General features: G+C 31.4%; 8 protein-coding genes across 11 annotated transcripts in view; 5 read left to right on the top strand and 3 right to left on the bottom strand.

Annotated features, from left to right (window-relative positions):
- Nucleotides 1–2,329: 2,329 nt before the first annotated feature.
- Nucleotides 2,330–19,450, top strand: LOC143045041 (uncharacterized). The gene is made up of 21 exons (XM_076217329.1): nt 2,330–2,552; nt 4,111–4,196; nt 4,837–4,941; nt 5,497–5,557; nt 6,270–6,328; nt 6,695–6,771; nt 7,463–7,514; nt 8,839–8,891; nt 9,733–9,829; nt 10,605–10,768; nt 11,384–11,453; nt 13,261–13,336; nt 14,290–14,399; nt 14,686–14,772; nt 15,147–15,285; nt 15,851–15,970; nt 16,224–16,279; nt 16,984–17,070; nt 17,396–17,519; nt 18,150–18,257; nt 19,159–19,450. The coding sequence occupies exons 1-21, from the start codon at nt 2,492–2,494 to the stop codon at nt 19,221–19,223; spliced, it is 1,857 nt and encodes a 618-aa protein (XP_076073444.1). The 5' UTR covers nt 2,330–2,491; the 3' UTR covers nt 19,224–19,450.
- A 6,047-nt stretch (nt 19,451–25,497) lies between these two features.
- On the bottom strand, nt 25,498–33,111 carry LOC143045042 (transcription elongation factor, mitochondrial-like). The gene is made up of 6 exons (XM_076217331.1): nt 32,985–33,111; nt 30,801–30,848; nt 29,703–29,771; nt 28,389–28,844; nt 26,932–27,081; nt 25,498–26,008 (listed from the first exon to the last, which is right to left on the bottom strand). Exons 1-6 carry the CDS (start codon nt 33,051–33,053, stop codon nt 25,577–25,579), a joined length of 1,224 nt encoding a protein of 407 aa, XP_076073446.1. The 5' UTR covers nt 33,054–33,111; the 3' UTR covers nt 25,498–25,576.
- A 5,516-nt stretch (nt 33,112–38,627) lies between these two features.
- Nucleotides 38,628–42,272, top strand: LOC143046557 (uncharacterized). Its single transcript, XM_076219716.1, has one exon. It carries the CDS (start codon nt 38,628–38,630, stop codon nt 42,270–42,272), a length of 3,645 nt encoding a protein of 1,214 aa, XP_076075831.1.
- Nucleotides 42,273–54,209: 11,937 nt separating this feature from the next.
- Nucleotides 54,210–175,449, top strand: LOC143045043 (uncharacterized). Its single transcript, XM_076217332.1, has 100 exons — nt 54,210–54,339; nt 74,471–74,561; nt 76,905–76,998; nt 77,809–77,935; nt 78,621–78,763; nt 79,221–79,354; nt 79,905–80,108; nt 82,067–82,275; nt 83,052–83,176; nt 83,910–84,087; nt 84,468–84,601; nt 85,310–85,443; nt 85,801–85,977; nt 86,922–87,154; nt 87,938–88,068; nt 89,710–89,816; nt 90,574–90,756; nt 91,214–91,437; nt 91,682–91,824; nt 92,463–92,587; nt 94,318–94,509; nt 94,837–95,066; nt 95,566–95,729; nt 96,174–96,310; nt 97,140–97,337; nt 97,800–98,008; nt 98,404–98,540; nt 98,877–99,001; nt 99,189–99,374; nt 99,719–99,933; nt 100,833–100,999; nt 102,000–102,118; nt 103,250–103,456; nt 104,367–104,572; nt 104,856–105,711; nt 107,181–107,381; nt 107,623–107,840; nt 108,245–108,369; nt 108,709–108,830; nt 109,293–109,478; nt 110,005–110,213; nt 110,828–110,940; nt 111,866–111,990; nt 112,289–112,480; nt 114,695–114,888; nt 115,185–115,312; nt 117,065–117,171; nt 117,991–118,185; nt 118,806–118,978; nt 119,402–119,517; nt 120,718–121,049; nt 121,396–121,604; nt 125,242–125,375; nt 125,642–125,733; nt 126,368–126,549; nt 127,005–127,132; nt 127,549–127,673; nt 128,117–128,314; nt 130,709–130,908; nt 131,576–131,709; nt 133,809–133,927; nt 134,250–134,450; nt 135,154–135,334; nt 135,941–136,102; nt 137,232–137,368; nt 137,865–137,984; nt 138,963–139,215; nt 140,271–140,406; nt 140,815–140,988; nt 141,457–141,574; nt 142,293–142,483; nt 143,312–143,450; nt 143,896–144,100; nt 144,790–144,894; nt 145,932–146,100; nt 147,164–147,283; nt 148,657–148,740; nt 149,024–149,220; nt 150,901–151,059; nt 151,808–152,010; nt 152,648–152,789; nt 153,217–153,475; nt 153,749–153,844; nt 154,852–155,082; nt 155,440–155,594; nt 156,112–156,172; nt 156,611–156,788; nt 157,147–157,262; nt 157,846–157,993; nt 158,213–158,466; nt 159,521–159,707; nt 160,538–160,644; nt 162,281–162,422; nt 162,811–162,942; nt 163,435–163,538; nt 164,125–164,217; nt 164,588–164,693; nt 165,642–165,659; nt 168,319–168,456; nt 169,729–175,449. Exons 2-100 carry the CDS (start codon nt 74,496–74,498, stop codon nt 169,966–169,968), a joined length of 16,437 nt encoding a protein of 5,478 aa, XP_076073447.1. The 5' UTR covers nt 54,210–54,339; nt 74,471–74,495; the 3' UTR covers nt 169,969–175,449.
- A 2,482-nt stretch (nt 175,450–177,931) lies between these two features.
- LOC143045045 (18S rRNA aminocarboxypropyltransferase-like) lies at nt 177,932–184,019 on the bottom strand. Its single transcript, XM_076217335.1, has 6 exons — nt 183,798–184,019; nt 181,559–181,751; nt 180,719–180,912; nt 179,571–179,750; nt 179,154–179,223; nt 177,932–178,201 (listed from the first exon to the last, which is right to left on the bottom strand). The coding sequence occupies exons 1-6, from the start codon at nt 183,946–183,948 to the stop codon at nt 177,967–177,969; spliced, it is 1,023 nt and encodes a 340-aa protein (XP_076073450.1). The 5' UTR covers nt 183,949–184,019; the 3' UTR covers nt 177,932–177,966.
- A 4,819-nt stretch (nt 184,020–188,838) lies between these two features.
- On the top strand, nt 188,839–205,243 carry LOC143045046 (kinetochore protein Spc24-like). The gene is made up of 5 exons (XM_076217336.1): nt 188,839–188,861; nt 200,985–201,179; nt 201,759–202,008; nt 203,211–203,287; nt 204,346–205,243. Exons 2-5 carry the CDS (start codon nt 201,005–201,007, stop codon nt 204,450–204,452), a joined length of 609 nt encoding a protein of 202 aa, XP_076073451.1. The 5' UTR covers nt 188,839–188,861; nt 200,985–201,004; the 3' UTR covers nt 204,453–205,243.
- Nucleotides 205,244–206,032: 789 nt separating this feature from the next.
- LOC143045044 (WD repeat-containing protein 90-like) lies at nt 206,033–243,236 on the bottom strand. Of its 2 annotated transcripts, XM_076217333.1 has the most exons (43): nt 243,086–243,236; nt 241,009–241,100; nt 239,909–240,221; nt 239,271–239,441; nt 238,429–238,552; nt 237,006–237,073; nt 236,390–236,505; nt 236,077–236,229; nt 235,753–235,818; nt 235,385–235,453; nt 234,962–235,072; nt 234,618–234,763; nt 234,125–234,182; nt 233,543–233,661; nt 232,766–232,789; nt 231,782–231,943; nt 229,099–229,226; nt 228,418–228,534; nt 227,779–227,849; nt 227,093–227,257; nt 226,420–226,559; nt 225,591–225,852; nt 223,477–223,647; nt 222,895–223,023; nt 222,109–222,236; nt 221,638–221,684; nt 220,669–220,845; nt 220,046–220,131; nt 218,200–218,391; nt 217,475–217,577; nt 217,080–217,154; nt 216,527–216,573; nt 215,997–216,153; nt 213,747–213,988; nt 213,188–213,332; nt 211,365–211,564; nt 210,689–210,778; nt 210,325–210,444; nt 209,632–209,872; nt 208,934–209,241; nt 208,448–208,570; nt 207,647–207,731; nt 206,033–206,801 (listed from the first exon to the last, which is right to left on the bottom strand). In XM_076217333.1, the coding sequence occupies exons 1-43, from the start codon at nt 243,093–243,095 to the stop codon at nt 206,647–206,649; spliced, it is 5,706 nt and encodes a 1,901-aa protein (XP_076073448.1). In that variant the 5' UTR covers nt 243,096–243,236; the 3' UTR covers nt 206,033–206,646. The 2 variants fall into 2 exon arrangements, with proteins under 2 accessions (XP_076073448.1, XP_076073449.1); XM_076217334.1 differs by lacking the exon at nt 232,766–232,789.
- Nucleotides 243,237–246,219: 2,983 nt separating this feature from the next.
- Nucleotides 246,220–288,358, top strand: part of LOC143045047 (disks large homolog 5-like) — a 74,008-nt gene continuing 31,869 nt past the window's right edge. The window contains exons 1-3 of one of the 3 annotated variants that reach the window (XM_076217338.1): nt 246,220–246,262; nt 267,893–267,955; nt 288,032–288,358. The exon at nt 288,032–288,358 is cut by the window's right edge and continues 888 nt beyond it. In XM_076217338.1, the coding sequence (XP_076073453.1) occupies nt 246,235–246,262; nt 267,893–267,955; nt 288,032–288,358 (418 nt within the window). In that variant the 5' untranslated portion in view covers nt 246,220–246,234. Of the gene's footprint in view, nt 246,263–250,178; nt 250,612–267,892; nt 267,956–273,881; nt 274,038–288,031 lie in introns of those variants that run through there. The other 2 variants (XM_076217337.1, XM_076217339.1) reach the window with 2 other exon arrangements.

Consider the following 288,358-nt stretch of genomic DNA (forward strand, 5'->3'; position numbering starts at 1 on the left):
AAATAAGTGAGTGTAAAATAAAAATATTATCCATAGTAGAAAACCCTTTTCTGAACCCAGCCTGTGCTCCTGTAATTAAGCCTATTTCATCTGACAATTTATTCAATCTATTATTGAGCACAGCAGTGAATGTTTTGCTTAGACATGAATTGAGAGTAATACTTCTGTAAGAATTCGGGTCAGATTTGGAACCCTTGTTCTTGAAAATTGGTACCATTATTCCTTTGGTCCAGCATTCTGGTATAATACCCGTATCTAACACAATGTTAAATAACATTACATACACATTCATCATATCATCTAATGTACATTTAATATATTCATATATTATCATATCCAGCAGATTTATTATTCTTTAATTTTTTTACAGCACATTTTATTTCTTCTACTGTTATTGGAGAATTTAACAATTCTTCTATATCTGGTGGTAAATTATTAACATCAATATCTATATCAATTTCATCATGTACATTATTTTCATTCATGGAATGGATTTAAAATAATCATGTAATGTTTCTACAGATATTTGAGATTTCTCATCTTTATTTTTAACAAATTTATTCAAAATTTTCCAAAACTCTTTCCCTTGTTTTTTTGACGTATTTCTCAATTTTTGTTCAAAGTCAAATTGATAGTTTTTGTATGCTTGGTTTGTAACCATCTTGTATGATTTACTTGTCTCTAGTAGTTGTTTGCGTGTTAGTTCATTTTTGTGAATGTTATAACGTTTTCTGGCTTTATGAATTTTTTTTCTCGAAGTGAGACATTTATTTGTGTACCAGGGTTTTGAATTCGGTTTCTTTCGTGATTTGTAGTGCGGTTTTGAAAGTGTTGCCTTTGCAGTATTTTGGAAAAGCTCATTTATTTCTTCGGTGATGTTGTCTATGTCTTGTTGAGTGCATGTATCACGTGTGTGTATGTTTTCAAGGTCATTCATTATATTGGTCAGCTGATCTTGATTATTGTGAAATGTATTTAAAAATTCGTTTCTGTTATTGTCGTTCCACTTGATTGAAGTTGAATTTTGTGATGTATCATGTGTAATTTCATCATGTGGTAATACTGATTTAAAAACAATGTGTATTGCATTGTGAACATCAGAAAAAAGTGGTACAAAATCAAGTATCTCAAATTCATCTACTAAAGAGAACAATTTGGATGATAAAAGCAAATAATCAATAACACTGATATCTTTACATGTAGTACGTCCAATACCTATATCAGAACCAAGTCTGGAGTTAGCTATATAAACATTGAGTTTTTTACACATATCCAACAGTTTATGACCATAATTATTAATATTGCAATGACACTCTGACATTCGAGATAACAGTATATTTTGAAGCTTCAATTGTTCATAATCTAACATGTTTGACAAAATTTCATCATCACTTTCTAATTCAAAAATACCAATCAATGACTCATCAGGAACAATAAAATCATCTCGTGTTCCCGTTTTTGCATTAAAATCTCCAATAAGAGAGACATATGAATCAAATTTATCAACAAATGTCAATAATTCAATTTCAATTTCTTCAAATGCATCAGTATTTGCATATTTAGAATTTTCCGGTGGTATATAAACAGCACCAAATAAAACATCTTTTTCAAAGTTTAGTAGACATTTTTGAAATTTAAACCACTGTACATATTGACTTTCACTTTCAATAAAACTGATGAACTGTTTCAAAATATTTTTGTATATAATTACAATTCCACCTGACTTTTTAGTTGCACCCTTTCTATTCTTTGTTACATATGAAAATTCATCAGGAAGATCAATTATATCTAAATCATCTAATTTAGTTTCAACAAAAACTTGTAGATGTGCCTTACGATGTTTGCGTTTTCAATGACGTATATTTCACGTCTGCTTTAATTCCGATTTATGTTTTAAAACTTTGTCCCAAAAAATTTTATACAGTTTCGAAACATTTAACGGCATTCTAAATATAACAGATTATTTTTCAATTTTAGGGCATTGCACATTTTCAATTTTTAAAATCAGGCAGATGTACCAAGAATTATACATAAAAATCTGAACAAACAAAAAAAAGAAAATAGGGTCATCTTCTGCCAATGCATACACAAAAGGCTTCGTTCAATAAAAACAAAGGAGTATTTTTTCCCGATTTTTCATTTCACCCTTTAATTTGAGATTATAGATCGATATTATTTGAAATTTTATATATTACTTTGATAAAATTCAATAAAACTTCTATTCTATGATCAGACATATTACGTAGTTTGTTTATTCTTTTTTGTTCAAATATTTGACCTTGACAAACAGGTAGTAAAATTGATTTTAGCACCAAAATTAGATTTCTCAAATTTGTCAACGCAAATATGTGTAGAGTATTTAGTGTCAATTATGTTTACTCTTGATTTCACTTTGTGTGCCAAAACAAATAAATAACAGAATTTACAATCAGTCAAAATAGAAAAATAGTGACCAAAGGTCAGGGAAATATACACAGGAAAATACAATATCATGGAGTATCGTTATATGGGTTTTATACAAATATTTTTGTTTATTTCCGTTGCAATCTCAGGTAAGACCTACATATATAATTTCACTGATAACCAAAAGTACATTATTTAAAAAAGAAAACATCTGAATTTGAGTTTCATACATGCTTAAGATTTATGTAACACTTGCTATTTCTGAAATAAAGAGGGGAAAATAGCATAATTTATGAAAAGCCTATACAATTGTTTAAAGATCATAAATGTCTATCCTCATCTTAAATTTAATGTTTCAACTGTAAAATCAGTGAATTCTTTATCTGCTGATTTGTTGTACTATCTCAATTGAACACCTTTTGGACAGATTTTCGTTAACTATATCAAGATACGAATGTAGAACAGAAAGTCTCAGGACAAAAAGTCTCAGAACAAAAAGTCAAAACGTCAAAGGACAAAAACGGTCATAAATTTAAATTCCGACATCCCGAAATTCGAAAAAAAAAAAAATTCCCGGATCCCGAAAGGGTCAATCCCGAAATCTCGAGCTTAAAAACACTCGATCCCGGAGTCCCGATAAAGGTCCTATCCCCATCATTTTTTTCATTTATTTTTAAAAACAGTTTTGCCTTTTCTTGAACTATTATATTTTAAGCAAATTTGTAAACAAAGTTTATTCTAAAAATAAATATCAATAACGTTAAAAAAAATTGTCAAATTGACAATTTGTCACAGGGTTTTGGTACTAACATAGGTTCATGGTGCAAATAAAATATATTCTTTGCAGGAGAAAAAGAATTGATAAATCTTCATCTATCAAGCCTTTATATGAATAATTTTCTATACTGTCAAATGAATACGTGTAATAAAGAGAAGCATTTTCAAGAACTTCCTCCTATATATCAATCAAAATATTACAAACAATCTAATTGTGACCTTTTTATACTATCAAACTTGAAATTAAAAGGTTTAGAGAAAAATGCCATATTTGGTATAATTTGAACTGTTTGTTCAATAATTCGTTCAAAGATAAAAAGATAACAAAAATCAAAGTTATATTGGATGTAACGCCACGTTAGCTTTTCAGATACTTAAAGATCTATATTCATTAGGGTTTTTTTTCATAACTTTTAAAGTTTTCCTAAATATATTATAAATAATGTCAACAGCGAAGCGTAGCGATGAATATCATTTAGATTTTTAAATATCTTTAAACTTTTTTATATTCAAATGATACTTAGTTTCAACAACTCATTAATTTTTACCTCTTTCTTGTTATCATTTTAATATTCATTTTTGGTGAAGGTCTTTCTATTGAAAAGGCAAATAAGAAAGTCTAAAAATAGTTGTAATATTTCTTCAATATAATGTTAGTTTTTCAAACTGTTTTGAAAACGAAAATCTGATGAACAACATTAAAAGAAAGAGTGTTCGAGCTAATTTCCCAAGACGTTACTTTGCCTGCTTGCTTTGTTTATATATTGTACAATATACATGTAATTGGGATAAAATTCAATAAAATTTAGATATAATATATACTATGCCTGTTGATATTGTTTGCAGTTTATACAAACAAAGCAAGCAAGCCAACCAAAGTCTTACTCTACGAGGACAGTAGCTCTAACAATACCTCCTGTTTTGTTTCAGTACAAGCTGATGTGAATGAATGCAATGCCCTTTCCTGTACTGATTGCTTCTTGCTAAACCCTAAATGTGCATGGTGTGCATCGCCAGTAAGTATATCCCATCATGTATATGTAAATGAGACAGGCACCTGTCGCAATTACTTTAATGAGACATTTATCCTACGGCACACAAAATTCAAACGAACCCACAAGACATCTAAAATATAAAAAAATGTCCTATTATTTCAGATGAGACATCGCTCCACTAGAGAGCAAAATTACCCAAAAATTAAGAATGAGGTCACCGTGCGGCCTTCAACAATGAGCTAAGCACATACCTCAAAGTCAACCAGTTGTTAAAAAAAACAGACAATTAGCTGTTCAAAATGACAAGCACTAAATCGCAACAAGTCAAGAAAAATTGGCAAACGAGTTATAAACGAGACAATCAAATATGATATCTAACAAATATTGTTAAAGAGGAGTTCCACGCATAAAATATCCCTGTGGAATAACAAACGGTACATATATTGTAGAAGTATGAATAAAAGAGTATACGCATTAAATGCATAAATCTCTTACCTTTATAACAAGCGAGAGTCTTATCAAAATAACGTATGTTTAATTGTTTATATCTTTATTATTTGCATATTGTTTTCTCTCTAAAGAAAGAAAAACCTCCAAGCATTAATAGTTACCATGCAAAAACAATATAAATAAACTCACACAAGTTTGAATTCATATAAAGGATTTTCAAGGAGGCGAATGGGAACGATGCCAGAATGTTCGAAAGTTTCGAAAATCTTGTCCAAAGAAAGAGCTGTTTACTACAAATGAAACCCCAAATTTGCAGGTAAATATACAGAATTTTAATGTAAAATTTGATATAGGAATATTAAGAAAGATTCTGAATTGAAGCATAATACAATATCTATTTTTTTATTTGCTCGTAAGCATTTTTATTAAAAACACTCACTTATGATATTTCAAGGCAGTTTCTTTTCATTTGCGATATCTATTCTATAAATATATCAGATTATTGTATTAGTATTGATACATGTTCTATCTGGTTTTTTTTTTCTTAATCATTCTGTTTTCTCAAATAGTCAGCCAAACTGAAAATGGTATACCAATTATGAACAGTTTTTGCAATCGAAATGAATTTACAAATAAAATGGAACTGAATAACCATCATTCCCCTGTTTTTAATTATACAGAAAATATACTCCTTAAAATAGGAAATCCATTCATCTTTATGGGTTCAACTATTAAATAATTATATCGTATGCTAGTTTGTCATAGAAAGACAAGTTTTTATTTTATAGTATTTAATTGATATTGTAGCAAACAAGGATAGAATTGTTATTGATTTGAGGGTAGTCTATATTATCTTAAAATTTGTTTGCAGAAAAATAAAATTGAAGAAAATTTAGTAAGCATTTCAAAAGCGACCATAAATCTGCGTCAAAGTAAGTATTTGAATATTCGTTACATATTATTTATACCCATTACAAGCCTGCACCGGCCGTCGATTACGGTTTTTTAAATTGTATTTTTTTTTTTGCTTCCAAGCATGCATCATGAGGCCTTGTTTTAATCAGACTGGGAGGTGCTTTACTTTATTCAAAATTACAAAGTAACGGTCTTTCGAAATGAAATTTATAAAAAAAAAGTCAGCAAATGAAATAGAAAGAAAAAAGAACCCCAAAAACATTTGGTATTTTTCTTTTTTCCAGCTTTCATTGTTGTTCTTTTTTTTATATTTGTTTAAACAACTACTATTGCGTTAAGGGCTAGTAGACAATCTCTTTGTTTTGAGCTGTAATTTTAAGGTATGATTTGATAGGTTTTAATAAGTACATACATTGAGCGAATTGATTTTAATATGAAAAAGTGCTTATGCTGTACATTACAGCTGGTTTAAGAGTTAACGATCTTTTCATACTGTACAGCACTCCAATGGTAACTAAGTGTGTAAACATAAAATGTTAATAGAGTAAGGCATCCACTCGAATATCTATTAGGACTGATAAGTACCTTTATCGTACATCCTGCTAAAACAGAGGAGTTTAATGTCCACAGATATATATTGTCAAAAATACGAGCTCTTTTGGGCTTTTCTGCAACTTTTAAAATAATTGGAAGAGAGATACTTAAATGATAACCATCGTTGTGTTTCAGATGCATCCGTATCGTTTCCTTTAACAGTTTTAGTGCCACGAAACACAAGGAGAAAGAAGGTAAGTTTAAAGTTTCATTCCAAGGGGAGAATAGATTGAACACTCACAAACATATGTAACCCCGCCATAGTCTGTTGTGCCTATCTGAAAGGGGGAAAATGATGCTGTGTTTTAATGGTTGTCGATGGTTCAATCCTGTCATATTTTTTTTTATCGTTAATTGACTTGTATTTAATCACGTTGTCAGTTAGTTTGATTGAGTTTATAACACTTTTTGTCTGGTCTTTCATTGTTATAATCTTAAGCTGTTCGGTGAAAGTTGCTTACATGTACATAAAATAAGATTTTTTTAATCTAACACAATTAAATCTTACTGTTATTAATATAAGAAGCATTCAAAAGAAAATCTCTTGATTTTTTTTTCAGGAAAATGTACTGGTAGGAGGTTGGAGATCTAATAAGAAGCCAGTAGAGTTAACAATCGAGTCCGACTGTAAAAATGGGTTAGCACGTATAAATTGTGTGATGGTAGGAATGCCTTTTCGGCATGCAATCGTTAGCGTCAAACTGGGTTTAAATTTTACCGTGTTTCGTCAACATATTCGTATCGTGTTTCGTCAGAGAACTCAAATAATTATTGTTACCGTTATTTTTGTAAACAAATCAACATGATTCGTCAAAATCAGTCGATTTTATTATCGTATGAAAGAAAGTGTACATTTTATCGATATGCAACAAAAGTTACCGTTAACATGTTTTGCAAGATTTGTTACCGTTATTTGTCACGAAGGTACTACTACCACTTGTATGACTTGTTTAGATGATGGGTTTGATTTGTTCAACTTTTTGGGGTAGCTAGGTAATGTTATGTAAACATTTTGATATTTTGTGATTTTTTGGAAACGAAGAAAACAAACAAATAACCAAACAAACAAACAAACAAACAAATAAACAAATGTTAAGAAATGATACATTCAGGGTTATATCGAAAATTAGAATTAATCTGAATAAAAATTGAATTTTCCTGGGTATAATTGAGAAAGAATTTTTCTTTTGCAACACTTTATCATAATTTGACACATGATATGATTTATTGTTAGAAGTCTTAGTAGTACTATTGGCATTTATGGGTTTTATTTGAAACATTGCATTGCAGATAAACTATTGTGGTTAACAAAATCTGTCATTTTGCAGGAGAAGGAAAGGAAATAAGTTTGTCTGCAGAAAACAAAAGAGGGGCGAAAAGGTTTGTTCAATTATTACGTAAATGAGAGTCTGGGTGTAGTTTATATAGAATAGAGAATAAAGACATAGGAATATAGAAATATAGCAAATACCTGGGAGTAACAATGAGCGATAATCTAACCTGGGACAGGTATATTAACAATAAAATTGGGTAAAGGAATCAAACACTACATTGTAGGCTTCATACGACGTAATCTAAAAGATTTCGCTAAACCGGTTAAAGCAGCAGCATATTAAACAATACCAAGACCTTCAGTTGAAAATGCTTGCACGGTATGGGACCCTGCAAAACAGGATGTAATAAAAGCAATCTGGCTGTATAACAAAACTGGTAACATCATTAAAATGGGAAAGCCTTCAAGACCACAGGAAACAAAATAGGTTATGCATGCTGTTCAAAATTCAACATTTTCTAATAGACATAGATCAGCACCAATATCTGATGCCAAACGATAGCCGGACCAGAGGTAAAAACCGTTTGTACCAAGAAAGGGCTACATCAGACGCCGTCGGCAAATATTGTTTCCAAGGATCATCAGAGACTGGAACCAACTGCCATCATTAGCTACATTAGCTGACACATTGGAAGGATTCAGAAGTGCTATGAAGGCATGCTTTGCTGCTGTTGAAAATTTTAAAAAAAATTAGATGATACATAAATAGTTTGACAGTAAAACCATTTTCATTGGAACTTAACAGAATAAGAAAAAAAGGCATAACCAGACCCTAGTAAATGTTTGATGAATGATTGTGTTAACTTACTACATACAATTTAGTAAATCAAGTAAACACATTTTAAATCGTGTAAATACAATTTATGTTTTTTCGTCTAATTTACTTTTTATGAAAATAAATCATCATAGATACTATGATTAAATTTTATATTTACGCCAGACTCGCGTTTCGTCTACAAAAAACTCATCAGTGACGCTCGAATCCAAAAAAGTTAAAAAGGTCAAATAAAGTACGAAGTTAAAGAACATTGAGGACCAACATTTCTAAAAGTTTTGCCAAATACAGCTAAGGGAATCTATTCCTGAGGTATAAAAACCTTAGTATTTCAAAAATTCAAAAGTTTTGTAAACAGTTAATTTATAAATATGACCATATCAATGATTATTCATGTCAGTACTGAAATGCTGACTACTGGGCTGGTGATACTCTTGGGGAATTTAAACTCCACCAGCAGTGGAATCGACCCAGTGGTTGTAAATAAAATCAGGATTAAATTTTGTATCTACGCCAGACGCGCGTTTCGTCTACAAAAGACTCATTATGAATGTAATTAGCTTCAAATACGCATTGACATATTACATCTATTTTAGGTGACGTTTGAACTGACAACTAGACTGAAAAACTGCATTGATAAACAAAGAGGGTATGTAACAGTTATTTTTACTTTAAAATATTATAGATTGATAAATATGTATCTTTATTATCTCCCATTTAATACGATATTACAGGGCTTGTAATTTCTTTCATAATTTCCTTGGTAGAAGGTTGATGCTCAAAAGTAAGCTGTTAAGCCAAGAAATCCATGTTGAATATTTTTAATGGTCACTTCGTAAATTTTATGGGTATTACAGACTTTTTTTGACTTAACTGTACGTCTGTTCGTCATTTGTCATTTTAAATGTTAGCCATGTCGTTGTCAGTTTATTTTTAACTTGATAGTTTAAATGAGTTGTTAATCAGATTATGATACAATAACACTATGTTGACAGCAGTTTAAAACCAACAATATTGAGAAGCATAGAAAATGACTCGTAACCCTTCCATTGTTTTGCATTGCATTATGATACCAATTTACTGTTTTATTAAATGTCTTAATAAGAATTTTTCTTTAAATTATAGACCGTTTGAGTACTATCATTTTATAGCTAAGCATGTACTTCAGTGGTTTTCGTTGGTTGCTTTCATCATATTTGGTTTTTGTTTGATGTTTTATCATTAAGCGGACTGTTATTTTCAAGTTTGAATTGTTTTGTGACTGGCGAAAAGTTTTATAAATAACTGCATATAATGATTTTTTTTCCTCATTTTTGAAGCCCGTACAGTGGACTTTGTCTGCTTCCATCAACTTCATGGTTGTTTATTGTAGATAGTTGTCTCATTGGCCATCATATTTAGTATACTCCATCTTCTTATGGTTATGCGTTAACTTGAACATATTGATGGCAATGAAGACAAAGTGTTAAATCTCACATTTTTGGTTTTAGACGATACAATATATTGGTGAAGATAGGAAAAGCCAAAAAAATAGTTAAAGTTGATATCAGATATGTTTGTCAATGTAAAGTCATCAACAACAGAAATGTAAGTAACACATCCTGATGTTTTCTATGATTAACTTACGCACGACACCACCAATCACAGACTTTGTTATGTATTTTTTCTGAATAGTGTTTGGTATCCTTTACAACAAATTAAAAATTGATAAAAATACAAAGAACGCTTTCTTAGTTTGGTATTTTCGAAGCGTTTTTTCTGGATTTCTGGAATAGCCAAATACATCTTAGGTCTACACAACTTTAGTTTCTAACTAATTTCTGAACATATTAACGAATATATCCCGGGACTAACTGTCTATACATGCAGCGTTATCGACCTGTTGGTAGAAAATTAAAATAACACTTTGTAAACTTGTTACTAAAACGTTTTTCAGGTTCAGATTTTATAGATGATGTTCATAATCAAAATGACTGTTGAAGACTAAAATGCATTTTCTGTATCATTTGTATTCATGAAGCTGTATAAGTAAAGAATGTCATTATGTGTTTTTATCAGTTACTGCTACTATTCAGATAGCTATTACCACAGAAAAACAGTTTTTACTGTAAATTATTTATAACTGAAACGTTATGCAATAAAAAGTAAAATCATAAAAATACCAAAATCCGAGGAAAATTCAGAACGGAAAGTCCTTAATGAAATGCAAAAATCAAATTGCTCCAACACACCAAACGAATGTTTAAAAACTGTCAAATTCTTGACTTGGTACAGGCATTTTCTAATGTCGAAAATGGTGGATAAAATATTGTAAAATGATGCATACATTTTTTTAAAGTTACATTCTTATTTTTTTATCAAGTTCGATAAGAAGTGTTCATATAATACTAAACGAAATGTTGGTGACGGAAATTGTGTATTACAAGCTACAGTTGTGGAGGCCCCACCCCCAGAGGAAGAGGAAATTCTAAACGTCAACCTGGAATGTCCATTTTCAGAATCTGAGTCTGAGAATATGTGTCGTAGGTAAGAACACAATTGCATGTAGATTTTAGACATAAAAAATTAAGTTTTACACTGTAGCTTTATTTTATTTTACTCGTCAAGTCTTTTCATATTTTCACACCAAGTCTTAGTTTTCACATAGACTTATGTCATATATATTTATAGATTATTGTTTCATTTGTCCACATAAAAAAACGAGGTAAAGTAAACAAAAAAATAATCATAAGATTCAACGAAAATTGTAACTATGCATGCTTACAAAATTTGTGTTAACAAGTAAATAATCAACCAATATAACTGAATAATAAAAAGGCCCCTATCAACCTAACTGTATTGGTCCCATATCTGTATTTTATTTACCAATTTATCAATCTAAAAGCAACATCGCTTGACTTACTATAACCATTAGCATTAGACTGCTGGCTGTGTGTGAGATTTTAACACTAAATAAAGGCAACGGTAGTATACCGCTGTACAAAAGTCATACATTGATTTAGAGAAAACAAATCCGGGTTACACACTAAAACCGAAGAAACACATTAGTGAACAGGTAAAACTTTCGGATGCAGCTATTAAACTGAAAACCCTTTATCCTAATCTTCTCTATACTAACTAACGCCGCTTTATATCATATAGTCCTAGAAATGGTGGAGGAAATACAGTTTGTTCTGGAAAAGGACAGTGTGTTTGTGGATTATGTAGATGTGTAAGTATTCTAGGTAAACCTATGTTAAAACATCACATACTTTTAGAACTGAGCTGCTGGGTACTAGAAACAAGTAAAATAACAAAAATACCGAACTCCAAGGAAAATTCAAAGTAGGGAGTCCATTATGAAATGCCAAAATCAAAAGTTTGAACACAATAAACAAATAAAAAACAACTGTTATTCCTGACTTGGTACAGGTATTTTCTGATGCAGGAAATTGTAAATTAAACCTGGTTTTATAGGCAGCTAAACCTCTCACTTATATGACAGTCGCATGTAATTTCATTATATTGACAACAATGGGTGAGCAAACCAAACAGACATTATAGAACTGTATAAAAAATGGTGTACAACCGTCTACATTGTGGTTGATCTGGTGATGTGACATATCTTCCAAATGTTTGAAACCTTCTTAACAGTAAGTAATTGTAAAAATTCTGGTACACACTAATGTTTAATTACACTTCATGGGTAATATCAACATCATATGATATTTCTTAATATACTGTCGATTCGTTTAATTTCGTTGGTATCAATTTTCGTGGATAGAGCAAAATTTCCATTAACGTGTATATTTGATTTCGTGGTTTTCGATTTATGACTTTCCAACAGCAGTATACTACTGTTGCCTTTATCTGACAATTTGTTTACACAAAGCCTTAAGAGAAAAATGTAATTGGTTGAGCATTTCTACATGTGGCTCATGTATACGTACGAAACCCACGAAAATTTGTATCCAAAGACTAATAATGAATCCACAGTATTTTCCAATATATTCTAGAATGTTACCTCCTACAGTTTTTTTTTTATCTGTTTGCAAAAACCGATAAGTATATTTTTACATCACTAAAGTCGTTATATTTATATTAATTAAAAAAAAATATAAAGTAATATTATTAATTCGTATATTTTAACTAATTTGATTCGTTCAGGGATAGTCACTATAAACTATAAAACTATATTTCCGAAGGTAGACGGAAAAAGGACAGCAAAAAGCATATTGCACGGTTATTTTTAGAATATCTAAAAACCGATATACTTTGTGATGTCATGTAATGAATTTCATGATATTGTTAAAAGTTTTATAAAAAGATATATATGATCGATTATTTGAAGAATAAAAATCTTCAAATATATAAGATGTAAAAAAAAAAAGGAAATGAAATAACAACTAATATGTTGTTATTGTCTAGAAGACAATATGATATCTATAAAACTCCAACAAAATCAAATGACGATTTTGATACAAATATGGTTCGGAAATTAATAATATACCAATGATAGCCTATTATGAGGTCAATACAGGATATATCGACCCAAAGAATTATATCAACCTCGGACTTCGTCCTAAGTCAATATACTTCTTTCAGGTCAATATATCCTTGTATCGACCTCATACAAAGGCTATAATTGTAAAATAACAAGAAAGTCGAACTTAATAAATACCTGACCGTTTATAAGGTACCACCAATTATAAAAATAAATCAAGTTCTACACGATACTCAAACTACGCTGTCGAAGGTATGTATATCCAAAGGAATAAGGAAAAAAGGGAAGAATCAAAGTTGTTATTATAGATAACTGTGTTAAGTTAAATAAAAGTCTGTTCGATTGATTAAAACATAACCTCCCTTTTCTTACAGTTATCATTTATTGTTTGCTATGAATTTTGTAATATTATTGAGTTGTCAGAGTAATTCGAATGAAGTAGTTTCATTTATATTGGCATTAATACGACGATTTCCAGCTTGCAGATTTTGAGTTTTAACAGATTAGTTACTAGTATTTAAATTTTTGTTTTCAAAATAATATGTATTTTGGCAAGTTTTGTGAATGTTCTGATCAGACATGTCCACGGCATAATGGCTTTTTATGCGGCGGTAAGTACTCAGTATTGTAAATTCTGTAGATGTTATTTCCATTGATTATATATTAGTAGATGTAATCTTCAATGATATTGCCGGTAGATGTGATGTCCATTGATGATATTTGTAGATATAATTTCCATTGATAATATTGGTACATGTAGATATAATGTCAATTGATATTATTAGTAAATGTCATTTCCAATGATATTATTGGTGGATGTGGTTTCAATTGATATTATTGGTAGATATAATGTCAATTGATATCATTAGTAGATGTTATATTCATTGATATTATGGTGAATGTGATTTCCAATTATATCATTTGTAGATGTGATTTTAATTGATGCAATTTGAAGATCTAATGTCCATTGACATAATTGAGAGATGTTATTCCCATTGATATTATTAGTAGACGTAATGTCCATTGATATTATTGGTAGACGTAATGTTCATTGATATTATTAGTAGACGTAATGTCCATTGATATTATTGGTAGACGTGATGTTCATTGATATTATTAGTAGATGTAATGTCCATTGATATTATTGGTAGACATAATGTCCATTGATATTATTGGTGGATGTGATTTCCATTGATATTATTAGTAGACGTAATGTCCATTGATATTATTGGTAGACGTAATGTTCATTGATATTATTAGTAGACGTAATGTCCATTGATATAATTAGTAGACGTTATGTTCATTGATATTATTGGTAGACGTAATGTCCATTGATATTATTGGTAGACGTAATGTCCATTGATATTATTGGTGGATGTGATTTCCATTGATATTATTGTTAAATGTCATTCCCATTGATAATAAATCTTTTATATTGTGTTCGTAATGTACAAAATATAAGTTATGAATTTCAAGTAAATTGAATTGTGTATTGGTATGTTATACCATAGTTAATAATCACTCCTGAGACATAACAATTTTTTTCCTCATATTTCAATTAAAGGACGCAGTCAAGGAGAGTGTAAATGCGGAGAATGTGACTGTAAGGAGGGTTACACTGGTAATAACTGTGGCTGCCCAACAACAAATGCTACGTGCCTTGCCACGGGCGGAGTAAGTTTATTTTATAGATTGATTCAATGTTCGAGAAGGAAATATGTTGACTGTTTTTAAATTATTTAGAATTTTTAAACAAAACCTATGACTTCTATATAATTGATCGAATGAAAAAGTACGTAAAACATGCAAAGTATTTAGCATGTCCATAACTTAGAATTAATGTTGGAACGGAAACGAAAAAAATCCATAATTTATAATGAATGGTATACCATACTCTTTCATACAGAAATGTAGGGCCTGTAAAAATTTATAATGTCTGTCATTTTGTTAATTTGAACAGAGCATCTGTAATGAAAAAGGATTCTGTATTTGTGGAAAGTGTAGATGTAATCGAGGCTACAGTGGTTTAACTTGTGAAGATTGTCCGGTGAGTAAAATTAAACTAGTACAAAATGTATAATACCTGCAACTAGTATACTAATAATTAGTATAATAGTCCAAGATAAGACGTGTCACACAAATTTGTATTATCACTCTAACAAGTGGATGTGTAAGCAATACAAGGTCATTTTCTGTTTACGCTTAAAATCGCCTATAAAACTTTCATAAATGGCAAAGTCGTAAATTAATAGAGATACGTTCAACTGATTCATTTTGTTCCTCCAAAAATGATTTTAAAAGTTATGTACTTATGTTCTATTAAAGTTTGAACCATAGTGGCAGTAGTGGGTCTTTTCATTTAATCATAACTTTATAATCAATGTATCAAGTTAATTTCAAAAACTATTATTATTTTTTTAGACGTGTGTTCCAAGTTGTCGGCGATTTAAACAATGTGCCGAGTGTCTAGCTGAGGTTGGACATATCATGCCAAGATCGATGTGTCGTACAGTCTGTAAAGGAGAACTTCCGGAATATTCTATTGTACAAAAACTTTCAGGTTAGACTTGTTACGTTATATAAGCAGTTATGTTAGTGAATCATTCCATAAAATTCATCAGGTTAAACAAAACAGTTAAATAAAAAAGTATGAACAAAAATACCTAGCTTCAAGGTTATCCAAAAATGGGTGAAGTACATAAACATGATAAAACCTAACGAAAAGGTACTTCTAAATTGCACAACTAATAATTTTAGATACAAAGAGTATATGTATATATATAGCAACGACAGTTGTGATAGTTTGATCAGTGATCAGCAATCAAATAGAAAGTTAAACTGAATATCATTATATGCATTTGTGTGAATTTTATTATGTGATCATTTAAATGAATCCGCTTTAGAGACACACAGTCACTGTGTTGATTAACAAGACTGCAAGATGGGTACCTCATGTGATCTATAGGAGAAAGGATATACATGGATGCCACAGTTTCATGAAACAGATACACGTGCGAGTAATCGATATTTCAAAGGATCGGTTCGTGTTTATCTGTTCTTCACCTAAATATTGAATAGGCTAGGACATCATTCTTCTTTCTTAACGACATTTTTTGGCGTTACAGGAAAGGAAGATGCGAAAATTTGCTACTTTGTGGGACAAGATGGCTGCCCCCTTAATTTTGAAGTATTATATCTTTCAAAAGACTATACAGCACCTGAAGTACGGATAGAAAAAAGAACAGGTAGAGTTAACGTAAAAAAACCAATGCTACATAATTTGTTAAGTTAATTTCAACGTTTTTCCTTCTTTTTTGTTAAACTTAAGTTTATTATTTTGTTAATTTTAAAGTAACCGTAATTCAGCTTTTTTTGGTACATTTTATGTAAAAATTGGCATACAAAAAATAGCTTATTTCTGGTAGATATATACGAAATAAACCATGCCAATGATACGACTCAAGAAGAATCCATTATTAAGACATTGTAATTTTTCAGAATGTATGACATCACAGAAATGTAGAAGTGATGACCAATGTATAGCACCAAACGGAGTGAGTAAACCACTTGTAGTTATTTTAGTTTGTCACATGGTTTCCCTCTGTCCAATTCTGGATTCGAAATGTCCAGAATTTGACATTGAGTCGTTTATTTTTTTTCTCCATAATTACAAAACTCAAATAGAATAAAAGCTTTCAGATCATATGCAAAAAAGGACTACTTTGATTTCATGTTTTGATTAAATAAATAACAAATGACTTTTGGTGGTTTTGCTCGGGTTTGGTTGGTGACCTGGATTTGTTTTCGCTTAATCATTTTATGACTATTCAACTGCGGATTGCTACTGTTGCCTTTATTTACCAGAAAACAATTTATTGATTGTAGCTCTATCCAACAAGCTTGATTAACGGTATTTGTAGTACCAAATCTCATTATAGTTATCAGTCTTTTGATATGGAACACTGAACGCGCCCTTTGTCTACACTAAAAAGTCAAATTACAAAAATACTTAACTACGAGGAAAATTCAAAACGGAAAATCCCTAATCAAATGTCAATCTCCAAAGTTCAAACACTTCAAACGAATGGATATCAACTGTCATATTTCTGATTTGGTACAGGCATTATTAGTGGTGCACAGTCAGTTGGAATCCCTAATTCGGACTATTATCCATATGCATGTCTTTATTATGATACCCAAATAAATACAGTATTGTTGATTTTAAAGCGCTGCTATTGTATCTATTATTAATTTACAGTCCATTTGCAACAGAAAGGGCCAGTGTAATTGTGGTTATTGTGAATGTCAGTCTGGTTATGGCGGTCCGACATGTGAGGAATGCATGGTAGGTTTTCATATTACTTACATAAATAAATGACAGATCATCTTTATTTGAATTTACTAGCCTACTCCTTGATGTGTCAATAACCACAAAATACATGTTTAAACTTGTAATCTCTCTTATCTTCGCCACAATCTGTCTTTGAGTGCTGAATTTTAAAAAATGCAACTCTTTCGCATCACTTGAAACCCTGGCCACCAACAATTTTTAGGATTATTCAGAAGTTATCTATAAACTACCCTTTTTAATAGATATACAATATAGAAGTATGCCTTTTTCCTGTTATTTATTTAGACATCTCCTTTTATTTATTTATTTATTTATACAGGGTTGCAATGATGTTTGCGAACAATACAGAAGTTGTGCAACTTGTGGCGCTCTAACCAAATCTATGCGATGCAAAAGGGAGCGAAAGTGTTCTAATATCACAAAAGTTTCTACCTTGAATGGAGGTAAGCACTAATTTACCTTTCATTAATATTGTTTATGTTTTAGACTGAAATGGACATCTGATTTATTGAATTTATCCAGCGCTTTTAAACTATGTGCTGGTATACAGAAGCAAAGATTATTTTCACAATGCCATAAATGAAAAACAGAAGAAAAAAAAAATAGAAATATAAATGCAAGATTGTACAACATAATAAAATACGCAGATGTGGAATGATTACCAAAGATTTGATTTGATGTACAATGTATAATATGCACAGTTTGGAGTTTTGATTGATCGCAACCTAAATTAATATCACATTTTGAAGAGCAATTAATCAAAAAATAAAACTGAAAGGACGCCAAACCAGCTTAGGAACACCTGATTATGTAAGAAGCAAGCAAGCTATGGATTATGTTCAAATCTGTATTACATTCTTTTTATGTATGCTACTGTTCATTTAACAGCTGGTCAATTAATATTTTTAAAAGATATTCAATGTAAGTAGACTATCGGTCACTAAACTTTTAATTTTTAAGCACAAAGGCAGTTTTGCATAATGATTAAATTACTAAATGGTTTTGCACAGAATGTAGTGTATGATGAGACTCGGTCTCTTTTTTCTTCAAATACATTTTTTTTATTTTCATAGACTTGGGGCAAATGTGTCAGTATAGAGATCCAGGAAGTCAATGTATAGTTAATTATGCTGTAAAATTCCAAAATGGTCAGGCTGATATCAGTGTTTTAGACCAAATAGGTATAGTGTTTATAGATAATTATCTGTTATATATATGGTTGATTAGAGAGGCAAAGGATATCGAATGGACATTGATACTCATAAGTCGAAAATGAATTTACACCGCCATGGATATAAATGAAAAGAAAAATAGACAAACAATAATACACAAAAAAACAAAAAACAAAGTCTAAGCGATACAAAGTCTACTTTAAAACGGCGGGTGATCTCAGGCAAGCAGATCATGCTCCACATGTGGCACTCGTGGTGTAAGTACCCGATGATATGTTTTATTTGGTAGGTCACATTCCGAGGAAAGTGGACGAGATTGTAATTACGACAATGGCAACATATCCGTCGTCATCTGTAAAAGATATTTCATAATGGTCAACCAAATCGTGATTGCGTCCGTAAATTTACGAAGGGATCATTTCAACTTCACTAACTCTAACTCTTGGTTTAAAAGCTTCTTTTTGAGCAGCAACCCCCTGTCAAGGAAATCAGAATAGAAACACACATATCGTATCAACAAGGGGATATATACCATGTACTCCGGATGCAGGCTCTGCTGCAGGAATGTTGCTACATAGAATGGAAAATTCACAATTGGGAAGCTGTTATCATCTCTTTTATCGTTTTGTTTTCAACTGAACCTCTTCGACAATTTCTAGAATTAAGTCACAATATTGATCAGCCTTAACTTTATATGTTATATCCTTTATTTCAAGTTCGATGGGGTATATCACATAATTTAAAAAGAATAGCACAAGCACATTTATGAAAATATTGCATCTTTTATTACAATTAATAGCAAAACGTTAAAATGGTTTACTTGTTTGTGAATAAAAACCAATTGAATCGGAATTACGAAAAATTAAAAGGGTTTCATTGTTAGAACACATCTTCTATTTCTTATTTGCAGTTGGTTGTAACAACGGAGAAGGACCACTCATAAGAGCAGACCTGGAGTTTGTTCCGAGTAAATAGACCGTATCCATTGTAGTAACTATTTAAAGTGTATGTTATCAAATGATTTACAAGAAAGTAAAATCATGAACTGTATAAATATCTTTACAAATTTTCAACGTGCACTCAGATAATTTTATGTGAAAACAATGCAATTCAAACATGATGGTCTTTGTCAAATGCAATGTTATCTGTATTTTAACAGATGTAAAATGATATAGTTAATAAAGAAATAGCTTTCTTACAAATGTCATATTTTTTACGTTGCATGACTAAGAAAGTTTTAGTTTCTCAAAATAATCAACATTTTTCATGACTAAGAAAGTTTTAGTTTCTCAAAATAATCAACATTTTTTTTATAGACAATTTTCTGTTTTTGACTGTTTGACCAGGTTCAATCTACCACTTTTCTTAGAATGCCCTGTACCAACTCAGGAATACAGCAGTAGTTATCAAATAGTTCGTTTCTACGTGTGTTGCACTTCGGTGTTCCTGTTGTTCCTTATGTTTTCCTCTTATAGTTCATGTGTTTTCCTCGGTTTTGGTTTGTTATCTGGATTCGTTTTCTCTCAATCTATTTATGACTTTTGAACACCGGTATACTTCTGTTGCCTTCATTTGATTGTTTGCTTGTCCAAACTTGTCTTTAAGTTTCTATTGATGTTTTTTTTTACCTTTATTCCATTTTTCGTTCTTTATAAGGTTTAAATCAGTTACTGTATGACCTGCATGATATAATCGTTCCGAGTAACAATTAAGATCGATATGTTCACCTTCTCTGTAACTACTTTTTCCAAAATATTTTACATCCAACCATCCAAAGGAACAAACTTAAGATTGGATAAAATTCATGAAAAGGGAAGGGGATTGTAGTTACGACGTAAGGAACGTATCCGATATCATCTGTGAAACGGTTATTCCATAACGGTCAACCAACTCGTGATGGCGTCCGTAAAATTTACGAAGGGATGGTTTCAACTTCACCATTCGGAACTCTTGGTTTAATAGCTTCCTTGTGAGCAGCAAACCTCTATCAAGGAAATCATGATAACAAATACAAACACGGGACTAGCGTATCAATTGGGAGATATCTAATCCGTATGCAGGCTCTGTTGGAATGTTGCTACTTAGAAATGGAAAGTTTACTATTGGGAAGCTGAAGTAGTAAAGGTCTGTTTTCAACCAACTCTCACTGTCAATTTCTAGATATATGAGTTAAACTTCACTGTATCTGTTGTATCCTTTATCTTTAGTTCGATGGGATAGATGCGTTCAACATAGTCTCCAAATGTTAAATAATTTAGTGAGAGAACATTATCTATATAGCGGAAAGTAAAGCTAACTTATTATCTTTCTTCCTAAGAAGTTCCTTTATGAAGTCAGCCTCATAATAATAAAGAAAAAAGTCGGCAAGAAGAGCGCACAGTTTGTTTCCATTGGAATGCGGACAATTAGTTGAAAAAACGCGTTCTCCAAACGTAACAAATATGTCAAGCATCTTGATAATGTCAGTTTTAGAGAATGTTTTGTTTCGATCAGAGTGATTCTTTGCAAAGTAGGATTGGTCCCTCGCCAAGACAAGACTCATGTATCTACGTTCGCCTTTCTTTATTATGAAACAAAGCAATACCAACTCTTTCAATTTGTCTTTTATTTTGGAATTGGGAATACTTGTGTGAAGTGAAGAAATGTCACATGTTTTAATACTATTGCAAGATGAAAGTGTTTTAGATTCTATGTACTCTAAAAGATCTTTGGAATATTTTAGTATCCACATCTGATCCACGCCACCTCTAGAATAGGCAGTTTCACAATAACTTTTAAGCCCGGCTTTGATTACTGATAACAAAGCTGTTAATAATTTAGGAAGAGGTTTCGTGGAGCACGTGGAAGACCCAGCAATATACCGTTGTTTGTAAGGACACTCGTGCAGCAATTGATTGCTTTACCTGATCAGGTTTATCTTTTGCTGATTGAGGATTAATAAGAACTATCAATCCTTAATCTTCCATCATTGGTTTCCGTTTTGAATTTTCCTCCGAGTTGGGTAATTTTGATATTTTAATTTTTTCTATCATGAATTTCAAGATAATTGTATAAAATTCTACAGTTGATCATGAATTGTAATTGAGATGTAGATCAACAAAGTCGGTTATGGTCACCTTTTGTAGATCTGATCGTGCTTGTTATTATTGCAGTTTCTGTCTTTGAATAGTAAATAAAAGCATTCAGGAAAAAGGCTTTCCCACGTCAGTACAAATTAATTCATCATAGATACCAATATTGAAGTTTTGTAAAAAGACGCGCGTTTGTTTTCAAATGACTTATTAAGTGTCACTGAAACCAAGAAAGTTAAAAATGCTGAATAAATTACAAAGTTGGAGAGCATTGCGGATCAATAATTCCAAAATCGTTTTGGCAAATACATCTAATATAATATATTCATAAGGTAGAAAAGCATTAATATTTCGATTATTCAAATTTTCAATCACGTGCAAATAAGTTTCTTAAGGCACCATAGACATGCAGTCCTAAAATTTCGGAGCATAGTGATATCATTTTTCGTGAGGTCAAATATTCCTTTTATGTCAATTAGTTTCTATAACTATGTGATTGCTTTACCTGATCAGGTTTATTTGTTGCTGATTAAGGATTAATAAAAGTTTTAAAATATTTCATCCTTACGACATACTTCAGAGAATAACTTGCTGTTGTATCGTGTACCAAGTCAGGATTTTGACAGTTTTTATCAATTTGTTTATTGTGTTTGTGCTTTTGATATTGCTATTTTATTAGGAACATTCCTTTTTTTAATTCCAGTTCAGTATTTTGGTGATTTTACTTTTGTATCGATGAAAAGTTTTACGACAAAAGAGATGATTTCAGCTTTCCAATTGTGAACTTTCCATTTCTAAGTAGCAACATTCCAGCAGCACCTGCATACGGGGTATATATCTCCCAATTGAAACGATATTCCCGTGCTTGCATTTCCTATCATGATTTTCTTGATAGAGGGTTGTTGCTCACAAGGAAGCTATTAAACCAAGAGTTCCAAATGGTGAAGTTGAAATCATCCCTTCGTAAATTTTACTGACGCCATCACGAGTTGGTTGACCGTTATGGAATAACCGTTTCACAAATGATATCGGATATGTTCCTTACGTCGTAACTACAATCCCCTTCCCTTTCATGAATGTGACCTACCGAATTAGACTATTTACCGGATTTGTTATCACATAAGCAACACGACGGGTGCCGCATGTGGAGCAGGATCTGCTTACCCTTCCGGAGCACCTGGATCACCCCTAGTTTTTTGGTGGGGTTCGTGTTGTTTATTCTTGTGTACTGTTGTTTGTTTGTCTTTTTCATTTTTAGCCATGGTATTGTCAGTTTGTTTTAGATTTATGAGTTTGACTGTCCCTTTGGTATCTTTAGTCCCTCTTTTATAGTTTAATAATAAAAAAATCTATTTCATTTCTGTGTCTTATATCTTATATACTACTTAGATCAAGATTAAGGTATTGAAAGCAAAATTATTATATTATATTATGATAAATTGCATGCCTCTGGAGTGCTTTCTTGAATATACCTTCATCCGGTACACTTATACTAAAATACATGAAAATGTAAAGAGCTAAATGGGACCAAAAGATATATCACATTTATCTAAGATAAATATTTCTGAAAGGAGTTGGAACTTAAGTTTCTTAATAATTTGATAATTCATTATGGAAAATTTAATTGATTGATTGATTGTTGGTTGCTTAGTATCCAGTGGCAGATATTTCATTTTCAGGACGATGGTAAATTAAGAAAAAGTTATTAATCATGCAATTAAAAATAACTGACGACTGAGTTGATGATTTCCAAGTAGACTTATAGTTTAATATGTGTATTGTATTGTTTACTGTGTATGTTATAAGTGTCTGCTACGTTATGCAAGGCAAATATTAGGTAATTTTGTCTATTAAAGTTAGCATATAGAGGGAATCTTTCCAATTTTACCTTAGCCTTTGTCTTCAATTGCTTGTTGAATATGACAATTGTCAATTACATAATGGTTTTGTTTAAGTGCATTCACATCATTACATTAGCCAAATAAGCAAGCAAATTGACTAACCTAAAGACAAACAATAATGATATTACTCATATTTTTCACATCTAATTTTGAAATGTTACAAATAGTTATCAAAGGTACAAGGATTATAATTTAGTACGCCAGACGCACGTTTCGTCTATATAAGACTCATCAGTGACGCTCATATCAAAATATTTATAAAGCCAAACAAGTACAAAGTTGAAGAGCATTGAGGATCCAAAATTCCAAAAAGTTGTGCCAAATACGGCTACGGTAATATATGCCTGGGATAGGAAAATCCTTAGTTTTTTGGAAAAATTCAAAGTTTTATAAACAGGAAATTTATAAAAAATGACCACATTATTGATATTTATGTCAACACCGAAGTGTTAACTACTGGGCTGGTGATACCCTCGGGGACGAAACGTCCACCAGCAGTTGCATAGACCCAGTGGTGTAAATAGTTATCGAGGGTACCAACATTATAATTTAGTACGCCAGACGAGCGTTTCGTCTACATAAGACTCATCATTGACGATCATATCAAAACATTTATAAGCCAAACAAGTACAAAGTTGAAGAGCATTGAGGATCCAAAATTCCAAAAAGTTGTGCTAAATAAAAAGACATGCGAATGTACAATGTATTGGGAACTATATTTTAGTGTATATAGATTTGTTGGAAAACATGAGTAAATCTTTTTTAGAGAATAAAAAATATTTTTAATCTGTCAAAATCTTAATTAAAGCTTCCTAACATTGATTCTTGGAAATTGGATATAAAAATACATTGACACATATATGGATACCAGAGGAGTGAGAGAGCAATGGAGGCTCACTCAGGGTATTGATTAATGTGGGTGCCACTTATCAGCTGCATCATAGCATCATATAACAAGAGTGCACTTGCTGGAATGTCTTACCTTCTTTACTATTCATTGATATTATGTTGATAGTCCTAAATATAAAGCTTTACTACATCTATCACATTATCTTAACATGATCCAACAAAATGAGGTCAAGGTCATATAAATCAAACAAGAAATACATGTACACCTTACAATCATTCAATAAACCAAATATAGTTAACTATTGCTTATAGTTTCTAAGAAACCGTCTTACATGTAACTAAGAAAATTCATTGACAAATGAACCATGAAAATGAGGTCAAGGTCAGATGAACCATGCCAGGCAGACAAGTACAGCTTACAATAATTCCATACAACAAATATAGTTGACTTATTGCTTATAGTTTAAGAAAAACAGACCAAAACACAAAAACTTAACACTAAGCAATGAACTGTGAAAATGAGGTCAATGTCAAATAAAGCCTGTGAGACTGTTCATCATAAAATAATTCCATACACCAAATATAGTAGACATTTTGCATATAGTATAAAAAAAACAGACCAAAATACAAAAAATAACTACAACTACTGATCCTTGAAAATGAGGTCACGGTCAGATGACATCTGCAAGTTGGACATGTACATCTTACAGTTCCTTCATACACCGAATATACTAGACCTATTACATGACCACCAAAACTTAACCTTGTTCACTAATCCATGAATATGAGGTCGAAATCAAGTGAAAACTGTCTGATGGGCATGAGGACCTTGCAAGGTATGCAAATACCAAATATAGTTATCCAATTACTCATAATATGAGAAAAACTAACATTATAAAACATTTTAACTTTTTTTTCAAGTAGTCACTGAACCATGACAATGAGGTCAAGGACAATGGGCTTGTGACAGACAGAAGCTTCATAACATAAGTCATCTTTATACAAAGTATGAAGCATCCATGTCTTAGCTTCCAGCTTCTAAAATATAAATCAAAGCTTTTAAGAAGTTAGCCAACGCTGCTGCAGTAGCCCCTGCTCGATCACTAATCCTATGTCGAGCAATCTGTGACAAAAGTTGAGGCTCGACAAAAACTTAGAATTGATTTCTGTCAACCTGTTATCTCTTGTATGTATATTCTTGCATATATAAATGGACTTCAGATAGGTGTGTTACAGTAAAATGAAGGAAAACAAATTGAAACTGCTTTGATGAGTCAATCTATAAAATAGTTAAGGGCCAAGTTGGGTTGACCATGAGCCTTACACTAACTTCAAATCAAATACTTAATCAACTTGTTAGATCTGCATGGTTTATATATTGGTAACATACAGTAGTGGTATGACAAAAACAAAATGTTTAACATTAAATACTTTTCATCTGTATGTTTATGGTATAAAACAAGAATAAAAAAGAAACAACATTTGATGTGATATCCAATAATTTGTTTTATAATGTATAAATATGCTGACCCATAATTAGTTTATAAAATGCAAGTCCCAGAAGCAAACTTTTGTTCAGTTTGTCTTTGTCAATATCTTTTTTAGCTAAATATTCATCCATATGTTCTCTTGAAATAGTTACGTCATTTAGTGATTTATTTTTTCCGGTTAATTTCCTTCTGTACATGTCCAAAACAAATGGTTTTGCACATATTCTTTCATTTCCCACTTGAAGCTGAAATATCTTATCCATAGTTTTGGGTTTCATTAGATGTACGACATTCCTACCATTCTTCGCATTTAAGCCATTTACGATCACATATTCTAAAATCCTTAAGTTAGTCAAGATAGGAACAACTTTTAGGGTTTTATAACGATAAAGTTTATCTTCTTTCAGGTAGATATCACCTTCTGGGATTTCATCTAGGGCTGCTTGAATCTGAATAAAATAAAATGTATCAATTACTAATGTATCGAGATCTTGTTTCATATTTCGGCAGTTTTTATTAGATTGACTGATTGATGTTTGCTTTACACAACCTTAGGGCAAAAAGTCTACATCACGGTGAGAGTTTTTATTACATGATGTAGGTATATATAAAAAAACACAGTATTAACATTTGACCAGACAAAAAAAATCAAAAACTGTATGTTTGATAATTAGGGTTTCTTCTATAAGATGCTGACTCTAACAGACACTTATGGGTAGTCAAATTCATTAAACACCCCAATAATAAGTAAGCCCATAAGATTTTTTATTTTATAAGCTTGCTCTTTCAATATAGCTTTCTATAGGATACAAGTTGAGGTCATTGTTGAAGACAGCCTTTTACTGGAACTTTATTAAAATGTGAGTTACAAGAGAGGAATATTGTGTTGGAAAAATTGCTGTACTGATTTCGAAATTTCTTCAATTTTAACCTTTTCAATTTGTAAGGTCTGTTCCATTAAAATGAATTTCAACGGGTTGGAAGAAACTTACAACTCCCCCCCCCCCTTTTCTGTCCCACTTCAACCACATCCAACATACTTTTTTTCGTAATTTTCCATACATCAAATAAACAGTAACAATATATGATGTCCAAAAATTTATCACTCTTTCATACCCTCAAACATTCAGTTTTATGGAATAGCCCTAACATACAATTTGTAAGGACTGTTCCACTCAAATGGATATCAAAGGGTAGGAAGGTACTGTCAAACGTCACTCTGGTTCCCATCTCAATAACAGCCCATCATACCCTCCCACATTCAATTCTATGGAACAGGCTTAAAATACAGAGAAAGAAAGGATAAAAAGATACACCTATATGTAGGTAAACCCATATACTTCACAGAAATATCCAACCCTTTCCTACTCACCCTTTCATACAACAAGACATGATCCAGTTTCTGCACATAAGTATCAAACAAATCGATCTGTCTCCATTCTTCTACCTCTAGATATCTATTTATCTTGGCAACGGTCACATGTTCAAATGATACATCTAATGTCACTACACTCTGTAGGTTCTAAAAGGAAATAGGACAAACATGTATGTATGTATGACTATGATTTATGGGCTTTGCTCATGGTTGAAGACCATACAGAAATCGAAAGTTGTTAATTTCTGTACATGTGTCCTTTCGGTCATTTTTTTTCACAAAATATAAATGGCATGTTTAAACCGAGAGAGGAAAATCAGTAAATCTTGATATTATAAATTTGAGCATTTTAAAATTGTCCGATTTCCTACATTTAATAAACATGGTTTACTTTTTAGACAATGACTTGTTGTGTACCCTTACATGTAAATGTATGTTCTTTTTCCATACATGACATCTATGTTGGTTGCTTGGGAACCAAAAATCTGTTCGACTAAATTATGACGTTATCTGATTATGACACTCAGAAAAGTCTGGTCAAAATTCATTATATGGTTTCAGAGGATCAGATTTTTTTTTATTAAGTTTACAACAGGGTTTGATAGACATAAAATTATGGCAATAGTTTTAAAATTGTTTTTAATTGCCTTACAGTGACCTGTCTAAACTTTGTAGCTAGAACACTGTATAGTTGTTAACTTCTATGTCATTTGATCATATGGATTGGCAATTATACAGTTGGTTTCTGTGTGTTGCATTGTCAATTGGTTTTTTGTTATGCTTCAGTGTTTCTGTTGTTTTTTCGTTATTTTCCACTAATGGTTGATGTGTTTCCCTCACTTTTAGTTTGTTACCCAGATTTTTTATCTCTCAATCAATTTATGACTTTTGAACAGCAGCATATTACTGTTGCACATATTTATATACCACATTTTAAAAAAAATTTTATATGGCTTAAATGAACCAGATGAGCAGAATATGAAATTTGAAGTAAAAAAAATACTAAAAAGAAGAGTTAATGCTGAATTGTTTTTGCTAACTTTTACGGCACATATCTGTCTGCTTTTCCTACTGCCATTTAAGGAATGACTGTAATATTTTTTCTGTCTATGAAGAAATAACATAAAAAATTTGGTGCACACTGAATAACGCGCGTAGCGGGTTATTTAACAGTGTGCACCACATATTTTATGTTATTTCGAATAGACAGAAAAAATATTACAGTCATTTCTTATAATTTAATTCTAAATTCCATTTTAAACTGTAGAAAACCATGAAAAAACGTTGATGACGTCACGGTCACATGACTAAATTATGTCTATGGGCTCATAACAAAATAACGTCAGCCAATCAGAAGACGCGTTACATCCAAAATTAAATTATTATAATATAAATTAAAGATACTGAGCCAGATATAGGATGTACTCTAAATCTTTATCTACACAAATATGTACCTCACGTAATTCAGGGGACAATCGTGGATGAATATGACTTGTTGTCCTTTTCCTTGTCTGACCTTCTGCATCGTCTAATTCACTATCATCTTTGATCACAGGACCACCAGCAATCTGCTCTTGAAATGTTTGGCATATATCAATAAGAGTCTTTTCTCCCATTCCAAGAACTTTAAGTACATCTGACAGTTCGGAAAAGTCTCCATTTTCCTCTCGAAAATTGATGATTTTCTTTGCTTTTGAACTTCCACATTTTTTAATTAAAGCCAATTGTTCTGCATGAGCGTCATTAAATAAACTGACAAATTTATCTTGTTCCTCCTCAGAAAATAAGACATTTAACTTTTTTCTACTGGTAGACTTTACTGTTTTCTGAGTACTGACTTTTTCTTCATTTGATGATGTATTTAGAACAGCAGATGTATTTTCATCGTCCTTTTCTTTATCAACTTCTACCTAAGAAAAAATTATAAATCATTAAGGTGGTTCCAAACACCTATTTAACTAAAATTAATTTGCCTCACTTTTGATGACATTTTGGCAAAATATTTATAATGACAATTTGACACAAATATGAAAAATGCATGTGATTTTGTATTTATTTCAATATCAATAATATTTTCCACAAAAAAGTGCTGCTATGTTGGGTTTATTTTTTTAAATTCAGCATAAAATATCTTTGAAACAGCAAAACAGCAATGAAAAAAAACACTTCCATTAAAATTAACACAATTTGGAAATATACATGTAAGAGGGCTCATGTAAGTGTGTATGATAAGAAAATTTTCATAAATGCATAACACATAACAAAAACTCCACTCGTGTAAATAACTATCATTAATGCAAAATTATCGTTGGTCAATTACAATTATGTACATTGTAAAGGCACAAGTCTTGTACATGTAAGCAATTGTATCTAGCTACAAATGACCTACTGTACACAAGAGACACTAAACAGTTAATTAAACATTGGTTAATAAATAACAAGAGTGCACATGCTGAAATTTATCACCTGTTTTACTGATCATTCATTTATGTTGAAAGTCTAAAAGTCAAAAAATTTCCAACAACTATCACATATATAGTCTTATCGTTTTTAAAGATTGAAACCTTTCAGAAGCATCTAGGTCTTCTACCTTCTAATATGAAGCTTTATACAAATAATTTGTACTGCCACAGCCGGATAGTAATCCTTGTATAGTGCCACTTTCGTTGCAGGCAAGACAAAAATCAGAACATCATATTGGCTGTTCATGCAGAACAAATTTTTAACTGTTTATTCAAATCTAAAATTTGACTTTAAATTTCACTTACCTTGTCTTTTTCTTCATCCTTAAATTTTTCATGATGAGAATCTTTCACTGTCTCAGTGTTTTTAAATTTCTAAATATAAAAAAGTAGGTTTCTTGTTACATTAAAAAACATTTGAATAATATATTGTATTTTTTTATTCATTGGGCTATATATATATATATATATATATATATATATGCCGTCAATGCAGTTATAACATCTAAACTGTCACAACCTTTGGAAATTTAGAGTTGTGCCAGTTCACATCGAAAATAACTATTTTCATTTGGCATATCTTTGTAACCTTTGCGCCGTGTTTGTGGAAATTTTAAAATTGTATCAGCGTCTGTGGTGTTCGCTTAAATTGTATAAATTACAAGATTTAGAAAAAGTTTCTCGGTTTGAATATATTGACATGATTCATTTGACATCGTGCTATTATTGAAGAAGGATATCTGTTATCTGAAATATCTAATATTTGTTCATTTTATAGTTATTTAATGGTGATGTTGTACCCTTTTTGACTTGTTATATATTATATTTTGTAGTGTACAGAATCATATTACATGATCCATCGCCCTGTAAGATTGATCGTTGACTATTTATTCAGTCATTTTATATATATATATATATATATATATATAGCCCAATGAATAAAAAAAATATATATATATACATGAATAGAGTCTAAACAAAAATAAATGTATTACAGTATCCAGACTGTAATGATATCATTTGGTTTCAGATAGATTGTACTTAAAACATGCTTAATACACTACTGTAGCAGGAATTTAACTTAAATTGCCTTTTGTTAATATTATATATTTCAAAACATGTATAATATCTGACTATACGATCGGCTTTGCTCATTGTTGAAGGGTGTACAGTGACTTATAGTTGTTAATTTCTGTGTCATTTGGTCTCTTGTGGAGAGTTGTCTCATTGGCAATCATACCACATCTTCTTTTTTATATGAATAATTATTTTGAAATTTCCATATTTCAGCATGCATTTTGCACAGAAATTGTGCTGGAAATGCATATAAAATGTATAGTATTTGACACCAAATAAAATACAAGTATCAAAAAGAAATGTCATTTTTTGTTGAAGTATAGTTACCTCTAGCTTTTCAGATATTACATAACTGTTTGACTGGCTTCTGACACACTGCAAAATACAAATAAATAAATATAAATTTTTAAGTATGTGTAAACAAGAATAAGTCCATACATTGTAGTACACAGATACCCCACTTGCACTGTCATTTTTATGTTCAGTGGACATGGTGGACAGTGAAATTGGGGTCAAAACTCCAAGGCATTAAAATTAGTAATATCATATCATAGGTACATGTGTTCTAAGTATCAAGTTGCTTAGATTTCAACTTCATCCAAAACTACCTTGACCAAAAACCTTAAACCAAAAACTTTAACCTGATGTGGTACAGATGGACGGAGGGACAACCAACGGACTCACAAACCGAAAAACACAATTCCCATGAATTAAGTATAAAAATGTGGAAAATTAAGCTTTTATTACACATATACAGCACTTTCATGTACATGTAGTATATGTGAAATAAAATATTTAAAAAAAAATCTTGTATATTCATTTAGATACCTTTTTACAGACCATTTAACATACATGTACATTGTACATGTATGTTACAATGTATATTCTTTTTTAAAGTGTGATCTTTATTTTTTTGGGATGTTTATTTATGATATTTCCATCTTCAGCAAAAAAATCAGTTTAAAGACAAAAGATGTGTGGTGTTGTCCCTTCTATTTGAACGAACATGGGTTTGTTTCCATGCAATGGCCCACTCTATCATTTTGTCAAAGTCACAATTCTTAAAATGTCAACTATTTCAAGTTGCATCAACCAATTCCATCAATCTGTTGGTACACATGTAAGTTGTTTAAATGTGTAGTACATGTATTTACTTGATGACATCAGCCGATTTTTTGTTTGTTCTTATGTTGCGCTTGTAAACCACTCTCCAAGTTTAGCCCTCAAAAGGATATTTAACCTCTTCTATTTTCTTTAAGTGTCTGTCTGATATTTTAAATCAGGAGTTTTTTATTCATTGCCATTGGTTGTTGATGACAATGTTGTTGGTAGCTGTAACAATGTCTTATATAAACCATTATACATTCTGACATTATACCTGTCTGTATGGTACGAGTTCTGCTCATTGATGAAAACCATGCAGTGTCCTTTAAATTGTTTCAACTATTTTGTATCCACTGTCAAAAGGACATGGATTCTTTAGTATTGAGGACTTTTTGAAATCAAAGCAGATGATGAAAAGAAACTGATGAAACATTATTTATAACCATGATAACTATATATAAAAAAGAAACAAATACACTTAACGCTATCAAATGCAATATTATGGTATATATTTCCAACCAAAAATCATCTGGAACTATGTGGAAGACACAATTGTGCATGTAACAAGTGTAGAGAGCTTTAAATCTGCTCTAAATAAGAACCGTCAAATATAAAGGGACGGGGCCTTCATTCGATTGTATAAAAGACAGTATTGGTAACTATAAGGTACCCATACAGATACATCTATGATACAAGTGCCTGGCCTGATGTATCTACTAGAATGGCCATGTCAAGGTTATGATCAGGTCGTCAGATATACAATAATATAACTACAAGTACAAGACAACATACAAAAATATTACAAATTCTGGGAAACTAACGTGAGTTCGTGGTCTACTGGTTAAGACCGATGGCTACAGTGCTGAAGGTCCCGAGTTCGATTCTCACTCGGGGTGCTAAAAATATCAGCACATCAGAAGGGTAATTTTCACCCTCTCACACACATCTCTGGTACCCAGACCGGAGTTTAAACTAGAATGGGTACTTTGGGGGCCTCGGTTGGTCAAAGTTGTTCCTTACTTTGACCTGGAGATCAATCTTCTGATATCTCTCTGGTTTGTCTGTTTCCACCGAGTGGCCCGGTGGTTCTCTCCGAGTACTTCGGCTTCCTCCACCATAATAACAGACTGCCCGGTGTCCTAGCACTCCCTTTGTGTTGGGTGGGGATTGATTGTCCTTGTAAAAATAATTGTCGTATAAACATACGTTAGTGACACATCTCCATTAATCCCGTTAGGGAGTGTACATGGATGCCACTGTACCCTCGCAGTTTTCGAGGGGTTCTTCGGATATCGGAGGCATTTACCAGTACATACATACACTAACGAACGCTCTGAACACAGGGGTTTGTTACAAACCCCTGTGCACGGATAGTGACAAATAATGAAGATTATTGAAATAAGTCACCTGTTCTAAGGTAGATGAACCTCGAAGAAATCTGCTAAATCGTGAAAACAGTAAATGTTTAGAAAACATGCTTATTTGTTTTTACCGGAAATTATAATTTGAAGGTAAGATTCGAAAGCAATACCGGTTTGTATCTCCGGATTATACATATCATGCTATGACAAAAAATGATCTGATATATTTTTTCAATGAAAAGGATAACATAGTGATACACTACTGACATTTATGTAAATAAATTATAAAAAGGATGAAATCAATCAATTCACTTAATAAAAACATACCGCATTTATAGAATAATTTACAACTTACACTCGGAATGTAAATCCGATGAATCAAATTAATTGTTTTTCTTTTATCTAAAGTAAATCATATTCCCTTAATTAAAAACTCTATAATTGCTATGATATTTCATTAATAACTATGTTTTCTCTTTTTATCGGACTCCAAAGTGTACATTTACACCCCACCAAGGATTTGGACTATACAAATCCTTGACCCCACCCCCAAACACTTTATATGCCAGTGTACAAACGGTAGTCACAGTTTCGGAATTTTTATTTTCATTGCATCATTCTTATCTATGAAAAAAAAAATGGCGATCATCTGTTAAACACCACTCATATACAAAAGGAATTTGGCTTCAAAATTGTTTTCAATTTATTAAGCTTGACGAGTCTGATCTGAGTCTCTGCTTGCAGCATCCGTTTTAGAGATGTCCGTCATCTTAATCACAATTGACTGGTTAAATATATTTAAATTTTGTAAACAAAATTCATTGTTCTATTTTATTTCTTATATATCTGAATGGAATAGTCATTTAATATGAGTTCTGGTGTACTGAAATGTGCAGCCTATGTATTTTTGAAGTGCGCTTTAGTGACTGTCTTAAGACTCAAATGCGTATACTATGTGATAACTGGTATTCAAAAGGTAAACAATTTAAAAAAAAAAAACTAGAATGGGCCAACCCATATTTACTATGATTTCAATTCAGGAATTTTTAACTTAATAAAATGAAATTCAAGCACGATTATGAATATATTATATTACAATGTAAAGTAAAACATTGTTTAGTTCCCAGGTCGTTAACTCTACTGGATATCAAAAATAACATAATGTACATGACCATGTAATCAAAGTTATATATTACTGTGTCAGTCAGATCACTGCTACTTGGACGCTCTTTACCATTTATCAGGGTAACTTAGTTTGACTGGACTATAAACCATTAAATTAAGGGGGTGTAGAAGGGGTCCTGATCCCGGAATCCCGGGATTAAAACACGAAATCCCGAGGTCCCGAATTTAAATAAAGTTAAATCCCGACATCCCGAAATTCTAAAAAAAGAATTCCCGGACCCCAAAAGGGTTATCCCGAAATTCCGGAGTCCCGATAAAGGTCCTATCCCCTCATTAAACATATTGTGGATGGCATTTTTTGCATATGGAATTTCATTTTCAAATGGTAGCCCCTAATATTAATCCTATCAGCAGATAGTATAATATACATGTATGAAGTATACATATTCTAGTGCAAATAATATTCCCGAACCTATAGTTATGTCAGTTTTCCATTATGATATCCTTAATGGATGGTTGATGCTTACAAGAAATTAAGACAACCAAGGGTTTCAACTTTGTGTGGCAAGGTTTGGTTCAAGAAATCCCTTCGAACGTTTAACGGACGTCTTTATGATTTCGACAACGTTATGAAATATCAATGTGGTTACTATTGACGATTTTTATCCAAGAGCAAAACATCCCTTCTGTAGCATACACACGGATGAAGCAAAAAAGGTCGCAAAGATCAAAGACTCGTACGTAAAGTTGGCGAGTTTACAAAAAAACCTGTTATTGACATGCATATGGATTATCTACCTCAGTCCTGAGCTTGCGTTTCCCATTGTAATTTCCAAGTGGTTGATCGCTATTGGATCTCTGCTCCACAGATGACCATGAGTTTGTTGAAAAAAAACGTATAAACCACGGTTGTGACATCAGCAAATGAGACTTGTCAAACATGTATAGTTGTAATGACCAACACGACGGGTGCCACTGCCGGAGCAGGATCTACAAACCCTTGCGAAGCAACTGATATCATCCCTATAGTTTGTGGTTGGGTTCTTTTTGTGCAGTCTATGAAGCGTTTTACGGACTTGTTTGGCTTTTCGTCATGGTTTGTATTTGTTGCCATGACGTAGTCAGTTTCTTCGAATTTCCAGTTTAGAACGTCTCTTTAGGTAATTCCCGCCACTTTTTTGTTTGTTGCTTTCAGACTAGTTTATAAGCATTCGAAAGTAGGTAATGGAGAAACGCTTTTTTTCTTATAACTTTGAAAGTCATTGAAGGTCATGATGCTATCAATTTAAATAATGATCATTCCTTATTGCTCAGTCTAATTAAATGGGTCTTTAAAACTCGTACTTTTAAACATATATATTGTTTGCACCTGTCCTAAGTCAGGAATCTGATGTTCAGTAGTTGTCTTTTGTTGTTGTGGTTCGTATGTGTTTCTCGTTTCTTGTTTTTGTATAGAATAGACTGTTAGATTTTCCTTCTGAATGGTTTTACCCTTATCATTTTTGGGGCCCTTTATAGCTTGTTCTTCGGTGTGGGCCACGGCTCTGTGCCGAAGACATTACTTTGACTTATAGTGGTTTACTTTTATAAATTGTGAATAGGATGGAGAGTTGACTCATTGGCACTGATGCAACATATTCTTATATCTATAACCTTGTTCTTATGGTATGTTCTGTCATGTCTCACATTTTTCTTATAAAATGTTCTACGAATCTGCAAATATCTTGTCCTGGCTAGACATGGATGAATCATAATTTGAAAGCAATAGTGTAAAAGAAATTAACATTTCCTATTAGTCACACCCTGTTTCATAAAAACAAGAATGAAAAAAGTAGATGTAATATCCTTTTACATATAAAGGAAAGGTGGGAAACATCGTGTTCATTTTTTGGATGCTTTGGGCTTTTTTTTATTTTATTAATAACGTATTTTTTTACGTTTCCCACATGCATGCAGATGCCATTCATATCAAAGAAGCAAATATGCCCGTTTTTGAACGCCGGTTTGTTTCTCTTTCGTTTATATATAATACATTTATTGTCTAGTAATTTCCCCCTGACCGAAGTCAATGGTAGCAGCAATTTTATGATTTCAGAAACTGTATAAGCCCAACCACATAATCATTTGCCTTTCCCTATAGCTAGTAACATTGTCATGTCTTACTCATGTGTCGTATATTTATATACATACTTGGATTTTATTGTTTTGTTTGTTTCCTGATTTTTTCCTTGATGAAAGGGATTTGAAACGGTTGCTGTTTGATTCTATAAAATGTGAAACTGTTTGCGTATATATAGTAAAGACACATATATCTTTCTGGAGTAATATTTATAGGCATTAAATTTTATTTTTCCCTTCTTTTGAACCCTGAAACTTGTTATGTCATTATATATTATCACTGATCATCTCAACGAGATTGATTTTCTCGCTTGAAGTAGTGGGGGAAGTGGGGGTTCTGGGCCACTTTGTCTAATGTTAACCCTATGGGAAAAAGGTAGCCTCCTGAGAGGTAGCCTCCCGATGTGAGGCTTATTTCTATGACGTCATTTTTAGGTATTATGACATTAATTAATTAAATTAATTACTTTGGAAGATAAAGTGCTACTAATTACGGCTAATTAATTGGCGTTATTGAATAAGTATCAATATATATTTTCTTTATATTTGATGAAAATTCCCAGTCTATAAATAGATACACAGGAAAACCCCACCTTAGTGTGTATTTACAGATCATTATTAGATGTCTCTGGTATTACATTCACCTACGGCTATTAATCTGTGATTATTAAATCAATATTGAAAGCGTGTTTAAACTTGTCCAGTAGTGTACGTAGTGACCTTTAACATGTTGATACGTGTCAATAAATCCGCCATATTGAATTCTTATACAAATCATTAAATCGTTATATTATTGACACTATTTAGTATAATGTATCTTCATATTTTTGGTGTGATTTTTTTTTTTTGTTAGGTATTTGAATTTTTAATATAATTGCTAAATCACTGAAAGCGTTCGTTAACTTGTCTGTGTCGTACTATATAATCAAGTTTAGACTTGTCAATAATCCGATTTAAATGTAATCGCCATGTTGAAAATATTATAAACATATAGTTATGCAGTCTTTCGAAAGAAGTAAATCATAATATTAATTGAATTATATAGTATTATTCTTACAAAGATGAGATTTATCAAGTAGTTAATTTTAATGTGTTCGATGATACATACTGTTATTTATTCTTTTAATATCCAACTATCATCCCTCCGTTAATCATATAATATACTGTATGAATTGAAAACTTATTTTATTATTTCCTCGATCATATTCACTTTTAAACTGAAATCCTTTTACTATAAAATGCCAAACTGATAACCAAGACATTTCAACAGTTTCTGTTGACCTCAATAACCTGGTGTGGTTAAGTACATGGGTGAATGACCATTGATGTAAACATGTCAAGTAATTCTTATCAAATAATGATTATTTCAACCTTTTTTTATTAGGCTGTACTTAAACTTTTAAGTAATATTCATTTTTGATAAATTTATTCATTAATAAATGCTTTTATTCCAAATTATTTTTTATTACATCAGGATCAGACTGCCAAAAAAAAAAATATATATACTTTGCTAGCAAAGAAAACTACGTCTGATCGTTCCAACAGGTAAATTAGACTGAACTGATTATCGATCGAAAATATTTGCCGGATTTGAAATTAACCAATCAGATTACGTAAATTACGGAATTTCCAAAATTTATGAAAATTCTGCTATATAAACGCTGTGAATTGCGGGTCTCGTACAGTCTTATCGATGACACTCTAAAGGTGAAATCAAGTTTACATTAACAGTATCTTAAGGATTTAAAGGTTTGGTATGGTTAATAATTTGTTTATTTTAAACAATTATTTAACGTTTAATAGTAAAGGATTGTATGATATGAATTACAGTTTTCTTGATAAATTTTGTTTTTAAATTACCAATTAATTTTACGAATAACAATTAAATGGAATTGACAGATGCTTATCTTAAGAATGAACAAATAAAAGGGGGAGGTTGTATTTTAAATTTGAGTTCTCGAAAGTTTGAAGTAGTCTCCTGCACTGGTAAGGTGTACTGACTTAGGGCAGTGTCATGTAGCTAACAATGGAGGGGAAGTGTCATGTGGCATGCCCCGCTATAGTCAGGAAGACCTCTCCGACCAAAACCTTTGCAGTCTTGCTTAACAGCGAGAGCAGCTCTGTTTCCAGTGATGGAAATGTTGACGGGCGGTGACTACTTTGGCGAAAGCCTTAGTCAAACATTCTTGAATATCAATCAGTTCGTTATTCATATCAGTATCAAGACTGGGAACCCATACGGTCGGTAGACTGAGGAGTCGTTTTTCCGACCCGTGGGCGAGTACCAGTGGCGATAGGCTCCTTTGATATGAATAATGGCTGGTTGTCTGTATCATATTATGAAAACTAATAATAATAAAAAATAAAAATGCTTTAACAATATTAAGCACACTTTCACTTTTCAGAAAGAAAAAAAAAGATGGAACCAGCGTCGAAAAAAGTCAAGATGGCAAAATCTCCAATTAAATGTGGTGTATGCGGAAAATCGTTTTCCCATAAAGAGAGTTTAATGCGCCATAAGAGATCGGTTCATACTGGAATGAAATGGCATTGCACCACCTGCGATGTGGTATTTTCAAGAAAAGACAACTACCAACGCCATAAGCGAAACCATGATAAACAACCAGTCCAAAAGGGTGCTGGTGTTACTATGACTAGTACAGAAACAAATAAAAAGACGGATCCATGCAACTTCAAAGCGCTCAATGGAACCGTTGAAACACATTCGATCGATGCAAAAGGATTGAATAAATTTGATCCAATGTCATTCCTGAAAAGCCAGTATGATGATGTTAAAGATATCATTAAGAGTAAAATTAAAGAAAGAGGTGGATTGAAGTGGTATCTATCCATGAAAGTTAAAATGAGCAGACGAAAAGAAGATGCCATAGAAACTGCAGTGCCGTATTTCCGGGGGAAATGCCAGACCAGTTTAAAATTGGAGGATATCGATGCCGGATTGAAGGAATCTATCAAAAAGATGTTTACATCTTTCATTGAATACCAGAGACAAGGGAGCAATTGGACGGTGGATAAAGTGGTAGATCTTACCATACATATGGCAAGGTACAGACCCTTAAAAGGCTCAAGTTATATTCCTCTTCCAATTAAACTCAGATCAAAACATGCCATTATCAATGTGAAAAATAAAGACAGCAAATGTTTCATGTGGTCGATTTTGGCAGCTATTCACCCAGCGAAATGTCACAGAGAGCGAGTTTGGAAATACAAGGAACACACTTCAAGCTTAAACTTTGATACCATCATGTTTCCTGTGAAATTAGCCGACATACCAAAGTTTGAAATGCAGAATGAAATATCGATCAACGTGTTTGGGTTTAACAAAGGCGAAGTATTCCCTATACACATTTCAAAACATCGATTTGAACAACATGTTAATCTACTCATGATATCGGACAACAAAAAATCACATTATTGCTGGATAAAAGATCTTAATCGTTTGTTAGGTGACCAGCACACACATCGCGCACGACATTTTCACTGTCCATATTGCTTACACGGATTTACCAAAGAACAAAATTTAAACAGTCATTTACCAAACTGCCAGACCCACGGACCCCAAAAAATTGAACTACCCACTGAAGACAATAAGTGGTTACATTATAAAGACATTCGTAAACAGCTTAAGGTTCCATACGTTATTTATGCAGATTTTGAATGTCTGCAAGAACCAATTTTGTATAACAACGAGTGTGATCAAAAGACGAAAAAGACTACCAAACACATACCATGTGGCTTTGCTTACAAAGTGGTAGGTCTGACACCTGAAGCATCAAATGAACCAGTAGTTTATCGGGGTGCTGATGCTGCTGATAAATTTGTGGAGTGTATGGTACAAGAACAGGAAGAAATAGAACAGAAATTTAAGCATTGCGAACCCATGATCATGACTGGGAGTGATTGGCAATCCTTTAAGAAGGCAACCATGTGTCACATATGTAAAAAAGAACTAGCAGACATTAAAGTACGAGATCATTGTCACGTGACTGGAAAATTTCGAGGGGCGGCTCATAACGACTGTAATATTAATTACAAGTTTACAGGTCGAATTCCAGTGGTATTTCATAACCTTCGGGGATATGATAGTCATTTGATTATGCAAGCTATTGGAAAAGTTGAAGGAAAGCAACTGAATTGTATCGCTAATAATATGGAAAAGTATATTTCTTTTTCATTGGGATGTATGGATTTTATAGACTCGCTCCAATTTATGTCTTCCTCATTACAAAAACTCGTGGAAAACCTGGCAAAAGAAGGTTCGAGTAAATTTAGACACATGACAAGCCACTTTGAAGAAGAACAGATAAGCCTACTTCTGCGAAAACAAGTATACCCGTACGAGTATTTCGATTCCGAGGCAAAATTTTTAGAATCTCAACTACCACCGATTGAAAATTTTTACAGTACACTATCGGGAGAAGGTATAACCACACTGGACTATGCACATGCACAACACGTATGGCAATTGTTTAACATACAGAATCTCGGACAGTATCACGATCTATACGTTCTATCAGATGTCCTTGCATTAGCCGACGTCTTTGAAAATTTCAGGGAGATCTGTCTCAACTACTATGGACTGGATGCTGCACATTTTTATACATCACCCGGTTTAGCCTGGCAAGCTGCCTTGAAAATGACAGGAGTCAAGTTGGAATTACTCACTGACATAGACATGCATTTGTTTATAGAGAAAGGTTTAAGAGGTGGAATATCCATGATATCCCATCGCCATGCCAAAGCTAACAATAAACATGTACCAAACTACGATCCAAATCAACCCATTAATCACGTGATGTACCTAGATGCCAACAACTTATACGGATGGGCAATGTCACAGGCACTTCCAGTAGAAGGTTTTAGATGGCTCAACGATTCTGAAATTGAGAATCTACACATAGGTGACATTGCAGATGACAGTGCAAATGGTTATATATTAGAAGTGGACCTAGAATATCCAAGGGAACTACACGACGACCACAACGAATATCCACTCGCTCCCGAAAAATTAAAGGTTACAAATGATATGTTATCGCCCTATGCAGAGAAGCTATTGGACGATCTAGACTTAAAAGGAACATCGACAGAAAAATTGATACCAAATTTACATCCAAAGGAAAAATACGTGGTACATTACAGAAATTTAAAACTCTACTTATCACTAGGAATGAGACTTACAAAGATCCATAGAGTCATGACATTTGAACAACGACCATGGTTAAAGACATATATTGATTTCAATACAGAGAAGAGAAAGCTTGCAAAAAACGATTTCGAGAAGGATTTTTTTAAGCTCATGAATAATGCAGTCTTTGGAAAAACGATGGAAAATTTAAGGAAGAGAACAGATATAAAACTTTTGAATGACCAATCAAAGGCCAGAAAATTAATCAGCAAACCAACATTTCATGCCTTCAAAATATTCAACGACGACTTGGTGGCTGTACACATGTTGAAACAACGATTATACTTAAACAGACCCATCTACGTGGGATTCACTATACTCGATTTGTCAAAGACACTTATGTACGATTTCCATTATAATTATATGAAGGATAAATATGGATCTAAAGCAACACTTTTGTTTACGGACACCGATTCGCTATGCTACAGTATCAACACTGATGATATATATCAAGATATGATGGAGGACAAACACTTGTTTGATACGTCAGAGTATAACCTTGAACATCGGCTTTATAGCACTTTAAATAAAAAGGTGTTAGGAAAGATGAAGGACGAAACACATGGTATTCCCATACAAGAATTTGTTGGTCTTAAGTCAAAGATGTACTCATTGATATACGAGGAGAATAAAACACTCTGCGAAAAGAAGACAGCGAAGGGTATAAAGAAGAGTGTGATCAAACATGACACAAGACACGAACATTATAAACGATGTTTATTCAATAAAGAGATCCACATGTCTACCATGACACAGATCCGGTCATACGACCATACGTTATACAATATATCTATCAACAAACTGGGCTTATCCCCTTATGATGACAAAAGATACTTACTAGATGATGGGATACAAAGTTTAGCTTATGGACATTGGAGAATATAATTATGTTATATGTGAATATTTTAATCACTTTACGTCTGTCATTCGAAGGAACTGGACGTGTTTTAAGAACTCTCAAAGATGTCGAATACTTGTCCAGATTGTGGTTCAGAATTTTCGAGAAAAGACGTCATGTTGCGACATCAAAGAAACAAACACAGAATCAGTCAACCATATCCGCAGACCAATGATGCATATCCGCCGCCACCACCACCACCACCGCCGCCGCCACCACCACCACCGCCGCCGCCGCCACCACCACCGCCGCCGCCACCGCCTCCGCCGCCTCCACAGAATGTGGTACTACAACATCCATTCACTATGATGTTGGCTGGACCTACTGGTTCAGGTAAGACGTTTTGGATGAAAACATTATTGAAGCGAGCACGGACTATGATTACACCATCACCTGAGAGGATTATCTGGTGTTATAAACGGTGGCAGCCATTATTTAGTGAACTGCAACAAACCATTAAAAACATTTTATTTGTTCAAGGTTTACCTGAAAATTTGAATGATGACTCATTCATTGACTCTAGATATCCAAGTTTAATCATCCTAGACGATTTAATGAGAGACGTCACCAATAGTAAGGATGTTTGTGAACTCTTTGTGGAGGGCAGCCATCACAGAAACCTAAGTGTAGCTTGTATACTGCAAAATGCGTTCTCGAAGGGAAAGGAGAGTAGAACCATGAGCATCAATAGCCAATATATAGTCCTATTCAAAAACCCACGTGATCAAGTTGGGCCAGCCATATTTGCTAGACAGATGTATCCTAATAATCCGAAGAAATTCATGAATAAGTACAAAGAGGGGACACAACGACCATATGGGAGTCTATTCATTGATTTGAAACAGAATACACCGGAAGACGACAGACTAAAACTTAATATATTTGAAAACAAGAATATGATTGGTGGAGGTGTTTCTGAAGAGTATATCAGCAGAAAAGAACTAGAACCACCTCAGTTTGAAGAATCATTTCAAAGTGAACAGACGTATTTACCGGACGAGAAGGAAATCATGCCTTCATGTGATGATTGTGGTGTAGTCTTTGAAAGCGTTCCGGATTTAGCTAGACATATGAATAAGTGGTGCCCGGAAAATAATGAATTAAAAAGAAAAAGGGAATTTGAGGATGAAGATATACCCTCAAAGAAGTCTCGTGTAAACGAAATTGATATAGAAGATGGAGAAGATATGGCTTTTATAAAATTAGCTGAACTTGCCAGAGAGGCAAATGCAGATATATGGGAAGAAAAAGTTGATAAATACATGAATGGTGACATGAAAGAAGGCCACGCCATGAGTAAGGCTAATCGCAAACTAAAAGACGAGGATATGGATCAGTTTTTGTCCAGATATAGTAGTTTAATTGAGTATTTACTACAGTTGCAAAATGGTAAACTGCATGGCAAAGTCATGAAAATGATTACAGAATTAGTTAACGATGGCATGGACTACGAGAAAGCTATTAAAGTAGCCATCAGGAAATATAAACCTATGTTGGAAAGTTTTCTAGATGAAGCTATTGATAGCGAAACAAATATTGATGGTTCTGAAAGTGAAAATAGCATTGATTACGATGAAGAGGAAGAGGAGGAGGAGGAGGATGAAGACGATGAAAGCTCAACTATATAAATATGAGAACGTTGTACTCTGTATATTATTCTATAGTCATCATTCCATGTGTAAAGATGGTCTCTTGGGAAAAGTACTTGAGGAATATTTATTACAATCCAGTTAACCCAGCGAGTTTTGCAGGGCCTGATAACCTACTGTACAGATTTGTTCGAACAGATGGAAAATTCGTTCTCAGTAAATATAAAATAAGAAAATGGCTACAACGACAGGAACCATACAGTTTACAAAGACCATTAAAAAGGTCGTTTAAGCGGAACAGAGTTATCGTTATTGGAATAGACGACCAATGGGATGTCGATTTGATGGACATGTCTAAATTTTCGAAATTTAACAGTGGATATAATTTCATATTGGTGGTGATTGACATATTCTCTAAATATGTATGGCTAAGACCTCTAAAGAATAAGAAAGGCGAATCCGTGGCGAATGCTTTGAAACATGTTTTATCAGAAGGAAGATCACCAAACAGAATAAGAACAGATAAAGGACAAGAATTCAGATCAAGATTAGTAGAATCTCGCCTAAAACAGAGAAATATCCAACATTTATTTGCACAAAATACAGAAATCAAAGCTAATTACGTTGAAAGAGTTATCAAAACTATTAAATCAAAAATCATGAGATTTATCACCAGTAAGCAGTCATATGACAATGTGGATAACTTACAGAATTTTGCTAACAGCTACAATAAGACCTTCCATAGAACGATTGGCATGGCACCAGATAAAGTCAACATATCTAAAGAGACCAACCTGTGGTGGAAAATGTATTGGCCGAAAAGATTACAACCTAAGACGAAGAAAGCACGAAAACCTTTCCGTTTCAAAATCGGTGATAAAGTTCGGATTACATACATGAGAAATCCTTTTACCAGGGAATACGATGAGAAATGGAGCGGAGAGATATTTAAAATATCTCAAAGAATATTACGTGGTGGGCTTCCAGTTTATCGACTTATTGATTTTCAAGACGAAGAAATTTCAGGAACCTTCTACCAATCAGAAGTGCAGAAAGTGGATGTTCGGGAAGACGATATGTGGAAAGTTGAAAAAATCCTCAAAACGAAAGGCAAAGGACCCAACAAACAATATTATGTGAAATGGTTACACTGGCCAAAGAAATTCAACTTTTGGATTAAAGCTCGCGATTTATCTGATATTTGAGAGAGTTAATTCTATCCCGGAAAGACTAACTTCAAGTCTCGACAGTTTACACCCCTGCACGAAAGATAGCATACTGTTGGCCCTTTCGTGAGGTTAGAGATACTGTTGAGTGGTAGACGATTCTCTAATCCTTTTATCTCGATGTATAAAATAGTTATAATATATAATTTTGTTATTATGTAAAGGCACCATGTGGATGGCTCTCCGACCCATGGTTGTCTGAATTGACGGGGATATTAAATATTGTATATACTATTGTTATTATTATTACAAGTGTGGTACCAAGAAGCCGAAACATAAAAAAAAAAAAAAAAAAAAAAAAAAAAAAAAAAAAAAAAAAAAAAAAGGAATACAATTACACAAAAGGAGAATCAATTTGAATAATTCCTTGCTCATATTTACATAAATAAAACTTTGAATCGATACCTACAAACACACACACACACACACACACACACATGTACATACATATACACACATACACACACATACACATCTGTACATTAATCAATAAAAAAAAAAAAATTAATAAATGTCATAATATCTAAAAATGACGTCATAGAAATAAGCCTCACATCGGGAGGCTACCTCTCAGGAGGCTACCTTTTCCCCATAGGGTTAACATTAGACAAAGTGGCCCAGAACCCCCACTTCCCCCACTACTGCTTGAGCCGGAACGGCGAAAGCGAGAAAAGCAATCGAGTTGAGATAACCAATAATAATCTGTTTATCACTATTTTACCTTAACGACCTTGTGAATTTCATATCAATTTCAATAGCAACGCCACGTGCCCCCTTAGTTTCAAGCGATAATTTTCATATCACTCGACTCCGCTGAGAAAGGAAATTATCAGATCAAAGGAAATTTGGTAAAATAGCGATAACAATCTGCAATCAATGCACACCGTCAGAAAACCTGTCATTTTTCGTTCCTCGCTTCCACATTATACAAGCAGTATATGACTGATGCCTGGTATCATCTTTTTAAAACAACACGATGCACATCATACATACATAATATTGGGAATACAGCTTATCGTGTGTTACAGATTAAAACAAAGAATATGCATATTAGTAAATGTAAATCAATTTTGACTATCAGCGCTGACGACATTTGTATGTGATCCTGACGCGTTTCCAATTAAATACATCATTCAAGACAATAAAATTTTAGCCTCATCAATAAATTGATTTAGCAAGAACTGCCTGTTGTTAGGTAATAATTTCAAGTTAGCCTGTAGATATATCGACTTAAACTTATAGTTCCGTCGTGATGTGATCTAATCAAAGAGTCGAATCGGAATTGAAAAATACCACTTTCAATAACAGTTCGTTCCACCAAATTGTAATCTATTTAATTTGATACACAATTGTCATAAATTGTATACATGTACATATCAAATACATGCTTGAAATATTTGCCATGTATTGACAAATGCGCCTTTTTATTTTTCTTGTGGTATATTAAAGGAGCTTTGACGCTTTTAGTACTAAATGTCACGACATTAACCATGATTTATTTTGTACATGTTGTAAACCGGATTACATTTTTTTGTTCATTATTTAAAACAAAATTTACAAAACAAGTGGTTACATCTCCTTCTGGGAAATGAGACGGCGTAATTTGAAATCCCAGTTTGAAACATAACCACAAGATATCATCTGTGGAGGTAAGTTTTCCAGCATTACATCTATGATTCCATATATGAACAATTACGAACAACATTATCTAATGATATCCGAGATAAGTACAACATAGACTTAACTACGCTACCAGTGAACATCAAATTAAAACATTTATTTTGTAGTTACAGCAAGCTTGCTTCTAACTTTATTTTGAACTGTTTTACCACCAGACAATGTGTGATCAACTGGTATCGTGCCTTGCTATAATTTGCGTGTAAATTTGAACTTATAGTATATTTATTTATTTATTTTACTTTTAATAATAATACACAATGTACAGTGCATCATAAGCCTATTTGGCTGGCTGAAAATTACTTGTATGTATGAATGTGATTGTTTGTTATAATTCAGGTTGCACTTGAAACATTCTATTCTATTCTATTTTATTCTATTCTATTCTATTTTATTCTATTCTATTTTATTTTATTTTATTTTATTTTATTTTATTTTATTTTATTTTATTCTATTCTATTCTATTCTATTCTATTCTATTCTATTCTATTCTATTCTATTCTATTCTATTCTATTCTATATACAGATGATGATATATCTTATAAAAGTATGTATAGTATTGATGATATCTTATAAAAGTATGTAGTATTAATGAAATTTTATAAAAAGTATGTAGTATGACCTATAAATAATGAGTTTTCTTTTACAAATTGTGACTTGGATGGAGAGATGTCACATTGGCACTCATATCTTATAAAAGTATGTAGTATTGATGAAATCTTATAAAAAGTATGTAGTATGACCTATAAATAATGGGTTTTCTTTTACAAATTGTGACTTGGATGGAGAGATGTCACATTGGCACTCATATCTTATAAAAGTATGTAGTATATTGATGAAATCTTATAAAAAGTATGTAGTATGACCTATAAATAATGGGTTTTCTTTTACAAATTGTGACTTGGATGGAGAGATGTCTCATTGGCACTCATACCATATCTTATATCTATATGTGGTGTTAATAAAACAGGTTTGTACAGCTATGTACTAGTAGTCTTTGTCCAGTCGCGTGTCTCATGTCAATGTCAATGCGTCACAGGTAATACGACGTTAACGAACTTAACTTGATCTTGCACTTGACATATTAAAAAAGTACGCTCTACTGATTTTTGCTACAATTAAAGGGGTGACAATCTGTGTCGATGTAGATAAGTCTATTGACATAGTTAAAGTTAAATTTCAATGGTGTTTTTTTTCAGTTTTAAGGTAGCACAATACAAAGATTTTTTTACTTCCAATCACTAACCTTTGAAATGCTGTAACTTTCTTATGAATGCATAGAAAATAATAAAAGAGGTATATATAGATAGATAAAAGATCAATCTTTTAAATGAATGCAATATTTTTATTATGCAATCATTATGTAATCAATTATTATGTAATTAGTGGCAAAATCTGGGTAGGTTCAATTGAATTTAACTCTATCATCTCTTTAACTATACAGAAAATTTTAACCAAATCTTAATCAACACTTCATGGGCTTCAAAGGGGTGTCTCAGATTGTCTCTATAGTGTTCCATTCTCTCATAAATCTCTTATTAGTGTAAACATCCTAACCACATAAAAGAAGAAAATGTTTAATTAGGTGTAAAATTTGTTCTATACATTCTATCTGAAATCTGAGACACCCTTTTGTAGAAAATGGCCATAGGAACAACATATAATAAAATCAACCCTCTAGGGATACATAAGCTAATTTCATTTGAAAGGGGAAATTTGGTAAAAATTATTTTAGACTCAGTTAACATTATAATTGGTTACATAATTGTTGCATAATACTAACATTGCATTAATTTGAAAGAGTAATCTGTTAGCTATCCAAAACTACCACTTTTATAAATTTTCAAGCATTATTAGGAAAGTTACAGCATGTTAAAACTTGGGAGTTGGAGTTATAAAATCTTTGTATTGTGCTACCTTAAAACTGCAAAAAATCATTAAACTATTGAATAAAATAATCATCTTGTTAAAATATAAATTGATGATTTGTGATTGCTGTACGCCGCATCAGCGCAAAAGAAATTAGTTGGAAATGAACTACATTGGTACGATTGTGATAAGAAATTAGGTTTGAAGTAAATAGTTATCAAAGGCACCAGGATTATAATTTTGCACGCCAGACGCGCGTTTCGTCTACGTAAGACTCATCAGTGACGCTCATATCAAAATATTTATAAAGCCAAACAGGTACAAAGTTGATGAGCATTGAGGATCCAAAATTCCAAAAAGTTGTGCCAAATACGGCTGAAGTAAAACATATGTGTTGTATATTAACTTTCAATTTTGCAGAAAACTAAAAAAATGAATAACAAGTTTCTTCCTCCATGTTCATGATTGCCTTTTGATATCTTCTTACTTCAAAAGATAAAATAACGTACAATAACTTCCATGCATCCACAAACGATAGAGTTTTCATATAGTCACACTGGCACTACAGATGTAATGATCGGTAATGTAATAGAATACAAAAAGAGTTTTTAAGCCGCATTCGTTAGTATATGAAATTAGAATAATTAATGTTTGCATTTGTGTATTTTAATTCCCTACTTAAACATTATAAAATGTATTTGGAATTAATAAACAAACTGTATAAGATGAATATTCTAAAACTTAATTTCTACCGTATATATAGGGATAAAAAGATCTAAATGAAAATGTTATTAAATGCAGATTTTTTTCCTTCAAATCTTGAAATTTGAATTATTGTCAAACACCAAGGATGTATGGGTCATTTTAAAAATATGTCGAATTTTCAGTACACCTATGCTAATTTTTTTTAATTCTTAATGGAAAACGTAGTTGTAAGTGTTTCAATGAAAGTTTGTAGAATTTATGAGCCAGAACATTAATAAACACGATTAGATCTATATTGATAAGATATTATATTTAAATCCGATTTTTGCGTAATTTATGTGCGTACAGTGTCGAGGTAACACATTTCAAATGATTCTTTTCCTATTTTCATTTTGCCCTGATATCTGCAAAACGAAATTTTTTTATGATATTTATAATAACTCTAACGAAAAATCTCAGCTTTTTTATTATTACATGTAAAAATCACCGTGACAGAAAAACATTATCGCTTCATCGAAGGGAGTAGTTATTTCACAACAGCATTCAAACACATGAAAAATTGACAAATAATCTATCATTTCACAGAACAAATATATATATATATAAGTTTTTACTCTTGGAAACCATCTTATTGGCTACGAAAAACAGGCTTAGAATTTTATCGAAACCTTCTCTAAACAACCCGAAATTACTTTTGAACATAGTAACAGGAGAGACAAAATATTGCACCACCTATCAAAAAATGTTTAAATATATTTGTGTACGACATTATTAAGATTGCATCTTTTTATATGTTGTTTTATAAGTACTTATCATGAAGTGGATGATAGAAATAAAAGACGTGTGCAGTATTTACGACCCCCCCCCCCCAAAGGGTGACTGGTGAATAGAAATATGGTCACTTGGTCTTCTCCCGACCGGTAGTAAAACGCTTGCCGAAGTGGGGCGTCCGTTTGGCTGTGCGGGATGTATCAAGTTCGCAGTCATGTCCGGTCAAATTTCAAAATTTACGTCTTTATGCAATAATAACACACCAAACATTATAAGTGTAACCTTCTCCAGAATAAACCCTATGATGGTATACTAATATAAGATTACATAACTATGTACCGATTGCTATTCACCATATTTGAGCTAATATCATCATGTGAATACATGCAAAAATATAATTTCTTATACGGAGGTTGTGAAGCGATCACATCAAATCAATTAGAATAATAGCAAAAGACTTAAAATTAAAACTAGTTGCACGTCTAGCATATTAAATTAGGGTTACTCCAAGTATAAAGTCAACTTATAGTGTGAGAATTTCGAAATCTTTTATTATTTATTTGTAATATATTTGTTAAATATCCAACCTACGAGGCGTAAATTTGTACCGAAATATGTTATTTTGTATTTGTAATATATTTAAATATCTAACCTTTATACGAGGCGTATCAGATTGAAAATCAGACCGAAAGTATCTCCTTTATCAGACAGTGTACGAGACACTGGTTTAAAAGTGTCGAAGATATGTGTTAAAATGAAGATTCAGATTGACAGAAAATAGGGCAATGCAACTTATATTAGTTTGTAGTTATCCATCACTTAGGCAAACGATACGTGAATTAAAGCTTGTGCAAATCCAAACATGGGATCCGATTGCAGTGGGGAAATTGGATGCACGTGGATTATTGTTCACCATTACTATTAAAAGTCATAATCGACCGTAAAACAAACGTTGATGTCTTAGGTTTTTGTGCCGCTGCATTGCAGTTTCACATTAGCGTATGCGTAGTTCAGATCTCCCTTCGTCTATGTTTCGAGGATTTTTTATTCCATGTGTTTATACGGGAAATCTTTGTCATCGAGGTTTCGTGCCTGAAGCTCATTTTTTTAATCGTGTTTCGTGTAAATTAGTAAAAAGCTTAAGGCAACGTTCTAGCACTTTATGTGTTTCTTAATTCTTCGTGAAATGACCATTTAATTTCACGTTCGTCCGTGTACTGCCCCTTTAACCCAAATGGAATATCGATATTATGTGACATTACAAGGATGATTTGACCTAATTGTACATATTGGAAAAGCCTCATGTCAGGTCTAAAGTTCAAATTATTTTTGAGATTCAGATCTAATGTGAGATGCTTTTAATGTCTTTAAATTATACCTTATCCCTTTATTGAGTGTTGTAAAGTTTAAAACTACATTTGAAAATATAACTGTTCGTAAGTGTACAATATATTCTATTTCATTTTTCATTCATAATTCATCGTGTACTGTCCTTTCTTTTGGAAATATAAAATGTTCTTACGAATATTACATAATTACTCTACTTTTATATACCATTTTAGGGCACTGTCACCAATTAATGTAGTTCTCTAAATGCTAATTGAAATTGAAAACCGGTAGTGAATAAACTCATCATAGATACCAGGATTGAAATTCTTTTTTTGCATCAGACACGCGTATCGTCTCCAAAAGACTCACCAGTGACACTCGAGTCTATAAAAGTTTAAAAGGCCAATTAAAGTACAAAGTGAAAAGCATTGAGGACCAACTAGTTCTAAACGTTTTGCCAAATACAGCTAAGTGAATCTGTTCCTGAGGTATAAAAACCTTAGTATTTCAACAATTCAAAGTTTTGTAAACAGTTAATCTATAATTATGACCATATCAATGATAATTCATGTCAAGTGCTGACTACTGGGCCAGTGATTCCCTCGGGAAATAAAAACTCCACCAGCAGCGGCATCGCCCCAGTGGTTGTAAATATACTCATCATGGATACAAGGATTGAAATTCTGTATTTGCACGCGTTTCGTCAACAAATATAGTAAAATCACAAAAATACTGAACTACGAGGGGAAAAAACTCCACCAGCAGTGGCATCATTCTAAATGCATCGTAAAGATTCAAAATTACTTTCTAGACGTCTGATTATATTGCAACCAAAGCATATCTGTACAATGATGTTATTGATATGACATTTTATCGCTATTTTGTGCATTTTTACTTTGTTCTTTTTTTGTGATAATTTTTCATATCATGCTACTCGCTTGAGATGGAAAAGTATCACTAGAAACTAAGCATGCACGTGGCGTTGCTAACGAAATTGACATGAAATTGACAACGTCGTCATAGGTAAAATAGCGATAAACAGATTATCATTGGTCATCTCAACTCGATTGCCTTTCTCGTTTTCGCCGTCCCGGCTCAAGCGAGAAAATCAATCTCGTTGAGATAATCAACGATAATCTATAAGTATATACATGAGATATATATAGTTCTTATTTAGTTCAAATAAAATAGGTTATTGTACTTCTTCATACAAAGCGAAATAGAAATGTTCTGCGGTAAAGGTTTATGTTCAGAAGTGCACATGCACTGGACGCAGCAAAGACTGCTCATATAGCTAATTGGAGGAAAAACTGCTTTTAAATTCATAGAACATACACGTACGTGCATCTTTTTCTGGTTAAGTTTTCTTTCTGGTCACAGAACTTTGCTTTTTTCCTTATATTTTTCCCCTAGTCTATAATAAACAAAAGGGAAGAATTTACACAATCTTTATATTGGAAAAAAAGGATTGTTGACATAAAGTTTTTATTAAGTTATGTAAATATTTGACCTCCATTCTGTTGTATTGGACATACGTAACCCGAACATTCACAAGCAATACTCATTATAGGGGCTTACTTAAAAAGTTTTCAGTGTGCCAATTAAATTTTTGTATGTTTATATACTATTGAATTTCAAAAATCGAGAATATTTAAAAATTTGAATAATTTAATTTAATTTTCCACATATTTTTCATCTGTTTAATATCAAAATCTTCGTTTTTGTTTAAAAAGTATAAAGAAATGAGCAAAAATGCCACAAAAACTCTCCGTTTTGTTTCATTTCGTATTACTATCATCATAAGTATTGTGGAAATTTGATATTTGAGGTTAACTGTAATTTTTAATTCAAATATTTATTGTCATATAAACTCTTGATAATAAGTCTGTGGCAAATTATATTGATGCAAACACGCAAATGACATTTCAAAAACAAAACCATAGGAAAACATATCCCATCAATCATATAAATGAAAAATAGACTGTTATTTGGTATGAACTCTGATCGAGTGTTACGAGTAATCATATTAGGCACACACATATATACACTCCTGTCGTAACATCGACGAGGTGACACACATTATTATTTCATTGTTCGTTCTGTTAACAAGTAATTACAGTAATATGTCATCTTTAGATTCAAACACACAGGGTCAATTTGACTTTAATTTAATTTCACAGCAAGGTCATTTTCAAAAAGCTTTCAATCTTTAAATAAATTCATAGTATCACAACCCAATGTGTGTACTTTAATGTTCTAAAACTATAAAATCTTATCTCTATAAACAGATCACCAAATTATGACCACCACAATTTTGACAGATTTTGAAAAATTCTGAGCAATTCTGTGAAAGATAAAAATTTGAGTTCATATCTTAATCGTAACATGGTCAGAGTAATAATAACCCGTTTCCCTATTCATGTGTTACATAGATGTGTCTCTTCATTCATGTCTGTGTCTTATTCTGTACTGCAGTTTTTACTTTATATTTGTTGGTTGTTGAATGCTTGAATCATTAGAACAACATTTTTAATGAAATCTGTATAATTCTTTTACATATTCAGTTAACAATTTGCGCCAAGTATCTTTTTATATCAACACAAAAATTCAATCCATAGTTCTAATTGACCATTTAATAATGTACAAGTACATGAATGAACGATATGCTCCATTGGATATTCTGAAAGACACAATATTCTTGATCAACAGGTCAATAATGAAGACTTTCTATATATGTTTTTAAAAGTTTGCTGCGTATACAGATGAATTTTATATATAGGTGAAACGTAACATGTGTATATTACAGTAAAAAAAAAATTAGTTTTAGGATCTACCTCAATCAGATTGTGATATAAAACATTTGTTTGATTTAATTCATTAGTGTAGAGGTAAGTTATTTGTAATTTTCAAATAAAATTGTATGGATATTTTTCAAAAGAACTTCACCCGAGTATTGCAACAAAGCTTTCGACTCCTGCCACCGGATTAATATCTTAGCTTAATGGTTAACTAGGTATCAGTCATAATAATGTAATAGAAATGTCAGATATCTTTAAAGCTTATGAATGTATGTATAACGGATTTTATTTATGAAATATACAAAAAGGTAAATAGGATGAAGTAAGATGTTTACATGAACAAATATATATTACAACTGCGTAATTTAGATGTATTGAAAAAGTTAAAAGTAAACAAGTTGTTTATATAATTTTTCTGTATATTACGATGGAAATTGCTTTGTTTCAATTGTTTTCACTTCTTTTATGGACGGGTTTTAACATCTTAATAAGTAAAATAACGATCATTACCCACAGGTGATGAAAAGTATGTAAACATAATTAATATCAATTAAAATGACAGTTTAATCTCATTTTTGCATTTGAAGTTTATTTGTATTTTCATTATTTTTTTTTTGTCTGGCATTATTTAATTCACTATCATGACTATGAAATGTAAGAAATGCATATAAACTAATTCTAACTAACAAACTAACTAGTTTTTTAGTCTGAGAAAACATGGTTTCTTAATTAGTTGAAATTAACTTTGCTAATTTTTGTTCTTTTGTCTTTGTAAGTTGTTTTTGTTCTGCTTGCTGATCTGATGAGTCACTAATTTTAACTGTTAAACTGTATTTTCATGTTTTGCTGTTACAACACTGTTCCTGGTAATCGTAGGGTAAAACCCTTATAAACATGATTGAATGCCGTACGGTGACATTTAGTTGCTCAAACTTTCATCTCTAGTAGAGAGTTTTTACATTAGAAATCATACCATATTTCTCGTGTATTTGGTGATTTCGTAGTTTAATTCATCATTATAAAGTTTCAACATCCAAAGAGATAAAACATAGTGAGTTCCTAAAATTTTATATGGAACCAACCATGAGCAGTGAGTGCGAAAGCAGCATTTTATTACTTTTGATATAACACCCAGGCACGTTGTCTCTGAAAACAATAACTATATACATTAAGGTATATTGATAAAAAAAAATCAAAGACAAGTCCCTGTGTGAATCAGCACCTTTAAAATATTGAACAAAGAAACCGAAATCAGAAATGGGTTCATAATACATTAAGGTCTAGTGTAATGAAGCAAAGGGTTAAGAAAACAACCAATGCAAGTGCGAAGTCATTTGCCTACACTACAGTTCAGTATCTCACACTTTCAGTTTAAAATGATGGAAAATCGATAGCAGAAACCGGTTTTATTATGCCTGACTAGATACCGAATGACTATTAAAATTAGTTTGACACTTTGTGTTGTTCGTCAATTCAGTTTTACAATATGCAAATATCAGAATGTCGTCCATAGATAAGTTTAACACCTTATACGTATAGCGGTCCAATACTTTACCTGAATATCAACTTTTACCTATTAAATTCAATGTAAATACATTATCGATGTTACTATGAATATAGTAAAGTAAACTATTTGAAATGGTTAATTAAACCCCTATCAGTTTTCACGAACTTGTTGTCTTTGGGCGAATCTTTAGATTTAATCGGATTCTTGTTCAAAGCAAACTGTAACCGAACGTTATAACAAATACACTTGAATTTTTCGCGTACTCTTTGTATGGGTCATTATGAAAAAAAAACCCATACAAAACTATGTTATTGGGTCTTTTTAAGTCACAGACATGAAAATATATCAAAATAACACTTGCATATGTTAGACAATTAACTATCTAATTACAACTACATTTAAATATTAATTAGTATTATAATTTTCACTGTTATTTATATAAGTTAGATAAGTCATACAAATCTAATCTTGAATTTCATCCAAATTCTTTCTTAATTTTCGGAAAACGGAGTAGGGGCAATAAGGCCCTTATTTGGCCCAAAAATTACTGCAAATTTAAAAGTTTTCATACATATTTTAAAATTACTGAAAAGTATCTCAGGTAGAAGGTATTCAGAAAAACAAAATAATTTTGGACATTGAACAAGTTACCATGGCAACAAATCATGCCTTAATTTGCATATTTTGTAAAATTTTGTGATTTTCCTTGTTTTTCACCAAATTGTTAAGTATATTTTCGATTGGAAAAGTATGTGCGCACCAAAGAAACAACTTTATATTTGGTGAGATTTTGTCAATAGTAATGATAAAGCTTCAGTTAAATTATTTTGTTGTTTCTTGGCTGCGCACGATGTTTCCACAATAGAAATAAAGATAGAAAACTGCATAAATTCTGAATTTTCATCGTTTTTGTGAAAACAGTATATATTATGACGTAATTGTGACGTCATCACATAAGAATCTTAATGTTTTTCATTTATATTTCTTGACCCTATGCATTTCTAAAGATTATGTTCCAATTTGAAAAAGTTATCAAACATTTTATTTTCTTGGGCCAAAACCAGGCCTTAATGCCCCTACTCGTTGCATTGACAATGGCTAACATGGCTTTATTTGTAATGCATTCGTTTTTATTCTATAGCTAGTCACCACTTCAGTTATATCATGTATATCTATTATATAGTCATTTTATAAAATTTACTGTTTGCAAAACTATGTATTATTCTTGATAATAATGATGTTTTTGTCCAAGGCAGATTGATGTTTTTGTCCTAGGCGGATAACCCTTGCCTCACAACTTTTTGGAACTTTTGGTCCTCGGCGATCTTCAACTTTGTAGTTGTTATGGCTTTCAAACTTTTTACATCTGAGTATAGTTTTGTGTGGACGTAGCGCGCGTCTGGCGTATATAAATATTTTTAACCTGTAACCTTTTGATGGCTATTATTCGTTTGTTTCTCTGTCCTATATTTTCTCCTATTTCTCTTTTTTATTGTAACCCTGTCGTGTAATGTTGTCATTTTAATGTTATAATTAACACTGCCATTAAAGCGGGAGGTTTTGCATGCCACAAAACCAGGTTCAACCTACCATTTTTTTCTTAATTTGCCCTGTTCCAAGTCAGGAAAGGGGTCATTGTTACATTATAGTTCGTTTTTGTGTGTGTTACATTTTGGTGTTGTGTCTCTGTTGTGTCGTAGTTCTCTTATATTTGATACGTTTCCCTCAGTTTTAGTTTGTCACCCGGATTTGTTTTTTCTCTATCGATTTATGACTTTTGAACAGCGGTATACTACTTTTGCCTTTATTAGATATGAATGTTTTGTGATACACAATATACAGGTTACAGTATGAAATGTTATAAAAACATCCTTAATATTTTCTTAAACCCTTGGAGATAGCCAGAATTAACTGTTATGTTTTACTATAAATCCTTTCAGGTTTGAAATAGGACTATTATTCATATCATTTGTTATTATTATGATTTATCACTTTTTATTGCATTTTGATGCATACAAACACTTTTTAATGATTTAGGAGGTGTATGTTGGTTTTATAATAAAATTGTTTCATTTTTAAGTCAATGGTGTAACCAAGTGACAAATTAGAAGGATAAGAGTTATCTTTGGCAAGATTTGGGCATTTACAACAGTTTCTCCCTTAGCAATGTTACCTGTAAGCATGTTATGCAAAAGAAAACAAAGAATTATGTTGAAAATTTAGTGAAAAAATCTAAAAGTAAGTAAAAGCTATATCATAAATGAAAATAATGTCCATGGTGTACCCTTGTAAAAATCATTCTTTGAAAGCATTTCCTTAACTTTTAATTATGAAATAAAGATGATTATAGAAACATGCACCAGTAACAACATATATAATAGGGAAATTGAACACTTATTTCGTAACTGAATCTTAAAATACACCTTTAATCATTGGTGTTACTGTCAATGGCGAGACCATTTTAATAAAATAACACCATTGACCAGTTTAGTAACACCACTGAATATATCAGGACAATCAACATTGTTTTGTGTTTCTTTCATGTTTAACAAGCGAAACATCATATTATTTATGAAAACAATACTTATTTAACAATGTTGTAACAATATCATGTATTGCATATACAAAGTTTTCACAAACTGATGTATGCTGGTAACACCAATGACACTATTTAGTAACACTATTGATATTTTTAGTAATGGATGTTATGTTATATAATTTTAGATTTTTTAACCTAAGAAGTATTTTTTCATCTTTTATTTTGCTCTGTGTTCTTGGCTTTGTGTTCAGTAATTAATAAAAGTAAAATTTGAAATGTGATGTCAATGGTGATACTTTTGTGTCATTGGAGTTACTGAAGGTTCAGTTGTGTTACTATATAAAAATACGACATTTTGTTATTCTTATTCCTAAATGAAAGTGCTTTTAGTACACGAAGGATTAGGTATATTATTATCATTTAACCTTATACATTTTACATATATTCAGTTAAAGTGTATTTTTTAGTATTTACAACGGCCATAATTAGGACAGCCAACTTGTTTACGACAATGTATTCTGAAATAAATTTTTGAATAGAATGCACATCTGTATGAATAATGTCAATAAGTCGTAATTTAAATCTAAACAACAAATTGGAACAGTTGTTTGATGTTTAACAGTAATATTTAGTTCCTAAATGTATGTTTTAAATTGGTAACACCATTGACACGATTCTATCAAAGGATAACTTAATTGTTAAAATTGTTAAAACTCTTCATTTTCCCCATTGCATATTTCTGAATATCGTTACTACCATACTATAGAATAGAGGGTCACATTCAAATGTTTTAAACAATGACATCATTTTTCAAAATACTACCTCGTCGAAATTTGCACTTTTTTATAATGACCCGTTTACGGTGGAAGACCGTTTGTATGATATTACATTCCCATAAGTGTTAGAAAGCTTTATACTCAATCGATAGAAAACGCTAATGTTCTGTTTTTAGCGCAGATCACATGAGAAATATTTTTGTAAATTGAAATAATTGGTTGGATTAGCATTGGTCAGTCTTTAGTTTTGTAGTGTTGTTTGTCTTTTTTGTACTGGTTTCATTTTTTTTATCCATGGAGTTGTAAGTTTGTCAACTAATGAATGTTTCCTTAGTATCTTCCGCCTCTCGTTTTGAATGAGTTATCTCCTCCGACTTCGTTCCAAGCATTACATTTGTCTTGAAAAAAGAAACATACCCTTTCTACACTGCTATGCCTCCTAAAAAGCAACTAGTCTAAAATGTTAAATGTATTTTAGTATAAGGAAAACTACGAGCATGATTAGGGTTGGGAAATTTTAAATGTGAATTTTTACAATGTATGGACCATTAAACACGTATCAATTTGATTTTATCTTATGATCTTTAACACATCAAGATAGTAATACATAACCAATATTTAGCATCGTATTTAGAATCTATGTATAACTTAGTTTATTCTTGTTTGTATTAACTTTCCACTTGAACTTTTGCTGTCCTGTCAATTAATAATGACATGTGGATTTTTTGCCATTTAGACTGCATTTACAGATTTTCAAGCGTTTTTCAAATTAGAGAGTGTTTCTCGACCACTACATATTTGTCAGTGTTGCTTGACGTCAACATATTCAAAAATTCAAAACCTTATTAAAACATTTAAGAGCTGATAAATCCAAATGGACCGAAAGATAAAACCGAATTCTGACAAGGAATCAGAGCTGTGCATGAGGAAAAGTAAAATTTCTGAGAATAGAAATCGCAAAGTCCAAAATTAAAAATAAACAAACAAATCTCTTGTGAGAGAAAAAAAGGGGAACAAAAGATAAAAGCAAAATTCGTACATGGATTCAGAGCCATGCACGAAGGAGTAAGTTAAACGTCTGGGGACAAGTCTTGGAGAAGAAAATTTGAAAAAAACGGCCATATCTTTTATGAGAAATAAATTAAATTTTGAAATTTTACAGGTATAATCGGATGAAACAATTACGGACAAATTTGAATAAAGTAAATAAATTAACAACACAGAACTAAGTAAATATACAGACAGATATAAATTAGGCGCCCAAAAATCTTTTTTTTGTTTTAGATTAAAGGAGCATCAATGTTTACACGAAAAGTTTGAATTTCACAAGTTGTAAATCAGCGATAAGGAACTTCATTGATACCGAGAGCTTGCTTCAATAAGTATTTTACACACTTCTGAGGTAATATGGTAGTGCATCGTATGCAATTAATTTAAATCAATAATATATTCACAACATAATATAACGGGAAATGTAAGTTTTATCACGGTTGGTTGATTGTACGTCTAATATCTTACAAAGAATTAGACGTTTTGAAAGTTTACAGGTAAATGTAGGTGTATGTATGCGTTTAGTTTATGAACCCCTTTGTTTGTCTTGCGAAATATCAATAACTCGTGATGCTGCAGCTATTTTGATACAAGTACAAATAGTTTGTAATAAACATTTTCTTCAGATCTCTAGGAATACGTCTTTGGGTACAAGGTAAATAAAATATATGTATGATAACAAATAAATTGTATTTAATTTATTGGAATAGTGACTGCAACTAGAGATATATAAAAACAAACAATTATCTGCTGCAAAATGCTTAAAATTGCAAAGGTATTCTGTATTTATGGGTGCATTATTTTAATTTACCAATTGTGCAAAATAATATAAAAGAAAGAAATACTCTAGGAAACCATTTGAATAATTTTAATAATAGCAGTTAAGTAAAATATTGTGCATTCAATGCCAGATTTTACTTTGCACTCTGATTTTTAATTGCTTGCTTCCTTTATAAGTAACAGTATATATTGCTGTTTGCGTAATGTTTTTAGATAATCAAATAATACAAATAAAGAATGAAATACAAAATTATGAATAAATGCACAAATTGTTTGATGAAAACAAATATTCTAATATATTTATATGATATTTTATTTTGTTAAAGTGGTAAAATAAAATTTGACTGAAGGCAACGCGTAACACCTGGTAAAAGTGTCATGAAGAATCTATATGTCTGAAACCACTGAAATCATAATTTTCTTCAATCATAGACAATGATCTTGAAGTCTGAAATTTGACTTAAATTTCACTGTATTTTGGAATGCACATATTTTTTGGACGAAAGGAAAGAATGTATATATAGATAGAAAATACCTCACCAACATTAACACCCTAGTTTAAAGCAGTTATGTTATTTTTCTTCAAAATAATCAAAAGTCAAAAAGTTGTGCGAGTTCATTTGAATCATAGATAAAAATGAATTACCTCTGATAAAATGTAAGCCTTAAAACCTTGTACTTGTTTCTTCTCTAAGAAGACCTTATCCGCGGCTAACTCACCAAATGTATCAAAAGAGCGGCGAAAGATACTAGTGGGACAGTCATACTCATAGATCGAAAATAGACTGACAACGCCATGGCTAAAATGAAAACGACAAACAGACAAATAATAGTACACATGACACAACATAGAAAACTAAAGACTTAGCAAAACGCACCCCACAGGGAAGGTAATTATGTTCACATCCTAATATATTAGTATTGTTACCATCAATCATACGTTACACCTTCTTAAAATTCCGTATTCAGTATACTTCAGAATATTAAGTCAAATCTAAATGCCGTTTCGGAGAAATTACCAAATAATAAATAGAAAACTGAAATTAGGCTTTGACACAAAAGCAAAATACAATTTCTGAAAACCAAACTCCATTACGTGCACATGTCGACATTAAAAATTGTTTGTTACAAAGTTTGTCTAGGTTTTTAATGTTGAAATTTTGAGATACCAAATGCACATTGGTGCACGCTGTAATAAAATTATAACAATTTTATAATAATTATTAAAATTTTTCTGTGTAAATACACTTACTAAAAATAGGTAAATGATTTACTGTTCATATTTTATAAAATAAACAGGTTAGATTAAAATCTAACATTACATGTAAATTAAATTGTGCAACAGCAAAATATTTATGATCGTTGCCTTATGATATAATATTAGAAACAAACAATTAATTAAATTCAGATAAAGTAGGTCTAGTTTTGTAGTCAAAACCCACGCCTATCGTACAAAATTTTAATCCTGTATCTATGATGAGTCTATTAACAATTACTTGTTCGATGCCATTACTTGTGAGGTTTCAACCCAAATTATATCACCAGCCAAGTAGTCAGCACTAATGTCCTCAATTGTTCTTAAAATGTCGTGTACAAAGTCAGGAAAATGGCAGTTGTTTTCTCAGTTCGTTTCTGTGTGTGTTGAATTGTCGTTTGTTTTTTGTTCACTTCAGTGTTTCTGTTATTTCTATGTTTTCCTCCTATAGTTGATGAGTTTCCCTTGGTTTTAGTTTGTTATCAGGATTTGTTTTTGTCTCACCCGAGTTATGACTTTTGAACAGCGGTATACTACTGTTGCCTTTATTTTACATTAATTATCATTGATATCGTCATATTTATAGATAAACTCGGTTTACAAATTTTAGAATATTTGACATACTATAACGTTTGTTTACCCTAGAAAAAGAACATTAATTATACTTGACATAATTTCCTGGAATGTTGGGTCTTCAATGCTATTCAACTTCTTCCTTTAGTGGCCTTTTTTTAAATCTTTTTTATCGTCACTAATGAGTCTTTTATTTGGAGGAAACGTGTAATATGGCGTACCTTGGTATACATGGTGAGTTTTTGAACAACCACTGGTTCGATGCCACTGCTTGAGATGTTTCCTCCCAGGTATATATAGATTATCTTAGCTGTATTTGACAAAACCTTCCAGAATGTAGGGTTCTAAATGCTCTTCAACTTCTTACATGTCTTACTCCGTTTGCCTTTGAAACTTTTTTAACCGTCACTAATGAGTCTGTTATTTGGACGAAACGCGCATATGATGTACAAAATGTTAACCCTGGTATCCGTGATGAGTTTCTGAACAACCACTTGTTCCATGCCACTACTGGTGCGGTTTCCTCCCAAGTATTATCAGCAGCCCAGAAGTTAGCACTAATGTCTTATGTGTCGACATGAATTATCATTGATATATTCATATCTATAAATTAACTAGATTTACAAAACTTAAATTTTTCGAAATACCAAGGATTGTCTTCCCAAGATATAGATTCTTTTAGATGTATTTGGCAAAACCTTGCAAAATGTTGGGACCTAAATGGTCTTAAACTTCTTACTTGATTTGCCTTTTAATTTTTTTTATTCAATCGTCAATATATAACGAGTCTTTTTAAGAAACGCACATATCTTACAACATTAATTGCTGGTGACTTTTACTCTCAAAGAGTATCATCAGTCCAGAAGTCAGGACTAATGTCCATTGTGTTAACATGTATTTAATTTGATATGGTCATATTTATAAATTAACTCGGTTAACAAAGCTTAAAATTTATCGAAATACTAAGAATTGTCTACCCTAGAAATATATTATCTGAGCTGTATTTGACAAAATCTTTCGGAATGTTGGGTCCTCAATACTCTTCAACTTCTTACTTTATTTGCCTTTTTGAATTCTCGTATTCGATCGTCACTAATGAGTCTTTTATTTGAACGGTGCGCGCGTATGGCGTATAACATTTTAACCCTGATATCTGTGATGTGTTCATGAACAACCACTGGGTCGATACCACTGTTGGTGAGGTTTACTGGCCAAGAGTATCACGAGCCCAGTAATAGGCACTAATACCTTCTGTGTTGACACGAATTGTCATTAATAACGTCATAATTATGAATTAACTGTTTACAAAATTTGTAATTTTCCGTAATACTGAAGATTATCTACACCCAGATATAGCTTATTTTCGCTGTATTTTGCATTTTTACTCTTGGGTCCTTAATGCTTTTCAATTTATTTTTTTTCTAGAGCGTCAGCAATGATTCTTTTGTAAGGGACGCGTGTTTTCGTAATATATCTAATATGATTTCATTACAAATTTACTGTACTTTAAACAAAATAAGAAAAAGAAAATCATAAGAACAATCGAGGCAAAAATTATTGTTTTTTTAATAAAAAATAAAGAGCATCCTGGCTAAAAAAATAGCCTTCAAAACACGGTTAAAAATTTATTATGTTCTACTTGATATCGAAACTGTTCCATGAAAAACTCGGAAAAGAAATATAGAATCCACAACTGCAATAAGTGTATTACGATATTTCTCCACTCGAGACCGTTAAATTTTAATATTTAAAGCGCGAGGCTTGCCGAGCTTTTTAAATAATTAAAATTTAACTGTTGAGAGTGGGGAAATATCGTAATACACGAGTTACAGTGGTGGAATCTGTTTCTCTAATGATTTTTATCCTTCCTTTTCAAAGATTTGAGGAAAGTTGTGTACTTTTGATGTGACGTCATCAAGCATGGTCGCCTTTTTCATGACGTCACAATAAGAAAATCCGAAACAAAACAAGAAAATATAACGTCACAATTAAATTTCAACAAATCGTTTGCCGAGAACAGATTTTTCACTAGTGAGGAGAAATATTTCTCTCACACAGGTCAGGAAATGTGAAAATAGCACATAAAATAGAGAAAATAGAATTCTTCTTAATATCGAAACTGTTCCATGAAAACTCGGTAAAGAAATTAGAATGTTCTATTTGATATCGAAACTGTTCCATGAAAAAGTATTTCAACATAAAGATCGGTCTCTGATTATTGTTGAAACAACTTAAATGTGTAAGTATAAATGCACTTCAGTCACTTCTCAAAAACATAAGATATACAAATCAGATCAATGATTATTTGTTGGTTTGAGGTCGTTACCCAGACACAATGCTTACCAATATACAAAATTCTAATTTGGACTAACAAATATTTAACACTTTAAGATTTATATTGTATTCAAATATCTAGACGATTAAATAACATATGATAAGTAAATATGTATATATATAAAGGCTGTCGGAGAGGGCGATGCTTTTGCGATGTTGAAAATGTGTACATGTTTGACTGCTACTTGTGCAATATTCTTAATTAAAAAAAAAATAAGAACAATATAAATAAAAAAAGGATTAAAAAACACCATATATATATATATATATTTTGATAAATAAAAAGTCCTTGGTACAGAAAATATAATTTAAAAGTAAAAAACACAAAAAATCACATCATAAATCGAACATTGTTTCTGTTAGCGCTTTCACCGCATCTCCAGCGGTTCATCAGACAGAATTGTTATCGTTAATAGTAACGACTTGTGACGTTACGTTATAGTAACGACTTGTGACGTTACGTTATAGTAACGTCATGCGGTAGTTGTATATATCTTACGGAATTTTATTAACGGACCGAATTTCACTTCCTATTTAGTGTGGGCTTATAAAGTTCAATAAAATATTGTTCCTTGGCTTCACGCGGAATTTTATCTTCGGTCCACATCTTAAAAAAGGGATATATTTTAAATTTTCCCTTTCCACATCGGTCAAAGTGTTCAGAACAGGGAGAATTTCGAATTGACGGGTCTTTTATCTGCTGTTTATGAACTCTCACTCTATCAATTAGTCTATTTGTTTGACCTATGTAGTTTTTATTACAAGTGGGACAGGTTGCACAATAAATGACATTTTCCGATTTGCAGTTCATGCTTTTATTCGGTTTGATTACTGTGCCTGATTTCAGAGTTTTACTTTGTCCCACTTCTAGCATTTCGCACGTTCCACATCTGGGATCCCCGCATTTTTGTATTTCTGCTACCTTCTGTGTACTGAATTGTGCTCGTGTGAGAAGTTTCTTCAGATTTGGTGCTTGTCGACGGCTCCCAATAAGCTGTGATTTGTCGACAAGATCTTTCATTTTCTCTGATTTGTGAAGAATAGGTAAAAACCCTTTAGCAGAATTTAAGATCTGGTGATTACGTGGATTATGAGTTATAACAAAAGGAATTGATTGTTGTTTATCTTTTTTGTCTTCCCTTGATACTGTTTTTCTTAGTTCAGCGATTGGAATTTTCAATGCATTTTTAATTCCATTTTCAATTAATCTGACTGGGTAGTTTTGTCTTTTTAGATAATTTTTCAATTCCTGTAGTCTCTTATCACGTAACTCCAAATTTATTACTATTGTGCATATACGTCGGGCTAAATTAAAAGGAATATTTCGTTTGGTATGTGACGGGTGACATGACCTAAAATCCAAATACTGATGGGTATCAGTGGGTTTACAGTATAAGTCCGTTATTATTTCTTCTTCTTCCTTGATAATATTGATGTCTAGGAATGGGAGTTTTGAAGAGCTGGAATCGTAAGTGAATTGTATTGATTCATTTAAGGCATTCAGCATTGAATGAAATTTATCTAGTTCAACTTCACTTTTTGTCCAGAAAATAAAACAATCATCAAGATATCGCTTCCAATTTTCTTCAATGTAAAGTCTGAAGTTTTCATCGAATTCGGAAGGTATCTTTTCGTATAGTTGTTTTTCTATGTAACCCATAACCAGAGTGGCATATGTTGGTGCCACCTTTGTACCCATCGCGGTTCCCTTGATTTGAAGGAAATAAGTGTCGTTAAACTGGAAATAGTTGTTCTCAAGGATAAGTTTTAATCCTTTGATGATGAAGTCCTTAGAAAAACGTTCCGGAATTTCATCTAGATACTTTTCCAACCAGTATTGTACAGCTTTTAATCCTAATTCGTGCGGGATGTTCGTGTAAAGGCTTATTACGTCAAAACTCACTAGTATTGTACCAAGAGGTACCCGGTCTGGAATATAGTTTAGAAAATCCATGTCATCTCTGAGGAAGAAGAAGAAATAATAACGGACTTATACTGTAAACCCACTGATACCCATCAGTATTTGGATTTTAGGTCATGTCACCCGTCACATACCAAACGAAATATTCCTTTTAATTTAGCCCGACGTATATGCACAATAGTAATAAATTTGGAGTTACGTGATAAGAGACTACAGGAATTGAAAAATTATCTAAAAAGACAAAACTACCCAGTCAGATTAATTGAAAATGGAATTAAAAATGCATTGAAAATTCCAATCGCTGAACTAAGAAAAACAGTATCAAGGGAAGACAAAAAAGATAAACAACAATCAATTCCTTTTGTTATAACTCATAATCCACGTAATCACCAGATCTTAAATTCTGCTAAAGGGTTTTTACCTATTCTTCACAAATCAGAGAAAATGAAAGATCTTGTCGACAAATCACAGCTTATTGGGAGCCGTCGACAAGCACCAAATCTGAAGAAACTTCTCACACGAGCACAATTCAGTACACAGAAGGTAGCAGAAATACAAAAATGCGGGGATCCCAGATGTGGAACGTGCGAAATGCTAGAAGTGGGACAAAGTAAAACTCTGAAATCAGGCACAGTAATCAAACCGAATAAAAGCATGAACTGCAAATCGGAAAATGTCATTTATTGTGCAACCTGTCCCACTTGTAATAAAAACTACATAGGTCAAACAAATAGACTAATTGATAGAGTGAGAGTTCATAAACAGCAGATAAAAGACCCGTCAATTCGAAATTCTCCCTGTTCTGAACACTTTGACCGATGTGGAAAGGGAAAATTTAAAATATATCCCTTTTTTAAGATGTGGACCGAAGATAAAATTCCGCGTGAAGCCAAGGAACAATATTTTATTGAACTTTATAAGCCCACACTAAATAGGAAGTGAAATTCGGTCCGTTAATAAAATTCCGTAAGATATATACAACTACCGCATGACGTTACTATAACGTAACGTCACAAGTCGTTACTATAACGTAACGTCACAAGTCGTTACTATTAACGATAACAATTCTGTCTGATGAACCGCTGGAGATGCGGTGAAAGCGCTAACAGAAACAATGTTCGATTTATGATGTGATTTTTTGTGTTTTTTACTTTTAAATTATATATGGGATAGTAAATCTAAGTCATATTTTTTTATAATAATTTGTGCTTATTAATTTTCAGTAATATTATTTCTAAGTATATATAAAACATGTCAAACGTCCAGGCCTAATTTTAAATGATAATTATTTGGAATTCTAGAACACACCCGTTACATCGCGGGTCCGTGATTGTGAATTAAAGTATATAACTATGCGTAAGCCTTATTTAGGGTATTGGTAATGTTATCTTATAAAGTCATGCCGATTATAAGATGCACAGTTTTCTCTGCTTTCAAACTCTTTCTGTGTGAACCCGTCGACCTGGAACTTATCAATTATTGGTAATATTAATTATTTGGAAAACAAAAGGTCCCGGAATAACGTATTTTTTTTTTAACCAATGGCATTGTCCTGTATTAGTTATAAATAAAGTTGAATTCTTTGATTCGCTGTTTTACGTCATGCCCGCTAACAGATTGAAAACTGTACCTATATGCCTTATTTTAAGTCCAAATTTTTAGTATTCGAATTGTTATCTTAGAAAGTCTTACTGATTAAAATACTGCAATAGGGAACAATTTGACAATGATCATGATGATTGAATTTAGTAGTTTGAAAATGGAAAAAGCAGTCGGTGAGGATGAAATACCAGCTGAACTTTATAAAAATGTCACCGTGATACCGTTATTGCATATTTTACTATTCAACAAATGTTTTTTCACGTGAATATTTCCAGAGGTGTGGGCTAAAGAAATTATATACCCTATTCCAAAATCGTCTACAGAAAATGCGCGGGATCCGATGAATTACATAGGGATTACGTTGGTTCCTGTATGTTATAAGCTTTATTGTCATGTGTTAAATAATAGACTGAATGCATGGGAGCACTATTGATCATGTTACCTCGCTCACATCAATTATAGAAACCAGAAAGTGTAATCGATTATCAATATTTGTTGCATTTATAGACTTCCGAAAAAAAGCATATGATTGTATTGATCGTACCATTTTATTTCGGAAACTTCAAAGTATTGGTATTCAAGGGAATATATATAATGCTATTCAGTCCTTGTATAAAAAAGTGTGGAATGCTGTGTGAGGATAAATGGCTGCAAAACAGACTGGTTTAATGTGAGTTGTGGCCTAGAACAGGGCTGTTCATTCCCGACCGCAAATTATTATCATTCCCGACCACAAATTATTATTATTCCAGCCCTAAAATTAAACTGCGGCCGCCGCAAAAAGAATAGAGAAATATGAATATGCGGGATGGAATAATAATAATTTGCGGTCGGGAATGATAATAATTTGCGGTCGGGAATGATAATAATCTGCGGGCGGGATTAATAAAAATCTTCGGGCGGGAATAATGATAAATTGCGGGCGGGAATTTGAAGTGCGCCGAATAATTATTTTTAATGCATTTCTAATGGGAAAAATAATAATAATCGGGGGGTTCACTGTGGCTTTCCATAGTGTACATATCATGGACTCGTATTAACAGAAATTTTGGACTACCAGATTATGGCTAAACATGTTGCAGCTACCGCCAACAGAGCGTTAGGACTTTTAATATCGAAACATAAGGCGTTTGGAGGTTTTCCGTTTCGAACATTTTCTTAACTATACGATTCCACAGTTTGGAGCACTATCAGCTATGTAGCAGTGGTATGGGGAGATAAAAACTTTACCTGTGTAAACGCGGTTCAAAATAAGCAATTCGCTTTTTTATGGGTGTTGGACGATATACACCAAACACGGCGATAATCGGTGACTCGGGATGGATACCAGCTAATATAAAACAATGGAACAGTGTCAGTAACCAGGGTGTAGGCTAAAAAACATGGACCGTAATAGACTTAACTACAAAATTTTCAAGGGTTCAGAAGTTTGTAGCATGACCGCACGTAAATGTAAAAAATGGAACTATAGAATCCGTCAACAATTTTTATCAGCAAACATGATGATCCTGTATAACGCCGAAAATGTGGATAAAGCCTTAGTTAAGAATGTACTATATGACAAACTTTTATCTAAATTGTACGATGAATGGTCAAACAATCTCAATAAAACTGTATCTCAAAGGAATGGTAACGGTGGAAATAAGTTGAGGATATATAGAACATTTAAAACGTCATTACACACCAAGGAATACATGCACAAAGTTATAGTTCCATCGCATAGAAGAGCATATATATGCACAGTTTCTGTGTGGTGTTGCTCCGATCCGCCTAGAGACTGTCCGTTGTACGATGATCTGCGAAATGAAATTTTAAAATTATTTTATCAGAATACTCAAACTTTTTAAATTTTTCTAATCTGGATAAATTGTCTATTGTTCTAGCCTGTAACTGTGATAGTATTATTATTTATAGTGCCAAAATCTGCAATTTATTTTAGATAGAATACGTCGTTTTTTATATCGTTAAACATTTTGTCTTAACTGTAAATATAAATATTTTAAGGATTTTTTTTGATTTTTTTAAAATCTAGCTGTACAGTGATATTTAATTTTCAATATATATACATATATATATATTTTAATCCCGTCTCTCATAATTCTTTTTAGAATGGCATTAATATTTTATATTATTGTATGTATTCGTGTATTATGTTATGTATTGTAATATTAATGGTGAGACGTAAATAAACTATTTGTATTGTATTGTATTGTATTGTATTGTATTGTATTGTATTGTATTGTATTGTATCCACAAGGCCTTTCATCATTTTAAGTGTCAGCTTAGTAATTATGATTTGATGAATTACTATAAAACATATATAGTCACCTTTATGTAAATAAACTAAGTAAGATATGAAAAGACAACACCATTTACTTTTTTTTAAATCACGGTCACCTCAACTTTAAACATAGAATAAAATGCGTAACCTAATACTAAACATATATCATTTGTAAGTCCTGTCACCAGGTACCTCCTTTGAACCATTTGTATTAATTTCAAAACAATCATGTCAAACATCGTAAATATATTTTTCAGTTGTGTTGCGTTTTTGTTTTTTTGTGTGTTAGATTAAACGTGATTATGAACTACATTTATATATTTTACAAGTATGTTTGTTCCATGATTTCGATCCTGAAAAATAAAAATATTCAAACCCCAATTTTAATAGCAGTATTATAGGTTGCTTAAAACAATTCTGCAAAAAACAATATTTTGAAGGCTAGATCTCCAAATCAGTACATAATTTGGTCAATATAAAGGCTGTTATTACAACAATGCAAATCTGTATACTTTCTTTATCATTATTGGTAGAAATGTTCAAGAGGAGTGGGTCCTTTATCAACGTATTTATTGTGAGAAGGGGGGCATTTATAGAAGCATTGCTCGCAGTATGTCAAGTTTCTACGGTGGCTCATAAATAAATAAGGGTGGGGTTGTTTGTTTAAAACTCATGTCGACAGAGCATTTATTTGAACCGTAATCTTGATAGGATTATTCAAATTGGAGAGCGAATCTGATCCTATTCTAAATACTAGTATTCCAAATCAATATCACATTTTCTTTCAGTTGTATTTTGTAACATTGTCTTTTTTTACTCCTGTCAATGTGTCGCGTTCAAAATGAACCAAATGTATTTTCTGGATGACTTTCAGTTTGACGTACTCTTAACCTTTAACGCGGTATAATGTTTTTCTTTGTCATCTAAATTTAGTAATATTGATGTCAACAAAAGCTATCGAATTTAAGATAAGAATTAGATTACCGCGTCTTCTTTTTGTGACTTTTTCTTTATTTTTTTCGGAAAAGGATATTGTATCTACAATGCTCTGTTGTATTTTAATTACATTTAAATTTGTCCCACAATCAGTTCATGTGACTAAAATTTGATGTACGCCTACGCATATATTAAACATAAAAAAATGCTAAATTTTCAATGAATTCAAAAAAGTTCTGTAAGGAAACACATCGACGTATATAAATAAATATCTGTAGGAGTTCCGAATTGATTATGTTTTCGATATCCAAATATTACTTATTGTTGAGCAGATTTTCCAATCGACGATGTTTCTTTAAATAAATCAAATATAAACGATAAGAACTGTTCTTTCTTAGATTTAGATATTTCAGTTCTACATTGGGAAACTGTACACTAAAATTTACGATACAAGAGACGATTGTTCGTTCCCAATTGTTAATTTTCCTTTTTTGGATGTTGCTGTCCCTTTTGCACCATCTTATGGTGTTCGTTCGCGATGCCCGTGTCTGTTGTGACGTTTTGGGATTTTAATGAACGTAACTACTCACCACAAATATGAAACATTGTCATGTCCCAATAAAAAAACAACAATCAAAATGTATTATTTGAAATCATATCAAATAATCATATTAAATAATCATATTAAATAATCATATTACATAAAAATCATGAATCAACTAAACGAAAAGAGTTCATTCTCATTTATCCAATTTTTTAAAATTATAGGCAGTACAGGTAAAATAAAGAGTTAGATAGATGAGATCAAAGGTAGCCAAAAACAATGGATTTTCAATTAGAGTTTTGGTTGAATGACAGGTGAAAAATAAGACTGAAAAATATACCCAGATTAAATTTTCTGAATTATTTATTTAGCATAGCATGTTTAAATGTGCAACTGACATTTAGTTAATGTAATGTAAATCATTTGAAAGTATTTTAAAGATTTTTAACCGTTTATTAAAATGTGAATTGGATAGGAAAATTTCAGTTGCACTTTTATTCATGAAGAGATTTGTCAATGAGATGGAGCTTTGTTTTTTGTGTGTAATAGATCCTCGTCGTTCTTTTTTTTCTGTTCTTATTTAAAAAAAAACCACCCTTAAACTGAATATATGTGTAAAATGCTGAAGTCTGAATGATTAGAAAATGCCTATCCTCCGTATACAACCTTGAAACACTTTCATTTGTTACTAAAAAATGAAAAAAATATTTTTATATAGTAACATAACTGACCCTTCAGTAACTCAAATGACCCAAAAGTATCACTATTGACAAAAAAAATCTAATTTTACACTTTTATTAAGTACTGAACACAAAACAAAGATCACAGAGCAAAAGAAAATGAAGAAAAAATAATTATTAGGCTAAAAAGTCTCATATTTTATATATATTTTTTAATAATATATAAAAACAGAAACAAATTTACTGTCAAATTCTAGAAAGACACCTTTTTATTACTAAACAAACAACCCAATAATTAACAAAAATAAAAAAGTTGGTTAAATGAGAATACCAGTCCTTATTTCCAAAAGTTGGATAAATGGGAAGATCACCATTTAATTTTATCGCGACCAATTTTTTAAACAAAACAAAAAGTACTTGATGTTTTTCATGGCATTGATCTATATATCAAATCAAGGATTTGTATAGTTAACTATATAAATCCTTGATCAAAATCTATACCTGTGGCCTGAAATAGCATTGTTTATTATCGGTATATTCAAACATTTTAAAATGCCGCAATAGTTTCGAATTTCACATGTGTGTCCGTCCTATAACTTCAACTTTATACACCCATCTAGTTGTTCATCAATGCGTTACAAAAAAAGACTCAAACCATGTCATGATATTTTTTTTTAACATTATTAGAATGATTGTAGGTGTTTTTCACATCAAATTATACTATTTTAGTCTACATGGGAGGACTTATTGTACCAATAAATTGGACTTATTTCGAAATTGAATAGTAACAACAAAGCTACACATAGATGTGTTTCTCATTTTTTTTTATGGCTAAGCTTTATACAGACTTCAAAGGAAACATCACCTGTTGGATGTCTTTAATATTGTTTATAAGAATATATGTTTAATTCTTGGAATCAGGTACTACTGACAATTAAGATAAAAATTAATTCCAATGATTGTACATTTCTCAGCTGGTTCGATATGCGTGCGCTGCATTTGTCAGTGATGTCTCAAACTCCATTCCGAAAACTTTTTAAACCGGGATATAGGTGTCATAAATATGTGCTATCTATAGCAAAGATATTATACTTTTGAATATTGAAACGTTAACTTAAAAATGTCCAATACTAGTTTTATTATCTCAATTTTGCAATACGCATAATATGTAAATTTTAAAATTTGACGTAAAAAAACAACATTCTATCAATTTAATAAAAAAAGAAACGAATGCATTTCTCCTTACAGTCTAAATTTGTCTTGAAGTTTGCAGCTATAGTACTTTTCTTTTCATTTTGTCTCTCTCTCTCTGTGTGTTCCGAGCAGATACTTGATTTTTGTGTATTTTCTTTGCAATCACTTACTTTAGTCTGTTAAAAAAATAATTCTAGTGAACACTATTGTCATTGAATTTCATTTTCAAGAAAAAATATTTTATTTCAGCTGCTGATTTTGTAATATATTACAAATGGGCGTCATAAGACAGATAAGACAGCTGCTCTGGAAAAATTTCGTTCAAAGAATACGTGAACCGGTGAGTACTGTGTACCTTCAGCGGATCCAGGGGGAGGGTTCCGGGGGTTGGAACCCCCCTTTTTTTGGACGATCAATGCATTTGAATGGGGACATATAGTTGGAAACTCCCTTTTTAAAATGGCTGCATCCGCCCCTGACCTTATACCAAATGACGCTAACAAATGAAGAGATGATACATTTATATAAAATCATATAGTCATGCATAAGTTGTTATCCAAAAACGACTTACAGTATGGTTATGTCTGGCGGCGGACAGGGTATAGTGGGCACTTAATTTGTATAATTAACTTCTCCCATACTTGTATCCCAGGTCCTGAAAAAGAGAGGCGAAAGATACCAGAGGGACATTGAAATTCCTAAGTTGACAACACCATAGCTAAGCAACATGAACCCGACCAAATACTAGGAGTGAACCTGTTCCATGTGAAACTTCATATTAAGATCGCACATATATATATATATATATATTTAAGTTGTGCACCTGCTTTTATGAAATTATATTTAGGATTTTTTTCTCAATTATTCCAGACTTGGGAACTCAGTAATTTTTTTAGCAAAAGAAAAAGGGTACATGTATTTTTTTTTTAAATTATCCTCTCTTACAATTTCAACCAAGTTTCTTAAAACTTCACAGGAAGGTTGATCTTATAATGAACTTGAGTTACATTTCTGCTATTATGGAATCGTTTGAGGAATTTTTAGGACCACTTGGCCACCGAAGCCCCTCACTACAATAAATGAATCAGTCAAAAAAAAAAAATGAAATATTTGCTCTGTTTTTGACTGAGTCTGCAAGCAAAACGAATATTTCTTGAATAATAGCTGTCCATTGTTCAGCCCCAATTTCTGATCATACTTTAAATTGACCTTAAAGTCGGACTTATGATCAATATCATTATAAAAAACATTACTCTGATTGTTGTGAGACGAAGAAAAATAGTATCCAAACAAAAATTTTAACAAATAGTTTCATATGATCTTAAATTTTCTCCGAAAAGATCACTGACTCAGAGATGTAAGCAATTGTATGCCGTTTAGTTCCGAACTAAAAAGTATAATATTATAAATAGTTAACCTAATATTCTTTAAATCCGTCTATTCGGATCTTTTAACTAAGTTCAAGTTTATTTCAATTTGAATATTCATTGTGTTTAAATATTTACCTAAAAAATGTGTCAACATTCATTATAAGAAATATTATAATCGGTTAACATCTATGAATAACATGTCTATAACATGTGTTTGTTGATAAATTATTTATTTTAAACGTTGGAATTACTATGATTTAATCCATAATAAACTAATATGTCATAAAAAAAAATATAACAAAAAATAAATATCAAAGTATCTAAGAATTTAAGATGTGTTGTTGTCTACTTTTTTGTCGTTTTAGAATTTGATCGTATAGAATGAGATGTTTTGAATTATATTTAATTTAAGATACTGAATAACTTTAAAAAAATATATGTATATAAACATACATGTACTTGTACTTATATTAATTAAAGCTGTGTTATGTATCTTGACAACGGCATTCTGCCGTTTCTGAAGTACTTGGGGCAGTAAATAAAATAATATGATGTCTACAAAAGACTACATAGGCTTGTGCTGTTACACTTCTGATAATATAACAATTTCTGCCATCTTGAACTACGTACGGGCTCTTCCGGAGTTTAGTTTAAACATATTTATTTATAGTGGATTGGGAAACAAGTTTGCAACTTATATTAATCCCTCTCCACTTTGCGGGTGCGAGTACTGCCTTGTAGCGGCATTAGCCTGCTCTTTTTAGAAATCTACAAGGGTGTCTTTAACGTGCAAGAGATATGGCTCTCTCTTAACACGGGTCAGCCATTTATCGTCCCCTTCCGACGGACTATCATCGTTTCCTCAAGACCATACTCGCAAATGGTGTCAAGGGAGAGCCGAAAATTAAGTCCCTGAAATTTTCACCCCAGACGAGAATCGAACCAGGAACCTTTGTTGTAGTAGTCCGATGTACATGGGTTCAATCCTTTATTTTTGTTTTGTTTATTGTTGCTCTATCTTTTGCTTTGTATGTACATGTAGTGTCTTTGTGGGTGGGTTTCCCCTTCTGTTTTTTTGCTAATGGTTTTATCTGACCTTTCAGGACTTTTTACTAGTTTTAAATGGAAACGATCTTCTGAGATTTCCAAAAGTCGTAAATTATTTATTTCAAGAATACATGCAAGGATTTGCTTACAACGGCTTAATAGTTTATACAGAACAATTTGGAGTTATATGAAGTGAATATGTTTTCCTCTTTACATAGAATTTTTGTTATGCAGATTGCTCATGACACTTTTAATTATTATTTTAGCATATTTTACTGTTAGAAATAGTATGGCCAATTTTCATCTTTGTAATCGTGGCTTTAATCAGAACAGCTATACCGCCAGAGGACAAACCAACGTGTAAGTACAATGCTGTATACTAGTATACAGTTATTAGTTACAGACGTCTAGTGTCTGCTCGTAATGGACTCCTATTAGTACATTAAGTTAGCAATAGAGGAAAGATACTTCAAAGAGATAGTGTCAATTTATCACTTTACGTTAAAGTTCAATAATTACATTAGATGTATGTTTCATTTTGATACTTTATTCTGATTGGCTAACTGCACATCACGTGTTATTCCGTAAGCAATTGCATTGCTCAATAAAACTTTTCATTCATGATAACACGTGGTCCCACAATAAAGTGCACAGGGGAATTAAATAAAACAATAATAAAATTCGTGTTTTCATGATCATTGCTAAAAAAAATGTAATTATAAGTATGGAATGCTTCTTTTTGTAACTTCATAGGCCGTTGTAAAAGCGTTGACCGTGCGCACATTTTTAGTATGAAGCTCTTCCGCGCTTCATACAAAATGTACTTCGGTCAACGCTTCTACACCCCAATGAAGTTACAAAAAGAAGCATTCAATTCTTAAATACAACTCTTATGGTGTTTTCAAGAGATAGTGTCAATATAGCTATAGTTCTGTCAATGTATAAGCACCTTCTTTTGTCTACATATATGATGAAGAGATAACAAATTATTAAACGATTTTGGATGTAGGAAAGGGACTCATAACTATAGATTGTCCCACTAAAAGTTAGTTGAATTATACCATTTAGATTAAGAAATAATTGTTTTACAAATCAAACGTTTCCTGCGTTGTTTTACGCATTGTACTTAAACAAAACAATAAAAATAAAGAAAATAATTTACAATTTTAGGTTCATATGCACCTCATGCTATGCCCAGTGCAGGTTTGGTGCCATTCCTGCAATCTTCAATATGCAATATAGATAATAAATGTGAAGACAGACAGAAAATCGAGGACAGACTAGCGCAAGCTTCAAAGTAAGTTAAGATAGGTATCTTATATGCAATATTATCTTGACCAAATATTGGATAGGTAAAACAGCACTTAGCAATTTCGTATTAATATAAAAAAGAAGATGTGGTATGATTGCCAATGAGACAACTATCCACAAAAGACCAAAATGACACAGACATTTTAAAACAACTATAGATCACCGTACGGCCTTCAACAATGAGCAAAGCCCATGCCGCATAGTCAGCTATAAAAGGCCCGATAAGACAATGTAAAACAATTCAAACGAGAAAACTAACGGCCTTATTTATGTAAAAAAATTAAGGAAAAACAAATATGTAACACATTAACAAACGACAACCACTGGATTACAGGCTCCTGACTTGGGACAGGCACATACATAAATAATGTGGCAGGATTAAACATGTTAGGTCTAAGTAAATGAAGATGGAAAATTGAAGAATCTTGATGACATAATTTGCAGGTAGATGTCTGGAGAAAAGCAGCTTTTAGTTAGATACATTTTATCTGAGATATTTGATCTCTGAAAAAGAATAATATTCTGTTATTTTAAATTTCGATCTCCAATTTTAATTTTCAATATGTGAAAATATATTAGTTATTGTTTTGTTTTTAAACCTGTTGATGAAATTTAAAATATAAGCTTAGTCTTTTCCTTGCCTCTCAATCTCAATTGCTTCTTTGTTTTAGATTATCAGCTTTAGTCTCTGATGTAGAGCCATACATAGTTAAAGAGTCGACACTTGATGCTTTAGATTCGATAGAAACAGCTGTGGAGCTTGCAGATGTACTTGTTAATCCTTCCACAAACGGAAGCCTTACATCATTCATCGGTAGTTTTTCATTATTTCGGATTCTCCTATAATAGAATAATTGTCTTTGTACATTAATGACATGAAGTGAAAAATAATGAAAAAACGGACAGATTAGAAAAAAAATCCTGAGTATTTTTAAATAACTTAGTTGGAAAAAGTAAGATAACAAAAACTCCAATGAAAATTCAAAATTGAAAGTCCTTTATCAAATGGCAAAGTCAAAAGCTTAGAATAAGAAACGAATGGGAAACTATAGATGTGTATCCCCAAAATACCGTTCTGTCTGCCTCTAATCTGAAAACAAATAGTTCACTATTTAAACATCAGTTTTACGAATATAATACCAGCTATAGCTATATATTTGCATAGCTAATTCTTTTTCTCCAGTTATAATGCCTGAAATAGAAAGAAAAATTGTCCTCAAAATATTATTTCAACTACTATCTTAACATGTTCATCCAAATTGTCATTTTAGGTAATGAAACCTTAATGGTAAAAAGTTTTTTCAAAGATCCTGGAAAAATAAAAACAATCTTAGTAGACGAAATGAAAGTTATGAGTCCTGTTGTAGCAGATGCGTTTCTTAATTCAACCGTTAATGTGATTGAGGTATATAAACTAAGTGTATTTCGGTAAAATTTGCGCAAAAAATACATGTTTACATATGATATGAAGAATCTACTTGTAAATGAACGAGAATATATGTGTATTACGGGAATGGGATAACGACCTATTTACAAATTGGTAACTTTAGAAAATTGTAAAGAAAAAAAAACGAAAAGCTAAAACCAGTAGTCTAGTCACACACAAAACAATGCCTCTTCTAAACCGACTCGAATGGATGACATATACGCGAGGTCTCAAGATTTGTATTATTCAGTGTAGAATGTTCAACAGCAGTGTCACGGTAAGATGAATAACATTTTTATCTTATGAATTGTGAATGTTGATAAATCTTCAATGAATAAATGGGATCCCAACACCTTAATATCAGTGAAATTCACATTCACATATTGCTGACAACGCAAGGAAAACAATTTTTTGGGGAATTATTATTATTGAATTTGTTACAGACATCCACGGATGTCATTACGCATATAAAGGTATGTTCCTATAATTTAAAAAAAAGTTATTTGCAAATTCGTTTCTTTTTCAACAGTTATTTAATGCCATGACAACAGGGTACATAGACTTCAAAGGAATTGTATGTGATCAAACTAAACTTGCCAGTTACATGTTCTTTCAAAAGAACGTAAATGTGACAATGGTGTCCAGAGAACTTTGTGAGATACCTGATGATGCAATTTCTGGAATTACAGACATGATTTTACACCAGTTAGATGTTGCTGCTATATTCAGAGTGGTAAGCCATTGCTTCTGTGTGTTTGAAGTTAGTCTGCCAGTTCAAGTAATATTTACTGAATATTTCTTTAGATATGTCACTCTCTTAATATTTTTTCAAAATATATTTCATCATTTTCAATTTAAAAATAAATAAATCAAAGAATGTAAACCTGGGAAAACACATAAGAGATCATAAGAGGGCTGGATGGGGTTAACAGAATAGAAAATAATTCATGAACAAAAGTGCAGAAACGCAAAAGAATAAAGAAAAGAGACTATATAATGCAAGAGGGGGAATCTACGTCATTACGCAGGGTGTCGGCGATTGAAATTGGACCACCATCTTGTCGCTTCAAGGTAAGAATTTTACTTATTATGCCAGTTATATGAGGGTTATGATTATACCAAATAGTTCACCAAAGACTATATAAAGTAGGAAAATAAATGAGCCATCGATCAATATTATTGGTTATCTCAATTTTGCAAACACTTCGATACCAGTTTTAGGAATTAGGTCAAACATTTTTCAATTTTTTAAAAATAAGACGTTTTTCGGCCATAATGACGGATATTTGTGAGTAACAAGTATTTTCCCGAGTACAATAAAGAATTTGGACATGTTCATTTGTTGATAAAGTAGGCGGTTCTTGATAATCAAGATGTTGTTATGAAAATGTTTGCCGATATCCTGCATGTTTGACCTAATTCCTAAAACTGGTATCGAAGTGTTTGCAAAATTGAGATAACCAATAATATTGATCGATGGCTCATTTATTTTCCTACTTTATATAGTCCTTGGTGGACTATTTTGTATAATCATAACCCTCATATAACTGGCATAATAAGTAAAATTCTTACCTTGAAGCGACAAGATGGTGGTCCAATTTCAATCGCCGACACCCTGCGTGATGACGTAGATTCCCCCCTTGTAATGGGATTCTAAAAAATAAGAACAGAGAATAATGGGCAAAATATTAAATAAAGTTCGTAGTAAACTGGTCTAAAATATCAGTAAAGAAGAAAGAAATAACGTACTCCTCATCTGCTCATGATATCCAGACCCATATAAAAACGGTACAGACAATATCTGTTCATAGGTTTATATTGACTCAAGTTTTGTAGTTTTGTTAAAAACATTGATATTATATCATTAGCATACTATTTGTTTTGATTTTCTTTACTTTTTTTTGGCGCGAGATCGTTACTCTATCTCGTTAATTTAACTAGATCTTAATTTCCCGCCATTTTTATGTTTGTAAACATTGAAGATGTAAACTACACGTGCAAAGTACTTGGTTTGTATTCAGTTGATAATTCCTTCTGTGTATACACTGTCGTTTAAATTGGCTAACTAATCTGCTGTTTGTTAAAATTTGTAAAGAAATAGACAATATTTTTTTTATTTAGATAAATATCGGAAGGTATAAAAAAAGTGCATATAGAAAACTTTGCATTACAAATATCAAACTTCTCTTTCGATTTACTTCCACTGGTCATATCTACTGCTCCTGAACTGTTGGTCTCTGAGGGTCACATCTTCCCTGCAATCAACTGACATTTAAGCCCCCCCCCTTTTGACTTTTTAAACAAGAAGACATTAGAGCAAGAAACAAAATTAACTCTTTTTTTTTTTTAAATGATGTCAAATTTTATTTTGGGGTACATGTAGGTAGGCAACCTCAAACAATCTTGATTTCATTTTTAGTCTAATTGAAGAAATATATTTGTATTCATTCTTAGCTGATACTATTTGTTTACAGATTTAAGTTGCAGATCCCTCAGTCAACATGGTCAAAGTTGAACTTTTGAATATATTTATGTAATTAGCTTTTTCTGTTTTGTTTTAACACAATTTTTTATTGTTTCATGTATATTGTAGTGAACATATGCCTCTGTTATAAACATTGTTCATTAAATCAAGACAATAAAACTGGCCGGTTCATGTTAGATGATTAAATTATTAATCTTCTTCAACAGGCAAAGTCTTTCACAGCATTATCCATGGACTATGAGTTGGCCGATGCAATAGATGACATAGCTACAATGATTGATTTGTTGTCTGGGACATCAAGTTTAAGTTCTTTTTTTGGCTCAATGTCAGACATACAAAATATGAAGGACATGTTAAAAAACATCCCTATGTACCTTGATACATTGACCAAGATGGGAAAACTCGACACAAGGAGGTAAGTATTTACTGATTTTACAGCTTATTTGGTTGAAAAAAAAGATATCTTATCATTCAGCATTAAGGCATTTAGGATTTTCCTTGTCTAGGAAAGTTTAGCAAAAAGATGGATTTAAAGCTTTATTTGAAGTTATCAATAATATGAGTTACGATATGACATTTCTTCCTAACTAACTCATAACTTTTTAAATTTTTTTTTGTTTGCTTTGTTATATAAAAAAGAAGATGTGATATGACTGCCAATGAGACAACTATCCACAAAAGACCAAAATGACACAGACATTAACAACGATAGGTCACCGTATGGCCTTCAACAATGAGCAAAGCCCATACCGCAGTCAGCTATAAAAGGCCCTGATAAGACAATGTAAAACAATTCAAACGAGAAAACTAACGGCCTAAATGACACAGACATTAACAACTATAGGTCACCGTACGGCCTTCAACAATGAGCAAAGCCCATACCGCATAGTCATCTATAAAAGGCCCCGATAAGACAATGTAAAACAATTGAAACGAGAAAACTAACGGCCTTATTTATGTAAAAAAATGAACGAAAAACAAATATGTAACACATAAACAAACGACAACCACTGAATTACAGGCTCCTGACTTGGGACAGGCACATACATAAATAATGAGGCGGGGTTAAACATGTTAGCGGGATCCTAACCTGGGACAGTGGTATAACAGTACAACATAAGAACGAACTATAAAAATCAGTTGAAAAAGGCTTAACTCATCAGATGGACAAAAATAACCTTTAATTTTTAGTTTTGATGATTTGCTGTCTTGGGTGGAACCACTTGTAAAAAGGTACAGTTCAGACCTGACTGGATGGAATCAAACTGTGGCCATGTTCCAACAATTTAAACAGATAACAGATTCTGTTGGGTCAGGTATGGCATCGTTATTTTAGGTATTAGTGTGGTCCATACAAAGGAAAAATGTTGTCTTTCATATTTATAACTTGCATACTTATGTTAAAAATTGTCATATTCATCATACTTTATAATAAACCTAAAAAAATGGGAAAGAAATTAAAATCTGACTTTTCAAATTGTTTGCCATAATCTTTTTGTAGTGTTTTGATATTTAGTACCAAGGTCAATATTGATAAATTAAATGTGTGCTTATATGAAAGAAGATGATTGCCAATGATAAAATTGAGAATGGAAATGGGGAATGTGTCAAAGAGACAACAACCCGACCAAATAAAAAACAACAGCAGAGGGTCACCAACAGGTTTGCCAATGAGACAACTCTTCACAAAAGAACAAATGGCACAGAAATTATATGTAACAGCTATAGGTTTACTCTTCATTGCTCTTATTTGTCTGCCTCCATATATTTTAGAATATACAAGAGCAAGGGTATGAACTAGTGAACAGTATCTTGCACTACATCTTGTTTGGACTCTAGCCAGGATAAAAAAATGAAGACTTGAAACCTTTTTATTTTAATCTTATAACAACAACACTTTAGGGACTGTTGTTGTTATAAGACTTTCTAAATTTTATTTGCTTTATCATAACGACCCTGCATAGCTGAGGTATTCACTTCACTGTGACTCTACCATACTTCATATTCACCAGGCGTTGGTTCATTTCGGTGTTTAACTTTTTATTTTAGGTACAGATGCCAATTGGACAGCATTATTCAGTAATGGTATGGGTCTGTTAGATAGCCTTAACTCTAATGATACAGATACAACACTGTTAACACACCTTATGAGTATACAGTCCATACCAGATTTAACCAATCTGACAATGGCATTAATCACAGGTGATATGACAGCTCTATCTCGGTTGTAAGTATGAATTTTCAACGATTTACAGTTTAGATATTTAGAATATTCCAACCCTTTTTTTTTAAATTCAAGATGCAAGTGGCCAACAAGTTTTTAAGTCATTTTTCAAATACCTTTAGTTCAAAAGTCTAATATTGGTCACTTTTATACTTTCTTGCCAAAAATATAAACCAAAAATAATTGAGTCAATTTTGAACGGATTCATCTTTTCCTAAATGATTGGTTTTTTTAATAGGACAATGTTCAACATCTTTCTTGATTTTTTGCCAAAAATATACTGATTTTCCCTGACTGAGGTTCTTTATGCATTACAACAACTAATAATTGAGTAAGTTTTGAATAGATTCATATTTACCTAAATAATTTTTTGTTTTTATTAGGACAACAACATCTTCACTGACATCTTTACAACAGATGGTAACATCCATGATAGGAGAGTCAACAATGCAGTCGATGTTAGGAATAGCTGATACTCTTGTTGATATGGCTATGTTAACAATGGAGTATTTAAAAGGTAACAATCCACTTGGTAATTCAACAGTTCATATTTTAAAATGCATTTTTAAAGGTGACTTAAAATAAATTTTATATGTTTAAGTATGCCAGAATCTCTGGATGGTCTAAGTATTTAAAGTAACTTTTGCGTAAATTTGCCAAGGAATGTCTAAGTGCTTGATTGCATGGATGGTTTCAGAAGCCATTAGCAATGACTTGTGGGAGTTTTGGTGTGCTTTAAAACTTGTTTTAACTAGCACCACTTGCACATTTTGACACCACTTGCACATTTTGAATTTAAAAGTGTAAATTCAGAAATTATTGTATAAAATTGAGAATTAAAATGATGAATATGTCAAAGAGATAACAATAACAGCCCGACCAGAGAGCTGAAAACAGCCAAAGGCCACCAATGGGTCTTCAACACAGCGAGAAATATTTCACAATTGGAAGCAGGCATCAGCTGGCACCTTAATAAAAATGTGTACTTGTTCAGTGAAAATGCATGTCATATGCATGTATTTATTTTTGCCATGTTAGAAGATTGGACAGAAATGCGAGATTGGTAATTGAGATTTCAGAAAAATTTGCATACAGATATATATATCAGATATCAGAATGAGAGTTCTTATTATTATTGCATTACTCACCCACTCATACTACTCACATAAATAAAAACATTGCAATAATTTCTGAATTTACAATATTTGTTTACATATATTTATAGGTTCCAACAGATTTATAACTGATATGATGAAAGATGATTCAGCTGTTATTAATGCTATGGAGAAACTGACCAGCTATGGACCAAATGTAACAATGGAAGTCATGTACAGAATGTTACAAATAGACAATGTTATGGTGAGTTATATCTGAGGACCTTGATTGGGGTTACAGAGTCGGGAATAATGGGCATAACAGATAAAGAATAGGGAGCCAAACAAAATAAATGACTGAGAAATATGAGAAAAATATTAAGTATTAAAGATAATGGTAAAAAAATATATTGAAATGAATAGAGAAAAATGGCCAAAAAGATATAGATATGAGAAAAAGAGGAATAGAAATTGTTATGTAACAAATCAAGACAGGTATATTTTAATTTTTTTAGATTTTCTTTTATAAAATGAAGATGATAACTAAATTTAAAGTATATGAGGTTGACATTTATGAGTTAGATAATTCTATAAAAAAAAGAGAAAAATTTCATATTTTCAGACACTTTATAACAGTACTAACAGTTATGTACCAGTGTGCCATGATGTTATGAAGAATGTGAAGGACATTAATGAAACAACAAGATCCATGTTAGATAGTGTACTGTGTATTGAAGATATTAGTACAGCAATCAGTCAAATGGTGGCAGCATTCAATACACAAACATTCCAAAAACAGGTACTTGATGATAGAGATAAGTCTTAAAAACCATTATGGTTTGTTTGAAATCTTTAATGCTGTGGAATTATTTATTTTCATGGATTGATGCTCAATTTTATTTTCTTAGAGATTCCATTTCATGGTTTTGCCAAAATATGTATGCAAGCCTTTAGAAAATTTGTACTGATTAAAAAAAAAAAATTGTGTTCTATAATTATTTACAAGAAATCCATAAAAATTGGTATCATATAAATGACAATGAATCAACATGGACAGTATATAGTTATCAAAGGTACCAGGATTATAATTTAGTACACCAGACGCGCATTTCATCTACTTAAGACTCATCAGTGACACTCATATCAAAATATTTATAAAGCCAAACAAGTACAAAATTGAAGAGCATTGACGACTCAAAATTCCGAAAAGTTGTGCCAAATATGGCTAAGGTAATCTATGCCTGGGATAAGAAAATCCTTAGTTTTTCAAAAAATTCAAAGTTTTGTAAGCAGGAAATTTATAAAAATGACCACATTATTGATATTCATGTCAACACCGAAGTGTTGGCTACTGGGCTGGTCTGGTGATATATGTTTTGGAGGCAAACAAAATTAATGATATTTTGGACAAAAGAGTAAAATAGATAAAAGTTATGTTTCATTACTCATGTAAGACGTATTTTACACACAAATGGTACAAAACTTCAACTTTTGAAAGGACATAAATTTAATTGTAATTTTGAATTAAACATATTTGATGTGTTCAGTCGTTTATAAATCTACCTCAATAATTAAAAAAAGCATAATAGACCATGTAATTTCAACTGGATTTCAACTTATTTCACATTTTGATTATTTTAGAAATTTTATAGATTTGAATTATGATAAAGTTAGATAGGGAAAAATATGAAGGGACCATTTATAAAAAACTTATATGAATAGAAATTTAATATCCTTTTCCAGATGGAGACACATTTAATGAAAATGGATAATTTACTGAGAATGACAACTGTACCATCAGAACTAAAACTAGATGATGTATATAAAAAAGTAGAAAATTTGACAGCAGAAATTGGTATGTTTATGAACATGTCATTATGGTTTGGTGATATTACATCAGCGACGGGAATAGATACAAATACAGAGGAATGGAAGAAAGTGTCTGACAAAGTCTCTAGTATGATGAGTCAAACAAGGTAGGATATCTAAATTCAGGTACATTTTGAATTGATAAAAGTAATGGTTACATGATCTTAAACAAATTTGATTTGTTTTAAATTTTATTTTAATTTAAAGCAGAAAAATAGAATTTTTGAAAATTTTGCAACAAATCAACTATGGCAGACAATGAAATAGTACAAATTAAATCTTCCATATTTTGGTTACACTATGACCCAATTTAATCTACAATTTCAACTATAAATACATATATAACTACTGTAAATTCAGAATTTTTGCATGCATTTAAATTTGTTATTATGATTGTTGAACTATCTACAAAAATGTAAAATTAATTATAAGAATTTAAGAAAATTCTTGCTACGAATAGTTTGCAAGTTTTTATTTTTGTCAAATCCATCCCATTGCAATTTTAGCAGTAACAAAAATATAGCAAAACTTTCTGATTTGAAGTATATACATGTACTATATATATAATCAATGGATTGTAAATTTAAATATGATGCACAGACATACAAAGTGCAAATATAAAGTAGCCTTCTACTTTGCCAGTCAGAAATTAAAATTAGAAGAAAAATACTCTGGGAATGGGATTGCATTTAAATTCATTTTACCAACATCTAGCTTTTTGTTGAGCCTGCAACTAACAGCAAAAGTAGGCAAGAGACTGGGTTCTGTGGAAATCTTTCTAATTTTTATTACAAATGATCATAAATGCAAAAAAAAATATGTATACAAAGCAAGATGTTTGAACCGGAGGACAAAGGTATCTATTACTCAATAAAAAATATATCTTGTAGTTGGCCAGTAGTGATTGTAACAGTAGGACCATTGATAGAAGAAACAGAGGTGTGGAAATCAATGGAACCAACGATTAGAACTATCAACACATTTATGGAGTCAAGTGTAAAACAGATGGAACAATTGAATGGTAAGAACTGACACTGCTAATCTTCATTTGTAGTCAAGGTTGTTACACAAGAATTGAATGGTAAGAACTGACACTGCTATTCTTCATTTGTAGTCAAGGTCATTACACAATAATTGAGTGGTAAGAACTGACACTGCTATTCTTCATTTGTAGTCAAGGTCGTTACACAACAATTGAATGGTAAGAACTGACACTGCTAATCTTCATTTGTAGTCAAAGTCGTTACACAACAATTGAATGGTAAGAACTGACACTGCTATTCTTCATTTGTAGTCAAAGTCGTTACACAATAATTGAGTGGTAAGAACTGACACTGCTATTCTTCATTTGTAGTCAAAGTCGTTACACAACAATTGAATGGTAAGAACTGACACTGCTATTCTTCATTTGTAGTCAAAGTCGTTACACAACAATTGAATGGTAAGAACTGACACTGCTATTCTTCATTTGTAGTCAAAGTCGTTACACAACAATTGAATGGTAAGAACTGACACTGCTAATCTTCATTTGTAGTCAAAGTCGTTACACAACAATTGAATGGTAAGAACTGACACTGCTAATCTTCATTTGTAGTCAAAGTCGTTACACAACAATTGAATGGTAAGAACTGACACTGCTATTCCTCGTTTGTAGTCAAGGTCATTACACAACAATTGAATGGTAAGAACTGACACTGCTATTCTTCATTTGTAGTCAAGGTCGTTACACAACAATTGGATGGTAAGAACTGACACTGCTATTCTTCATTTGTAGTCAAGGTCGTTACACAACAATTGAATGGTAAGAACTGACACTGCTATTCTTCATTTGTAGTCTAGGTCTTTACACAAAAATTGAATGGTAAGAACTGACACTGCTATTCTTCATTTGTAGTCAAGGTCATTACACAACAATTGAATGGTAAGAACTGACACTGCTATTCTTCATTTGTAGTCAAGGTCGTTACACAACAATTGAATGGTAAGAACTGACACTGCGAATTTTCATTTGTAGTCAAAGTCGTTACACAACAATTGAATGGTAAGAACTGACACTGCCATTCTTCATTTGTAGTCAAGCTCGTTACACAAAAATTGAATGGTAAGAACTGACACTGCTATTCTTCATTTGTAGTCAAGCTCGTTACACAACAATTGAATGGTAAGAACTGACACTGCTATTCTTCATTTGTAGTCAAGGTCGTTACACACCTTTGTCAGGGATTTGTGCTAGGTGGATTGTAATAGCCATAATTTTAAGATGCTTTTCTGCGTCTCTTTTAATGATTTATTTTAATGTTTTGATTCTCAATTTCCAAAATATTTCCAGTCCGTAAACATAAATGCTGTATTTAGGTTTTTTCTTGACCATTATTATTGCAAAGTACCCTGAATGATCATATTACTGTAGTATAAAACTCTTGAAATATTGTGGATTCTATTATTTTCATGTACACCAATTTTCATGGAAAGAGGAAAAATGATACATGTATATTCATAGATATTTACTTTTCTTGGTTTTGCCAAAGTCTGTTCACAAAAAACTGGAGTCAATACCTCATGGAATATCTAAATTTTTTAGTTTACCTTTTTTTCTGAGATTTATGAAAATTGGTTTCCAATGTCATGATGATTCTAAAGTAGGTTATTTTTAATGTTTCAGATGCCTCTAGTTCTATGTCAAGGGTGAATGAGATGCTTAAGTATGCCATGCAATATTCTCCTGAACTTGTACAAGGAGTCTTTGATATGATGAAAAACCCAGATATGGTAAGAAAATCATTGTTACATCTGCATGTACAAACATAACCAGTGGTCTGAAATAATAAATAAGCAAGATTGTAATAAAACAAAACAAAAATATTGATAAGAATTAAAAAAAACCAACCACTTTAAACACACGGTAAAAAACTCTATTGCATTCAGAATGGAGTTTAATTTACAAAAAAGCATAGTAACACCTTAGTTTGTGATAAGTTGTATTTTGTTATAGAAAAAAAGCAACCTAAAAAAACACACAAAAATTCATAATTCCAGCAAAAAGTTCCTATGAAGTATCTTCAAATACATGCACTGATATTTTTATTTATCGTCCTTCCCTACGCCTATATCACCCTGCTCTGTCACTCAGTAATTCTCGTATCAAGACTTCAAAACGAGACTGGTCAGGCATTAACAGCGACGTCACAATGTGAGAGGAGAAGTTATCAGCGACGTCACAATGTGAGAGGAGACGTTATCAAGCTTGCTTTTGTCAAGCGTAAAACTGTCTAAGGGAGAGGAAAAAAGACCTTTAAAATAGAACGATAAATAGATAATCGGGTTTTTTACGTATAGATATCGTAAATATCAGCCGCTCAACACAATGTGAAACTTTTTAGCTCGTTCGCTACGCTCACTCGCCAAAAAGGTTCACATTGTGGCTCGCGGCTGATATTTTACGTTATCAATGTGTAGAAAACCCGATAATCTATACTTACTAAGCAATATGAAGAGCTCCTCAAAATGATGAATGCTATAATTTTAGATGAATGCTGCCTTTTCAAGTAAAGACATGGCAGATTTTTGTCAGAAACAGATTTTGTTGAGCATGCCAATGCCTTCCTATGTTCCTGTTAGTGAAATTAATGACATGATGTGTTCTACAAACTGGACAGAAGTTATAATTGAAATGACAGCAATGTATGATATGACTGGTGCAATTGAAAAGGTAGGTTAGGATTGGAAAGTTTAGAAGTGTACTGGCAGTCTTAATGTCCTATTTGTGTATTGAAGTTTTTGTTGTATGAGTTTTCAAGGTCTGCATGAAGAATTGTCACCCTACCAGGATACATTATTCTAACTGTCAGCCGACCAGCTGTCATTGTGCTTATTCCTAAATTATGCACAGTTTGAGGAGGGGCAGCAATGGTCATTTTCAATTCTAAGGATTAAGCCTGTAGGGGATCAAATACACAGTCTTTGCACTGACAGTGAGTACAAGACCACCTAGGGCCTAAAATGCAATTGGAAAATGTTAGGCATTATAGTTTAATAACTCAAAAACAAATATTTTAAAGATTTTAATCCAAGTTTTAGTTGTATCACCATTAAACCAAATGTAAGAAGAGAGTTATCTCCCTTTAGCTTTGAAAAGTTCAATGAAGCAAATATATCTGTTATTTTAGATGATGTCTGCAATGATGGACAACAGTACAGAATCATCTCCCTTTGATTGGACAGGTATGGTGAAAAATGTGGATAAGATGGTCACAATTTACAGCAGTCCCACACCACTAATGGAGGGAAATCCCATTGTCACTATAATGTCAATGAATATGTCTATCTTACAAGAAACTATGAATGTTGTTATGAATAACCTCCAGGAAATGAATGTACAAAATATAACTGCGTAAGTTTTAAACCTGAATACAATTATTTATAATTAATGATAATTAAAATAATAAAAAAAAAATGATGTTCACTAAAACCAAAGTTTTAGAAGGAAATGTAACAAACTTGAAAGTGGTTTATTAAATTTGAGTGCATTTACTTTGTAAGAGTTAATCAGTAATCAATAGGTTACATGAATATTTTGCAAAACAAGAAATTTGCTGTCATACATGCATTTTATTATGAATTTGTTTTATTTATAGTTTAACATCCTTAAGCCTCTCTATGATGGAACAGTTAGATACAACCATGTCTTCAAACAACATGTGGAGAACAATGAAAGTTTACTTAGATTTTTGGAATAGTTATGTTTTATTGGTAAATAAACAGTTAGAAAATCCACAGTGTAAGTTTACCAGCTTTAAGGTGTTACCCAACACTTTCACTAAAATAAATTTGGCTCGTTTAATTTTCATAAAATTTTGACAAAGTATTAACTTTGACCATTTAACAAAAATGTAAAAATTTCAAAAAATTTGAGCCAACCGTTTTGTCAGAAAAATTACACTGGTTTTATAGTAGTTTGACAAACACCAATTTTGATCATTGAGAAGCTTATTATTCCCTTTACAACACAATGTAATTAAAACGTTAAGCTGATTTTACAGAGTTATCTCCCTGTAGTGTTAGGTACCACCTTAACTTAGCATTTTGAATTGATTTACTTTTTGGTGTACCAATGTTCAACGTTACTTTTTTTGCTTTATTTCTTTCTAGACGATTTGTCTTGCAATTTTCTTATTTTCATAGCATATTTACCTAAGGAAAGATCTAAGTTTAACATTTCTGTTTCAATTTGTATTCCTGTTATTTTTGCATTTGTGTAAGTCAGGAAATATTAAGTCAATCTCTAAAATTAGTCGATAACTTGGTTTATAGTACATTTCCTAATAAGTGCTCAACTCTCGAGAATATAAATTTTATAATTCAATTTTATACACAGAGAAACAATTTGTTTAGATGTAATTGTTTTTCCTATTTTAGTAATTGTTGATATAAATTTCCTGGCCAATATGTCATCCACATTTGCTGAATTCATACAAACGTCGTCTGCTGCCATTCCTGGTCTGCTAGAAGCTTTGAAAAATACAACTGTTGATGTCACACAGGTATAAACTTCATTTTGCATTGTCTATCTAAAAATTTTGGCAAATTATTTTTATACTGAAGATTTTTGATATACAGTCGATTCCACTTAATTGCATACCGCTTAATAGCATAATTCGGTTAATTGCATACTTTTCTCCTGCACAAAACCATTTCCCATTCATCTAATGTTAAATTGTACGGTTATATGCATAGCCCCACAAGTGGCATTTCGGTTAATTGCATAGAAAATAATCGCCAGCTAGATATGCTTAGTTAAAACTGACGAGATGTTTTGACCGGAAACAGCAATTTGGTAAGTATATTTTTTTTGAATGCATCATTATTTTTTATATTTTTTTACATTTACTTCTGTGTTATTTAAATAAAGTTTTAAAACAGTTTCTTTCGTGTTTATATGATTATAAAAAAGGCCTCGATGTGTACACAGGTAAAGTTTCCCATATTCTATTTTAAGCCTCGAGGTCATAAAAATGTCAATCAGCTGATTGTTGTAAAAACACAACCATTCTATGATCTTCTATCTCAAAAGGTGTTAATTGATTGCATTTCAAACATTGTTCATAGATTACATTTTGGGTGTATTTTTAAAACAATAACGCCTGCTAATTATCGATCATTATCCAATGTGCAATCTCGTAATTTGGCTAGGGATGATCTACATTTATGTTAAATATTACAGGGCATTTATATATGGTTGAAGAATTTCATACATCAATCTTTCATTTTTAATATTTTTTGAAAAGAACATTAACTTAAAATTATTATATTTTCTCACTTTCAACACTCGTGTCCAGCAAATAACCCGTGCAGGGCCCCATTACATGTGCTTTGCATATACGAAACTAACGAGGTTAAAGTATACAACAGTGTTTCATCACTGTGCAATCGGTAAATACTGCAAATTAAAGGCAGTTCATTACACATTTATTGTATCAAATGATTATAAACTGTGTAGCATTATTCAACAGTTTGTTTTAATCAAAGCGTTATAATATAATTTGTACATCCGGGTCATAGAAACAAATCTATTTTTAGAACAATTTTATTTTCGTATCTCAGGTAAAGGAAAAGTCGGTACATCAATAAACTAAAACTAAATGTGTTTATAAACTTTATTGAAAGAATAAACAATGAAATAAAATGCATGACACTAGACAAATAACTTTTATTAGAATAAATAATCATTCAATATGTTGTAAGAGGATTATGGACGTTCATCTTTCTTCAGGATTTCCTTTTACTGATCTGCACTATCGATGTTATTTGACTCCGTATTTTGGCATTTCGGATATAAGCATACTCCGCTTTATTGCATAATTTCGTCTGACAAATAGGCTATGCAAATAACCGGAATGTACTGTACCTTCTTTTTGAAGAGGGTGTTAAACAGTTATGGGATGTCAGTTGACTCTTCTGTAAATCTTTTTGTCCATCCCCACATTTTTAATTGTTATCTGAAACATTCACAAAATCATATTAACAACATGTTCATTTGCATCTACCAACAAACATTAAATCAATCAAAATCAATATCAAGAAAATCAATATTTTCTCATTGTTGAAGCACAATGGTTTCCTTTAATTGCTTATATCCACTCCATAATTTTGGTGGATAGTTGTCTCATTGGCAATCATACCACATCTCCTTATTTTGATGTTAGAATTCAATTTTAAAGTGGTCTTGTCAAGTCTAACAATATTTGTAATATTAATTTGCCTTTCATTTCAGTTCTTTAAAGTATTAATGGCTGGCGATTGGACAAAGATATGTCAGGGTACAAAAATAACAGATCTGCTCACATCATCTCCTAATACAGATCTGGCTAAGTTTGAAGATGATCTTTGTAAGATGAACTGGACAAAAATATTAATTGAGCTTGGAGAAAACCAAGATGTTGACGTACAGCTTTTTACAGAAAAGGTAAATCATTTTGGCAAAATGCCTTTCCATATATGGAGAAAGGTAAATCATTGTGCCCAACACCATTTGATAAACAAAAGATTCAACTTTGAATACTTTAAGTAATAATTTTCATTATTTGTTTTCTATCAATTAAAGGTGAAAACTCATATTTTTGGGTAGGGATCCTGAATATGCTCCCAGATTAATTATTTGATAAATCAAAAAGTTATGTTTTATTTTAGAGTGCTCACACGTCTATTGTCTTAAGACAATTTTTTCTCCAAATATTTGTCATTTTTAATTTTTTTCTATGTTGTAATTTATATTCTATGTTTTTATTTTCAGATCATTAATTTATTCCTAATAGATCGTAATAATGTGACCAATATTGACCTTGACTGGAATGCTATTGAGAAGAATACAGGGAGAATGTTTGAATTACTGATGACAGTCAATGTAGATAGTTTAATGTCCTGGGACAAGCTATTTACACAGTTTAACTTACAGAAATCTAATACCACTTGGAATGACTTTATATCTGTTTTCACTATGACCAAAGATTTAGATGTCAAAAAGTAAGAAGCATTTGATATTATAGAGCCTGTTGATTAATTGGATAATCAAGGTCGTCAAAAACCACCCTCATCTTCTTCGTCGATTAATTGAGATTAAGTTTTATAGGGTCTTCATTTTGTGACTTCAATTCCTTCACTCTGACTGTCATGACTTTGTATTCCCATAGAAAGTACCTTCATTTCCTTTCAAATGAGAATTTGTTTGGCCTTATTGATCCTGTAAGTTTATTGAAAATTAAAATTAGTAATATGTCATGTTTCTTTATTTACTGAATTAAATCTATATTTTCGTTCATATTTTTGGAGAATTTTCATAAGTGACTAAAAGTATATATTTATTGACAAGAAACAGAAGTTTTTTTTTTTTTTATAGATACTAGAAAAAGTTATAAAAGAAATGATATGCCATTTTTCACTAGCTAATTAAAAATTGCCAACTGATTTTTAACAAGTAAAATATTTACCTAAATATTGTCTTTTTCTGTCTTTTTTTTTATAGTTTGATGAGTATTTTTGATGGATTAAATGCAGTGGGTACATCCTTGATCAATATGAATCTAAATAGCACAGCATCTGCAATGGAGGCCAATATAGTGCAGTCCTTGCTCTATCAACAACTTCATATCTATAAATTTATAGTCATTCAACTCAAGTATTTTAATGGTAAGTTTGCTTGTCTGAAGGAAAGTATTAGGTAATAAACTTTTCTTTTTTCATCTCACTTCTTTTTGATAGGAAAAGAAAAGTTTTATAGATATAGGAAGATGTGGTGTGATGTTTGTTTGTGTTTTCCCTGAAGGAAAGTATTAAGACCATTTCTATCTCACTTCTTTTTGATTGAAAAAGAAAAGGTTCGTGTTTGTTAGTGTTGTTGGGTTACTCTCTTGCATGTCCTAGTGTTAGTCCTGTTTTACCTCTGTCTGTCCACCAATTTTTTTAAAGCGTGGGTATCATATGTGAGCAGTAGTTCACAGTTTTACTTGTTCCTTACTACAGACATATCTGCCTCTCATATATTGTTGATTTTCATATGTACCTGTGATAAACAATATCTTTTTATTTCCATATCACAAACAGATTTTATATCTAAATTAAATTTATTTTCAGATACAGGACATGTTGATTTAAGACAATATTTTAATTCTGAGGAAGTTAACAAACTATTAGACACTATAGCATTTTCTCCAGAGGTCAGCACTGTAGCTTTATTGACACTGGTGGACACATTACAGGATCCAAATAAGGTGAGGTATCTCTAATCTCAAAATCATTTTGTTTGAATTAAATAAAAAAGTATGAATCTAAATTCTGTAGGTGTGTTTTCAAAATTGAAATTATAGCAATACTGTTAATCATTTTTATACTGCACTCGTTCTATTTGAGCAGTCAAAATGCGTTGAAAGTATATTTCTATGTCATATACAGTCACTGACATGATATCACTTTTCCTCATGAATATTTAAATAGAAATTGCCGAAATCATAATTAATTATTCATACGACCTATTCAACCTGTTCTTGTTTCCAATGTAAACAACGATGCGTTTAATGACTCAAACTGATTTCTTTTGCAATTGTTATAAAAAACATGTTTCACTTGTTGATATATTTGGTGTGCAAACTATAAATCATTATGTTTTATGCTTATTGTTGATATTTTGGCCGATTCTGAAACAAATTTGTTCACCATCGATGTACATTTCATCGTGTTGTATATTTCTCCGACTGCATGACATGTTGCCTTTTTATAAAAGGGCGAACTTTCCCAATTTTTAAATCAAATGATAGCATTAACACATTAAACAACAATTAAAAATGTTTTTATTAGATTGCATTATAAAGACAATAATAGTGCATTGACTTGACATATCAACGATATAAGGATTCGGCACGAAACAGTTTCTAAGCCTCATCCTTATATCATTGATATGTCAAGTCAATGCACTATTATTGTCTATGTATTAATCTAGAAGTCAAATATGATAATTCTTTAATGTATTGCAGAAAGTGACTAATGAAAAAAACACCAAAATTACACATCTATTGAAAAAAATAATGAACTATTATTTTTCAGGTCAACAAAGTATTGAATTCCTGGGAAGAAATGTGCTCTGATTTGTCAGTTTTCAAATCAGTTATTTCACTCCCTGCTAATACAAGTGTAGACACTGCTGACCTGCAGACCAAAATATGTGGGGTTTACATAAATTACACCAAGCTGTATGAGGAATTGATTGCTGGTGTTGATGGTTTACCAGAACTCATTGAAGCTGTAAGTTGCTTTATCAACAAGAAAATTATGTATGAAGCAAAGATTTGAAAACTTTACTTTTATGATAAGATAAACAGACATAATTAATATTGAAAATAGATTATTTTTGGCAGAGTTTAAATTTTAAAATTTATTAATGGTGAATGTTATTGCCTTTTGACCATGTTTAACTGATCCCTGAATTAGATCTTTCATACAGAATGGTTTAATCAAGATATTGTTGTGATGAAATTACAGTAGGGAAAATATTTTGCATTATTATAACAAGTAACAAGTTTTTATTAGAGATTTCAGAACCTGGCCTTCTTCAGTTTCGTCAGGTTCTTTATTAGTCTTTTATACTACATGATAGACAACTCTCTTTCACAATCATTTAGATAAGTAGAGATTATTTTGAGGACACAAACAGATGAGTATGATCATTGTCAAAAAGGGCTATTATTTTGGTTTCAATATTTTCAGTTAACTAAAATGAATGGTTCTGCTGTACCAACAGAATTTTGGAAGATTTACGAGACATATAATGAGCTGTTGATGGACATGATAAACAACCCGCCAAATATAACTATCAGTGACAGTAATGCATGGCTAATGGAGTCACAATATACCAAGGCATGGGAAAACTTTGTGTCTCGAGTAGCTGATGGATTTAAGCCCGAAAATTATATAACGTAAGTTTTGGTTGCAGCTTATTTATTTTTCATTATTTGTATATGAAAGAAAAAAAATCCATATTTTTAAGTAATGATGAAAAGAAATTTTTCAAAGAAATCTGCTGTATTTCATGACAGAGATATATTCAATTGAAATGATTTTTAAAGAGTACTGGTAATATTTGTTTCATCATAGTTTAAATAGTTTTCATTACATGCAAGTGCAGAGTTTAAAATAAAAAAAAACAACCTATGAAATGGACATTTCACTTTAAAGGTTGTGTATATAAAAAAAAACATGTATTCAAATACAACAGCTATATTTTGTCATGCCTTCTGTTTGTTTCTTCTAGTTATTTTTATTTAGGATATATGTGATATAATATTTTACTGCTATACAACTATTTCTTTAGGACACTGACCAGTTTTTCACAAAAGTCACAAGAAGCTGCTTTGAGTAGTTTGGCTTCTGTCCCAGAATTTAATGCTATATTGAACTATGTCAGTGTGTATATGAAAGTCATATTAAACAGATTCAACCAAAGTACAAGTAAGTAAAACCATATGATAATTTATTTCATATTTTGAAAAGCTTCCCAATGAACTAGCACATTAAAAATCAGGCTCAGCATGTCTGTCTATGACATACGTGTAACAGGATTCATTTTCATATCACTTAACATGTTCTTCCTGAATATGCATTTAATTTTATAATAAACAGCCATCCATCCATTCATATATCAATCCAATATTATAATAAAACTGTTTATTTTTCATAATGAGTTGTAAACTCATTAGCTTACAATATATATTTTTACAATTAAATTTTGAAATATATTTCAACATTTATTTATGAAATAGAAACATTGTTAAAAACTTATTTCAGGTGTAAATGACTTTGCCTCCTTATTTGATGGTTATCCTGAGATGGAGAAAGTTACAGCATTAATGGATGATCTACCACAGTTATATCAAGTCTGGGTGTTTAACAGTATCTATCATTCTGATAAGGTAGGTGAACTCTCATTTATATTTAAAAAAAAAATTAAACAATCTTTATACATGTATACTAAGAAGGGATCAGAGACCTTAATTGATATGGAGATTTTTTTATAAATCGTTTATCAATTAGTAACAGGTTGAAATGAAATAATGAGAAAGCAATAATTACTTTTTTGCGTCTCTTTTTTGTTTTCAGATTTCAAGCTTACTGGTAAACTTACAAAGCTGGGACCAGTTCTGTGATATGACTGATCCCCTGTTTGATGTTCCAGGATCCAATTTCAGTATATCTGGATTCCAATCTGCCCTGTGTAATCTTAACTTGACAAGACTTATGTTAGAAGCTACTGAATATAATGCTGTACCTGAAATAGAACAATTGGTAAGATTTATATATTTTTACTAGTACAAAAATGCAGAGTTATATAAATGTGAGGTCTTATCTTAAGCTATATCTACAATCCTGGCATAAACTTTTATCCCTAGATGTTTTATGTTAAATTTGTTGTTTTTTTCAAGTTCAACAGTTGGGCAGTGAAAATTGGTGTTAATGTTGCAGCATGAAGAAACTTTCACAGATTTTTGAAAGCAAAAATCAAATGATTTTATGTTGTTTTTTTTTTATCAGATCACGTATATTTCAATTTTTTTTTGGTCATCTGATGTCAAACAAAACTTCGGAATTTCAATAATTTTCTGTGACTGATTGTTACTTTTTTGTTTCAGTTTTCAAACACCAGTGGCTCACCACACATTGTTAACACTACAGAACTTGTTGCACAGTTTAATCAATTTTCAAACTTTTTGATGGGATATATAGAAAAGACAACAAGCACTGACCTTGGAAACTACACACTACCAAAGTTCTTAAACATGCAGTATTGGATTGATGCATCTGAAATGTTGAATTCTATAATAAGTGATCCTGCAAGACTTATGCAGTAAGTATGTTTTTATGCCCCTGCCATAGCTGAATGAGCAATATAGTGTATCCTTGTCCTTCTGTATGTACGTGGTGACTACCGACCTTGCAAGGGCTGTATAGCCAGACAAGATCGTTAAAAACTTCCATTTGTTGTATGTACGTCCTGAAATGGTTTTCTTTTTTTAACTTTAGTTTGCCTCAACCAAATGTTATGAAACTTATTCACAATGCTTATTATCACAAATTCGGAGCTTTGAATTAGGGCTAAATCACTATTTCTGTTATGGTGTTATGCCCCTTTATAACAGTATATGCTAGCAGGGGCATCATCATCTGTGTCCACGGACATATACTCCATTTATTTAAAAGTACTAAATTTTGAAATATAGCGAGACCTTGCCATCTGTTATAAACCAGATTTTATTTAACAATGGTTTAATATATTCTGATTTTTCCAAAAATAATTGATTGCTTAGTCTAGATTTAAGTATTTGTAAATTTGTAAATAAAGAAACCTGAGAAAGCTTTGTTATTCTTAGCCATTGTAACTTTACCAACCAATAATTTTCAAAACACTTCTGCTATAAACTGAATAAGCTAATCACTCGCAAAAAAACCTGTAATAACTTTGTCAAAACCACTGAAATAATGACCTATCTCTAAGAATAAAAAAAATGTACTCAACAAATTGTAAAAGCCTTATAATGTATAATCACAGTAATAGGTATTCTATTTGAGAAATATTAATTTTTAAATAAGATTTTTCTCTTAATTTTATAATATTATCAGCTTAAATAAAATATTTGATAAATCTGTTATAAATTATAATATTGATGTGTTTTAGTCTTATTTATACAAAACAACTATATAGATATAGGTAAAATGATTTTTTTAATCATTCTCTTTTTTTTTCAGATTGTCAACATCTTTACCCAAAGTATTTCAGTCAACCAGTAATGCAACAGATCTGCAGGGACTAATACAGACAATGGTCGACAGTGATCCAGTATTTAAACAATCCATACAGACATATAAAGCTTTCTATGTTATCTTCCAACATTTTATCAGTAGGATAGAAAATAGTAAGTTAATTCTTTGACATTACCAACAACAAGATTGGTACTACATGTACCATAAAAGAATCTTTTGTAATACTTAATTTTTAAGATGAAGGCAAACAGAATCTTTAAAGACTAAGACAAAATAAGATATCATTGAGACATGAGACATAACCCAAAATAATGAACAATTATACAAGTTTCAGCACAAAGAGAAAGACTTGTTTAAATTCAAATGATCCAGATGGGTTAAATTCATATTGCACTAAAATATTTTCTTTTGTTTATAGAAATAAAAAGATATGTTATAATTGCAAATGAGACAAAAGAGACCAAATGACGTAGAAGGATAGTAACTATACACAGCTTCTTTTGCATAGGTACTATTTCTGTACTAAAAATTTGTAGTACTGGAAATCTACTTTTAATATTTAGTATTATTTTGTTACTCTAAAATTATTGTAATATTTAGGTACCTATATTTTACAGTACTTTATTTGTACTTGAAATTTAGGTACTACAGATTGTTGGTCACTACTGTTACATTTTCAGCATTTTGAAAGATTTTCTATTTCAAATCTCTTAACAATGCTTAAAGTTATGATTTTCAAACATGGAATATTGTATTATTTCTGTACCAAAATATTTAGTACAAATCAAGTACTGTAAAATACAAGTACCTAAATATTACAATAGTTTTAAAGTAAAGAAAAAGTACTAAATATTAAAAGTTAATTCCAGTACTACAAATTTTTAGTACAGAAATAGTACCTATGCAAAAGTAGCTGTGTAGGTTACTGTACAACTTCAACAAAGAGCAAAAACCAATACCAGGTAGCATTTTATAAAAGTATTTTTGATATATATTTTCAGCGACTGTTTTTTCCGACCTGATATATCAGAACATTAAATAGTATTTTACCAACTTGTTTATATGAGCTGTTTTAATTAGTTTATACCACAGCATTATAAAGTTTTAAAAAAACATATATAATCTACAGCCATTGTGAATTTATCATTGCAGAGACAGTGATAACTATGGAAGATTTGTTTGGTAATGCAACAGAAATAATTAAACTCTGGGAATTGTTTATCAGACCTGGTGTTTTGGAAACTGTCTTAAATTCTGTCAATACTCCTCAGGTAAAATATAATAAAGAATTAATTAGGTTCAGGGAACTTTATTGTCGTTCTTTAGATTTATTAAAAATTGATCTTTTCCCCTTTTATTGCATTAACTGTTCATTAAATTACTTTATCATACATTTAGTAATAAATACAGTAGTTTTGAATATTTGATAAATAGCCTGCTGTTTAATCCATATTGCACAACTTTGATGCACACCCTTTATCACACCCCTACTAATTTTCAAAATTTTTTTTTTTATACATTAACTCCATTTTAGTTTATACAAGCTTCTTCAGATTTTTTTCTCTCAAAATGGGTTCTCGATGAACGGTCATTCGGGCGTGGCGCAATTTATTGAATGACATTATTTGGAATGTGACGTCACAAACGTCGAATTTTCATATTTCTGACACACGAAATGCAACTATAAAAAGAACTCAAGGAAATACCATACAAAACACACAAAAAAATACAATTAATAAAATATTTTTTAAACAGCAGCACATGAATTGTATGGTTACAGAGGTGCTTCAGATGAGTAATTGAGCAGTTCGTTTAAAGCTTTTAAAACAAGACAAAAGTAGAACTGAAGGTAACCCAGGTGTTAGGGATCAGAAAGCAGTTCATATACATGTACTCTCCTGTTGAAATATATGATAAAGCTTATAAAACATGGCAAAATCCGTATCACATGCCATATCTCCTTCAACCAATATCATCCCTCGGGCCTAAAGGCCCTCTGGCTGATATTGGTATCTCGAGATGATACGGCATATGATACGGATTTTGCCATGTATTATTCTCTATGTATTACCAAAGAAAAAGATATTCTTAATGTGGATTCTGCACAGACATGTGAATCATATGTGAATACAACACATCCATGTGAATCTTATGTAAATACAACACATATATGTGAATCCTTCACAGCTATGCAATTCAAACAGATCTATGTGAATGATAATTCAACAGTGTATAGTGTATCTTTAAAACTAAGACTGGTATTTTTCTTGCATTATAAAAAAAGTTTGGCATACTTTAGAATTGACTTCTTGTGAAAACAAATTAAAAAAGTCTTACTTTATTGCATATTTTGCTTTAAATACTGATTCTAAAAATAAACATTCATGTTTCATCTATTTCAGATGACTTCACTGTTCACCTATGATAATATCACAGCAGTTATGATGTCACTGTGTTATACTGGCAACTTTTCACATTACTTCATAGTGCCAAGTTATATCAGCTTGGACATAGAACAACTTAAAACAGACTTCTGTGCATTAGATCTCATGAAAGTATCTTCAGAAATTATGCATGAAATAGATTCTGTTGATTCTGCTATTAATGAGGTAAGTTCTTTCTGTTAATTTTTGGGTATGTGTTTGATGGAACACTTTCTACACATTCAAACAATATTGAGATGATCAATTGTATCTTTACGGTGGTACCCAACACTTTCACTAAAATTGATTTGGCTCGTTTAATTTTCATAAAATTTTGTCAAAGTATTTACTTTGACACTTAAACAAAAATATAAAAATTTAAAAAATTTTGAAGCAACCGTTTTGTCAGAAAAATTACACTGGTTATACAGCAATTTGACAACCACCAATTTTGATCATTGAGAAGCTTAATATTCCTCTTACAACACAACGTAATTAAAACGTTTAGCTGACTTTACAGAGTTATCTCCCTGTAGTATTAGGTACCACCTTAAGAAGCTGGAGAACCCATAGTATACTGTTGACTTTCAATAAGAATTTGATAACAACTACCACATACTGATATTAAAATCATGTGCACCTAGAAATTTTTTCAGTGAACTCAAAAAGTTCCAAATTCCTATTTAAGAATGGTGAAAGTCATTTATGCAGGTAGATGTTATTTCTTGTTTGTTTTCTACGATGCTCCCTGTCTTATCTCAACAATATATTGCTTTCACAAATTTGATTATTTGATACAGAATTATTTTATATCTAGACCCTCAAAATTTACTTAAACCTCATTTTCTTATTCACAAAATACAGTAAGATTGCGAAACAGATTTTTTATATCAGCATATTCAGTGTACAAATTGAAAAAAAAACATTAGATATATGATTTTAACTGAAATAGTGTTGCAGAAAATATTTAGTTTCTCCCAACCTTTTTATAAATTTTTTGATATGAACATGATGAATGGAAGTCTTAACCTTTTTCTACAAGTCAAGTCTGTTGCACATTTATAAGTCAAAGCTTTTGATTTAGATATTATTTCAGGCTTTCAGCAATACAACTGAGATTGGTTGGGATATTATTTCCAAGTTCCTAGGCATTGATCAAACCCTGACCAATCAGATGACAGCTCTTATAGGACATCCACCTATGTTAGAGTTGCCTACCACTTGGATGAATGAATCTTATTGGATGAATCTACTTGCACAGTATACACAGAGCAGACAGGATCAACAAGATATTGCCGCAGAGTAACAATTTGTTTATTCATAAAGATTTAAATAAAAAAAATCTTTAATATGATTATGCAACAGATTTTATATTGACTAATAACATTTTAATTTGATAAGCAAATTTACATAAAAGTTTAAACTTCAAAATTATTTTTCAAAATATTGAATTTCTTAGAACGTCCAATTGGGAAAAGAATTTGAATGGTGTAATATTCATGTTTTTTGGTTGAAATATAATAACTTGATAATATTTCTGCTATTTTTACGTAATAATGAGATTGAGATTTTTTGTTTGTTTCAGGCTTCTAACCTTCATGAATTCTCTACAGCCAATTTTAAATGAAGAGCCATTCTTATCCATGGGACATATAATGGACACCTATCTGCAACTGCTATTAGATAATCTGCAAGCAGTTAATTCAACTACATTAACTTTGGATAATATGTTCAGATCCATTCCAGCTCTATCTGACATTTATACAACTCTAAAAATAAATGATAGTGTCTTGAACGAACTCTTTATGTCACCTATGAAGAATCCAGAGGAATTTTTGAAACTGATGTCGCTATCCGACCCATACAAATATTTCTGTGAAGATGAAAAACACTGGCATATTATATTTGTTGTGAATGCTGATACACCTAGTAAAATTTGCTCTGGAAATTCTTCTGAAATTTTAGAAGAATTGATGAATAAATTGAAGATTTCAGACTACATGAGTGCTGTGCAAAATTCCTCAATTTTACCTGACTGGGCGAATATCATTAGAAATTCTATGAAATTGTCAGATGTTATTATGCAAATGATTTCATCAGATAATATAAAATTTGACCTTTCTAAAACATTGACAACTTTATCATCATATAATAATACTGACTTTTTATGGAATTATTTATCTTTATTTTCACAATTGGGAACGCAAGTAAACAACACAAGTTCTGAAACTTGGGGTGAACTTGATTCAATCTTTAAGAATATGCAGTTGGCAACACAGCTGACAAACGTTATTATGGATAAGATTTTGACACCAGGAAATAAAATTGATTTTGGTGCCATCATAAGGAATACCAGCGTTGTGACAGCTCTGCTAAATTCCATTGACTTAAGTTCTGATTCTGTGAATGGATTATTTAATGGATATCTTAGGGCAGAAAAGGTATGTACATATACATGATTTTCAGAAATAAGTAAGGCATGGACAACTTAAGGTGGTACCTAACACTACAGGGAGATAACTCTGTAAAATCAGCTTAACGTTTTAATTGCGTTGCGTTGCGTTGTGAAGGCAATATTCAGCTTCTCAATGATCAAAATTACTGTTTGTCAAACTGCTATATAACCAGTATAATTTTTCTGATAAAACGATTGGTTCAAAAGTTTTGAAACTTTCATATTTTTGTCAAAGGGTCAAAGTAAATACTTTGTCAAAATTTCATGAAAATTAAACGAGCCAAATTAATTTTTGTAAAGGTGTTGGGTACCACCTTAATCATCATACAATAAAGTACTGACTATTTTTATTATTATTAGTCTTTGTTTTCACCATTGGGTATAAAAGTCAACAATACTAAGATAAATGGTATTTCAGAAATTACTAAGATAAATGGTATTTCTGAAATTACTAAGATAAATGGTATATCAGAAATTACTAAGGTACATGGTATTTCAGAAATTACTAAGATAAATGGTATTTCAGAAATTATTTAGTTAAATGGTATTTCAGAAATAATTAAGATAAATGGTATTTCAGAAATTACTAAGATAAATGGTATTTCAGAAATTATTCAGTTAAATGGTATTTCAGAAATAATTAAGATAAATGGTATTTCAGAAATTACTAAGATAAATAGTATTTCAGAAATTATTTAGTTAAATGGTATTTCAGAAATAATTAAGATAAATGATATTTCAGAAATTACTAAGATAAATGGTATATCAGAAATTACTAAGATAAATGGTATTTCAGAAATAGTTAAGATAAATGGTATTTCAGAAATTTTAAATGGTATTTCAGAAATTTTAAATGGTATTTCAGAAATTACCAAGATAAATGGTATATCAGAAATTACTAAGATAAATGGTATTTCAGAAATTACTAAGATAAATGGTATTTCAGATATTACTAAGATAAATGGTATATCTCAAAAATTGCTTAGAGAATATGAACAAAAGGAGAAGAAAAGTGTACCTCAATGATACATAAATTGTCAAGAATGCTATCAAAAATCAGTTTTCTTACATGTATTGAAAGGCTTATTGCCTTTTAATCTTTAAAAAGAGAGGGGGCAGATTTCAAAGAGACCTTCAAAGTCATTATTTGAAAACAAACTGGCAATGCTATGGCAAAAAATGTAAAACAATCAAAATACAAACAAAAGCCTACAAAACGCAATACAGAAAATTTAAGACTCAGCAAAATATATTTTTATGATAAAGATGAAACACCTAGCAAAATATATTTTTATGATAAAGATGAAACACCTAGAAAAATATATTTTTATGATAAAGATGAAACACCTAGAAGATGCACAAAATAAGATGATGAAAAAAAGTAAACATTTTAAAAGTATGAATTAAGATTAGGTTTATATTTCAATATATCAAATTTCTTCTGTTTAATTTCAGATCAGCCAGTTTTTAAGCATTTTAGGAGATGGTACTGCTCTGGAATCTTTCCTGTGTAATCAACAACAGTGGCATGACATCTTTGATTTCCCTCCATCTCTAAACCTATCAGAAATAATTACACCTTTATGTCAGAGCAACAACACTGATGTACTAGTAATGTTGTCAGAACAGTTAGAACTACAGTCAATTTTACCATTGGTAAGACAATGTAAGATGGAAGAATACATTGTAGCTTTATGAATTGGAAAAAAATCAATTTATTTTCAATGCTATTATCCACTGTTGATATCTGAAAGAGAGATTAATGAAAAATAATTTTGGCTTTTTCATACATAATTTCTAGATTGCCTTAGATTTAACAATAAAACTAAACTTTTGACTGCCATATTGTTTAAGAAGACACTTATTATGCTTATAAACTTTGTATTCCTGATTTCAGATTGCAAACCAGAGTGCACCATTTAATATACAGACCTTCTCTGCTGATATTGAAAAGTTAACAGCTAACTTAATGAAGTTTTTCGATGTTACGACTGTTGATTTTAGTGGTGTTGACCTTGATAAAACATTTGATGTCAACATGACAGCATTAATGACAGCAATTCAGACAGAATCAGAAAAACTTCAAGGTCCATATCCAGATATGTATACCAAACTGTAAGTGTTATCTTCATTCTGATTGGTCAAAACTTAATACAGCCAATTGACATTTATAAGTCATTGGTTAATAGACATTACTGTTTGATGGTTGTGCTCAAATACCAGTTATACGTATGAAATGTACAACTGATGCTAACAAAAGTTGAAATATAATACAAATCCAAAAATTATTTTTTATGAAGAGACTTGTGGACATCAAGCAAATTCAATTCTTGTTCAGTAGTGTAGTGGACAACTTATAGAAGAGGTCTCTGACAGAATTCAACCTATTATTATGACTTTTCATTGTGCTTGAGGATTGTTGGTCAATGTAAGATACCAATTTGTCAGGGTGTAAATACTCAAACAAATATTTGTTATTCTTTATTTTTGACAGCTAAAGTTTTTATGTTGTATTACAGGGTTGAAAATGTGTTGAGATCCCTGGTAAATATTAGTGACCCTAGCGGTAGACTTCCAGTCTATGTGTTAGCTGCTGCCAATGTATGGATCTCAATATTCAATAAACAATTGGCAGATTTTACCTGTAAGTTTGTTTACTTTATGGGGGAATCATCTTAAAGATGCTTATTATATTTTTAAAAAGACGTGGTAGTTATTCAGATATATATTTTGATATAGTTTTATAAGAAATCTTGTTAATAAATATGTTGTTCATTAATTTCTTACAGCATACAAGTAGTATTCTGTAAATAGCAGTATTTGAGAGTACATGGAATATCAATTTTACAATAAATAAATTATCTGATTATCTGTCACTTATCTCAATTTTAAGCCTACCAGTATTTTAGCATTTTAGTTTTATGATCTGTTTAACAAAACTTTGAAGGTAGGATGAGACTTGATAATTTTTTTATATTTACAGATAAACCAATGAATGTATCAACTCTGCTGTATGGTTCTAACGTTGGTAAGGCAGTAGATATGTTGCTTCATGATCCGTCTTGGATTGATGAACTGTTTGATGCTCAAATTGATACACAAAAGGTAAATTATTAGTCTGGTATTGCTTAGATACCAGGAATGTTGATTCACTATTTTAAATCTATAATCATATTTCGTATGATTTTTTATGGTGAGGTACCATTTTTTGGGGGTTTCATGGTTAAAGTTAAACCACAAATTGAAATGTCCAACCAAATATAAATTTCTATATGCCAGTATATATGCAGACTTTGGCAAGCAGACGAAATCAAATATACCTAACATGATTTTCCATCAACATACAAAAATTGGGACCAATGATAATAATGAATTTACAGTTAAAAGTTTATTTTTGATTAACAGCATTTGAGTCACATTAACCTATATGTTTAAGTGGTTGACAATTCTGTGATGAAAAAGTCATTCACTAATATGATTTACTAGCCAGTTGCTAAAAAGTCATTTCAGCCATTAAACTTTCGTCAGTTAAAGTTTTGTTAAATAATGTGTGATTTTTATTTGTAGATGGCTGAATTCCTAATGAATAATTCAGCCTCCATTTGTACTCAAGAATTCTGGGAAGGAGTTGTAACCAGTGGCAATATGACTGCTGTTAAAAAAGTATGGGAGACAGTTTGTGACTTAAATGAGAGCACAATTGTACAGGAAGCTATGTCTGGATTTGTCAACAGTCATCTATTCCAACAGCAGGTAAAAGGGACATATTACATCTACTTTGATTGATTACTGTCAAGGGTTCAGTAAAGTACATTATTCAGGGACAAGACTTCTTTTAATTGAATTTACACTTTACTCATAGTAGCCAAAATTAAGGGTTTATGCTCAGATTGTTGTGGTTATTTATTTTTGATTATAAAGTGTTAAGTTTAAGCAAAAGAATTCTGAGATTTTCATCTAAATTTCTTTTCAAAAAGTTGTTATTTGGACTTGCTAAATGACTCTGTGGCAGACTCCAAATGGAAATGTCTTTGCATACTTTTAGTTTTATATATACAGTAATAATAGCTGTTAAGACGATTCATTGTTAAGAATTTTTTCTGCCTCATTATTAAATATTAAAGAAGATGATTAATAGATTGATTATTGCTTGCTTGGTTCCAGTAGCATATATTGAAAAAAGACTTGAAACGCTAAAACCATTAAAGATATTTGATAGCAAAAACAAAAAAGTATTTGCATTTGCTCTATGTATTTACAATGTTATCTTTTAATATAGCTTGGTGCTTTAACTGAAGAAATGAACAAAGGAATTTTGAACATATCAACACTTTACCCAAATCTGGTGGAATTATCAAGCATCATAAACAACATGATTCACCAGACACCAGATGTCAGCAGTGTGTTTAATGTTACATCGTTTTCAAGCTTGTTTGAAAGATTAGGAATGATGCTTCAAAAAGAACTCGGACAGAAGTTGACAGATTGGTAACTATAGTGATGATGATATCAATTCTAGTGTCTTGTTGACCTAGGGGACTTTTTTTTCAAATTAAGGTGGTACCCAACACTTGCACTAAAATTAAATTTGGCTCGTTTAATTTTCATCAAATTTTGTCAAAGTACTTACTTTAACCTTTTAACAAAAATATAAAAATTTCAAAAAATTTTAACCAACCGTTATATCTGAAAAATTACACTGGTTGTATAGCAGTTTGACAAACACCAATTTTGATAACTGAGAGGCTTAATATTCTTTTTACAACACAACGTAATTAAAACGTTTAGCTGACTTTACAGAGTTATCTCCCTGTAGTGTTAGGTACCACCTTAAAAGTGTAGTAAAAGTTATTTTATGTGACATTTTTTCCTGTTGCTTATTTGATGTAGAAAGTTCATTATTTACTATGTTCTGTGTAAACAGACAAAACTTCATCATTCAAATCTAAAAAATTATGTTCAGTTCATTGTGAATTTTTTTTTTTAATTTATTTTCTTTCATGCACAAAAAGACTGTCAACCTTTTAATACTTTTATTCAACTATATAATATTTACAGTTTACTATTGTATATCAAACTACTGTTATGATTTTAAATTTCAGGACATCAATGTTTTTGCCTTTGTTGCCTGCAGCAGATGAAACATTGGTTAAGGCTACACAGACATTTAATGTTATCCTTAAAGAAATCAATAGCAGGCTGATGCATATGCAAGGTATATATAATGAAAGCAGGGATGTCTTGATTCCTTTGAAAAATACTGGTTAAAATGATAAAAAAAGCACATTGATTAATGCTTGTCACAGGACTTGCATAAAGAATCTAGCAAGATGTAACCAGAGAGTATGAATTTCATTACAAAATTGCTTGTCTCCACCAGGACTCGAACCGGGGACTTCTGTGTTACAAGGCAGCGCGCTAACCGACTGAGCTAAAGAAGTACTTCCTTAGCTCAACCGCTTACGGCTGACTAAGTATCTACCAAGTTTTTCTAAGGGAAGCAATCCTGTCACAAAGATATAACATGTTTGTGGCTATTCAACCCTCCCCATAACAAAGGACAGTGGTATAACAAATAACATAAGAATAAACTGTTAATATTAGGTGGAAAAGAACTTGTCAGATTGATTTTAAGCATAAACAATAAAAGAATAAAGACACAAATTACTAATTTAAGAGTGCTTGCAAAACTGGTTCAATGATTATTTTCAATTTATGAATATACTTTGTTTTCCCAATTTGAAATGTCATAGATAACACCAATAGTTTTAGTATCAAAACATCATATGTTACTTTTTTATTCTATTTTGTGAACAAAATAATTTTTCTTTAGTAGAAGGAAATGAACACATGACATGGGTAAAATCTCTTTATTCTTGTTCTTGTCCTTGGTTGCGGAATAACGTTTGCATATATTTATAAAACGTTCACATAAATTGATGGCGTCATGTGTTAAAACAGTTATTGGCCAATGAAATCGGTATATTGGATTTAATTTGCACGGCTTGTGTGATCCTTTAACCCGAACTCCTACGTTCGGGTTAATCAGGGTCACTTAAGCCTTAAAGATTAAATCCAATATGCCGACTTGCTTGGTCAATAACTATAACATAAAAAATAAATATCTTGTCTATTTCCAGGAACTGTTAGTCTTTCAACCCTTCTTAAGAACTCAACAGAACTAGTTGATATATTCCAGTCAATTTTCAACATTGCAAATAACGGTACACAAGCTGTCGAGTCTAACAATATCGATGTTTCAAAGGTAAGCTTAATATTTGTTTTTGAAGGACTTATTTCACTTCTTTGCTTGGAACTCAGTTTAAAATCTGCCCATGTATGTTTCAATTTTCAAGTTTAAAAAAGAACAAAAATATTCATTATTTTTATTTTTTCATTACCTACTTTTAAGTTCACTCAAAATAACTATTAAACAGAAATCTTTAAAAATGTCTCTCTTGTTTTTATCTTTCATATAGATTTTTTTTGGCAAAAAATACCACATTATTCCTTGTCATTAATATATTGAGTCATAAAATAAGTTTTTTTTTGTGTAATTTCAGCTGTCAGAAGTCATATCAACTTCAACCCTATTTACAGAGCTCTGTAAAAATAAAACTTTAGCAGATTACATCACACCAGATGGAGTTGTCTCCCCTATAGCAGCAGATCTGGGTAAAGTCATGTGTATATACCCAGAAGCCTTCCTTCAAGTGTTAATGGACCAGAGCCAATCACAACAATTACAAAAACAGGTATGCACTCATTAGACTAACTGTGGATTCATTTATTTTCATAGATACCAATTTTCATGGATTGAAGACAATTTGTAATTTCTTGGTTATTTGATTTCGTGGTTTAGCAAAAGTCTGCATAGGAGCCTAAAGAATGTTTGTTATTTGTTGAACATTTGAATCTCTGGTACCTTTTTTTTCCAATAGAGTTCAACCTTTTTTTATCTGTTTTACTACATTCTTTTGTTTATTGGGCCAACATTAAAAATATCTTTGTTTCTCCTCCCCCGACTGAGGTTGTCAGGGTATGGGTAGGTAGGTAGGCAAATTATTTTATTTTATTTCTTGATATAATTTTTCTATATTGAATTTGTACAAAATTCAACAGGTAAGGCTCAAGTTAAGAAAAGTGGGGTATTTCCTGTATTCAGTGTACATACACCTCAGTTTTCTGGTGTTGAAACAGTATACAGGGACCTCCTATTTTTCCTATTAATTTTATGGTATGAAATCTACAAAAGCGCACATTTTACATGTGATAACAATGTTTAATGAAAGCAAGTGTTTAATTAGTTAAAAATCAAGCTTATTTCAAGTCAAATTTGATGCATACCTCACAGCAAAACAATTCCTTGTTCACCAATTCATACTTCGATCAAAAATTATGAGATGACAAAAAGATATGTTAATCACTTGGGAATTAAAATTCAATGAATAAAAATTTTCAATAAAAGTGAACATAATTCAGTTATGTTCAGTTTCACCTTGATCATGCAGCTTGGTCAATTGATTTCTAAATAAATGATTTGTATGTTTTTTCGAGTTCTAGAAGAAAATAAGACTTCACTTATTCATGTTTTGTTGTTCCTAGAATACTTTAAGTATTTTCAAATTCAACTTATGCAGTTATAACGTTTAAACGTGCCCTTTTTAAATTTCATGCCATAAATCGAAAATAAAAACACATTTAAACTGAGTTTTTTTTTACACCAGAAATCAAGGAGGTTCCCTGAAAGCAGGGAATACATGTATCCCATATTTCCTGACTTGTGCCCAACCTGTTCAAAGACAAAGTAGATTAATTTTGAAGCACTGTTCACACCATTTTTATTCAAAGATTTTATCCTTTAAACAGGAACAGAGGTTAAAGACAAAGCCAATCAAGGTGCACTCAGTGGGTTGAAAGATGCTTCAGATTTTTTATTTTCAAAGATTTCCCTTGCACACAACACAAATCGTGTGTCAAGGCATTATTATTGAAGGCCTTACATTGACCTATAGTTGTTAATGTCTGTGTCATTTTTGTCTTTTGTGGATAGTTGTCTCATTGGCAATCATACCACATCTTCTTTTTTATATTATGTTTGTTTTCCTTGATTCCGAATCATATAGACGCTTCAGTGCAAAAATGTCTTGATTTAAAATGCTTGTTGACTACAGCATAGGAAAGGTATCACAAAAAAACAACGCTCATTGACTACAGCATCAGCACCAAAAACCAACATAGCAAAAAAGAATGGCCAATAAAAATTTTCGAGTCGCAGTGATTTTACCGGGTCGGTCGGGGGAGGGGAAACAAACAACATTTTATTATGCCCCACCTACGGTAGTAGAGGAGCATTATGTTTTCTGGTTTGTGCCTCCGTTCGTCCGTCCGTCCGTCCGTCTGTGCCTCCGTTCGTCCGTCCAGTTAAAGTTTTTGGTCGAGGTAGTTTTTGATGAAGCTGAAGTCCAATCAATTTGAAACTTAATACACATGTTCCCCATGATATGATTTTTCTAATTTTAATGCCAAATTATACTTTTGACCCCAATTTCATGGTCCACTGAACATAGAAAATGATAGTGCAAAGTTCAGGTTAAAGTTTTTGGTCAAGGTAGTTTTTGATGAAGTTAAAGTTACATCAACTTGAAACTTAGTACACATGTTCCCTATGATATGATCTTTCTAATTTTAATTCCAAATTAAAGTTTTGACCCCAATTTCACGGTCCACTGAACATAGAAAATGATAGTGGGAGTGGGGCATCCGTGTACTATGGACACATTCTTGTTTTTGGTAATGAAAATTGTACAAAACTAAGGTTTTGTAAAATTGTTGTCTAGGTTGTAGTTAAATTTTTTTCTCCAACAAATGTTATTTAAGTCTTGGATCAATTATGATTTAAAAGTTAAGACAGAGTTTGTGAAATATTTTAACTTAGATTTACCACCATTGTTGGATTTTAATTTTAGATTGAGGACATCTGGAATAGCAACTCTTCAAGTATGATTGATTGGATGAATGTTCAACAAAACATTAACAACTTCACAGTGTTGTTAACAGCATTGATAGAAAAGCCACCAAATGTTGACAACAGTTTAACAACAATGCTAGATGTATCTCTGTTAATGAAATCGTTAGAGGGAATGTTCCAATCTCCGCAGATGTAAGCTTTTTGTATATTATGAATTTAACACTCTGATATACAGCATGAACTTAATTAACTTATACACCGTTAGGTAACTGTAGAAAGTTAATATGCAGGTTTTTGAATTTCAAAAACAATTTAGTATAAAATATATTTAATGTTATATCTTTATTGAAAAGTTCACATAATTTTATCCCTTTTGTCAAATATGTTAATGTTCTTTTTCAACTTCTATGTCATTAGTTCTCTTGTTAAGAATTTTATCATTGGCAATAGTACCACATTTTCTTATTTATATAATATAACTTTTGTAGGATATTTGCCCTAACTGGTTCTTTGAGCTCTTTGTTGAACATACCTGTAGATACCAGTATTTACCCATACTACCTCACATGGCAAGAAGTGTACACTCAGATGAATGCTATTATTGGTAGTCTGAAAAGTAAGGAACTTATTTATTACAGGAAACAAATGGAGTGTCTGTTAACTAAGAAATAATTTTAGTATGGTTTAATTTAAATCTAATTAGATAGAAACATTGAAGTGTGAAATAATCAAATTTCAAAATCATTGACGTTCCAATGTTGCAACACTATTACTGAATTTTGCTATTCATTTGAAATTTATAATTGGACATATTTTCAAATTCCTGATTAGAAATTATCAACAAAATCCTGCAAATGGAAGTGGTGGGTTAAACTGGGTTTTATATTAAAGGAAACCTCCATCTTCATGGAAGTGAATTATTTTACAAAATGGAATAATGATTTATTTGAAAATGTTCCATTTATATAAATATTGTTGCATTCTTAAAAGAAATTGGAATTTATTATAAAATATAAAAATGTTATTATATTTAAATCGATTTTAATTTTTATCACATTATCTTACTGTTGATTTTTATTTGCTTTAGTCTAGAATTTTAGTGTATTAAAGGTCCTTTTGTCTTATTTAAAAATATGCTTTAAATTGTAAAAATTAGCTCTTGCCGTGATATAGCCTTTTTGTACTTAATCAATCAATCAATCAATCAAAATGGAATAAATATACAAGATGATCATTGATCAACAACTTATATTTTGTATACAATTAAAGTAAGCCTTGTTACACACATCTTAGACATATGTTGGCTCAAAAAATTGGACAATCTTTCAAACTGGATGTTTGAAAAAAAATGTTATTGCTCCTTTTATAAAAATCCAAATGATTAACCATTTTTAGCTCACCTAACCTGAAAGGTCAAGTGAGCTTTTCTCATCACTTCGCATCCGTCGTCGTCTGTCGTACATTGTTAACTTTTACAAAAATCTTCTCCTAGGCTCTGAAACTACTGGGCCAAATTTTACCAAACTTGGCCACAATCATCATTTGGGTATCTAGTTTAAAAAATGTGTTTGATGATCCGACCAACCAACCAAGATGGCTGCCATGGCTAAAAATAGAACATAGGGATAAAATATAGATTTTGGCTTACATCTCTAAATCTAAAGCATTTAGAGCAAATCTGACATGTGATAAAATTGTTTATCTGGTCAATTTCTGTCTGTCCTGAAATTTTCAGACAAATCGGACAATCTGTTGTTGGGTTGCTGCCCCTGAATTGGTAATTTTAAGGAGATTTTGCAGTTTCGGGTTATTATTTTGAATATTATTATAGATAGAGATAAACTGTAAACAGCAATAATGTTCAGCAAAATAAAATCTACAAATAAGTCCAGTGACCAAAACGGTTATTTGACCCCTTTAGGAGTAATTGTCCTTTATAGTAAATTTTTAACAAATTTTAGTAAATTTTTGTAATCTTTAACAATAGTCTTCTCCTGAGACAAATTTAAGCAAACTTGGTCACAGTCAGCATTAGGGTATCTAGTTAAAAAATGTGTCTGATGAACTTGCCTGCCAACCAACATTACAGACAGGGCTAAAAATAGAACATAGGGGAAAATGCAGTTTTTCACTTATACATGTATCTCTGAAACTAAAGCAAAAGAATAACGATTGCATTATTTTATGCATTAATTGTAAATAAAAATATCAGGTGAGCGACACAGGCTCTTTGGAGCCTCTAGTTTGTTGTTGTTAGAGTCAATTGTCAAAGAATCTATGAATTTTATTTGTGCTTGTTGTAAAGATGTTAGGCAGGTATATGAGTAAAGCAATTTTTATTGTTTATTTTTGATGGAAATTTTTTCAGATTCGCCATCAGACAGTAATGGAGCCATTCAGAATTTATGGAATGCCATGCTGTCACTAGACTCCCATCTGAGTGTCATTCAGAAAAATGCTTCATATGATGACCTTGTAAGTTTGTTATTAAGTGACCTTCAATCAATCTATCTGGCAGTTATGAGAAATTAAATTCACCCCCAAAAAACCTTGCACTACATCATTTTCATATTCAATATTTTTCTAGTTGGTGTACATTATTTAATGGGTAATTATTCTTCCCATAATTTTGATTTTTGAAAACAAATTGACTTAAATGTACTGATTATTACTCCCTTTTTAGATTTTGCATTGTGCATTGTGCATTGATATCACTTATCCATGATCATGGCTAAAAGTAGAAATTTTGAAAGGTTTAGATTTAACTTTCCATTCTGAAAACAAAAAGACAAAAAAAGGGAAGGTTTTTCACCTGTGAATCCCCTTTTGGTTAATTCTTGGGTGGAATGGTGCTTTTTGTTACAGGAATTTATGTTGTATTTATAAAATATTGACAAAATGTATTGTGCTGCAAAAATCTTATGAATAAGACATATGAAAATCTTCATGTTGGATGAATAGATATTTGAAAGGATATTATTTACTGTGAATTCAGAAATTATTGCGTGCATTTACTATTAGACTGGACAACAAAGGCAAATTTATTTTGCAATGCCAGGAAAATCTACATACAGATATATGTATCAAATTCAAAATGCAGGTTTCTTATTATTGCAATAATATTTAGGTAGCATTTTTTTGCATAAATAAAAACCTTGCAATAATTTTCGCAGATACAGTTACTGAATTAACTTGTAAAAGTGACCAAAAGACCCATCTATATTACAGCAAGTTACTTACTTACTACAAAATTGTTTCTAGATAATTCAAAATGCTTTTCTTTTTCAAATTTAGGTAGCTCAACTTGGCCAAGATCCAGAATTACAAAGTAAGATATGTGACCAGGAACAGATACAGAGTTCTGCTGGGTCAGATTTTACTGAGGAAGTGTATAATGCTTTGTGTGGACAGGATCCTAAAGACTGGAACAAAAGACTTGTGGATACAGGGTTCCCAGAATATTATGGATATTTCCTGTTGACAAACATGGTATGAATATTTTAATTTGTTCCTCAAAAAAGTCCCAAGTCCAAACAAAAGAGTCCTTAGAATTTTTATCGAAAAGAGCTTTATTTCTGTTATTCTGTCATCCCAAAAATCTGATTGCTAATATGAATAACAAATATGTTTTCATTGGGTAGTGAAAAATATTATTCCATATTGATAGAACTTTAGTAGTTTTTTTGTATAAATTGGATTCTGAATAAAACAGCATTATCACCTTCAGAAAAAGTACATTTACCATCCAAAAGGTTGCATGCTTTTACATGTATAATATGGTTAAATTGGTTTTGGTAAAAAAAAATGTACCAACACTCAGGTTCTATCTCTGAATACCAAATAAAACAGTTATTTTCTTTTGTTTAGGTAAATTTGTGGTAAAAACCAGGTATTTACCTCATAAAAAAACAATAGTTGTATACTATTCTTTCCATGGATAGTAAACAAATGTAATATTGATCTCAAGGTAAATCTAGTATACATTCAAGCTCAACTTTATTAGGGCTGTTCTAACTAATTTATAAAAGAAGTTTTAAATACTTCAAAGAACTATCGTAAATCATTTATCCAAAAAATGAAGTCTTTAAGAAATAAATTTCTCTTTTCAGATGCAAAAGAGCTACAGTAATACCTCAATGTCAGAGTTGCTGAATACATTCATCACCCAGATTCAGAGTCTAACTACAAGCTTGAGTAAAATGGGTGAATCTGACTTGACCAAATTAGAAAACATTCTTCTGGGAGATTTAACAAACCTGACCATAAGTCAACAGTTTTATCAGTAAGTAAAAGTTTTACCATAAACAACGGATTTGCATGAGAATGTACTTATGTATTTTCGCCACAATTTCTTGACAAAAAATTCAGGAATGTATCTATAATAACGAATAAGCAAGTGTAGAGAATTGTTCCACACCTAACATAATAAATCTTCCACGTTGATTGCATACATCTTTTTGTAAGCCCAATTGTTCTTCTAAACATGTCTAGATATTATATTTTTTTTGGGATTTCAGCACAAAACAGAGAATTTCAAAAACATGATTCAAATTATAAAATAATTAATTAAATTTCTTAATGCACAGATGATATTAAAAGAACATAGAAACAATATGGTACCACCCATGAATGCATTACTTTTATGGCATCATGTAAACTTTTTCAACTTGACGTTCAACATTATCATCTAAAACTTATTTTATAGGTCATTTAATTGGTTAAACTTGATAGATAACACTACTGAAGGATGGCTGCTAGGAATGCTGAACTTTGTAACAGAAATTAATGTCTATGTAGAAAGACAGTTTAGCATGCTGAAAGGTAACTTTTTATGAACTACCTACGATAGTAGAGGGGCATTATGTTTTCTGGTCTGTGGCTCCGTTCGTTTGTCCGTCTGTGCGTCCATTCAGGTTAAAGTTTTTGGTCAAGGTAGTTTTTGATGAAGTTGAAGTCCAATCAACTTGAAACTTAGTATACATGTGCCCTATGATATGATCTTTCTAATTGTAATGCCAAATTAGAGTTTTGACCCCAATTTTACGGTTCACTGAACATAGAAAATGATAGTGCAAATTTCAGGTTAAAGTTTTTGGTCAAGATAGTTTTTGATGAAGTAGAAGTCCAATCAACCTAGAAACTTAGAATACATGTTCGTTTTGATAAGATCATTCTGATTTTAATGCCAAATAGAGAATTTATTCCAATTTCACAGTCCACTAAACATAGATAATGATAGTGCGGATGGGGCATCCATGTACTTGGGACATATTCTTGTTTGATTGGTTTTGAAGTGACATGTGGTATTATGAAACTGTTTGCTTAGTTTTTGAGTTATGTTTTGTTGAAAAGAAACCAGTTTTTTTTATATCATTAACTAAAAAGTTAGATCTTAGTTGAAGAAAAGTTAATGAGAAAAGTAAACTCTAAATTGCAATATATAACCGTTATAGATGTTAGTTTGATTAGTGTTTTGATTTGTTAAAACTTGTTTTAAATTCAAGATGTGAAAAATGACAGATAGAAAATTGAAACCCAGAGAAAAATATGGATTGTACCAATCCAAAACAATGAGGCAAATTTATGAACAAAAAAAAAAAGCAACTTGAAAACTTAAAACTTTGGACGGAATGAACTGCCTTTGGAACTTTGAAGGGGAGTTAGGTGATCACATCAGTAGAATCATATGATAACATTTTTTTTCAATCCAAAATGATTCAGTTAAGCTAGGTTGATCAGGTGATAATACTTTCAATACTGTGGATTCATCATTATTCGTTGTATACCTATATTTGTGGATTTCATGGGTACAAGTGAACCAAGAATTTAAACGTTCAACAAATAACAAATTTTTCACCAGGTTGTATGCAGACTTTGGCAAGACTATGAATCAAATATCAACAAAAATGCAAATTTTTACTCATTTCATGAAAATTGATAACCACGACAGTAAATGAATCGCAGTGGTTTCTTTAATGTTAATTAATGTACCATTAGATATAAAACATGTTATTATTTTAGGTATGGGTGCAGAAGTGCCATTGACTCTATTATTACCAAATAACACAGCAGTGGCACAATTGTTGGAGGCCACTTTTGGAAAACAGACTGCTGCCACATTGTTAGCTTCATATATGGCACCGGAAAGATTTCTGGAAATTGCCTTCTCAAATTCCTGGGAAGAATATATTTGCAAAGATGTTGCCACATTTGCGGACACATTTAGAATAGATGCTGACAGTGGCATCAATATAACCTTACTACAGCACGACCTTTGTGAAGATTTGTCTAAACAGGATTCTACAATTAAATCAATTCTTCAGCGTTTAGATATGTCTGATGTTTTTAATGCTGTAAGTAAAGATTAAGATAGTTATCATTATTTGATTAAATTCAAGTTATGGGCAAAAAATGAAAAAAAGATATCAGAATTATGATATCAAGTTATAATAAATATGGAAATGGCAATCTGATAAGAAGACAACTGTTTTTCATTCAGTCTTTGTTTGCTTTTCCCAAGTATCTTGAATTGATCTTGAGGAGTTTGGAATTGGTAAGGTAATCTCATTCACTCACTAAAATAGATTTTGGTTAGCACAGTATTTGTTAGGTGCTTTAGTACAAGTTTTCATGAAAATATTAGATGGAACAACTTGTATTGCATTTACAAATGATTAATTCATTTTTTTCTCTTTTCAGTTTAATGATTGGATGATGGGTAAAACATTGTCCATCACCATGGAAACAACGAACAACACTAATTTATACATGGCAATACAGCAGAAGATAGAGGAGTTTGTTACCACGGTAACTAAAATATCCAATGTGACCTTGACAGAAGATGGTATGGATGCTTGGTTGACTCCCATATGGACTGCCTTATCAACACTGAGTATGCCACAAGATAGGTAAAAATTACTTGTTGAAATAAGCTAGTGTAGGCATACAGTGAAAAAGATTAGAAATATTTAAAGGGAAACTTCGCAAAAATATCAAAAATTGATATTATGTTCATTCAGTATAAAAATGCTCAAATTCATAGTTATTAAAGTTTTATTCCGCTAGATAAGCGATCACCATCGATTTTAAATTTAGAGTATCAATTCTCTGCGTTCGGCCATTTTGTCTTCTTTCCCGATTAATAACAACGATATGTCTATAAACCACAAAGGAACAAAACTACAGTAACCGATGTAGTCGTAATTGCGTGTCGATATCTTGTCAATCGTACGGTTGTTTTATCCGACTAACTAACTTGATACGGAAAATATTCTTATTTTTTTAAATTACTATGGTCTGTTGTTTTTAAACTGTTGATATTGGAATTGGGTAAAAAGTCAAAGTTGAAATCATAAATAAGTGTTTCGTGAAAATTGTTTTCGAAAATCTAATTTGTTCATAATTCTTTAAAGTAATAAACTTTTTTCAAATAAATTCTGATCTTCCCTCATCTGATCACCAGCATGACTAAAGGTATTACTTCCAAAGGTATTGTGAGGGGTGTGAGGTGACACGTCCAGGTATTCAAGCGATTTCCTGTCGGGCTTGCAAGTTCATGCATCGTTTCACCTCTGCAGGTATTGATCAGTGTACACGGCGGATAACTTATACATGTAACTTTCCATTTTGAACTATCAGATGTATAATATACAACTCTGTCTTACTTGTCATTACTAAACTCATACGCTTGTTTATAAATAACATTTCTGGTGTAAAGAATATTATTCATAAAAATATAAATAATACCCAAAAAATAAGATTTGATGAAATTAAAATCTATTTAAATATTTTTTTCCAAGGGTGAATTTGGGAAAATGTAATATATACTCATTGTCAATAGTGAAGGACAGATTGGAACATACCAGAAATATTGATTTAAAAAAATGTACGCACTTGTCGACGATTCGTTTATACGACTGGGTAGAAAGTTACGGAACTATAGCGCAATTTAAAATATATACATGTATACATTGACCATAAGAAAAAAACATATATTTTGAATAAATTGGGGTAAAAGTTTTGTAAATAGACTAGTCCACGTATGCCAACAGTATGCCAACAGTATGTAATCATCGAATGTCGATAGACTATTGTATACCAGAAGAAGAAGAAGAAGAAGAAGAAGAAGAAGAAGAAAACCAATTTGATTTAAATACAGGTCGATGTATAATTTGGTTTGGTTCATCGAAGTTGTGGACATAGTAAAATCACAGATTTATATTTCAATAAGATTGTTCTCGAACAAAGGAAGGAATTTGTCATCACAATTGTTATATATGCCACTGGACGGACACTAATTATCCCCAAGGGATGTGAATATTTTGCTCGGAAACTATTGAGTATCAAAGTTTCAAATTAATTTCGGGATTTATTTTCTTTCTTGGTATTCAAGGGAAATATGACATTAAATTGGTTCTGTCTTTTTTTTTAAACATCGTTAAAAAGATGTGTGTCTAAGGTGGACGCCACAAGAACCCTGTAATACTAGTACGAGAGTATAGCATGTAAACATTCCTTCTCAATAATATGGTTGTATTGGAAATCTTTTCCTACAGATTGACAACTCATGGTCCGATATGCATGTAATATTTGCCACATGACGCCCATAGTTCTCTAACTGTTCAGAGTTAGACATGTCACTTGTTCATTCTTGGAAGCCTTCATATTCCCCGTCCAACGATGGGAACTCTTTCTGGTTGTGTTGACTATAAATGCTTGTATGGTAATTCTGTCGTTTATCTGTACAAGTGGTTGCATTTCCTCTCCTTTCCCAACAAACAAACTAACGAAACGCTACTAGTCTGCTTTCTCTAGAGCTCATCATCAATGGCGCTTATACGTCAGGAAACTTACATGTATACTAATAATGATTGTTTCAAGAACAACGATGTATGGACGAAGTATTCTAAATTCGTCAATTTCAGTTATGCATGACTAAAATATAAGTTTTATTACAACTACTGTACCTTACTTATTTGGATTAATGACGGCTATCATGTTCAACATTGCATAAATATTATCATAGAATTTAAAAAAAAAAAATGTACAAAAATCCTCAAAAAAAATAATGCCTTAAGTTAGCTTAGATCATTGGTATTCTTTTCACAAAAAGTTCGTGTAAATGATTGTCAAATGAATTTAATTATGTAAGAATGAAATGTTAAAAAGAAACTAAAAAAAAATCATGCATGTTGTATGTTGTATTTTTTTTCGATTAAAAACTTTAAAATTGCGATAGTTTTATGAGCATTAAACACAGCCAGATTTGAAAACAAGTTAAGAAATTCCGGTAAAGTCAATGATATCAAACAGATGTGCAATGGTATATCAAATTGGGAAATATTGCATTTAGTTTTTATTAAAGATTAAAACTACTATTTTTTACTTCATATTTGAATCTTTACGCCAATTGACGCTAAGAAAGTAGTCCAAAATTGTTTCCTTTTATTTTTATACACTTTCGGAATTATGAATCTGAATTTTATTTTCAATTAATTTACACAATTTAATTATTGTATCTTTATTCTCATCGTGTATTAAATCTTAGTGTATTAAATACAGCATACTCTTTCTAATCCTTTCTGTTTATCCTTTCCAAATAACCAACATTCATACCTGTGTACGCTTGAACTCACACTTGCCGCGGCTAAATAGCTACAAGGTAAACGAATTGACCTCAAGCCGAGAAATATACAGTGACCTTTACAAAATAATATACACACTCTGCTCACACATTAGTTGCATTGAAATGATTATCAAAACAATAACGGTAAATAGAACTGATATATTTTCAGTTCAATATCAGTAAAAATGTTTAATAAATATTTTATGAAAAAAATCTCAACAATAATTAATGAAATTTATTCGAAAACATTTACTAGAGATAATTTTATAGGAGTTTAATTCAATCAATACAAAACGGTATATGCATATTCATTTTCGTTCATTCTTATATTGTGGTTAATAACTACGACCATTCGTCAGCTGTGCGCTTTTAATTACGTATATTGTCGATAAGCTATAAGAGTTAAACAGATTTTATTTTTTCCCAGAATTCAACAAATCGGGCTAAAACGTCACGACCCACTCGAGAATTCAACCAAAAAAGTTACAAGTACTTGATTTTCTCCGTTATTAGAAGGAATATAAATTTAAAACTTTGCAAATGTGTTTTTTATGTTAAGATGAACATAATTAGATGATAAGTAAAAAATCGCGGAATTTCCCTTTAACCAACTTAATTTTGTGACTTTCCTAAGAGAAAAAATAACGTGAATTTAAATCGTTTCAAATATGTAAATCTTGTATCTTCTCTCATATGAACACCTATAAAGGAAAATTAAAAGAATTCTCCACTTAAGATGAAAAATTCTTTGAAAATTCCATTTTATTTCAATCCCAAAAATGGTACCTAAGGACTATGGATTAAAACACCAACCAAACAATAACCTTATATATACCTGAAAATGGACAAACCATTGATTATTTATTAGATACAGGTATGAATAAAAGGAGTTATGGATTTCACTTTTCTTTTCTTTTTAGTATTGGAGAGACTTGTAATGCTGTAATATCTTATATTGAGAATTCTGCTATGTACCGGGATGATATCAGACCAGTGTTAGTAGGAGTCTACCAAAGCATGAATAGCCAGCTCAGTCAGATGAAACTTCAGACAGGTAATTATCAAAAAGAAGATGTGGTATAATCGCCAATGAGACAACTCTCCACAAGAAACCAAATGACTCAGAAACAAGTTTAGGTCACTGAATGACCTTCAACAATGTGCAAATCCCATATCACATAGTCAGTTATAAAAGGCTCTGAAATGGCAAATGTAAAACAATTCAAACGAGAAAACTAATGGACGAATTTATGTACAAAATAAAGAATGAAAAACAAATATGTACAGATGTATATATATATTGATAATTTTATGTTTCAGCTATAGAAGATATGATTTGTGGGGAACCAGTAAATTCAACAGTCTTCATAAAGAGATTAGTATCATCAAACATAACAACATTTCTTACAGAGGTACTACACTACTATATAAAATGGAGTCATTCTTTTTTTAAACGCAATTTAACATTTTCCTTATATCCCTACTCTAGGAGTAAAGCTGAATACATAACTCTGTTTTGTCAGTTCATTAGTTTGTTAGTCTGTTTGTCGTACAAATGACTCCCATCACATTTTTCTCAGCTACTAGTAGACAGAATTACTTCATATTTAGTCAGTAAGATGAGTTGTAAAGTTTGAGCTCTTTCTGGATAAAGTTTTTGGTCAAGGTAATTTTTGATGAAGTTGAAGTCCAATCAACTTGAAACTTGGTAAACATTTTCTCTATGATATAATCTTTCTAATTTTAATGTCAAATTAAAAATTTTATCCCATTTTCACGGTCCACTGAACATAGAAAATGATAGTGAGGATGGGGCATTCGTGTACTTGGGACACATTCTTGTTATTATTGCAAAAACTGTGACAGGATTATAATCGCAATAATTTAAACTCACATTTTCAACTTTTTTATAAGAATTAAACAGGACTTTTCTCAATATCGCAAAAATTAAAATCGCAGTTTAGTCTTAAATTACGAAATCCACGCAATAAATTCTGAATTTACAATATATGATAAAGCAAATTAAGTATGTTTTTTTTTTAATAGATACTGAATCCTGCTATGGATGTCACAGGGAAGTTCCAGTGCAGTGAGATGGTAGATCTAGTCAACCAATTAGCAGGTCAGATGAATGAATCTATTTATAGCATGATGACTGGTAACCATATGGAAAAATGTGGAGATAACTTCTACCAGTCCTTGATGATGTTTGTCCAGGATTCATCATCGTGAGTACTTGAATGCTTTAGTTTTAAACAAAAAACAGAAGCAAAAAAAATTAAAAAAATAATGACTGCCAGGTTTATGTGGAAAATATAACAGATTTTTTTGTTTTCATGTATTTAATTGAGAGGGAGGAATGGTGAAAAAAGCTATCTTAATTGAATTTTATGTATTGTCATAACTATAAGTCCAGCCATTACACAATCAAAGTGAGATAAACTTGTAATCAAAGCTTGAATTTTATATTAAGATAAAGTGGTGTTCTTTTCTAACTGTTTAGTGTGTTCAAGACATACTATTAATCATCAAAAAGAAAAAAATTGACGAGGCTTTTTGCTTTTACAAATTTATTATAATGAAGATATTCAGCCATAAGTTTGGTGGACCTTTCTAAAATCTGTTTCTGTATAGTCATTCAATAGCATTATAATAAGCAATGTTAATCTGTTTATTATTTAAGGTCCTTCCAACTGATTCAAGAAATAATGAAGATGCTGTCAGATCCATCTTTACAAGGACTTATGGGTAACCAAGATCTACTGGGTATTACACAATTCTTTCTCAATGCATACAGTCAACAACAAGGTGGTAAGATATTAAGTAATATTTTAGTACTTCAATTTATTTTCATTTAGAGACATTGGTTTTGCCATCTTTGAGTTTTTTGTTTTTCTTTATTTAAAGTTACTATACTATTTTTGCCTTAATATAAAATTTATATGGCCACAAGTATTCAAAATCATTAACAAAAAATGCTCTCATTTTTACCATTTTAGTAGTAGACTTATCTAGTAAAATTTCTGATATTTGTAAGTATTCTGCTTTTTTCACTGTTTCATCTTGACATTGTAGTGATCATGACATAGGTCATTTGGTCTCTGGTGGAGTGCTGTCTTATTGGTACTCATATCACATCTTCATATTTTTGTATGGCAACCAATATCAATATTACTAGTTTTAAATTTCATATATTCAAGTTATTTGATCATGGTCTTTTTTTTCAGTATCTTTGAAGTTCATAAACATACTTACTTCCCCTGGAGATTTCAGTGCAATCTTACAACAAACAATGTCATTAGCTCCAGAGATGATAAATACTTTAATGCAGTCGACATTGAAAACAAATGCAGTAAGTATGAATAACAGGAAGAGCAGTATATTACAATGCTTAAGTAGTCGGCTTTGGGGTATTACATAGCAACGGCTAAAATCGTTTACTAAATTTTAGTTTTAATTCTTCGCCCACAAACTGATATATTAAAAAATATTTAAAAAACTTACTTCAGTAAAAGGTTGTTAGTACGAAGTGAGTGCATTGAAATAAAAAAACTTACCATCCAGTTCCATGTCTATGTCATGAATTTTAAACAAAATAATGACTTTAAAAATATAATATGAGTCACTGGTTTAAAAAGGTCTAGCTTTGACATGAAAACTTCTATCCTAAATGAATTTTATAAATAAATAGTTCAAAACCTTGTTTCGTAGTTCTTTTTTTTTTTTTAAATATTTTTAGAAATAATTCAAAATTTATCAATTTTTATGCCTAATAGAAAAAATTAACTCTTGCAGACGTCTTTATCCAATGTATCATCATCTGAACTTATGAAGATTTTGTGTAACTCAACAGCATTGGACCAATATTTAACAGTACCATCATTTAGTAATATTACGACCTCTGATCTTACTAAAGCACTATGTAACAACGCTACAGGAGTGATAGCAACCGTTGCCAGAGGACTCCTAGATGTTAATCTTCTGAATGTGTTGGTAGGTACTTAAAAATTAGTATTAAGATTCAAGGTACGATGTACTTTTCAGTTTTAATGAACTTTAATGCTATTGTCGACAATTAAATAAACACTTTATAAATTTCATGAGTTTTAAGTACTTTTCTGAATTTAGCTTCACCAAGAAGTCTCGAAACCTAATTATTTGAAATCCTGGGATGTGTAAATACACTTATAACAAAGAATATTTGTTAAGATGAAACAGACTTGTGTTTTGGTTGATGATTACATGTCATGGGAACTAGGTGAGAAAATATGATGTATCATTAACTAACTGTCAAATGAAAAAAAACTTTATGAATATATAGGACATTAAAATATGTAAAAGACAAACAGTCAAAATAAAGTATAAAGCAGAACCCTTTAGGGACGACATCAAAAGTTCAATGAAGGATAAAAAACTTAATTCACATAGTTGATTTAAGTTTTTTATCCTACATCCATCTTTTGATGTCGTTCCTTAAAAAGGGATACTAAAACTTGTCAAACAAAGAGAAACTGAAAAAAAATTTAAAAACAACAAAAAGACAAAAACCTGTTTACAAAACACAACAGAAAACACTATAGAAAGAGCGATGCAAATATAAGGAATTGATTTTTATTATGATGTTTTCTAAACACAACATAAAACATTATAGAAAGAGCAATGCAAATATAAGGAATTGATTTTTATTATGATGTTTTCTAAACACAACATAAAACATTATAGAAAGAGCAATGCAAATATGAGGAATTGATTTTTATTATGATGTTTTCTAAACACAACATAAAACATTATAGAAAGAGCAATGCAAATATGAGGAATTGATTTTTATTATGATGTTTTCTAAACACAACATAAAACACTATAGAAAGAGCAATGCAAATATGAGGAATTGATTTTTATTATGATGTTTTCTAAACACAACATAAAACACTATAGAAAGAGCAATGCAAATATGAGGAATTGATTTTTATTATGATGTTTTCTAAACACAACATAAAACACTATAGAAAGAGCAATGCAAATATGAGGAATTGATTTTTATTATGATGTTTTCTAAACACAACATAAAACACTATAGAAAGAGCAATGCAAATATAAGGAATTGATTTTTATTATGATGTTTTCTAAACACAACATAAAACATTATAGAAAGAGCAATGCAAATATAAGGAATTGATTTTTATTATGATGTTTTCTAAACACAACATAAAACATTATAGAAAGAGCAATGCAAATATGAGGAATTGATTTTTATTATGAAGTTTTCTAAACACAACATAAAACACTATAGAAAGAGCAATGCAAATATGAGGAATTGATTTTTATTATGAAGTTTTCTAAACACAACATAAAACACTATAGAAAGAGCAATGCAAAGATGTTTTCTAAACACAACATAAAACACTATAGAAAGAGCAATGCAAATATGAGGAATTGATTTTTATTATGATGTTTTCTAAACACAACATAAAACACTATAGAAAGAGCAATGCAAATATGAGGAATTGATTTTTATTATGATGTTTTCTAAACACAACATAAAACACTATAGAAAGAGCAATGCAAATATAAGGAATTGATTTTTATTATGATGTTTTCTAAACACAACATAAAACATTATAGAAAGAGCAATGCAAATATAAGGAATTGATTTTTATTATGATGTTTTCTAAACACAACATAAAACATTATAGAAAGAGCAATGCAAATATGAGGAATTGATTTTTATTATGAAGTTTTCTAAACACAACATAAAACACTATAGAAAGAGCAATGCAAATATGAGGAATTGATTTTTATTATGAAGTTTTCTAAACACAACATAAAACACTATAGAAAGAGCAATGCAAATATGAGGAATTGATTTTTATTATGATGTTTTCTAAACACAACATAAAACACTATAGAAAGAGCAATGCAAATATGAGGAATTGATTTTTATTATGATGTTTTCTAAACACAACATAAAACACTATAGAAAGAGCAATGCAAATATAAGGAATTGATTTTTATTATGATGTTTTCTAAACACAACATAAAACATTATAGAAAGAGCAATGCAAATATAAGGAATTGATTTTTATTATGATGTTTTCTAAACACAACATAAAACATTATAGAAAGAGCAATGCAAATATAAGGAATTGATTTTTATTATGATGTTTTCTAAACACAACATAAAACATTATAGAAAGAGCAATGCAAATATAAGGAATTGATTTTTATTATGATGTTTTCTAAACACAACATAAAACATTATAGAAAGAGCAATGCAAACATAAGGAATTGATTTTTATTATGATGTTTTCTAAACACAACATAAAACATTATAGAAAGAGCAATACAAATATGAGGAATTGATTTTTATTATGATGTTTTCTTTTCTAGAACACAGCCAATGCAACAGACCTTACATGGTGGACAGTTACATTGGGACATCTTGGCGATGTTATTGGACAACTGAATTCTTTGTCCTCATTACCATCCCTTGATTTTACTAAGATGGATTTCAACAACCTGCAGGCAGACTTGCTGATTTATATGCAGAAATTTTTGTTTGATAATGGTCCAGAAGCCATAGCTAGAAGGTAAGTCAGAAGCAGGAAATATTTTTAAAAATCTTAACAGTTGGGCTATATATTACAATTATTTTTTCCAACAAAATGTTGATTATTTCTGTTTTCCTTTGGGACTTTTTCTGTCTGTTTCTGTAATAACTTCTATTTTTGAATAAAAAAATTATGGTCGAAAGTTACTCATCCCCAATTATCCAGCTTTAAGTAAACAAGTGCATATCACAAATGCATGAAAATACAAAAAATAAAGGACAATTAGAACAAAATACCCCCTGTTTTATCATAATTGTATGTCTCAGCTGATAGCAATATTAGTACATATAGTATATAGTGTGATGGAGTTGTCTGTCAATAAACGTATTTACACTTTTGGTATTTAGCTGAATCTTGCCTCCGAATGACCTTAGATCTACTCCGAATCACCTTTTGACGTCAAGCAACAATTACTTTTAAATTGTGACGTCAAATAATTTAAATTATGATGTCAAAGTTTACGGGAACCTGTGTGATTTTACGTAATGGCAGACAAATTTGCATACAAGTGTAAATACGTCTATATTTCTTGGTTCATTGAATTTGCTTTAAAAAAAGAGTAAAGTAGTTGATGTAGATTTCTTAAGTGAAAAACTGTTTTGTGTATTTTGGTATATGAATTCATCTTTTTATTTTATTTTTGCAGTTTGAATGTCTTGATAGAAGATTTTGCCAGATTAGATCCCACTGTTTTGACAGATCCAATTGTCAAAGACATACAGGCTGTGACACTGGGGTTGACCTCTTTGAAGGTTATCAGGAACTTTATTCCACCTAATGGTAATATATTTCAAGTTTTTAGCTTTTTAGGCTTTACATGGTCAAATTAATATATTTTTATGTTTTGGTAAGTTTAGTTGAGTTTAACAGAAAAACTTGCCAGAAATATATACTACTGTAAACTCCATTTTTATACAACCGCAAAAATTGAAAATTTTTGGTCACATATTGGTATGACATTGGCGGCTGTGTTGTCGTCCGAAGACATTTGGTTTTCACACCATAACTTTAGTATAAGTAAATAGAAATCTATGAAATTTAAACACAAGGTTTATGACCATAAAAGGAAGGATGGGATTGATTTTGGGAGTTTTGGTCCCAACAGTTTAGGAATTAGGGGCCAAAAAGGGCCCAAATAAACATTTTTCTTGGTTTTTTGCTCAATAACTTTAGTATAAGTAAACAGAAATCTATGAAATTTTAACATAAGGTTTATGACTACAAAAGGAAGGTTGGGTTTGATTTTGGGAGTTTTGGTCCCAACAGTTTAGGAATTAGGGTCCAAAAAAAGGTCCCAAATAAGCATTTTTCTTGGTTTTTGCACAATAACTTTAGTATAAGTAAATAGAAATCTATGAAATTTTAACACAAGGTTTATGACCACAAAAGGAAGGTTTGGATTGATTTTGGGAGTTTTGGTCCCAACAGTTTAGGAATAAGGGGCCAAAAGGGTCCGAAATTAAACTCTGTTTGATTTTAACAAAAATTGAATTTTTAGGGTTCTTTGATATACTGATTTTTGATTATGGGCCCAGTTTTCAAGTTGGTCCAAATCGTGGTCCAAAATTAAACTTTGTTTGATTTCAACAAAAATTGAATATATGGGGTTCTTCAATATGCTGAATCTAACCATGTATTTAGATTTTTGATATTTGGGCCCGGTTATCAAATTGGTCCACATTGAAGTCTAAAGGGTCTAAAATTGAACATTATTTGATTTCATCAAAAATTGAATTCTTTAGGGGTCCTATGATATGCTGAATCTAACCATGTATTTAGATTTTGGATATTGGACCATAATAGGTAAATGTCCAATTTAAAATTTTAAGTTTTTAAGTTTAAGTTCTTAGACCACATTCATTCTGTGTCAGAAACCTATGTTATGTCAACTATTTAATCACAATCCAAATTCAGAGCTGTATTAAGCTTAAATGTTGTGTCCATACTTGCCCCAACTGTTCAGGGTTTCGACCTCTGCGGTCGTATAAAGCTGTGCCCTGCAAAGCATCTGGTTATCTTAGGGAAACCAAAAAAAATAAGTTTTACCCTTGTCCATCTGTAGGTACATCCGTAAGTCCCTCCGTATATCCCTCCATACATCCCAAAATTGCTTTTCACTCTCTAACTTTAGTTTGCCTTAACCAAATGTTATGAAACTTATACACAATGCTTATTACCACAAAACACAGATCATATTTAATTTTTTTTTGTTGTCACTTTTATAGTTCTAGAGTCATGCTCCTTTACAAATGAAAAAAAATTGCTGGAGTCTTTCTCTAAATTAAGTTTAACTCTACCAAATGTAATTTTTCATTTCCATTCTCTAAATTAAGGTTGCTTCAACCAAATGTTAACAAACTTATACACAATGCTTATAATCACAAAACACAGAATTTTGGTGGCATCACTTTTACCATTCTAGAGTTATGCCCCTTTTCTGAGAGAAAAAATGCTAAATTTTTTGTTTCCATTCTCTAGCTTTAGTTTGCCTCTACCAAATGTTATGAAACTTATACACAATGCTTATTACCACAAAACACAGATCAAGAAAAATTAAGATAGCGTCACTTGTACAGTTCTTGAGTTATGTCCCTTTATAATGTTATATGCAAACAGGGGCATCATCTATTTCCCACTGACATGATCCCTATTTATTTTTTATGGATTCTGTGCTAACATAGGGTAGTAACGAATTGAGAGCTTGAACATTTAAGTATTGAATGGTCATTTTTATGTAGAAAAGAAATCAGTTATTATACATCATTAATGAATTATTTAAGTTTTAAATGAAGAAAATTAATGATAGATTTAAATTTGAACTTGAAATATGTAACCATGATTTAGGTGGATTCAAATGTTGTGCATTTTTTTTTTGACAGTACTGATCAGAGATGTTGTAAAAGACAGAGAACAATTCAAGAACTACATGACTCAGAATTTGAACTTGTCATCTGATGTAGCAGATGCCATACTCAGCAGTACAATCAAATATGCTTCTGTGAGTTGTAATATTGACTTTTGATTTAAATTCTGACTAGAAATAATTTAAAGCTGATCTATCAATTCGGTTAACATCTTAAAACTTAGCAACGATTTTCAAAATATTATTATTTTTCTCAAGTGAAAAGAAAAATTGCCTGACTTGTTTAATACATGGTGAAAAATGGCTTTCACTTGTTGAAAGCAATGTGCAGTTAGTTATAAATATTAGTCAGCCATTGACAAAACTGCTGTTGATTATTTTAGTCTTCTCTGAGATACATTCATTTGTGTGTAAAATATTTTGCAATTATGCTTTATTTTCAATGATATTTTTACAGCTATTAGGATACAATGACAAAGATATACTAGGTATGCTATGTAATGCCACCAGACTTGAGACAGTTGTCAGTCTGCCAACATCTTCTAACGTGACATCAGCTCACCTTGTTGAATCCCTTTGTTCCTTGTCCGAAGAGAAAGCTATCAACCTAACTATGTCGTTACTGATGGAGCTTGATATCGGGGAAATGGTTGAAACGGTATGAATTTAATTTTAAGAAAGTAAACTGTGGGTTCATTTATTTATTGTGGGTAGCAATACACCCGTCTGGCATATATATAAAATTTAGTCCTGTATCTATGATGAGTTTATTTACTGGAATGGAGAAAAATTGTGGATACTTGATTTTTGTGGTTCTGTCAATTTTCCATAAAAGCCTATAGCCAATTTATGTATACTTCGTTGAAAATCTTAATCGGTGGTTTGCCTCTACCCACAAAATCAATGAAATTGGTATCAAATAAATAATCCTGAATCTACAGAGACAATCACTCCTTGATATGTGACTGTAAGAATAAGATCATACTAGGTAAATTTATATTGTTTGTAAAGACTAAAGTTGATATATGAGGCTAGATAGAGAGAAACTGTTGTAGAAAGGGGATGTCATCTTTGATTAATTGTCTTGACTCAGGATGTTTAAAACAGGTAACTGAAATCTTTTTAGCTAAGTGAAATGTTACAGTCAGGGGCAATGTAACACCAAGTTAAACCTGAAACTAAAAGAACATTTAAAAAAAAAAAATATCTAGGATTTTCCAAAATTCAGATTTGCACTCAACTTTGAACTGAACTCAAGTCATTGGCAGTATAGCTAGACATGCATTAATCTATAAAGGACTAAATTCTAATAATTTTCTCTATATTCTGCAGTTACTTATGTCAACTAATTTATTTTTCAGTATGTGTCATCTGGAATAGATAGTCTCTTGCAATCATTGAACAAATCTCAAGATGAGATTAAGGATGCAGTAAACAAACTGTCGTCTGCTCAGGAGGACTTCCAATTGGCTGCTGATTCTTTCAAGACCAGTACAGAGAGACTTAATTTGAATATATTCCTAGAACCAGAATACCTGACAGGTTTGTATATTTTGTGTGGATTAATGCTACTAATTATAAACTGATACTATCCATTTGTTTGATGTGTTTGTGCTTGTGATTTTGCCATTTGATTAGGGACTTTCCGTTTTGAATTTTCCTTGGAGTTTTTTACTTTATACAACATGTTTAATTTGCGTAAGAGACTAGTGAGTCTCAATTACGTCATTTCAGAAATCATTTTGCCAAACAAATTGCATTTTACTTTCAAATTGAGAATACTCTGTTTACTATGAAATACGATTTCCCAAAACACTAAACACACCAACTTCACAAAGTATGAGCTTTAGATTGTCTGTAATAGCATTTGAGAGTAACTTCACCATGATACAAATTGATATTTAAAAGTCAAGGACAAGGATTTTTTTTCCTTTTTCATCAAAAGCACAACTCAAGAACATATAAAAAGATAATGAATGAATGTTCAACTAATTTAATTTAAATATCAAGATTCAGTAAACTATGAAAAAACATAAAATAATTAAATAAAAAATGTCTTGTTTTGACTATGATTTATTGAAATATTATACAAGTTTGCTTATGTTTTAGTAGAAGCCGACAGAAAATTAATTTCATTGATCTGTTTAGGTTCACAAGGTCAGCAGACCCTAGGAGATCTTTTATGTGGTTATGAAACTTCCCGTATTGAATCTTCAGCAGCAGGAGAAGACTTAAGTGGAGCATCATCTCAGTTGAGTGGTGTTACTAAAATGGTGGAAAGACAAGAAAGTGAACTGTCTGAGATGCCAGGTAGGATTACAAAAAGCTATAGAAATAATAGACCTATGTAATTATGCCACACTTTATTAATCATGCAGTATATAAAGATGGGAAGTCTATGGAACGCCACAGCTGTCTTATTTGTAACTCTGATATTACATTATGTTGTTCTATTATTACTTGATGATAGTTTGTCTTTACATAATATGGTTTTGATATTACATAATGATGTTTTGATATTAACTCAATATGGAATAGTCATTAGATAATGATATTTCGATATTACATGATATGGTTTCGTATTGACTTGATATAGTTTTGTCATTACTTAATATGATTCTGTCATTACTCGATGTGGTTTCATCATTATTTAATGTGGTTATGTCATTAGGCAATGTGGTTTTAACATTACTTGATGTGTATGTGACATAACATAATGTAGTTGTTTCAGTACATGATGTGGTTTTGTTATTTCGTAATGATGATTTGTCAATTCTTTATATGGCTTTTTTTTCCAAAATGGTCACATGGTTTTACCTCGTAGTAGTAATGGGATAACCATATCAAAGAATGACATGACCACATCAAATAATGAAACAAACACATCATGTAGTGTAAAATTGTCAAATTTTTAAACAACATTACATAATGTTAAAGCCATATAAAGAATTGACAAATCATCATTACGAAATAACAAAACCACATCATGTAATGAAACAACTACATTACATTATGTCACATACACATCAAGTAACACACTGATGTGATCTAAAGAATATTTTGAATAACGCCAAATCTGAGAATACTTTAATAGCAGTCACAGAACTACAACAACATGCATGATTACTGTTTTCTTTAGGTGACATGTTTATGGCCTAATTAACACCTTTGAGGGTCTTTAATCTGTTGATCACTTTATCATTGGTTAATTAGTGTTATCACTACGATTTACACAGTCAATGTTTACTTTGCAATTTCCTTCAATCCAGACTATTTGTAACCTTCCTTTCAAAAGGATTTAATCTTTCATTTTTTTTATTTTAGAAAACTAAAATCCACGAATTTAAAAATCCATGAACATGTAAATATTGCTCAAACTGCTGTTATAAATTATCTGTCATTTAAATGCAAGCTAAAGAATAATATTTTCTTTTTTCAGAAACCTGCAAGAATATATATGATTTGATCAAGGGAATGGATAATGGACCTGTACTTTGGGAATATTTGAAACCATTGCTGTGGGGCAAGATATTGTATACCCCAGATACACCAGAAGGCAGACTAATTGCTGAGAAGGTGAGTTGGTTTTTTCTATAATTACCTTGGTTAGATTTGTTTAAAAAGAATCAAGAAAAGAGATTTTGGATGAACTTGAATGTTAAATCTGCTTTAAAATTTATTTATTTGAAAGATTTCTTCATGGAGAAGTAAAAGAGATTTTTGTTTCATGCTGTACATTTATGTTTTGTCTAAACACTTCTTAATGGGGTGATATTTTATGAATTTAACAAAGAAAACTGAGTATCTTACATTACCAATATTTACTATATGGAAACAAAATTCACAGAGGACAACAACAAGATATGGGATAAAGAACAAATGGCAGGACTGAAAAGAAAAGAAAAAAACAAACAAAAGTTGTTGACCTCTTTGTCACAGGCAGGATTCACAAAATGTCCACTAATAATATTCATTGCCCTCTTCATAGGCAGGTTTTGCACAAATATCAACTCAAATATTTGTTTGTGTTTTTATAATAAGTTCAAGTGAGAGTTATCAAGGTCTTTTTCAGGTCTACAATTCATCATTCAAAGGTTTAGCTGATGTACAGAGAATTGCAAAGAGTTGGGCCATGGGTACAGAGAATCTGGTCAATATGTTAAAAGATAAAGATATGCAATCAAAACTGCAGGTAAAATTAACTGAATAGCTTTAATTTTCTATGAATTCTCTACCTCATAGTCACAGTTTATAACAACTATTTTCTAGTTAATTTTCTTAAATGTACTACTGCATTACCTGTTCTATTTTTGATGTAAATACTTGGCAATACAGAGAGAATGATAATGTAACCTGCCAACTAGACAGTATTATTTTCTTTGACTTAAAAGACTTTTTCTTTTTTCTCAATGCTTGATTCTATATCTATCTCAAGTTGTTTTTTTTATGAATGAGGTCAATCGGCGTAAATGATGTCATTAGACAGTCAGTTTTACTGTGACATAATAACATTAGCAATTGAGCAATTAGCATTGTGACATAATAACATTAGCATTGTGACATAATAACATTAGCAATTGTGACATAATAACATTAGCATTGTGACATAATAACATTAGCAATTGTGACATAATAACATTAGCATTGTGACATAATAACATTAGCATTGTGACATAATAACATTAGCAATTGTGACATAATAACATTAGCAATTGTGACATAATAACATTAGCAATTTGACATAATAACATTAGCATTGTGACATAATAACATTAGCAATTGTGACATAATAACATTAGCATTGTGACATAATAACATTAGCAATTGTGACATAATAACATAAGAATTGTGACATAATAACATTAGCAATTGTGACATAATAACATTAGCATTGTGACATAATAACATTAGCAATTGTGACATAATAACATTAGCATTGTGACATATGGAATTTACAGAAAAATTCACCAATTTGAAAGCAGTCAATACATTATCTATTAATGTAACCTGGCAACTAAACATTATAATTTTCTTTTAACTTTTAATGCTTGCTTTCTTTTTAATCAGTCCTTGGCTTTGCAATTCAATGATTTACACTGTTTTAGACCTGGCAACTTAACATAATTTTCTTTTTGACGTTTGAAAATGATTTCTTCTTTTTTTTTTTCAGTCAATGCTTGGTAATACAGTGATTGATAATGTGATGTTGACATTATTTGGTGTATCTGGCAAAGACTTTTTGGACGGATTTTATTCTATTAACTCTGTAAACACGTCTCAGTTGGATGCCATGTCATCTGTAGCCACACTGGTACATAAATACATGAGCTGCATAGTCACTGACAGATTCGAGGGAACCAGTACAGAACAACAACTAGAAATAAGAGCGGCAGAATTGAATATTAAGAAACAATTTCTTGCAGGTAAACTAGTAATAAAAATCATCTAATGCTTAACTATCAGATTCTTTTTTAGCACCATGCATAGATGGCCTCAGCCATATTTGGTACAATTTTTGATAGCCTTATCCATATTTGGTACAATTTTTGATAGCCTTATCCATATTTGGTACAATATTTGATAGCCTTATCCATATTTGGTACAATTTTTGATAGCCTCATCCATATTTGGTATAATTTTTGATAGCCTTATCCATATTTGGTACAATTTTTGATAGCCTTATCCATATTTGGTACAATTTTTGATAGCCTTATCCATATTTGATACAATTTTTGATTGCCTTATGCATATTTGGTCAATTTTTGATAGCCTTATCCAGATTTGTTACAATTTTTGATAGCCTTATCCATATTTGGTATAATTTTTGATAGCCTCATCCATATTTGGTATAACTTTTGATAGCCTCATCCATATTTGGTATAACTTTTGATAGCCTTGTCCATATTTTGGTACAATTTTTGATAGCCTTGTCCATATTTGGTATTATTTTTGATAGCCTTATCCATATTTGGTACAATTTTTGATAAAATGTTCTTCAACTTTGTTATTGATTTGGCCTTCCTATTTGTAGAAAATGAGTCTGTAGAAAAAACGCATGTTAAGCCTAACAAATTATAAGTCTGATATCTTCGATGATTTTCTTATCCCCCATAATGCTGTGGGATATCCAAATAGAAGTAGTTTCATTTACAAGAGCTTAACATCCAGCTGCAAAAAAAACTTAATGGCACAGCAAAGAATTAACTGTCCCTTCTATAAAACCATGTTTGATCCAGCATTTCTTATGTAAGGAAATGCCTATATAAAATCAGAAATATGACAGTTGATTTCCATTCGTTTGATGTGTTTGATTTTTCCATTCCATAAAGGACTTTCTGTTTTGAATTATCCTTGGAGTATGGTGTTTTTATTATTTTACCTTTTTTTTAGGCTGAAATCAGGAAGAAACTCTGATGCAAAAAATAGCACTGTATACAGTTTTGGATTTTTACTTATAGATAATTTTTGGATATTTCAGGTTTAGTTTTTGATAACCTTGGAAATGGAGGAGGGAGAAAGAAAAGGGCCACAACTACATCACTGCCAAAACATGTTTCTTACAAAATCAGAATGGATATAGATAATGTGATGTACACAAGAAATATAAAAGAACAGTAAGCTCTGCTCTGACATATATACCTTTATATAATCATTGGTTGATGCATATTTATCAAATTTTATATTATTCTTATTTTTATGAACCCCAACAAAATTAACAATTATTTATTTTTTATCAATTGCAATTGATGTGAAAAATTGAAAATTAGGATTTTATTTTTTTCACTGAAACAAAATTAGGCTGCAAATGTGTATTACAAGTGGTGAGACTCTAATGAAATATTGAATCTGTGATTCTAAGCAGGTATCCAAAGACCAGATTAACATTTCAGCAAATCCAATTAGAACCTTTTTATTTTTTCAATAATTATGTTGATTTTGAAGGAAATATTAAATTTTGCATTTGAGCCAATAACAAAACTGATTACTGACTTACACCTATGGCTTGATGTTTTTTTTTGCAGGTATTGGCATCCAAAACCAGAGGATGATTTCTTTACAGAATTACGATATTTACGTGGATTTTTACAAATTCAGGATATTTTAGACAGAAGTATAATAAGTCTGCAAACAGGAGCAGAGGTGGACAGTCCAATATACATGCAACAGTTCCCAGCTACTTGCTACAGAAAAGATACGTAAGTTCAGACCTGTAATATTCTTTAGACTGATGAGTGCTGTCCCCTTGCTTGTTACCCCATGCTCAAGATATATTGATTAGCTTTATGACAGATTTGACAGTCTATATTTTTTTGTATTCTTCTGTATTATTGGCATTGACATATGTTTTATTTGTAGGTAAGACCTTTCCAAAACCTGACAGAATTTTATAATATTATTAGTTACAAAGTATGCTAGTGACCTAATATGAAATATATGGGGTCAGTAAATTCCATATGGGGTGAGAGTGAAGCTCAAATCCCAAATTTACTGACCCCATATGTAACGTATTAGGTCACTAACACACTGTGTTACGAATTTATCTTACCGACTATCTTAACATGTGGTATTTAGACTAGTGGCCTATCAAAGTGGTCAAGTCTTCAATACTTAGTAGCTAACAATGATCAAATTTTAAATATTTTTTCTTGTTTTCTTGTATTCAGATACCTCTTCACATTGAGTACTTTCCTATTGCCAGTTTTGATGACAGTGGCATGGCTTGTGTCTGTTGCCATAGCTACTAGGAATTTGGTGAATGACAGAGAAAGAGGTCAGGAAGAGGTAAATTTTGAAACAATAAAGTGATTGATTGATTGATGGTTTCTTAACATACAGGTATATTATCACATGTATATTCAGGGCCAAATGAAACAGGAAATTATTTTTATATAGATCCTAAGTTGCTGAATAGATATAATTAAAGATTGAAATACCTATGAAATATAAATGAGCTTTGAATATTGTCAGATATTTTGCCTTTCAACAACAGTGTTCTCCCCAGGGCCTTTTAGCATCATGGTAATGTGATGCTATAATCTTAAATGTGATGCTATCTTAAGTTGTTTTCTTATGGATTATGTTATGGATGTGATGCTATAATTTTTAGAAACAAGATGGTATTTTAATTCCCCTGTTTACCAGGATGCTAAATGAAATATCTGGGGAGAACACTGAACAAGAGACACATAGACATTTCATGACAAGTTTTTTTTACAAGAGATTCAACAAAAACCCTAAAGAGGACCATAATAATAAACAAAAATTAAAAACAGCCACAATATTATATATTTATGGACATTCTGTATTTAATATTTAGAGTTCTTATGAAAGACATAAAAAATAGATTTGGGGTAGAATGACTTGGTCACCAATTTGAAAAAAAAAATGAATTGCAACAATATGACTTCAAATTAGATTTTGAAATCACTAATGAATATCTTTTGAATATGAAACATACATTTGAATTTTACAATTGTATGGTGATGATGTCTATTTTTAGATCCTGAAGATAATGGGAATGAACAGTGTCCTGAATTGGTGGGTGTGGTTTTTCTGTACAATGATAATGATGAGCATCGTAGCTTTATTGTGTATTATTACCCTGCGTGTAGGAAACCTGTTTACATACAGTAACATTGGAATACTTGCTTTATACTTCATAGACTTCTGCTTCTCCAGTATAATGTTGTGGTAAGTTTTATTCATTCTTGTTTACTAAATTTGCAAGGGCTTACCAACCAGTCAAGGTCATTAAAAACCAACCAGTTAGTTATTCTTGTTTTAGAAATTATGGCATATTTTATTAAGTCATATTCCCATTGTGAATTTTTTCATATTCTTTACTTTTCTCTACTCGTTAATGACATGTATGGTAACTTATCATAACTGTTGATGTTGGTTATAAAGTTCTGCAACAAACACCAGCTGCAAAATTTTGACACTGTCACTGAACAATTTAACAAGTTGTAATAAAAAGATGTTTTGCAAGCTGTTGAGTATTATTGCTAATTTCCAATCATACAGATTTATAAAAAAAAAATTTCACTAAAAACTGAGATATTGTTGCAGAACCAAATTTTTAGCAATAAATTTAAATTTATAGAGTATTATGACTTTTTTTATGAGAAATCAAAGCTAAATATTGTTTATTCTAGATCAGGAAAAGTGTTTTTAAAAGATATTTATTTTTACATAAATATATTATTGTGTTGTTAAGGTGGTTCACTACACTACAAGGAGATAACCCTGTAAAAATCAGCTGAACGTTTTAATCTCTTTCGATTGTTCAGGAAATATTAAGCTTCTCAATGATCAAAATAAGTGTTTGTCAAATTGCTATATATTCAATGAAATTTTTCCGATAAAGTGTGGTTCAAGTTTTTTGAAATTTTTATATTTTGTCAAAGGGTCAAAGTTAATATTTTGTCAAAATTTCATGAAAATTAAATAAGTCAAATTAATTTTAGTCATGGTGTTTAGTACCACCTTGAGATACATACATGTATATTGTTTTTCCAGCTACATGGTCAGTGCCCTCTTCACACGTACCACTCTAGCCTTGCTGACCGTTGTGATTGTGTACTTCTTGTCATACCTACCATACATTGTCTTGACTTCGTTGGATTATGACATGTTGTTCTGGCAGAAGACACTAGCAGTAAGTTTAAATACAAACAAAGATGTTGAGTATCTATTTGATGAATTCAGATATTTAGAATGCCATGTGGTCATGTGCAAATAAATCTTGCATGAAATTTTAGATACAAAATTATTTAATAAATTTTTATGTTAACATATCATTACATTGGAAAATGTTTATTACATTTGTATTTACTTTTTTTTTATCTAACAAGTCTGCTTAGATATTTGCATCATTAAGATATTGTTACACTTAAAAAATTGCAATATAAGAAGTATGTTTTGTGTATTGGTTAAATAATTCAAGATTGTCTATTGGAATCTTTATTTTGGAAAATTCACATCTTTTTATATTATTTTGATGACCATTAGGAGTATACACTAACATATTGAAGTTCTCAAAGTGGTTAGGACTTGGAAATATATTACTTATCCATGTATCTGTTAATTTTTCCTAATTTCAGTGTCTTTCATCCACAACAGCCTTTGGGTTTGGTGCTCATCACTTGTCTAGGTACGAGACGTTGATGGAAGGTATTCAGTGGTCCAACATAGATAAAAGTCCTATCCTTGGGGATGAGACCAGTTTCTCTTGGTGCTGTTATATGATGTTGATTGATGGTTGTATATATCTAGTTATTGGGTGGTACATCAGAAATGTGAAACCAGGTAAGTTTTAAGTCACCTGAGTAGTTACTCAGAAATGTGAAACCAGGTAAGTGTTTAGTCACAAGGGTAGTTACTCAGAAATGTGAAACCAGGTAAGGGTTTATTCACATGGGTAGATACTTGGAAATGTGAAACCAGGTAAGTTTTTAGTCACAAGGGTAGTTACTCAGAAATGTGAAACCAGATGATTTTTTAGTTGTGTGAGTGATACAATGCAAATGTGAACCAGTAGAGGCTTTACTGACAAAATTTTAAAGGTAATTTATTAGAAATGTGAAATAATGTGAGTAATTAGTGACCTAGGTTATACATTGAAAATTTGAAACAAGAAGAGTATTTAGTTGCATGAGTTATATATCACTAATGTGTTAGACAGTCACAAGGGTGATATATATTAGACATGTGAAAACAGGGAAGTATTAAGTCACATATGTGGTATATCAGAAGAGATGAGTAATTAGTCAAAAAGGTGGATACACCAGATATGTGAATCCGTTTTCTTTTTCTTTTATATAGTTAATATTTTTTGAAATATTGTGTTATGAACTAAAAACCTAAATTTGATTTATTTCAGCATTATCCATTTAATACTCATGAAACATATCATGAAGCATTCTGATTAAAATAATGCATTTACTTTAAAAGAATATTTAGCTGTAAATTTCACTGAATAGTTTTATTGATTTCAGGAAAATATGGTGTACCACGGCCTTGGTATTTCCCAATTTCACCATATTATTGGGGATTTAGTTCAGCATCAACAAGCAGTGCAAGCAAGTACAAGAAAGAAATAGGTAATAGAATAATACACTGTTAAAGAAAAACTACCAAATTCCTGCAATTTGCACATTAAAAAAAAAGATACCCTTCATAATATTTGAAAAAATGAAATGTCTCTCTAGACCTTTCATAATCAGACCTGCCAACTGTTCCTATTTTTGGAGGATATCCCCCATGAGAGGTGTTGATCTGAATTTAGAAATTCTTTATTTTATAAATTGAACACCTCAAATCAGTCATTCAAATAAGTTTAAAGGGTACAGACAAACTCATTCAACAATATAGTAGTAGATTAAAAACACTTATGACAATAAAACAGGAGCATAAGTTCCTCTTGCGTTTAAAAAATCCCCATGGAGATTTTAAAAAGTTGGCAGGTATGCAGTATATGAATGATTAGATTATTAATTGTTGTAAAATAATGTAAAACAAACCTCAGTTCTGGCTACACTATTTCCATATTTTCTATTAGGATTATTGATATTCATAGAGGTGTATAGAAGTTGTAAATGTCTGAAAATTGTTTCGATACTTTCTGTTGTAATTCATTAGGGGTGTTCAATTAAAACAGACATGGGACATAGAGAAAAGAAACTTCAAAATTATAGCTATGGGTTAGTGTAAAAAAAAAAAAAAAAAATTTGAAATAAGTGGTTTCCACATTTTTAAAAAGTCTTCTGCAGGCACATAAGGCCATATTGAAATCTGTTTATGTTTTCAGATGGTTTTTGAAATAAGAAAGATTAAGTAAATTTCTTAAGTGGTTTCCCCATTCATAAAAAGTCTTCTGCAGGCATATAAGGCCATATTGAAATCTGTTTATGTTTTCAGATGGTTTTTGAAATAAGAAAGATTAAGTAAATTTCTTAATTGGTTTCCCCATTTTTAAAAAGTCTTCTGCAGGCACATAAGGCCAGATTGAAATCTGTTTATGTTTTCAGATGGTTTTTGAAATAAGAAAGATTAAGTAAATTTCTTAAGTGGTTTCCCCATTTTTAAAAAGTCTTCTGCAGGCACATAAGGCCAGATTGAAATCTGTTTATGTTTTCAGATGGTTTGAATGAACCCATGGATAAGAACAGAGTTGCTGGTATTTCCTTAAAGAATCTAACAAAGAAGTTTGGAAAAACTACAGCTGTCAATAACATTAGTGCTGAAATCTACGAGCACCAAGTAACAGTATTGTTAGGTCATAATGGTGCAGCCAAAACTACAACAATGTAAGTTGATAAATATTCCAAAGCTAGGAGTTGATTTGGTTCTGTTCTGAAGTTTAAGAAATAAAATATGTCATGACTCATGATGGCATCAATATTTCGATATACTGTGAAAGTACTTTAATTTGTGGGTATCAATTTTCGTGGATTGAGCAATATTTACATGTTCGTGGGTTTTTAAATTCGTGGATTTTATTTTTCTAAAAAAAAATTGAAAAATTAAAGCCTTTAGAAACGAAGGTTACAAATAGTCTGGATTGAAGGAAATTGCAAAGTAAACATTGACTTGTGTAAATCGTAGTGATAACACTTATTAACCCATGATAAAGTGATCAACAGATTAAAGACCATCAAAGGTGTTAATTAGGCCATAAACATGTCACCTATTGAAAATAGTAACATAAACAAATGCTATTAACATATCTTGAATTGTCAAATAATTCTTATCAAAATCAAGCCCAGCATGAAATTATTATTTTCCATATGTACGAGAACTATGAGGATATAAAATGAACACTTTATCATACTAGCATATCAATACCGGAAATCTGACTTTCATCGATCAAAAATATTTTTTATGAGAATTAAAGGATCAAAAGTTGTACAGTTTAGGTTATTAAAGATGAAATGGGTATAATCCTGCATGCGGTTGTAGTTCTGTGACTGCTATTAAAGTATTCTCAGATTTGGCGTTATTCAATATATTCTCTAGATCATATCAGTGGTCAAACCTACCGATGGGGATCTTTCCATGTCTTGATTTGGACAATGGTTGTTTTAATTCGTTGGACACTTAAATTCGTGGATAAAGTCATCCACGAAAACCACGAAAATTGGTACCCCACGAATAAAAGTACTTTCACAGTATTGGTAAATTAAATCTCATTTTCATGTAGATTATATGGCCTGCCCTTTCATCATGAATGATAGTTTGTTGACTTTAAAATTTATACATAGTTTACAAGTTAAATCTTGTGCTTAATGACCACTTCGTTTATTTATATACTTTTGTTGCATTCTTTTAATCAGTTGATTATGTTGTGATTTTATGAAATACTTGTTTTAGGAACATGATAACAGGGATGTTGCAGCCATCATCAGGAAGTGTGAAGATTTATGGGAAATCTCCAACAAAAGCTAAGGGAAATATTGGTCTATGTCCGCAACATTCTGCATTGTTTGACTTGTAAGTACTATTACTTATAATTGATCTAAAATCCTTATGTTCTAACCCTGCACATGGCAGGTGTGTTTGGCTCCTATCTTTAATGACTAGATTTGTCAGTTTTCATAACAAAGGTCTCTCTGAGCACTCTGGCTCTTCCATCATTTGAAACTGACCTCCACAAAATAGCCAACGAGTTAAAGTTTCCTTCCACTCTTTGATAAATTGTTGAAAATCACAGTTATACTGACTTTTTTTCTAAATGCCTATAGACATTCTTTCATTCCACAACAAACTTATATACACAATTTTTTTCTAAAAACCTTCCGATATTGGGCTGATTTTTATTATGTGAGTCTACCATGATGAGTGACAGATCAAGTTTATGTTTGGTTCTGCTATGCTGATTTTTGCCGAATTTACAGGCTTTAGACTTTGATAAATTGTTGAAAATCACAGTTATACTGACTATTTTTCTAAACGCCTACAGATATTCTGTCATTCCACAACAAACCATTATACACAATTTTTTCTAAACGCCTTCCGATATTGGGCTGATTTTTGATATATGAGTCTACCATGATGAGTGACAGATCAAGTTTATGTTTGGTTCTGCTATACTGATTTGCATGAAGTTTCAACACATCTTGTTAGATATGCAGTACATCCACTTCCTGTTTGCTGATAGTTTGAAATTCAGCTACTCATTGATCAAGGAAATTTTTCATCAAACTAGTATTGGTTTTGATAGCTGGATACTATCCATGTATGTTTGTGTACACGTGTGTTGTTGAAATTGCAGATTTCTCAACTTTTTGAGAGGGGGCCATTCATTTCGTTCCAACACATCTAGTTTTATATTGTTAGATTTTCTTATCAAATATTACTGCTTTTTATCTTTTTTTACTTCAAAATCTTATTATTATGCCCCACCTACGATAGTAGAGGGGCATTATGTTTTCTGATCTGTGGCTCCGTCTGTCCGTCCGTCCAGGTTAAAGTTTTTGGTCAAGGTAGTTTTTGATGAAGCTGAAGTCCAATCAACTTGAAACTTAGTACACTTGTTGCTTATGAGATGATCTTTCTAATTTTTAAGCCAAATTAGACTTTTGACCCCAATTTCACGGTCCACTGAACATAGAAAATGAAAGTGGGAGTTTCAGGTTAAAGTTTTTGATCAAGGTAGTTTTTGATGAAGCTGAAGTCCAATCAACTTGAAACTAAGTACACTTGTTGCTTATGATATGATCTTTCTAATTTTAATGCCAAATTAGATAATTACCCAATTCCACGGTCCATGGAACATGGAAAGGGATAGTGCGAGTGGGGCATCCGTGTACTTTGGACACATTCTTGTTTTCCTCTATGATTAAATATATTTCAATATTTTACAGCATGACTGTACAAGAACACATGGAATTTTATGGTTCTGTGAAGTCTAACTGGCCTAAGGATCAACTCAAGGAAAACATTTATCAGTAAGTTGTCATTTAACAGAATTTATAAGTTAAAAGCTCAAATGCTGTTGTAAGTACAATTTTTATGTTTTGATCCATACAAAAGAATGTAGCTAGCTAAATATTGGTTTGTATAGATTGTATGTAAATTTCAGTGTTGAGATTTCTAAGTTGCATGCAGTATTATATATATGATAAAAGGAGCATTTCAAACATGTAATACCTTTCTAAAATTTATACACAGAAATTTGCAACTGTGTTTCTGTGCTATCAAAATATTTTAGATATTTGTTTTCTGTTTTAGGCTTCTTAAAGAAGTTGGTCTTCTGCATGTTCACAACACGAAATCTTCACAGTTATCTGGAGGTATGCAGAAGAGATTGAGCGTGGCTATAGCTTTTGTTGGTGGTTCAGAAGTTGTAGTCTTAGATGAGCCGTCTAGTGGAGTAGATCCTAGTGCTCGTAGAGCCATGTGGAATCTTATATTGAAAAGGAAAACAAGTAAGTACTGTTTCATAGTGACCTGAATTTATAGCAAAATATAATGAAATACTGCAAATTGAGAAATTTTTGCGTCCACTTATTGCAATTGCACACGAATCCAAAATTAACTATGGTGATTTCAGAAAAAATCAAACCTTAAAATGCAGTTTTCAATAATTAAAACACAGCAAACATTTCTGTAAGAGCCAAATTTCAAAAAGGCAAATAAAATAAGTTTTACTTTCTTGTAAAAAGAATAAGGTACATTTCTGTTTTCAGATATTCAGTCTCTATAAATGAAGTTTTCAAGAGTCAAATCAATATTTCTCATGGGGGATATATTACACCCATATATAGAGAAAGTTGGCAGGGTTGAACTTGATTCCAGTACTACATGGTTTCTAATGTTATTATGTGACTGGTGTGTGTAAAAAACATATTGACCTTAAACTTAACTATTATCTCTCAGTACATGTTTTTGATCCAAATCCAGATTAAAATGTAAAATACTGTAATCGGTCTTGTATAGTTCGCACTGGTACATAGTCCACACCCCCTTCTCCCCACGAAATTTCTGGTAAAAAAACTTTTTGTAACTGTTAGAAAAGGTCTAATGAAACTCTGGTAATTTTCGAATCGTGTGCGGTCGTTTTCGGTATTTTCTTGGAAAACCTGTTTTCCATCATCAAGCAGAAGCTGAAACTGCTTGTAAATGATTCTTGAACGCTTCGCAATTGTTAAAATAAGTCTAAATCACTTAAAAAACAATTTAGAAACTTGTGTATGTTTAAACCGGAAGTTTGAATAGCACGTGTAAAAGAGAAAAAAACGGTGAGCGTCGAAATCTGTACTTGATAGATATCACTAAAATACAACTTTGGAAGTGAAACAGTTCCATTCTTATGTAAAACAGTCATTTATATATCTATCACATTAATGTTTGAAGGGTCTTAAGCTAATACAAACCATATTGGTCAGTATGAAACACCAAAACGGAAGGAGCAATAACCGATTACTTTTTGTAGTTTACAAATCGTAAGCTGGTTTACGGTTGTCTTTTTTTACTATTTTTGTATCGTTTCAATCAAGACGATACCAGTTTGTTTCAACCAATGCATTGAAAAGAAACGAGAAATTTGTGATGAAGCGTTTAGTTTTTAAATTTATCAGTATTAATTTGATATTGAATAAAAATAACTTATTTTGGATGAGTTAAAATTATTAGTTTGAAAAATGATAAGAGCGCCCTCTACAATATCAATAACAAAGATGGCGGATAGTAAACAAACCACCTCGCCCGCGAAATTGAATTTTTTCTCTTAATTCTTGCTTATTGTACTCTATAGTCCGCACTCGTCTGGAAGGTCCAATTTTGGAGAATAAAACGGCGGACTATACAAGCCTTTTAACGGTAACAAAAATACTGAATACTGAGGAAAATTCTAAACGGAAAGTCCACAAGCAAATGGCAAAGTCGAAAGCTCAAATACATCAAAGGAATGGTTAACAACTGTCATATTCCTGACATGGTACAGCCATTTTCTTATGTAAAAATGGTTGATTAAAAAAAATATATATATTTTTCTACATTTTTTTTACTAAGTGAATTTAAAAGTTTTATATCAATATTTTACATATGACATCAATTCAAAGTTAAAAATCTGTCTATTCTGAAATTTTGCAAACATTTTTTTCCAGATTGTACAGTTTTACTATCAACACATTTCCTGGATGAGGCTGACATGATTGGAGACAGAATTGCCATTATGCACAATGGACAAATGATGTGTACTGGTTCCTCACATTTTCTCAAGGCCAATCTTGGTAGTGGTTATCATCTGAAAATAGCTAAAGGAGGTAACCAGTTTAAATCAGAAATCAAAGTCATAAATCAAAATACCGACTTGCAAGACCCTCATGGGTAGTCAAGGTCGATAAAAAACCCTTTCATTTCAACATATATTACTAATGTTTTTATGCCCCTGCTGTCACCGTCATCAAAATTGGTTTCCGTTCTTTAACTTTAGTTGTCTCAACCAAATGTTAGGAAACTTATAAACAATGCTTATTACCACAAAATACAGATGAAGATTGAATTTTGTTGTTCTCGAGTTATACCCCTTTACAATTTTATATGCAAGCAGGGACATCATCTGTCCCATAAACACATTCTCCATTTATTGTTATGCCTTGATAACTTATTATTTTTTTTAAGATTTCCAAAAAAAGAATATAATTAAAGTTTATATAAAATCTTTTTATAAAAAAGCAAGCAATGTTCTATGTATGAATGGTATGCAGTCACAATTACAGAGGTGCATAGAGGGTGTATGTCCCAATTTTGATAAGGAAAAGTATAATATTCATGCTTAAAATCAACTACGCTCTGCAGGTGGGTTTTTTTACCATTTTTGAAAATTATACTCCTCTTCCCACAGATCCTGGTTCTGCCCTTATTATAGGGTTTGGTCTTTTGTGATATCATTGATAATGATAAAGAGCTACATTTTATAAAATCTTTTAGCTAGATTTCTTGAAGTGATTTTTTTCTAATCATTTTTACATGTAAAACACTTAAATTAACTTACAAATTTGTTATCTTCAGACCGATGTGACCAGATGAGTGTGATGGGCCTGATTACATCATTATTACCCAGAGCAGACATAATAGAAGATATTGGTGCTGAGATGACTGTTTCCTTGTCTGCTACTGTTGACAGTTTACAGAAATGTCTTCATGAACTGGATGTGAAGGGTGAAGAATTAGGCATTGCTAGCTACGGACTTTATGACACAACACTAGAAGAGGTACTATAGAATAATTTAAAATTTAGACAATTGTCATTCCATGATATTTATGCAGACAAAAAGGGATAACTATGACTTTGTCTTGGAGATTATGACTAATTTCTGTTTTTATCTGCTTGTTGACGTACAAGAACTACTATGTACAAACAAAACTACATGACGCAATGTTGTGCACCTCTCATTTTTATTTTTTTGCCACATCACATGTGGAGGCATTAAGTGTTACCCTTGTCTGTCCGTTCGTACATCCTTAAATTGATTTCCATTCTCCAACTTAAGTTTGCCTCATCCACATGTTATGAAACTTATACAAAATTCTTACCACCACAAAATACAGATCAAGATCAAATTTGGTGGCATCACTTTTACTGTTCTTGAGTTATGCCCCTGTATAACGTTATTTGCAATCGAAGGCACCATCTGTGTTCCATGGGCACATTCTCCATTTATTTACCTCATTTATGTTTGATCTTTACTGTAGGTCATTGTGTTGTTATTAGTTTTATTTTATGGAAACAACATAACATTTTTGTATTTATAGGAAAGACAACTTCATTCGCAATATCAACCCTCTAGATGAATGATCATTTGCCATTCATTTTTTACAAATTTTCAGTTTGGTGTTTTGTTTTTGTAGGTTTTCCTGAAGGTTTGTCATGTTAGTGACAAAGGAGTACAGTTAACAGAAGATGTGATGCACAGTCTTAGAAAACAAACAAATCTTGATATGCTTAAAACATCGGAAGAAAGTGAACCCATTACTGATTATGAGAGTGATGGTATGTGATTAGTATTCAATCAAAATTAAGAAAAGTGCATGGTCCAGCATGGCAATGGAACATTTTAAGTTATCAAGCTTGTTTTTCAGTTTACCACAATTTCACATTTTATTTTGCCTTTCTAAAAGAAATTTAAAAGTTGAAAAGGGTAATTTTTAAAAGATAAAAAAATGTTTCTAAGGTTTCTTTATTTAAAAAATAATAATACATACTTATTACTTGTGAAACTTTTTAAAATGTACAATGTTTTTACAACTTTTTTCACAGGAAAAAACTAAAATTTTCAGGTAATGTTAAAATAAAGGATGGCATTTCGTTTACTGGTATCAATCCACAATGAATCTTACTCAGAACTGAATTCATGTGTGGAAATATTGAATAATATTTTTAAATAATATCCTTTGAGAGTAATTAATATTCATTTCAGAAGTCAAAGAATCTACATATGCTGATCCAAGGAAAAGAATCGGTATCTGCAGTCAAAGTTTTCAGCAAATTGGAGCCCTTCTTTTGAAAAGGTTCCATCATTACAAGAGAGATTGGAGAATGTTATTTGGTCTGGTCATTCTACCTCTGATATTTATCACAGCTGGTCTTGCTTTCTTCAAAATCAAACCTGAGCTTTCGTCTCCGCAGTTAATTCTTACTCCTGCTCTGTATGGTCCAAATGCTTATGTTTTCCATCAGTAAGTATGATTTAAAGGAATTTCTAATTTTTTTGTAAAATAAAATCTAGAATTTTTTTCATTTAATGGATAAAATGAAATATGGTTGAAACCAGTCTTTGTCAGTCAAATGATTTGTTCATGACAGAAACCATGAGTGAAAATGAAAAAATGTTTAATATAATACTAAATAGCTAACTTCTCCCTAAATTAAGAAAAAAAAATATTTCTTACAATTTGGTAAAACATAATACATGTTATACACATAATACTTTTATTGCACTATTTTAACAGAGACAATGTGCAGTCAGTAATGACAATGAAAATGAGGTACCAGTTGACAAAACCACCAGGACCAGGCACAACATGTATGGCTGGTATGAATTTAGGGTAAGTTTATAAAAGTTTTGTCATCCTACTATGAAAGAAAGAAATTTCTGTTATGGAACCAGGAAGAATTTATAACAAAACTGTATATTAGCAGAAATAATGATAAATTTGAGCAATGCGGAAGCAATCTCTACCATACTGAACTGTTACAAAAAAATAAGGAAGAAAAGTAAAGATAAAAATTGGGAAAAATATATTTTCTTAGATACAGCCATATCAAATGTTTTAGCATTATTCATCTCATGTTATCAGACCAGTAAAATTTGGCAGTGGTTTTTATGCCCCACCTACGATAGTAGAGGGTCATTATGTTTTCTGGTCTATGGCTCCGTTCGTCCGTCCGTCTGTGGTTCCGTTCGTCCGTCCAGGTTAAAGTTTTTGGTCAAGGTAGTTTTTGATGAAGCTGAAGTCCAATCAACTTGAAACTTAGTACACTTGTTGCTTATGAGATGATCTTTCTAATTTTTAAGCCAATTAGACTTTTGACCCCAATTTCACGGTCCACTGAACATAGAAAATGAAAGTGGGAGTTTCAGGTTAAAGTTTTTGGTCAAGGTAGTTTTTGATGAAGCTGAAGTCCAATCAACTTGAAACTTAGTACACTTGTTGCTTATGATATGATCTTTCTAATTTTAATGCCAAATTAGATAATTACCCAATTTCACGGTCCATGGAACATGGAAAAGGATAGTGCGAGTGGGGCAACCGTGTACTTTGGACACATTCTTGTTTTTTTTTTTTTTATTATGTTATGGGCTTTTGAAGAATTCAATTTTGTAACAATATCTTAGCTCAGTTGGCAAGTTTTCTTTTGAAGTGCATGCATTTTCTGAGCTTGATTTTAAGGCAATACCTTTTTCAGATTTTAGTTAGTAAACTAAATATCAGCTGTATTAATCTTGCTTTGTGTCACTTGCGAATATCAAAATAATTGAGAAATGTCAAGTCTATAGTCTTAACATTGCCTAAATCTTTTATCTTTATTTAACATTTGCTTTTGATTTCAGTGAGCCATTCAGATGTGAAAATGCTGATACTTCATTCCACACTCCAACATCGGCTTCAACAGGTACACCTGAATGTCATTGTGCAGAGTCCAAGTACACATGTAATGATGCAGCTAAATACCAATCTGTACCTTGGATGAAGATGAATACAACTGACAAATTACAGGATTTAAATGGCCACGATATACAAGATTACCTTCTAATGACGAGATCAGAATTTAGAGAGAAAAGGTAGAACATTTTATGATTGATGTATTTTTTTTTAAATAAGGTTGATGATGTCATGGTCACATGACAAAATCATGTCTATGAGCTGATAGACAAAAAAACTTTAAGCCAATCAGAAGAGGTGTAATATCCAAAATCAAATCATTGTAAAATATCTTGAACGAGTATCACATAAAATCACAATGAAGAACTCTTATAGAAATAGAGGTTATTTAATGATATTTCTTATATTCTTATAAAGAAAGAATATATAACTTTTGGATACAGCACCTTTTCATGTAAAATATGATAATTGTATGTTGTTTTGCCATAAAGAGGTTCTCGTTCGAAATATTCAGAGTATATTTTTCTTCTGCTTAGATATGGAGGATGGTCATTTGATGCTGATGGCACAAAGTTCAGAAGCACTGTTTGGTTCAACAACAAGGGACACCATGCTTTGCCATCATTCACCAATGGCCTGAGTAATGTCATGCTTAGAGCTATGGTTCCTTCAGGAGAAGCAGAACAATATGGTATGTAATAAACTTTATGATTGTTTTAATTCATTTACAACTTCTCCAATTAGAAAATTTAAAGGTTGCCTATATGATGTTAGAAAAGTTCCATTGCTAAATACTGTGGATTCATTTCAAAATTTTAGGTTCAAATTACCATTCATTTTGTGAGTACAGTTAAACCATAATTTTACATGTTCAACAAAAAGTATACAGAACTTATAAAAACCTGGAAACTAAATACAAAAAAAAAAACAACACATTTCTTCTTCATCTAAGAAAATAAATTAATCCGCAATACATACTATTGTTGTTTTGATGATATGCTGACTATGCGGTATGGGTTCTCATCATTGTTGAAGGCCGTACAGTGACCTATAGTTGTTAATGTCTGTGTCATTTTGGTCTTTTGTGGATAGTTATCTCATTGGCAATCATACCACATCTTCTTTTTTATATTAAGCAGACTTTCAGCTTCTAATATTTGTGAAAAACCATGATTTCAAAACTATTATTAAATGTGTCCATTTTACAGGTATAACAGCTTACACCCATCCACTGATGTTGACAGATGGACAGTTAAGTGAGGATACCTTGTAAGTAAATCTCCAATTTGTTAACGTGACCACATACATATTGACACTGCATTCATTATTTCTTGCTTGCCATGTTATAAAATCTTAAAATCAATTAAAGACAGAAGTTTTCAATGAATTTTGTTTTTAACCCTTTCAAGGCACATGTATCTTTGATGATATGCACTGGGTAGGGCCGATGTATCCTAAAAGATACACAGTGTGCAGGGTGAATTTAACCTGCAGGATACCAAAATATTCCCCAAATAAAATGTACATTTTATTGAATATCAACTTTCAAATGACAATTTTCTGATACAGTCTGTTCTGGTGGCAAAGATTCTGGTCATTTTAATGTGTCATAATCTACATGTATCTTTTTTATCCTTATCTCATTTGATATAACTTTTGTAATTTAACCGTCTTAATTCTAACCTTTAAAACTTATTTGACCTCTAGATTGCAAAAAGCAGCAGACTATGGTATTTCAGTGATATTTTTAGTAGCCTTTACCTTTATCCCTGCCGGATTGATGGTTTATGTGGTTAATGAATATACAAACAAGGAGAAACAGCTACAATTTTTGAGTGGAGTTGGACCTTTCATGTATTGGACAACATCTTTCCTTTGGGATATGGTAAGGCTATTTGATAAAATGGTTCTTATAAGAAATCTTCGTATAAATATCTTTTTTCTGTTACATAGTTCCATTCATGTTTTTATGATATAATGATTACAAGAACAAGATAATGAAATAAATGTTAGTCACCTTTTCACTTGTCACAATGAATTATATTTTAAATGAACAATGCAGAGATATATCATTTAGAGCAAGATTGTTCAAGGACATTTTTACCCCTTTTCTTTTATGTTTTTTTCTGCAATAGTTAAAACTAGATCCATATCATAAAAGTTGTTTCATTGGTAATCATACCACACCTTATTTTTATTTTTATTTTGATATTTGTGTATGTAGTGTTACTTTTACTTTTCAGTGTATTTATAGCATCATGATGGCTTTGACTGTTGCTTTAATGGCAGCATTCCAAGATGATGCCTACTGGCACAGAGACAATCTTGCTGCTGTTGTTACACTCATTATACTGTTTGGGTACGTACTTAAATAAATCAGTTTAAATAGAATTGACTCGGAACTGCCTAAAATAAACACTACAATGACAAAAAAGATTTTATATGCCCAATTTACTAGGGAAAAAAGAGTCTATTCACATGTCAATTGTCTAATAATTTTGTGAAAAATGTTTCTTTTATCATTCTTAAAGACAATGTTACTGTAGAGTGGAAACTGCATATGCCTTTGCTTAAAAAAAAAAAAAAAAAAAAATTTAATTTTGTATGCGTTAGAAGAAACCAACATTTAATTTTCAAGTTTTCAATGGCCTTATTCCAGCATGCCTATTATTTTATCACAGAGTATAAATATCCTTTATTTTGATATTCCAGCATGTTTATACTTATTTTTCTCATATAGTGACCACAGTACCAACATACATGCAGTCTGCACGGTTAGCCACTAGTCCGATGCCCCAGACTAGTAAAATTTCATTCGGACTAGTAAGTTTTTGCCAAATTTTGTTTGGCCCAATAAGAAAAATGTCAGAATATTGGTCTTCGGACTAGTAGTTGAAAAAGTTTTTGGTGCAGACTGTACATGTGTATTTATTTTGTTACAGATGGGCCACCATACCACAGATGTATATGAGTATAAAAGTTTTCAAGGATGCCACAACATCGTACATGGTTATGTTCTGTTTAAACATATTTGTTGGAATTGTATCCATGGCTGTCATTTTCATATTGCAATTCTTTTCACAAATAGAGGTATGTTATGTTTTTATTTTGTATCAGAAAGAAAAAAATATTCTACAGCAAATCCTTAATTAACTACTATATAGTGCAACTACTTAGACCACTCTCAATATTGTGCCAAATTTGTAGTATCATATTGCTAACACATTCATCTATTAAATGTCTATACATTGTTTGTACATTGGGTATGGAAAGTTAAGATTAATATGTATGAACTTTTATGTTTTACAGAGTGTTGAGAATGCATATCAGGTAATGAGACATGCCTTGAAAATCTTCCCACCATTCAACTTAGTGAGTGGCTTTGTAGAGCTCATTTATAACCAAATGATGTCCGACATTCTTGGTAGATTTGGAGATGATCCTTACGTCTGGCCATTTGATTTTGATGTTATTGGATGGCAGCTGGTTGCCTTGGCGATAGAAGGCTTGATATTTTTTATTATCACGTTGTTGGTGGAAATCAGAATAAGCCACACCAGAAGGTAGGAATTGATAGTTTAAACATTTTCATTATTACAATGATATAGGAAATTAGGATCTTACAGAATTGATATAATGTAGAATTGTTGTCACCAGAAATTATCTGAATATGCCTCAAATATTTGCCACTGTTCATTTATCTTGCAAATAACAATCAGTCAAAAAAGGAAAATCTGTAATGACAAAATATTTGATGATATGGTTGTACATTTAATTAAACTGAGAATTTTTTTAATGTTTGCGAGATGTACCACTGAGGATTCATTACTTTCATGAATACCAATTCTCTTACATTGAGGAAAACTTATATATATTTTGATTTTTTGTTCATGGATATGCCAAAATCTATATATTAAAACCTTTAAAAAATTTGTGGTTAACCTAAAAGTTATCCCACGAGTTATAATGAATCCACAGTGTTTAAGCATTTTTATGCCCCATTTATGGGCATTATGTTTTCTGGTCTGTTGTCTGTTCGTTCGTTCGTTCGTCCGTCCGTCTGTCCCTCTTCAGGTTAAAGTTTTTGGTGGAGGTAGTTTTTGATGAAGTTGAAGTCCAATCAACTTGAAACTTAGTACACATGTTCTGTATGATACAGTAGACTTCGACCAATCGGATACCCAAAATGTCAGCTAAAAATATCCGATTACCTGATATATTCAATTAGACGATGAATGTATATATTCATTGAATATTCTGCAATAATAAGTAGATCTAATCCCGAGATATTACTTACCCCGTCAATTGCTTAGTATGTATTATCTTTTTAATGCCAAATTAGAGTTTTTATCCCATTTTCACGGTCCACTGAACATAGAAAATGATAGCGCAGATGGGGCAATCGTGTAGTAGAGACACATTCTTGTTTTCTGTGTATCAGTTTTCGTTACACATTTACAATCAAAAGATAAAAAATGGTTCCTTAGATCACTGTATTGTAGTAGGGAAATGGGTAAATAATGAATATAGTGGTATTTTATGATGAATAAAAATGTTTTTATTAAATGTATAAAAAAATAGTAAGTCTACAGTGTTATGGTTTATCCTCCATTTCAGAACAAAAAGACATGAAGAGGAACTTGAATATTTGGATGCAGCTGTATCCAACGAGAGAACTAGGGTGAATTCAGGTTATGCTAAAGATGATATTCTAGTTATCAATAACTTAACAAAGGAGTACACAAGAGGGAGGAGAGAATTTAATGCTGTTGATCACATTTGTGTTGGAGTTCCTCGTGGAGAGGTAAAAATTATAATCTTGATGCTCCCACAGGGTACCCCCCTCAGGTCGCAAGGTCGCTTTTAAATTCGTCGAGAGGTCGTTCTTAAGGGAAATGTACAGGTCGCAGGTCGTTTTTCCCAACACAGAGGACGGAAGTCGGTCGGAGGTCATTTTTTCCAAATTTTACAGGTCGCAGGTAATTTTTAGAAGGCCCTCAGGTCCGAAGTCGCCTCTAAAAAGCCCAGAGGTCGCAGGTCGTTTTTGACCCTGCGGGAGCCTCAATCTTAGATTTAAAAAAGGTGACAATAAAAAAGTTTTGAATCTTTCCCATATATTCTGTATTTCCTAGTTTTTAAAAAGATTTTTATCTAGTGGCTGAGGCATAATGTTTTACTCTTACCCATATGTAATTTTTGAAACTTTATTTGCCTCAACTAAATATAATGAAACTTGTACACAATAAAATTGAGAATGGAAATGGGGAATGCGTCAAAGAGACAACAACCCGACCATAGAACAGACAACAGCAGAAGGTCACCAACAGGTCTTCAATGCAGCGAGAAATTCCCACACCCAGAGGCATCCTTCAGCTGGCCCCTAAACAAATATATATACTAGTTCAGTGACAATGCTTATTTCCACCTATCACAGATCAAGGTTAAATTTGGTTGGCGTCACTTTCACCATGGACACAATCTTCTTTTATTATTTTTTAAAATTTTTTTAGCTTTATTTGTTTCATTAGACCTTAATAAGAACATATGATTATCATCAATTATTTTAAATTCCAATAAAATTGTCTTGGATGAAATATCAGCTTTTGTCAACAAATAAAAATATTTTGTTTTTAGTGTTTTGGATTACTTGGTGAGAATGGTGCAGGTAAAACAACCAGTTTTAGAATGCTGACAGGTGACTTATTACCAACAGAAGGGGAGGCAACTATCAAAGGACATAGGTTAGTACTTTCACAATTTTCAGCAACTATTTTTTTTTATTCCTTTTAATTGTAAGCTACACAGAAATTTATGCATCTTAGCTTTTCCAGACTTCTTTTATTAACCTAGGGAAAAAAAACTTTGAATGCCGCAAACATGGTTTGTTTAAATTTGAACCCTGACCCTAACCCTTTGATTTCCATAAACATTCATAAAAGTATGTCTAAATCTAATTTTTGTCGAGCCTGCAACTTTTGTTGCAGAAAGCTCGACATAGGGATAGTGATCCGGCGGCGGCGGCGGTGTTAGCTAACTTCTTAAAAGCTTTATATTTTAGAAGGTGGAAGACCTGGATGCTTCATACTTTGTATATAGATGCCTCATGTTACGAAGTTTCCGTCAGTCACATGTCCAATGTCCTTGACCTCATTTTCATGGTCCAGTGACCACTTGAAAAAAAGGTTCAATTTTTTTGTAATGTTGAATTCTCTCTTATTATAAGTAATAGGATAACTATATTTGATATGTGCGTACCTTGCAAGGTCCTCATGTCTGTCAGATAGTTTTCACTTGACCTCGACCTCATTTCATGGATCAGTGAACAAGGTTAAGTTTTGGTGGTCAAGTCCATATCTCAGATACTATAAGCAATAGGGCTAGTATATTCAGTGTATGGAAGGACTGTAAGGTGTACATGTCCAACTGGCAGGTGTCATCTGACCTTGACCTCATTTTCATGGTTCGGTGGTTATAGTTAAATTTTTGTGTTTTGGTCTGTTTTTCTCATACTATATGCAATAGGTCTACTATATTTGTTGTATGGAATGATTGTAAGGTGTACATGTCTAGCGGGCAGATGTCATGTGACCTTGACCTCATTTTCTTGGTTCAGTGGTCAAAGTTAAATTTTTGTGTTTTGGTCTGTTTTTCTCATACTATATGCAATAGGTCTACTATATTTGTTGTATGGAAGGATTGTAAGGTGTACATGTCTAACGGGCAGATGTCATGTGACCTTGACCTCATTTTCACGGTTCAGTGGTCAAAGTTAAGTTTTTGAGTTTTGGTCTTTTTATCTAATACTATATGCCATAGGTCAACAATATTTGGTGTATGGAAATATTTTATGATCTTTATGTCAGTCGCACAGGTTTTATTTGACCGTGACCTCATTTTCACGGTTCATTGCACAGTGTTAAGTTTTTGTGTTTTGGTCTCTTTATCTTAAACTATAAGTAATAGGTCAACTATATATGTTGTATAGAAGCATTGTTAGCTGTAAATGTCTGCCTGGCATGGTTCATCTGACTTTGACCTCATTTTCAAGGTTCATTGGTCTATGTTTAGTTATCTTGGTTAATGTTAAGTTTATGTGACAGTTGTTATAAAGCTTAGCTCAACATAATATCAATGATTAGTATAGAAGGCGAGACATTTCAGCGTGTGCACTCTTGTGAAATGTGATAGTGTGTTTGATCCCTTGGAACTTTAGACTTAAAATCATTATGTATTGATATAATTTCGTTTGAAATTCAACCTTAGCTCCTGCAAGCCAGAATATTATACATTTTTAAGGATTCCACATGATAACTAGAAAGGTGTAAAGATTTTTGCAAGGACTTATAGTAGTGTAAAAAATATTAAAAAATTTTCCAGAATATCTAGAGCTGATGCTAGCATTGGACAGGAAGTTGGTTATTGTCCACAAGAAGATGCCTTAGATGGTTGTCTAACTGGCAGAGAAATGTTACATTGCTATGCCAGGCTGAGAGGATTACCTGCAGATAGTAGAAAATATGTAAGAGAATAAACTTGTAGACATTTTAATTTGAAATTGTACATTTGCTATTGTAAATTGAAATAAACCCAAAATAAACGGAAAAATTAGGGTAGAATATTTGTTGATTTGAAGTTACTCCTAATTGATATGCTTATATCTGTTTCTTGACTTCTGTGGATTCATTAATATTCATTTAATACCAATTTTCATGGATTTCTTAGGTACAGGGGAACAATAAATTTAAATGTTCAACATATTTTCATTCCTACAGTAAAAACTAGCATCAATGAATGTAAAAAATTACATAGCGTTAAGAATAGTAAATGTTGTTAAAATTTAGTAATCCCCAAATTCTTTTTTTTTCAAGATATATTCTGAAAATACTTATTCCCTTTGACATTTGTAGGTTGTGGATGACATGATTAAGAAATTTGGATTGAAAGAAGCAGACAAATCGATACACCATTACAGTGGTGGTATGAAAAGGAAACTATCTGTTGCCATAGCAATGCTTGGGGAACCACCTGTTGTTTTGTTGGTAAGAATAGGTTATACTGAATTTTTAAAATTCATGTTATATATTGCCATTACAATTTTCACTCTTTAACTTAAAATATTAAGTCCTGAATGTGTTATCTATAAAAATAAGAAGATGTGGAAGATGATTTGAAAAATAGTTTAAATAAGATAATGCTTATAAAAATATGGGTGTAGCTTCTAACTTCTATCTCATTTGGTCACGTGTGGAGAGTTGTATCAATTGCAATTATAATACATCCAAGATATTGGTACACTCTCCAAAATAAACTTTTAAATCTACAGGCCTGGAGCTCTATTTTTGGAAATTAAGTTAAATTCTGTAGGCATGTCAAGTTGAATTTTACAGGCATGATAGCAATTTTATAAGGCTGGGCTGATGGGACTGTGAAAACAATGTACAAGAAGATTTAATTATTCTTTTTTGTTAATATTTGTTGAAGTTTACTTTGAATTTGCTATTAGTATAGTAAAACAATTTTTGTATTTACAGGATGAACCAACAACAGGTATGGATCCTAACACTCGTCGTCATGTGTGGAATATTTTACTAGCAGCTGTCAAAAATCAACAGTCAGTTGTTCTTAGTTCACACAGGTAACCATTACTTCTATTACTATTATTAATCTTAAAACATTTCGGGAACTTGAAAATGCCAGAGATGAATAATTCCCTTATATATGTATTGTATTTCTGTTAGTTCAGAAACTAATGAAAATCTTGGATATCTGCTACATGTGAAATCTGTTTACTATGGTTGCAAATATTTTATGAAAGAAAATCACTGCTAAAATTATGATACAAGTTTTTTTGGCTAAGCCAAAATAAATAGGGGTCATTAATGGTTTTTCCATGACTGTCATTCCGTCATTCCACAACAAAATCATTAGTAGAGCTGAGTTTCAGCATTTGAGTCTATTATAGTGAGTTATAGTTTGAGTTTTATGTTTGATTCACAGTATTTAACATTGAAATATTTTTGAATTTATAGTATAAGTCTCTAAAACTACTATTGAGTTACTAAAGCAAGTAAAACTGGACACTTGACCACAATACTTTATTTATTGTTAATTTGAAGGTGTAATGCATCAGAAGCATTGTCTGAAAAACATTGTGATAGTAGGGAATACATATTATCAATAAAGGGCAGACAATTGAGAAAAACTTTTTAATATTTATTTAGTATGGAGGAATGTGATGCATTGTGTACCAGGCTGGCTATAATGGTAAACGGTGAATTCAAATGTTTGGGTAGTCCACAACAACTTAAAAACTTGTAAGTTTATACATATATTAATTTTCAGGTCTTTAATAAATTGAGTTTTAAAAAGAGGGAGAAATCTGTTTACCCGCAACTAGTTTGCTCAACGTTGATTTATTTTAAGCAGTCTCTCAAAATCTCTTATCAGTTGCACAAAAAATAAAGTATCAATTGTTTTAAATTTTACATTTTTAACAGGCTGACTATAACTAACATGAAGAAAACTTGAAATTAACTATCTTGATCGGAGAAATCTTTCAACCAACTCATTAAAGAAAGAATAATTTGTATATATATGTTCACAATGTCTTATATGGTTACTAAATATTTGAAGACTTCATCTATATTATAAGTTTCTAAAAAGTATTAATATTTTATATTTCAGATATGGTGATGGCTACATTGTAACAGTTTATATGTCTGGTTTATCAACAAATAAAGTTCGAGTACGAGATTTCTTTTTGTCAACATTCCATGGATGTCGAACAAGGGTGAGTTATTTCCCTTTATCTGAAAACATTTTGCTCTGTCTAAATCAAGTTATATCCCTTTGTTTCTAAAAACATTATGCTCTTTGCTTTAAAAAAAAACTTGAAACTAGCAGTTTGATTTTGATTTTTTTTATGATTTTATTAGGAATTTAAGCCTCAAAGTTATACTACTTGGGCCAAATGTAAATCTAGTGCATGTATTGAGGGAATTTCTTAGCATAGAAAGATATTTTATTTTATATTTACATATATTTGTCCATTTTGTAGCATATGTTGCCAGTAAGTTAAGATAAATAAAAAAAATAATTAATTGCATTAATAATGTCAATAATGGCCAGAATTTATACAACTTGTATTCTGCTTTTATTAATAAGTGCTTTAAAATAATTAAAATCTTGCTGTCATATAACAGCTTTTCATTATATTAGCATTATTAAACAGTAAAACACAAAGAATGATCGAATACATAGTGTAGATGTATTGTATATAAGGATTAAATGTAGAAGTTAAGGAAGAGTTGACATTATGCCAAAGCTAATTTCTATTGTCAGTGCTAAGACTAACTTGTAACCCAACTAACTTTTGTGAGCGATTTAATTCAAATAACGCGAATTTAAATAGTCGCGAATATGTATAACTTGAACCTTTTCTTATCTAACTACCTCAAGTCAATTAGATAATTGCGAAATTTAATCGACGCGAAGTGGATTAGAAAGGGCTAAACGCGAAAATAAGTTGGTTTACAGTATTGTGGAACAAGCAAACTAATATTTGTACTACTGGATTGTTTTTGTTACTTCATTTAGTTATGGATCTATTTTTGCCCTATCTTACTTAGTAGTAATATCTGAGTGTGAACAGTGGTTAAAAAAATTGAAAACCCTTTAATACAAATTAGGGTATTAGTTCAAATAAAAAGTATAAAATCTTTTACAAATTTATTCCCAGGATTCACTTGTGCCTTTAGTAAGTATATATGTTTGTGAAATCCAAAGTTTTCTATGAGTATATTCAACCCTATATATCTGTTTTCATTTCACAAGTTGAACCTCATTTCCAACACATTTTCAACATCTTTGACCTTGACATTGTAGCACTACCTCAATAAATCTTTTGTTTTATTTTGTATTTTCCCTATGTTATTCTATGTTTTTCCTGATGAAACTAAAACATATCACTTTTTATTTCAATCATAGTTTAAGTAATAGCAATGTTGAACCCTTATAGAATATATAGCTGAGGTTTATATTTAGTTTTTTAGTTTGATTTGTTCCCTATTAACTGTTTGCTGTAAGTGTGTGATTAATTCTATTAACTGTTTCTTAAAAGATTTCAACAAGAAAATTTCGGTCATTCATCATTTTTCCAGGTATACTGGTACATGTCCTGGTTTTACACATTTATACATAACTTTTTTTTGTCATTTTATTATCCTGGCAGGTTAGAAATCTTTGAAATACTTAAACAAAAATTTATTTTTATAATAATGCTCAAATGCATATAATCAAATTGTTTATTTTAAAATATCCTTTTCTAATGCAAAGTATTTTGAGCCAGGTAAGACAAAGGAGTAGGTCCGGTAAGGAATGATTATAGCCTCAAATTTCAGGTCAATCTGACGAAAGATTTTGACCACTTTTTAAACACTTGAGTGTCTACTTCATTTGATTCAATTAGTTTAAGTGAAAGATTTTAACTGATTTAGTCATTAAAAACGATCCGATTCAAGCTCAAATATGAAAAATCTACCAAATATGCCGAAAAATGTAACTTTTCAGATGGTTTTTGTCAAAAATGAAAGTGGCCACATCAGTGTTCATCCTCAACCTTTATAATATGTTATGTATTATCATGGAAGTAATATTTAAAAGGAATAACATCGACTAATTAGCATGTATTAACGGCCTGCAGAGCCCTGTACTAAAGTCATATGATTTTATCCAATTATAGTCTCAGCGGTAAGACCCCTTTGGTTACTATCTGTGATACCGCGGTTGTAAAATGGCATCTGGAATTTCTTATCAGTCACGTGATTTTATCGAGTCCGGTAATTATAAAGTACCTGTGTGAAATCCGAGGTTTATTAATAAGAAGGTGGCGCTGTATCATATAAAATCTGTACCTTCAGAAAGAAGTCGTATGATGTAAAAAACTTGAAAAACGGCCGAGAATTGTTCAAACTACAGCAGTTTAGCATGGAAAATTGTATTTAATTTAGCATATTTTGGCTTTTTACCGTTTGTTTTAAACTGTTTTAAAAGTATTTTCCGGTTAAAAGCGGATCCGAAGTTAAACAGTTAAATACCGATGAATCGATCAGGTTTCACATGATGTTTAACAAAATAATGTAGGCAAATGTAGACATCTTTTTTTTTACTGTTGAAATGTGCAAAGTTTATCGAGATTGAAAAAAGGATAGTTACTTTCAAGTATTAAATTTATGTATATGTCATAAATGTCATTAAATTATTGAAACTGGACAACTAAAATGTGGATAATATTTTCGTAAATATATATATTTTTTTTTAAATGTTTATTGTGGAATGCTTGTATTAATTAATATAACAAGCTACAGCAAAATTATAACAAACCGACGAAATGGGCTCTGTCTTACGGCAAATTCACTTTTACACAAATTAGTTTATGCATCAAGAACTTAAATTGAAGGATAGAACCGTTTAGAATTGTGAATATTTTAATTGACTGATACACGAAAGACTTAGATTTTTCGTATTTAATAAAGGGGGTCGATCCAAACATATTGTTTTTAACAATCATCTTCTTAAGTTACGGAAATGGTTTTTTAACTGTCTGTAAATATTAAAATTAAAAATGACCCAGCCTTGTTCTCCAATTTCGTATGTGATAGCTGTCGGTTTAAACTATTAAGATCAAACTAACCAAAAAAAGGAAAAAATGGACTAAAATAAAATTGAACCGTAATGACTCTATTCGGCAGGTTACATCAACGGAATGTAACGAATGGACTATTCGGGTTACTTCGCACGTATATACGACAAAAACTTGTCTGTTCGTAATTCTCCGTGAACACGAAAATGACCGATAAGTGTCAGTGATTTGATCGATCACATGCGGAGAATCAACTTCCATGCCAGATATTGAACCAATTAATGAGTTATCGAAAGATGGGCGGTAACGCAGATGAAACCTTTGAAGTGACGACGATGTTATTCCTTTCAATATTACTTCCATGGTATTATCATCAAATACAACTAACATTTCAATATTAAGGATGAACACGAATGCGGCCACTTTCATTTTACACGGAAACCGTCCAAAATTTATCTAAAATGCTAAAATTGTGAAGATTTCAGTAATTTAGCATGACTTAATGGTGCTAGTACCTGATATATGTGCATTGTATTGGCAAAACCAGCCCATATTTATGTAGTAGAAGCATTCTTCTGTCTAATCAATAACTAAAAGTTTACATTTTAACATTTTGTAAAACTGCTATATTTTTGGGTCAAAAAGGGGTCTTACTGGACCTACTCCTTTACAATACTGAATCTACTTTTAAAAATATTGAAAATTTCATTGAATTTAAAATATTTATATGCATATTCTATTGAAATATTGATGTATGTTTTCTTTTAATTTCTAGGAGGATCACCATGGTGTATTACAGATTGAGATTCCAAAAGGCAAATCTTTTGTATCAGATATATTTGTACATCTAGAACAAATCAAACTTCAATACAACATTATGCATTACTCAGTTTCACAAACAACACTTGACAATGTAAGTATCAACATTTGCCCCTGCAAAGCATATCCTATATGTTCATGCTTATATTATTGTAGTATAACCCTTTCCAGAAACACATTTTCAAAATCACAAATTCTTGAAATATGAATATGATTTGAAGTTGGTTATCTCCCTTCTCTGGAAGTAGAACTGCTTTGCAGGATTGAAGCTCAAAAGTCAACAATTAAAATTGAGAAAGGAAATGGGGAATGTGTCAAAGCGACAACAACCTGACCATAGAGCAGACAACAGCCGAAGGCCACCAATGGGTCTTCAATGTAGCGAGAATTCCCGCACCCGTAGGTGTCCTTCAGCTGGCCCCTAAAAATATGTATACTAGTACAGTGATAATGGATGTCATACTAAACTCCGAATTATACACAAGAAACTAAAATTAAAAATCATACAAGACTAACAAAGACCAGAGGCTCCTGACTTGGGACAGGCGCAAAATTGCGGCGGGGTTAAACATGTTTATGAGATCTCAACCCTCCCCCTATACCTCTAGCCAATGTAGACAAGTAAAATTAGCATGTTTTATCCCTGTTGACTTAAAGATAATATTTAGTTTATATAGATATAAATATGATGAATAGCATTTTGTCTTCAAACATACTTAGTTTTCTCGTTTGAATTGTTTTACAGTGTCTTATCGGGGCCTTTTAAAGCTGACTATGTGGTATGGGCTTTGCTCATTGTTGAAGGCCATACGGTGACCTATAGTTGTTAATGTCTGTGTCATTTTGGTCTTTTGTGGATAGTTGTCTCATTGGCAATCATACCACATCTTCTTTTTTATACTCTTTATTTGATTTGTATTTTACTCTGGTTGAGACATAATTTATAGCTTTTTATGCCCCATTTATGGGCATTATGTTTTCTGGTCTGTGCCTCCGTCGATCTGTGCGTTCATTCATCTGTTCCTCCATCCGTCTGTCCGTTTCAGGTTATAGTTTTTGGTCAAGGTAGTTTTTGATGAAGTTGAAGTCCAATCAACTTGAAACTTAGTAAACATGTTCCCTATGATATGACCTTTCTAATTTTAATGCCAAATTAGAGATTTTATCCCATTTTCATGGTCCACTGAACATAGAAAATGATAATGCGGATGGGGCATCTCTGTACTTTGGACACATTCTTGTTTAAATATATGAAAAAACTATTATTTGCTTCATATATTTTAATTATGACTAAATTTTCTTTACACCATACAGTTAGTGAAAACTTCTTCAAAAATGTGTGACAAATCTTTATTTTATATTTTAGGTATTTTTGAATTTTGTTCGTGATCAAAACGATGGTGTAGTACCAGAAATATACGAATCCAGTTCGGAAGGAAGTACTTCTGGAGACACATGGACTGAAGGTTCTTCAGAGGCTTTTGCTAATCCTCACTATGCTTACAACAACGAGGGCTTTACAACAGAAAAAGATTCTCTTCCTGTCAGATATATAGACTACAACAAAGATGGCAGACATAGTCCCCTTTATGCTACAAAAATGTGATTTTTTTTCAGTGTGGTGAAGAAAAAAAAAATCTTCATAAGAGGAAGTTTATAGATATTTTTCTCCTCTGAAATGCGATTTTACAAAAGAGATTATAATCTAATTTGTAACAGTCAACCATTAGCCAATGTGGGGGGAAAAAATATTCAAATACTGTAAAACAATCTTAACCAAATTTTCATATTTCATAAATCTAAGATTTTGCTGATAGAAAAAAGAATGAGTTTAACTCTTCCAAACTGAATTGTTCTTTTTAGAATATTATGCATTCTGGGTAATATTTTTGAAAGCCTTCACTAAAACATTATGGTTGGTTATATTGATGACCTGAACAATGTAAATTCAGCTAATGACAGTATGTTATTCTCATTTTGGGGTACAAACATGAAATTACCCATAATCCTTTAGATTCTGAAATAAATTGTGTTAAATTAGATTAATTCATACACATATACGGTAAAGACATAAGGGGGAATGTAAAAAAACTTTTATGTTCTTTATTTTGATTTGTTTCTTGTAGAAAATATATAATTCAGCTTTTGTTTTGTTCATGCAGGGGGTACTTTGTTGAAGTTTTGTGCTTGATTTTTAGCATGAGATTAACTTTACAATGATAATTATATATAGAGAGATATATTTATCTACAGTCGAACCTCGTTGTGTCGAAGTCGAAGGGACCGGACCAAAGTATTCGACTCATCCAAGGTTCAACTCATCCGAGGTCGAGTGTGTCGTCATAAATTTTGAATGCATGAAATACGGTATGAGATTTGTGTAAACTAGATACAATGAACAGTGTGCCTTTTCCATTCAATCTACATTTTTGTTTCGTAATAATTAAAAACACAAGTACAGATACAAATCATGCACAAATAAAATCAATAGTCTACACAAATATTTACAAAGGTCAGTCGCTATATATTATGAAATCATGCGCGGCACGAAATAAGTTCTGAACGGTCTCTGATGAGGTCGTCTGCTTTACATTAAATTATCATGAATTTATTATAATTGTCCTAATCCTTTTATCTATTGTGATTAATGAGTTTTAAATCTAACGATTCATTTAATCTCGGCTTGCGTCAATTAAATTCGGTTTCGTTTTTATCTCAGGTTAAAAATGTTTAACACACTAACATTCCGCTTGAACGATCAACAAAGGTGTTAATTAGCGGCCACCATAAACATGTCATTTTAACTGTTATACAAACAAGTATGTTTACTCAGCTTTAATCTCTTTTGAAAATGATTAGTTGACATAAGAAATACATCCGACTTAAATTTTTATCATCATGATCATTAGGTCTGCATCTTTCGAAAATTCTTACTTTCGAAGTTCGAGACATAGGGGTCAATTTATATTAATTTTACTTCGACGGGACTATAAAATTTACTCGACTTAACCGAGTATTCAAATCAACCAAGTTCGACTCATCAGAGGTAATTATGCATTGATCAAACGGGAATTTTACCGGGACAGGGAAATTACTTCGACTCATCCGAGTTTTTGACACAACCGAGTTCGACACAACGAGGTTCGACTATATTTTTCATTTATGAGTAAACAATGCAAGTTAACTGTTTTTGTTTTATACAGTTTTTATCAATGCAAAAAACTTGAAATGTCTATTTTTAGTTGTTATTATTTTTGTGTGTGTCTTAAACAAAAAATAAGGTTATATAAAACTTTTGTTTCTATTATCTATGTATTTGCAATTATTTAAAGTCCTATTTAGAATGTTTCTGGATTTTCTATGGACCTACACAATTTTTCCTATTTCACCCAGGGGGCCTCGGTGGCTGAGTGGTCTAAGTACTTAGTAGTTACTACTGTAATCACTAGCCAGTCAACACTGGGGTTGTGAGTTCGAACCCAGCTCATGCGGGTGCACTCAACTCCAATCTTAATTGACTAGTATTGTCAGTTTTCCTATCAAAGGTCATGGTTTTCTCTGGGCCTTCCGACTTCCTCCACCAATAAAAACTGGCCGCCACAAAATAGCCTAAATGCGGTGCTTAAAAGTGGCGTTAATACACCAAAAATCAAATCCTATTTCACCCTTTTACCTTTTGACACCGTAAATATTAAACAGTAAGAAGCAAATCAAAAATCACAACCAAAGGAATTTTTTTTTTCGTCTTCTGTTAAACAAAAATATGGAAGTGAACATAGGATTAGAGTAAAGGAAATGTCTTTTTAAAAGCAGAGTGTTTTAATAACCAAATATTTTGTCCTTTTAAAACCTCCTTAGGGTGGTATATATCAATGCAAGATTATTTTTTTAGTTTTGAAATATGTAATTTATACTTATTTCTTGTTATTGTCAGACCCCAAATGTTATAAATATTATTTCAATGCAAAATGTCAGTGGTGCAAAATTACTTATATTTTAAATATATGTTGATTTCTGTTGATTGTGTCATGTATGTAGTATTGATATTTCATTGCCTTATAAATAAAGAACAATCTATCTTTGTTTCAAAAAGATTGTAGTTTTTTTAATCTATAGTGTATTTAGTGTAGTTCTGGACCGTAATAAACTTAGTATGCTTAAATAGGCACCATTTCTTAAAGAGATTTCTTGTATTTTTTAATGCATAATAGACCTTTTTTTCAAATTCTTGTTTATACATTGTATTAAGTCTTTTTTATATTAAATTTAGATATTTTTTGTGTGCAATAAATGAATTAAAGGTTCCAAAGTTTTACTATGACAGAGCTTTTTGGTCGTCATTGTCTTACATAAATAACATTGGAAAACACATCACATTTGATCTGGGACACCTAACATCTACCCTTATTTGACAAAAAATTGCATGACAAAATAATTTACATGTATTTCATATAACTGAGAACAAAGTTGAAAATTCATATATTGATTAAATATTAAATGGAAAATAATATGCTTCATACAATTATATACAAAGTTGAAATTCATATATTTGAGGGGTAAATTATTATATACTGCAGTGACAGACAAAATCAATGTGAAAATATGTTTTTCCATTAATGGAAGAAAAACTAGAAATACATATATTGAAAGGGTAAACTTGTTATGTCCTCAACTGTGACACAAAATCAAATTTAACCAAGAATTTTTAGCATACGCCATCATCCATCCCATCCATTTTGTCTCAAAGTCTGTGATAATATTATTCATGATGCATAACTTGTTATGCAATATACTATTTAACTTTTAGATTAACATTATTTAACCCTTTTCAGTTGTATGACTGCAATTTTTAATTATTGTTTATAATTTTCTTTTTGGAACATTTTATTTTGCTGATATTTTTTTATTATGATGTAACATTTGAAATTACACCATTATATATATACAAATGTTTTTTAACTTCCAAAATATATACCAGCAAAAATCTGTCCTTCTGTCATTTTATACTTTCATATTTTTACAATAATTTGAGTAAAACTGACTGCAAATAAAATAATCTTGAAAGAATATAAAACAGAAGTTTTTCCTTAAATATTTTGGTGAAAAATTTAAGCTTTTAACTGCAATTTTTTTCTCTGTGTATCTTTGTGGTTGTGGATTTAAAAAAAATTGTGACATTCTCTCATGGTCAGTAAACAATCTCTCATTAAACATTCAACATTTGTCATTGCATATCATAATAGTATTTCTCAATTTTTTCATAACCACATATAGTTTCAAGTAGAAATGTTCTTATTTGAATTGTTTTTTATACTATCTGACCAAAAATATATTGTTTGATAGATGCTTATATTTTATTAGTTACTTTATATATTTATAAAGAAATAAATGACTTTCAATAAAAATTGTTTTCTCTGTATGAATAAAAGGAGATAAGTGAGATATGTCAATGAGACAGCAACCTAACCAGCACAAAACCAAACAATATTTTGAGGTTAAAATATGGTCTTAACAGTATACTAATCTCTGTTAAACTTTTATTCAATTTATTTTAACAACCCGATTTTGTACTTCAGCATTATTTTATGTATTGTTTTATCCTGATGACGGTGCCCGAAACATGTCGATCAATAAATTTTTGCAGCAGTCTCTAAAGTGTTGTTGTTATAAGACTTTCTACCTTTTATTAAAATAGTAACAGACCTTTAAAAAATAAAAGTTTCAATCATGTTATTTAACTCAGGCTCTGCAAACAACCAATCAAAACACATACTGGATTTTGTGTTTTGAGCATAAACTCTGTAATCTGTTGAACACAGTTCTACATATTGAGTCGACCCTTGTTGATTTTCTGTTGTTTTGTCATGTTTGACACAGCATGTTCTTTATTTCATTACTGTTTGTAATGATTTTAACATATTTTTTGAGACACTAAGTTGTTTGAAAGATTTGTCAAAAACATAATACTACCGTTTTCCCTATAGATTCAAAAGTTTTACTATGACTGAACTTTTTGGGCGTCATTGTCTTACATAAATAACATTGGAAAACACATCACATTTGATCTGGGACACCTAACATCTACTCTTATTTGACAAAAATTGCATGACAAAATAATTTACATGTATTTCATATAACTGAGAACAAAGTTGAAAATTCATATATTGATTAAATATTAAATGGAAAATAATATGCTTCATACAATTATATACAAAGTTGAAATTCATATATTTGAGGGGTAAATTATTATATACTGCAGTGACAGACAAAATCAAAGTGAAAATATGTTTTTCCATCAATGGAAGAAAAACTAGAAATACATATATTGAAAGGGTAAACTTTTTGTGTCCTCAACTGTGACACAAAATCAAATTTAACCAAGAACTTTTAGCATACTCCATCATCCATCCCATCCATTTTGTCTCAAAGTCTGTGATAATATTATTCATGATGCATTACTTGTTATGAAATATACTATTTAACTTTTAGATTAACATTATTTAACCCTTTTCAGTTGTATGACTGCAATTTTTAATTATTGTTTATAATTTTCTTTTTGGAACATTTTATTTTGCTGATATTTTTTTATTATGATGTAACATTTGAAATTACACCATTATATATATACAAATGTTTTTTAACTTCCAAAATATATACCAGCAAAAATCTGTCCTTCTGTCATTTTATACTTTCATATTTTTACAATAATTTGAGTAAAACTGACTGCAAATAAAATAATCTTGAAAGAATATAAAACAGAAGTTTTTCCTTAAATATTTTGGTGAAAAATTTAAGCTTTTAACTGCAATTTTTTTCTCTGTGTATCTTTGTGGTTGTGGATTTAAAAAAAATTGTGACATTCTCTCATGGTCAGTAAACAATCTCTCATTAAACATTCAACATTTGTCATTGCATATCATAATAGTATTTCTCAATTTTTTCATAACCACATATAGTTTCAAGTAGAAATGTTCTTATTTGAATTGTTTTTTATACAATCTGACCAAAAATATATTGTTTGATAGATGCTTATATTTTATTAGTTACTTTATATATTTATAAAGAAATAAATGACTTTCAATAAAAATTGTTTTCTCTGTATGAATAAAAGGAGATAAGTGAGATATGTCAATGAGACAGCAACCTAACCAGCACAAAACCAAACAATATTTTGAGGTTAAAATATGGTCTTAACAGTATACTAATCTCTGTTAAACTTTTATTTAAATAGTAACAGGCCTTTAAGAAATAAAAGTTTCAATCATGCCATTTAACTCAGACTCAGCAAACAACAAATCAAAACACAAACAGGATTTTGTATTTTGAGCATAAACTCTCAGTGGCGGATCCAGAAATTTTCATAAGTGGGGGCCCACTGACTGACCTAAGAGGGGGCCCGCTCGAGTCACGCTTCAGTGATTCCCTATATAAGCAACCAATTTTTTTCCCAAAAAGGGGGGGCTGGGCCCCCTAGGCCCCCCCTAAATCCGCCTCTGACTCTGTAATCTATTGAACACAGTTCTACATAAAGATCCTTGTTGATTTTCTGTTGTTTTGTCATGTTTGACACAGCATGTTCTTTAGTTCATTACTGTTTGTAATGATTTAAACATATTTTTTGAGACACTAAGTTGTTTGAAAGATTTGTCAAAAACATAATTCAACTCTACCTCTTACAGAACAAAATTAGGAAGATGTCCTCTGAATTTACAAGTCCTGTTAATAGACTTACAATATAGCATTACTGATAAAAAAAAAATCAAGTCAGCATATGATAAACACGCTTTCAACATAATAAGCTAAAAGCTACCATATGCTGCTTTACTCTTTAGACAATTTGTTACATTGCAAGCAAATATGAATAAAAGTGAGGTTCACCTAAATGAGACTGCAACCAAAAGAAATAAACCATTACTAGAAAATATGTCCCCACTAGAATATAATGTTATAAAGGGGCACAACTCAAGAATTGTTAAAGTGATGCTATCAACATTTGAACTTATACTGAGTTTGTGGTAATAAGCATTATATATACAATTCATAACGATTAAGGTGAGACATACTTATGTTAAAGAATGGAAATGAAAAATTCAGCAATTTTTCCATTTGTAAAGGAGCTTAACCCTAGAATGGTAAAAATTAAATGACGCCACCAAAATTCATACTTCATCCGTGTTTTGTGGTAATAAGCAACTTTTCCTTTTGTAAAGTGGCATTACTCTTGAACTATAAAAAGTGACACCACCAAAGTTCAAATTCTATGTTTTTTATGGTAATTAGCATTGTGTATGAGTTTCATATCATTTGGCTGAGACAAGCTAAATTGTGTATGAGTTTCATATCATTTGGCTGAGACAAGTTAAAATTAGAGAACAGAAACAAAAATTCAGCAATTTTTCCATTTGTAAGGGAGCATAACTCTACAATGGTAAAAGTATTGCCACCAAAATTCAAACTTGACCTGTGTTTTGTGGTAATAAGCAGAGTATAGGTTTCATAGCATTTGGTTTAGTCAAATTAAAGTTAGAGAACGGAAACCAATTCAGGGACGTACCTGTGGACTGGACAAATTAACCAATGGACGGACTGAGGGACGGATGTAGACAGACAAGGGTTAAACCTTATGCCCTCTCTGCTATGGCAGGGGCATAACAAAAACACATTTAAAAGTTTATTTCCACATTGGGTTGAATATTATTGTTGTGCAGGCCTATCTATCACCTTGCACAACACAAATAGAGGTCCTTTCATGATCTTTCTTCCTTTAGTTAATGTAAATCAGGAACCTCTACTGGACTGTGTCAAGCGGTTGTTTGTTTTTATATGACATATTTGTTATGTGTTTCATGTTATTACTTCCCTTTGAAGTGTTTCACTATATGCAATTGAAGAGCCTATCAAGCTTGCCTTTAGTACCCTTTCTCGTCATTAAAGACTGTAAAGTAACCTCTTTAAGTCCTTGCTCTATGTTATATAGTTCTCAAACTCTTAGACAGTCGAAATATCACTACACTTAACTTACACAGCTTGGTCAACCCTGCTTAGTAGAGAAGATGTTGACACGCTCCTATTTTGTAGTTATTTCTATTTTATCTGGTAATCATATATCTCTTTTTTATACTGAAATATTTTGGCTTTTGAGCTCCAAAAGGGACCTGTTAGTATTTAACAATATAAAAATATTTTTTCTTGATTTATTTTAGCCTTACCAACCTATGCAAGGGTTGTGTCCTTTGTTCTAACAAATTTCCGCTATTGGCTTGAGTTGAACTAAGTTGAAGTAAGAAAAATTTCACTAGTAGGGGATCACCATATCTAAGCTTGTTGGTGGGCCACGCTAAAATTCCTAGCAGCACTATCATTTCATTGTCTGCCACACTTAAAATTTCAATTTCAATAGATTTAATTTAAAGTTCAAGAAACCCCTAGCCCAGCTGACTTCAAGATAACAAGTCAACTGTTATAAATTAAAAATTGTCATATTCATATCATATGAAATATGATGTGGTATATAAGTTTGGATAAAATAATCACAATCGTCAAGGACATCATTAAATTATGAAATTAAAAATATTCCTGGAATTTATTGCACAAATTTCAACATTCAATCATCATTCAAAGTCAACTTATTCAAATTTGACTGAACATTTCTATCATCAGTATTACTTTTTTCACCACTATTTTCAACAGGATTATTGTTTGAATTTTCTGTTAATAATTTTACACTATCATTTGTTTCACTAATACTATCTTTAGTTTCTGGGTCACTGTCAGATTTTTTACTGTCTTCATGATCCTGTTCTTCTTCAGATTCTTCTTCACTGCTTTCTTCTTCTGAACTATAAAAAGATTATAAATAAAGTTAAGCCTGTAGAGGGGGAATATGACACCTCCATACAAGTTTTATGTTATCCCTACCCTTTAGCTATTTTTGCAATGATAAAGAATAGCAAAGTTTTTGAGTTAACTGTTTTTAGTAATTTTTATTGAACTTAATACTGGTACAGTATAAAACCTTTGTTTAAGGAAACAAATTCCTGTACATGTTTATTGTAATTTCTGTTTTGGCTTAGCTTTTGGTTCTTTGTATGCCCAATTAGGTTAGCTTTCAAATCTACCTTGAGATTATATAGTTAATTGATAATTTGTGTTTAACAACACTTCCAGCTCTATTGGCTACATCATGGCAGTCTGGTTATTTTTGTTTGTCTGGGAAGCAGAGAGAGAACCACAACCTTCAGCAGGACAACTGATAAGCCTAGTCAATTCTGATCAGAGTCGAACACCAGCCATATGCATGGTATGAACTTACAACTTCAGTACTGACAGACTATAGCTAGTGATACAGAAGTTGAACTATTAAGACCACTCAGCCACTTACGCCCTTCTTTGAGCTAAAGCAGCATATGAATTATTCAAATGAAGCTGAAAAATAACCTTACATAAAATCAAATAAATATGTTAAAGGAATGTTTGCATATAAAAGGTTAAGTCTATACATACCAGTTATTAAACATTCAAAATATTCAACATGCAGCTTAAAATTGTATGTTTATGCCTTCTGCTCTTTGGTTGGTTGTTGTCTCTTTGACATATTCCTCATTTCCATTCTCAACTTTAAAAGGTATTGTACATTTTTTTTTTACAACCATCACCAACCAGCTTACTTCATCAAGTTTGAAAAACATGCAAGCCCAGAAATAAACTACAAACCCAAATGCAGCAAAGGTGCTTGTAGTTTATACCCTTGAGTAAAAAAAAATGTAAAACTGAATATTTAGAAGTATGTACCTCTCTGATGGAGGCCATTGACATCTGTTTGGATTATACCCATCTAAACTCATATCTATATCTGTCAGATCTACAAAACAAAAAGATATACATGTATACACGAAAATAAAAAGATGGTGGCATTTAAAAACATACGTTTTATGACCATTACCATTATATGGAAACAACTGTCTTCCAATCAGCTATTTGACGCTATTGTTTGCATCAAATCAATAGGTCATATTATTGTTACATTGACCCCATTATTTTTTTACAACAGATGAGAGATGTATATTATAAAGGAAACAAGAAAAAATGATTTTCATTCTCAATGTGGAATTTTGGACAATCTATGAAAAGACCTAGACCTATACAAATATTTTGTATTTCTTTCAAACTATTTGGAAGGAAATTTTTATGTGAAAATAAGAAATGTACCTTCTAATTTCTGTTCAGCTGATTCTTTTGTTATCTGTTCGAGGTAGGCATCTTGAGCAGCCACAACTTCTATGCTATTTTTACAAGCTAAATATTTCTCTAATAATTCTTCATTTACTTCAAAAAAATTATGACCCCATTTGAACCTATCCAACAGTCTGGAACCCAGATCTTTGTATCCTGTGAAAAAGATAAAGTTCACATAACAATAAAAATGCTGAGTGACAAGTTAACATGTCAGGGTTATATCTCTTAAAATTTGGATTGATAAACTGCAGTGTTCTCCCCAGGACCTTTTAGCATCATGGTAATGTGATGCTATATTTCTTGAATGTGATTCTATCTGACTTGATTTTCTTATAGGTTTTGTTATGAATGTGATGCTATAATTTTGAGAAACAGGATGGTATTTCAAATTAACCTGTTAAAAGGATGCTAGATGAAATGTCTGGGGAGAACACTGAACTGATGTTAAAGATCCAGTGGCAACTATTACAAACATATATAGATATAAGAAGATGTGGTATGAGCACCAATGAGACAACTCTCCATCCAAGTCATAATTTGTTTAAGTAAACCATTAAAGGTCAAAGTACGGTCTTCAACAGGGAGCCTTGGCTAACACTGAACAGTAATGTATGAGAACATGTTGATATAATATGAATATAAACCGTTTCGGTTTTTTTTTATAACTGGCTGTATGGTATATGGGTTTATCTCTTAATTGATGACTGTATGATGACCTGGAGTTGCTTATGCTTAAATTCAGATATTTTTGACATAGTTAGCTAGTTGTCTCATTGACAATCATATAGCATCTCCTCTTTTTATATTTTTTGTAATTGTCAAATACATTGGGTGTTTTTCATGTTAGTTAACATGAAAATAGTCTGCAGAAAGACATGTCACCCAACCTTGGATACATATATACAATCATTCTGCCTCTAAGCCTGTTAGTCTTTCCTGTTCTCCTTAATCATGTAATATTGTATGCTTTTTCAGAATGGACAGATAGACAAGGTACTTGTAGTGAACATTTTATCTGTACAATCACTTTCATGACAATTTTGCAGAATGAGTGTTTTGTTAAAAGGTATAGAAAAAATTAAATGATACCAAAATTAAGACCCCCATGTAGACCCTCTTACCTGTAAGATAAAAAGCTGCAGCAAAAGCTTCAACACAAGATAATTTGCATGGACGACCATAATTAACTGGATTTGTGGCAACAAGGTATGGAAGAAGTCTAGGATACCCTCCTTTCATCTTTGAAAATGGTGTCTCCTCTAATTTGTTCCAGGAACAATCAACAACAGCAAGACCATGTTGTGTTATAATATCTCTAAAATTAAAAAAAGTAAGGTCTTCAGCTCAAACATTAATCATTAATTTTGACTCGAAGACAAACATTGTACATATCTATAACTTTATATTCTAATGCCATTTACTGACAAAAAGTAGCCAAATTGTGGAATGATTGATAAAACAAATGACTGTTCATACCATGGGGATTTAACTGACCTTCTGAAATTTCAAAGGTACACTGTATTATTTAGCAAAATTTCAATAAATTCAATCCTTCTTCAGTTGTCCTATAATTCCTTATAACTAAATAAATGCATGTACTTTTCTTCAAACAATTTTCAAAATAACTTCAAAATGACTTTTTTCAATTGATAATAAAAGAAGAAAAGTACAAAAACAAACACTACCTTTTTTAATAAATGAGATAGAAACCCCTTTAACATGTTTAATGAGAAAGTGGTAAATAATATTTATACCGAAAAAGAAATTATTAATGGTCCACTGAACTATTTGGTTATTTTATTTCATATGGTCTTAATGGTAACCAAGAAAACTATTAGGACACCCTTCTGCAGTTATTTCTAATTGACCATAAATATCACTGAAACAGTAGTCCTAAACAATATGATTGAATGCTGTCAAAATTTCTAATGCCCATGAAATAATATACATGTATGATTTACCTGTCTTCTGGTGATACACACTTTTGTCCCATAGGACTTAGTATGAGACCACCAAATTTCTGCTTCAGCTTAAGAGTACGGACCAATCCAAATCTGCTTAATTTTCTGCCAGAACATTTTTTAGGATCACAATGTTCCAGATCCCACATGGCCAATGGACATGGAAACTTAAATTCCACTTGATCATTGGTTTCTGTAAAAATATGGAACAAATAATTCTTCTTGATAAACATTGATAAACATCCTCATATCAAGGAGTTATTTGGATTATATCATGATGTCAAAGTTAGGCATATAAAGCAAACTATTGAGTTGGTGGTAAATTACTATGAGTACAGACAAACTGGTACATCCAGGAAACATCCAGGCATGGCAGGAACTAGATATATAAAAGTTGTATGAAGTCTACGTTTCAGAAAATCAAAAACTTACCTGGATTTTGATGTTCATTTTTTTCCAGTCTGCTGAAGATAGCAAAATAAACAAACACCTGAGTTTCATTTGATATGGTCCACTCAGTTAGGTATCAGGTCCGTTCGCGCCCAATATTCTTTCGCACCCAAGGTCCGTTCGCACTCTACACGTTGGCGCCCAATTTTAATTCAAATTCCAGTTGAATAATTGGAAAATCATCATTGTTGTTTTTAATTGCTTTCGTGTAAATACTGAATGTATTTATAGCTTGGTATGAGTAAAAGATTGAAGATTATAAATGAAAAACACAAAAGATAATTGTTTTTAACAGCTTGGTCCCTTTGATCTGAAACAATGAAACAATAAAATATAGCAATACACTATTATAACCAAAACATGATAAAATTTATTCAAGACTCAAAAAAAAAAACGTAGAGTCTAGTCAGAATCTCACTTCATTTTGAAACAAGTCAACATGGTCAATGAAACAAAGTTATAGTAATATACTAACCAAAACATGATAAAGCGTTATTCAACACAAAATAAAACGTTGACAGAATCCCACTTTATTTAGAAAGGAATTAAAAAAATTTAACAATACACAAGTGTGGACACAGATGGGTGTGGATAGTATGTTTGGATGTTTTACAGTGTTTTATGATAAATGTAGTTCTATGATTTTCCTATATGTGTTATTAACTGTGTTGCACGATGACAACCAACCTGAGCATTAGGAGTGTTGTTTATTCTATATTTAGTTTAGTTTTTATGTTCAAGATGGGCATGGAAGAGACACTAATTGCATTAGTTACCAAATGATTATGATAGAATATGTTCCACATCTTTGATATTGGATACATTTTATAGCTAAGAGAGCAACACATAATAGGTTCAATTTTTCATGATATTTTAAATTGGGAGATGATATCTGAGAACATGATATACATGTAAGGAGCCTGTAATTCAGTGGTTGTCATTTGTTTATGTGTTACATATATTCGTTTTTTCTTTATTTTTTTGTACATAAATAAGCCTGTTATTTTTCTCCTTTGAATTGTTTTACATTGTCATTTCGAGACCTTTTATAGCTGACTATGCTGTATTAGCTTTGCTCATTGTTGAAGGTTGTGCGGTGACCTGTAATTGTTAATTTCTATGTCATTTTGGTCTGTTGTGGAGAAGTGTCTCATTGGCAATCAAATCACATCTTTTTTTATATGTATTTTTAACAATACACTATCCAAAACATGATTAAGATTTATTCAACACAAAAAAATGCTGTATCACTTTATTTTGAGACAATGAAAACAATAATATTTATAAGAATACTACTTGATTACAAAGTTGAAATTGGGCGCGAACATGTAGGGTGCGAACATGTAGGGTGCGAAAGTGAAAGGGGGCGAACATGAGTGGGTGCGAACGTGAATGGACATGAACTGACCCGGATTCACTCAGTTACACAGTTTAAACCTGTTAAATCACCTATTGTTTACAGGTGTCTATGTTCCATCTATTGTCCATTTAAATCAATACTACTCACAACATTGATTATATGAGGGGAGCTTCTCAATCGTTTTCACTACTTAGTTAATTTTTGCACCTTCTGCAGGAACGAAAAAAAATGGATAGCAAAATCTAGAAAAGTTTATAATTTTCTGAAACATAAAATGCATTTAAAATTTATATATATATCTAGTTCCTGCCATCCCTTAAAACTGTTGCAGGTGTATAGGTGAGTCTGTACTCAGAATAAAATTTGGGGTGTAAATACGGCCATTTTAGCCAAAAGGTTATGATGAACCTTAAAGTATATGTGAATTACCATTTTCATCTTGATTCCCTTGAAACCCATAAGCATAACCATCTTCAGCATCTGGAAGAAAGTCAATTTCCGACTTCTGTCGATCTCTTTGTCTTTCTTTTCTTTTGTTTTCAGATTTATCGTGATTCTTCTGCCTATATGATTTCCCCATTATTAACAATTAGCAAACAAATCAGCATGTTTTTGTTTCGTCTACCATTTTGTACGTCACGTGATCAAAATATCTTATTCCGGAATGTGAATGTGTGTCCGGTTTGACTTGTGATTTAGAATCAAAGCGGGAAGTTGAAAATCAAAATAAAAAACAAAGAAATTTACAAAGATTTTGGTGAGATTCAATGCGTAGTTATAATATTCCCAGTAGAACACAACCTAAATAATTCAAAAGTTATATTAGAGAGAAACAGAGCACATGTAGGATCAGGGCTAAATAAAAAAAATATCCTGTAGGTACGGAAAGTGATTTTTTTTAAATCAACCGATCTAAGAAAACTTTACCTCATTTTAAAGGCATTGTGAAGACATTTTCAAAACAGTTTCACTTTTATCGATACACATAATAACAACGAAGAAATTCCAACTTTTCAAAACGAAATTTTTTTACTATTCTGGAAAAACTGTTTCCTCTCTTTAAAAAAATAATAAAATATATTTGTTTAATCATTTGGGTTATAGTTTTGTTTATATTGCTTCTTTTACATCTTGTTAGTCAATATTTCAATCCTCCATATTTAGATTTTTGGTCAAAATAGAAGCATAAAGCATGAAAATGTCAACCACTCTCATGAAATTGTATCGTCCAAAGTCACATAACATGACGATACCTTTACATATTCCTTTTTTCAGAGCATCAGTTGGTATATTGAAAATGTAAAGTAAAACTTTATAAACATTTGATTGTAAAGAAACAAAATATAAATATGAATATTACTCTTTATATACAAATGTATGTAAGTGTGTGTGACTATAAAAAAGATGTGGTATGATTGCCATCTGAGACATGACTCTCCACAAGAGACCAAATGACACAGAAGTTAACAACTATAGGTCACCGTACAGCCTTCAACAATGAGCAAAGCCCATACCGCATAGTCAGCTATAAATGGCCCCGAAATGACAAATGTAAAACAATTCAAATGAGAAAACTAACAGCCTAACTTATGTAAAAAAAATAAATGAAAAACAAATATTTAACACATAAACAAACAACAACTACTGAATTACAGGCTCCTGACTTTGAACAGGCACATACATACAGAATGTGGCAGTGTTAATAAAATTGAGAATGGAAATGGGGAATGTATCAAAGAGACAACAACCCGACCATTGAAAAAACAACAGCAGAAGGTCACCAACAGGTCTTCAATGCAACGAGAAAATCCCGCACCCGGAGGCGTCCTTCAGCTGGCCATTAAACAAATATACACCAGTTCAGTGATAATGAACGCCATACTAATATCCAAATTGTACACAAGAAACTAAAATTAAAATAATACAAGACTAACAAATTCAGAGGCTCCTGACTTGGGACAGAGGCAAAAATGCGGCGGGGTGAAACATGTTTATGAGATCTCAACCCTCCCCCTATACCTCTAGCCAATGTAGAAAAGTAAACGCATAACAATACGTACATTTAAAATTCAATTCAAGATAAGTCCGAGTCTGATGTCAGAAGACATGTTAGCGGACGCCCAATCCTCCCCCTGACCTGTGACAGTACAACATAAGAATAACTATAAAAATCTGTAGTACCATGAGAGACAAGGGCTGTATAGCCAGTCAAGGTCGTTAAAAACTTCCATTTGTTGAGACAAGAAAAGTTTTGTATAGTCATGATAGTTTTAGAATGTTCCCTTTTCATTAACATTCTATTTAATTAATACATCTTAATCTTATATGGCATGTTTACGGCCTAGCCAAGATCAGATGTGCATTTCATATTGGGTCTATGTTATAGGCTTGTAAAGACAAGAAGATAAACTTTACATAAGTAATACATCTTTGAACTGAAGAAGAGGATGTAGGGTTTCACAATGAATATCAAATATCATGTATAGGTGTTACCGTTTTGAAAAAAAACCACTAAAATACACGCTGAAAATGGGCAAAATTACACGTTATGTTGTTTCATTTAAAATTTACCTTTTTTTATCAATTGATAGTTAATAATTGAACTTAATTTGAACTACATTATTGGTTCACTGTTATAGACAATTTATTCTTCTTTCTTTTACTGGTTGTTGCAACAAAAAATCTTCAGTGGTTACAAAGTTATGATAAAAAGTTGAATACTATGCGCTCGTTATGCAATTTTGTACTTTTGTTTTTAGCTTGCTCAGTGTAGTGATAAAAGAGAAAAATAAATTAAATTTATGCTATTATGTCTTTTATTTTCTCTTCTAGTATATACATTATCAGAAACTACCTCATTTATCAAAATTGCAGTACCCTAGCTGGAGATATATGCCATCAAAGTTGGATATACAAATAAAGTGAAAAAATGTCTTGTCCGTAGACATGCATTCCCTAGTAAACTGGAAGCATAATTACATTTATGTTGCATTGCTAAGTTCCTGTTCTTTTGTAGATATGAAAACACTACTAACATTTTTTTCTACCATCTATTAATAGAGGAAAAAATTCAAAAATATGTCAGAATGTCTTGTCCGTAGACACATGTCTTGTCCGTAGACATGTCTTTTTATCAATATTGCTTGGCTTTATGGGTCTTAATTAGTCCTATGTGTTGTTTAAACTTAGAAATATCTTATTTTTAATAAATGAATGGTAATTTAAGTGTTCTCAATTTTTGTAAAATGACTTTACGGGAGTGGATTTTAAAAAGTGTCAGATTATCAGTCATAAAAAGCATACCTTATTTTACTTCAATATTGTTTATTCCAGTTGATGCATACCTTGAAAGATTAACTAAATCAAATGAAGAAAAAGTATTTCTCTCTCTCTAACTTTATCTTTTGCATTTCAGTATTAACAGCAGATGAGGAAGTGTCTACGGACAAGACACTTGTACATAACAAGTATTAAATTCAATTATTTGTCTGCTATGGAACTTAAATCTTATTTATAGGTGATAAAAGTTATCTATTCAAATTAAAACTCAGTATTTTCAACATGAATATAGTCACAATTAATTCTAACAGATTTTTTTTTTAACGGAAATTGTCTTGTCCGTAGACATTACCACAATATATTTGTATCCAATTTCCTTGATTTCAGCCTAATTTGATAGGTAAAATGTATGTTATTCTTTTAAGAGAACACATTCAACTATGTCAAAATTGAGTTTTAATAATAGTTTGATTGTTTTAAACAGTCAGATATATGTATTTCAGTTAAAAGAATGTGTCTTCAGTTTGGCTTAATCAATAAATTATTGAGATATGTAAAGAATTATGGGTACATTTTTGTATTTTCCAAAATTTAAAAAACAGAGCTTAAAATTTAAATAGTAACTTTTAATCTTAACTTTAACAATCATCTTTGAAAGCATTTAATTGAATATCAATAAAATGTCTTGTCCGTAGACATTATCAAAATGTATGTGTTTCCATTTTCCTCGAAGTTAAGCATCATTTGATAGATAAACCTGATAAAATGTATGGTTTTTTTTTAAGAGAACACTTTCAGCTGTATCAAAATTAGGTTTTAATAATGCATTTCATTAAATATGAATACAATGTCTTGTCCGTAGACAAAACATATAAATTGTATTGATAAGTTTGATTGTTTATTGTAAGAATACGCATCAAGTTATTTTAATGTTCTATACACCAAAAGAAAGGGTTTTTTTGGAAGTTTTGTTATTTATAGATAATTTTAGATACAGTTTTATCAGATAAGATTAATGATCAAAGAAAGCTACTGTTGTTTGAAATAACTGAGTTAAACATGTTCTTGTCATTTTTTTTTCAATTAAAATGTTTGATATTCAATAATTCTAAACATATTTTGTTGTCTTTGTCATTGACCAAAAATCTGACACTGGTGACCATGTCTTGAAGCCAACCATTAAAGAAAATTATACAGTTTTTAAACACCATTTATTTAATAAAAATATTAAATATTTCTTCCAAAAACTGCATGTAATTATATAAATGCTTCCAGTGTTAGCCTAACGATAGCAATTTTTCATAATTTAAACCATTTTTGAACCAAAATATCAAAAGAGTTTTTCCCTGAGGTGATACTCATTTTTGACCTCATGTGAAACACAAAATGCACATCTGATCTTGGCTAGGCCGATAGTGAATGCTTATAAATAAAAATAAACAACAACCTTCTAACAATTATTCTACATGACTAAAATAAAAACATTATTTTTATTTGAGAAATTTCAAAGAAAATAATTATGTCAGATTAAGTACTGTAAATACCTGTATGTATAAAAGTAAAGTAAATTCATCATGTATATTGATTGTTGTTAAACCACATTATTCAGTATCCTTACTGCCTCGTGTGCAATGGCAAGTGGTTAAACTATCTTTAAATGGCAATAAACTGGCTGTATAATGCCAAAAAAAAACTATCACCGCTGATTTCCAATCAAAACTAAACCAAAAGTTGTCCATGCAAGGGAAATAACTCTGTATACACATAAAGGAGGGTTATTTATAAAAAATAATTTTGATATGAACACAGCTATCTAGATTTATTTATTGGACCTAATTATTTAATTAATATATTAAACTTAATAAAAAAGTACATTTTATGGCTGTATAAAGTTCCCTTGTATTTTTTTGAAACAAATGTAACTTTCAAACCCTTGTTTGTACCTCAAATATTTCATCGTATTCCCAAAAATTATAATATACAGAATCATGTATATTCATATAATATCTATCAAAAGCAATCAGAACCTTCTGAGACTTAACAAGTTAATAAAAGACCGTAATTGGAGGTCACCCAAAGATTTTATTTTTACACACATCTGGGTACAATTATTTAGGGTAATTTGGAGTTATCTCCCATTGGTTTGCCATACCTATATCCTGTCATAATTTTGTCGATGACGATGTCTTGAAAGTACAAATTATGTCAATTTAGGTATGAGGTCCGTGAGATCCCAAAAAACTTTCGCACCTTACCCTTTCCTTATCCTGCTGTATATTTCAGATGTTGATGGGTCTAGGAGATGGTGTTCACTCTGGCCCTGAAGTCCTAATCCCTGCTGACCTGGCCGCTTGAACTTTTGACGCATACAAGAATCACTTTTCCATTGTGGCGTCAGATATTTTGTTTTATGACATCAGATTTTTACGGGAACCTGTGTGATATTCAGAAAATTGGCGGACAAATAGCAATAAGATGTATTGTATCTGCTAACTGTCACTATACACCTTATCGCTATTTGTCTGCCATAACTGGATGGCTGGATATCACCTAGGCTCCTGTAAAATTTTGATGTCAAAAGTTCAAGCAGCTGGGTCAGCCGGGATTAGAGATAAGGTGTATTTGCAGGGGATTTCCCCTATGGAGCATTGGAGGTAGTCCAAATAATTATGACATCTTGAAAGGTGTGAAAGAAAAAAATATAATAGCCTTTCAAGATGTCATAATTATTTGGACTACTATGGAGGATCATGGATGCTCCTAATTGGAAATCTTGATATAACAATTTTGCCCACAACTTGAAACAAAACAATCAATTTTAAATTTGGTATAGCATTTTAAAATTTATATATATCAGTATATGGAGAAGTATGGTTCTCCATAAGACACATAGAAGCATCCTCGATGCATGAAAATCTAGCTGGACACTTCATTTTTATGCAGTTAAGTTGCATTATGCGAGCACCCTAGATTTGTGTTCCATCCAATAAATGCTGAAATACTTGCCATTGTTATTATCTAGCTGGATACTATGTTAATTATATATAACTAATTAAGCACTTTTTTAATACTTTTTATTCTGGATTACAAAAAATATGACCAGAAAAACCTTAAATGATCGTCAAATCATCCAAAAGTTTTGAAGTTACACATAGGGAGTAGTGCTCATTAGTAATCCTAGTGTAGTTTATTATGACCTGTGCTTTTGGCTTAGATGTCAAAGAACAATTGTATGAAATATTTAATCGCCGAAAATCTCTTAAGACAAGTACAAACAATGTAGTTTAGATTTCCCAAATGGCAAAAGTCGTAGGAATATTGTTTGTCATCGACATCAATACGAGTACAACCAGTGTTCTCCCCAGGCCGTTTTAGCGTCGCGGTACCGCTACGCTATAATTTTTCACCGTGATGCTATAATAATTCCCGCAACACTATAATTATTTTGAAGATGCTATTTTACTTGTCCTCAATTTTGAACTTTCATCTATTATCGATTATGATCATAAAAATTATATCACCTTTAATTGTAATCCCTTTAAGTCGGACACTAAAGGCAATTAAGAGATTAAATAGCCAGGTGTTAATTGCCCTCATGGTGATAACTGTTTGGATGCGAATATCCCAAGCTGACACTTGTGACATAACTAATACCACGTGTCTGCAATCACCAATTTCGACATGGAAAAATGCAATCACAAAACAATTCGAAATCTACGTTTTGTATTACGAAATTTCAAAGATTGAAACGATTTTTTTTTTAAAAGGTCGTTTATTTGTGCAACTCTCCAAAGAATATTTTCTTTCTTTTCCGGTAATACGAGAGGGAGGATTTTGGTTTTGAGCTAAAATAAGTTTTATACTTCTTGAAGAAGTAATCATAATTGGCTTAAGTTTATGTTTAATCCATTTAATGCATTAAAAGCGTCTTATTCATTCTCAATCTCTTGTCAAACAATGTTTATTCTCGGACTCATTTTCGTAATTTTTTCTACGGCCGCCATTGCACATTTTTGTGTTAACTACGGATCGGAACCGGACCAGATATGACAAAAATCCGCATTTTCACGATAATGACAACAGATGGACAGTAGACAGAAAAAATATATCAATGGAGAAAACTATGCATTAACAGACTATTTGTTAGATAACTTTGTTAAAAATACATATCATTTTGATGTAAAGATTAGAAACAATTGGGACTAATTCATTGAGTGCCATGAAACAATGAATTTCATAAACATGATAAAAAAACGTTTTTAAATTGATTTTTTTTTGCTACTTTTGCTGCTTTATCTTTACTTTATATAATATAAAAATAGTTAATTTTGTGTACTAGATATTTAGTTTTGTATATATACAGGTTGCACTATAATGAACCATTCATTCATTTGACTTATTGTTGGGTAACTGAAACCACATATTTATTTTTATTTGGCACAAGAGGAAAACAATAATTCTGTAACTATAAATGAATAAAGAAAACATAAACTGAACACAACTGTTTTTGTGGTTATAATATAATTGTATTCTCAGTAAAGAATTGAACAATATAAACTAAAACATAAAAAGGAAATAGAGCATTAACGCGACGCGACAAATGACATTAAAAAAAAAAATACAGTTAATTTTTTTTACGCAAAATGTGATGCTATCCAAAATTTCTGTGGAGAACACTGGTACAACGTCAGTAGTCTATTATATAATAAGTTCAACTGTTCATGCTGTTGGCGGCAATTTCAAATAAGAAGATGAAATTTTCATATCTTTAAAATTTGGAGGCAGGGTTGCAAATTAACGGTGGGCCGAGGTACGCGACCTTCCACTTTTGCACACGGAAATTCGACTTGGTTTCTAGCTATGCCCGACGGAGTCACCTTCAAATTGAAAGAAAATAAGAAATTACTTTGCAAACCTTTTCACCAAAGTCTCCAAATAAACGATTTAAAAACTTATTTTCATCATTATATGGGGACGAAGTCACCAATAACAGTAGAAAAATCAATAAAAAAAAAAATTTTTAAATCGGGGGAAAAATTTTCCCAAAATTTTCATTGTACTAATGAACTAAAAATCTTTCAAACTTTTTTATGTCGTGTTTTGGATTCCTGCTTCTGCGCAGAAATCTACAATTTTCCGGTCTTGTTTGCATGAAACTTTGAGTAAAATATATATTTATCAGTCTAGTATAAAATAGGAAGGAACGCAATACCAATTTCATTTTTAAAAATTCCTTGATATGAAAAAACGTTACCTAATTATAGCGTTTCTTTGTTTACATTGTATACATGTATGACTTCATAAAGTCACAACTGAAATCCCTAACAACAGAACCAAAATTGGAAACGTTACGGAATTTCTGTTTTGAAATTAAGATATGTTTGAATTAAAAAAAAAATCATACAGACTTCGTCCCCTTCCACAGGTAATGCCTGCCTCATATTAATTCATGACAGCAAGTACATTTTGTTCAACCGCTAGCTTTATACAGAAAATTGCCGACAAATAATATGTAAATTCGAGTAAAATCGTATCTGATTGACAACAACGACACTGTAAACACAATAAAATGGCTGCCATGAAGACAACATTTTACAATATCGGATCCGATTCTGGAAGTGGATAAGGGTAATTCCGGGTTTTGCGATCAACTACAAAAAAATCCAGACAGGTGACAAAATACATCTGGGTCAAGATCTTTAATTGTTTTTACATAGGTGGTAATTGTAACGTTTTTTCCTGTAGCTCAGTCCATATCGTAAACTTGGATATGTATGATAGCTCGTTTCGAAGCTATGACATTTTCACATATGTGGTTAAATTTTTGGGGTACGAAGTGAGATTACTTTTTCCGTAAATTAGCATACCCCGAACATCCTTTTGTGATGCGGCTCCTTGTAGTAAAATATCCCCTTTTTAACACAATAAGTTCTTTGAAAATTTAATACTTTGAACACATTTAATAGCTCCATAGTTTTTACACATTTATTCTATGTTCCTCTACTTTTCTAATCACCACAAATGGTTAAGTTCAGTCGTTTGTAAATAATAGAAACATGTCCAATATCACTACACAGAGATTTTTTCTTTACACATGACTTTTGAGTTCCTCATTTCGAGGCGCATTAGGAATGTTGTCCCATCTATGTATAGTAAATGAATATAAACACTAGTAGTAGAATTGAAAACCAAAAGATATAATTATGTTAAAGAAAGAAACAGCAAAAAATATTTTATACAGACACTCAAAATTACTTTTTGACAAATTTTAATGTCAAAATCCAATACAATGTGACATTTGGGAACAGTATATCTAACAATATATATGTTCATGGTCACAGTATGAATTTTCTTTATCAGTGATAAATGATGATAATGCATGAGAGATGCTTTTAAAGTGTAAACAAATTACTGCAATTTTAAAGGGGTATTTTGTCTCAATTTGAAGGGTCAATTAAAGTACCTGGAAGTTTCTTACTTTATTTTCACAAATAATGCAACTAAATTATATTATACCTGAACGTAAGCAAATCATATGATATATAAGTGGTGTCCTTAGGCCACTCTAAGCCCTACTGTTTGATAACTTGGAAACGGTCGAGATCCCCACCCCTAAACCATATATTCAAGTATAGGACAATATAATAAATCAAATAAAATATAGGGGGAGTCCCTGGAGTCACCCACCCCCTTCTGTTTGAGAACTTGGAAACGGTCAAGATCCCCACCGCTAAACCATGTATATTCATGTTTGTGACAATATGAAAAATCAAATGAAATATATGGAGACTCGCCCAGGGTCACCCCACCCCTCCTGTTTTAGAATTTGAAAACGGCCCAGATGTCTAACCCTAAACCATATATATTCATGGATGGGACAATATAACAAATCAGATGAAATAAAGTGGGAGTCACTTGGGTCACCCCACACCCTCCTGTTCGAGAATTTGAAAACTGTTGAGATCCCCACCCCTTAACCATATATTTTCATGTGTGGGACAATATAACAATTCAAATGAAATATAGGGGGAGTCCCTCGGTTCACTGTATGCCCTCCTGTTTGAGAGCTTGGAAATGGTCAAGATCCTCACCCCTAAACCATATATACTCATGTATGGGACAATATAACAAATCAAATGAAATATAGGGAAGTCCCTGTGGTGACCCCACCTCTCCTGTTTGAGAACTTGGAAACGGTTGAGATCCCAACACTGAAACAATATATATTAATGTATGGGCCAATATAACTAATTAAATGAAATATAGGGGGAGTCCCTGGGGTCTCCCTACCCCCTCCTGTTTGAGAACTTGAAAACTGATGAGATCCCAACCCTAAACCATATATATTCATGTATAGGACAATATAACAAATAAAATGAAATTTAGGGGAAGTCCCTAGGGTCACCCTACCCCTTCCTGTTTGAGAACTTGAAAACTGTTGAGATCCCCACCCCTAAACTATATATATTCATGTATGAGACAAAATAACAAATCATTTACATTTTATATGGGCAGGTTAGTCAGACCTCACCTTTGATCCCTGTAGTAGTGAAGATTTGTCCTATTCGTATCTCATAACTTTTGTACTAACTGCGTTTTCTGTCCAGGGAAACTAGTTCATTCATACTATAACATGTTCATAATAAGTCAACTTGTACTACTTGCAGTCAACTTAACCCAATATAAACTACCAAGTAGAACAACTGCAATCATTGTGAACTTGTACCATTTTATTTTTTGCACCATAAAAAATATATATTGATACATGTATATGCATTGCTTTTTAAACCTTGATAACATATAAATTATTTGCCTTAAAAATTAATTCATTAGATAAACATAGATGTACTATATACATATATATGAATGTTTAATGTTGAAGCAACATTGTCACAGTTTTCATAATTACATTTGCCTTGGTTTTTATGCCCCACCTACGATAGTAGAGGGGCATTATGTTTTCTGGTCTGTAAGTCTGTGCGTCCGTTCGTCTGGATTCAGGTTAAAGTTTTTGGTCAAGGTAGTTTTTGATGAAGTAGAAATCCAATCAACTTTAAACTTAGTACACATGTTCCCCATGATATGATCTTTCTAATTTTAGTGCCAAATTAAAGTTTTGACCCCAATTAATCACGGTCCACTGAACATAAAAAATGATAGTGCGAAGTTCAGGTTAAAGTTTTTGGTCAAGGTAGTTTTTGATGAAGTTGAAGTGCAATCAACTTGAAACTAAGTACACATGTTCCCTATGATATGATCTTTCTAATTTAAATGCCAAATTAAAATTTTTAACCCCAATTTCACGGTCCACTGAACATGAAAAATGATACTGCGAGTGGGGCATCCGTGTACTATGGACACATTCTTGTTGGTTAACTGCCTTCAGCGCTTACAGCGCTTTGATTGAAACCTGCGAGTCCCTGGGATACGTCTTCATTGTATTGTATCCCTCCAGTCCCAAACACATTGTTTTGCCTAGAAGATTCATGATTGTCGACATTGTTAAGGCAAGAATCCAAATTGGAAAGATGTTGAAAAATTTAAAGCCATAGATCAATATTTTTGATGATTGATAATTTTCTTTTTAATTAAGTGTTTTTCATCCTAAAATATGATAATTCTGTTCAAACTGATTAATAAATATGTAATGAAATATTGTATCATTTCAAATTCTCAAACAAAATTTACTTTTTGTTTCAATCGATCTGTAGAAGATGTTCATCGCGTGAAAGTATTCACGCTTTTCAAATACCCCTAAATTTTTTTTAATTTAAATTGATGAGTATTTCATTACTGTTGCTACTATATGACTATGCCTAAAAAAGATCATACATGTAGAACAGTGCAAATAGTCCGACTCACCATTTCTAAAAGTGATGAGTTCAAGGACCTGTCAGTGTTCCAGCTAGGATTTGAAAAGGGCAGGGTGCCAATCATGAAAAAGGGCATTTAAAGCATGATATGCTAGTATGAAAAGGGCATGTTTTAATAAAGATATTAATCAATCATTGTGTTTATTCATTGAATTACTGATTATATATATATATATATATATATGTATATACAAGATCAACATCATATAAGCCCATATAAAACTCTATTTTTCAAGCACCTTGTCGGACAAGTTTTCAAAGCATGCATTGGTTGGCACAGTTAAGTAAAGCCTTTATATGCAGTATGTCTTGAAAGGTGTCCTGGTTCATTCTGTTTCTATGGTCACACTTTACAAGTTTAACCTAGGAAAGACCTTTTCTACCTGCTGTGCTTAAAGGCAATACAGCCTATGGTCGTGGGGTACACCTACCCAGATTTCTCCATAATAATCCAAGTGTCTGAGGCTTTTCCCATGGTCTGGTTGATGTGATTTGAATAGGTGAGGTCTTTCTGATGGGAAGTCCAAGGTATTTCCCACTACCTATTGTTTCAAGTGTGTCAAAATGGAGCGAGTAAGATGTCTGGTGTTGTTGGCATCATCCTAAGACACAGATGACTGCATATTTCTGGGTGGAAACACATTTGCCACTCCTTTCCTATTCTTCCAACGAGGAAAGATGTTTCTGAAGCAAGTCATCATCTTTTGGTTGCAAACAAAAATAAAAAATTAAATAGAAATTAATTTACCCGACCATGCAAAACATAATATAACCATCCAATGTATATCCAAACTACTTTTAAATTTAAATTGATCAATTAAGCAAGTGGACCAAAAAGTTAAGCCACACTGCCTTAGGGAGTTAGCACATGAAATATCACCTACATGTATTCGTGCCTCATATATAGACAATAATAGTGCATTGACTTGACATATCAACAATATAAGGACAAATGAAGGATGAGGCTTAGAAACGGGGAAATGTGAGGCTGTGCCAAGCTATTTCCCGTTTCGGGCCGAATCCTTGTATCGTTGATATGTCAAGTCAATGCACTATTATTGTCTTTATACTGCAATCTAAAAAAAACATTTTCAATTGTTGTTTAATGCGTTAAGGTTATTTATTTGATTTAAATATTTGGGGAAATCCCCTTTAAAAAGGCCTCATAGCATGCTCACAGAGAAATTTTCAACACAATGAAATGTACATTTACCTGTTGAAACCCACACTCGATGGTGATCGAAATCATTTGAGTATGGACTAAAATATCAACCATAAGCATAACAAATTAATGATTTATAGGTTGCAAACAAAAAATATTAATAAATGAAATATGTTTTTCCAATAATTGCAAAAGAAACAAGGTTGAGTCGTTCCACGCATCGTTGTTTGCATTGGAAACAAGAACAGGTTGAAGAGGTCGTATGAATAATTAAATGTTATTTCGGCAACTTCTATTTAAATATTCATGAGGAAAAGTGATATCGGGTCAGTGACTGTATATGACATAGAAATATACAGTCCACGCATTTTGACTGCTCAAATAGAACGAGTGCAGTATAAATCAGAAATCATTAGACACTGGTGAAGTCCCCACTGACACATGTCTCCCTCATAATGGTCAGATATTTTTGTTATTGTTCAAAAGGCCATTTGATAACTAATATTTATTATATAATCTGATAATCTGGCACATACATGTAGTACAGTCAGGTGTACTACTTGTACTTGTAAGTAATTTTTAATCACTTGAAGAAGTAAAAAAAAATATACTTATATAAGTTTAAATAATCTCCCCTTAATTTTCTAAAAGATTCACTTGTATAATATACAGTATTTAAAAACACATTTCAGTAAATCCAAATCAATTATACAGGGTGGATAAGGCGGCTTAATATGAAAAAAAATTTTGAATTGATTATTGAAAGTGTAATTTGACGTTCATGAACAAAGAATGATTCTTTGGCTTCTACAGTCTGTTTTAGCTACATTTAATTTAAATACACAATAAATAATAGGTCACTTAATTTATAAAATACTGATAAATGGGCAAAGATATTCGAATTTTTCAAGAAATATTCCAAAATCAACTTCTTATACACTAGAGATGTCTTGGAATTTTAGAGTTACTCCCCCTGTCTATTGCAACTTTTTAACTTAGATGCACTTTTTGTCTTATAATGAAGTCTAATTAACTCTAATTGGATATTTTCTTATTCTATGTTAATAATTAATTTGAAAAGATTATCTTAGAGTAATATATATACTGAATTGGCTGTATGACATGTAAACTAATTAAAACATTTCACCTTTTTGAAGGACTTATTTTGAAATTATATATTAACTTCCAACACAATCAATAATTACACATGAGAATACATACTGGGTGTATAAACCTTATGTATGTGAACTTTTGGGGATCCTGCACAATGCAGGATTAATATATATTTCAAGTCAGCAAACAAATATCCAATATTTATACACTAGGATATGAGAAGACCTCATTTTGTGTGTCACTTCTCTTCCTTCCACAATTAATTAAGCATCAACCCTCTGTGTCCTATAGACCTGGTACCATGCCTACACACATTTGTCATCCACGCTTATGATTATTCAGTTTGGGTTAATTTGGGACGAAATCAAAAATAAAGGTGACCATATTTTGTTTATAAGTCATACGCAAGACTTCCGTTTAGAACTGTTTTAAAATTTAACATAATTTTCATAAGGACTCTGGGACAGGACAATAATTTTCACGTTTTTCTGTATAATCATACACTGACATACATATATACTATGAATAAAGTGTATTTGCTATTTACTATCAATTCCAAGTTTACTATCCACGGCAGTCAACTACATTATATATATGCATTATTTTACATGTACATACACACACATATAAGAATTGCGGTTTTTATCCAACGCAATCATACATGTATGTTTGAACGTTGTTTTCAATTTAGACTTGTTTATATTTTTTCTTTTTGGCTTGTATTATATTTTCTTTGGGTTTATATGATCTGTTCATCCTATTTCGACTCTTTAAAATTCAAGTCTATTCTAAATTGAGGTAAATAATATGGCCAATACCGTTCGATCCCCCTAACATCACTGAAGGGACATTAATTGACGATATCTGGATATGGTGTACGAATTTTTTCACCTCATGTTTGTGGTATATCATCTTTTCCACAAGTTTATTGTTTTCTGTATGGCATTAAACTAATATTGAGATCCAATTGTCACTTTTGGCCTTGAAGTCATAAACCTTTAGAGTCAGTTTTTTGTACTCATACTCCAAAATCGACCAATCAAAATGCATGATTTCATGTTTCAAGCATAATTTTTATGCTCCAAGCACTGAGCAAAGTTTTATGACTTCAACCCCTCATGATCAATTTATTTGGGAATTGCCTATGGCAGTCAGCAGGGTTTAAGAACATCCGTTGATCGACCTGTTAGTTTATATCTGATGATGGCGTTTCTTTGTTTACATTGAAAATGACGTCACAACTAAAATCCCTAACAACAGGACCAACATCGGAAACATTACAGTATTTTAATTTCTTTTTTAACAGATTTTGAAGTTAAATATAAAAAAGAAGATGTGGTATGATTGCCAATAAGACAACTCTCCACAAGAGACCAAAATGACGCAGAAATTAACAACTATAGGTCACCTAGTCATAGTCAGCAATGTTTGAATTAAAAAAAAATAAGGAAAATATAGGCTTCGTCCTCTTTCACAGGTAACGCCTGTCTCAAGTTATAATTATATCTCATCCCTATCTACTCTTCATATATATTAATCAGTTAAGGCCAAATAAAATAGTATGTGTGGTTCCAGTTACATCTGAAAAAAAGCTAGGGTGGGTAGGTAGGTAATTAGGGATTTTTTATGCCCCACCTACAATAGTAGAGGGGCATTATGTTTTCTTGTCTGTGCGTCCTTCCTTCTGTCCGTCCGTCCGTCCGTTCGTCCCACTTCAGGTTAAAGTTTTTGATCAAGGTAGTTTTTGATGAAGCTGAAGTCCAATCAACTTAAAACTTAGTACACATGTTCCTTATGATATGATCTTTCTTATTTTAAAACAAAATTTGACTTTTGACACCATTTTCATGGTCCACTGAACATAGAAATTAAAAGTGTGAGTTTCAGGTTAAAGTTTTTGGTCAAGGTAGTTTTTGATGAAGCTGAAGTCCAATCAACTTGAAACTTAGTACACATGTTCCTTATGATATGATCTTTCTTATTTTAAAACAAAATAAGACTTTTGACACCATTTTCATGGTCCACTGAACATAGAAATTAAAAGTGTGAGTTTCAGGTTAAAGTTTTTGGTCAAGGTAGTTTTTGATGAAGCTGAAGTCCAATCAACTTGAAACTTAATACACATGTTTCTTATGATATGATCTTTCATATTTTTAAATCAAATTAGACTTTTGACACCATTTTCATGGTCCACTGAACATAGAAATTAAAAGTGTGAGTTTCAGGTTAAAGTTTTAGGTCAAGGTTGTTTTTGATGAAGTTAAAGTCCAATCAACTTGAAACTTAATACACATGTTTCTTATGATATGATCTTTCATATTTTTAAATCAAATTAGACTTTTGACACCATTTTCATGGTCCACTGAACATAGAAATTAAAAGTGTGAGTTTCAGGTTAAAGTTTTAGGTCAAGATAGTTTTTGATAAAGTTAAAGTCCAATCAACTTGAAACTTAGTACACATGTTCCTTATTAGTTGGTCTTGTTACTTTTAAGGCCAAATTAGATTTTTTACCCAATTTCACGGTCCATTGAACATGGAAAATGATAATGCGAGTGGGGCATCAGTGTACTTTGGACACATTCTTGTTTTGTTTTTGTTTTTTTACATTGAGTCTATCATTCTATGGAAGCAACATTCTGACTTTAACAGTGCTTAATGAAAAATGACAATAAAATTTTCAGGGTATGCTATTTTTAAGACGAAAAAGTAGGGAAGGTAGGGTTACTGGAACCACACATATATTTTTATTTGGCCTAAATTGCAAATGGTGCTTTAAAAGAATATACACAAAAAAACCTTAGTGTCTTTTAACTTGCAATTGACATATATCTTATTCCACTAGGATTCACAGTAGCCTTAATTTTTGAAAGGGGATATTATATGGGCTGCAATTGATAGAAACGGACCTTATGCAAATCAGTATCAATACATCTGGTTTCCTATTTTGGGTGGAAAACATCCCAATGTCATTGTTTGAAAATTAAACTGTTATAAGACTATTACAAAATGTTTCTCTTGTTTTGTATTTGATTGTTCCAAAATCAACCAAAAAATGTTCCAAAATCAATCAAAGTCTTTTACATAAAACAGCATACATGCACTTGTATAAGGTCGATTTCTATCCAACGCAGCTCATATTATGAAAGAACTAATAAATTTATATGTTATTTTAATTTTTAATTTCAGATCATAGAGTGCCTGACAAGATGGATGACAGCCTCAATGAACCAGAGTATATTGTACGCCTTGCTGAGGAGTTGATAACAGTTATTGATAATGAAAAGATTGAAAATACTTTACTTGACAATATCGTTAAAGAATGGCAGAAAATATTAGAAATTAGAGAAATACAAAAGGCACAGACAAAACAAGTATTTCAAGGTAACCACTTAATTTTTTAAGGTCAGAAACATGTGAAATAAGCCTTCTTTTTTTTTTAAAGTAATCTTTACTATACTTTAACATAGGATTTTATTGCATACGAAATTAATACATGTATTTTCTTTCCAATTTTGTTTGAAATAATTATATGAAATTTTTAAGTATAGAAAGTGTTGTATAGTAATATTCAAAACCAGCCGATCATAAAACTAGGCATGTCAGAGAATCAGACCATTTGCGAATGTTAATATAAATTTATGTAATTCGAGCATATTTTTTCAGTAAATCATTTCTGTTGAATTTTGGAGGTGACATGTTATCTTACAGACTTATCTTCTAATCCAGCCTCTGTCTAGAACAAAATTGTGCATATATTGTATTTATGACTTGAGCTTACATGTATTATCATCACTACATGTATGCATAGGACATTTGCCAGTGAATGTTATGTACGTAAAATTTTAATCTGGCTTTTTTTCAAATTATATTTTTAACAAATTTAAAATAAAAGATAACCAATGATGTAACATGGTTTATGCCATGGTTTACTGTAACAAAAAAAAAACTTTGTAACTTTAGAAGTTATTCAAATGGAGTCTGCAGAGGAAGCCAACTACCAGAAAAGCCAAACAGCATGCCAACATCTAAACCAAGAAGGGCAGAGTTTAGAGCAGTTAGTTTCTCAACAGAAAGAAGGACTGGCTAATGTTGTATCAACATGTGAAAGATTACAACAAAATTTGGAAGCATGTCAACAAGAATCACAAAAATTGGAGCTGGAAAGACAGGAAGTTGAAAAACAGAAGAAAATATCAATACCAAAAACAAGGTACTTTAGACTACAGAAAATATCAATACCAAAATCAAGGTACTTTAGACTATAGAAAATATCAATACCAAAATCAATGTATTTTGGACCATAGACAGACATACTGTAAATATTTTACTTGCTTGCTGCTGAGTTCTAGCTCATACTTTATTCACTGTAGAGTTTCTGTAGATTAATGCGATAAGATTGCCAATGAGACAACTTTCCATCCAAGTCACCAAGTCACAATGTACATCTTACAACACAGAGCCTTGGGTCACACGGAACAGCAAGCTATAAAGCGCCCCAAAAATGACTAGTGTAAATCCATTCAAATAGAAAAACCAGCAGTCTAAAATATCAATAAAAAAAATGAGAAATGAGAAACATGTATGAACCACATCCACAAACAACAACAACTGAAGAACAGATTCCTGACTCAGGAAAGGTGCAAACAAATGTAGATTCACTTATTTTTGTTGGTTATCAATTTTCATGGATTTAGAAAAAAATGTATTTTATAAGAATATTTGAATTCATGGTTTTGCCAAAATCTGCATACAAAACAAAAGGAAATTGAACACTTAAATTATTCTGGTATAGTACCAAAACCATGAAAAATGGTTCTCAAAGAATAATATTGAATCCAGAGCATTTCCAATATCATTGCAATAACCTGGGATGTATATAATGCTCTTTCCAGAATTGTGTGTTTATGCATCATTTTGGAAGGCATTAACCTCTATTCAGTTCTTATTTGATCTATGGTCTCAAAGGAAAAAGTGGTCATTTACATGAATGTGGGTGCCATCATGGCCATTAGGCCAAAGAAAAGTGTTGTGTGGTTCCAGTTACCTGACTGACCCTTATTTGAAATGCAATATTTATTTTTTTATCACATAAAATTGATACTTGATTTTGGGTATAATTCCCATTTTATATGAGGATCTGTGCCAACCTTTATATATGATGCTGTATGTTGTTACTTGAAAAAAAAACTGTGCCTATGTTGATATAGCATCCTGTTAAACAAGGAGATTTGAAAAACCATCTTCTTGTTTCTAAATTTTATAGTATCACATTGCACTACCTATAAGAAAATCAATTCAGATAGCATCACGCTCAAGAAATATAGCATCACATTACCATGATGTTAGAAGGCCATGGGGAGAGCACTGCATAAAAAAAATATCGCTATTTTAAAATATGATTAATCTTTACAGACATGACATCACACTGTACAAGTTAATTACCAACCTACACTGGCAGTTGGACACACCACAGAACGAACTAAAAGGCTGTATCCTTGTTTTTACAAAAATTTTTTCATTGTCTACTCTTATTAATGTTAAAAGTGGCAAAAATCATTGAATTGTGGGTATATTTATTTTTGTAGGTACTAATTTTTATGGCTAGAGGGAAAATGGCATGTTCATGGATATTTGAATTTCATCTTTTTGCAACGTTTGCATACAAGCCTTTACAAATTTGAACTTTATTGAACATTTTAAAAATTCATGGTTCACCTAACCAAAGAAGTCCATGATAATTGGCATTCTTTAAATTACAAGAAGTCTACAGCAAGTAATGCTGGGATAAGATACCTCATTGCATTTCAATTAAACAAAATTATATTTACTTCAAAAGCAATGCTGGATTCCTAGGGGTTCAATTTAAATTTTCTTTTACTTTCACTAACTTGTATCTTATTCAAAATTTATAGAAATGAGGAAGACAAGAATACCCTTAACAAAAATATTCTTAATTTTTGTCTCGTCTGCAAAGGAAATTAAAGAAGGTGAGACGTATAGGGAATACAATCCAGTATGGCATATTCTATTTGTATAAAGCTTCATATTTCAGAATGTAGAAATACTGGATGCATCATACCTTGTATGCAGATACATGTACTAAATTGTACAAAGTTTCCATATGTCCATTTTCATTGACCTTATTTTCATGCTTGAATTTTTTTTTACAAAATTTGTAAACAAGTAAACAGATATCTATATTTGGTACATATGTTCCTCCCAATGTTTACATGTCCCTCATGTAGGGTTCACCACCTGACCTCTACCACATGGATCAGTGATCAAGGTTAAAGTTATGTTGTCATGTCCGTATCTGAGATACTGTAAGCAAAAGGTCAACTTTAATTGGGTTATGAAATAATTATAAGGTGTAAATATTTTTGTTGTATGGAATGATTTGAAGGTATACATATCTGACTGATAGGTTTCATCTAACCTTGACCTCAATTTCATGGGAAGAACCAGTACAAAAATTAGTTCACTGATTTTCTTCAACATTTTTTTATATGTATTCTGTGTTAATATGTTTCCTTAACATTGCAATCAGATGTATGTGGAAATACTGAAGTAAAACCTTTCACCTTCAACAAGGAACAAGTGTCAAAATATGACATAGTGAACTCATTATGGGACATGATAGAAGAGGACTGGTGACCAAATTTAGGCTATAACAATTTTTTTTTTACTTTTAAACAGAAATATAAAACTTTGCCATGGAATATATGCTGTCATGTGGACAATTTTCATTAACTTTATTTATTGAAGAAATACACATTTATACTGATGGGTTGAAGGTGTATGAACAATACAAATATTAATGTAACAATGCAGAAAATTTTAAAATATTTAAAGATTATTATGTACCAGTAGTTAAGAAATTTTAAGAAAGTAATAATGTTTATGTAGGGGTGATGTTTACCCTCCTAGGTGTTAACAACTTTTGAATGAATGAAACAGCAAATTTTATCATACAAAATGTAAAAGTAATTGTAATCTATCTTTAAAAGTTGATTTTGTAAATCCTGGATGAATATTATTTTTCTTTTATTCAAATTTAATGTAAAGACTTATTCATTTCACATGTTTAAAAATATTGGTTTTGATGTTCAATATCACTAACTTACAATGTAACCCATATATCCTTTTTATACGCCCGTCAAAATTTTGACGGGACATATTATGGTATACAAATGTCCGGCATCTGTCGGGCGTAAACATGTTGCACCGTAACTTGAAAAGGACTTATCCAAATTTCATGAACTTAATATAGTTGTTTCTTATATTGGTCAAATGATCTGTATACCTTTTGGTGAAAATAAGATTGAAACTTGGAGTTACGGCACTTTGTAACTAAAACAGGGGTGTGTTTTTTTCACATGTCGCACTGTATCTCAAAAACGATTTTAGATTATTGCTTAAAACTGTACACACTTCTTTGTTTTATTAATCTTAAGATCTGTATACTTTTTGGTGATGATTCAAAATTTGTCACATGTCCCGCTGTATCTCAAAAACAATATATGGTTATTGCTTAAAACTTTCTCAGAAGCTATTTATGATTATAGCATAAAACTTCCACAAAAGACGATGGGCTTATCATGCGCTCATGGCGCAGCTGTTTATTCTTCAATGTATTATACATGAAAACAGAGTAACTTGTTTTAAGATTTTTGTGCTATAAGTTTGTAAGCTTCTTTTCTATGTGGTCTTTTTTTTTTTATACAAATGCAGAGAAATTTCAACCATGCAGGAAGTAGCCCCTCTGTACAGACATTTTTATATGTTTAGTTTGCATGCCATGTTAGTTATACATAAATGACATGTAATCTTAAGTTTTTAATAGTGAATTTTGAAAATTGAAACTGCTAACATTTTCAGAGTGTGCTTTTCATACTAAAGCCTTATGTACACTTTGTTGTGTTTATATGAAAACAATGCATTGTTGTGTCATGCTATCAGGTTATTTAAATGATGAAGTTATGGCTGTTAATTCCCTGAATTTTGAACTTATGAAAGATACAACCAAAAAATATATATAATTATAGCAATTAAATTTTTGACCTGGTCTATTTTATACATTTGTACTCGTTCTGGCACACTGCTTTTGTTCTTTAAATAACTTAATTGAACTCTTGGACAGGAAATAAGGAAATGGTTATGTTTTAATATCTATTTTCTTTAAATTCATTTGCACTGTCCTAAGATCAGCTAAAAAAAAATCAACAATATGAATATTTGGAAATAAATATAAAAGTACTTTAATAAGTTAGTTTATTATCTATTCACAGATCATTTTAATCATCATATGTACATAATCATTACATTTGTTTAAGTATACAGTAACATATATTTTACAGCACTAGTGGACGGAAGCAATAATATACAATATAAGAGAAGACATTGTCACACATAAAAGATTGTTTAGATCATATTTATAACAATAGAGATTATCTCCATACTGACATTCATTTAAAAAAAATTGTTTAACATATAGTTTAGAATACTACAAAAGGCAAGACCACCCAGAAAATATAAGGATATATACTGGTAAATAATACCTAAATGCTCCTAAAAGATAAATGTCTACTATCCAGGACCAGGTACTGAAATTCATTTCACTTGCATATTTTTACTTATGCAATTTTAATTTAAACGTTTTTAAAATTAACATCAAAGTAACCACTTCTTAAGTGAAATGTCATTTAACATTGTGAAACCTTGTTTTCTTTTATTTTTTTTCTCCTCCAACTCGATTATCATCAGATATATATCAACAGATGTTTATTTTGAATCCCCTTCTTAGTCACTATTCAGTTCTCAATCTATTAATCTTCTTGATAATTCACGGTCATACTTGCACTTCCCAGATAAATATTTCGGAATGTGACACAGTCAATAAATATTTACTGTCTGGTGAGAATTTAACAAAGTTTATTGAATCACTGTGACCTACAAAATCCTGGAAACTTCCTTCATAGTAATCTAACAACTTCATCACTCGTTCTGAAAAACAAGAATTGTAAACATTACTTAGAGAATAAACAATTAAATCTTATTAATCTTAATATGTATATATAGGTGTAAATAAATATATCATCTGAAAATAAGTTGTTTTTTATGTTTATGAATTATTAGTATTTACCATGGTTTTGTTGGTGGCAATAGTCTTTTTTTATATAGTCTGAGTTGGGATGTACATGTATGCTTATTGAGCTGAGAGTGGTATAATACAATTGAGGCATCATGTGCTTTTAGGTCTATATGATTTTTGTTGTACACTAAATTCATGGTTCATCTGTACCCATGGAATCCACAACAATTAGAACCCAGCAAATAATGAATCCATGATTAATAAGTAATGACTATGTTATGTCTATAATTATTTTAGCGGCAAATATCACCAAATAACCTTATCACTTAATTTATCACTCATGGCTCAAATAAAGGTTAAGCAGATCCAAGGGTTGCTTAATTGTAGAGTACCTTCTGAGAGATTCTAGTGAATTAATGTCACTTATATATATTGTAAAAGAAATAGAATTTTAAGTTGAAACAAAACAAAGTCACAGAAAATGTGAAATACAGGTCACAGGAATAGACATGTTATGCAATGATGCTGATAAAATCATTATGAGATTGTTTTTAATTGACCTAAGACAAAACCTAACACCTAAGTACATGCAAGTGTAAATCCATATGCCGAATAGTAAATTTGTGAATCATATACAAAAATAGATCTGAAACTGATAATTTGTTTGAAAACAAAAGCATGAAGGAACTTGGACTAAGAGAGTTATGCCATCGATGTCATATGTAGAAAATGGCAACAAATACATTTTTTTACTTACCATTTGCTCCAAGAGATACAAGTGCTGTAGACTGGGCTAGGTCCATACATGTGGGCCAATGCGTCAGAGCCTGTGTTCTTAACACCTGCAAAACATCACAAAGTAGATTACAGTGAACTTAATGTAAATCAAGTGTTCTGTTATTTGTAAGAGTATCAAATGTATGCCCATAATGATTATTTTAATGTAGTTGAAATGTGCAATATGAATAAGCAATTAGAATTATCAGTAAATTTCTTGTGAATCTTTGAATTTTACGTGCACTATCATTTCATGGTTGTCTTCACAGTTTCTTGTGTAAATGTTTTCTTGTATCAAATCTCAATTATGACAATCATTTTCAAGGTAATTTTCCTGTAATTTTGTGTTACTGTAAATTCAGAAATTAATGTGAGGTTTTTATTATTGCGAAAAATGCGACAAAGTTGTAAACGCAATAATTTGAACTCACATTTTGAAATATTTTATATGAATTAAACAGGAATTTTCTCAAAATCGTAAAAATTAAAATCACATTGAAGTCTAAAATGACAAAATCGCAATAATAAATGCACGCAATAATTTCTGATTTTACAGTATGTTATCATAGTGTCAATCACCAGTATAGGATATTTCAACACCTATAGGATAAAATATCAGTTAAAGTACAATTTCATTATTCCCTAAATGGATAAGTGCTAAAAAAAAAAAAAGAGGAACAAATCCAAAGTTATCTCGGTTGTAATATTTTATGTATGTTTGGGTAAATCATTGAATGCCTATCAATGTGATAAGAGGCAATGTGTGGGTACTACAATTTACCTTTCTCTCCGATAAGCTGTAAAACTGTATGCATTTCTCCATACCATAACCAACATATACAATGATGTCAGATTCTTCAGGAGAAAACTTTGCTATGCTAGGTGGTAGTTGGCTGTAAAGTGCCTAAAATAGAACAAAAAATTATTGCATACATGAAATAGAAATGTTGTTTTTTTTTGGCAATTGTTTGTATATTTTTAACTGTGCATATAAGATTTCAAACTGAAGTTCTCTAATAAGAAGTAAAGACTAGACCCTCTATGGATAGGTTAGATTATATCTTTGTACAATTGGCTAGATTTTATTTAGAGAAAAAAGTGAATAATTTTCCAGACATGCAACAAAGGTCCCTGTACATCCTTAAACCATGAGCAAAACCCATAAGTCATAGAAAGCTACAACAGGCCAGAACATGACAAGTTTATACATGGTCATTATACTATTTAAACATAGAACCTTTTTGCCAATAAAGAAATAACAAAATACCTTCTGATCTTGTTTGGCTATAACGGTACCATCTGGAGTAAAAGCTGGTGCTGGAAATGTTAACCAATCAACAAGCTCACAAAAATCTTTCGACCAATCAGCAGACCAAACACTAACACGCCTATCAGCACTGGTAGCTAACCAAAGCTGAGGGGCGGAGACTGAAAGTTCCTGTTCTTGACAGACAGACACATCAATATTTGTGATTGGTGCTCCTTTGTGGTCAGATATCACTCTGACGGTCATTCCAGTGGTAGGACTACTAACTGCAATAAGTCCTTCACTTCCTCCTGTTATTACCATTCTCCCTGGAAAAATTTAAGTATGTTTGCATAGATAAAAAAAGACAATTTGTGAATAGGAAATTCACTCATATAAATTTATGGCTTTTATTTCAATTTTTGCTTTGATCTTTTTGCAACTATTTTTCATTTCACACATTTTGTGTGATATGGGGTTTTGTCAGTCCACTACAAAGATAAATCTTAGAGAATTCATGACATATAATCCTATAATCCTACGTCATTGACGTTGTCTAGGAAAACAGTGATAAACAGATTTTCAGCTCCAGAGCTGTTGACCTTCAATGAGATTAAAGCTGAGAAATACTCTAACCTCTATTTTGAAATACTATTGATATCTTCAAGTATAATTAAATATTTTATGATAAATTTGAGGAAATCAAAATTTAAACTTACCATCCGAAGAGAAACTAATAGCAGTGACTGCTACAGCATGTGGATGCATCTTCAATATCATTTCTGCTTTGTTAATGTCAAATACTCTTACTGTACCATCGCTATAGCCAGCTGCTATCAGCGGCATGAACTTAGCATCAATTTTCTGGTGGGCAGTGACTGGGGCAGAGTCTGTGTTACTAACAGTTGTCCTAATAATGCCGTCTGGTTTTACGGGAGAGAAGGCAATACAAGTACATGCCTGAAAATTCATATGTAGTAAATCATTAGTGGTTTAATATTTTCATTAATAAGTGTTGTTGGTTTTTTAGTTTTAGTTTTTAGGCACATATTTCTCATTTCCAAAAAATTAAAACACCACCAAAAACAAAAACTGGTACATATATTTTTCCACGAGCTTTTAAAGCAGAACCAAAAGACAGGTGCATTGATTTCCTATTGAACAGTGGTTTTGAAAACTGCTCTTTAATGCTGGCATTCCTACACATAGTTAATTAATGCACCTTGCAGAAGCAGGATTCAAACTTATAACCTCAGTGTTGACAGGCTGGTCATCACTGCAGATGAACAAATTAGACATCTAAACCAGAAATTATGAATGACGAGCATTAAATGATGTTTAATTTATTCCATTATTCTAGGAACACTGCAATATTAGGCTTAATGGTGATTCAGATATACTAAACTAATTACCTGGTCTAAAACTTGGAACTGTAAAGTCTGTTCTCTTGTATCTATAGACCACACTCTTACACTCCCATCATCAGCACAAGAGGCAAAATTTTCACTGTTACATAGGGATAAATTGTTCACCTGAAAAATACTTAGCATGTCTTACACAGCCAATAGCATTGCTACAAAAACTAACCGTTCATCTGAAAAATGCATAGCATTACAAAAAGTGGCACCTTAAGCTGAGGTGTTCAACTTTTAACTAGTATGTAGAGTTATTAAGATGTTATTAACTATATTTTCCCTGCATCTGTCAGATATATTTGAACAGTCAAGCATTTATTTTTTACTTCATTATTTGAAAACTACTAGTACTCATATTTACCTTTGCCATGTGACTAGAAACCAGTCGTATACTGGTTCTTTCTGGCCAGTTTATATACCACAATGTACCACTGCTGGTTCCAACTATCCCCTAAAATAAAATAATATATCTGAATCTTATGGTCAAACTACTGATTGGCAGATACTCTTTTTCCTTTTTGGTTGCCAAGGATAAAAGTAAAAAAATGATAATAAAATGAACTCTTCGTCTTAGCATAAAATAACATGACACAGTAAATGGTTCAGTATTGCTGCCCACTATACATAAAAGTTGTGAATTAAATGGTAACTCTAAGTGAGACGTATCAAAAATGCTTAATGATATCTTTAATAGCCCTATAACAAATTTCAGCTATATCAGATTGTTACGTTAACTCAATTAAGTTCCTTATACTATTACGGTATGTTCCTCAGTTACAGTTATTAGATACACCAGGGGGAATTGGGAATCATTCTTCCTTCAGTGAGAAGATCATTTAGGGACAAACATATGACAACTTTGTGAGTCAAGATAATTAAATAGACATCTTCCTATATCTATAGATTATATTGAGCTTTCTCAGATTTGTATTTCCTGTCAGGGAAAAATCAAAATGACGAACAGACAGATAGGGGTAAACTAATGTACCCTTGTTTTTCATAACAAGAATGTAATTGACAAAGAGCTATAATAATACCATATCTAAAGCTTCATCAAAAGCTGCTGTAACAATAGATCCATCCAGATTCATCTCATCTTCCATGGTCAAACCACCTGTTCTCATACTGTTGTGATCACCAGGTAACTTCAGTTCACCAACACCCACTATGGACCACACTCTCAAGTTTTTACCCACACTTCCTGTCAACAGTCTGCCACTGCGACACATGATCACATCTGCAAAACACAAAACAAAAATTCGTAAGGGTTCCATGGAACCCAGTGTCTCGCCTACTTTTGCTGTTTATCGCAGACTCAACAAAAATGAGGAAAAACATCAATAAAAATTTCCCTCTCGATACTGTCTTTTGATTGAAAGAAGCTTCCAAGTTTGGTAAAAAATCCAGAATAGTTTATGAATCTAATAAATGTTTTATAAACTTTAACTGCAGACTGTATGTAATGTTAACTGGAAGAAAAACTAAGTTCATTTATAAGTAAAATATGGAAAAAGTTAATATTTTTTTTACAAAATTTACTTCTGAATAATATCTTATGATCAGAAACAAGCTTTTGTCTAAGTTTGGTAGAAATCCAGGATAGTTTAAGAACATTATAAAAATTTTAAAAACTTAAACCACAGAGTGAATGTTTTGTTTCTGGCAAAAAAAACTAAGTCCATTTATAAGTAAAATACGGAAAAGTGGAAATTTATTTTTACAAAATTTTCTTCTTGATACTATCTTATGATCATAAACAAGCTTCTGTCCAAGTTTTGTACAAATCAAGGATAGTTTATGAAAGTTATTAAAATTTTAAAAACTTTAACCACAGAGTGAATGTAATGTTTCCTCGCAGAAAAACTAAGTCCATTTATAAGTAAAATATGGAAAAGCGGAAATTTATTTTTACAAAATTTTCTTCTTGATACTATCTTATGATCATAAACAAGCTTCTGTCCAAGTTTTGTACAAATCAAGGATAGTTTATGAAAGTTATTAAAATTTTAAAAACTTTAACCACAGAGTGAATGTAATGTTTCCTCGCAGAAAAACTAAGTCCATTTATAAGTAAAATACGGAAAAAATGGAATTTTATTTTTACAAAATTTACTTTTGGATACTTTCTTATGATCATAAACAAGCTTCTGTCCAAGTTTGATAGAAATTCAGTATAGTTTAAGAAAGTTATTAAAATTTCAAAAACTTTAACCACAGAGTGAATATTTGTGGACGCCGCCGCCGACGACGACGGAATGTAGGATCGCTTAGTCTCGCTTTTTCGACTAAAGTCGAAGGCTCGACAAAAATCAACATCCATGCACACAAAGGACTAAGCTGGTGAGACAATGAAATACTAAAAATATGTGTAAGTTTGATGCTACAAAAATGGAATTAAGGCATATTAAAAAAAGCCTGGTATGTTAATAAAATGATGATGCTATACATTAAAAATTTTCAAGGTCACATTGATGTCAAACTAAGGTGACGTCCTCATTTACTTGTATATTACCAATATTATGTCATGTTTTTCTGTGGAATACTGCAAATCAAACTTATAAATGCAACTTTTATTTTTGATTATTTTTAATTGTTTGCAATCATCAAAAGTTATATTGATTGCTTGACACTAACTGACAAATACAACAATCACTTTCAACTATTTATTTAATGTTATCTATAAATAAAGTCTAAACTGTTTTGAATGTGTATGTATGTAAACTTATTACAAAACTTATTAAATAAAAGGCCAAAATATTCAAACCTATTTCTGATTTATCTGCCTCCCAGTGTATAAAACATGTGTTACGCCTTGTGTCCAAGGCTGACACTTTACCACTACTTGTAGAAATATACAAACCTATTTCTGATTTATCTGCCTCCCAGTGTATAAAACATGTGTTATGTCGTGTGTCCCAAGCTGACACTTTACCACTACTTGTAGAAATATACAGAGTACTGTCTCCTGCATACTCCATGGCAGTAAAATCAACTGATTCAACATCCTGAAAAACATTAATCAGCCATTTTACAAAAAATATTTTTATTATTGTACTGCCAGTTGAATATTTTACTGGGGAATAAAAATAAACAGAAATAAAACATAACTTTTTTCTAAATTTTGGGTTTTAATAGTTTTTAAGCTCTATTACTGAACATTATTCTATAAATAGATATAGTGAAATAATTATCATTTAAAAAATTACATTTAGATTAGATATTTATATTGAGCATTTGACACTGACAAATTGATTAATAATTTTTCATCACAAGAAAATATGTTTTAAATCTGTTTGGCAAGGATATTTCCATATTTTTTATCTTGAAGTGTTATCTACAATTTTATACCATAACTTTCAAGTTTAGATAAGATTTAATGCAGATTCCCCAAAATTACCACTTAGTTTAATTCAGCATACCTTATGGTGCCCCTCTAATAGTTCTTCTGGTACCTCAGCTTCGTGCACATTAAGGCACACATCAGTAGTTGTTTCATCCAGTAACCAGAACAGGACTGTACTATTCTGTCCGACTGTGGCAAACTCATTGACAGTGTATGGATCCCACTTCAATTCATGTACTGGACTGGCTGCCCGTGAAGTTGTCAGGATTTCATAATTATCTGTACTCCATACAACAATTGAGCAATCACGGTAGTCTCCTGTAAATATAGATAAAGCCAATTATAACCAATCAAAAGTCAAACCTAAACAATTATGCCATAGCAAAGAGTCAAATCACTGGAAAATGTCGTTGATCTTACAAAAATAGGCAAGGTTTAAAAAATCAATCACTGGAAATATAGGCGATGCAAAATATGGCCAGTTTCTATATTTATATAGATACACTTAAATACAGTAAATAATTCAAAATAAAGGTTGTACAACATAGCCAATTCCTAGAAAAATAGGCAGGGCATAAGTCTAGGAATAGAAGCAGTGTTCTCCCCAGGCCGATATGACGCTGCGGTGCCGCAGCACCTTCATAATATTTTCGAAGATCCCGCAGCGTCTTAATTGTCCGCTGTCCCTTAATACTTGATCCCGCAGCGTGTTAATTTTCACATTTTCATTATAAATGTTGGTTAAAATTGTCAAGTTGCTGATCACCGCTGAGAGGTCGGTCAGTGTTACGCAATAACTGATAATTAGTTTTACCTGAGCCACGCTTATCTCAGCCTTATCGGACTATGTTATCATGTAATAGCGTACATGATCATCAAGAAGATAGATATTTGTAGAAAAAAATTTAAAAAAATAAAAACTTCAGTGCAGAAATTGAAGAAATAGATCGCAAATACATTGTATTTACGCATTGTGTGTGTGATCACTTGACCATTTAAATAACGAATTTTTTCATTGGTCGAGAAGAAGAATCTATTTTAACACGACCAATGAACGTGATGAATACACGTGATAAATTTGAATACACATTGCTAAAGATATTTACGATGAAAATTATGAATGAGAGTATTTGTAATTGAAAAAAATAAAATAAACTTTGATTAAAGATAAAGAGAAGTGATTTATTTTAATATAAAGTGAAAAAATGTTACTTGCAAGGTAAATTGTCTCAAACTGTCATGTTTTTAGAAAAAAATTAAGATCAATGAACATCGATCATAAAATTCCGTTCGTCGGGAAATATGTGACAATCAACACGGGTATGGAATTGCTGCAGCTTCTATATAATGTCACTAGTTGATAATTTCAATGGTTTTAACTTTAAAAAACTTGCAAAGTTTCGTTTATATCTACCTGCCAGAGATAGATTTTAACAATAATACACACGGAAGCGTAATGTAAAACTACGGAAACTTGTCAACTGTTCATTAACATATTTTTGTTTTAAAAAGTTGTATACCAAATATGATCAAATATCTTAACCACATTCGATTTTATTAATTCTGAATGAACATGTTCTCTGCAAATAACAAAAGGGTGACTTCTAAGCAAAAGGCAGATGATGGAAGTGGAAGTTTTTTTTTAGCCTAATGACTTCTAATGAAAAGGGGAATGCACCTTCCTCTTCACTGTCAGTATAAGCAGATGTCATTGCTTCTCCTAATCCCAACCTAGCTAAAGTTTTTAGCAAGTGATAACAGCAAGCACCATGTTTCTGGTTTCAATGACAAGTGGCTGACTGAGTTTTCATGGCTTACAAATGTTAAAGGGGGTATAAGCAAAAGTTATTGTGAGAGGGGGTTTTCAACCCTAAAGAGGATAAAATATATATATATATATATATATATTCTTGTAATTCATTATTAAATACTCTGCATTATAATTCATATTGCATGTCATGGATTAATGACTGATTGCTTCAGATCACAAAAGTTCACTCTAAAAAAAGAGTTACGCGCCCTTGAATTTTGCGCCTTTAAAAAATCCTGGGGAGAACACTGAGAAGGGAGGCCCAAAAAAGAGCCATTTGCTAGAAATACAGAGGCACACAATCAAATCAAATCTCTAAATAGTCTAATTGATGTTTATACTTCAGAAAGCACTTGATACACAGATTTTCATCAGATTAAAATGTTGGGGAAATACTCCTAATTTCAATGTCTAAAGCTACATCCTACAACTTTTGTCAATTTGACTTTTACACTCAAGTTAAACATCCATTACTGCCATTTTTTTTGTACTTAACATTTTTTTTTAAATACTTACCAACAGATATAAGAAATCTATCATCCCTAGAGTATGCCAGACACTGTATATCAAACTCATGGTGATTGAGAACTTTCCTACATAAATATTGCTCTAAATCCCAGATAATTATCTGACTTGGTGACATTCCAAAGGAACCACTGGCTGATGCTAAAACCTAAGTAAGCAGAAAATAAAAAATGGTCAATATATTTAAACAAAAATCATCAGAATGAAGGGTGTTAAGTTTTTCAGATAATACGAAAACTTTACAATAGCTGTCATAATTTAAATGACTTAATTTTTGAAAAGTTTTTATTGTCATTTTTTTTACTGAAATTATGTATCTTTGTATTAGTATATCTTACTTGGTAAAAAACATTGTTGTCTATATTTTTTAGTATAAACATTAATCCTATCTTAATCATGGAAAATATTTCTGACACTTTTGAATGTGTATTCAATTACTTCTAACTATTTAGATTTAATTTCTTCTTAAAGCTAGACATGTTAACTACTGATGTTATCAGGATTATAACAAAGTTTCTTACCTGACAATCATTCTGTAAAGACAGTGTTGATATTTCTTCTGTATGGCCTGTAGATATAATATTCAATTCATAAAATAGTAAAGCCATATATCCCCAAATCACTAACTGATTTTTGCTTTGAAAATGCGGTTGATAAAAGCTAAAATAATGAAAATCGAACTTGACCTCCATTTCCTCACGTTAACAACATATCTAAATTTGAAAAGATTTCATAAAAGCATTATCAAGTTATTGCATGAACAACATTCTAAGAACCACTTATCACTATTGATAGGTCTACAACTCAACAACTATAAACTAAAATAAAAAAAAATTGACATAGCACATTAAAAAGATGATTGCTTTAAAATATACAAAATATATATGAAAAAGGAAAGCAGAAAAATACAGTTTCAAAAACTTTCTTATTTATGTAGATAGCCATTTTTTTTTACAAAATTTTGCTTTTCCTTTTTGAACCATTGAAAAGTTATTTAGAATTCCTAGTATAGGCAGCATTTGAACTAATAACACAGTAAGGAGTATGTTTTGTAATATTCCATGTAAACTTTACCAGTTAGATGTTTCTGGTCCCCTGTATTCAAGTCTTCAACAATTAACACACAGCCAGTGGTGTAAACAAACAATCCTGAAAACAAAATTCATATTCTTTTTATTTAATATTTATCTTAAACAATGTTCTAAAGAACTGGTGATTTCTGATAATAAGTACCACTATTATAAGACTTGCTCACCTTCTTAAAACTGTGTGCATTTAAAAACTTGAAATCAGTTTTTGGTGAAATTCATTTTTATTGAATCTTGAACTTACTGTTAGCATTTTCAAAATAAAATTTGTCAAAACTGATTGAATAATATGTGAAACACTATTTAAATGAAATATTATTCAAAAGTTCTATGAATTATTGAGTAATATTCATAATATTGAACTTTAGATTTTTCTTTTACCTGTGTCTGACTGCCATATAAGGCTATTTTTGGCGTTTCCATTGTAGCCTATTATAGATTTCAAATGTACACCTGCTTGATTTGGTGGTGCTATGTAACGTCTCTGAAAAATGAGGAAAAAGAAAAAATTTTAAATACATGCATTACAAAAAAATAAGTTATCAAAAAACATTTACAGTAAAATACAGTAGAAATAAATCTGAGTTGTTCACCTTTTTCTTTTCCTATCTTGAATGCAATAAAAAAATATAATTCCAGATTAAAATTTCCCTTTTTAGAAGTTAATTGTCTTCAACTGAAAGTGAATCTAAAATGATAACACTTTGTATAATGTAAAGAAGATTGGAATCATTCACAATTAAGAGTTTGCAATCATATTGATTATGCTTTTTGCTGATTTAATATTACATCTTCAAAATCACATTTGAAACAAGAATGTGTTCATAGTATATGAATGCCCAACTCACACTATCATTTTCTATAATCAGTGAACCATGAAAATGGGGTCAAAAATCCAATTTGGAATTAAAATTAGAAAGGAAAATCATAGGGAACATTTGTACTAAGTTGATTAGATTTCAAATTCATCAAAAATTACCTTAGCCAAATTTTTACCAAAAACTTTAACCTGAAGCGAGACAGACTACAGACCAGGAATGGATAAACAGACCAAAACCATAATGACCATTGAAAGGGCATAAATGATTTCTTCCATTAGAAATTACCTGAGCTAAACCATAAAATCTTTCCCTTTGTTGAAAATGTTTTTTACATGTAGGTTTGTGACTGTCTGAGTTTCTATCCTTCTTTGGAGTTCTCCCCCTTGATGGAGCTTTTTTCTTTTTTACTGGAGTTCTTTTCTTATGTTGTTGTACTTTTGATCTGCTACCAAGTCCATTCCTTGGTCCAGAATCAACCTGGAAAATCAATTATTTTTTTTAAATCTTTGTAGAATTGACAATGTTAGTACCAAATAAAAAAGTCATAGAAGAGCATACATTTCATCATATATATATGACTCAATGTGTATCAATTCCAAAATGGAAAAAACATTATATAATTGCATAAATCATTTATAACTAAAACATATATTAAATTGACAAACACATTTTTAAGTATGTTACCAAAAGGCTTCCAAAGTAGTTAGTGTGTTCAAGTTTGATTTTCTATTTACAAGTTTACAGGGATTAGTACAACCATTACCTTTCTTCTTGACAGTATTTGTTCAAATCTGAAGTATTTCAAATACTTGTTTAAAAATATTGCAGCAATTGTTTGTATTTTATATACTGTTAGAATGTATCTCCTTTAAAAACAACAAATACACTGTGCAACAAGAATATACACCATACATGCACTAGATTGCCATTGTAATTGTGTGTATTTTCAAAACAGATTCCATACCCTAGTATAAATTATCATGTGAAAGTGATTGTTCAAAACAAGTGTGTATGATATGAGAAAACAAATTGTATTACTAAATAAATGTTGTACAGGTTTCAACCAATTCTATTAAAATTTGATCAGTTGAGCTTCTCTTATAGAGCATTTCAGGAATATCATCAATTTTTATACAATCATTTAAAATCATTATTGGCTAAAAAATGTTCATTGCTGAAGCATTTAAAAAAACAAATAAACAGATGAAAAGATTTAACATGATCACAAATTAAATATCTTAAATGCCAGACAACATATACCTACATATAAGTTATTATGCATCTGCAAAGATAAAAATTGAACTAAATTTTTCTATAAAAAAACCCTCTTAATTTCTTTTAAATAATAGAAAAAATGATTTTTAGAATTTTCAGCTATATAAAACTTTCATATAAACAAGAATGTGTCCCCAGTACACGGATGCCCCATCCAAACTATCATTTTCTATGTTCAGTGGACCGTGAAAATGGGGTAAAATCTCTAATTTGGCATTAAAATTAGAAAGATCATATCATAGGGAACATGTGTACTAAGTTTCAAGTTGATTGGACTTCAACTTCATCAAAAACTGCCTCGACCAAAAACTTTAACCTGAAGCGGGACAGACGGAAGAAGGCACAGACCAGAAAACATAATGCTTATAAATGGAGCATAAAAACTCAAAGATAATGTCAAGAAAATGAATTATCATACACATTTTTCTAAATTCTGCTCATTAATCAAGATTTTTTTCTCTCAAAATACTATTTTATTTCTTTTGCATGTAAGAGTAAAATACAACTATTAGAATTTTCAGCAATTTTAAACTTTTATGATAATAAATAAATAATAATGTCTAGAAAATTAATCTTGTAAGGAATGGTAAAAAAAAATTATAAATCAGTTTTTCCTGTTTTACAGTGTAAGGCCGTAATGCATATATATAAGACTACAATATGAAATAATTGTTTTGTAACTATTCAGTAGTATTATGATGTCTAAGTCTCTCTAGTTTTACTTTTTGTTTAACTGTTGGTGTTTTTTTTTTTTTTTATCAAAAACATCAATATGGGAAGAGGTCAAATATTTTTTTATGTTAATTCAAAAGGTCAAATATTTTTTATGTTAAATAACTGAATTTAATCAACCTACCGAGTCTGAATCACTAGTAGTATCATATTTCTGTCTTACTTCAGGAACAGGCAAAACTGGTTCGTTATTATCAGAAAATTCTGTTTCTGAAAAAAATTTAATCTTGAAATTATTTGACAATCAACCTTAAAATTAACTGTTTTATTTTTTATGTTTTTCTGTAAAAAAAACTAAATCATCAGAAAACAGGTATTTGTTTCCCCAAATTACAGCAATTGTAAGCTTGATTTACATTCATTACTTGCTCTTACTTGACCAAGTACTAAAATATCCCACCAAACTGCAGGTAGCCTGTCAAAAAATTATATACCCTGCAGTCAAAAGTTAGTAGAGTGGAACTTGCCTAAACTGATACACTAGGGGACTAGAAAAAAATGTTGGATGAGGGCGTCGGAATACTCATTTTTTTCTGCAAGATAAGCTTATTTTGCAGAAAAAAATGTCGGATGAGGGTGTCAGAATACTCAATTTTTTCTGCAAGATAGGCCTATTTTGAGACCATAAAAATGTGTTGGTTAAAGCAGGATGTTGGAATACTCAGGTGTTGGATTAGGCATGTTACACTGTAATATGGAAAAAGCCTATTGAAGCTTAAACAAAATAAAATAAAGTTATATACATACCAGTAGAAGGTTTATGTATGGAACTTAGATCGTCTATCCTACTAAATGAAGCAGTCTTTGATTGTCTGGACGGTGAATAATGAGCTCTGTGATCTCCAGGAGACTTCATAATTGGTTTAGGTGGTGTTCTTGGAAGATCTTGGCGATATGAAACATTTATAATATCATCAAATGATTCTGAAAAAAATAAACATCCTCATATTTAAAATTATACTTTTCATTACTTACATAAAGAGACATGCAAGTACTAAAGGCTAGAATGAACTAAAACTGCTCAATTTGTTTTATTATGTGTTTCTGTAAATTCGGAAATGATTGTGATGAAAAAATATTGAAGTAACATCATTTGATGTAAATAAATAGCAAAATTTCTTGATCAGCTGGAAATAACAGAGGAAACAAACATTTCAATTGATATTTTATAGTGTGTCTTTTCTATGTTGTGATGTTACACTATTGTTTCAGATACCGGTAAGGGTAAAGATTGGTTGGTACCCATTAAAATGTTTAAACCAGCTTCACTTGTTTGCACCTGTCCTAAGTCAGGAATCTGATGTTCAGTAGTTGTTGTTTGTTGATGTGGTTCATTAGAGTTTCTCGTTTTTTATATACAAGACCATTGGTTTTTCCTTATGAATGGTTTTACAAATGTCATTTTTGGGGCCCTTTATAGCTTACTGTTTGGTGTGAGTCAAGGATCTGTGTAGAAGTACTTTGAGCTATAATGGTTTATACAAATTGTAACTTTGATGAGAGAGTTTTCCCATTAGCACTCATATCACATCTTCTTATATCTATTTATGAATACTTTAAACCTTTTTGTCATCAGCACCAAATTCAACTAAATTTGGTTACTAGCGAAGGATGCTCTTAATATAATCTTACCAAATGTTTAAAAATAAAATTGAGGTTTTTCTGGGATCAAAAGAAAAAGTTTCTAAATTTTTAATTCCTAAAAAAAACACAAACCTGTTTTATCCATGAAGGGAAATGACATTTCTCTGATTTCTCTTCCCCTGTAATTAATAATAAACATACTATTTCTATAAAATTAAAAATAATTTTTTTTTTTGGATTTAGTAAAATATAAATCATTATTAAAAGTAGCAACATGCATATTTGCAAGGGCATTTGGACAATAAAATTTTTTATTTCCTTTCATAAAAATATTTTCTAATTCTTTAAGTAGATAAATATTTCAAAGGTGGTACTAATGAAATGATCTTGAATAATATAATAAATAGCCCTTTATAATATAAATAACCAACTTCAGTTCATAAGCTCAATAAAAAAATATAAAATCATAATTTGTAAGCATGTAAATTTAGAATTAATGATTATTCAAAGTATCAATATTTCATGAAATGAAACAAAATTTACCAGAACTTCTACAAAAACTTTTATAATTAAGAAGTTTTTTCCTATCTGAATTAAACTTACTCAGTAGGTGATGATAGTCGGACAGCTAAGAAATCCCACATATATACAGCTTCTCCAACACTCAAAAGATTTTTACTATCTGGTGTAAACACTATTTTGCTAACATTTTCCGAGTGTCCAATGAATACCTGTAAAAATTAGTAGCCAATTTATACATATGATATCTTTAAAAAAAAGTTGTTAAGAAACCAACCCAACCAAGATTGCTGAATGTTGGTGTATGAATGAACACAATCAATATTATAAAGATAAAGATTACATGACTTCTGTATCAACAGATCAAGAACTTAAAGCCAGTTTTCAGCAACTGTGATAATTTTCATGTAGAATCGTTTAACTTAAGTTATAGCTGTGTTTTGTCGTTATTTCACCAACAAGATAGCCCTTTTTTTTTAACTGAAATCTCATTGATGCATTTAAGCATTGATGTTATCACAATTTGTCTAAACTAAGAACTCTAAGGTTATGAGTTTGAACCCGGCTCATGAAGAGGTGTGTTAGATTTCTTTCTTGGCAAATAATTGCCAGATGTCTTGCCAAAGGTTTGTCACACTGGGTACTCATGCTTGCTTCAACAATCAAATGTAAATGTTGAACACCAACACATAAACAAAACAAACACTCAGAATGATTAGGAGTTTGAGATATGGCTTAAACAAATGTCTAGTGTTGAAGATCATATTGATTGAAATTTAGTGTTTTGGCTTTTCTCCCCACATTTTTGGGCTTATCCCACTTTCTCTTTTATGTATGTTCCCATATTATCAAATTGAATGCATACAGTACCTGAAAATTGATATCCAATTTCATGTTGTAATCCCAAATTTTGATTGTCTTATCTCCCCCTGTTGCTAGGTAACGACCATTGTCTGTCACAGTCAAGGTTGAACAACCAGACCTATGAATGTTGTTAACCTACAAAAGAATAAAATACAATAAACCTGATAAAAATTAACATATATATTATAACAAAAATTAATAAATAATAACAGTATAGCTGGTTATTTTCGTGGGGTGAAAATTTTCGTGGATAGAACAAAATCGCCAAAATAAATTCTGCTTGTTTAAAACGCAAATGCAAAGGTAAAGATAAAAGTTATGAATCCACCAAAATAATAACCCCCAAAATATTTCATTTACCATATTCAATGAAAATCGCGAAATTTTACACCCGCGAAAATAACACACTTAACATTAATTCACAACTATAGTTCGCCTCCTTTCAACAAATTCAACAATCAAAGTTTTATTTTACAAACATGTCTAATGCAAAGGTCTATACTGAAACCTTTTAAAAGCAAAATACTAAAATAGCATTTAGTTTTTTTAATTTTGGGCACTTAACATAATATTATGAAAACTACATACCTCAGCAAGAATTCTTCCTGTTCTAGCATCAAACTTGAGTAATTTATTGTTTGCTGTAGTAACCAGTAGATGGCCTAAACTTTGTGGAGTAAAGTAAACCCTCATTGCAGAATCAAGTACTGCCTTCCCACTGTCTGAAGCACTGATGTTAGATATATCAATCCTCAAAACCTGCAAAATATACATTGACTATTAGGGTTATTATATTAAAAGGGATAAGGAGTAGATTGAAACTTCCCAAAAATCATACAAGGAAATCTGATTACATCAGATGGACATACATTCATTAATGACCCACACCTAATGTCCAAAAATAAAACTTTCCTTCATATTCTCCAACATCCATCGATTATTTCTAATGATTCAGTCTGTATAAAAGGAGACCCCAGGTTTACATCAAGGAGCGCTGATTTTGCCCGGGCTGTATAGCCAGTCAAGGTCGTTAAAAACTTCAATCATCATCACAGCATTAGTTATCCAATGACACAAAAACAAAAAGACTTTTAGTATGCATTCTTTAGTTATATGTTTTATAACAAGTGAGAATTGTATATCCCTTGATATCAACTCAAGTTAATGTATTACTAATTGAGCCATCCTATATGCAATGCATTTGAAAGAAACATCAGACAAGAGGCTCTCAAGAGCCTGAATCGCTCACCTGAAATTTTTTGGTTTAATCTCATATCAATGATTATTTTGGCTTTTCAATTTATTTAAATGTTCTTTGAATCGTCCTATTTTCTTCAAAAGCAAAAAAAAATCATTTTCTCCAATGTTCTATTTTAGCCATAGGAGCTATGTTTCTTGACATACAAGGAAATGAAATATAAAATTTATACTAGATACTCTGAAACTCTAAAACTCATTTAGCCTAAGTTTGGCTGAAATTGATACAGCAGTTTCAAAGGAGAAGATTTTTTAAAGTAAGTCAACATGATGAACAAATTGTGAAAAAAGTCTTTAAAGGGCAATAACTCCTTAAGAGGTCAATTGACAATTTTGGTCAAATTGACTTATTTGTAGATCTTACTTTGCTTAACATTTTTGCTATAAACAGTTTATCTGTATCTATAATAATATTCAAGATAATGACCAAAAACTGCAAAATTTCCTTAAAATTACCAATTAAGTGGCAGCAACCCAACAATGGTTTGTTTGATTCATCTGAAAATTTCAGGGCTGATAGATCTTGACCTAATGAACATTTTTATACCCTTGACAGATTTGCTCTAAATGCTTTCGTTTTTGAGATATAAGCCAAAAACTGCATTTGACCCCTATGTTCTATTTTAAGTAACGGCGGCCATGTTTTTTGACGGATCAAAAATCGAAGCACACACTTTGTGCAGGATAATCTAAGGAACAATCATGCTAAGTTTCATCCAAATCCATTCAGCAGTTTCAGAGGAGAAGATTTTTTAAAGTTAGCAAATATGATGAACAAATTGTGAAAAATTGTCATTAAAGGACAATAACCCCTTAAGGGGTCAATTGACAATTTTGGTCATATTAACTTATTTGTAGATCTTACTTTGCTGATCATTTTTGCTGTTTACAGTTTATCTTTATCTATAATAATATTCAAGATAATGACCAAAAACTGCAAAATTTCCTTAAAATTACCAATTATGTGGCAGCAACCCAACAATGGTTTGTTTGATTCATCTGAAAATTTCAGGGCTGATAGATCTTGACCTAATGAACATTTTTACCCCATGTCAGATTTGCTCTAAATGCTTTCGTTTTTGAGATATAAGCCAAAAACTGCATTTGACCCCTATGTTCTATTTTAAGTAACGGCGGCCATGTTTTTTGACGGATCAAAAATCGAAGCACACACTTTGTGCAGGATACTCTAAGGAACAATCATGCTAAGTTTCATCCAAATCCATTTAGTAGTTTTAGAGGAGAAGATGTTTGAAAAATTGTTAACGACGACGACGACGACGACGACGACGACGACGTCGACGACGACGACGACGGACGCCAAGTGATGAGAAAAGCTCACATGGCCTTTTAGGCCAGGTGAGCTAAAAAATGAAAATTAAAAGATCTTCCTTTGAAAAGAACCGTCAGAAAAGTTCATACATCTATCTGTTACATTTTCTTACCTCATCCAAACTTTTACTGTCCACCACACTGACAATGAACTCTGATGGACCAATAAATGCCATTCTTCTTCCATCAGGACTAACAGATAAAGCCTGTGGTCCTCGTCTCTCTCCCCTGGCTACAGTGTTTGCTAGAAGTCGTAGCAGAGGAAAGTTATCAGCAGTGGCATCGTAGAGGGCTAGAGATCCTAGAGAACAGGCACTGAATAGGAAGTCTCCTGTAGGGGCAAAGGATAAACCAATCACTTTACCTCTGTGTTGTCTGAAAACCAAAAGAAATTGTTAATTTCACAAATGATGAAAACCCACTTTCTCAGTTAAAGTGCCATCAAACAATATATGAATTTTATGGATTACTTTACATTATTCAGATAAGTATGATTAATATCACTTAAAGAACATTACATTGGATCTGACAAGATATGTAGTAAAACAAATTGATCAATATTATCCACACAAAAAATTGTGATGAGCTGTTAATATTTATATTTTTGTAATAAGCCTGTTGCAAATAATCTATATCCAAACCAAATTAAATGCCAAACTAGGACAAAAATTTCCATTAATAATGCTGAAATTCACACTCAAAAGTACCTCAGAGGCCAGATCTCCTTCAGTTGCTATCTCTTGGAAATAGCTTCCAAATTCTTGTACATTTAAAAGTTGTAAAAAATCAAAACCGCCTGATGAAATAGTATACAGAATACTGTTTTAAAATGCTTACTTTACTACAGGTTAATTATCTTTGATATTTATAAGCACTGGCTAATAAGAAAGACAACTTGCCTTCCAGTTAAACACTGATAAGGGGAAATAACTCTTTACTTACTTGTGTTCTGCCATCATACTAGTGGTCTGTACATTGAAAACTCTGACAATACCATTCTCAAAACCACATGCAAATATTTGTCTTGATGGGTGATAGGATATTGTACAGGGGCACTCTGAAGGAGCACTGAAATCGTATAACTGAAAAGAAAGGTAAATAACTGACTTAACTGAACCAAAATGACTGACAAAAATCTTTTCAAACGTCAGACATAAACAGAACACAAAGGTTTTATCAACATTGAACCTGAATAGGAGAAATAACAAATACCAAACAACACGAAATAGATCTATAGCAAGATATTTGATCTTGCATGTGTGCTAATAAATCAAGATGGCAGAATGTCATAAGATTTCTCTAGCCAAAATTTATCAGAAAATGTATGAAAGTCCTGGCGATATAGATTATTTTTTTTAAATTATAAAGAACAGAAACTATACAAAATGTATACCAAGACATACATGAATATCAGAAAGTTGATAAAATTTTATGAATAAAAATCCCATTAAGATAGTCTGAGATTGCTCTGATGTTTCATGGCCACAACATTTCCTTAAAAGGTCACCAGGCATCTGTGCCAACTCTGAATATTTCTAGGGTACTTTGAGATCAAATAATAGTATGGTACTTGGATACTGTTGCTTGGTGTCTTCTATAATAACAATAAACTCACTTGTTGTAGTGTTTCAGAGTCCCAGACCCTAATAGTATGGTCCTCAGATACTGTTGCTAGGTGTTTTCTATAAGGGTCTACAGCCACTCCAGTGATTCGTCCTGTATGAGATCTCATCATGGTTGTATAACTACGAGTTGTTACATCTAACATGCCTAAGTTTCCCTATAATAAGCAAAAAAGTTGCAGTAGAATTTCATCTCTGCATTGAAATCATTCAACTATAATCATTATCATTTCACAATGCCATGTTTTTCTAAAACCAATTTAGACATTACTTCTTTGAAATATTTAAGTACACTGACCTATCTTTAAGTGAAAAAAACAATATTTCTTATAATTTGTAGACAAGGTACTTCTAGGATGCAAATATTTGCTTTAAATTATATAATGTAGTATTAGTTATAATTAATTTTGTTATACCCCAAATCACCTCATACTCAAATCTTCAAGATTAGACACTTCAATTTTCATCTCTATTTTTTCACAGCTTATCTTTTTGAATGTGAAGATACATTTTCATTTTCAACGTACAAAACCATTATTTCAAGTTGGCTTATATTTTAAAAGTTCATGTGTTCTAAGTATCATGTTTCTTTGACAACTTCATGGTATAGTACTGTAAATTTGAAATGTTTTTAATTTTTACAAACATTAAAAACTAGCATTTTAAAAAATAGACTTACTGTAGCAGTACCAGCCAGTATATGTAGGCCATCTGAAGAAAAGTCTGCTGATGTTACAGGGCCTTCATGTTCTAAAATGTGAAATAAAATTAACAATTCCTTCTTAGAACAAACTGTTGACACAGAGATATTTGTCTCTTTAAGAAATTTTGAAAATATAATGCAAATGATGAAATTATGCAAAATTAAAACATGATAACTATGAAAAACATTCAAAGTCAATAGACCATGACTGACAGGTTTGGACCAAATAATCTGCATGGCAGTAAAAAGTGTAAATGCTTATACATCTCCATTATTAATATCATTGACCTACCACAAATTGTTTTTCCTTAACTGACCTAGTCACGAACCTATACATACCAGCAGTTGCTGCTGCAAATACATCATTGAGGCAAATGCAATATTTTCAAATTTTAAAAGGAAAAGTTTAACTGACTTTGTGTTTCCAAATAGCTATGATACCGTTTAGTGTAAATAGAATACTTTGTATTTATTCTGTGTTACAAAGAAATCAACTTTATTAAACAAACAAAATAATCAATGTTATATATCAAAATAATTTGGTTGATATAAATATCATGCTACCAGTAAAATAAATATTACCCATTTAATCAACAAAGATTAAAAGTTACCAACCTGCTTCCAAGTATACATGAGCAAAGTCTAATGGCCACAATCTGAGATACCCATCATCTGATCCAGTTACACAGAACGTCTCATTAACAGACATGCAGTTAAGTCCAATACCTGGACCTGGAAAAATATCAAATTTATCAAAGTTTAGTTTTATTTTTAATCTATGTCCATTATCTTTTGTTTATAAAAATGTTTCTACCCCATGTCATGAAAATAAACTTTGTTTATAAAAATGTTTCTACCCCATGTCATGAAAATAAACTTTGTGAAATTGATCTTGTTTTTCTATACAGAATTTGTTTCTTCCATTTAATACTTTTCAAGGTCTAATACAAAATCTTTATGGAGGCGAAGTTTTATCACGAAAGAAACAATTTTAACAGTGAAATGTTAGATTTTTTTTTCATAATAGTAAGTTTTTATTTTTTTTCAAATTTTTACAAATATGTACATCTTTGTTTAGGGATCAGCTGAAGGACGCTTCCGGGTGAGGAATTTTCTCGCTGTGTTGAAGACTTATTGGCAGCCTTTAGCTGTTTTCTGCTATTAAGTCAGATTGTTGTCTCTTTGACACATTCCCCATTTCCATTATTAATTTCACACTTTATTTTGAACTCTGATGAAATAAACATTTAGCACACAACAAAACTTTCTCATGATCAACATCTGTTATTCACTGACCTGATCTGAATGTCTGCTTGTCTTTATCTTTAGATTTACTGGCGTTGGGCAGAAGTCTCCTGACATGACGTATAGCCACTTTCTGTAATTCTATTTCAAATATATGTCCAGATCTACTGCAGGCATACCTGTACATAGAAGGGGAAAAGGTTTATGGAAATCAAAGTAAAATAGGAAAAGTTTCATGCTATAACCTAACATAACTTTAGATACATCACTAGACTTGTCAGAAAGTTGGTTTAATAAAAAAAATACTTTTTAATTAATAATAAAAAGTAAAATTACAAAAATACAGAACTCTGAGGAATATTCAAAAGGGAAAGTCCCTAATCAAAAAGTCAAACACATCAAACGAATGGATAACAACTGTCATATTCCTGACTTGGTGCAGGCATTTATTTCAGATTACAGTGACTTGACTGTTAGTGTTGCTATTCACCAATTGCAACTCATTCAAAATTTTGACCCAATTGCAATTTGTTTTATTAAATCAAATTGTTCAACTGGTCAAAAATTTGAACAAACTGTTCAGCCAAAATGTGAAAGTGCAAAGTGATAAAATAAATCATACTTACAATCCTATAAGTCTGTAACTCCACTGTATTGATGTAATTCCTAAATCAGTCTATCAATCTGTATAGTTATATTACAGCCATTACCATACTAAAGGTGAACTGTTTTATTTTGAATTGCTATAAAAATGTCAAAACTAAGCTTTTATAGAGTTTTTCTTTCGAAAAGTATTCTATATTTATAAGTATCACACATTATGTGAATAAAAACATTTCATATTCAGTAAAATATGTATGAAATAACAATATTCTTCCTTGGGGAGATAACCTAAAATACTATTCTTTTGAATAAAGACTTTTTGAAACCAAAAAGCGATTATCTCCCCTTCCTACAAACATATTGCAATTTCAAATATTTTACTGAATATGAAATGTTTTTATTCACATAGTGTGTGATTCTTATAAATATAGAATACTTTTCGAAAGAAAAACTCTATAAAAGCTTAGTTTTGACATTTTTATAGCAATTCAAAATAAAACAGTTCACCTTTAGTATGGTAATGGCAATAATATAACTATACAGATTGATAGACTGATTTAGGAAATACATCAATACAGTGGAGTTACAGACTTATAGGATTGTAAGTATGATTTATTTTATCACTTTGCACTTTCACATTTTGGCTGAACAGTTTGTTCAAATTTTTGACCAGTTGAACAATTTGATTTACAGTGCTTATCCAGTGACCTTTGGGGTATCACAATAGCAATGACCAAAACAGTTTACCAAATTGCAGTTAGATTTCTTCTCCAACTAACTGATCAACTGGTAAAATGTTTTAGCAGATTGCTCAAGTGAAATGTTGTTAGTATGAAGTGAGTGCTGTAAAATCAAAAGTAATACTTACCATCCAGATCCAGTTAGTTGATATCTTTGTCATTTGTTTCAAACACAAAAATGACTTACTATAGTATGAGTCACTGAATAAGAAGGTATAATTTTGACATGGAAACTTCTATCATAAATAGATTTTATAAATAAATAGTTCTAACCATTGTTTTGTAGATGTATATTTTATAGCTTTGTCTTCTAAGACAAAGTTATTGTGTAATTATGATTCGTATAATATTTTCTATACAAATTACTGATCTGCTGGCATTAAAGGGAAATAATTTTTATTGAGTTATTGTACACTAAAAAATTAATCAATGATACCTGGCTTCTGATTTTGCCTACAATTTTTTTTCAAAATTTTAATCATCTTAAAAATAAATTTCATTGTTTCTTTTCAAAACAGAGGATAAAAGTTTAATAATCATTAAAGTAATGTTACAAACAAATTAAACGAGGAAAGTTGATATTTGTCAGACAAAAATTGTGACAACATTTTGCTGATTTTCAGTAATGTAAATTATTTCCCTTTAATGGTAGCAGATAAGTAATTGCTTTAGAAAAAAAATTCCAAATTACTATTATGCACTAACTTGTTGCTGAAAAACGGAGCTATAAATTATAGACTTACAAAACAATGTTTTCAACTATTTATTTATAAAATCTATTTATGATAGAAGTTTCCATGTCTAAATTAGACCTTTTTATTCAGTGACTCGTACTATAGTAAGTCATTTTTGTGTTTGAAACAAATGACAAAGATATCAACTAACTGGATCTGGATGGTAAGTATTACTTTTGATTTTACAGCACTCACTTCATACTAACAACATTTCACTTGAGCAATCTGCTAAAACATTTTACCAGTTGATCAGTTAGTTGGAGAAAAAATCTAACTGCAATTTGGTAAACTGATTTGGCCATTGCTATTGTGATACCCCAAAGGTCACTGGATAAGCACAGTAATAAAACAAATTGCAATTGGGTCAAAATTTTGAATGAGTTGCAATTGGTGAATAGCAACACTAACAGTCAAGTCACTGTAAAAAAAAAAAGCTTTTAAAGGCTTATTATCACAGTTTTGTAATGTAGAAAAAAAAAGAGTTTGTTTTATATTCCTCACATCAAAAATTAACCTTTTATTATAAACAAAACATCACAAATATTCTTAATAATTTCCTACAGTATCAAACCAATAAATGTAATAGGACCATCAATAATAATATAGGCATGTCCAAAATTTTCAAAATACACATTGCTAATTGCTTGCAATACATACACAAGTCTGTCTGACGGATCTTTATCGGCATGGTAACCTGCTTCAAATGCTACATCAGTAAACTCCATAGAGTGATGTTCTCCTAGGTTAACTGGAGCTGACCTCAACTGACCTTCCTTTACTCTCCACAGTCGTACATTGTCCCTTCCACATGATACCATTCTGTATAAAAAAATACCTTTTACATTTATTTTTAAAACCTAATAAAGCTAATATGTCCTATTTCATTCGACTCAATTAAATGTATTACTCTTATTGCAAACCTAAAAGCAAGTTAAGATGTTCTATCATTTATTACATGGTTAGACTTCAATGAAGTTGGTAGAGTGTGGATCGCATTTCATAACATTAATAAAAACAGAAATTTAAACTTCCAAAATTTTTCAGTAAAACATAACAGAATCTGAGTGATTGACAGGAGATCAGAGGATGATGTGTTAAATACTAAATCCTATTCTTCAGAAAATGAATAAGATTTTCTTCAGAAAATGAACAAGAGTGTTACCTTCGACTAATGTAACAAATGAAAATTAAACATGAAAGACAAATTGACCTATTTTCAGCTTAGACCATGCAGTTCTAATATTACTTCTAATTACTAGAAACATGCTTCTAAATCCAAGCTCAGATGATACCAAAAGTTACAAGACATGAGATATGAACATTAATGTAGAACCTAATCTTATTTCAGCAATTTCTTATCATTTCAAATTAGTAAATTTTAGCATCTTATATGAATTGTGTAAACTGCTTATTATTATATATTGTAATACAAGTTATCAATGAATGTAAAACTTTTTAATATCATTTAATAAGTCTAAAGACTTTCATATAAGAGGCATACATTATATGTCTTTTGCCTTTGATTTTTGACTCATTTCATGATATAGTTGCATGCTTATTTTCAACTAAAATTAAAGATTGTTCTAAAACAGCAACAAAGAATTAAGAATAACTGTAATTAACAGGAAAATCAACCTTTACCTGTATTCAGGAAGACCATTTACACTGAAAACAATACATTGATACTTATACACTGACATACCATGCCATATAGTATACAACTATTTTTCAAAAACATATATTTACAATTGAAAATGTCCAAGGCACAATGCCAATTTTTGAAAATCTAAGGGTAATCACATTTCTAGCTTCTTTAAACACAGATTTTTTTTTATATTCATATAATGCTAATTCTAAACTAATTTGACATTTACAACTGTAAAAATTCCAGAAAGCCGAAAAAAAAAATGGTTCCTTTAAACAAATTAATATGCCTATTAGGTAAACTGTAGGCTGACTTTAATTTAAAATTTTCTACGACTGAATCGCTTTGATACATTGGGATTAAAATTAAAATAAAATAAAAGAATGTGTCCATAGTTCACGGATGCCCCATACGCACTATCATTTTCTATGTTCAGTGGACCCTAAAAATGGGGTAAAAAATCTAATTTGGCATTAAAATTATAAAGAATATATCATAATGAACATGTGTACTAAATTTCAAGTTGATTCGACTTCATCAAAAACTACCTTGACCAAAAACATTTTCTATGTTCAGTGGACCCTAAAAATGGGGTAAAAAATCTAATTTGGCATTAAAATTATAAAGAATATATCATAATGAACATGTGTACTAAATTTCAAGTTGATTTGACTTCATCAAAAACTACCTTGACCAAAAACATGAAGAGGGACAGACGGACAGACAGACGGACAGACAACAGAAGCACAGACCTGGAAACATAATGCCCATACCTTGTATCATCAAATGCTGAAACTCTCAGTCTGACAATATCTACATCTGTGTGGGCTTTAGCTGTTACAGTTATCTCTCTATTCTTCATAACTTTAGAGGTGTTCCAAATTACAACCATCTAGAAAAGTAATTTATAAAAAAATGAAAAGTTGTATCACAATTCACATTCCTTTCAAGTTCTAAGATATCCAATTTTTACCTTGTAGGGTTTAATTCTAATGCAAAGCAAAAACCTTGCAAATTAATTTCTGTAAAAAAAAAACATGTATTTTTATTATTGCTTGTTTCAATATAAACATAACAAAATGATTTTAGAACTATTAATCAATCAGAATGGATGTTTTAAAGTTATTTACTTGTGAAATGAAACACTTTCAAGATGTTTAAATTTGTAAAAAGAATAAATTAATGAAATGTGACAAGGCACCTCTATCATCTTGACTATATCACATGATGCAAGTGACTCAAAATGCATGATATCTAACTTTAAACATGATACATGACAACTTCTTTGGCAATAGATCTATAGCATTATTCTAAAAGTGAGATGTTTCTTACAATATTTATGTATATAATCTTACGTTTTTTCCTTGACTATCTTTACCTACTCCACATAACATGTTACCTTTGTGGGCAAAGCTAAAAAAGATAGAGTTTATATAAAGCAGTGAGCTATATTTCAAACAAACAATTATAAAAAAATATCTATACTGTCTGTACCTATAGCTTGTATCTTAGCTCTATTGACAGATTGATATTAGCATTATTTGCTTGATACTGAATCTGAATTTATTGATGTGTATTTGTGCTGTACAAGATGCATTTTCATGCAAAGTACATTTTTAGAGCACTGGTAACAACTATATATGTCTTAATGATCTTGTTCCTTCATATTTCGTAAAGTTAGTGAATATTGTTAATTTTTTCAATACTGAGAATAATTTTTTAGTCACTTTTCTTAACTTATTTTTTTTTTATAACAGCCTAAATTCTGTTTTGTTTTGTTTTTTTGGCTCACCCTTGCAGGCAAGCCATGTTTGTGATCAATTTGGCAATTCTAAACATAAAATATACCTAAGACAGTGTAAGGAATGAACATGTGTTTTACACATTGCTAGACAATCTCCTGTATTGAATTTCCATATTCTAACAACACTCAGGTTCCCTGTCTGTCCTGAAGCCAACATTGTACTGTTCCCTGTCATGCTTATACAAGACACCTTCAAATGGTATAGATGAAAGTCAATTTTTTAAATCATCAATCATTTAAGATAAAACAAATAATGCAATTTTGTAAGATTTCAAATATAAATTTATGACAATTAAAACAGAGAAAGAAAAATTAATATGGTGTATCCAGTAATTTTAATCAAAACATTGACAAATTGATTGTAATATTCTGTAATGAAATTCCTGACCTTGTCTGTGTGTCCTATAAAGAATCTTTGATGTCCATTACTGACTTTCATAGCTACAACTACTGCATGGCATGGGTATACTACTGTAGATCCATCTACAGACCACAAAGCCTAAAGATAAGAGAAAAAAAATATTTATCAGATATAAAATTAATTTATACCAGAGTTCTTACATGACACCAAGAATTTCGTTTCCTTTTGTTAATCTTGTCAGTACTCTTGAATGCCTTTATGTTTGTCATAGTTAAATTCAAAATTAAGTGCAGGAATTTTTTAAATAAGGTTACAGTTTTTCTCCATATATTAAAATCCAAAACTGAATTATATATTTGTGAAAAATTTTACAGCCACCCACTATTATCACAAATTATGTTCTTATGATTGAACAATATCATTAATTTCTGTCATAGATTATGAACTTACATCTTTGAAAGTAGCACCGCCAAATCCAACAATTCTCCTTAGTTTCAGGATTGGATCTGGTTCTAATGCCTACAAAATAACACAATAAATGTTAATGGTGTGTATTACATACTCCTGTAATTACTTGCAATGTGTATTTTCATTGTATTTTTATTGCAAAAAAACAGTTAAAAAGCGGCAGTTACAGAAAATGTTTTTCATGTATTTAAACATATGTGGATTTGAACTTAAAAATCAAGACTCAACCTTATAGGAAAAGTGATCTTTAAAAGAGGTTCAACGTAGATATAACAACAATGGGACCAGCAAAGGGTAACCAAAAATGGTGATCTTTACTGTATTCTTTATAACATCAAAAATACATTTACCGTATAATTTGTTTTCCTTGTAGCAGGAACATGTGCAGTCCCTCTTATTTTTTCTACATTTACAGACTGAAATGAAAAATAACAACCATACAATTAAATCATGACAGTTTCAAGTATTGCATAGCCTAACTTTTGTATGTTTTGTTTTTGTCTCATTAAAAAAAATGTAATATGTTTTCTAGTGGCTTATTTTCACTTTAAAGGCTGTGCCACCTTCGGTATTGAAATTATTTTCAAATTGCCTTTCATTAAGGTACAAAAGTATGTATAAAAATGAAAAGAGGAAGCCAAAAATGAAAGTATAATATTTCAATGTCTAGAAACCTCTCCTGTTAGTCGATCATCTTGATGTATAACAACATCATCTGTAGGGTGGGCAAATACATGTATCTCTCCTTCATCATCTCTGTGTATATCAACATCATCAACACCAATCATTGGGAGCTCTTTTGTCACTTGTATTCTCTTCATGGCTTTCTGAAATTAATAAATTGGACTCAAGCATCACTAAAGAGTCCCTTATTGTTGTAATGGACATCTATACATTCTAAATACATGTTTTGATGTGTCCTAACGTAAATTTAAGATACCTGATATAATACAATTATGAATACTAGTTTTGTTATTAATTCAATACCTGTCTTGGTTGTGTCATGTTGTGAATTAGAGATATCCTTTCTGATACACATTTACTGACATCAACTTTCTTTGGTACAACTCTCTGTGAAGAATTAATTGATGATTCCTCCGAAACTAAAATGAGAAATTTAAAATCTTATACTGTAAATTAAGAAATTATTGCGATGTTTTTATTATTGCAAAAAAATCAACAGGATTTTATAATCGCAATAATTCAAATTCGCATTTTGATTTTTTTTTTATAAATTTAACAGAATTTTTCTAAATATTGTAAAAATAAAAATCGCATTTTAGTTTAAAATGACAAAATAGCAATAATTAATGAATTCACAGTTCATTCAACCTTTTAAAATGTTTCAATTTTCAGGGTCCTTCTGTTTATCATCAAATGATGTTTGTGTCATTACATTAAGAATAACGCTATTTATACTAACCTTATATAAACTATAACTTTTTTCGAAATCCAATCCAATCAAGCAGTTCAAAATATTAGACAAGAAAATATCTAATTTTTTTTTTGTATGGTGATGGGTTTGACCTTTTCAATAAAAGCCTAATAACCAGATTTATTCTAGTTTCATATTTAATTAAAAAAAGAAGAAAGGATTTCTTACCTGCAGAATTTTCTATATTTTCAAATTGAATAGAATCAAATGGTTTTCTGGAACCTTCATTTGGAAATCTGAAAAAAAGTCAAAAACATGATTTATAATAGCACTAAAAATTATTCAGTTGTTGTCCACTCGTATAATGTGTTTTATCATTTGATTTTATTAATCTGTAATAAACCAAGGAAATTTATTTTCAGATAAATGCTTTTTTAAATATTTACTGAAAAGGAAAAAAATTGTACTTTGTGATTATTTTTCTTTAATCCAGCTATTATAAAAGGTGATCTTATTATATTAAACCTCATCTTGTACATTTTTTTCTTAATAACTTTTTACTACCTTCAATGCACATTTTGACAATTCAGTGATCAAGGCTCAAAAAAACTCCAAAACCTTATACAAACCCTAACTGTATATTTATTGTTATAATGTGTGATAACATTTTGTGAGGGAATTCGATGTTTGCTATACCACTGTTCATTTCAACGCACTTTATGACGATACCACTTTATCAATATGAATGAAATTTTTTGCAGTGTTTTAAGAAATAATTTTACTTTAAAATCACGTACCAATTGTGAACTATTAAATGTTTTACAAGGACGAATTTTCTGTATAAAGTCAATAATTGTGTGAACTTTTGAAGCTCAAACTTTTTATAGCTTTGAATACGCCAATGAAATGTCCAAAAACTATACCAATACAGATCGATATATTTTTGAAATTGTAGCAAAACTTTTGGTCGACAAATTTTAATTCGTTATTGCATAAATATCAACTTGAAATATCTGTCATTTTCTCCCTACCCAGTTTACCCCTATTACTTATAATAATTTGGACTGGACATTGTTATTGAATCTTATGCAATTTGATTGGATTATGTTTTTTTGATTACCTTCAAACTGGTCATGCGAGTATATTGATTAAATCAGACCGTGCGTGAATGTGTAAAGTAAATTAAATGACCCGCATACTGGACACTGGACCAGTCCATATTACGTTTTATCAATGAAACTTAAGGTGTGAAAGGTAACAATTGCCACTTTTTTATATTTTCACATAATTTTCCGAATTCACATTAGATAAAATATTTTTGATAGCCTATTACGGAGAAAAAAGGGAAAGTTTACTGTTTCTACGTTCTATTCCATTAAAAACGCCATTTTTCGAAGATAAATACAGAAAAACATTTTACGCACGGCTACGCCAGGTAAAATTATTGTTTATCTTAACAAAAAAATACATTTTTCAGTTTCATTCGAATATTATAATAATAATAAATCCCAAATTTATGTAATCATTAGATAAAGTCTTTATATGTACGATCTGCCTATTTTTGGACATCAAAAGACAATACGATCGTTTTAAGGTCAATTTCGTCAAACTCACACAATCTTGTTAGGCACTATAGTCAGCATTATTTTACCTGATCATGTCGTAAAGATCATCCCATTTATCTCCCTTTAATAGGGGGAATGCTAAATCTCTTGGAATTGGTGTCACATCATGAGACACACGTCCAGCTTTCTTGGCTTGCTCAAATGTTAAACCTGGAAAACACATTGTAAGAATAGAAATACACATATATGAAAAGAATATTTTATAAACATTATTTAATAGAAGGTATTTAACATCAGATAGTATATATGACAAGTAATATATGCCGAAATTTAGCAAGCAATTCATAAAAAAAGCTGTTCAAATGGCTTAAGCAAACCGATTTGACATTTGTTATAGTTTTATTAAAAACTGTGTTTTAAATCTTTCCCTTCTGACCACCCTCTATTCTATTAGACCTGTCATAAGAATTTTTGTTTTCTAAAGGAATTAATACTTTTAAATGCAAATTAATCATTTTCATAACTGGGAAAAGCTTTTTAAAATCCAAATTACTGTAAATCCTAAATTTGTTTAACTATTTCAATTTTTCATCTACAAACAGTATCAAGTTTGGCCTTTTATCCTAGCTTGTACAAGGATGTACATTTTTACTTACCAACTTCATATAACAAATTTTAAGCCTCAAAATTGTATTATTTCTTCAGAATATTATTTTTTTTATCACAGGTGTTTTCAATTTACTATAAGCTGCATCTACATCACTACATTTTAACCTTACCTTTGCTTCCAACAGATGCATATGCCTGCACAGATCCTCTTGATGCATTGCATAAGAATGGAATTGATACAAGACACTGCACTCATCTTGAAATTGTACTACTCTTCCCTTTTATCCTAGCTTGTACAAGGATGTACATTTTTACTTACCAACTTCATATAACAAATCACTGGTACACATATTTTTCACCAACATGTTGGCACACAGCTTGACATTTTTGATGTAGGAGAACTTTCTATTGAGATACATAGATAAGATGTAATTCATATCTAAACATAAAACTGTCCATCTCGTCGACATAGGAGCGGGTCCACTGTGATCTGGAAAAAAAATACAATATATCACAATGTGTTTATTTAATATCAATAAATTGTAAATTAATTGCAAAAATACTGTACATAAATAGTACCAACTTTTAGTCAAATTACTCATTCTGAATATGCACTTAATACTTTCAACTCAACGTTCAGCAAAAATAAATCAGTCAATCACTTGCAACTACATCAAAAGTGTATAATCTTTCCCTGGTATTAGAATGAATCAGCAGATTCTAAAACTCGATTGTAAAAGTATTGTTTGTATTGTAACATTTTAGTCATTTTATGTTAAATTTACAAATAAAAATTGTCCATTTCTAATAACATTTTCCATGTGGAGCAACATACAAAGATAGTATGCCAAATTTTAAGCCTCAAAATTGTATTATTTCTTCAGAATGATATTTTTTTATCACAGGTGTTTTCAATTTACAATAAGCTGCATCTATATCACTACATTTTAACCTTACCTTTGCTTCCAACAGATGCATATGCCTGCACAGATCCTCTTGATGCATTGCATAGGAAAGGAAACTGAAGCCATGTTGATGTTGACTTGAACTCCTTGAACAGGTTTGAAAATGATATCCTTACAATGAGATTGTCCTGTGTAGCAACATCAATGTGAACTACAAAATACTTGGTAGGAATCGGCTTGAACAGGAGATAGAAATATCTACCTGTTAGTCCAAGAGACTGAGACTGAGCCTTAGGAAGCTGAATATAGTTACCAGCAGGGATGGAACCAGTTACTCTATAAACTGTACATTTCAGGGTTTTATCCTAAAAATAAAATGAAAAGTTGTATTGATTTATCTTACTCAATAAACTGGAAGTATTTCTAAATGCTAAATTAAATTTCATGTGTGGTACATGTTTTTCCAGAGTTCATTAAAAATGGTATCTTCTTCTTCTTCATTCGGCACTCCATCAACATTCTGATGATAACATGCCGGACATTGATTTTACTATGCCGGGTGTGCTAGGGATCTAATTTCTATTTACAGTGAATTATATACAAAATAAAAATTTCAACATAAATATGAAAATAAATTTTCTTCTGGTTTTGTACTATATTGTATACATTTTGGTTAAAACTATACACAGTGTAGAATGTATTTAAATGTTTATTGAGGACAGATATTGGAAACTGTCAAGAGTAGTACATTGAACTGCAGCTAATGGAAGAAAGTTCCATTGTAATGTTGTTCTTGGGTCAAATCAGTACATGTATATGTATGAATATTTAGTGGTCAGTATACTGTAGGTCTGAAAAAAATAAATGTGTGAATGTTATCGTGTTCTTGTATTTGATTGTGGGAGTTGATCAGTTTGGTATATGGCTTCAAGATGGTGAATGATTTTGTAGACGAAGAACATTGCAAATAGTCTAGACTGTGGATAACAATGTGGTCATGAGGTCATTATCAGCCAATTGCAACAAAATTTGTGTTTTTTTATACTCTAAAACATGCCATTCATAAAACCCAAATGATTTTTTGGGTATTTTAATTAATACCTTACTAAGATATACTGTAAAGAAATAAAAATAAGTTGTGAAAAAATTTACCATAACAGTTGTAACTTCGCCTTCTTTTGTTGACTTTTTCCATGATTGAAGATTGAAATGTTTGAATACATTCACATAAGGATGTTGCCACACTGAAAAAAATAAAATGTGGTACACATGTATAAGGTTGGTTTTTTTAGGTACTATTGTACTAACAAATAACATAACATGTCAGCATGCTTAAAAATACATATATATATATATTGATTTCTTAATGTGCAGCTAATCAGATTTTTCATTAAAGCCACATACTCATTTTCAATGTTTTCTTCTTGTTTTTGTTAAAGTTCATACACTTGCTCTTCATGTTGGTCATTTGTTTTCTTTTCTCTCCTTTGTATTGATTTCTATTTTGAAAGCATAGTTGTCCCACCTTAAATAAACTGTTGTCACAGAGATATGTCTCTGCTGTCTGCATAAAATTCAGAAAAAGACAATCTGAATGACAAAATTGTTAATTAATTCAAAGTCACTGGACTGACTAGTGGACAGGGCTTCAATTGGATTACATACTGACACGTACCAACAGCAATGAACTTAATATTGGAAAAGACTGTCTATTGTAATTTATTCCTATCAAACATAAAACTTAACTTTGAAAATGGTTAATTGATTGATAGTCACTGGTCCATCCCCTAGGAGACAGGGCCTTAAAATAAGTTGTCAAACTGATATGTAATGATAGTAATGCAACTTCATACAAAATATCATTGATATATCACTAATTTGAGGCAGGCATTACCTGTGAATGGGGACGACGTCTGTATGAATTATTTTTTTAAATTCAAAGATGTAAATAAAAGAAACGGAAATACTGTAACGTTTCCAATTTTGGTAATGTTGTTAGGGATTATACTTGTGACGTTATTAAAGTAATGACGTCATGTTCAATGTCAACAAAGAAACGCAATGCATCAGGTAACGTTAATTCATATCAATACAAAGAATTATTAAAAATGAAATATTGGTATTGTGTTCCTTGAGTTTCTATATTTTACTAGACTACTCAAAGTCTCATGACAACGAGAAATAAGTAGATTTCTTAGTTCTGCGCAAATGCGGGAATTCAAAAAAAGTGACAAAAACAAATTTGAACGATTTTAAGTTCATTAGTACAATGAAAATTTCGGGAAATTTTACCCGATTTTTTTTTTTTATTGATTTTTCTACTGCAATAAGGGACTTTGTCCCCGTATTAGAGCCTATCAAACTAACTTAAGCAGAAAATTTACATTGAAAAAGGCTAATTAAATTGCTGGACCATGGCCTAGAGGCAGGACAACAAAGATAAATGACATGTACTTCATACAAAACATCATTGATTTTTAAAACAGTGATTATTAAATAATATTTTATTTAAAGTGTATTTCATAACTTAAAAATGATTTACAGAAAGCTGGAAAGTTCATAGAGATCATTATAAATATAGTGTGTACATCATACATGGCAACCATTGTAATTTCCATGATGTTGCCATGTTGGATGTACACACTATACATGTATTTATAAGGATCGTTGACATCCTGATTCATGCCATCCATGAAATATACTTGATCGCTATCATTTTGCGCTTTAAAGAGAGGCTATTCCCAGTTTTAAAAAAAAGCGCCTTTTAGACACTGATCGCCGTAAGCGGAAGTAACTATGATTTTTTTCAGGATTGTTAGAAAATCCATACTTTTTCATGACGAATCCGTATTGAGTAATTTTATTAAAAAATTTGTGTAAAATATGGACAATCCGTACAAGTAAACACCTCTGCAATCTTTTAAACTCGATTTATATGGATGGGTGGCATATATCAGCTTCAGGATTCAGCACATAAACTGAATATCGTTTTAGTTTTACTCTCAAACGAAAGTTATAAATTAAAACTTAATCGAGAAAACAGATGTTAATTTAATGACTAATTCATAAAGCTATTTACAAATGTGTGCAATGTAAATGATTAAATAAAACGATACACTATGATATGAACATGTAAACAAGTTTTGTCATGTTTTGAAAACTTGAAATATCTTATGGATTGAGTGATTATTGCTTTTCTAAATGATATTTTGAGTATCTCATTATTTACAGTGAGACATTTTTAGTGCAGGCTCTGTTTTGTTTTCTCTTCCTTCAACGACAAGATACTATTTTTTAAGGATGGAGACGATGTAGCCGGTCAAACTTTTGGTTTTACCGCCATGTTGTTTACGTCCATCAGCGCACCTGTTCTACGCATAACAACGAGACTTCCGGTAATAGTTTAGAACCAACGGTATCTTATTTAAATTAACGGACAACAACGGTCTTTTTAACAGCATTTTATGTTTTCAATTCTATGAAAAAAAAAACCGATGACACCACAACGTTCTTTTTTTAACATAATGACTTCAGTTGGTATTATGACCGATCAGTATGTATAAAAAGAGGGTTAGGGTCTGCGGGGTGTGGTTTTCATTTCTGTATTCCTTAAATATCAGGGTTTTTTTTTAATCTTTTCTTTATAGTTATGCAAATTTCTATCTATTCTTTCAGTTTTACCAACTTAAGGGTTTTTTTTATTCTTTACTTTCTATGGCTCATTTTTCTATTTCTTTATAATTTTTTGTCACGTTTTTCTCTAATTAACATGGATCCAATGTTTTCTATTCAATAAATATAATTTATAACATAGAGATGTAGGCTATACAACATTTGGAAAAGAACCCAACTACACAGAATAAAATAGAAAATAGCTAGATTTAATCAACATAATATTCCGACTCAGGCTATTCTAAAATTTTACCAACTGGTTATTCGTATTTTTTTTTTATTTTTTTAGGCGCACTTTTGACTTTTCTTCATTTTTTAGTGCATTTTTTTTTTACCATGGCCTGTTATTTTTCTATTTTGTAAAAACCATCCTATGATCCAGATCATCAAAGGTGTGGGGTATAAAGAATTTAGACAGCACTACAACAACAAGTTCGGACAACAGAAATTAAAAGATTATAGAATTACTGTATAATATATTCATAAGGTATTATTGAGAAGACGTCATAAGTATGATTCAATTTGATTTGTGTGTCTATTAATCCATATTGCTTTAATTTAGCAAACAAAGTATGTTTAAACTAAATCAAACGATCTTCAATATTGAAGCTGATTTCATGTGAGTTTGACGATACAACAATTAAGCTATGAATCTTTCCAAGTCAAAGATAAACATAACAGTGACTGTCAAAGATCTACGGCTTAAAAAAACAGTGATAAAAAATCAAACATATAAATATCAATATTTGGCACTCATACCACATCTTCTTATATCTAATTAGTAGGAGAAAGAGCGACTTTTGATAATCACATGTACAGAGGATTTGGTGGTGTTAAACTAATTTTATTTTAACACTGAAGATCTAGATCAATGAAATAACATAAGGCGTATAAAAGAACATAAAAAAAGATACCAACATCTTATGTTGATTCAGCATAAGTAAATTGAACAAATTGCGCTCTTAAATTTTGACCAACTGTACTTCTATGTTAACATGTCATTGATATGGTCATACATATCGAGAATATATAAACAAAAGTATATAAATAAAACTTTGAACTGTTCGAAAAAGTAAGTATGTTCTACCCCAGGAATTGATTAGAAAATATGCTAGTTTTGCTGGCTCTGATCAAAGAATCTTGATGAAAGCCGGCAAATAGCATCTATCTACAGCAATGGTTAACATTTCAATTCACATAAATTTGATAAAACATTATGTTATCTAAAATGATTAAATTAAATTTGCTTTTGAAATAATAGTTCTTGGAATTGCATATCTGCAAACAAAATCGTTTTTTACTGTCAAAAATGGCTTAACTACTTAAAGCCGGCAAAATAGCCACTGCTTAAAAATGAACAACATACTGCGTTTTCTTAAATACTCAGAACTTTAACGTTTAACAGGAGCAAGTCATTAACACTTTTCTCATTACTATCTGGCACACTTACCATTATTAAGTTTAAAATGTAACTTGATAAAAAAAATTAAGTGACCAGAAGAATTTAAAAAGTGTTTGCCAATCCTTCTTTCAACAATTCGCATACGCATGAATATCTTTTGTTTTTGTTTTTCTTAATAGATATACGGAGGAAGATGTGGTATGAGTACCAATGAGACAACTCTCATGAGTGCCAATGAGACAACTCTCCATCCAATTAAGTAACAATTTATAAAAGTAAAACATTATAGGTCAAGGGCTTTCAACACGGAGTTTTGGCTCACACCGAACATCAAGTTATAAAGGGCCCAAAAATTACTAGTGTAAAATTAATTCAAACGGGAAAACCAACGGCCTTATCTATATAAAGACGAAAAACGAGAAACACTTATGAACCACTTAAACAGACGACAACCACTGAACATCAGATTCCTGACTTACGACAGTTGCCCACCAATTGCAGCGGGATCAAACGTTTTAATGGTACCAAACCTTCTCCCATTTTTGAAACAATAGTATAAAATTACAACATAGAAAAACACACTATAAAATAACAATTGGAATGACTTAGCTCAATCAAAAAAAACGTAGTAACACAACATGTTACAGTTTCGATTTTATTTTGGTATCTTAGTGTGTAGCATTATTAAGTAATAATAATTATCTTGACAGACACATTTGGTTTTTATATTATTTTTTCCGCAATTTCAAAGTACGACAATATGTCAACATTTGCAGGTTTTGAAGTTTGATAGTGTATCATTGCCATTACACGTTCAGAAACAAGATCTTTCACGATCCGGTCGTAATACTTGACAGTCGTTACATATAATCTGACGATCATTTGCTTCGAGATACCGAATGACGGCCGTTTATTAAGGATGTATTATTCTGACATTTTAGTCTCATGCAGTCTCGTTGAAGTCTCGTTCTGGAATTATTTCCAAAATATGCGATACAAGTGGAAAATAGCAATGACTTTGATAATTATCATAATCAAACTTAACTCTGTGAAAGAATTGTGTATTTCCAATAAGTTGTATTTGTAGAAATTTGTTCACAAAACGTACATTTTCATGACTTACAAATGTATTACAAACATTTTTTTGCACGATAAGCTGTTTATTTCTCACTCACGAATCGAAAAGCAATACAATTAGGAGATAACAACCACAATCATTGAATTATTACGACTGAGCCGTGGCTAGGAGGAATACATAGGCTGGTAGTGGAGTATGGTTTGAAATCGAGTACTAGACTGATCTCATGCCTAAGTCAACATTAGTGTTAAAAGGTAAGATTTCGCTTGACGGTTAGATATCTTTTTTCGAGGAACAAACAAGAAATAGATGTTTTCATAGCTCGAACTTTAAGTCAGACTTCAGACTTACTTTGTCTTTATTCTAGACTTTTAATTATTCAGTAAAAAGTTTACAATTAATAAGCGCTTATGTTTTATACTATAACGATTAAAATACAGTGTGCTGTTACATTTCTATATCATCTGTTTACTTAAGTAAATATAGATATATGAAAATAAATGTTATGTGAATGACCTTGAGACAACTATTTCATTCGAGACGTTTCGGCCACCGACTATCAATTGGTCCGCAAGTCGTTTCGGCCACACAATCAGTTCGTCGTAAATCGTTTCGGCCACACTATCAGTTTGTCATTAGACATTTCGGCCACACTATCAGTTTGTCATAAGACATTCAGGCAGTTTCGGCCACACTAACAGTTTGTCATAAGACGTTTCGGCCACACTATTAGTTTTTCATACGTAGTGTAACGTGTCGGGCGTTAATATCTCAAACGTCCGTTCCAGTAAATACTTGGATCCAAGTTGTCCACAAAAAATACGGTAACACTTAAAACTACAACTACAACTATCTATATTACTGATTCACAATGAACTAAAATATACACACAGACTCTTTGCCGATATAAAGTAACAACGGACAATTATATATATATAAATATAATACAATAAAGCAGCCTGTCCTCAAGATAGGACCGTCTGTCACTAAAAGACAGTATGGCTGGCACAGTCTGTCTTTATCAGACAGTGTGTGCTGATACAGACTGTCCTCCGAATGGGACAGTCTGTCACTTCCAGACAGTGCGGACTGGTACAACTTGTCCTCCGAGTGGAACAGTCTGCCACTACCAGACGGTGCAGGCTGGTACAACTTGTCCTCCGAGTGGGACAGTCTGTCACTACCAGACAGTACGGACTGGTACAGCGAGTGGGACAGTCTGCTATGACAATCCAATCAACTTGTACGTTCACTTTGTACCCAGTATAAAGTGTCTTCTGAATATCAAAGCTCTTCTAGCACTTAATATTTCCGACGTACGCTCTGTTGAATGATGACAGCTCATCGACACCCAACCGACAGCCTCGAATACAACAACAAATGGTAGTGTTTAACGACCTTATAAACAGCCTCGAATACAACAACAAATGGAAGTGTTTAACGACCTTATAAACAGCCTCGAATACAACAACAAATGGAAGTGTTTAACGACCTTATAAATGGTCATACAGCCCTCGCACGGTCGGCTCGGTGCCCGAAGGCGTTTGGTGAGCGTTTCAATAATTTTTGCCATCGGCCAGGAACGAGTGGTGGTCGCCATTTTGGAGGTCGCCATCTTGGTTATGTGAGTTGTTATGATTTGGTTTGTTGACTATTTTGGTGTTATTTCTTCACAACGGCTGCTTTCAGGGCCAGTTTGGTCAGCTTGGCAGCCCGCTAACCTCGATGATGGAGTACTGGTAGATGAGTCGTGGACGTAGTTCTAAAGATGACAGGAAGCGTCATCAGGACCAAAGCCGTGAGGCAGTGAATTGAAGGTCAATCATCTATAATCATCTGTAATGACTGAGACGTGAAATGATGAGATGAATGGACAGCCTTGAATACCGTTTCTCATTCTCTTAAATACCCGTGGTCGAATTCATTATTTACTAGATAGGGGTGTTCTCTAAATGTTACCGATACTGAACACAAGAACCCCTCTCAAAGACCCCCATACCCTTGGACTCAACCACTAACTTTCCCGCCAAATGTCTAAATCGACTCAACGCTTCCTCAGGGGCTGATTCAGCCATTCTTAAAAAGGGAGGGTTCCCAACCCAGAGTAAAAGTGGGGTTCCAACTATATGCTCCCATTCAAATGCATTGTTCGGACAAAAAAAAGGGGTTCCAACCCCCGGACCTCACAGAAATGTCTGTGACCACAATTGACCTACATTCAAACTCATAAGTCGAAAATAAACAGACAACGTCATGGCTAAGGAAAAAAGACCAATATACTGGCTAGGTATGTTTGTATCCCGCCATTGGTAATGTTCCTTCTGTGTGAATAATGTATTTATGCAACAAGATTCTCCTGTAACCATACATACCAATTGCAAACACAGTCATTTTTGCTAGTCAATTCGGACACAGTCGTTTCGGTCACACTCGATTCGGTCATACTTTTTCGTTTCGAAATATTCTTATTTGAAAAGGAATTTTACATTACAAAGCAATTTGACCATTAATCCAGACGAACAGTATTTTAGTTAAATACAAGTTTTTTTTGATTGTCGGCTAGCTCCTAAAACTAAAAGGCTTTGAAAGAGATGGATGATTGTATATTTGAAATTCAGAATTATTTAGAGTTATCTTTCTTTTTACAGCTGACTGTCCCTTCATCTGACATGTGAATTAATAGTTTTGTTTATATTTTGTTGACGATTATATGCTTCTTATAATTAATAATTTCACATAGTTTTAGTCTTATTTTGAAAACAATAAAGCCGTAAATATAATTAATATGAGGCAGGCATAACCTGTGAATGGGGACGAAGTCTGTATGTATTATTTTCTTAATTCAATCATGTTGATAAAAGAAACCGAAATACCGTACGTAACGTTCCCGATTTTGGTTCTGTTGTTAGGGAATTAGCTGTGACGTTCATTAAGTTATGACGTCATATTCGATGTAAACAAAAGAAACGCTTTCATCAGGTAACGTAACGTTTTTTTTTCATATCAAACAATTATTAAAATTGAATTTGTATTGAGATCCAATCTTATGTTTTACTAGACTGATAAATATAAAAAAATAATCAAAGTCTCATGCAAACAAGACAAGATTTCTGCGCAAATGCGGGAAAACCGGAACAGGAACTAGATCTGAAAAAAAAAGTTAACGATTTTGAGTTCATTAGTACAATGAAAAATTCGGGAAATTTTCCCAGATTTTTTTTTTTTTTTTTTTTCATTGATTTTTCTACCGTAATTGGGGACTTCGTCCCCATATCATGCCGGGTAGACTTTATGTAAATGTGAAGATCCCCTGTGAATGTATTAACTATCTTGAACTCCAGTCATAAACCTTATAATTGGAATGGTTGATGCAATAATATTCTGTGTTGTTTTTTTTTTTTTTTTTCATTTTAAAAGGATTTAATTCCCAGTTTTATTATTATGGGGACGAAGTCCCCAATTACGGTAGAAAAATCAATGAAAAAAAAAAAAAAAAAAAAATCTGGGAAAATTTCCCGAATTTAATGAACTCAAAATCGTTAACGTTTTTTTTCAGATCTAGTTCCTGTTCCGGTTTTCCCGCATTTGCGCAGAAATCTGTCTTGTTTGCATGAGACTTTGATTTTTTTTTTTATATTTACCAGTCTAGTAAAACATAAGATTGGATCTCAATACAAATTCAATTTTAATAATTGTTTGATATGAAAAAAACGTTACGTTTCCTGATGAAAGCGTTTCTTTTGTTTACATCGAATATGACGTCATAACTTAAAGAACGTCACAGCTAATTCCCTAACAACAGAACCAAAATCGGGAACGTTACGTACGGTATTTCGGTTTCTTTTATCAACATGATTGAATTAAGAAAATAATACATACAGACTTCGTCCCCATTCACAGGTTATGCCTGCCTCATATTATTGTTAATGCAGTCGCCAATCAATCAATGATGTATTAAAAATGCGAATTGTGGATTGTTCTCAAAAACACTACTAGATTATAGGCATGCCAATAATCATTTTAAAAAAAATCATTATACAATCATTATAAAAGAAGGATTAAAAAAAAATATTAAAAAAAACTTTATTTAAGTTTTCTTCCAGCTTGATTGAATTTTGCAATTTTTAAAGAAAATAATCCTGCGAGGGCCTCATGTTTATACGAAACAGTGGCCAGAACCTAATCAGCTGAGCGCATTGTTTAGGAAAATCAACATGGCCGCTATGATATGAAAATTTATTGTCGAAGTCAAACTTCGACTATTAACAATTCAACCATCTGTTGACAATGTGAAGCTGTTACAGTCCTAAAATGGATGAAAGTCACAAAGAGTTGCTGAAAATACACCGGGATAAGTTTTTATCTTCAATAGAAGTTGACAGACTATTTCCAATTTTACAAGATGCAGGAGTCCTCGATTCGGATGACATTTCATTGATCAAATCAGCAACAAGTCGAAGTAGTCAAGTCGACAAACTGTTGAACATCCTTCCAGAAAAGACCAGCTATTCTTTTCAGACCTTATGCCTTGCTTTAGAACCAACTTATCCACATCTCTTGACTGTCATGTTTCTTGGGAGCAACAACACTGTCTCAACACCAGGTATAAAACTTGTTTGTTTACATTGTATTCAAAATAATTATTCTCATCTATATACATGTACATGAAACAATTTTTTAGTGTCAACATTCTAGAAGTATGTTTGATGAATTTAGAAATAAAAATATGTTCATAAAATTTAGAATTAGGCACTTTTGAGTGGACAAAGTCGCAGGAAGGCGTCAAAGCAAAAATTTCAAATAGCCTTCCAAGACATCATAATTATTTGGACTACCCCTGAGGTATGGAAGGAGCAAAACTACCCATGCATATTTTAAAATGATCTGTTATAAAAAAGGAGAAGTGGTATGATTGCCAATGAGACAAATTTCCAAAAAGAGTGAAAACGAAGCACACATTAGTAAATTTAGGTCACCATATCAGGCCTAATTTAATATATTGTTTGTTTCCCCAATCCCGACCCTGCCAAGCCAGGTGTGGGTAGGTAGGTAGGGAAATAATTTTATTTTTTCCAAAAAGCTGGAACAATGTGGGTTGATCTGGCAAGCCTGAAAATCAGAAATGAATAAAATAATATTTGACTTAGTTTTAACAATACATTTTGTAAAATTTTGTGAGTCGGACCATTTTTGCAGGGTTGGTCAGGATTGGGGAAAAAAACAATATTTTATTTTAGGCCTCATATTTAACATATTTCCAGACTAATTAATTATTTTTTGTGATCCATTTGTTGCAGTAGTGACATACAAAATTTGTCTTGGGTTACTACTAGTAGTACATGTAATCAACTTATAACTGTTATAGGTGGTTTAATGCATTTCCTCCTGCCAACCACAGACAGCAGAGTCATGTCTATCTAGATTCAACTTGAGTAGTGGAGGGGCATTAAGTTATACCATGTTCAGACATACATCCTAAAATTGTTTTCCTTTTTCTAACTTTTCTGCCTCAACAAAATGTTATGAAACTTTTACACAATGCTTATAACCACAAAAAAGTTCAAATTTGAATTTTGGTGGCGTAAGTTTTACCATTCTAGAGTTATGCCCTTTGCAAATGAAAAAAAAATGCTGAATTTTACATTTCTGTACTCTAACTTAGATATGCCTCAAGCCCTCAACCAAACATTATGAGATGTATACACAATACTTTTTACTCCAATCAGTCTGTCTTTAACAGTGCTTGTTCCAAAATGGCATCAAAAATGTTAGGGTAGGCACTTTGGTTAGTGGAAACACATGTACATGTATTAATTCTTTTGGCCAAATGGAAAATTTTTTGAATTTTTAGTCTCCATTCTCTTACTAAAGTTTGCCTCAACCAAAGATTATGAAACTTATACACAATGCTTATTTCCACAAAACACAGATCAAATTTGAATTTTGGTGGCCTCATTTTTACCTTTCTAGATTTATGTCCCTTTCCAAATGGACAAATAAATTGCTGAAATTTTTTATTCCCTTCTCTAACTTAAGTTTGCATCAACAAAATGTTAAGAAACTTATACCAAATGTTTACTACCGCACAACATAGATCAAGTTTGAATTTAAGGTAGCATCAATTTTACTGTTCTTGAGTTGTGTTCCTATAATGTTGTATGCAAGTGGGGGCATCATTTGTGCCCCATGGACACATTCCCCATTTATTTGTTTCTTGTTTTTTCAGCATGTACAAAAAATGTACATGTACAAGGATTGATTTATTATGAAAGAAATTATACATTATTATAAAATAAATTTAATTTACATGTAAAAGTACAAATTATAGTACTGACATAGTACTAGTTAGTGGATTAAGAATTTACCATATTGTAGCTAGGAAAATCAGCTACAAAAAATGTACCATGAAATTTTATAAGGGAAGACTGTATATGTACATTTGAATGTCATCATGGTCATGGTTGAATGAACAGATCACACCAAACCATGCAAGATTGATGCTTGTCAGATTTTTTTTTTTAAATAGCTGAAGTATACATGTACATACATGTATATGGACTTGAAATGATTGATCCCAATCTGAGCAATCTCTGAGCCATACATCGTGTCTGCATGAAGTGGCTAGCCACGTCTACATGTAATATTGGTAGATGATGGCATATAAATACAAGTAATCTCAACAGTTATTAGTTTACCAGTACCTAGTAATATATATATTGCTCTCTAAAAATATGATAAAATTGAGAATGGAAATGGGGAATGTGTCAAAGAGACAACAACCCGACCAAATAAAAAACAACAGCAGAGGGTCACCAACAGGTCTTCAATGTAGCGAGAAATTCCCGCACCCGGAGGCGTCCTTCAGCTGGCCCCTAAACAAATATATACTAGTCCAGTGATAATGAAATAGACTATTTTCTTACTACCTACTTTCGAGTTTATATCTTTTTGTCGAGCCTTCGACTTTAGTCGAAAAAGCGAGACTAAGCGATCCTACATTCCGTCGGCGTCGGCGTCGTCGTCGTCGGCGGCGTCCACAAATATTCACTCTGTGGTTAAAGTTTTTGAAATTTTAATAACTTTCTTAAACTATACTGAATTTCTACCAAACTTGGACAGAAGCTTGTTTATGATCATAAGAAAGTATCTAGAAGTAAATTTTGTAAAAATAAAATTCCATTTTTTCCGTATTTTACTTATAAATGGACTTTGTTTTTCTGCGAGGAAACATTACATTCACTCTGTGGTTAAAGTTTTAAAAATTTTAATAACTTTCATAAACTATCCTTGATTTGTACCAAACTTGGACAGAAGCTTGTTTATAATCATAAGATAGTATCAAGAAGAAAATTTTGTAAAAATAAATTTCCACTTTTCCGTATTTTACTTATAAATGGACTTAGTTTTTTTTGCCAGAAACAAAACATTCACTCTGTGGTTTAAGTTTTTAAAATTTTTATAATGTTCTTAAACTATCCTGGATTTCTACCAAACTTAGACAGAAGCTTGTTTCTGATCATAAGATATTATTCAGAAGTAAATTTTGTAAAAAAAAAAATTCACTTTTTCCGTATTTTACTTATCAATGGACTTAGTTTTTCTTCCAGTTAACATTACATACAGTCTGCAGTTAAAGTTTATACAACATTTATTAGATTCATAAACTATCCTGGATTTTTTACCAAACTTGGAAGCTTCTTTCAATCAAAAGACAGTATCGAGATGGAAATTTTTATTGATGTTTTTCCTCATTTTGTTGAGTCTGCGATTAACAGCAAAAGTAGGCGAGACACTGGGTTCCGCGGAACCCTTACGAATTTTTTCATGTTAACTTACTCAGTCAAGGTAGAGGAAATTAAAGAAGTACAATCAATTTGACAATCGGTTCAATTTTGAGGGGATGTGGAATAACTGTTAATATTTTAGAAAACTTCTTTCCTAGATTTCACCATTATACATATTGATTTAACTTGTTTTGGTCGCTCTTACCTGCTTGACCTGACAGAACCAGGATGTCCTACCTCAAAGTGAAAATAAAGGTAAAATTTGGAGTCAAAATTTGAAATTCAGACAGGAAATAGTCTCTGGTTTGCTAACATTATTTGTTTCACTGTTCAAGGGTAGAATACTTTTCTTTTTGGGAAGGATGCGGCGAGCATGGGTTTTTGTTCTTGAATTTTCAGGCCTGATAACAAGTGAAAAATGCTAATGTTGCATACATCAGGTTGAAAATGTATATTCTGACCCAAGACAGATTCCAAAGAGGTTCTGAACATAACACACTGATGCTCTTTTAAATAATACTTTGAAAAATACAACTAGAACTGCAGTGCAATTCTCTATTATGGAAGCATTGTTGAAAGTGTCCATGATTATGCTTTAAAACCAATTGAAGTGTTTTTGTTCCCGGTATGTGAACATTAGGATAATAATGAACGCATATACATTGTCTCTTGATTGAATCTATGAAATACAGAAAAAGTTCATCCATCATGTATTATACATGTATCAAAATTTCTTTGAGTCCTATGTCTAATTAAAGTCCATTGTATGACAGAAATTAAATATATATATATGTCACAGTATGTTTTGTGCAATAGAGGCCTCATAAATTTGTTTTTGATGTTGTTAGATGCACAAATTTGCAATTTGAAAACATTTTTTTTTTACATTTCCTAATTGAAACAGATTCAGGTATTTTTTCAGTGCAAACCAGTTTAAATTGTATTCTAATTGAAATGGTAACCATATAATTCACTTTTCAGGTATGTTCCTTTTGGGGTAAAAACCTTCTAAAAAGTATGTCTACCCTTGGTACAGCCAATGATAATTTCTTAAATGATTTTCTCTATTGAGTATTTGTTTACTCAACAATGTGTCATCCTGCATTTGGGTGGAGTGCACTTTAAAAATTATAAAATGACTAGCACTTTAACAACTAATGGATCAGTTAAACGAAGTCTGAATTAAATACATGTATAATACTATATATATTGTGTTATCAGTTTTCTGATAAGTCGTAAATTGCCAATTTTTGCTGTGCAAGATAAAAACCCTAATACTAGTTTGTATTGATTATTTTTTCATTCTAATGCTTTATTTATGAGTAATGCACAGATGTCACCAGTCGCTGAAAAGGTCATTTGTGTTTCTACATTCAAGATTGACATTTTTAACAGCTAGGGTAAACCTGTTTGCAGATTATTTTTGTGATTATTTATCACTTTTCTTGTTTGTTTTAGAATAAGGAAACGTAGGCCTGTCAATGTTTTTAGTTTTCATTTTTAGTGGAAGAAGACGTCAAGTCTTCTGAAGACTTAAGGGGCCGACCATTGGCTTTGAGTCTCCGTATGCCGCATTCATTTCGTGTATTACAATTTCAAAACAACTTAGATTCCTGACACCGATTTTTACACATGATTGGGCATCTGAATCATTTAATTTGTAAATTATGATTGTAAAACAATCACTATCGTAAATATGACCCTTTTATTTATGTAAATTATTAGATTTCATCTCATCCACATGAACGTAATTTGTTTACTTGTAACAGGATGTTTTAACTGTAGATATTTGTATTACGCATGCGTGAATTTGGTATCGGTACAACTCGCCCTGTTTACAAGTTCGCCCTTGAAGTTACGAATTTGCAATCCTGCAGACAAGAAGATTTTATTTTTATATAAATAAAAAGGATATATAAAGTGTTATCTTTATTCATGGGTTTCCTTTGTCATGTGAATTAGATGCCCTTCGTAACATACATGTGAACCTCCCGTTTAGGAGAAAAAACTCCCGTGTATGAAATTTTTCAGACGCCATATTTGATCATTTCTTACTACTGTACGGGTGTAATTGACACCTGTCAGGGGCGGATGCAGGAATTTTCGAAAGGGGGGGTGCTAACCCAGGGCACCCAGGGCAAAAGGGGGGGGGGGGTGCAAAACATATGTCCCGATACAAATGCATTGATCGGCAAAAATAAAGGGGGGGTGCGCACCCCCGGAACCCCCCCCCCCCCCTGGATCCGCCACTGCCTGTGTATTTTACCTGAACATCAAAAAAGATGTATAATTATATGGCTTTACTTGACAGCTTGGGTGTCAAACATACTGGTAATCAACGATGTTTACCCCCGGCTAACTGCCGTTGTGTTATCAAAACGATGTGTATTGGGAATATTGAAATACTTTTTTGTTACTTCCCTTTGTTTTATCCTGTTTTCAGTTATTTTGCTTTTAAAAATGTAAATGGTAAAAAGACTATAAATGATTAATATTTTAATCAAATAATCATAAAAGGATGTTGATTAAATGAATTTAAATGATTTTGGACAAATAAAAAAATTAAAATTTATAAATTATTTTATTAATTTAGACCTCCTTTCAAGGATTAAATTGAAGTTTATATATTAAATTTGTTTATAACTGGTTAGAAGTCAACATACAATATGTGCAACTAGGCTAATAGTCTAACTTCTGCTAGCTTCATGGATAATTTTTCTACCGATTTAATATATAACTAGAATTATGCAAACAGACTTAAGGAAAAGGCATGTAAGTCATGTAAGTTCATACAAATATGACACTTTTTCTAGACAATCCAGATCTTGCAAAATACATCGCTAAAAATTGTAACCTTTAATTTTGTTGTTGTGCAGTAAAAACCCATATGGGAACTTTCAAAAGTTGGCAGGTATGTAACAAGTCTTACTATTTTTATGCTCCATTTATGGGCAATATGTTTTCTAGTCTGTCCGTCCGTCCTGCTTCTGGTTATAAAGTTTATGGTCGAGGTAGTTTTTGATGAAGTTGAAATCCAATCAACTTGAAACTTGGTACACATGTGTTCCTCTTGATATGATCTTCTTAATTACTGCCAAATTAAAGATTTTACCTAATTTTCATAGTCAACTGAACATAGAAAATGATTGTACGGATGGGAAATCCATGTACTTATGACCTTTTCTTGTTTGAAGAAAAAAAATACATTTTAACGATAATGGAACAAAGCAGCCTGGGTAAGTGGGGCTGCTTTTATGGTAATTCAAGTTACCTTTTATTCACCTTCTTCCACTTCAGAGCTATCAGCTCTTTGATTCTAAGTGTGAAGAAAGAGGGGATTATGGGTAATTATAAAAGATGGTGCTAAGAGAAATAAAGGAGATATGGTTTGAGAGTAATTGAAAAAAATGTCAAAACAATTTCCAGGCTGCCTTTTTTCTTAAAACATAAGAAATAGTACTTTAAAATAAAAATCCTACATTTTCATGCATGTTCAGGAGCACATGTTTTATCCTAATTTTAAGCCAAAATATAGAAATAATTAATGTATTACTAAAGAATTATAAGAAATTTACTCAGTAAATGCGATGAAACAATTAAAGTTTGTTGATGCTATGAATCTAGTTTGAAGTTGACAATTTGAAGAGGGGCACCAACTTTTCAATCACCGAAAAATGACCGCATTAGTGTGAATTTTTTGTTTTCGGATCCTTGATTACAATTGACTTATTTGGAACTTTTCCTTGAAATTTTTTACAAAACAAAATTATTGTGGTCTAAGGGCATGAAGAATGTTCTAGACCAATCTTCTGTTAAAAGGAAATAGACCATTAAAATGCATAAAACAACTACTCTGGCTTAAATACTATCAAATAACCTTATAAGTTGTATATTTCAGACTGTAAATGTAGGTTCACTACATAAGATTACAAAATTCAATTTTTAGGGCCTATTATTTGTGAGACATATGAATGATTGTTTATGCTTCACAAATCCTTATCAATATTATAAACAATTTTAGGTTTTATTGACACAAGCTAACTTAAAATTTTGATGGTTTTCGGATCAGTGATGCCAGAGTAATGGGACATTTATGCAGTTTGAACATGTTTGATGATATGTAAAGTTTACTTTTGTAAATGACATGTTATATATTTTTTTAAACTGCACTTTCATGAATGACATTATATTTTTTTACGACTTTACAACAAATTGAAGTGAATTTCCTATTGATATTTTTGGGATACGATTGCTTTCAAGCAATCTGTAGACTTATACCGGTGGCTCAGAGCATTGCCCTCACGTCAATCGTTTTATTCTAAACATGAAGGAACATCTCAGATTCTTATGATTGTCTTGCTTTAAAAGGTAAAAACAAACAAAGGGATTGAACTTAATCAACTTTCCTATAATGTTCTTTTCATAATCTTCATGTTTGATAATTCCCTTGACTTATATGCGTGTTTTTAACAACACGGAAAATCAGAATTAAGCAGTATTTATATTTAGTGTTTTTATAAATTTAGAAACACTTCAGAGGGAATTCCCAGTTTTGATAAAATGCGAGAGTTATCTGAATACCGATAAATCTATTTCTGTCATATAAGAACTGAAGTGGAGTTTTTCTTATATGTTACCGTTATGAAACTGATTTTTGAGATTGTACTTCCATAAAGAAATAGAGAACCATCTAGGTCGTTTAATAAACATTTAATATATCTTGCCCCAGGGTTTGTTTTGGAAATTATGCGCATGCGTATAGTTTTCTTGACTTCAAGGGGTTTTAGATTGAATGGTTGCTCTGGATTCCCCACTCAGTTAATTAATTTATAACTCATGGGATCTTTTCTATGAATGTCTGCTATTGAGGGTTATTGTTGTTGCATAATTTTAAATCATATGCATCATTTAAATTAAAATAAATGTATTCCATATCGTAGAACACCCCTTCAGGCGAAATGGAGTCTTCCATATTATCGTTTCGAGTTGTCTCCCTTCCGGAAGTATCTTCCGTGAATTCTGAACCTAAACAAGACGTCGAGTATTAGCTCGTTCTGTCAATAAACGTCGTATTATATTAGAAAACGAATGCAATTTAAACCGATAAATGTGTACGGAAAGGAGTCATGATCACTGACCCAAAGGAAATTAAATATTTAAAGAGTTAGGAATGGGGTTCCTCCTAGAATTTACGTAGGAAAATAGGTGATAAGATACGAAGTGAAATACCTTCTCTCACTCTCACTCTTGAGTCTCAGTGACTGCTGTGGAAAGTAAACTTGGAATTGATAGTACAAAAATAAAACAAAATAGGCCTAATTACATTGTTCATACACTTTTATCCGGGTTTGGCTATTTTGTAACTATTTACATGTGCAGTTGAATTAGTTTTGAAAATAATTTATCCAGCTACATGTACATGTATACATGTGTCAATGAAACAACGGCAATCGTATCCCTCAGAGCAATCTGCTCTTTGATTTTTAGTATTACAGTTATCAAATAAGTCATTCCAGAGTTAGGGGACTTTAATTGTCAAACAACTAGGCAATTTTTCATATCCCATGTAAACTTAAACATGCATTTATGATTCATTATGCAATTTTTACACAAAGCTAGACTTCAAAGTTGTGCTACTTTTTTTTTTTTTTTTTTTAAATGTTATATGTTAGACTTGGTGTGATTTCACATATATATATACAAATTTTGATTCTTCAAAGTTTATTTGTACATGTAAACAAAACGAAGCAATGACTATTTTAAAACTGATACCTATTTCGTGTCATTTGTATTTGTCTGATAAAAAAAATATCTGGCATTTGTCAGGAAATTAATAAAAATGATTTTGGAGTTATTTCCCTTAGATCACTATGAAAAATTAATGTTGTCTTTTTGATGTTATTTTAAAATAGCTGTAAAATTTAATCCAGTCATTAATTATTTTGATTCAAATAGGGTTTACAAAAACCCAAGTTTTATTAGATTCAGAGTAATGCCCAGCTAGATAAGTAGGAAGTACTAGGTAAGACCATGTCTCCTGTGTAATATTGGGTATACTGGGTCAGTGTTCCAGGTAGGCCGTTTTCAGAGGGCGCGGCGCCCGCCCTTTTCCGAGTGGCGCCCTGTGCCCTTTTTACAGTTTCCAGGGCGCCCTGCCTTTTTTGAAGATCGATTGCATATTAATTTGCGTATTGATATGATACGCTAATTACTAAATTTTACCTGGGGAAAAGATTATGACTTTGTTTACCACCCCAAGCTAATCAATGGTTACAACTGGTGTCATAATCTGTTGTTGTAGGTAATCCGTTTATCGGATGGGTCATTAATGATCATCAACATTAATTCGTTCAAATAGAATCGGTCAGTCGGCAATTATCTTTGAAGAAATGTGCATACAACAACTTGGGCACAATTTGCGATGTTTACCGTAGTTTCATGGAAGAAACGTAATGACAGAAAGTTGGAAAACCATTATAAACTCGTTGAAGACATTGTTTTACTTGTTTTCTGTAAAATAAACAGAAAATTCAGACGTATTTGTCATTGACTGCCTTCATTTTTGATACGAAAATAACAAAATCAGCCGCCATATTGTGATCATATTTACATCATATTTACGTACTGTTTATAATCCTCCAAAGAAGGAGCACACCCGAATAAAGAAAGATAACTCCATCTGATTTTTTTCCTAGCATTGAGTAACCCATTTACATATTCTAAAATGTGTCTCCATACTTCTTGCTTAAGAATATATATGTTTAGGTATTTATTTTGAGTTATGGGAAAAGTTAAAGAGGGTCTTAGTAGCAGTGTTGGTAGGGTGCCTTGGTCATCTTTTTCTGTATTCTTTATTTTTGATACTATTTTTCACTGTTGCTTTATATCCTAAAATTGTGAATTTACTGAGCACAGCTGTTTTGTGCTGTATTGCCATCAAGCACAGCAGGGGTAGAAAGGTAAAACTGGTAAAATGTGGTAGACCATAGAAACAGTATGAAACAGATGATCTCCTTTCAAAACATACTGCATATAAAGTTCAACTGTGCCATTTTTAGCAATGATAAAAAAAACTTGTGTGACAAGCTGCTTGACAAGTTTTTCAGCCTTAAAAGTAGAAAGATAGAGTTCTATATGGGCTAAAGATGTTGTTCTTGTATAACCTGTGATTCAACGAATAAACACAAATGTTTGATTAACATCTTTTATTAAAATATGCCCTTTTCATATTATCATATCGCGCGTTAAATGCCCTTTTTCAAGATTGGCACCCTGCCCTTTTGAAAACCTAGCTGGAACACTGTGGGTGATATGAAATGCTTGTTTGGATCTTTAAGGGAAGTCAGTGATCAATTACAAATACATCACATAACATAAAAGATGTATATTTATATATGCATGTTTTAAGACACAATAGTTTAAATTAAAAGTTAACTTGATTGAAAATTATTTTAAAGTGTAAACGTAAGTGAAAGAATAGTTTCCAGCAACTTTTTAGACATACATGAGCACATATACACTAATGTGAAAAGTTTTCTCATTAAGTTATATCAATAATAAATATACGTATTTATTATATAGCTATTCTGTCTTAATTGGTGAAACTGTTAAAATGGGACCAAAGTATTCCTTTTATTTAATCATTACATGTTTATGACTAAAATTTTGAGTAAGCAGTTGTAAGGAAAAGGACTATTCCACAATGCTTGTTCATTGCTATTTAATGTGTTGAAACAAATTTAACATACTTTATACAAGTCACTAATTAATGAGGTCACTTTTAAAATATTGAGTAATCATTTATTCTGATTATAACAGTGAATGCATAATTTTTTCAGCAAAAGCTTCCTCATATAATAACCCCTTGAAACCAGTCTTTAATTTGGCACTAACAAGTAGTGAGTTCTTTTTTTATTAGCACTTACAAAATAAAAAACAAGAGAAACAGATAAACTTTTATTTGATTATAGTATTATTTGTTTTAAATTTTCTGAATGAAACTTTATATTTTTTCCTGAAAGGGACCTATTGAATAAGACTTATCATTAGGAGTTGTACTTAAATTTGAACACGACAGGTGCCATATTTGGATCAGGATCTGCTTCCCTTCTGGAGCACCTGAGATCACCCCTGGTTTTTGGTGGCGTTCATGTGCATAGGCTTTAATTTACACTGTTGTGTTTTTTATGCTGTTGTTTATTTTTTGGTCTTTTATTTTTTTGTTAGTTTATTTTCAACTTATGAGTTTGAATATTACTTTGGTAACCTTGGTTACTTTTGCATTCACTGAAGAAAATATTACATTTGTGATTCATGTTATTAAGATTTTCATGTCCCTGTGTAGCAGATTGGGCATTGAGTATTATCCTTGTCTGTCTGTACCGATCTGTACAGCTGTATATGTTCCAAATTTATTTCCATTCTCTAACTTTAGTTGGCCTCAAAATGCACACATGATGTTTTTATCATCATCTATTACCAAAAACTTTTACAAAAGATAACTATTGGCATCAAACATAGTAGTACCAAAACAATGATGATCCACTTTGAAAATAGGGTTGATGACTTATTTTTCGCTAATGTAGACTAGTTAAATCAGAAAGTTATACTCACATAAATCAAAAGAAATATATTCTGATAATCATATAAATGTCCAAACTTTTGGTTAAAATATATATCATGGTAGATGATACATTTTTGATACTCTGAAACATTGTTGATAATAAGGGTAGAAAACAGTTAACAGAGGAATTTCATGACCCCTTATAATAGGAGGGGGAAATATGTGTTATTGCAAGTAGACAATATACCTTGGAAAGTTCATTGATAAATGAAAAAATAAAATCACAAAAAAACTGAACTCCTAGTTAGAGAAACCAGTGCTGATCATGCAGACTCTGCAAGGATATTAAAGCAGATCCCAATATGTAAGCGTTTACAAGTTCAAATCTAATAAAAATCAGCTTGGTGTGGCCTTTAATTCATCTATAGGTACTGTATGTGAAATATTAAGATGTCTGTATTTATAATTTATATATATCCAGACTATTTATTATTAATAACATCTTCATTTTAGATGATGTACAGTTCTATTCATAAAATGTAATTACAGGTGATTTTCTTCTGTAAAAAATTTGTCACCTGTAGGGGGTTCTGTCAGGGATGAAAACATTCCTGTTCAGTGATCCGGAACTGACATTTACCCTAAGATCTTCACATGTATATGAAATATACAACTGGATGTACATTTCCAGTTTTTTGTGATACATTTTGGATAAAAATATGGATACTTTGACTGTAATTTATCAAATCTTATATGAATAATTAAGGTAAGGATATTACGAATTGCAATGTTATCTTGTGTAGATAATGTAAACGATCAAATAAGATGTTAGAAGAAATTTACATACTTATAAATATTTTATAGACGGCTTGGACATATGATTTAAATTTATAAATGGATGGGAGAGAGACCAACGCAAACATTACTTAAATTGAATGATCAATAAAATTGTGGAAAGCTTTTGCCATGGATAAAATTTGAAGAACTTTATCATTTATAAGGATTTAGCAATATGAATTTTAAAGTCATCTCATTATATTTCATGGTTGCATTATATCTCATTTGAAACTTTTATCCCTCTGAAGGGGAGTACTCCGTTAAGTTTTATGATTCAATTGCAGACTTAAATGACAGAGATATAAAAGTTGAGGTTTCAAAACCTCTCTAAAGGAAAAAGTAAATTTAGAACCAATTTATATATAATTAGATTCAAACAAGTTCAATATTGGCATGATTGTACTGCTTGGGGCAATCATAAATCTAGTGTTTGGGAATTTTATTGTCATGATATTTAGTTGTTTCAATTATGGTTTGTCTATCTCTTGCAATAAAGATTGTAAAAAAAAATTTAAATCTTGAGGATTAGATATATTTTGTGAACTGTGGAAACATATTTTTGTAGGAAACAATTTTCATGGATTAAAGAATTATTTTTTGTACATTTATTAATATTTAATTTTGTGGTTTTGCCAAAGTCTGCTTAAAAGCCAATGTAAATTTCTGTCAGCAGTTGGTTAAGCATTTGAATTCATCCTTCTTCTATTCCAACAAAACTTAGGAAATTTTGTATTCCACAAATAATAATGAATCCACTGCAGCATATAACTTGTATTAGGTCAAAGTCTGTGGCATAGTGGTGGGTTTAAGAAATATAACTTCCAACCTCACTGATTTAGTATATCTATACATCTATTAGTTTTATGTTAAAAGATAAATTGCATGACTCAAAGACATCAAATGTAATGGGGGTTGAACCATACTTTGACAGAATCTCTTCATGTTGAATGATTGGGGTCTCAGTACCATTATCCATAATCTGGCCCATTTGGCATTGCTTGACATATTTGATCAAATTTCTTCACCATGAAAGAGTTCCTGTTGATATGTTTATTATATTTCTCCCATATCAGATCTCTGCCCTATCACCCTTGAAGTTGGGTGGAGATTTAAACAATGTTGATTATAAAGCTATTGTGTGAGTATAGATATTCAGGTCACCTCACTTTTCCTTCTCTAATCAGCCATTCATAGTCGAAATATCTGTCTTGGTGTCTCTCCAGTTATTCATGTGTAAAAAAAATTGTGGTCTGGAAAATTTATGTGTGTCATCCTTTAGGAAAACATAACTTTATTTTGGTTACAGCCAATTTACTTCAGAAAATGGATATTGTTATTATTATGCAAAAGAAACTAGAGACTTGGTATTGTCACTGGATTTAATCTATTCCACTGGATTTAAATTTTCTTGACGTTAGTTTCAGTGTGAATGTTAATTTCATAGTCACAGTGTGGGAAAAACTATTTGTAACAACAGTCTGTTTCTATATAAGGCTGGAATAAGCCCAAAATAGTTCTGGATTTGTTTGTTACACATCTACAGGCAAGTTTTCATCAAAAAATTATTAATTTCATTTGATTAAATTGTAATTTTCTTTTTGTATGAAGCATACATTCGCAGGGAAAAGACATTTAACATTTGCATGTCTCTGTAATATTTTTGTGTTATAAATTTTAATATTAGTATATTATTCATGTAGTTGCAAGCAGAGGCAGATTGAAGGTGGACCTGGGTCCCCTTTTGTGAGGAAAATTATTAGTTATTTAGGGAATGACTGGAGCAGGCCCCCTCTTATTGCAGTCAGTGTGCAATGTTTCCAGATATTTGCTACTGTCAATTCTTCTGTGTCATCCTGTCTGTTCTCAACACTGTTAGAGGCAATACTTTGTCCAAGGATTGCTAGATGATTGAGAGTATTTGAACTCTTTTCATTTTGAAGGTCAGAGGTCAAAGGATAAGAGGAGAGAACTGATGAGCAATCTTGCATCATTATTTCGCCATGCTTAGGAGAGATTGAACCTATTTTGATTCAAGGTCAATGGTTGCTAAGACAATTGATTTCATAATTGGGGTGTAAGAAGATGCCATGATTATACACACTAAGTTTGCCCCAAAACTTTTGGGGTCTTACTTTCGATATTTTGTGCATATATTGCTGAGTTTTCATACTACCAGTAATAAATAGTCCAGTATTTCTGTGGATTCAATTGATTGGTCAATGTTCATGGGATACTGACTTCTGTGGATTTTATTGGTAAGGAAAAACCATGATTTTCACTTTTCCACTAAATACAAACTTTTAGTTAGTTTGTACTTTGATTGGAGCAAATAATGAAATCACAAAAGTTGGAAATCTTGAACTGATATACAGGTAGTAAAACACAAAAAAATGATAATGATCAATTAAATTTCATCCCTACATTTGCAAATCATATTATCAAGGATTACTTTTGACTAATTTATTCCTGGGGACTCAATTCGTGTACCTGGATACTCGCTCAGGTACTTAATTTTGTGCTTTTGCCAAAGTTTTGTACAAGACTGTGAGAGAAATTTATACTTTGTTGGACATTTCAATAAGTGGTTAGTTTATACCCAGGAAATCCAGGAAAATTAATACCCAGTGCATAGAAATAAGTCCAGAGTAATACATATATATTGCAAAATTTTTGATAAAAAGAAATTTGGTAAGCTGCAGGAGACTTTTTTGCTTTTGTTTCAAATTTTGGATCTATATTCTTACCCTGAAATTAAACTTATTTTGAATATGAGTATTCATATTGTGAGTAAATATGGGTATAATTTTCATGTTATTTATAGTTCATTAGATAAATTTTTAAAGGTTGAATGATTTATGGTGTTATTTTCCTTTTTATTTACAAATTTTATTGATCTTTAGCTAACTTAATAAGTGGGTGAATATATCCAAATACTCCAAACCCAGAGGCTTAATTTATGGTATTTATTTTTTAATTTAAAATGTGTATCAGCTTCTTTAAGTGGAATTTTAAATAATAATTTTCATGAATATTTTGTAACAAAAGATATGATTATACTTTAGAGTTAAGAATTTGGGACATCTTTTAAAAGCTTGAACATGTACTTTAAACAAGTGCGAGATAATAGCATTTCAAATTTTTGATGTCTTTGTTAAATGAATGATTTTTATTTTGAAGTATACTTTTAGCTTGTGAAAAGTAGAGCATAATGCTCTGTCAAGTATATTTAATTTGTTTTACAAGGTGAAACTTGTTTATATAGTTGGAAAAAGTTGTCAGTTGTAACTAAAAAGTTTTTACAGAAAATTAATGGATGTACAAATGTAACTTGAGAATGTTTATTTGACTAAAGAACCATAGTATTACATTACCTTTTTATGAAATTATATCTTTTATATGATTCATAAAGAAGTGAGTGTGTTTTAATCCTTCACTAGAGAACCAGCTAGGGTACATGATTTTGGAAAGGGGAAGTAATATGGAATATGTGTTATGAGCTTTAGTATTGGATTACACAATCTAACTTTCATATTGGTCTAAGCGATGATCGAGGTTGTGATTTTTAGACTTGCTGGTTGCAGATGTATTAAACACCTATCTTAACATACTAGGATTGCAAGTCATCCTTTGACGGTATATGGTTCTCTTCAGTGGCAGATCCAAAAATTGTAGGGCCAGTGGGGGCTCACTGACTGCCTATGAGGGTGCCCATTCCGGTCTTGCTTCAGTGATTCCCTATATAGGCAATTTTTCCAAAAAAAAGGGGGGCTCTCAGCTCTATGGCGTTCTGGGCTCCTCAAATCAATAAAAACTGGCCGCCACAACATAACAGACTGAGCTGAAAGTGGTTTTAATGGCTATAAACCAATACCGGTAGTCAAAATTAGGTTGACTTCAACATTTTACTGTTCTTTGTAAAAAAATTGTGAGTGACGGATTTTAGATTGACTTTGACTAGAAATCACAAAAGTTTATATGACAATGCAATAACTAGGCATTTTATACACATTCAGTTGGAAGATATTTCAGTTATTGTCTAGAATCCTGTTTTAGCATGCATTTATTATTGAGGTCGTTGTACAATGAAAATTAATGCTAGTTATATAATAATGATTTAAGAAAATATTGCAAACAAATAACTCCATCAAAGATGTTGATGCAATATTTTTATTTTTGCGAAATCTGTCTCAATATTAAACACATCAAAAAATTTTATAAATTGACAGTATTATTGCACTACTTTAAGGGCATTAGCAAAATATCTGTTTCATCATCCATAAGTCTGTTGAGAACGAAGGAAGTTGAATGCAAAATCACATTTAACTTAAGATTCACAAAGGAAATATGGATGGATAGTGTGTCTCAGATATAAAAACAGTCATCCTAAACTAATGGTAAGACATGAAATTTGAGGGATTAAGTCATTACAATAGAAGTTGGAAGATGTGGTATCAGTGCCAATAAGACATTATCTCCATCCAATTCACAATGTGTACAAAGCAAACCATTATAGATAAAAGTACGGCTTTTAACACAGAGCCTTGACTCATACCAAACAGCAACCCCGAAATGACTAGTGTAAAGCAATTCAAACAGGAACACCAATCGTTTAACTTGTAAAAAAAAAAACCAAGACGTTTTTAATGAAAAATTGAAAGGTTTTTAAAAAAAATAAGGAATTTTCTTTTATTTTTTTTCAGATTCTCGCTCACTGTCTCTTGCATCCTCAGAGGAAGATATACTTAACCAATCCAGCACAACAGGTAATATATACATCACCTTGACCTTGTAACCTACTACAATGTATCATTCATACTTGATCTGTCACAAGCAGCAAAACATGCTAATAGTCAGTATAGTAGATCTCTGTTAAGGTGGTACCTAACACTACAGGGAGATAACTGTAAAGTCAGCTAAACGTTTTAATTACGTTGTGTTGTAAAGGGAATATTAAGGTTCTCAATGATCAAAATTGGTGTTTATCAAACTGCTATATAACCAGTGTAATTTTTCTGACAAAACGGTTGGTTCAAAATTTTTGAAATTTTTATATTTTTGTTAAAGGGTCAAAGTAAATACTTTGTCAAAATTTTATTAAAATTAAACTAGCCAAATTAATTTTAGTGAAAGTGTTAGGTACCACCTTAAAAAACAAACAATCTGCTATTGTAAATATCCATTAAGAAACTACTAATCAATCTGTGTATATCTCTGCAAAGTAACCTACATTCAATCTAAACCCATGTCAGGTAAGCATCCTACAGCTAATCTACTACAGTCAGTCTATGTATACCTCCTTAAAGCACCTAAACTCAATCTCACTGATCTTCTTTAATTAAGTGATATACAATCAGTTTTAAAACACAGATCTTTTTTTGTAATATGCAATCAGTTGAAACCTTTATAAAGCAACCTGCAATCAGTCTTAAGTAACCAAAATTCTGAAATTTTATTCGTTTATTTGAAATAAAGTCTAGGAATTTGTATTGAATAAAAGACAATACCTAAGTTTATGCATACTGTTATACCACTGTCCCAGGTTAGGGGAGGGTTGGGATCCCGCTAACATGTTTAACCCCGCCACATTATTTATGTATGTGCCTGTCCCAAGTCAGGAACCTGTATATTCAGTGGTTGCCGTTTGTTTATGTGGTACATATTTGTTTTTCGTTCATTTTTTTACATAAATAAGGCCGTTAGTTTGTGGATAGTTGTCTCATTGGCAATCATACCACATCTTCTTTTTTATACAGTTTAAACTTGCAGAACTTTGATGATATTTGATACAAATATATTATCAACTTAACAATTTTATTTGAAAATCAAGAAAAAATTAAAATCCTTAAGTTCAATTTGCAACATTTAGCTAGGAGTAAAGAAAATTTAAGATCATGACCCCTAGTGACCTGATGCATTGTTTATAATTAACTTGGACAAGGCCATTTTGCATTGTTTACTCTTAAACAAACATTGACCTAAAACTATCATGTATAATTTATTCTGACTGCTGGACATAGGTTGATGTGGCTTGCTTTGTCAGGTAATTGTTTTATTTGATGTCTGGATTTGACTGTGATTGTAAGTGACCCACCTGTGAGATCAAAGGGAAGTAATCCAGCAGCATCAAGAAATTGAATTATGTCCCTTGTTTTCTTATACTCCAGAATATGAAGAAACTTTTGGTACAGACATTTACATGTCATAGTTGTCAAATAATAATGTTTGTGTTTTAATTTAAGACATTTGTTTCTTTTAGTCTATCATTAAATATTACATCATGGATATAGCACTTCTGTCATTGTCATGAAAAAAATAAAATAGGTAATGCTAAATAAGCCCTGATCAAACCATTACCTGTAACTGATAGACCTAAGTAGTGTACAGTTGACAAGTAAATTGAGAACACTGCAGTTTCTGTCTTTCATATCTACTTTTAGCTTACAGTTTTAAGTAGGAACTTAAAAATCTTCCTTCATATTGAAGATTCAGTACTATTCAGTCTATCCTGTATTCTTTCTCACAAATCTTGCATACTCTTGCATAAACATTTGTAATATAGATCTTTTCACTTCTGAGGAAATAGTATCCTTGATCCAATCAAATTGCAATTGGATCATGCATGTTCACTCTTAAGGCCACTTGAAATCAGTTCTTCTTCTTCAAAAAAAAAAAAAACAGAAGGAAGGCAAGAAAATTTTGCTAAATTTCTTTGAAATTTCGAATATTTTAGAGAAATATTTCAGAATGTAAATTGAAATTAGAGACAGAAGAGATTATGTACATCATTTGTAAATTGGAATTGGAACTGCATTGTTATTGTTGTTGAGACTTGAGCAGGTTATAAGTTCACTGACCACATAGATTAGAGATAAAAGACTATATAAATGTTACATGACATTTACTGGACAGTGGGTGGGTGGGGTCAGATCCAGAACATAAAATACAAGAGTTTAGAGATGGGTTTACAACAAAATATAAGTAATATTTGTAAATAGCACAGGTCAAGGATATACAGTATTGCTTCTATTCCACATAATGGTTTTTTTTCATGACCAGAGCAATGTCTTCTTTTTACTAAATATAAAATCAGCTTAACTAAATGCATTTGATATATTCAGAAATGAATTCCTATTATAACTATTGTAGATCTCTAAGGATATACAGAATAGTGTCAGATGTCAAATTTATGCACTTATGATCACTTATTGCTGAATATTGTAAGGTACATACAACTGGTTTATATCGAGTAGCACTTCATACTCTTCAGTTCTCTTCAAGCAGTGATTTTGCTAGCGCTCGTCACTTTCGTATTTTACGAAAGGGTTTTCTCATTGACGAAAGTATTTCAAATCAATTTCGTCACTTTAATTTTGAAAGTGTAAAAAAAAATTCGCAATAAAAACTGTAAATCTACCTGTCTTCATGTTTTTGACAAGTTTATGACCTCCAGGTAATTAACATTTTTAACAGGTGTTACAAGTTGTGATTACAACTAATCCGCTTATCGCCATCGGATGGGTCACTAATCCGTTAATTATTATTAAACCCTATAATTGAATGACCATCATAATTATTTCCCCAGGAAAATCAGCCAGTCGGCAAGTCATTTCAACAATCAGGAGTTTAGTTTCGTCAATTAATCAAAAATGTAACAACCCGGTCAGTTCGCATTTGAATTTCAATATTTTTCCAACGATCTGAAGTTCATTTGTCGTAGATTCGTCATTCGAAGGCATTTTCGTCATAATTGATTTAAATTTTCATCAAAAAACTTTCGACAATTTCCATTTAAAATAAAGAACTTTAATGTGTTTATTCAAAACTTTCACGAGTTAAACAGGTGCTTCCTGTATTGTATTCTTACGCATGCGTGAAAGTATTCTTTTGACTATTTATAGACTTTAAAAAAACGTAAAATACGAAATCATTTAATTTAGATCAATTAAACGAGAGAGACAAATATCTCTTACTAAAGGAATTTAAATAAAAAAATGATAATTTCCTGATGAATCCAGACTCGTTTTGAATTTATTATCCACGTGTCACTTCCCGTTTTTGTTTCATTTTAAAACCGAAAGTAGTAAACGTGATCTATTGTTGATTTGTTTACAACCTACTTTCAGTCATTATTATAGTTCCAAAAAGGATTTTACACATTTCCAACTTGAAAGAAATGATTCCAAATATCGATTTAGACCTTTTATATTATATGGATAATGATTATGCAGTGAAATAATCATTGCAAGTTAATTTCTGCTGTGAATCCTTGTTTAAAAAAAATAGAATCCAACTTTTGTTGATCAGGAATGACCCCTGGAACAAACTGAAGAGAAATTGTGAACTAAATTTCTGGATTCCATGTCAGAATCTTTCATAATAATGGCCAATACAGTCAAATCATACAATAACTGCCAATCATGCTGGTGCCTCAATCCCTTAAAATCTGACAAAGTCAAAAGATGAAGCTAGTAATATGCATCATTGGCCCCTTGCTTTTACACAAAATAAGGTTGATTTTAATAGCGCGCAAAAGTGACTAAAGCCCTCAAAATCCTAGCTTAAACCCTGCTTCAAGTAACTGAATTCGTTTGAGGCCAAATGAGTGTATCCACCCACTGCTAGTTGACAAATATCCATGTAACTTGGTATGTAGGTGCATCTAACATCTATGAGATTAAACTGCTTACCACAATATTGTGGTGATATGACCATAACTTAAAGTTATGATTCACTGGTTAGGGTCATTTTACATTTCCAATCTGCACCAAAATTTGCCAATATTTTTCTTCTGTGTATAAACAAACTTTTTGCTAACATTAACAACCTACTAGTCTCATGAAATTGTTACTAGTCTGAGGCATAGGACTAGTGGCCAAGGGTGCAAAATGCATTTTGAGTTAACATTTGGCAGAGGAAACTTCTTTAATTTTCTCAGATGGCAAACAAACATAAAAGTTCACAGTATCTGCGGTTGTTAACCAGCCATCAAATTGTAGATAATCTTGACCTTCTTTTTATGCTTCATTGACTTTTGTGTATCCTAGTCTGTGTTCTAGCAGCAAGCCTTGGATTTAAGGGCACAAAGTTGGGGTTTCTTGTATGAAAAGGGACAAAGTTCATGATGTTTAAAGTTAAAAAGATGAAATAATTAAATAAGTTATGTATTTATGGTATAATTCAAGGTTTGTTAAAAGCTTTATTTTGGGTTATTTAAATGATTAGTTTGCATTGAAAGTAATTATTTTCCTTCAGGAAGTAGGAGAGATGTATTTTTATATACGTTTGTTGGCCTGCTGTCTTGTTGAAATATTCTCGTCATCACCTTTTAAATTAGTTAATTTTGTATCTTTGTAAAACCCAATGAAGAGAAAAACACGTTTTGAATTTCCTGAAGGAATTTATCGGAGATTACGTGTAAATCCTTTAATGATATCATAGATTTTTCCAATATATTTCTGAAACACAATGCTTCGTAATCATAGGATTTCATTATGGAATAAGTTTCAATTAAGAAAAAGGCTTTAAGGTTGTCTGACTAATTTAATTGCTCACGACTTTTTCAAATACGTAAGGTATTATGTTTATAATGAAGACAGGTTTTAAATAGTAATGGAAGTAAAATATTCATGTCGAGTATCCAACTCTTTGTGTTAAATGTATTTCTGCTTGATTCGTTAAAAGAAATAATTATCTAGTTTACGTAATTAATTTGGGACGACATTGATTTTACCATAAAAAGCCAGTCCTGTGTACTAGTTGTAGGAATTGCTCCATATGGACGTATGAAGATTTGATTGACAATATATATCATAAAATGTCAAAATGGTTATGAATTTAAGATGAATCAGTTTCATAACTGATTTTATATGTTACATGTTGACTCAGGAAATCCAATTACCAGATCGTGTATTGGCCGGTTGGGTTATCATTTCCAAAAGTAATTGGATACATATATACATGTTTATATATAAGTGGGAGTCATTTATTGCAAGATTATTACATGTACATGTAAAAAAATTTGTATAAACCTTGAATGGCTGGAGAGGATTTGAAGCATATGAAAGGGTCATGTACTTTTGTAGCTTAGAGGCTTTGGTTTGTTTACGTTTTGTTGTGAAGTCAGTTTGTGGTAGAATATGGCTTTGTGCGTATGCAGTGTAACATGCATGTTAATGTAGATTGGATGAGACTTTTTCACTCCGTCATCACTTGACTTTGTTATCTCAAAAGTGAAATAGAAAAACTAAAAAATCGTCAAAGTACATGTATTACATGTAGCAGTGTTTTTGGTAGTTCTTCAATATTTTTTTCTATGTTTTTTATGATGAATTGTCGTTGATTATAATCTAATGTTGGGATTTTACATCTGAAAATAGTTCTTAGACAAAACATTTGACTGCCTTTAAGATAATCACAAACTTTTTCTGCAGATTTATATACATATACATTGAATTGTAATGAAAACATTGGATAATCAGTTAAATTATTTTCTTAACTTTACAAAGAACAAATAATACTTTCAAACAAGATAGACTTTGTGAATAGTGGGTTTGTTTCACATGCAGTGGATTAAAAGATAAAAGGAAAGTAGATTTTGTGGTTGATCTGCAATGTTTATCAAACAAACTGAGTGAATGTTTAGATTGAAGGATTTTGATGTGTAATATGTGTAATTTGGAGTGAACTATCTAGGTCAGGCGAATCTAAATACAGCTAATAGCTTTGCACACTCAGACAGATGTTTATAGCACAACACAACCTGGTTTCTTCACCAGATTCTGTGTAATTTAGACATGGACTCGCAAAATGCCAGGAATTATGGATTTATGGTCGGATTTCATAGGGGTAAGTCCAGCTGCATGTAAATTGTTTGATTGTCTTGTAGTTTGTTTTAATGAAGGGTGGATTATAATAATTTTATCTTTTCTTCTTGCATGTAAAACTGATTGGACTTTGACCTAGGCTGTTGGTGCAGTCGATGAGGTTTTTGTTTTTTTCCTATGGAGTTAAATAATGGTTTCTCAACATGATTTTTTTTTTTTTTATATGTTTGGAAACTTTCCTTTCAAATTATTTTTAAGCCAGCTTTCTTTTTGGTGATTTTATTTAATAGAAGTTACTTTACTGTTATTTCAACTTTTATTCAAGGATTACCAAATTTCATACATTTTTGGGGTTTAAGTTAACCACAAATTTAAATGATAAACAAAATTTAACTTTTTCTTTAGGGTTGTATTCAGACTTCAGCAAATCTTTGAAATTAAGTATTCACTAAAATACTATCTTTTTCTTAATCCCTGAAAAATTGGTACCATACCCAGGAACATTCAAGAATCCACAAAGGTGTCTTCCATATAAGTGTGACATTAAAAATGATTTTATGGAAGTTTTGAAATAGGAAATGTCATTATGATTTTGCTTATTCAAATATAATATAATTACGTGACAAGCTTGCAAGGTCTAATTGTATGATTGATTGTACGTTACCCAAATGTACCTCAAAGGTAAAAGAACAGATTTCTTGGCTTAAATTGTTAATGTAGTGTTTTCAAGATGAAAAAAATGATGTATGATCATTACTGTTCATATTATTTCGCCACATTCCCAATTAGTGCTGTTGAACTTTAGAGAACCTTGAACTCTATGTACTTCCTGTCTGGAGGTACAGAATCAGTAACCAACTCTACCTCAATACTAAGTATTGTTGTGACAGTTATTGTCATGTATTTGTCTCATCAACATAGAGAATATTAGGTTTATCTGATTTATCATAATAATATTTCTTCAGATGTAATACTCTAAAAATCGTCTTCCATTTTCTTTTTCTTTGGATTTGGTGGAGGGAGAAATTATAAATATTCATGAATTAGAAAAATTAAGAAACAGAAATTCAATGTTTCTGCATATGTATATCTTTCCAGTGCAATTGACATGATTAACAAAAGTAATATTTTTTCTAAAAACCAGAGTAAAATTTATCGTATCTTTTATGGTTCTGTTTCCTTTAAAATAGCATAACTTTTAAACTTTATTTTCAAGATCAGTATGATTTACTAAGTCAGATTAAGAAATAAACAATTAAAATAAGTAAAATAATTAATAATTTATCAAGTGTCAAATATATGATCAAACAATATATATATATACAACAATTCATAATAATTAATAAAAAACCAGAGATCAAATATCCAGCCTTAGAATAGACTTAATATATGGAGACACTCAAATGATTTTGTTGTTTGTATATATATCCTTGTGCTATAAATAAATATACCCACAAGTACTCTTGTAATTTTATTGCATAAAATACATTTGGAGTGGTAAAAGTTTGTACCTTCCAGATATTTATGTCAAAAAGTTGTGAATCAGAGAAATTAACTCAATAAAAAACAACTTCAAACCCTTAGGATATGTTGTATATATCAGGGTAAATTATGTAAACAAACAAAGTTTGATTAATGTTTTTATTGATATCGATTTATGATAAGTTTTGTTGATCTTTTATTTTATTGTCAACCCTCAAGATCTCTAAGGAATTGTCTGAAATTTAGGACATCTGTGGATCTTGAATTGTGAAGGTAAAAGACAGATGATTAGTCAGAATTGTTCTTTATTATAAAAAAATACCCCATCTCTGTTCCATTTTTGTGGGAAATGACATTAAATTAAAAAAATATTGATTTTCAGTGTCATTGACCTTTGCTCAATAACCTGTGAGACCATATATTCAACTGTTAATTAACTATTTGTTGACTATTCTCAATTGTTTAACAAAAAGAGGGAAAATTCAATTCATTCAAGTTTTCATATATTAACCTAATCTATTCAGTTGAAATGCTACTGTACATTTTAAGTATAAGAGGACCTTCTGTCTATTCTGTGATAGTTATGGTAAAAAGTGAATATGTGGTCAAAATGTTTTAGCTTGGTCCTAAAGAGAATTTATCAGGTAACATGTAGATATTGTTATTTGATAAGTCTGTTTAGGAATATGAATATGAAATATTTGCCACTGGAAATACTTAGCCAGTAACAATTAATCAATATAACAAAACTGAATTAATGACTAAAGGTGGAAATATCAATCAATTAGAAGTCAACATAGAAGAATCTGACTACAGAAAATATCATGTTTTACAGTGATTAGTTATCTATTTTTTGTATTTCATAAAAATATGAACAAAATATCAAGCTTAATTGGTCCTAACGATATTCATTAAAGGACTGAATCATAGTCTAACTAATTGTATGACTTCCTGTTGTATTAAATTCAAAGCAAACAGAACAACTATGTATTGTGTAGGTTTACTTTATAAAAAATTGATGATCGATTAAATTTGTCCTTGCTCATGTTGCTGTAGAGATTAATTTTGTCCTTGCTCATGTTGCTGTAGAGATTAATTTTGTCCTTGCTCATGTTGCTGTAGAGATTAATTTTGTCCTTGCTCATGTTGCTGTAGAGATTAATTTTGTCCTTGCTCATGTTGCTGTAGAGATATATACCGGCATGATGTTGTTGGGTGTGAATACCGAATTTTAGGAAGCAAACATTTGACTTTTTAGGATTAAAAAAAAATTGAGTATGGAAATGGGGAATGTGTCAAAGACACAACCCTACCAAAATGTTATACAGACAAAACCCAATACTAGAAAATAACTAGAATAAGGATTGCCTTTTTGCACCAAATTGCAGAACTGGTACTAATTTGACATAGGGTTTGAAAATTGTGCAGATTACAGCAGCTTTGTCAGAAAATTGTGGTAGTTTTATCTTTACACTACAGTACAATATGTATGGTGCTGAGAAATACAAACTTTATCATAGAATCTGTATAGACATAAGATAAGACAGCCAGATGTGCAGCTCCAAACAACATGGATGGCAGATGTGATCTTACCACCAATGGAGTATAATCACCTTCTTCCTATCTTGTCAATTATAAAATAAGTTTCAGAAATTAACAAGTATACAACAGAATTGGCTTATCTTACACTGTGATGAAGTGTTTGCTGAATTATCTGTTCTGTTGTTGTGTAACTCAGCTTAAACTGCTATCTTCGTAATTTTTTTATCTACTATTCATACCCACAAAGGGGTCAAGTTTAAAGAACCATACAAGATTCCAGAAGTATGAGATATGACCTAAGAGGGTGTTAGTCCAATTCAGTGTATCTAATTTACACCATGATAATTGTTCATGCACATTTGTAGCTCTCAAGGTGGGGCCTTGTTGACTCTGTTGACTCAGTTGACATAATTTATCTACTGTATATCATGTATATGTAGCCTGTCAACACATAGGTTGTCAGTTCCTTACCCCACACATGGCAGGTGCGTTTGACTCCAATCTTATTTACTAAGATTGCCAGTTTTCACAGGGTTGGCAAAGTATTACCCGCCCGGGAAAACCCAGGTGGGAATTCCCGGGTTTTCCCGGGCTGGGCAATACTCCCAGAAATTGGTAATACTGGGTAATACTGGGCAATAAGACTTTTTAAGCTTATTTTAACACAAAATAGTGGAGTCTTATTGTAGTTTCATAGTATTATAGCTAAATACAATGTACATGTATATACATTTTATACAGATAACCATTGAGAGTCATGTTTCTAGAAGATTGAAAATTTAATTTCATTCTTTTCTCCACTACTTGTACATGTTGTATGTAGGCAGAATACATGTATTGTTTCAACTATCCAAACTTTTAAAAAAAATGCATTTTATAGCAGTGTTTATGTGAATTATAAATTTAAATGTCTATACAATCATATTGCTAAATAAACACCCTACAGGGTCAAATCATTAACCCTTATAGAAATGAAAAGGCTGAATATTGTTATATAAACATATCAATGTCCTAATCTGAATAATTACTTATTAATTAATGATGTACATATAAATTATGCAAAAGTAATTATTCTTACATTTTCTTGTTAATTCTTAATGTAAGATATATACATTTGAAAAATGAATTCTTTGAATTTATTTTAACAGTTTGACCAATCTAGACAAGAGGGTGATTTAATAGACTTTCAGAAGAGAATTATTAATAAAGGCCTTTTCTATTAATATTTGTGTGATGTGTGCCTACATGTTTACTTGTCTCGTAGTTGCAAGAATAGTACTTTTTCAAATGTATATACACTTGTGTTATCACTCTCAAACAAGTAAACTAATTTATAAATCAAAATGTGTTTATAAATATCTTAAATGTATTGCAATTGAGTTTGATCACTGAATCCTCTTTAAAATTCAGGCCAGTATTTTATATTACCCAGTATTGCCCAGTATTACCCATTTAAACCCAGTAAAACCCGGGTTTTCCCAGTATTTCCCACTGGGCTGGGCAATACTCATAAAACCCGGGTTTTTGCCAACCCTGAGTTTTCATGATGCCAAGCTCAGTGGTTCTTTCTGGGCACTCTTGTTCCCTCCACCAGTGAATGTCAAACACACCTTACAACAAGCAGTTTCTTGACAGGCTAGAGATGATTGAAGATATACAATACTTAGACCACCATTTCATTGCATCCTGTGATACTCTTTCAGCTCCTCCCAAATTAACCTTATCCGTGCATTAATTAAATTTGCTAAAGTATAACCCCTATATTTCTACTTTCTTTAGTCTTTAGGGTAAAATCTAAAGAATTTATATTCAAGCCAAATTTTTATTTTTGTGAAAGACTTTCATGTCAAAACCAAGCTCATAATCTTTATTTTACCATTTAGTTGATGTATGGTATAATATCTGATAGACCTAATGTTAAAGTACAAAAGAAATATTTAGAATATCCATTAGCTAATATCTTTGAGTGGAAATCTCCCGTCCTTAGATCATGTAGCTTTGTACTATATAGCATTGACCTTTCTTCAACAGATTTTGTACTGTGACGTCAAACTTACATTATGATAGAAGATGATTCTTCTTTGTAGTATCTAGTTTAAATTTTTTTATTCATGTAAAGCTTAAAAGGCTATATCCATGTAAGCCTTAAAAAATTTTCAAACGCTTTCAGAACCAAACTTCTGTGAACTGTTTGTTTAAGTTAATTGCAAGCTTACAATTTCGAGTTGGCAAATGTTACTACATTTTAGATCAACACAGCTATTTTGTAGGTGATTTATGAGCCTAATGAAGATTTATTGAACATTTATATTTTCTAGAGGAGTCAAAAAACTGTGTTTTATGGGTGCATGTCAGATGTAGCCAAAATTGCAGCAGTAATGTAGCACTAACTGAAAGTCATTGTAATTTATGATACATTTGAAGTTGAACAGAGTTTAGATAATCATATCATCAGCTTATCCCACTTTTTGGGATCCAGGTGACTTGATCTTTTGTAATGTCTTGAAAAAGGATAGCAGTCATGGTTATAGAATGAATAGACAAATTTCTTAAGAACATTGTCATGTACATGTATCTGTGTTTTAAGAAGAGCTTGAATAATTTGAAAAAGATTAACATTTACCATATATAGGGGCCGAACCTACCACAGTATGAAAGATGAAATTTAGGGATCTTGCCTACTGTTTTAATAGTAGCATTGGTCTACTAGACCTCAACCGAAGAGAATTTCATGGGGAATTATCAACATTTTTGCTGAAAAATCTCTAAAAAAAAGTTTTGTTCATGTGTGATCTGTTGATCATTGAAAAACTCTTCTAGTACGATTTGTATTTGTGTGAAAATTATCTGTGATTTGTCATCTTACAGCCTTTGATAGCTGACAATTAGGTATGCATACAGTTGCTTACTTACAGATATCGATCATTTTGTGAATTTGTCTCGTTTTGATAGTTGTTCCATTTATTTTGCGCAAAATGAAAAAGAGTAATCTCTCTACACCTTGAACTGTGTCTCAGTACGAAGTCAGTTGTAATTGTCAAGGTTGCATATAATGAGGAAAACAAAAATTATTGAAGGTGAAATTACTATTAGATGCCAAAAATATTTTTAATAAGTATATTGGCTAATTAACGATAATTACAACATTGATGATGTATAACCTGGTTGACATAGAGAAGTTTGCTGCCTCAGACATTTTTATAAATCAGGGTGGGCCTGAGTCATAAAATACATTAAAATTGTAAACTTTGCTGTTGATGCTGTCAGAGTTAAGCTTCATTGCATTTTCTCTGTGAGCCTTTCCAATATATCATGCTTGCATTGAAGGCTGAAAATCATAAATTTTGTCTCTGATGTTATCACTTGTAAGCAAGTTTTCTAACCTTTATAGCTTTAAAAAATGTTGACAAACTAACTTTGTTCTTATTCTATTTTTCTTTCTAACTTGAATTATATTGGGAATAGGTAGGTTGCAGTTGGTCTCATTGGATTTTATATAATTTGTATTTCTTTAAATCAAAATTTTACACAACCTAGCTAATAAGTCTGTTTTTTATAAGTCTGTTTTTTGTTTTACAATCTCTTTTAAGGTGGTGCCCAACACTTTTACTTAAATTAATTTGGCTCGTTTAATTTTCATAAAATTGTGTCAAAGTATTTACTTTGACCCTTTAACAAAAATATAAAAATTTCAAAAATTTTGAACCAACCGTTGTATCAGAAAAATTACACTGGTTATATAGCAGTTTGACAAACACTCATTTTGATCATTGAGAAGCTTTATATCCCTTTAACAACACAATGTTATTAAAACGTTTATCTGATTTTACAGAGTTATCTCCCTGTAGTGTTAGGTACCACCTTAATTCAACAATATCTTGGTCTTTTTTTTATGAAAACACTTGAGACAGAGGGCTTTCAAGTGATGCAATTGGATTTAAAACTACATGTACTTGTTTTAAGATTTGCACTTTAAAACAGACAAAAATGGAGTTCTTTAAGATTCAAGCTGAAAAGAAAAGACTGTCCTAATAAGGTACTTGTTACAATGAATATATACACCCAATCTTTATATTTTGAAAAGTAGGCGAAAAATGAATTTGTGACCCAGAAAACAATTGCATTATACATGTTATAACTGCACTCAACAGAACAGCTGAATTGTAAGATGTTCTAATTTTGTTTGTATACCTACTTTATAAAAGACGAATTTTGATTTCTCTTTTTACTTAGAGATAACCTGAGTGTTTGGTGATTTCTGTGTAATGAGATTTAAGTTTGATATAATCAGTTTAGTTTCCATCTGGTTGATGAGGTTTTGAGGCTCTTCAATTTGAACAGCATTGCAATTTTCGATATATTATTGAAAAATACAGTGGATAAGTTATTGTATTTGTTGGATACAAATTGTCATGGATTTCTTGTGTGTAATGAAGTTAACATTGAATTTAAAGTGGTACCTAACACTACAGGGAGATAACTCTGTAAAATCAGCTAAACGTTTTAATTACGTTGTGTTGTTTAGGGAATATTAAGCTTCTTGATGATCAAAACAAGTGTTTGTTGAACTGCTATATAACCAGTGTAATTTTTCTGATAAAACGGTTGGTTTTAATTTTTTGAAATTTTTTATATTTTTGTCAAAGGGTCGAAGTAAATACTTTATCAAAATTTTATGAAAATTAAACAAGCCAAATTAATTTTAGTCAAGGTGTTGGGTACCACCTTAAAGGTTCAATGTGATGTTCAATTGATTTTTTTGCTGTATGGGATAAAATCACATTATCATGGAAAACACATTTTTTTCCCCATGATCAGCGAAAAATTTGGGACCTACTGAAATAAATTATTCCACAGTACATTTGAGGAGAGATAAAAAAAAGAAAAAACACCTAAAAAACAAAATAACAAATATTGCAGTTGTCTTGGAAAGTTTTTTTTACACCTGAAAATATTTAGATCAGAAAAATGAAATGGATAATTTGAATCTTGTTTTTATGTGTACCAAAAGGGAAATTTTAAATATATATATCAAGCATAAAAGCATACAAGTGAGGTCTAAAGATGAAACTTTCCTCATCAATAGCTGCCAGGAAATACCTGAACATTTTATATATACAGTGTTATTTTGTTGATTGAAAGCCAACACTTCAGCTTTTTTGTGTTGAAGATCTTTTAAAATTACTCATTATCATAGTAAAACTTTCCCCTGATCTGTAAGTTAGCCTAGTTTTTAGGTCAGTATCCTAAGGGTTTTATAGAAGATGGTAAACTAATTGTCCTGTGACCTGGTGACCTTTAATTATCCCTAATTACCTTTACATCTGTTGGACCTCTATGTAGAGCCTCATTATGACTTTGATACTCAATAATATATTGATGATATTGGCCCCAAGCCAACATTTAATGTGTTCTTCTGGTATCTGTCCATTTTGTAGTATTTTTACAGAACTTTTGAAAAAACAGAGCAATCTATAACACATTGAAATTTGATTTAGAGAGATTTTGAAACTAGTTAATGTGTTGTCATTCCCCCACTTGTTTTAAAGGTCACTAATATGGTAAATAAACATATCGGTACTTGATACATGTAGCGTTGAAAGTTTGAAATGTAGACTTTTGAAACTGTGTGTTGATACCTGAAAGTATGTATACATGTATATGTTTTTCTTTTTTACTTGGGTATGGAAGGCTTAAGGTTATCTTTGAGACTGAGCAAGGACTCATAGACAGCAAAAAAAAAATATCAAATATAATTTCAATCACACAAACCAAAATGTTGCAACACTGCAATATAACTTTACTATTAAAGTTAACATGGATAAGAATTATTAGTCTAGCAGTCCATATAAATTGTGTATGTTTAGGTCTTTAGTTTCCTATGTAGTGTTTGTGTACTATTGTTTGTCTGTTGGTCTGTTTTTTTTTAGCTCACCTGGCCGAAAGGCCAAGTGAGCTTTTCTCATCACTTGGCGTCCGGCGTCCGGCGTCGTCGTCCGTCGTCGTCGTCCATCGTCGTGGTAAAATTGTTCATCAGGTCAAGATCTATCTGCCCTGAAATTTTCAGATGAATCGGACATTCCGTTGTTGGGTTGCTGCCCCTGAAATGGTAATTTTAAGGAAATTTTGCTGTTTTTTGTCGAGCCTGCAACTTTTGGTGCAGAAAGCTCGACATAGGGATAGTGATCCGGCGGCGGCGGCTACGGCGGCTACGGCGGCGGCGTTAGCTAACTTCTTAAAAGCTTTATATTTTAGAAGGTGGAAGACCTGGATGCTTCATACTTTGTATATAGATGCCTCATGTTACAAAGTTTCCGTCAGTCACATGTCCAATGTCCTTGACCTCATTTTCATGGTTCAGTGACCACTTGAAAAAAAAGTTCAAATTTTTTGTAATGTTGAATTCTCTCTTATTATAAGTAATAGGATAACTATATTTGATATGTGCGTACCTTGCAAGGTCCTGATGTCTGTCAGACAGTTTTCACTTGACCTCGACCTCATTTCATGGATCAGTGAACAAGGTTAAGTTTTGGTGGTCAAGTCCATATCTCAGATACTATAAGCAATAGGGCTAGTATATTCGGTGTATTGAAGGACTGTAAGGTGTACATGTCCAACTGGCAGGTGTCATCTGACCTTGACCTCATTTTCATGGTTCAGTGGTTATAGTTAAATTTTTGTGTTTTGGTCTGTTTTTCTCATACTGTATGCAATAGGTCTACTATATTTGTTGTATGGAATGATTGTAAGGTGTACATGTCTAGCGGGCAGATGTCATGTGACCTTGACCTCATTTTCATGGTTCAGTGGTCAAAGTTAAGTTTTTGTGTTTTGGTCTTTTTATCTAATACTATATGCCATAGGTCAAATATATTTGGTGTATGGAAATATTTAATGATCTTTATGTCAGTCGCGCAGATTTTATTTGACCGTGACCTCATTTTCACGGTTCATTGCACAGTGTTAAGTTTTTGTGTTTTGGTCTATTTTTCTTAAACTATAAGTAATAGGTCAACTATATATGTTGTATAGAAGCATTGTTAGCTGTACATGTCTGCCTGGCTTGGTTCATCTGACCTTGACCTCATTTTCAAGGTTCATTGGTCTTTGTTTAGTTATCTTGGTTAATGTTAAGTTTATGGTACAGTTGTTATAAAACTTAGCTTTTTACTTAGGACTATCAACATAATATCAATGATTAGTATAGAAGGCGAGACATTTCAGCGTGTGCACTCTTGTGGTTATTATCTTGAATATTATTATAGATAGAGATAAACTGTAAACAGCAATAATGTTCAGCAAAGAAAGATCTACAAATAAGTCAACATGACCAAAATGGTCAGTTAACCACTTTAGGAGTTATTGCCCTTTATAGTCAATTTTTAACCATTTTTCGTAAATCTTAGTAATCTTTTAGAAAAATCTTCTCCTCTGAAACTACTGGGCCAAATTTAACCAAACTTGGCCATAATCATCATTGGGGTATCTTGTTTAAAAAATGTGTCCGGTGACCCGGCCAACCAACCAAGATGGCCGCCATGGCTAAAAATAGAACATAGGGGTAAAATGCAGTTTTTGGCTTATAACTCAAAAACCAAAGCATTTAGAGCAAATCTGACATTTGGTAAAATTGTTCATCAGGTCAAGATCTATCTGCCCTGAAATTTTCAGATGAATCGGACATTCCGTTGTTGGGTTGCTGCCCCTGAAATGGTAATTTTAAGGAAATTTTGCTGTTTTTGGTTATTATCTTGAATATTATTATAGATAGAGATAAACTGTAAACAGCAATAATGTTCAGCAAAGTAAGATCTACAAATAAGTCAACATGACCAAAATGGTCAGTTGACCACTTTAGGAGTTATTGCCCTTTATAGTCAATTTTTAACCATTTTTCGTAAATCTTAGTAATCTTTTAAAAAATCTTCTCCTCTGAAACTACTGGGCCAAATTTAACCAAACTTAGCCATAATCATCATTAGGGTATCTAGTTAAAAAAATGTGTCCAGTAACTCGGCCAACAAACCAAGATGGCCGCCATGGCTAAAAATAGAACATGGGGGTAAAATGCAGTTTTTGGCTTATAACTCAAAAACCAAAGCATTAAGAGCAAATCTGACAGGAAGTAATATTGTTGATCAGGTCACGATCTATCTGCCCTGGAATTTTCAGATGAATCGGATAATCGGTTGTTAGGTTGCTGCCCCTGAATTGGTAATTTTGAGGAAATTTTGCTGTTTTTTTGTTATTATCTTGAATATTATTATAGATAGAGATACACTGTAAACAGCAATAATGTACAGCAAAGTAAGAACTAAAAATAAGTCAGTATGACCAAAATAGTCAATTGACCCCCTAAGGAGTTATTGCCCTTCATAGTCAATTTTTAACAATTTTCTTAAAATTTGAAGATTTTCAATAACATTTTCCACAGAAAGTACTGTTATAGATAGAGGTAATTGTAAGCAGCAAGAATGTTTAGTAAAGTAAGATCTACAAACACATCACCATCACCAAAACACAATTTTGTCATGAATCCATCTGTGTCTATTGTTTAATATTCACATAGACCAAGGTGAGCGACACAGGCTCTTAATAGAGCCTCTAGTTTAACCATGGCATTGTCTGTTTATTTTTGACTTCTGAGTTTGAATGTCTCTTTGGTATCTTTTGCTTCTCTTTTAGGCAAAAAAATATAAACTAACAGATATATATATATAAAGTATACACATGTGTATGTAGAGATACAGTTTTAGGCGTTATCAGAACAGTAATGGTTTGCTTTTAATTTAAGACAACCAATATCAATTTTACCAGATTTAATGATGCTATCTTGCTTGGGAGAAAGCAGTCACATGAACATAAGTGAAACCCAGTAGTTAAATCATGGCGAAATCAAAGTATTGAAGGTTTTAATTTCCCTGACTGAATAAGAAATAGATCTTTATAATATAGCACCTGACACCTATATTATATAGGTGTTATAAACTGTAAGTAATTTCATCTGTCGCCTTTTATGATTCTTATGAGTGAGTCACTCGTCTGTTTAAAAGAAAAAGCTCAATGTCATTTTATGGGATCAAAAAGTACAAGTAAATGACAATTTGAATGTTTTAACATCTCCTAGGTTAACTTTAGATTCAAGAATGGGAACATTTTGAACATAAAGTCTAATTTTAGAATGTTGGGACGGATTATTTGGGCTAGATCACATAGCAAAATTCAGAATAGTGCCTGTTCTTGAAATTTTCTTACATCACTAATAGTTACCATAAAACCAACCACCTGATATTCAGAAACTAGATTTTGGCCAAGAAGGCAAATAAAAGCTTATTTATGTCATTCAAATCTACTGGGTAATTAATATTGTTGGTATACTGCATGTTCTGTGGGGTAACACTTGTCACTTACTCATAGTAAATCATATTATTTTTATTCTTCTGTCCTTGGTTCAGGGACAGCCTACTCAGCTTAAAGAGGAGGTCAATGTTTATCTGTTTTACTGCTGAAAATTTTTACTTGTTAGGAGTTAGAGCGAAACCTGGCCTGATAGAGAGTCAATTATTGTCTTATTGGTGTGACAAGTCTTCATTATACCCCCGCTTTAAAAAAGGGGGGGTATACTGTTTTACCTCTGTCTGTCCGTCCGTCCGTCCGACAGTCCGTCCGTCAGTCCGTCAGTCAGTCGGTCCCATGAAACTTTCGTCACATTTTTCTCAGGAACTACACATCCACCCTTTCTGTAATTTGGTATCAACATTTATATATGTCAGCCATACCGTGTGATGCGTTTTCAGATTCATCACTTGACAACTTCCTGTTTACCGAACACTTGTCTGATTTTACACATGATAGCCAAGTTGAAAATTTTCGTCACATTTTTCTCAGGAACTACAATACAAGGATTTCTGAAATTTGGTTTCAGGATTTATATAAGTCAGCTATACCGTGTGATGCGTTTTCAGATTCATCACTCGACAACTTCCTGTTTACCGAACACTTGCATATTTTTACACTATTAATATTATCCACTTGCGGCGGGGGTATCATCAGTGAGCAGTAGCTCGCAGTTTCACTTGTTCTGATTGTTTCTTTTTGATCTACTAAAGTATGTTTAAAATGTGGCTAGGTACTTTTGCATAGTACAAAGCAGAGTACCTCAATCACAACAGTATGTTTGAGTTCAGAATATGGTAAACATCAATCCATCCATGAATCTTTGGTCTTCTAATTTGTTTATGATGTCGTTCATTGTCTTTTATTTTTGGTCATATATATTCTGAATTTTAATTAAAATGTGTATATGTGTATATTGTATCTATTATCTATTGACCATCAAAATTCAATATACATGTTCTAATTAATTTCCACCATCCCTGAGCCAACTATTTATTCAGAATTACTTGGGAAACCTCACCTATACCTTTTGGATAAAATAGATTGCTTTAATGGCTCGTTGTAGATTAAAGTAAATGCAGACTGAATAGTTTTATCAGTCAAAATTACAATTTTATGATGAATCTTAAAATTATAGACAGATTTATAAAATCAGATAGATTTGATCCACCCTTATTATTATTGGTGATAATGTCATCTAGATATAAGTAACATAAGATTTTGTTCACTCCGCCATAAAATATTCGTCTCAGAAAGTCAAGTATGTAATGGTCAGCATAATATTTCTAAGGCAAAATTTAGTTCGAAATGATCTTTGGAAGTTGCTATAGATAAATATATATTGTGTACTCAGTTGATAGACTTAGAATAATCAGTTGCACAAGTGTTAAGTTAGACGGGGATTTGAATAATGATTTTATTCATGCTTGCACTGTACCTGCATAAACAGAGATTATGATATATTATATAAGTGGAGATATACATGGAAATTGGTCAGTAACACTTGTTATTCTTGATTATATCAAAAGTAGTATTTGTGTTTTGTTTATAGATTCTTTAGCGTACTTTAATGTTTTCTTTTTATCATTTTAGATACTCGCTCACTAGATGGCCCAAAGACCTACACACGTATTATCCCCTCGCACGAATATGAATTACCAGAAACTTATCCATCTCTCACCAAAGATTCAAAAAGCAGTAAAAGTAGTAAACATAAACACAGAATGGAAATAAACAGTCGTTCAGGCATGAATGAGGACAGGACAATTGATCGGCAAAGAGAATATGACCGTCTCAAAACCGAATGTGAAAATGCCATGGCCGAAGTTCAGTCCTTGAAACGGCAACAGGAAGAAACTGTCAAACGATACAATCATGCTTTAAAAGACACGGACAGTTATCAGCAAAAATACAAATCTG

The sequence above is a fragment of the Mytilus galloprovincialis genome, chromosome 9 (assembly GCF_965363235.1).
Source record: "Mytilus galloprovincialis chromosome 9, xbMytGall1.hap1.1, whole genome shotgun sequence".
NCBI lineage: Eukaryota > Metazoa > Mollusca > Bivalvia > Mytilida > Mytilidae > Mytilus > Mytilus galloprovincialis.

Bases quoted from the DNA above. Each gene is read 5' to 3' on its own strand.
- LOC143045041 (XM_076217329.1), top strand. From the start codon at position 2,492: ATGGAGTATCGTTATATGGGTTTTATACAAATATTTTTGTTTATTTCC. The intron at 15,286-15,850 runs GTTAGACTTGTT...TTGGCGTTACAG, and splicing joins TATTGTACAAAAACTTTCAG to GAAAGGAAGATGCGAAAATT. The intron at 15,971-16,223 runs GTAGAGTTAACG...GTAATTTTTCAG, and splicing joins ACGGATAGAAAAAAGAACAG to AATGTATGACATCACAGAAA.
- LOC143045042 (XM_076217331.1), bottom strand. From the start codon at position 33,053: ATGTTTTCTAAACATTTACTGTTTTCACGATTTAGCAGATTTCTTCGA. The intron at 30,849-32,984 runs GTGACTTATTTC...TGTATTTTGCAG, and splicing joins GTTCATCTACCTTAGAACAG to TGTGTCAGAAGCCAGTCAAA. The intron at 27,082-28,388 runs GTACATATTTGT...ATTTCCTTTTAG, and splicing joins TGTCCCCTGAATTACGTGAG to AACCTACAGAGTGTAGTGAC.
- LOC143046557 (XM_076219716.1), top strand. From the start codon at position 38,628: ATGGCAAAATCTCCAATTAAATGTGGTGTATGCGGAAAATCGTTTTCC.
- LOC143045043 (XM_076217332.1), top strand. From the start codon at position 74,496: ATGGGCGTCATAAGACAGATAAGACAGCTGCTCTGGAAAAATTTCGTT. The intron at 146,101-147,163 runs GTAAGTTGATAA...TACTTGTTTTAG, and splicing joins GCAGCCAAAACTACAACAAT to GAACATGATAACAGGGATGT. The intron at 157,263-157,845 runs GTACGTACTTAA...ATTTTGTTACAG, and splicing joins ACACTCATTATACTGTTTGG to ATGGGCCACCATACCACAGA.
- LOC143045045 (XM_076217335.1), bottom strand. From the start codon at position 183,948: ATGGGGAAATCATATAGGCAGAAGAATCACGATAAATCTGAAAACAAA. The intron at 180,913-181,558 runs GTAAATCATACA...TTTTAATTTTAG, and splicing joins TGTGTATCACCAGAAGACAG to AGATATTATAACACAACATG. The intron at 179,224-179,570 runs GTACATTTCTTA...TTTGTTTTGTAG, and splicing joins AGCTGAACAGAAATTAGAAG to ATCTGACAGATATAGATATG.
- LOC143045046 (XM_076217336.1), top strand. From the start codon at position 201,005: ATGGATGACAGCCTCAATGAACCAGAGTATATTGTACGCCTTGCTGAG. The intron at 202,009-203,210 runs GTACTTTAGACT...TAATCTTTACAG, and splicing joins ATATCAATACCAAAAACAAG to ACATGACATCACACTGTACA. The intron at 203,288-204,345 runs GTATCCTTGTTT...CATTGCAATCAG, and splicing joins ACAGAACGAACTAAAAGGCT to ATGTATGTGGAAATACTGAA.
- LOC143045044 (XM_076217333.1), bottom strand. The intron at 213,333-213,746 runs GTATGCTGAATT...AATGTTTTTCAG, and splicing joins TATTAGAGGGGCACCATAAG to GATGTTGAATCAGTTGATTT. The intron at 209,873-210,324 runs GTAATTAGTTTA...ATGAATTTTCAG, and splicing joins AGTTCCAAGTTTTAGACCAG to GCATGTACTTGTATTGCCTT.